At 35.2% G+C, this 243,319-nt stretch overlaps 9 protein-coding genes, 1 long non-coding RNA gene and 2 pseudogenes across 15 annotated transcripts; 6 read left to right on the plus strand and 6 right to left on the minus strand.

Moving 5' to 3' along the window:
• The first annotated feature begins 6,239 nt into the window (after window positions 1–6,239).
• LOC143450682 (sorting nexin-33-like) lies at window positions 6,240–39,673 on the plus strand. 2 transcript variants are annotated; one of them, XM_076951327.1, is made up of 20 exons: window positions 6,240–6,436; window positions 9,894–9,980; window positions 10,171–10,245; window positions 14,298–14,342; window positions 14,546–14,608; window positions 15,803–15,865; window positions 18,756–18,794; window positions 19,142–19,231; window positions 25,907–26,001; window positions 26,493–26,583; window positions 26,774–26,899; window positions 31,847–31,964; window positions 35,259–35,392; window positions 35,464–35,567; window positions 36,014–36,117; window positions 36,211–36,288; window positions 36,360–36,526; window positions 36,607–36,721; window positions 36,838–36,929; window positions 38,439–39,673. In XM_076951327.1, the coding sequence occupies exons 1-20, from the start codon at window positions 6,428–6,430 to the stop codon at window positions 38,490–38,492; spliced, it is 1,749 nt and encodes a 582-aa protein (XP_076807442.1). In that variant the 5' UTR covers window positions 6,240–6,427; the 3' UTR covers window positions 38,493–39,673. The 2 variants fall into 2 exon arrangements, 1 of the variants encoding a protein (XP_076807442.1); XR_013114762.1 differs by lacking the exon at window positions 38,439–39,673 and having other exon boundaries at window positions 36,617–36,721.
• LOC143450940 (5.8S ribosomal RNA) lies at window positions 7,810–7,953 on the plus strand (annotated as a pseudogene).
• A 786-nt stretch (window positions 39,674–40,459) lies between the features above and the next one.
• On the plus strand, window positions 40,460–60,459 carry LOC143450819 (glutamate receptor ionotropic, kainate 2-like). Of its 2 annotated transcripts, none has more exons than XM_076951537.1 (21): window positions 40,460–40,628; window positions 43,231–43,467; window positions 43,622–43,746; window positions 44,391–44,705; window positions 46,861–46,914; window positions 48,285–48,440; window positions 49,284–49,331; window positions 51,087–51,245; window positions 51,356–51,460; window positions 51,583–51,741; window positions 51,904–51,996; window positions 52,234–52,350; window positions 53,048–53,271; window positions 53,429–53,572; window positions 54,311–54,494; window positions 55,011–55,113; window positions 55,363–55,479; window positions 55,680–55,792; window positions 56,078–56,221; window positions 58,974–59,159; window positions 59,343–60,459. In XM_076951537.1, exons 1-21 carry the CDS (start codon window positions 40,556–40,558, stop codon window positions 59,820–59,822), a joined length of 3,336 nt encoding a protein of 1,111 aa, XP_076807652.1. In that variant the 5' UTR covers window positions 40,460–40,555; the 3' UTR covers window positions 59,823–60,459. The 2 variants fall into 2 exon arrangements, with proteins under 2 accessions (XP_076807652.1, XP_076807653.1); XM_076951538.1 differs by having other exon boundaries at window positions 59,348–59,525.
• Window positions 60,460–65,477: 5,018 nt separating this feature from the next.
• On the minus strand, window positions 65,478–88,820 carry LOC143449456 (cell division cycle 5-like protein). Its single transcript, XM_076949670.1, has 16 exons — window positions 88,678–88,820; window positions 88,271–88,366; window positions 86,276–86,445; window positions 83,437–83,661; window positions 79,419–79,637; window positions 76,931–77,060; window positions 72,794–72,955; window positions 72,561–72,721; window positions 69,242–69,374; window positions 68,984–69,148; window positions 68,252–68,430; window positions 67,738–67,790; window positions 66,672–66,859; window positions 66,290–66,442; window positions 65,944–66,093; window positions 65,478–65,867 (listed from the first exon to the last, which is right to left on the minus strand). The coding sequence occupies exons 1-16, from the start codon at window positions 88,720–88,722 to the stop codon at window positions 65,766–65,768; spliced, it is 2,331 nt and encodes a 776-aa protein (XP_076805785.1). The 5' UTR covers window positions 88,723–88,820; the 3' UTR covers window positions 65,478–65,765.
• Window positions 88,821–96,978: 8,158 nt separating this feature from the next.
• Window positions 96,979–132,832, minus strand: LOC143448480 (uncharacterized). Of its 2 annotated transcripts, XM_076948246.1 has the most exons (13): window positions 132,657–132,832; window positions 125,468–125,555; window positions 121,331–121,452; window positions 115,856–115,955; window positions 109,668–109,792; window positions 107,932–108,006; window positions 107,424–107,555; window positions 107,224–107,297; window positions 107,005–107,141; window positions 106,729–106,806; window positions 100,816–100,909; window positions 99,908–100,054; window positions 96,979–97,996 (listed from the first exon to the last, which is right to left on the minus strand). In XM_076948246.1, exons 1-13 carry the CDS (start codon window positions 132,809–132,811, stop codon window positions 97,410–97,412), a joined length of 1,914 nt encoding a protein of 637 aa, XP_076804361.1. In that variant the 5' UTR covers window positions 132,812–132,832; the 3' UTR covers window positions 96,979–97,409. The 2 variants fall into 2 exon arrangements, with proteins under 2 accessions (XP_076804361.1, XP_076804362.1); XM_076948247.1 differs by lacking the exon at window positions 107,932–108,006.
• Window positions 129,736–131,894, plus strand: LOC143448487 (zinc finger BED domain-containing protein 5-like; annotated as a pseudogene).
• Window positions 132,833–145,736: 12,904 nt separating the features above from the next.
• Window positions 145,737–178,170, minus strand: LOC143448440 (casein kinase I-like). 2 transcript variants are annotated; one of them, XM_076948199.1, is made up of 9 exons: window positions 177,969–178,170; window positions 173,610–173,720; window positions 169,714–169,862; window positions 169,079–169,307; window positions 165,382–165,552; window positions 160,012–160,160; window positions 155,843–155,951; window positions 151,889–152,010; window positions 145,737–146,246 (listed from the first exon to the last, which is right to left on the minus strand). In XM_076948199.1, exons 1-9 carry the CDS (start codon window positions 178,042–178,044, stop codon window positions 146,145–146,147), a joined length of 1,218 nt encoding a protein of 405 aa, XP_076804314.1. In that variant the 5' UTR covers window positions 178,045–178,170; the 3' UTR covers window positions 145,737–146,144. The 2 variants fall into 2 exon arrangements, with proteins under 2 accessions (XP_076804314.1, XP_076804315.1); XM_076948200.1 differs by lacking the exon at window positions 177,969–178,170 and adding an exon at window positions 176,833–176,856.
• Window positions 178,171–183,925: 5,755 nt separating this feature from the next.
• LOC143449718 (uncharacterized) lies at window positions 183,926–187,417 on the plus strand. The gene is made up of 3 exons (XR_013114608.1): window positions 183,926–184,066; window positions 186,036–186,174; window positions 186,410–187,417. It is a non-coding gene; the product is annotated as an uncharacterized LOC143449718 (long non-coding RNA).
• Window positions 187,418–193,601: 6,184 nt separating this feature from the next.
• Window positions 193,602–201,173, minus strand: LOC143448856 (large ribosomal subunit protein uL4B-like). Its single transcript, XM_076948773.1, has 8 exons — window positions 201,055–201,173; window positions 199,899–200,134; window positions 198,774–198,955; window positions 196,272–196,396; window positions 195,461–195,590; window positions 195,119–195,215; window positions 194,455–194,598; window positions 193,602–193,832 (listed from the first exon to the last, which is right to left on the minus strand). Exons 1-8 carry the CDS (start codon window positions 201,055–201,057, stop codon window positions 193,667–193,669), a joined length of 1,083 nt encoding a protein of 360 aa, XP_076804888.1. The 5' UTR covers window positions 201,058–201,173; the 3' UTR covers window positions 193,602–193,666.
• Window positions 201,174–202,385: 1,212 nt separating this feature from the next.
• Window positions 202,386–205,243, minus strand: LOC143449816 (uncharacterized). The gene is made up of 10 exons (XM_076950144.1): window positions 205,027–205,243; window positions 204,827–204,926; window positions 204,570–204,620; window positions 204,326–204,451; window positions 204,107–204,145; window positions 203,900–203,962; window positions 203,536–203,746; window positions 203,177–203,336; window positions 202,894–203,010; window positions 202,386–202,767 (listed from the first exon to the last, which is right to left on the minus strand). The coding sequence occupies exons 1-10, from the start codon at window positions 205,241–205,243 to the stop codon at window positions 202,682–202,684; spliced, it is 1,170 nt and encodes a 389-aa protein (XP_076806259.1). The 3' UTR covers window positions 202,386–202,681.
• Window positions 205,244–212,849: 7,606 nt separating this feature from the next.
• On the plus strand, window positions 212,850–222,302 carry LOC143449145 (uncharacterized protein CG5902-like). Of its 2 annotated transcripts, none has more exons than XM_076949233.1 (5): window positions 212,850–213,100; window positions 217,455–217,565; window positions 219,559–219,673; window positions 220,872–220,962; window positions 221,111–222,302. In XM_076949233.1, the coding sequence occupies exons 1-5, from the start codon at window positions 212,850–212,852 to the stop codon at window positions 221,395–221,397; spliced, it is 855 nt and encodes a 284-aa protein (XP_076805348.1). In that variant the 3' UTR covers window positions 221,398–222,302. The 2 variants fall into 2 exon arrangements, with proteins under 2 accessions (XP_076805348.1, XP_076805349.1); XM_076949234.1 differs by lacking the exon at window positions 212,850–213,100 and adding an exon at window positions 213,147–213,578.
• Window positions 222,303–231,464: 9,162 nt separating this feature from the next.
• LOC143449980 (large ribosomal subunit protein eL33-like) lies at window positions 231,465–238,373 on the minus strand. The gene is made up of 5 exons (XM_076950344.1): window positions 238,330–238,373; window positions 237,162–237,201; window positions 236,797–236,949; window positions 233,019–233,163; window positions 231,465–231,570 (listed from the first exon to the last, which is right to left on the minus strand). The coding sequence occupies exons 2-5, from the start codon at window positions 237,170–237,172 to the stop codon at window positions 231,547–231,549; spliced, it is 333 nt and encodes a 110-aa protein (XP_076806459.1). The 5' UTR covers window positions 237,173–237,201; window positions 238,330–238,373; the 3' UTR covers window positions 231,465–231,546.
• Between the last annotated feature and the right edge of the window lie 4,946 nt (window positions 238,374–243,319).

The raw sequence follows: 243,319 nt of genomic DNA on the forward strand, positions 1-243,319 counted from the left end.
TCATGGATGCCAAATACTACTCTATCACGCAGATGTCTATCTGGATCGGTGTAGTCACAACCATCAAGCAATTGTCTTAAATCCATCACCCAGTTGTCAAAAAGTTCACCTGGCTGTTGGTCACGTTGCCAAAACTTATATGTGTTGAAAATCGGATTCTTTCTTGGCTCACAGTACTCACGGAATTTCTTTAGTACAGTCTTGTAATCATCTTGGCTGTCCTCATCACCAGAAAACTTAAAACGCTGGAATATCTTTTGCGCCTGCGGACCAGCACAATTCAATAGTATTGCAACTTGTGTTTTTCCAGGCTTTTTGCTAAGTTCAGCCGCCTCAAAGAATATGGAAAAGCTGATTTCCCAGTCTCGCCACGACTCTGCTACATGTCGGGAAACAAACTGCATGGGATCTGGTGGCCTTGTGGCGGCCTGGGTGGCCTTTGTAATACCATTACGTCATTCTTGGAAAAGAGTTTTCCCGTATTTAATACCATTACGTCATTCTTGGAAAAGTGTTTTCCAGTTACTGATTTGAGTTAATGAACTAGCTTTTTGATAAGCACTGCAATTATCGTTGGATATTTGAAAACTTGCTCTGAATAACTTCGTGTGAAAACTCCTTTTAGTACGTTACCAGGTTGCTTCCAAGAAACTGTTTCCAACTTTAACCGAATGTAATTTGCATTGCAAACGCACTGTTTTTCTCGTTCACACGCTTTGAAATGTTCATGCCTTTTTTGTCGTATATTTCCGGCACATCGCACAATGTTTTATAAGCTCGAACTTCTGCGCGAGATGTGCGCAGACGTAAAGCTATAGACAGATGTACGACCGTACTACGGTAGTCATGGTGATTGCAATTTAGTAGACATCTTATTAGCAGTGGCTTACTATGCTTTTGGTTATGAGTAATATTGAGAAAGTGTACAGCACCTGCAATAAAAGCCTTTTCTGGTAAACTGTATTTGTTGTAATATAATAAGAACGTTCAGCTGTCAAGAGGTTAGAGAATTCTAACCGCACGCAACAATAGAGTTAGATACTAATTAATGCAGTAGGTTAATTAAGTCAATAACGTAAGTTAAGACCGATAAACTCTGCATCTGTCGGCATCAACCTCTACATTCTAACGACCCCAACCTCTGCAGCCTAAAGCTGAGTGCCATCTTTCCGAATTCCACTTCTTACACCATGTAATGTTCCTGCTTAGAATGACTCAGGCTTTGAGGCCTTTTAACAGCATATTTAATATGTAAGTGAAAAGAGAACACGCATATATACAAGATAATCTGGAATGAATACGCAACGGCATGTTCGGGCATTGACAAGCAAGCTGAGGCATTTTGGGTAGAGATTAACCACAATTGATTTACAGTTAGCAAACAACCTTCTTAATACATCTGTTACAACGAGTTTTCAGAAATGAGTAATGTACTTTACCGGCTAAGAATTAATCGGGAGCAGAACCAAAATGTTGTAGAGGTGTCCACACAGATTGATAGCTTCGTTCTTCTTGATGATTTTTCTTCCATCTTTCCTTTGAGCGATGCTTGCCGCTTGTCTGTGTTGTTTGCTGGCTTTGGCTAGTGTTGTCATCATCGTAATCCATAATGCCAGTAGCATGACAGTCATTGTTCGTTAGCGAGAATTCTTTCAACTGAATACTTCGAGAATTTTTGAAATGTCTACCGCAATTCGCTCGCTAACAGACCGTTGAATGCAGTTTGTCTCTCGATCCTAATCTGACTCCAATTGAACTTTGTAGATAGATAGCTTTCATAAATCGAAGTTATCAGAAGTGCAGTGTTCTTCTGCTCTTGCAGAAGAAAGTCGGGGTTACCATTTATGGGGAAGATGGTGGTGTGATTGCTTTTAGGTTGGCCTAAAGCCAAGACTGATAGTGTTAATGTTTGACTCCGAGATAATTGTCTTTGACTCCGTTGCGTTACTGTCTCTATAATGTTTCTTCAAATCAACACCAACTTCATAAAGTCTAATTGTTATATTGTCCGAATAGGTTGTATCGAATTAGAAACATTTACACCATCTTTCCACATTTAAACATCGATATAACTCGAATTCAGTAATGATTCCGATTCCGAATAATTCAGCAATACTTCAATTCAGCAGAACATAAGCAATAGCTAAGAGAAGTTTCGAAGAGAGTTTTCTAAGAGAGTTTTCGAAGAGAGCGATTAAACGAAACATTAGCTTTTATATTCGCCGTATTGACCAATGGGTGCGTGCCATATATTCTTTTTACATTGCTACGTACAAGCTATGTTACATCTAATATTATTCTATTATCACCGAAACACTTGGCCAAAGTACCATCGAAATTACACGGTAAAAATACAATGCTACTTGAAACATTTCAAACTCCTTTGTTTGAATAACTGCTTAACCACGAGTAATACATCTGTTTAAACATTCAATTGCCTGTACTGGAGAAACACATACAAACCGCTTTTAAAATGCCAATTTACATAATTGTTATAATTTGTTATCACGATCGCCACAGTACGTCGAGTAATTGTACAAATTTCAGGCTAATTTTAGTACTGGTTTTGCAAGCGTGCATGTGCATGAACTTGTCCTCTCGGTATGACAACATTTTTCTTTCTAATACTTCTGCCCATGCTTCTTTTTTTTGATACAAATTTTTTTGTTTGTAACACTAAACAAATTGTGCTGAGGTAGACAGTTGTTGCATTCAGGCATGCAACATATACGTGGCATTTTAATATTGCAGTCTCAATCTGCAAACATACCGTAAGGATGTTCATGATCCCCGCTTGATGTGGCTGTCTGACACTTTTATTAACGAGCTTGACAACTGGAAAGGAAGTACAAAAGGTAAAACTGAATTAGAAAAAGAAAAACAATTTCTGTCAAAACAGACATATGCAGGCCTAGTAATGGCATCGAAAGCTATGTCAGAACTTGTAAAGTACTTGCTCTCAGCTAGTCCTCCTGGTTCCTATGTTTGTACTCGTCGCATCAACCAAGACCCTTTGGAAGCTTTTTTTGGTCAAGTTCGCCGTACCGGAGGAAGCAATGAGGCTCCTGATGTAAATTCATATGGGCAGTACCAAAACATAATATCTTGCATGAAACAATACAAACAAGTAAAGGGGAGCTATGTTGAAATTGTTGATTAATTCATTTTGAAATGTTCTCACTGTGGTGATTAACACACATTTTTTTGATTGCTTACTTTTTCAGTAAGTAGTGTATTTGTTGCCCAAACTACAGTCATCGATAATAAAGAACATAGATTATTTGTAAACGCATCAGATATTACTTCAGTGATTTACGTAGACTGATGTTCTTAGAATTACGGCTTTGAACTAATTTTGACTTTAGTACCTTCGCCTTTTGAAACGATCGAATTTTGAAAAAAAGGTGACCAACACGTTGCAAAACATAAGCATCTAAGTCATAATTATTAGTGATGTCATGCAACCCTGACAAATCAAGAGAACTAATTGCATTAGATATGGTATCTTTTAAAGTTGCGTGATTTCGAAAGTTAATTTCTAAAAACTTTAGTACATCAAGCAATGTTTGATTAGGTTTAAGCAGTGTCCCATACTCATTGCACTGTAAGATAGAAATTAATGAATTATCAGAAGGAACAAAACAGTTTATGCTGTCTTCCAGCTGTGCTAAAATGGCAAGTTCCTCTTCATCTCCATTGCGTTTAAGTTTACGCAGAATATATCCTCCAACATACTCGAGAATACTAATTTCATCAGGAGTGAGGTTACTTGATGGCAATTCTTTTTTTTTTCTGCGTGTATTTTCCTAGAGTAAAAAATCCAACTTATTACAATTGATTTCAGAAAGTTGGAACATATTACCACACCATTCAATATCAGTATAATACAACATTGATATCTTATCACTAGGGCCCGCAAAAGTCAATAAAGTCAAAAATTTTAAGGACCTCGTCTGACCACGAATCAAAGAATAAAGTTGTTTTCAGCACCTAGGGGATTGTTTCTAAGAAGTTTATAGGTCAAAATAAAGTCAAAATTTACAATAAAGTCAAAATTTTCAATAAAGTCAAAATTTGTCAAAATATGGCTTTTTACAAAGCTTTTGTGTTTCTTGTGGATCCTCGTGGAAGCATTGTAAATCAGGAACTGCGACACAATTAAACCATATTAACCCATAAAAGCAGGAAAGTAGTCACAATGCCCACTTGGATCAGCAGTAACTTTTATCGCAAATTGTCCATAGTTTATTCATTGTTACGTATTTAAATAATTCTTATAAAACACTTCCTCTTCATAAACGTAGTATTTTCGAAGATCAACAGTTTGGATTTTAGGAATAGCCTACTGACATTCTGTAATAAAAAAATGCCTAAGCAAGCTAAATCGTCTTCAGCAAAAGTTAGACAGATTTGTCGAGATTTTTCTGATGAATTTAATGCAACTCCCGGGGGTGATTTAAGGTGCAATTTTTGCGAGGTTATAGTGAAGTGCGATAAAAAGTATTTTGTTGAAAGCCACAGGAAAAGTAAACGCCATCAAGCTGGATTGGAGCAACAACAAGCATTCCCTGTTTAATTTGCTGTTTATTAGAATTTATCATGCGGAGAAAATCGAGGCAAAGTGCCCTTTTCACAAGATAACACAAGCTACCTAAATCTATCGCCAAAAAACACGACGCACTTTTTATAATCCATAAAACACCTTGACTTTTCAACAAAATATTACGTTTGGGTCTGAAATCGACAAAATATTATGTTTGGGTAACTGGAGGAAGAACTGTGGCCTCTACAAATAAGCAATTTCGTTAGGTCAAAATAAAGTCAAAATTTGATAAAAATAAAGTCAAAAAAATTTTTTTTTAGGTCAAAATAAAAATGGCCCTATTTATAACACAAAGGTTTTCACCTTCGGGCAAAGCTTACGGAATGTTACATAGCGCTGTAGTAACCAGTGAAATCGATCACATGAAAGGGAAAGGTTGTAAACATTGCATCGATATATATATGGCACACCAGTTCAAGCGAGGAAATCATCTGACATCATTAAGGAAAACTCAAGTCTGGTAAACAACTGAATTATAGGATTCTAAATTAAATTTCAAACATCTTGGAAAACAACTCGTGAGTCGTGACGTAATCGTCACAGTGTCTGCACTGAAGCGTAACGAGGGCGAAATAAAAACGGTACTTCCCCTAGCAGTTTCCTATCATGTTCTTTATATCGTTGGTTCAACCCAGAACCATTCAACCTACGACGATTCAACCCGTTTACAAAAACCTCTACGCAGTTCGTTATCAGGCAAAGATTCCACTTTTACCAGTATACCAATACACATCTTGTTTTGAAATAAAAACAAGTTTATGTACCGTGCGGTAACTAGTAGGCCTGCTTAGCAAAAAATGAATAAAGCCTACACGTCGATTAAAAGTCAAACCTTAGAAACAACTGTTTCTTGATAGCCTATAGCAGCGTGGTCCAACTGCAGGCCCGCGGGCCAAAGTTGGCCCGCGAGCATCGATTTTTTGGCCCACGAACTGATAGTCAGCTTTGATAGTCGCTATTGTCGAGGAAGAACCTCGACCGCAGATGTCACATTTTGGCCGCAGATGATTTTGGTCCGCGATGAAAAGAAGTTGGACCACGCTGGCCTATAGGCTATAGGAATGAAGATTTTCCCCAAAAAAGTTTGAATCGGTAGATCAAACCTTTTGAGACTTGTATAGCCTAAGTCGCTTGTCTCCAGTTAATTTATTATTTTGAAAAGAAACGAATAGCCTAACCTTTCCTATAGCCGAGAGCGGGATTCTGTGTGCTATAATTGTGCTTATTTCGTTGTGGTTAGTTTGAAGTTTGTACCTTAAGAAAATACGGTACGATTGCAATGGTACCATAACCGTTAACCACGAAGTACAAGCCTATTCAGGATGGCCTAACTCTAGAGTCTAGGCTGTAGACTGTCCAATATTAAGCGTACAATTGGCTACAAAGTAACTTGGTGATAACCTAAGCCATAAGTACGTAAAAGGTCCGTGGGTTGAATCGTCCTAGGTTGAATGGTCCTGGGTTGAATCGTCCGGGGGTTGAAAGGTCCGGGGGTTGATTCGTCCGCGGGTTGATTCGTCCGTGGGTTGATTCGTCCGTGGGTTGATTCGTCCGCGGGTTGAATCGTCCTGGGTTGAATGGTCCTGGGTTGAATGATCCTGGGTTGAATCGTCCGGGGTTGAATCATCCGTGGGTTGAATCGTTCGACCACCGTGTGTGCCCGATTTGGGACGTTTGACCAAATTTTGATTATTGAAATAATATTGTTGCTTTGCTATTTAAACTATATTCTTATATGTTACAGACGTTTACCTTGAGAGCATTTTCTCTACTTCAGATACTTACCTTGTAGCAGCTGACATAGCCATTATTGACATCTATGATATGGACACAGTAAGTGTAATAAGTATAGGCCTAACGCAATTATTAATTATATAATTATTTTGAGTTTTTACCAGGATTTTGCCAGATTTGTTCATTCTTTTTAACACCATGGCTTTATTAATTACTAACATCTTAAGGAGACATATGGACTTGTTGTTAGGCCAGATTACTTAGTTTATTTCTTTATATATGTGAAATTATCGAAAATGCAATTACTCTAATATCAACGCACGTTGCTTGCTGAAATTTTGGGTGCAAACTTTTCAGTCTTCATGCCTGACGTTATTTCATATTGGATTATGATTTTTATGACAAATTTTAAACTCCGATTGTTATATAGACCTAAACTAGAAAGTTTATTTCTGGGCTAAAAATATGTACATCTTGCTCATTTTCACACCAATTTTTATCTACATTTTGCATGCACCCATGAATTGGAAATGTGCCAACTGCTTGGGTAATTCACTAAGACCAACCAATCTGACATTTAGCTAATCTAAACAAGTTTTTTTACTGTTGGCCTATGTTTTTTTACCTTTTTAGTAGTATGGCTAAAATAGAATCTTAACACCACAAAGGCAAGCAGTAATTTTTGACTGCTTTACAATTTTCTTTTTAATACGGCCTTTTCTGTTAAAATAGGATGTTGGTTATCCTGTGAGTTTTCCTAACTTTGCTAGTGATGACAGGAAACAAACAAATTAAAGGGACCCAAATTCCAGAACGGTCATTGAAGCAATATACCCAAAATGACCTGTGATTAAACATGACCGCTGCTTGCTTTTGTCGTTCCCTGTGCCCTGTTATCAAAACAATGCGAGCGAGATAGGGAATAAATAATAGCTTACCTTATTATGTCTCCCAGGAAATGTTGTGAAACTAATTAAAACAGATTAGTTAGTACATTTCTGCTATTAAAATACGTTTTATAGCTGCAAACAGATACACGGTCAAAATAGACCCCAGTGGTCTTTTTAGGTGGAGAAAATTTGCAGTCTTTTTAGTGTTAATGGTTTCTAAAATATGAAATAACAAATCGAGGGTGAATTTAGAAAAATTTTAAGAGTTCTTCCATTTGTCTCCAGTTTTTAAAATGGGGATTCCACAAGAATTGGGAATTTTGCCAAGTTTATTTTAATGCTAGTTTGTTTGTTTTCATATTACAGTACTTCCTCGATTATCCGTCCCTCGTTTAACCGGCATTCGATTATCCGGCCGAGTGATCAATGACTTTGGGAGGTCGTTTTACTTCGCATGATTGCACTTGCAACTATCATATGCGTGAGATTACTCTGGTTTTTATTTTTCAATTGACGTTGAACCGCCGCCGTAGCTACTACAGATTGAATGGTTTAGTGAGGTCCTCCGATTGGACCCGGAGCGGATCTTGGCGGTGGATCACTCGGCTCGCGAGTCGATGAAGGACGCAGCTAGCTGTGTGAATTGCAGGACACATTGAGCATCGACGTTCTGAACGCGAATTGCGGCCTCGGGTTAATCCCGGGACCACGCCCGCCTCAGGGTCGTCTGAAAAGCAATCCCGTCGCCCGGGCGAATGCGGAGTCGGACGGAGACCTGTGTCTCCGCCGTCCCGTCGAAGTCAGCAAGGGTCCGGCACGCGATCGGAGAGCGCGGCGGCGGCGGATCGACCTCGAAGAGGTGTCCTCGTTTCGCCAAGTCGCCGCGATCGATCGCGAACGTCGTCGATCCTCGGCACGTGTGACGTCTCTTACATTTCGGCCTGAGGTCGGACGAGACTACCCGCTGAATTTAAGCATATTACTAAGCGGAGGAAAAGAAACTAACGAGGATTCCCTCAGTAACGGCGAGTGAAGCGGGATGAGCCCATCGCCGAATCCGGTCGCTTTTGGAGCGCTCCGGGATTGTGGCGTATAGAATTCGTCTTGTGCGCGTCGCGGATCGCTCGCGTCCTTCTGATCGAGGCTTCGTCCCATAGCGGGTGTCAGGCCCATGGCGGCGATTTGCGTGCGTGCTCGGTAAAAATACAAATTCAATTATCCGTTTTTTTTGCTTATCCGGTCAGATTTTTGAAAATATTGACCCAACTTGACCGGATAATCGAGGAAGTACTGTACTATCAATAGCGTATGAGTTAGTGAGGTAAAACTATGCGCTTTTTTCAAAAGATTAAATCATTCCTGACCTAACTCATTCCACTCCTTCCTTTCCCTACTTGCACTTACTAATAATAACAGTTTTGAATAACAGCTAAGCTACTTTTCATATAATTAGAAATTTGCGCCGCATTTTTATTGCGGACGAAAAAATAAAATTAGTTGCAGTTGTCCACAAATAGACACGGTGAGTAGGGATGTTAACAATAAACGATTCACTCGTTTCGTTTCACTAAGATAGAGATACACCAATGTCACTTTTATTGATGCCGATGTATCGTCCCTTCTCAACATCGGATGATGTTTTTGACCTTTCACAAAAGCAACAGTTAATATGATGTGCTATTTTTCTTGCGTGTTTTATCATGTAATATGTGATTTTTAGATTTTTCCAAACCTTGACAGCTAACTTGCCACTATTACAGTTGTACACCCTTATACATACACGCAGAGCGTTTTGTTAAGATGTTTTTTGGAGACAGTTCGTTGCCAACTCTTTTGTATTTATAGAATTGACCTCACTGAAGCGAACGTTGGAACGCACCACTCGCTTCCTTTTAGCAATACAGACACTGATAGTGTTGTGGATAGGAAGGAATCTATATCTTTTTGGCATATGGTTATGGACGGAGTATAAAATTTCTCTTTGTCCAACGTTTGCCATTCTATATCCTTGTTTAGTGTGACCAATTTGTTAGGATTTTGCACTGGGCATGCACGTGAAGAGTCATCTCAAGACCACTCATGTGACCTGCGTCTTTTATGTACAAATCGCAGTATTCTTACCAAATTCAAATACACGTTTTTGTTTCTAACTCTCCAGAAGTTTTAAAAATGTTTTTCATTTGACCAAACACTAAGTCCCTCCATTACTAAATGACATAAAAGCATGTACTGAATTTATTTACGTGGAACATGCCACAACCAGGTTCAGACAGCCAATGCGAAACAAATTGCGGGCGCACACAGATTTGTCCCTATGAAATCTTTTATCTAACCACATGCTTAACATCATTTTTAAGCAAGAATAATTAATTCGTTTCAATTTTTAACAAAACAATTAACTTCCGTTAAAAATATTAAAATGTGAACAATCAAAAAAATGTTTCTCATCTGTCCTAAAGGATGACCAAAGCCAACCAGTTTTCAGGAAAAAATTTTTATTACTTATAAACAGAGTATAGGGTTAATTGCTGTTTTGTGAAACTGCATGTTTTTGTGAGAACAACCTCGGAATTTACGAAAAAAGGTCTAAATTGCAGCACTGATTGTATTCGCGCAAGTGTGTAATGTAAAACATGTTAATAAATTTATGTTTTATAATATTTTAGGCTTGTGCTCTTTATGACTTTCATGGGGATGTTAACAATGGAGAGTTAACTTTTATTGCAGGGGATGTCATTACCATAACTAATAAGGTATGCTACAATGTTTTGCAATTAACTGATGAAATGTTTGAAAAATTTTTAACATACTTCTAATTTAACTTTGTCTGATTCTATGCCAATAATGTCAAAAACAGTTACCTTACCTTAATATTTTGTAAGTTGTATGAGCAAGAGAGCACTGTTTTTGTTATTTAGTTGTACAGTATCTGTAATCTTTCAGGATGTTGGAGAAGGATGGTGGGAAGGTCAGAAGGCGGACGGTACTATTGGTCTTCTACCAGAAACCTATGTTGAGGTGACATAATCAAGCTATAAAATAATAAATTGGGAATAGGATTCTAAAAAAAATATTTTTATGGTTTAGATAGTTTCCATGTTGAAGGTAATTTTTTAGTTTTCTGTGGGATATGAGCTATGTAAGACCTATGGATTCTACAAATATGTTTCTAATATTGTTGTAGAATTGTCTGAGTCCCAAATTTTATGAACCCTTACAAGCTCTTAGCTTAGTATTTGTAACTTGCAAAGTGTCCTATGCTTCATTTTTTGCTAACATTCTTTGAGGTGAAGCACAACTACGAATAATTAATAAAAAATACCACTTATTGCGCTCATAACTGCATGATTTTTATGGAACCATAGATACCTGTTTGCACTCCTTTTAAAATTAGTTCATGAAAGATTACTGTGCTGTAAAATATCTATAAATTCACATCATGGTAAATGCGTATATCTATGCAAAATGGTGCTTATAATATAATAACGGCATTGTATCCCACCAAGCCCTTAGAAGTTATTAACTCAATGGTGATCTGAATAGTAAGTGTAATTTTGTCAAAGTAATTTGTAGATGCCAAAGTATCACGGATGACCAAAGTAGGATTTCACACGTTTTGGAATCAAATTCAGTGTTATTTGCATCCAACTTTTTAATTTTACTAGGGACACCCATGGTAAAAAAAACATTCATGAAACATCAATATGAAAATATCATGTTTATGTTATTTGTAGTTTTTTAGTGGAATCTGCACCCTAAATACGAAAGCAAACATATTCTGTTAGATGTATGGCAGCCAAAGCTTCAAAGCATGGCATTAGTATCAGATTCGATTAAGTTCATTTGACAATGTTGACATAGGCACCTAGCTTGGTAAACTTCAAGGCATATCATTACAGAACTAGCGGGTTTCTGCAATTATTTAACCTACTTTACAACTTAAAAATTTGATATAATGTGAATATACCAATTTGTTGTAAAAAGTGCAGAAATCGTCATATTGTATTAAATACTTAGTTAACATGTTTCTGACCTTACACTGGTCCTTCGAGTAGAGGATAACTAAATATATAATGTGCGTTATATAAATGACAAATTATAATTTACTAGAAAACATGTCACCCATGAGGTTCATGATAACCTTGTAGCTTGTACCACAGAGAGCGTAATACGATAAAACAGAAGTTGAGGTGCAAACACAACAATGATATAGTTGCATGTCAATCATTGAGATATATGGAAATGTGATATACAGTGAACAGTAACAAACAAAACAAATAAATAAATAAGTCAAGCAATGATTTTCAACAAAAACGAGGACTATTTTCATGAATTTGCTTATTCAGATTGAGTTCCTTTGCTTAATGAATTTTGCATTCGTAATGATTGCGGCAATTTTTTAGGACATTGAAATCGTTTATGTTAATTTCTTTGGTTTTGCAGTGATCACATTGAATCATGGGCGCCGAACTTGGGTGGACAGGGTGGATTTTTCTAACAAATAATAGCGATTTTATGTTCAAAACGTTATACAGTCAAATCCGGTTAATTGCATTCTGGATAATCACATAATTCGTTTTATCGCATAAAGGGCGCAAGTCCCAAACCGTAGGCGTAGTCTATCATTTGTAAAGACAATACTTCGGTTTATCGCATAACGGTTTATTGCATAATCCGGTTAATTGAATAAAAATGAAGGTAATTTATTCGATTATTCAAAAATTTTTAAAAGATAAAATTGAAAACAACTCGCACTGGGAGCGCACACGCAATGCGTAAGCTTTGTGACTTGTAGTGCGCTTTGTTACGAAACAATGAAACCAACAATGCTCAATTTAAGCATTAACACGTGGCTGTCAATACGCTCACATTAACATTCGCACTGTTTTAGTTTCATTTAAGCGTTGCGTTAAGATTATGCCGTAATATGTGAAGACGTTTTACGAAACAAACAAGTTGAAAAAGACGACAACAATAAAGAAAGCTTTGCTGACGCAATCGTTGTGACGACACCAAAAAATAAAGAAGTTCTGCATGTACTTCATACAATTCGCCAACGACTACAGTTTGAAGGGGCGGACATGGCCACATTTGTTCGCTTAAAAACACAAATGCAAGAAAGCATGTTTTCATCTTTTGCGTGCTTGAATGAATGAATGATCGCTATACACAATAAACGTTAGTGTTTTGCGTGTTTACGTCTTTACACGTGACCAGTGTCGCACGTCAAGTAAGAAAATAAGTGGAATTTGCACTATTGCATAAGCGCATAATTCGTTTAATCGTATAAAAAGGCTTGGCAAATTGACTATGCAATTAACCGGATTCGACTGATATGCTTTTGTTGGAAGTGTTTTCCCATCTCTGGTGTTACGTCTGTACAGACAAACATAATGACCAAAAATAACCTTGGGACGACGCATGCGAAGAGTTTAAAGAGAATAGGGAGAGCAAAACTAGAAGAGGTGCAGAAAATCACGGACGATAAATACAATTGAGCTATAAGTGTTAGGTTAGCATAACCAACAAGTCTAGAATTTTTATAAAAAGCAAAAACTTGTAGTATGGCTGTTGTCGCAAATAACGTTGATTAGAAGTATATTTTATGTTACAGTAGAATTCGCCTATAGTGACACCTGAAGGGACCGCGGAAAAAGTGTCACTATAAGCGAAGTGTCACTATAGAGTATAGAGCAGGGGTCGGGAACCTTTTTGGCGAAGGAGCCATGAAAGCCACATATTATTAATTTTTTTCCGTTAGAGCCATCTAATATTTTTCAACACTTAATGCAACTAACGTGTGCATTTTTAAGCAAAACCAACTATTTTAGACAACGGTAAATGTCTGAATTTACTCTTTAATAACATGCTAATTACTGTTAATGCGATTTCTGGTGCTGCATGGTACAGAAATTACAAAACTACAAATAACAGAAAAGTTTTATTCGTAACAATTGTGCTAAGAAATGCCAGCTTAGATTTATCTGCGAGCCAGATGCCGTCATCAAAAGAGCCATATCTGGCTCGCGAGCCATAGGTTTCCGACTTCTGCAGTATAGAGTATAGACGAAGTCAAGTTAAAATGGCCGCAGATGACTACAGTAGAACTCGCATATAACGGACCAGTCGGGACCAGCGAAATTCGTCCGTTATATACAAGGTATTTTGCATTGTTTTCCTCAAAGGGCTAGATGCTAGATCGAAAAACTATACAATGACAATCAACCTGGCTTATGCGGAGAGAACTGAGATCACAACTCACAAGAACAAAATCCTGGAAGTAGCCTAGCAGCCACAGTAGCCTATGCTTTTATTACATCACAATTATGAAGCCTGCTCATAAACCTTTTCTATCATCTTGCTTGAGCATGGATAAAGTATATATTATTGCATCACAAACTAACGAGTGTCCTTATACGGAAATTTTTGAGCCCAAGGGACAGAAATGTGGTGCCACTGTAAGCAAAGTGTTCTTATACACGAAGTCACTATAGGCGAAGTCATAGTAAACGGGACTTTGCAACAGGTGTCACTATATAGGCGAATTCTACTGTATTTTGTGTTTTTACAACAATCCTTGACACAGGGAATTCCCAAACATATGAACCCATTAACTTTTCCGCCCTACATTTTGTAAACTTCGGCGCCTATGCATTGAATGCTATGGTCTTTTATAGCTGAGTTTTTGTATGTCTTGTTAAAGCGTGTTTGTTGTAATATATGATGCCATAGTAAGATACAAATATCATTTCCCTCATTTTAATGTTAATTACTGTCAAAGTTTTGCATGCGACCTGGAACTTTGAAATAAATCAATCGTTGGGAACAAAAAAAAATAACAACAACTATGCTGTCGTCTAATTGGTCTAAACAGATTTTCAAAACCCTAGTCTAATGAAATAAGAAAAATGTAATTTTTTTTAGGCTTACACCTCCATAACATCACTGCTGCAGGCGAATAGATAGATTGGATGTGGACAATGTAACATAGTCATTGAACATTACAGATATATAAAACTTTTTAAATATTTCAGTGGTTTAATTGTACTTGAAGGTGCACTTGTTTGTAGGTGGAGCAACAAAACTTTTTGGTTACTTCGACTGCAAAAATAGAGGTAAGGTTTTCTTCAAGCCAGATGGCTAATAACAACAATAGTTTACTTGTAGCAAAATAATAAAGTGGTAAATTTTTACATTCTTGTTTTTTATTAGAAATTTGCAGAAATGCCATGATTAAAGGACCTAACAATTCAAATAGTTTTTCGAGTCATGTTTTGTAAGTTTAATTTAAATAGTGATTTTAAATTTGTGTTTTTAGCAATCTCCAGCTGAAATATATACAGAATCTGTTACTAATTCAGCATTTCTTTCTGATGCAAATGTAAGTGTTTTTTGTAATATGTATTCCAGGAAGGCATGAATACTTCGATGTTTTTAAATTTTTGTCAGTATGTTTTTAGTGCCTGTACCCCTCTAATAACTTTTGCTCAAATTTAATTTCATCTACCCTGTATGTGTAGCTTGCAAATTACATGATTTACTTTTGTTGTGTATTTCTTACATATAATGCATATAATTTGGATTGAATTAAATACATTTTTTTGATTATTAATCTTACTGATTGAAACTAAAAATTTTGACATTTATATATATGTATATTTTTTTGGCATTATCGTTTTCAGTTATCAACCTTTTATTGTGCAATAAAAAGTTACTGCACAGTAACTTTTAAAAATTAACTTGAAGGTCCTTAACGTTTAGTTTAGTTGATTTAAAACATCATTGTGGCCAGGCTTTACTGACTGACTGTTAAAAAAATTGTTACCAGAACACTGAAACATATATCAATAATTATGATATTTGCTCTCCTAATTATTATTCAATATTACACCATCATCTCAACAAACCTCACAACTAAGGAAGAAAATAAATATACAAACAACAACCATGCCAATGAAATTTAATAAATACTTAAGACCATTCAAATCACTAATAAATTTTAAAATAAGAGTTATATATATTGGACACTACAATTGGTTCGTTGGCGTATATGATATCAGATGGTTAGTGATGTGTTCAAAAACAGATTTCAAAATCATGAAAACAGTGTGTAGCAAAAAGCATAAATATTAATGTTGTGCTCCTAGTCAAGATAATTTTGAAAAGTTGCGTCGCTCTCACAAACACCACTGAAGCGTTTCACTCTTTTGCCAGCTTCAACATGAGACTTGATAATGCTGTTCTAGTTTTTTTTCTTTTTGCTAGCGCTAACATTGAACCTTTCAAGTTATTGCATGTTCCCGTTTACCACCAATCCAAGATTTTTTACATTTAGTTTTCTTTTTTTTTACTTGTTATGAAAGCTTTCGTTTACAGTAGAATAGTCATCTATCCACGAGACCATTATCAGATGGTCAGGTTAGCAGGGTGGTCGCATTAGTGAATAGAAAACTCTACATAGCTCTGGACTGGAAAGTATTTGGGACCGTGTTCAAATGGTCGTGATACTGGAGTGGCATTAACCGGAGTTCTACTGTATATATCAATTTTATATTAATATATATTATTAATTTAGGTGCATACAAACGAGAAGACTGATGACCTTACGGGATTTAGCCAGGAGTTTGTGATATTTCAGGTAATATCATACCTGTACTGACTATTACTTTGTTCATTTTCTTCACTTTTATAGTGAGTTGGTTTTGTTTGTACCAAGATAATAATGAAATTTCATAATTAAGCAAATAATAAGATCACAAGTTTCCTTGGTGTTTCATTATTTGACTGGATAATAATACGAAACTGTTTGGTTGTTTCTTTAAGCAAGTGATACTACTGTAAATGAAAAAATAAATAAATGCATGATTTATTTAATTTTTACTGTTTTATGCAATTCTTACCATAGTTTGAGAATTTTCGGTGCTTTTTTTGTAAATTCACAATCAAAATCCAAAGTTGACTGGTCTCGAAATAGATTTATTTAGCGGATAGATTTGTTTTATATAGGATGTATGCAAGGTCTGTCAAAAAAATCTGAAGTTGTCTTTCCCCATAGATATTGCTATACAAGGATTGTTTTGGCAAATTATGATATCACTGTCAATACGCACTCCAATAAAGGTTGTTGTTATCTTTTAACGAAACATTCAGTACAGTCTTAATGTGCAGGGTTGTCCAACCTTTTTTCACAGAAGGCCATGTGCTAAAAAGTTAACCACTGTCCGGGCCACTCATTGTGTGAAGATTGCTGGTTTTCCTACAACGCAATAATTACCGTAAAGTCCATGAAAAACTGGGACAACAATGAACAATCAGGCATTTGTGGTAAAAATCATTTTCTAATTGAAAATGTTAAATAATAGGCTGAGAAAAATATCGTCCAAAATAATAAAAAGTCCCACAACTATAGCAACTCGCTTGCCCCTACAACTCTAACAGGTTTCACAAACGCAAAGTTCGTGCCACCCAGTGCTATATAAAACAAAAGCCATCATTGAAGAATTAATTTAATGATTTTATTGCAAAATGGGCGGATAAAGGATGGCAATATTTTAATGTTCTTCATCAGCACTGATGCAATGCGAAATACGTCACATAAATACTTGTCAGTCATTCTGATCCTCAATATATTTTGATTAAGAATTATATAACAATAAAGATTTTGTTTTATGTAGGTGCATTCGAAATGTTCCTTTGGTTTCGCCATAGTTGATGTAACAAATAACAGCACTTAACAGTTAACTGCACTGTGCAGGCACCATAGGGTCTTGTTATATGTGGGACCATAAAAATTACAGAATTTTAAAGTTCTTATGATACATAATTTTTCAATTTCTATGCAATATCTACTCAATAACGTACCATAACGTAAGTCACTGTACAATTAACAAATGCCAGTAAATAATTACCGCTAATTGCTTCAAAAATAATTTTCACCTCAATAGTTTGAAGTTGAACAGTTTTATGCAAACCATATTAAAATAAAGTTCGTTAGACTTAAACTTCCAAAGTTTGTTTTGTATTTCTTTATCTTCGATACAAAGTTACGTGTTAGCTTGATGATGGCCGCAGGCCAATATAATAAACAGGTGCCAGGCCGTAGTTTGGACGCCCCTGTTATAGTGCATGCTTGTTATTTTTTTACTCGCAAGCAGTATGTTTTGCCAAAATGTAGTAATCATTAAACTGAAACAATTCAGAAGATTCAACAAGCTTTTGGAGAGGACGCCTTAAGCCAAACTCAAATTAAGGAATGGTATAATCACTTTAGAAATGGTTCAGTGTCAGTGGAGAGTGAGGCATGTTCTGACAGGCCATCCAAAGGTCGAAACGAGGAAGTGATTGCAAAAGTGCATCTGCTATAGTGCATTGTGAGATCGCATTGTCCAACGATTACTGTAACTAGTGACGAAATCTGGGTTTTTGGTTGCGATACAGAAACCTAGTTGTTGTCTGGGATCACCAAGATCTAAAGAAAAGTCAAGACAAGTTCACAGCAACGTGCAAGTGATGCTAACCTCCTTCGTCAATTGTCGCATCATCGTGCATCATAAATTGCAACAGAAAGCAAAACAATCAACAAAGAGTATTACTTGGAAGCTTTTTGTCACCTTTGTGATGCTGCACGAAGAAAACGGCCAGACATTAGACAAGGAAGAACTGACAGCTTCACCGTGACAATGCTCCTGCTAATTCTGCCCATGTGATCCAAGAATTTTTGTCGAAAGATAAATTCGGCATTTGTGCAGCAGCCTCCTTACTCATCCTGATTTGCCATTGCCACCATGTAACGTTTGGCTGTTTCCAAAGTTCAATACCACACAAAAATGGACACGGTTTCAGACATGAGAAGACATTATGGAAAAGTTGACAACAAAACTTAAAGCATTCCAGAGAAAGAGTTCAAAGGGTGTTTTCAAAAGTGAAAGAGGCGCTGAGAAAAGTATGTTCGTTGCAAAGAGTGTATTTTGAAGGCGATTAACAAAAACTAAAATTTGTTGTGTTGTGTTCTTTATGACTAAAGGTTTGATATTTTTTGGACAGACTTCCTCAAGTGAAATGTTTATTTCTGTGATAATTTATAGGATACATAATAACAGGAAGTATATGTATTTGTCAATATAATTAATGTGATTAATTATAAAAGTTCCATTTTTCATTGTCATTTTATCTGAATATGGGTTGTGTTTATGCAACAAGTACCATGACATGATGCACATGCAATCCCATGTTACATGTTAACTGATTCTAATACAGTACCTCTTGGCAAGAGGCTCTTGCATTAGATCATGTAATTGTCATATTTCTGTTCCAAAGTTAATTATTGTATTGTTGTGTATAATTTACCCTGGGGATAGTTGCCTGAAAATCTGTTGCACCACTCACCAGAGCAAAGTAAAATTCACATTTTAAAAGTCGTTTCGAGATTAAACTTTGTGATTAAAGTTTCAAATCTTTTCCATTTAAACCAATGCTATGTATTCGTTGATTAATCATTGTTTGAAAATTTATTTATGCTTTTATTTTAGAATGATGACAGCAATCTCAATCCACAACCTCAGTCAAATGTAAGTGCTTTTCTTTGCAGCCGTATTTTGTGTTATGTTATTTTAGGTGCTTCAATTTGTAAGTGGAATATCAGTAACGAACTTAAATCTGAAATAAATGTTTTATGCTATAAATGTTTGCCATCATTAGGGTGGGGTATGTAAAAAAACTATGAAAGCGTCATCTTAATTCGTTAAGCTAGGTTGAGTTTCTTTTTTTTCAACTCCAACACAAAAACATGCTTCTTATCTCAATTGGCATATTTGATATATTTAAATATAACTCTTCGTTGCAATTTTTTAACTAATTTATAATCATTTCATCATCTGTGTTGTAAAATTGTGTTGTTTCGTTTTCTTATTGACAGTCATGGCAAAACTCGAGGAGAAATACACAAGAAGAGGATTGGTCAGATGAATGGGATGGTAGCATTGCACAACCAACCGCTGTTGTAAAGGTTTGTAGTAGACATGCTTTTGTATCAGGTCGGTGATAGCCAACAAGTCGATTGCAGAAGGATTTCCAGTCGATTGCAAGCGAATTTGTACTTAAAAGTGTTGGGAGTTCAGCGTTTCATCAACCACTTTTCTAGAAAGTGTTTTTCCTAAAGATTAGAATAGACAAAAGTCTGATGTGATTAAGCAATTTTGACCAATTTCCTATCAATTAACGAGCTAAATAAATGACCCCTATGGAGTCATAGAGTTTCATTTCCTAATTATGATGAATTCTTTAAGGGGCTGTAGGCCCATCCGAAGCCCTATCTTAAACAATGCAAAGTAACATTTTTCAATTTGAATTTGCTTCTAAACAAGCCCGGTCACCTCGCTGAGTTTTTGTATCCGCTGAGATGTAAGATAAAAGGACTTAATGCAGTATTTTGAGCAAATTCTCGTATCTGGAATTCTCACACCAATTCTCTCACCACTTTTTTCCTTACATTTTTCCAAAAAATCAGCCAAAAAGCCATTTTGGACCAACACAAAGCGTCAACTTTAGCCTGAACCTACACTCAGCAAATGCCATAATAGAGGTCGGGAACCTATGGCTCGCGAGCCAGATGTGGCTCTTTTGATGACGGCATCTGGCTCGCAGATAAATCTAAGCTGGCATTTCTTAGAACAATTGTTACGAATAATCCGTGATCTGTAATTTTAAGTCGCATCAACAGTAAGGAACATGTTATTAAAGAGTAACTTCAAACAGTTACCTTTGTCAAAAATTGTTGGTTTTGTTTAAAATTTCACACGTTTGTTGTATTAAGTGTTGAAAAATATTATATGGCTCTCACGGAAATACAATTAAAAATATGTAGCTTTCATGGCTCCCTTAGCCAAAAAGGTTCCCGAACCCTGTGCCATAACAACAACAAACCATCATAAATTTGGTCACATGCGCACTGGACCGGAACCATTTATACTTTTTCTATAATGACGTCTTGCATGCGTCCTTCGTCACAATCACCGTGTTGCTGTTTCAAAACTGCTCAAAATGGTACTACGGGCCCTTAAGCGTTTCCTACATTCTATTTGAAGTTAATCGTACTTACACCGCTACACCATTACTGTATAGACACATACAAACTTGCATCTTTCACAGATCTTAAACGCTAATGTGTGAAGTTTAAAAAAAATGAAGTTGTTGCTATGAAAGCATTGCTTCATTCATTCAAAAACTAGCCTTTTGGACTGATAACATATTACAGTGCAAGAAAGTTAAGCTATATTTCAAGTAGCCGTTGACTGAGGTATTTTTAATGATATTAATATATTTGTAGGAACCAAAATTTTCTGTACAGCAGCCAGAAATGTCGACGTCAACGTGACGTGAAGTTACTATAGGTCTGATATATCTTGCGGGGGACAAAACTACGAGCAGTATCCCAAACCTTGTATTCATCTTAACCAAGGGTCGGCAACCTACGGCCCGCGGGCCAGACGCGGCCCGCCATGCGAAATCGTTTGGCCCGAGACATATTAATTAGTTATCACAAGAATACGGCCCGCCGTTTCTTATTGAATTTCATACTGCAGTGTTAGCACTGTTGGAAAAAATTGTGGTATTGTTACGCCATAAGTACGTCGTACTAGTCTATTGTTACGACATAAAACTGGTGCGAAGGCGGTAGACTAGTATCTCGTACTAAGTACGAGATTGTCTGTGGACTAGTCGTTATAGATACAAAGAGTGACGAATTGAAGGCAAAATGTCATACAAAGGGCGTATCGCTGCTTGACTTTTACAAAAAGTACCTTCTTGAAAGTGGTCTTTATCCCAGCTTGACCAACGATGCAAAAACATGGCATCGATGTTTGGTTGCACGTACACATGTGAACAAATATTTTCATCAATGAAATTCACGAAGAGCAAGCTAAGATCACGCATTTCCGACGCCCATTTAGAAAATGTTCTGGTTCTTGCTTCATCTGACTTGTCACCAGATGTTGAAAAACTTTCACAAAGCAAGCAGCATCAAGTGTCACATTAATGCTGTGTTGTTGAAGTGTAAATGCATATTTTGCTGTTTTTGTGATTGGTATGATTGAGATTGCAGCAATGTAGCGTAATATACTGAAGTGAGTGTGAATTATAGTATTAATGAAAATTCCGGCCCGCCGAAGAGTTGTATACTCGACATTTGGCCCGTGACTAGCAAAAGGTTGCCAACCCCTGTTCTAAACGATTTTATTCAGTTTTGCTGGAAAATTTTACTTTAATTTACTTGGCGTTTTCGGTTTTCTTTGGTGTCTTTTTCAGTTCAATTCGATTAGCACATATGCTGAACTGAAAAGGTTTTTTCGGACTAATATTTTAGTTAAGCTTGTATCGACTTATTGATGTTAAAGTTTTTTTCATTTATTGCATGTTTGCTGGGAAGGACACTCTACCTTCTCAAAGAGTTATTTTGAGTCAGAGCATTCAGCTATAATCAATTATAAAATTGTGTCATGCGCCACAAACCGATATAATTTCGGATGTATATCAATGTGGCATTTCATGTAAACAAAGATTTTAGATTTATTTAGGTTTTCTGTCATAAATTTAGACGTCGACTGATTGCAAACTGTCACCGATTTGTGGCACTAAATATGGGGAATGAAATTTACTCTTTCTCATGTATAAAATTTTATCAGTAGTCTTTAATTGCCTATGCAGTATTGCAACGTAGTCACTCCTAACCGCCGATTCATCAGTGTAAACTTAGTGCTCTTTGTAGCACTATATGACTATTCTTGCAAGCAATTAGTTAGCAGTTTTAATACTCCCTATTTCATATGACTAGTTTTATGTGACAGCTAGTTCAACTGGTTTTTGACTTAAATATTTATTGGTATAATATCACACTTGCCATCGTCGAACTGAAGAAAGTCTTAGCACGACTGGAATTCAGCAATGATTCTTCGCTTGAGCCCCGGTTATCAAGCTAGCCGTTATGCAAGTTCCAATTGATACAGACTTTTTTTATTTGCTTTTTTTATTTTTTTGATGTCGTATTGCCCAAGTCTGGAATTGTTCTTCATGATCACTGAACAGGAGCAAGCGTCAAAGGCACCACTGATAATTATTAATCGAACCCGGGCTGCATTGTTGTGAATCCACCTCTCCATTCGCTTGGCTTTGAGTTCAATTGTAAGTGAACCAACGATACCCACAATGATTACGGAAATTTTGTAGAAAATGAAAACCCAGGGATCTTGATAGTGCAGACAAACATTACATTATAATTTGCTTCCTTGTGGATTGTTACTGGTGTTTAGCTGCAAACGCAGGTGTCGGAACAATTTTAGCAGCAGTCCATCGCAAGTTGGTAAAAAGTTTAGAAAACTTTGATCCCACCTGCAAACAAGTTGCCCAACCCCTACTGTGATTATTGACAGAGGATTTTGTTTTCTTCATTACTAAAGATACTTCTGATTATCCAGTTTTATTGATATTAAAAGAGAATGTAATTAATGTGTAAGTGCAGTACATTTATATATATTGTTCTGTTGTAGTTACTTGTCATAGACAGCAGCTGCACTTTTTATCTTCTACCTGGTAATGCTTAGATATTTCAAAATTCGTCCACATTCTAAATTTACGTGACATGGCAGTGGCACTAATGTTAGTTCTAATCAATATTAGTTATTTAACAGAAATTATGTTAAAAAACATCTAACATTAAGACAGCTCTTGATCCTTTTTCAACTATAGTATTGCTACAACAACAAAAAGGTTAGCACGCAATTCGATGACATATATATAATTAACCATAGTCAAATGAAGGTTTTACACTCAAACTATCTGGACAAATTTCATTTGCCACCGCTTGCATCTCGTCATGTAACAATTGTAAACAAAAGCAATGCTTTTGGTGCAAAAAAGCAATATTTCTTTATAACTGTTTCTTGTTACCTTTTCGGCAAACTAAATTAACAACCCTTTATTGTTGTAGCCGAAATAAGCTTGCTATAAAAGCAACAATTCTGATAAATTTAATCTCTTGGACTAATTTTTATCGTTTTACAAGCCTACTACTTAGCTGTTTTTTTCTTAGCATTATTGCAAATGGGTAGATAGAAACAAAAAGTTTCTCCTGTTGTGACAAAATTGCCTTTAGCTTGTCAGTTGTTGGGTGCGTAGCCAGTATGGCATCGTAAATGTCATGTGTATCTGTAGCTGGAGCACGATTGCTCACGCGTCACTGCAAGAATGTTTCTAGGTAGCAGGTATTGTTTTTATAGTATCATTATTATCTATTACTTCTAACCATGTTACATTATGTGGCATACAGATGCCTGGTATTGTGTGCCAGGGCACGTAGGTAAAAGAAAAAAAGGAAAGTGAATGGGGCATGAGGGACACAGAAAAAGCTTCTGAAGGTGGTTAACCTTGCTTGCGGGTCCTTGCGCTTAACTTCTAATGGTTAACCGCAAGGAGCCTACACCCCAATGAGTATGGTATTCTAAGGGTGGGATGCACCACAACAGATCAACTTGATCAAGGATTAAGGATTAAACCAAGATCATATGATCCAGGTTTTAAGTGGATCCTTAATTGTCATGCACCAAGTCCGATCTGGTCAAGATCATGTGATCGACGCATGATCTTGATCAACGTTAAAAGCCTAATGATTTGGAACCGAGATTATATGCAGACTGCATGACATCCCATTGTTGAAGACAGCAATCACAGCATAAGTTAATACAGAGATAGATAGGCCAAGAACTTACTGACAGATTTATAAGCAATGGACATCATTAGTTTGTTGATTGGCATTAGGCATCATTAGCCTGGGTGTCTATTTTTTTATGAGATCCTAACCCAGATGTTGCCCTAGGGCCTAGGCTATCAGGGATATATCAGGCAAGCTTAGGCTTTGGTATTATAGATAGGCTACCATAAAGTTCGTAATATTTTAAAATTGTGACTAGGCTAGGCTGCCGATAGACTGTTTAAATTGTACACGTACAGGTAAATTTGAACGGAAGAAAGTTCTGAATGGTTCTACAGTTCTATACATTGTGTTGCTGAATTTATAATACTGTTATGTTTGTGTATAAACCTAGACTTAATTTTGAAAAGTTTTGTGCGGTTCAGGTGGTGTAATTTTCATCATGGGAAGGAGAGTAAATTTTACAGTTACGGAAAAAAACATTTTTATTGACTTAATGAATAAGCCTAATTACATTAGTGTAATTGAATGCAAAAAAAACTGATAGTAAATCTTTGGAATCCAAGTCCACTGCTTGGAAGGAACTCTGTGCAGAATTCAATTCAGCATCAAGTTATTGTTTCCGATCAGAAATAACCTTTGCGGTTGCGATAAAGTTCTCCATTGTCTCCACTTGGCCTTTTAATGGGAATATGACTGCAGTCAATTGCTCCTAGCACACCTGGAAACTGAGCAATATTTTTAAAATGAAACTTCACATTGTTCAAATCCTGATTGCTTGGAAATCTTATGAACTGCTCGTGTCTGGTGGCAATTGCCCGTGTTACTCTATGAATAACCCGGCAAGCACTGGATTGGTCAATGCCGATTAAGTCACCTTCTGTCCGCTGAAAATGTCCTGCGGCATAAAACCGTAAAGTAGTGACAAGTTGAAGAATTGGTGGTATGCAGTGATTACGATTTGTGCCATGCTCTAAATCAGAGGAAATCATCCCCAAAAGTTGAAGAACTGAATCCTTTCTAAAGCGAAAACGTTCGCGAAATTGCTCTTCTGTAAAATTTTCAAATGGGTTTAGTCTGTCTTTTATGTTTCTTCTCGGTGGTGTCTCAATAAAATGCTCAATAAATTCAATACAATCCATTATAATATTTACAACGTTTTATTGCTAAATCTGACAGAAAATGACACAATAAACAAGGTAACATAAGGTAAGGTAACTAATCTATGTTAACAAAGGTTAACCGATGCTTGGTCTCATAGTTTTATTTGTATTCCATAAAAAATCTAGCTAACGCTTAATCTCTCTGCTATGTAGGTTGCAATTAATAATATAATGAAATAAAGCAACGCAAGCCTCTGCTACCTGCCATATAAGTTCAACGGTTGATAGGCCTACCCTTCTGTAGTACTGCATTACTGCCATTGCATATAATATTGGCTCAAAGGCTAGTAGCACTTCCAATACACAACCTATAGCACTCTCCAATACTTCCATAAACTTGCTTTTCATCAATTATTCACATTGATCTAGACTTAAACCTCCTCGTCAGTAGGATTAAATTCAAGGATTAAATGCCTTATTTTAATCCTGGATTATCTCTGATCGTCGCTGGTGCATACCGTTAGTAAAGATCAACAGTAGTTAATCGCGGATCAAAAGTAATCTGTACTTGATCGGGTTTGGTGCATCCCACCCTAAGTACCCGATCTTAATGCAGTATAAGTTGTTTTTATATCATGATAGTGGTGTAAACTGTTGTCAAAAAGCGAGGTTGCATTGTCAGAAAACTTACTTTACTACCAGCATCTTATTAGTACTATTTTTGATGTCATTAAGTTGACCTTTTTGTTCCGTGTAGTGCAAGGTTACAATACTTGTGTTCAAGTCTTCAGTGTTAGTGTTCATGTTACGCAGTGTGTAGATGAGGTTGCATTATACTTTTGAGCTAATTGACAAAGTTTTATTAATATCCCAGACTCTTTCACCAACTCCTTCACAAGCTTCTCAGGAACCAGTGTCTCCAATAAAGCGAACTGATCGAAAAGCAACTGTGAAAATGGGTATGAACTTGTAAGTAAAGTTTAATATTGTTTTTGATGGAGATCTTAAAACAAGTCTCATCTACATATTAATTATATGTAACAATCTCATAATAGTGCATAATATTTGGGGTGATTGATAACTTTTAATAGGAATAAAATACCCAAAGCATTCATGTATATAATTACAGCAGACGTTTTGGTGGTGCAATATTCCCAATCTCATTTTTGTTACTGTGCTTAAAATGTGCTTAACATATAATGTTTAAAATGTTAAGCTAATTTATTTTGTATTCCTCCTGAATTTGTTTTCTTGTGAACAGTTTATTTGGGTAAGTATAACAAAAGGACCACTGTCATTAAGCGTAGCGTGAAGCGGCATAACATTTGAAATAGCTTATATACTTTCTTCGTTTCTAAAAATAGTTGTTATACTTTTGTGCTTTTTCTTGTCAAGCAGTAACCAATTATGTATGTAACAATGTATGCTATTACATACGTGTGTTTCTGTTTGTAATTCAGATTTTCGCCATTTACTAAAACTGCTGCGGAATCATTTGTTCTTGGAGAGAGTAAATCTGATTTGAGTGGAGCTTGTCATCATAAAATAGTGGTAATTTTCATGTACCGGTGGAGGAATCTTACAAAAACCATGTCTATGTTAGAAAAAAACATGTTGTTAACATATATGCCTTATAATTACCATAAAATAATGTGCTTTGGCCATACCTAATGCGTAGAATAGCAGAGTAGACTTTCTGCTTTTCTATTTTTAATGATGAAAAATATTTATAACGTTTTAGATCGCTGAAGATGGGCCTACCTGGGAGCTCACTGAGCAGCCATTTGCATGCACAATATCTGACCCTGTGAAAGAGAGCAAGTTTTCTGGTTTAAAGAGCTTCATTGCATATCGTGTCATGCAATCGGTGAATTGATGATTAACATATTATCACTGAATACAAATTTATAATATCCCATTACAATATTAACTTTAAGAAAAATCTGCTTAACAAATCTGCAAGTATGCATCCGTTTTTATCTGGGGTAAGAATGTTTACATGAGAACGTTAGTCAACAAATATTGCAACTAGAGTTTTACTTTGATACATGTTTACCAGACTTATTTTTAAACTACATTCACATTCTTTTGATATTGTCCACATGCTTGTTGGTGACTCAGTGTTTTGAAAGTTGTGCTACTTCATTCGAGGCATAATTTTCGTTCTCCTATTGAAGTGCTCAAGTATTGTTAGTTAAAAGATCTTTCAGAGAAACAAAGCAGTGTCAAGCACAGATTTTTTTGGTTACGAAAGTTGTCAAAGTCAGATGGACTCATGTCTGGACCGTAGGGAAGATGATGTCACATTTCCCAATTAAGTAGTTGTTTGGTTACAACATTTGAGATGTGAGGGCAAACAATGTCATTTTTTGCAGTGTTTGCAGAAAATCACAATTGGTAAAATCTTGTAACACTTTTTCCGCAATTGGTCAGGAAAAATCTCTGTCTCCTTTGTAATGTGATTTCAACTCTGGTACAAACTAGCTAATCCAAGCTTTATCAATAACAGCCATTTAATGCAAGACATTGTCAAATCTTCATTTGAGCAAGGTTGCCGTATCCAATCATATTCTGTTTGTTTGCAGCAGTTGAGCGAAAGGAAAATCATACCCCATTTTTCCTTTAAGTCAGTTTTGTGAATTTTGAATAATGGTGCCGTTGATAATCTTGTGGCCTGGAAGAGTTTCAGTACTGTCATAATGTAAAGGAAATTTGTTGACATGTTCTGCCAGGCTTTTGCAGATTGTTATATTTTTATGATTAAAAGCCACTTTTTAGTAAAAGCCAAATGATGTTAGAGTATTAGTCTTTTGAAAGTTGCTCACAAGTATTAACTTCTGCAATAGGTACTCTGCTTGTCGTAAATACAGTGTTGATTAACACACTATAAAAAAAAAGAAAGACATACGAAAAACTGGATTAGATAAACCTGACGCTTATATTATAAACAGAATTAGCATCAAAGTTACAAAATCCGATCATCTGGTGATCTAATTAATAAAAAGCTGCGCAAAATGATCAGAATAAAAGCTGAATAAAAGCTGCGCAAAATGATTAGAATAAAATCTGAATAAAAGCTGCGCAAAATGATCAGAACTAAGAAATAACACTGGTCTACACAAAATTTCAGGTTTGGGTTTTGACAACTCATTTTAGCTAATTTTGGGGCGCTGAATCCGAAAATGAACTCAGATTTTTTCTATCACATCACGTTTTTGAGATATGAAATATCCCTAATTTTTGAAAAAAATCAATTTTTGCCCCCCCTCTATTGTCAAAACAAGGAATTCTGATGCAATAAACACTGTTTTACCTGCAATAATCTAGCTTTAATTAGCAAACAAGCATTCTATATTATATTCACACAAATTTGCGTTGTCTTTATTAAAATTTCATGTTTTGGAATAAAAAATAGGCATACAAAAGAGCAACCATAATAACATCAAACGCTACATTATGCTGACGAACCTGTCGATAGGACAGTGACAAGGTATTATCTGAATTATAGCCTACAGTTCACACAATATGCACATAGACAACGGAGTGCAGAAATTCTGAAGACACACACAGAAATAGCAAAGTGCCAAAATAAAGATTGACTCAAAGGGACTTGGGCAGGGCGAGTTCAGAAACAGTCAACAAAAGAGCTTTCATAAAATATGAACTCTTCACTTATAAGCTTAAAAATGCTCTTTTGAGGGACTTTCTTTTATGAGCAGCATCTGGAATTTCTCTTTTCAAACTCCAGCAATAGTCGGCCATCATATGACAATCCCACCGACCTTGATAACGTTCCTCCATAATTTTAATATCCTGGTGGAAACGTTCACCCTGTTCTTCACTAACTTTTCCAAGGTTTTCTGGAAACTCATCCGCATGGTTCTTCAAGTAGTGAACTTTGATGCTCATCCTGCATCCCAAATCTTCAAAACTAAGCAGTAGCTCCCTTAAGAGATCTTTATAATTTTCTGCTTTTCTGTTTCCCAAAAAATGGAAGGATATAAGTATAGTTATAGTTCTGGAAGTGATATAAATACTGGCAGTGGCTTTTCATCACTGTGAAGAACTGGCCGCAATGCCGAATCCAGATTTGGATATTTCAAACGATGTTTACTCTTTTTGTTATACCCTTTCACACTAACAAGACAAAAATAACAATCGTCAACATGACTTCGTTGCTCTCGCCAAATCATGGGTATTCCAAATTTCATTTGTGAACCTTTTCCTTGCGACCAACTTCTCAGACATTCAACGCAGGTCTTGCACGCTTTATGAGGAGCCCAGCTTTTGTCCTGGTCCCCTAACTTGACTTTAAAGTAAGCAAGGTATGCCCTTTTTACAAACGTGGTAATATTGCATTGTTGAGACTTCAACATGAAGCATCCACAAATGTAACAAAATATATCCGGATCATTACAACATTTTCTTCTTTTGCTGGAAGCAGACATAGCTTGAGATCAAATATAACCTTTCTTTGTTAGTAGTTTTCTAAGAGCAAGTTTTTCCACAGAAACACCACTATACCAAAAACTCTAACCGACTTGAACTCAAACTTATATAGTATGAAAATACCTTTTCCTTCTACAAACCACTTTTCAGCTTGAACTCTGATGTTGGTCTGTACAGTGTACATGTGCTTTATGAAACTTCTAAATAAATCTTCCTTACTAAGCAAGAATTTATTACTAAGTCAAATCTACTCCCACCAGCTGTCTTCCTACGATATTCCAGCTGCACAGAGATAGCAGCTGACCCACAGATAACGCCTGAGAAGCCAAGACAGGGAGTTCAAGCCAGCATGGAAAAACTCTACGCCAGCAATTTCAACTATGTCCTATTATGATATCATAACAGGATTTTTTTATTTTAGAGGAAATCTGAACCAATTTATGAATTTAGTGCAAAAATATCTCTATGTTTGAAAGTTTATAGCTGTCAGAAAATAATTATATTTGACATTTTATTGTAAAAAGGGTAAAATTGGTCAATTTCATAAAATAATGACACCGATAGAAAGAAAACTTGATGTGATAGAGAAAATCTGAGTTCATTTTCAGATTCAGCGCCCCAAAATTAGCTACAATCAGTTGTCAAAACCCAAACCTGAAAAAAAAAGTTGAAATTTGTAGACCAGTGTAATAGATGCAGCTGTTAGTCGGAGAAATATTGTATTGTCTTGTCGCTACAACCAGATAAAATACTCGACAGGTTGCAATAAACGACTTGTATTTTAAGACGGTACTCATGCAATTATAAAAAGGGAATGACGAAGGTTCAAAAGCAGCGTAACTCGGAATGTGACCGTTTTTCTAACCATCTCTGCCTATATGTTCTCTCTGGCACCAATGTATGCAACAGTCATCATTACTTAGTAGCAATCAGTGCAAACCATGCGCTTGTATGAAATTAGTGCTTTGGGGGATACAAACAAATACCATACAAAATTAAAACGCATTTCAAGCAAACATTGTGAGTATTTTCTTGCAATAAGTCAGGAAAACGATAATTTGTGAAATCTATTTATGTTGAATGTAAGAGTATAAAAGATATATAACCTATACGTGTAAGTTAAGATGGTGAATACACATTAAAGCTCAAGCCAAAGGTACAAAAGTAAACAGTGACAGTATACTAAAATCTTCGTGACAATAACACAAGTCTTGTTATTTTGGTTGAAATGTAATGAAATTATATGCTGTGACTAAAGACATTCGTACAATAAGTAAAACTTTGACAATTCACAAATACGAAATTTAGAAACAAGATGTAACAAAATGCATTTTCACAGCACAAAATTTAGTATTCATAGCTTCTCTTATAAATTGCGTTTTTCCTGCCATGAATGTCAGAAATTCTTTCAAGGTAATAATGACCAATATCAGTTTTTCTCATGAAAACAAAGTTTTGGCGTGAGTAGTTACATAACTTGAACACTTAGCAACTACCCTATTTTCGCTTTTTCTCGTAATTTAATTTTATCTTTGTAACTACAAGTTATTTGTCATTATCTACATTGGCATTTTGCAGATTTCATAAACAGTTCTTAACTCAAAACTTCATCAACCTTACAATGGTTTGAGCCCTTGTCTTGCAAGACTGTTTTAGTTGTGAGCGGAAGAAGTAACCAATTGTTGTGTAACAGTGATATGACATCATACTCAATTCATGTTTTTACAGTCCAGAATAAATACCATGTGCACCTTCCTATTGCGGTATTATAGTGAAGTGAATCAGTGATACTAAACCAGAAGGCGTAGAAAAATGACATTTAGAATTTTTACACATGTTTTATCAATTAATACCAAATAATTTGTCCAAGTGTGTAATTTCCATAGTATACAGTACCATTTTAGGGAACCTTACTGGCCTGCTTCCTGCTGGATGCGTCTTTCATATTACTTTTTGGTTTTTCTGCTCTTCAATCATTGCTTATGCCATGGTAGTGCAACTTAATTTGACAACAGACCTATGACCTAAACAAATTTAATTTGCTTGAGTTGTTTACTTTGTTATTTGTATTTTTTCTATATGATTGCAAGAATTATGATTGGGCTTGTGCAAAGTCTAAGCACCAAGTTTTCAGTAAAATTTTAAACACAAACGAATAATATTCTTTAACAGTGTGTGACAATATTACACTATTTTATTACATATTAGTAATTGCATACTTTTTTCCAATGCGTTGATGATTGGTGTTTAATGAATATATATTAATTATTAGTAAAATTTATGGGAGTTTCCAAATAATCTCACAGTGGTTTATTATGAAACCATGGAAAACAGTTGAAAGGTTGCCTTGTTTATTTTTTTTCAGGGTACTGATAATGCAGTTTTGCGGCGCTTCAAGCATTTTGACTGGTTGTATGAACAGTTAGTGCGCAAGTTTGGAGTAGTAATTTCAGTTCCGCCTCTTCCAGATAAACAGATAACTGGTAAATTATGTTTAATATTGTTTAATTCTGCTAGAACGCTTTCATACTCTGATTGATATTAACATTTTTAGTTATGTCTTTCTGCTCAGATATCTTCCTAAAATTAAATTCTTTGTATAATTGCTGGTTGTGTTGTGAGGACAAACTGACCATCTGACATCTGATTTGACATGATCAACACATGTCCACCAACTTTTATTTTTGAGGCGAGGGAAAATTTATGATGTTGTAAAACATGCCTGTTTTAAATGTTTAATAATAATGTAATTTACAACTACCTTGTTAACAAATATAAAGTTGATCCTTTAGTATGGTAGCGATAATCTTGCTGAACGTACTGCAGTAGCCAGAAATTTGATTAACTGACTTAAAAATCATCAGAAGCAAAAACATATGCATTCTTAGACAACATTTTGTTGGGGTTGTGAACTGTGGTTAATGATTGCTTGATTAACATTATACAAGAAAATTTATCTTTGGATGAAGAAATTCCAGTTGTGCATGCTAACCACTGGAGAGAATGGATTTGTCTGTTCTCGCGGTTAAAGAAAATAATGATTCCCTGATGCCTAAGATCAACTCATGTCGAAGACATCAAACGAGAAATCCACCATTTTTATGACGCTTCACTTCAAGGTTATGGCTTTTTTTATCATACTTACGTGTGGTTGGTTCCTGTGAACAAATTTGTTGTTCATTCCTCTGTGAAAAATCCAAAGATGTGCCACTGAAAAGAGGGAGTATTTCAAGATTGGAGCTCGCTGCTTCAGTATTGGCTATGAAAACAGATAAATGGTTTAAAGAGCAGCTTTGGTATTCTGATTGTGACTCGGTGTTTTGGATGGATTTTAATGCTGTGCGAAAAAGTATCTACAATGAACAAAAACGCTTTCCTGTCTATGTCACAAACTACCTAGCCAAGATATACAGTCAATCTCTACTGTGTCAGTGACACCATCTCGAATCCAAATAAAATCCTGCAGACTTGGCATCCGGTGGTGTTTTTCTGAACAATTTCATAAGATTAAGCACTTGGTTGAAAGGACCTACATCCTTGTGGAAGTCTGAGGATCACTGGCCGAAGACTCCGGAAAATATAAATGGGATGTTTCAAGACTTTCAACCTTTAAAGAAAAGGAGTCTTGCTGTTCATACTTACATATACAAACCCATCATGAAGCTGTTTCTGAGATACTATAATCAAATACTGTACCAACTGAAAAGTGCCACAGCTTGTTTGGTAAGATTCATTGCTTAACTGTGCCAGAAGGAAGCTGTTTCAAATGGTAAGCTTACTGTTGAAGAGCTTATAAATGCTGAGTTCTGACGGGTGAAGTTTGTGCTACATCAATAATTCCCAGACGACAATACTTCAATAAGCTGAGTCCAGTATTAGTCAACTATGTTATTAGACTTGGTGGAAGGTTGGAAAAATATCCAGTATCATTCAAAGAAAAACATCCTGCTATTCTTCCTCATGACCATCATGTGACAGGTTTGGTCATAGGCGGGTATTACGATGTAACAGCCCATTCGGGTGTGTCTCGCACATGAGCTACCATATGTCAATGTTACTGGATATTGAGGTATAGAACTAATGGCTGATCTACTAGCTGTTTACTTGAAACCACATGAGCCACCATGCTCAAATGTCGGTGTTGATTCCTTTGGACCCTTCCTTACTAGTAGACTTGCCATGCGTTCTGGTTTTAAGGGCTTGTCCCAGTGTCCCGCCCACTCAATCAGTTTGTTCTGGAATTTGCTATTTAACCATTGAGTTTTTTCTGCATCCACAGCTCAAGCACTACTTTTTAACCATTTTAAAGATAGAATTATTTACAATAGTCTACGTTAAATGCAATATTTTTTATAATGACATTTTACAAAGGAGTTTAATTGAGCAAATTTTTTATTTTAACAATTAGCATTATCTGTTAGGGTATTTTTGCGGTTACAATCTTTTAATGGCAATTCTACTATGCTTGTTGAAACGTCACTATGACCTATATTCAATCAGTTCAGAAAGTTAACTTGTCTAACCCAGTCAGTCAACACTGCAACTGCAAGTCAGAAGCAGCATTTTAGTCTGCGCAAAATCCTGCATATTTTGAACTAAAATTTGAGTTAATATTTGTGTGACTAAATTAACATCACTCCCAAAAAAATTTAAGTTTACAAATGATCTACAGAGATCATTTCCACATTTGAAAGACAGAGGTAATGGTAAATTGCTTTGCAATCGATGTGGTTCTGTGTTTTCAATCAGCCATGGCGGACGTGCAGATGTTAATGACCATTTAGTTACCAGAAAGCATTACCTAAGTTGAAGCAGCTGCATCCTCATCTCGTGTAACATCCTTTAAAAATGTTGGCACCGATTCTATGTTTGCTATAGTTGCATAAGAGGCCACTTTTGGTTACCACAACGCTTCATCAAAAGGCTGGAACAAAATGTCAAAGCTCTCATCATTTTCAAAATTAATGTTGATTTGACGTGTGGTGAATTTTATGAGAAGATAAAATCGAACGTCATACTTTTGAAAAAGATGCTTGGCACAGAAAAATATTATTAATTGATTTTCTAAAATTTATTTACCTTTCATTTTTGTTACGTTACTTTAGTAAGCCTACATTAATTGGTGATTTACCAAAATTGGTAAATTGTTATTGGTAAATGCTTAATCTTAGTACATGTTTATACATAAGGTGGATCAGCTACAAGTTTGCCATATGTTTGCAAGTTTGCTTATCTTGTCGCATATTTAAAATATTTTCATTTTGCAACCTTTTCCTGGTAGTATCTTCTATTAATATTTGTATACAAGCAATAAAAATAAATTAAATTGACTTGTTTTACTTATTATCTCTTATTTGTCCTCGTTTTACTGCAATTGTTAGAACAAGGCCGAAACTTGTTGTCAGCGCTGCTTGTTGGGTGAGACATAAATCAAACGCATAGTGACAGGAAAGTCAAGCCAGGCTTGGCAATTTAATCACTTGTGAACTGACATGGGGATTATTATAGATGGGAAAAGGCATACTCTGCAGCATGTGAGTGTGGCGCGGTGCAACAAATTGTTGAGCATATCATATCCCACTGCGTCCCCCTCGGAATGCGCGATCTGCAAATTTTGGATGACAGCATAACCCAATAAACTTCAACTTTTTGAAACGTGATTTGAAATGTTTTTACACATTACCTGTGCTGTTAATAGTGTAAAGTTACTGATACTGGACAAATGAAGAGAAAAAGTATATAGCAAATAATTAACTTACCAAGGTCATATCTTTAAGGTCGGTATGAGGAAGATTTTATTGAAGAACGAAGAAAACAGCTTGAGTTGTGGATCAACAGAATTTCTCTACATCCTGTTATATCACCTTCTGAAGTTTTACAACATTTCATCAAATCTCAAGACAACGAAAAGGTTTGTAGTTTAGGTCGGAGTATGACAGTCTCTGTTAATAGATCACATTTAAAGTTAGTTTTTTGTTCAAGGCTTGGAAAGCTGGTAAGCGTAAAGCAGAGAAGGATGAAGCTGTGAGTGGCGCTTTTCTTAACATGATTGAAAATCCCACAGAGAAACTCGACCTTAATTTGGCGTAAGTTGACTTCATCTTTTTAAAGTTAGTTTTTTGTTTATAGTATATGAATTTGCACTCAGTCTTTGTCAGCGTTTGAGAAAAATGAATTTTGTGCGAAAATAAACTCAACATTATTGTAGTGATGCAGTAGAACTTGCCTAATTCATCATATTTTTGTCAATAATGACAGAATTGTTAACATTTTAATCTTTTCTTTTTCGTTTAATTCAGCTTTGTGTAATTCAGTTAGTTCAGCACTTGTTTTACCCCAACAAACATTTTGTTTGTCAAATTAGACATTTTATCATGAACAAATGCATAAATTTGAGCATAAATCTATGAGCATGAAACTATTTTGTAGTAGAAAATGAGAAAGAAACATGTTTCTGATTTGGGAAAACCCATGTTGGAAACATTAATAAAAAAGCAAGTCAGTTTTTATATGTAGTTCTTGTCTTCTGTAGGGAACAGCTGTTAGATACACAATTCAAATTTACCAGAAGTATGGATGATGCTTGCAAACAGCTCATTGCCCATGGAATAGACCAGACAAAAAAATGTACTGGACGTAAGTATTTGCTAAATTAAGATAGGTGCTCTACTTTCCTTCCTTCTTCATTAAACAACTGAAAATTAAACCAGCAGTTTCATGGTTTTGCAGAGTATAAAAGAGATTTTCATAAGCTGGGTCAAATATTTACGTCTTTGAGTGACTCATTCGAGTTGGATGAACGAGAAGGTTAGTGGAGTGTGCTTCAGGATCAAAATCTGTTTTGGTTGCCTGGTTTTGAACTATTTTTAACATTTCAGTCTCAAAACCGTTGACAGCAGCAATGAAATATACTGGCGATTGTTACATTGCCATTGGTACGTTGTTTAGTGAACAACCGAAGCAGGATTGGTATCCTTTTCTCGGTGGTTTGGGTGAATATAAGGCGGTTCTCTCTACTTTTCCTAATATTCTGGGCAACCAAAAAGTAAGTGTTTCAATTTTTTTACCGCAACTAACAAGTTTTTCGTTTATGTGATATTTTAATACTCCTGCTAATGTTTGTAGAGTGCTTTAGACAAGAACAAAGAAGTGAGAAGATTGCAACTAGAAAACAAAGTCTCTACTGAGGAAATGGAAGCCGCTACATCAAGAACAGAAAAAGTTTCTTATGCCGTTCAAGGTTGATATACAAGATAACGCTAATAAATTTAGTAACATGAGGTTATGCAATGAAATGCTTATCTTATTTTCCAAATTATGAAACATATGTCACTGACCCTATTTCTTTTGCATCAGCTGAAATCAACCATTTTCAGCAGTTTCGTGTTGGCGATTTTGCGTCATACACAAAGAAGTTTTTAGAGCAGCAGATTGTTTTTCATCAAGAGGTAGGCTGGTAATATTTTGCATTGTGTCTTAATCATAAAGAGTCTTGCAGGCCTTTGTTTAATTGCTATAACTTATTTTCTGTTTCATGAGATAATTAATCTTTATCAGAAAAGGGAAGATATATTTCTTTGTAAATCGGAGTCAAAATGGAAAATTTTTTGTTTTTTAAGATATAAGAGTCCTGTTTGTTAACCGTTTTCTACATGTTTTCTTGATTCTGGTGTTGTTTAGGAGGCGTATGGGTTTCAAAAAAGGGTCAGTTTCTTCGTTTATTTCTGTATGTAAAAAAGTTATTAACAATGCAATTGCTCGAAAATAGCTCCATGGAATCCCTGAAATTTTGCATTTCAACTAGGCTTTCCTGATACTCTTTCATACTGGAATATTGCACAAACCATATATCCTCTACTATATCAGTGGTTCCCAACCTTTTTTGGTGTCGGGGCCGAATTTCAAACTTCAGAGTACGTATGGAGCCGCATGAAAACACTCAAGAAATTATAACGAAAATTTTAAAGCATGTACCAAAGAATAGCAACACTAACAAGAAAAATAACACAAATCAATTTAATGTCCAACTTGGCATTGGCTTTGAGCTTTAACAACTTTGTCAAAGCGAGGCGCAATTGTGGTTTAGGATTCAGGAGGCCGTTTATGATTCACAATAAGTAGACAATGGGCCATTCACAACAGTATAAAGTAGGCTACAAGGTGTAACTGTATGATGTAAAATGAAAAATTTGTAAACAATTTTGACCTAACGCTATAAATTTAGACCAATTTTTGACTTTTTTCGACAAGTCAAAAAATAAATGCCCTAATTATTATAAATAGATTTTTTTTTGTGGGATTTTCAGGGCTCATTGAGAGCCGCAAGAAGGCTAGCTTGGAGCCGCGGTTGGGAACCACTGCTCTATATCCTGTTACATACACCCTAAGTCTAAAGTGCATTTTTTGGCATAAACACATATTTTCCACTGTCTCATGCCTCTCATCTCATGCTTTGTTATGCAAAGCAAACAGAACAGAAACATACTAGAAAAAGTTTTATAGCATGTTTTTTAAATCACTCCGTTACATTTTGCGCAATACTTAATAAAAGTTGCAGTAAAAAGTTGCATGAAAAATAGAAAAAAGTTGCAAAAAGTTGCAATATAAAATTCCTACAAACAGCTTAAAACATCATACTACATAAATTCTGAGTATTTAGGAAGCTGCCGGAAGCTGTAAAAAAAAGTTGCAAAAGTTGCAAAAACTTGCCCTAATAATAACCCATTTATTAATTATTTGGTAAGAAAAATAGAAAACGATCATATTGCATCCACATCTTTTGAGATTTAAAAATCAAATCTGAATGGGCAAGAATTCAAGAATTGCCCCATCACTAGTTTCTGCATATTATATGTCTGCAATGATTTATCTAAAATCGTCCTGGTGATAGATGTTTGAAATACTGAAGACACCATGCACAACACGCGTGCTCTTTTAATGATATTGTGTATTTTAAGGTTGTGAAAAAGCTTCAAGATGCTGTTGCAGGATTTGATGATCTTGCCGCATAAGCGAAACCAACAATACATTGCCAAAACTTTTCAACAAAGTGGTCTAATCTAAATAGGAAATGATTTTGTGACGCTTTTTGTAAATGATAATTTTGTTATGTTCTTGTGCAATTTTCTCATGTTTCGATCTGTATTTTTACCAAATTATTTTTTCGTGTTCGAATCTTCACGTTACTTTTACTTCACAATCCTTAAAAATTAACGTAAATATCTTACGTGTGATGTTTGTCGTTACCGTGTAGATTTTATTATACTGTCAGTCACTTATTGATGTTAGAGTGAAAATGTATGTAAAGACTGACTTTTCTTGAAAATAATTTTATGATTTTCATTGATTTATGTTTTGATTTTTATTATGATTGATGATCAGTGTCCTGGGCTATATAATCTTTTATTGCTTCTTCTATTAAGTTTTAATGTTCTCCCATGGCCAAAACGGTCGATTTTTGTGATTATTGTCTTATCAACTTGAAGTTTGCAACGTTTTGTCATGAAAGTTTTGTCACTTGTGTGAATGCATGGGTTGCGTATTACTATTTATACAGCCATACTTCAATATGCACTGTATCTTGAATGAAACAATTAAAGTTCATTTATCAAACATTTTCGGTTTAGAAAAGTTCAGTTTCAAGAATCTGAAATGTATGCTGCAAGAAACTTTAGGGTATGATTTTTGTTACGAACGCGCTTATCTTCACGTGCGAATAGGTGGTTAACACAAAAACCACGTTGTTGTGATTATTTATAAATAATATTAACTAAGGAATCGTAGTTGCATTTTGTTTCTGCTTTTGTGACGTTCGTATAGGTTTTTGTTTAACCGTAGCAGTGTTGTTTAGTGCAATTTTTGGTAAAAAACGTTTTTTGAAAATGCTGATGGACATTATGTAATAAATAAAGATATAAGCAGACCAAAATCTTTTCGTACCATAGGTTTTTCGTTCTTTTGTAAGGACTTTCTTTCTGATTATATTGCTACGGAATTGTTTGTTTGCTTGCTATTATATTGGGATTTGTCATAAAATTTGCAGTAGTTTTCAGAAAATATGCAATATTTTTGCTATGATAAACTGAAGTAATGTATATATTAATACATACATTTTTGTGAAGCCGGTATTGGAACTAATGATGTAATATTCGGTTTGATAAACTAATATGTCAATAAATAATTACTTCCTGAAGTATTTGGTTCAATATGACAAGTTCGTAATAGGCTAAAGACTTTTCGACTATTACAGGACCCCATTATGTCGAATTAGATTGGAGAATTGTCACAGAATATTATGCTGTACTTCTTTTTGTAGCTATCCGAGTTTAGATATAAATAAAAATAAATTTTAAGCTAATAAACCACCTACATGCAAAAACGCTGCAGTGAAAACTTATGGTGTACCGTGGTCTAAGTCAGTCATAACTTCATAGACTAACCTTTGTTATGAATTCATAAGGACATCGCAAATAGGGAAAGCCATGGCAATTGGATTCAAAGACTTTTAGTAGTGTTTTGGATGCTTCCAATGTTATTTTGTTGAACTAATTGTAGGTGTTCGCAAGTAAACTCAGTGCGGATACCTAAAGTGAAGTTCGTTAACCCATTCGGGTTAGCTTTATCAGGACAAATGAACTTGAATTTGTCCAATTGCCCTGGTGAAGCAAACCCGAATGAGTTAATTGGCAGAAATAAAGTTCTGTATCAGATCAGCTGAGCCTTTTTTTGGTTATTATGTCTAGTGGCAACCATAGTACTTCTAAGAAAAACTTATTCAAGATGGATGAAGCTAAATTAGCCTGCCTCTATCGACTTTTCCCCAACGATCATTATAGTAAACTTCAGCACTAAAAATCGATGTCATTATTAACTTAGGCATGCAAATTAAATGATCAAAGTACACAGCAAATTCCTTATAAGAGACGTTTTAAGTGCAAAAGTTGGTGCTTTTGTATGGTATGCTCGTATAGGTCTGCGTTTCTAGCCTGCAGTGAAATTTGCAACTCAATACAGCAACTCAGGATTTCGTTATATATTTTATGAAAATTTTGCACCTTCAAGATTACGAAAAGTTATGTTGCTGAAGTACATTATGTTCGGTGCTCTTATCATTTTCCAAGTGAACCCGATCATCGCTATCAGAGTTGGTTAGTATCTCATTAGTCTTATTACAAGATTATTTTCCAAATTTTTCCATATTTTAAAAGAACCATCATCGTTTAGACTAGAGAAAAGTTCCTTAATTGGCAGCTATAGTATTTTTCACTTTTTTTCTAAATGTGATGAAGCTTACTGCTGCTGCTACTTTTGAGTGGCTCTGATGATTGTAGGTATAAACTATAAAATAGAAATAAGACATTGTAAAATGACAACTCCTGTTATGTATTGTATTGTATTGTATTCTATTGTTTATTTTTCGCTATTGACCGTGCAAACAAGCAAAGCAAATGCAACGACTTCTGAGCTTAGTTTTAGCTTAGTTATCTATGTAGCCTATGCACTTCATTTTATCATTAACAATTTTTATAACTTTAGTTGAGATTTACATGCAAAAATTATTGTTATTATGTGTAAATAATTTCTTTTGCAAAACTGTGCTCTTAATGTGTAGGCCAACTGCATCTAACAGGCAGCTATTTAGACAATACTTGCGTCAATTGCAACAAAGATGTTATATAATAAATGATAGCCTATCAAACTATTATTTATTGTGCCAAATCAGTCTAAAAGTTATTGTAGCCAATGCCCCCTATATTTCCTACGAACGTATTTTCACACTTCTAGTATTGATCGGCTAACAAACTATATGCGTATGCGAAAGTTTCAAATCATTAATTGCGCCCACCTTTACAAACTAGAGGTTGATCGGCTTGATGTTTTGCAGAGTCTTGTAAAAGTTATCAGCGTATGTTTCAAGAGTATGTCTACTCCATGTAAAATCTTTCAAAATACTGTATACTGATTTTCTAAAAGGGTGTCCACAGCGGTTTCTCTGACATTCATTTACCAAAAGTTGAATTTCAATGCATAGCATGACCAGAAAAAATGAAACCTTGTTACCGTCTTTTTCTGGTTGTCCGAAAACTATCTACCATTCTTCTAGAACAGTGTAGCTTATGATGTTGTAAAATAAAAATTAACCAACAGTATCCTATATCTAAAAAGTATGCTTGATCGGCCCATTTAATGCTGATTGATTGTAAGTTACATAAAACTTAATAGTATATTTTATTCTCAAGTACCTGCTGAAAAGTTAATGAAGATTATAGCATAAACGAAATCTTACTGAAATAGGCTTAACCAGAGTATAATCTATTTTCGAATCTAAATTAAGCTCTAATTTAATCCAAACTAAAATTAACAGTTTATCAAATTTTCCCAAATTTAAAAGTTATAGCTTCCTAATTTCATGGTTATACCAAACGCCTTGGTGCTATCTATGTAAAGGCAGGATTGTAATAATTAACATAATTTTCCAGTTATCATTGAAAAAATATCTACACTTGTGGAATCGAAGCAAGGTTTTGTTCTTTTTTTGGAAAACGGTCATTGAAATTTCAAAGTTCTGTTGCCAAAAAAATGGTTACCCACGTGTGATGTTCAATGACCTAAACCGTAATTATCATTCTCTCATTCTTTAAGGCAACAAGATTATTTCTAAAAAAGTGTTTTTTTACTACAGAACATAAACCGACAAGGTCATATCTTGCATTTTAACAAGTCACTCAATTATGAGATTTACTCGTGACTTTTAACAACACAAAGCATTTTATTTCACAACTTTATAAAAGTAACAGATTTACCAGGTGTCTTTTCTAAATAAAAAGTTAAAATTTTAAATCAAGTTGGATTAAAATAAGCTACCGATAGAAGATCAATGTTTTAATTTATTAATTAATTTAGTTTCGTTTTAAACAAATAGAACACTAATGGAATGTTGAAGTCCCGGTAATCAAATTGTCCTTTTGACTAAACCGATGTTTTCGAGTTAATTTTACTAAATCCGTTGGCGTAAATCGAGTTTTGACGTAAAACTGATTTACATTGATTGCTATGAAGTCAGCTTTTTGACCACTTTAAAATGAATACGTCATGCTTATTTGTTTCTATATCTTTTTTAGGTAATACGATTTCAAAACGCTTTTGTCGAATAAATGGCGTGTTTTAGCCTATACAAAATTGATTTGAGCACTCAATAAAAAGTAGTCTATAATGTTGGCGCACTATAAAAAAGCCAAATTTTTAAAGATCGAATTGGTTTATCTGCCCTATAAGCAAACACAATACAATAATACTTGTATGTAAGTATATAATGTTGAAGTAAATTAGAAGTATTTTTGATTGATTTTTCCTTTAAAGATTGTTAATTAACTATTATGTTTGCTGATATTTTTCGTACTATTACATGCATAAAATTCATTTGGTTAGAATATTTAATTATTTACACATATTCTTTTTTGTTATTGCCAAAATTCCACTTTGCCAAAATTGCCAAAATTCCACCAAAACAACACTTTTGTCTTTAATGTTCATTTTGCATTTATTTTTAAGCATTCTGCAAGAACTTTTACTATTATGATTGAAACAAAAGTTTTTAAACTCACCTATAAATTATTGAATATGGTGTGGTGTTAATACTAAGAAGTGTAGTTTACTTCTGGTATTGATAATTTATTTGGAATTTGATAATTAAAAGCCATGAAGGCCATGTATTTGGCTTATATTTACAGTATATTTAATTTTATATAGGTGTCATTATCGGAAATTACTATACTGACAGTAATAGAAATTATCAGAAGGACTTTTCATTTTTGAAACCGGATCGCGAAGACAAAGTGCAAGGGTTAAGGCATAGATTAGCATTTGAGTTTTCAATAGACATGCTGAATAAACGGAAGTTTAGCTTTGCAATGAACCAAACATTTACATATAACATTGCCTCTTTTGCGACGGGGTTTGCTGATGCTTATCGCAGTATGAATCATGGTAAGAACAATTACCTCAAGCTACTTTGGAACAATTAGTTTATTTGAGGAATATATAAACTTAGAAACCAAAAATTACAAGACTGTCCTGGCTATTGATAGAACTAAAGCTAATTGAACCTCACTATTATTGGCTATTATATTGTCATTACTAGTTTGTCGGTTGTTATCAGTTGGCGTGGCAGCCATCATTAGTTCCTCAAGTGATAGTATCATCAGATCTACTTGCGCTGTAAAACATATGCCGCACATATTAACGAGTCAAGCAAAAGCCACAAAGGTGAGCTTATTCACTATTTGTAAATTAATCGGCATTTAAAAGAAGGTATTTGCACATCTAAAAAACTATCTTATAAAAATATATTAATTTATTTATTAACTTTAGTAGGCCAATATTGTGTTAAAATAAATGTTAAAATCCGAATTATTGTGTTAAAAACGCAGTACATGAAGGGTTCTTAACCAAGGTCCGAGGGTGTTACGGCAAACTTTGGACAATAAATTAACAAGAGTCTATTTATTCTATTAAATCATTTCATATTTGGTTTCGTTGTAGTGGCGTATATCAAGCTGTTGTTGAATAACGTCAACGGTTATTATGATAACAAACATACTCAACAATGTGTATTATTGCATGCCAAATGCGACATGTATGAATAATGGGATGAAATTTTGTTCTGCAAAAGTAACGCATGACAAAAAAAAATCTTAAAAAGCGTGCTATGACATATTGTAAGACTTGGTGTGGTATAGCAAGTTAGTAACGATTCAGTATTACGATCCGCAAAAGCTAAAAATTTAAAGAGTTAATTTTGAAGGGTCTGTCACCAGTCAAAGGTTAAGAACCACTGCTGCAGATACACCTTTGATTATTTCAATAGGACTTTGATTATTTAAAAATGCTTGTAACTATCTGTCCAACAGGCTGTTAGACCGCGACAAACATATACGTTACAAATCGCACCGTCGATGATAATGTGGAACAAAGTCATTTTTGATTTGGCAATTTATTTCAAATGGAGAGAAATTGCTTTGCTATATTGTGAAGACCCATCGGAAATTGAACTACTGGTTGACGCGCTTACTCGGCAACAGAATATGGAGGTCACCGTTCTGCGTGTAGCCCGGGTGGATGGCACGTCATACATTGACACTTTAAGCATCTTGCAAAAAAAAAGAATTAAAAGAGTCATATTTTATTGCAACCGTCCTAAAGTGATGCTCGATGTCTTAACAGAAGTAAGTTGTTCACAGGGATAAGTGTGACTGCATGACTTACTTGCAATTGCACTGTTAGGCCAAAAAAGAAATGTAGTTAGCGTAAATATCTCCGCCAAGGCAGCTGAATGGCACCATGAATTGCATAATTATGTCAGAATGTAGTATTGTTTGGTTCAAAAATTTAGTGTATTGCGTAACACAGGGGTGTCCACCCTTTTTGGCCAAAGGGCCACATGCGATTTACAAATGATTGCGCGGGCCACTTGAGTGTTTACTGCTAATTTCTAATTAAAACTCTAATTATCTTACTAAACCAAAATTCTAATCTTAGAAATAAATTGTGATTCAATAAAATTAACTTGAACAGTTGTGCATCCCTGTCCTAGAGACTATAGTAGGCTATATTTACTGTCTATTGCTCTATTATCTATATTATAAGTCATTTCGAAAAATACCGCGCAGGCCACTCAGAACCTTTCCGCGGGCCACGGGTTGGATACCCCTGGCGTAACATATGGCCAATAGCGGCTTATAATTGTAGCAATGCGGTCTGTTAAGCTTACATTTGTTTGTTTGTTTATGGTAAGTTTGATCAATGGAAGACAAGCAGAAAAGTTTTCCATTTTTGGCTTATCGCATTGGTTAGCATAAAAACAAACGTAGAAGTAGGCCACTAAATATTTTTCCTCACGAAAATGTTTTAAATCATGGCGGTTGTCGAAATCAGCCTTAAATTGAAGGGCAAGTCCAACAACAAGTTGATCGTATATGAAAGACCACTATTCACTGAATATTCGCGTAAAATAGTTTTGGAAAATACTTCTTGATTAGGTAATTATAAGCAAAAGAAAGTCTCAAGATTGGTCAAAATTGTGACGTAGATAAGGACTCTTGTGATGTCATAAGTAATCACTAGGGCAACCAAAAGTCAATATGGTCAATTTTTTTTTACCTGCTCGGAATGCTATGAAACAAGCACAAAACAAATTTCAGCTTTGTACGACGTGTGGTATAGAAGTTATTAGGTCAGATAAAGTCAAAATGTTACGTTAGGTCAAAATACGGTCAAATTGTTTCGTTAGGTCTTTTTTTTAGGTCAAAATCTATTAAACTTGTAATTTTGTAACCATTTTGTAATATTATTCTTCCGTTTTTCTCTTTTCTTGTACCGCAAACAATTCCAGTCCCGCAAATTTTACTTAGAACCAAAGCCACAAAGAGAGGGAAGGCTTTTCAGCGCGTTTGGTGACGTCACGATGTGACGGCATTGCATTTGAAACTGCAAGTTGTCAATCTTAATACGCAGAAACGAAAAAAAGTCAACACTAGAAAAGCATTTTGTCATTTTTAAATGCAGCTTTAGATTAGAAAGTTGCTGTAGACATTGTAGAGACTATCAGTATAGCGTTTTTCAAAATGAGGTCAAAATTTAAACGTTTTAGGTCAAAATAAGGTCAAAATTTAAACTTTTTAGGTCAAAATAAGGTCAATATTTAAACTTTTTAGGTCAAAATGAGGTCAAAATTTGCAAATTTTAAGGTCAAAATTTAAAATTTTTAGGTCAAAAAACTGGTTGCCCTAGTAATCACATACAACATTCCCACTGTATGTGGGAATTGTAATTTAATTTCTGATTTTTAATTTAATTAATAATTTCTTCACATGACGGCTAATTTAACATAGGCTAAACTCCTATGACCTACGCTTTTGACTTCAGTTGACTATCGTGCAAGGGAAGTAACAGCAGCAACATGTTGTCAAGCAATTTGACTAATCTATATATGACATAGCAAGAGCCTTCATCTACGTCACAATGAAAGCCAAAAACTGAAACTTTTGCCGAAAACTACATAAAACTTGAATTTTTTTAAAGTATTTTTCCAGAATGTTCAGTTCATAATTTTTTTTTATATAATATCAACTTGTTTTCCTCACTTTAAGTAAACACAAAACGTTCAACAAACATTACGTGATATTTTTGTTTCTCACCTGCCTGTGCTTTTATTCTGCTTTTTCTTGCCATAAAGCAATCATAAAATTTATAATTAAAAATCCTGTATACCAGCGAAATTTAAAAAATGGCGGTTAAGTGTAGGCGGTTGTCACTCAATTATAGAACTTTTGAAATCAAAAACAATTTAACCAAAAATGTTTTGGTTGTTTTTCCATTTAGGCTTTACCAACCGGTGCGCTGAATGACGAGAGTCATTACATTCTGTTTGGAATGGTAAGATAGAATTAATAATGTCAGCGATAAAGAATAATGATACAGTATAGTCTTAAGAACTGCTTATTTTGTTCTCCACTCGTTGTATAATTGTATCATGTTGATATATTTTGTCGTGTATCCAGAAGAATTTTTTCGGTGTTTAGTAATCTCTGAAAGTATTTGCAGAATTTTTTATAGATGACAAAAATGCTCTTTGGGTGTACGACTTTTAAAGCAGCCTACGTTTCCCCATCCCTTTGAGGTGAGCTTCAGCAGGGCAGAAAGTCATGCTAACAAATTTCTAATTTAGCAAAAAATTTGTTTCAAATAGATGTAGATTTAATTAATTAGATCCTAGCAAAAACAATTACTGGGAACAACAAAAGCGCGTAACTAAGAACAAAACCGTCGTTGTTATCGTAACAAAAGCGATAAAACAATGCCAATAAAAAGCCATATATAGCGGCACATAAAGAAATGGAACAAAATTAAGTACAGTTTTTTGAATGAAGGCGAAAGTCGTATACTTTTTTTATCATTTAGGCTTCTTCGTTTAAATCTGTAACACCCTAAAATGACTTTGAATGATCACTGAATATATTCTTCACGGTGATTGGAAAAAGACAAGAAAACACTAGGTCAGCAGCTTTGCACTTGTTAAATTAAAATTAACGGTAAAAACTGAGTTAATGGAATCAGTTTGAGTGTTAAAAATTACAAAAAAAAATTAAAACAGAAATATATTTGTCAACATTCGAGCATCATCAATGGAAACATAAGCTACACGCGGAAATCACGTGCTGGAGGCTGATAATGCCCAACTGTGGGTAAAATATATTTCTGTTTTATTGTACCACACGCAAGCTGATTGATTCTGTTTGTATACTTTTCATTTTCGATTGTCTTTTTCTATTGTTTAATTGCAGCAAACACAGTTTTAAATTTACAGTTAACGTGTCGGACAAGAGAAGAATTTACGGGGTAATAACAAAACTTTGCAAGTTCTTGGTATTATTTGTGTTCCGTTTGACTTTTTGTTGACTTTTATTTAGTAGCCACTTAGAATATAGCCATTTAATCGAAAGGATTCGTTTCTAATCTTCCTAACTTTCTTCCGATCTTTGTTTGCATAAAAGAGGAATGCAAGCGCGCTGTTTGCAGAATAGAATGAAATTATAACCACAGAAGGTTAGTGCTGTAGTAGGTGCGCATCCAAAACGAAAATTTGGAAGTAGTTACCGGAGTGGGTACACAAAATTTGGTCTCAATTTAAAACGTTATACACCAAAAGAGCATGTTTTGTTAAATTGTTGAAAAACACAGTATTTTAATCAAGATCTTGTTCATTATGGAGTTCATACTTAAATTGTATTTTTGTAATGCTCAAGAACTCGTGTTTTGTTTTGCGGGACAATCATTATATCTTCGGAAGATATCGAATTTTAGCGTTGTCTGTCACAGATGAACAATTTTCGAAAACACAAATCATTCGATCCTTATGGAATAAATTTATACAAACTAGCTTGAACAACCAGCACAAACGGGTAAGGTTATCAATAATAATCTAATCCTACAAAACAAAAACAATACTTTTTTGCTTCCAAACTTTAGTCTGTATAAAAAGTGATAAAAGTGAATATTGTTTTTATTAATGGAAACATTTTCTTTCATTTTTTCTTTTTCTTTTTTTTGATTTAGATTCTTGTTGTTGTACCATATACAGTATTTGAATATGTTTTTCTTCGTATTTTTCATTTTTTAACTGTCACTCAGGATTGACGCTCCACTGTCATTAACTTATTCAGAAAAATGCTAATCTCTCATGAGAAAATTTGCAAGCAACGTTTAGTGCAATAAGTAAGTTGGAAGATGAGCGATTCGGCCTACAGCAACTTTATTATAAAAAGATAAATATGTAACGGCAAACCATTTACAAAGATCGCGTAAAAACTGTTTTGTTAAGTTAATGCTAGAACATATTGTTCTTTATTGTGTAATTTAAAAAATGAAATAAATAAAGTTAAATACAATTCAAAATAATTAAAGTAAAGAACATCGAATATACTATATAGCTTAAAAGAATACCTACTGAAGTACGAAACTTGAGATAAAAACTAAAAAGATTATATCAATTGACTGCTAGAAACCATCGCAAAACATTGGATTTAAAAACAAAATTTAGTTTAAGCTAACTAAAACCCAATTAGGCTAAAATTATAAGTTAATAAGAACAGCACCACAAAACAAAAACAAATTGTATCATGATAAAAACATAATTAAACAAAAACTAACCAGTTTGTTAACAAGTTCTTATAACTTACTCTGTAAGTTTATTTTGCCTGGAAACTTTTACTTTTAATTAGCCCACAAATTTCTTTTTGTTTTAGGTTATTTTGAATGAAGATTTTCAAGATTTACTCTTCAGCAACTTTACGGTAAGTATATGCTACTTCTCAGATCCTTCAAGATAGCTGGGTAGGCCTAAATAATCAATTTCTTTTTACTTTAAGTTGTTGGGGGCAAATATAAAAATAATTTGGTGTTAAAGCAAAGAGTAGTAGTCAGTTAGTGTACTGGAAAAAGTACTAAAGCCCAATGGTTAAGCAGTTATTGCAATAGGTATAAATTAATGCCGAAAAGCGCATATTCGTCCGCTCCGAAAAGCGCTCAATCCGGTACTGTAAAACCAAATAATAAATTTAAAACTCCGTTGCTTTGGCTATTTATAACGACATTGTGGCTTAGACAAACTTACACTCGAAGGTAAAGTTCCCGGAACTTGTAACAAGGACGACCAAAACGAAGATGGACTGATTGTCTACTCTGTAAAAGCAAGAATGATTTTCCAGTTCATGTAATGTCATGTGTGAAGTTTCTATATGCGGAAAATAATCATTAACCGCTACTTATCACCTACCTACGGAGACGTATTCCATCCAAAATCCGCTAGTTACCGTAACACTGTTAACACGCCTAAATCAAACCCCAGTCATGAAGCATATTGATTTTTACATTTTCAAGGTACATTGGCCGTCATCTGCGTCATAATAGAAAGTACTGTAAAATGTTAGACTTAATTTATCTATTAACCAGAGCCTCCAGAGGTGCAGCAAAATTTCAAATTAATTCGGCCGAGTCGGGTGAAGTCCCTAATTTAATTCGGCCTCAACCTAAATATTTAAGATTCTTCTAAAACCCTGCTTGAAAACGCTTTTATTGCAAGAAAACCATAACAACAGCAGATATGATTATTGTTGTACGTATCAAGAAATTTAATCATGTCATTGACGTAGCCTATAGGTTATATACCATTCTGTTGCAAGTTACAACTTCAAATATGAGTATATGTTCAACTATTGTATTTCGTTAATTATAGTGTATAAACCGCTTTTTTTATTTTTATGATAAAAATACTTGTAATACTAGATTGTATGATTCCACCGAAATATTTTGATGTCTTTAGTCAAAAATTTGGTTTCGGACCTAATCCAAAATAACTCGATTCCATACATTCCCACTATGGGAATGTACCGAAACTGCTTTACCACTATGTCATTTAAATCCTTTCTTCAACATATTTACTGATAACTATATTCTTTGATTTAAGGCCAACTTGGTTTTGGACCTGCCCCTCATTTAAATTTTGTTTGCGATGTAGTCACTTTTTGATACATATATGACTGATGATTTTGGTACAATGGTTTCATAATGGTTGCATGTGTTATGAACCCCCGTGTATTTTGTTTTAAGTTGCTAGGTTATCTTACAGAGCATTTTCATGCTTTGGAACAGTTTCGATTGCTTGGCTGGATGTAATTAATGACTGATTTAGTCACTAGATGTAGATTATTACCATGTTATACCATAGCTTATAGCAAATGCACTATGTCTTCAACAACCACTTACGTATTTAACCAAAAAATATAACTTTGGTTAAAGTGACAAGAGACTGCAACTAGCGGAAAGGATGTGTTTTAAAGGTGGCAGCACAAATTAGAACGCTTTTAATTGCAAATTCTTATTAATTTAAACAAAGCTTATGCCATACGGTGAGGTCTTTTGGTAATGTATAATCTCAGGCTATATTGCTATAATATAGTAGTTTGTTTGCTGTTATTGTTGTGGTCAATTATGGCGGCGTGTTAGAATGGAATACGTCGAATAAATAATTGTCAGTGCCTTATATGTAGGAAGACACGGCATTAATGTATGATGCACTGCATGTATACGCCAAAGCTCTTTCTACCCTAATAACATCAACGAATCTCAGATTTAGCCATCGCAGTCTGCCTTGTACCTCAGATAAAACTTGGTTTTTTGGAAAAGACTTGATGCAATCACTCCTTTCGGTATTTTGGTCTTGTTTATAAGTTCCATAAATTTCAAGTTAATGCAAAAAGTCATGTTTATGTCGTTTCACACAGCATTCACCCTTGTGCATAATGATAACTATACATAGGTGGATTACACTGGAATGACTGGAAGAATCACTTTTGGACAGGATGGAGAAAGAACAAATATTACAATAAATATACTAAGCATTAGCTATCATGGATTGAAAAAGGTGAAGAAAACCTGACATATACTTTTACATATGTTGCAAAAAATTGCTTCCAGGCAACTGTCGTAGAAAAAAAACTATATAAGTGTCTGTTTTTACAATTTATAGAAAAAAAATGTTTTCAGATTGGTCAATGGAATTCCGAAAACTTTGACGTTTTCAGTTTTAACAACGTAAAAGGTGTTGAAAAAAGGCTTACGATGGAAACAAATTCTGACAACAAAAAATCTTCTTCCACTACTGTTTCGCTGACAAATGCTACTCTTGTGGTTTCAATAATAGTGGTGAGAGATGCTAAAATAATGGAACAATTGAAAAATACCCATTTATAGTTGAACATTTGAAGAATTGTAAATTAGTTTTTAAATCGCACACAAAACAAAACATTGGTATGGATTGTTTAAAATCAAGAATTCAATTAATTTTCAAATAAAATAAATTTTCAGGAGGAGCCATACGTATTCAAAAAAAAAGTCTATAACAAAGACGAAAACGTATTTGAGGAATCATATTATGGATACTGCATTGACTTGCTTAATGTAAGTATTCTATCCGTGATGATCAAGCAACATCTAATTTATAAATTATAGGTTTGAAACTAACCAAAGCATGTTTGCTTAATGCTTATAGTGTATAAAATTATCTCTGCCTGTTTTCACTTCTTAAATCCAAATAAATACAATAAAAAATAAGAGAAAATATGTCCAAGTAATTGATATAATTGCCCTCTCTAGTTGTTGCAATTACTCAGGCGTCAAAAATTTTCATTTTTTCAGTTGCTTTCTAAAGATTTACAATTTTCCTATACTTTACGTGAAGTTCCGGATCACAATTATGGTGACATCAAACCAGACGGTTCCTGGGACGGAATGATTGGCGAACTTACAAAAAAGGTACAAAAACTTCGTTTTTAATCATTTTCACATAATTGGTTACATCAGAATATGCAGTAGCCTTTGATGGTTGGTATGTGAAAGTTTGTATTTCGTAGCTTATATTAATTTCCCAACCAAAAAATACGAGAGCTCAAATCTACCTTATTAAATATCCTTGCATATTTCTTAATATTATTACACTATAGCCTATAATATTCGTAAACGTTTTATAAAAGAAACATACTAATTTCATCATACTAAATGTTCTATACATTAAAGCCTACTAACAGTAGGTATAATCAAAGTAGTAGTATAATATTTTACGAAACATGTCGAGAAAGATCATTGCAAAACGTGCTTCTCCAAAATGAGATAATTCATCCACACCAAAGATGAGCAAAACTTGGTTTCCGAAAAATGTTTGCGAAAAATATTTACTTTAAAAATAAGTGGTCACAAATCATGTCGTTTATAATATTCACGTAATCGTAGGCTATTTTTATTTTTAATGGAGCAAACAATAAAATTAAACGAAGTAACGTATTTCGTCGCAACTATATTAGCCTAGATAATATTTGACAAAATTTGTTTCTGGTCCGATACGTCAGAGTAAAGACAGGATCTTCCATCTTTATGCTACAAAGTTTTATGGCAAAAGTTCTTATAATAGTTTTTGGTCATGTGAATGTGACTTGCATAAACTTCCTGTACACAGCATGCAGACCTGGCTGTTGCTCCTTTAACGATCACATACGATCGCGAAAGAGTTGTACGCTTCACTAAACCATACATGAGCTTCGGAGTTAGTATCTTGTTTCAAAAGCCTACTACGGAACATCCCAACATTTTTGGATTTCTTGAACCTCTGTCTCCTTTGATTTGGGTTCTGGTTTTTATAGCTTACGTTGCTGTTGCTTTCATTATGTTTTGTATTGCCAGGTACATAACAAATATATTTGAATAACAACATATAATTACAGATGAAGTTTCAGGTTAATCATGCAGATCGTAAAATCCAGTTTTGTGAAATATACTTTAGCTTCCGTGATTTCCTTCGAGCGGTTTTCAATTTTTATCACCTTTTTCATTTGTATAGATTGAGCCCAGATATATCTGACAACATGAATGACAACTGTTCTAGTGGTACAAACAACTTTAGTATCCTAGACAGCCTTTGGTTTGGTATAGGAGCACTAATGCAACAAGGATCTGATCTTACCTTAAAATCAACATCAACAAGGTAAAAAACATTTCATGACTTTGAGCTGGTTGCATTAAAAGAAATTGTCCATGCCAAAATCAATGCAAGTTTGTATCCAGCAAATATTATCATCAAAGTTGCAGTGATTGACAGAATAAAAATTACAGGTTCATACAAGCAGGATGATGATTACTGTACATTTTTATTTCATTTACAACAAGCAAGCTGACAATATTTCTTTCTCAAAGAGCCTAACTTCCAATAAAATTCAATAACTTTTAATAAAAGGATGAATATATATAGAGTGTGCTCCGTAAGATAATACTTGTGTTAGAACGGTTGTACCATGTTGGTTTCCGTGTAAAATGATATAGGTAAGCTATTATCCTTTCACTTGTAATACGTCTGCCGTCTGTCTGGCACTTCCAAGAAGATATATGGTAAAAGCTACACCAGCGAAAAAAATACTCAAGACTGTAAATTTAGCAAGTGATAATTTTGCTGATTTGAGAAGTCAATCGATTCTTTCAAGATAAAAACAACATGACACAAGACATGATTTTTGAATGTAAATCCTTAGCATCTGCTCATAAAATTTCAACAATGAGCCTATTTTCTTGCTATTTTATTGGTTGTAGTAACTCGTTATTTTGTTGCTTCCCTGCATTCGGTTGCGTTACAATTTTTTAAAATGCTATATTCCACTGTAATATGCTTACTTTAACGACTCACAAAATTAATGTGTGGGTCACACTTGTAAATATACTTCATTTGCAGACTTTTAGCTGGAGTGTGGTGGTTTTTCACTCTTATATTGATATCTTCATATACTGCTAATTTAGCTGCATTTTTGACTGTTACGAGAATGGAAACTGCTATTTCGTCTGTCGACGACCTAGTTGCCCAGAGCACCGTAAAATACGGTACGTTAAAACATGGAGCAACAGCATCGTTTTTTAGAGTAAGTATATCAGTTTTTATTTCCATGTATACATTGCATTGATCAAACTGAAACAATTACAAATACAAAGTGAAGTAGAAAAGGGAACCACGGTAAAATTCAAGTACTTGCTAATGTACTTTGTTCACAATTCGGCTCAGCGTTTTTATTTTTGAACAGCTTTTCCTTGATAAGATTTTTTAAATTTTGTCTTCATTACAGGAATTTCTTTCTTTTTTGGGTATAGACTGTAGCCTATAGACTATAAGACCTATACTATATAGGTATTACTTAACTGCATGAGCATGAAATCTGGAAAAACAAGATTTTATCTCTTTAAAATCAATTAATTGAATAAAATAATTTGTACGAATTTCTATTAAACCAAAAAGCAGATATAAAAACGTCATTGCATATAAACCCAAAAAACTATAAAGCGCCCTCCAAGGAAAGGTTTGCACTTTCGCTTTATCTGGAATCGACTCAGAAAACCTTTATTGTACAGTATACATTGCTTGCAAAATTTCTTTTGTACAGAATTCAAAGATCAGAACCTATGCACAAATATGGAAAGTTTTAAATCAAACACAAGATTTATTTGCGTTAAGTAAAGAAGAGGGAATAAAACGTGTATTTGAAGGTGCGAACTTTTATGAGTTATTCATCTATGTTTGCTGGCTAACGACCTGAATTGAGCCTATGTTAAAGACTGTAAATATTAAGTGACGGAGTTAGTTATGAATAATAGGCTACATTTGTGGAAAGCAGTTTATTCTCATTCTTTTTTATAAGTAAAACTTACATTGCGTACATTAGTTTTATATTGATATTATGGTATGTTGTTGTACATAAAAACGGAGAATCAGTTCCTTCATTTAACCTTTAATAGGAAACTATGCATATTTGATGGAGTCAAGTACACTGGAATATATTGTAAACGATAACTGCAACCTCACGCAAGTAGGTGGGTTGTTGGACACGCGAGGATATGGCATTGCTACTATGGGTAATTACTGATTTATATGGATTGAAAAATTCTAATTCCTAAAGTTACTGTAAACCACCTTATGCTATTTTTTCTCCAGGTTGGTCTAAGTTAAAGACCAAATTTCTTTATTCGTTATAAAAAAGTCTTCCGGAAACATGAGATTTTTGCAATATAGGCTGCTTTAAAAACTGAACATGCTTGATGTATACTGTTTTCAGATTCATCCCTGCGTGATGAACTGAGCGTTTCCATACTGAAGCTACAAGAGAAAGGTTTACTAGATGAGTTGAAACATAAATGGTGGGAAGAAAACGCCACAAAATGCTTAAAGGTAAGAGGATGCGTATGTCTTCTAAAAGAAGATATAACTGAGTAGGTTTATAGTATATAAAAAGCTGTATGATCAACATCCAGAAGTCCTATACAGCAGAATGACGACTTCGTTGAAGTGCTTATACGTTCCTTTAATCCACGCTGTATGTGCGCACATCTATAAGAAACTTAAATAAATGTGCCATTCAAGTAACGGTTATAACTATAGTAGGTATACAACGCAAAATAGACTTAGATACCATACTTTGTCTCTTCGATACGCAATTAACAGAATTTATACCAGGAGGATAATTCATCTACACAATCACTAACCCTATCTAATTTGGGGGGAGCTTTTATGTTTCTTTGTTTTGGAGCTGCACTTTCAATCCTTACAGCCGCTATTGAGTTTTTGATGCACTCTTACTCAGGGACCAAGTTAAATCTGGTAAGCAATGTGAAAATTTTATAACACAGACAGATTATCTTACAGGGAAGGCTGGTGCCTAGCGCAAAAACAAGGCTATTTTATGAAAAATTTTATTCAAAAACACCACCACCTAAATAGACTGGCCAAAGATTTTCAAAAAATTTATATGTCTACTTGTTTGATATAAAATAAAAATTAAGATAATAAAAAATTGAAAAGAAATATCCAAGAATTTAGAATTTAGGAAATTTAGGAATTTTTATACTAAGATAGTTTAATGAGCTGCGCATACAATACTACACGTTAAAACTAAACATATTATTTGTTATACTTAATCTCATTACCTGTAACTTCAATGTTGAATTGAACGGGTTATGGCAGTCATAATGAAGGCAGTGAAGAGGAAGTATGTCATTCCACTCCATTCCATTCCAAACTCGACTGTATGACACTTTTCTTGTTCGCTGTGATATTGGTTTAGGACTAGGTGAATAAATTTAATAAATTGATTTAGGTAAAGGATAAAGCGTAAAATACCAGTTAAATTTTGCTCAACTAAATGAAGTATAGTCAGTAACTATAGCATTTAATTGCGCTTCAAAAATTATGTTGCCACAAATTGACAGTTATAAGCCAAGTTGTTCCCAGCTAGTATATGTTGACAAGCTACTGCTTATTGTTAATTTTTCAATTAACCAGCGTACTATAGCTGACCGAAAATCAGGATCGCAACAGAGCAATGTAGCTTAGAGAATTTGCACAGCATAATAACCGGGGAAGTAATGTTAAAAACACAGTGTTCCAGTGGCGCGAAACAAGTTACAGCATTTGCAAATACACAACTTTCGAAAACATACTACACGCATACCATACATAAACAAACAAACGAAGTCAATCATATAAATATGCATAATAAGATACAAACGTTGAACAACTCCATGCTCACGATAAAAATAAATAAAAAATACACAGTGATTCCACAATAACAAAAAGATTTGTTTCTAAGCCTGAATAAGTGGACTGAAAAAAGTGAAATGTGAAGGTCAAAATTGAATACTTTGCCACACATGGGGAATCGTAAAACCAAAAATATGTTATTCCAATTAAAAAATCTAGTGTACATGTGGTGATTTGTTATCGTCACCAAGGATAGCAGCTTTAAAAGGGTTATGCAATTTTAAAGAGAGAACCATTTTTTTAAACAATATTTTTTTAACTGCAACACTGACCGCGTGATACTCATATAAGCACTCATGCATTTAGGCCTACCTAGAGTTACGGAACAAAGTTTTATGTGAACAATACAGTGGAAAGCTATAGTCGCACACCCGAGATTGATTGGCATAAACATTACGTATACAGTGAAAAGTACAAATCTTAAAATTTAGAAATATTTGTGAAAATCTTGTTACTGAGCAATTGGTTTTAATAACCTTATGCACATGTTATAAGTATAATGTTTGTACCTTGCGTTTATGAATAAACATTTAAACGCTTTATTGTAACCGAGTAGAAACTGCTATGAAGCAGAACTTATTCCTAAAGCCCCAAAGCCGTAAACTAACGTTACCGAGTTTCAGTACAAAACACGCAAATAAGCAGTAGCGAATTAAAGCGGGACTGGAGGGACTGCAGCCCCAGGCCAACAGACATACGCATATGCTTTTATAAAAAATAACATGTTTGTTGTATACCATAAAAATCTGTAGGTGCGCGATTTGTTTGTCAAATCTTCACTTGATTGACATACCACTACCAGACAGGTTCTGTAGGGAAAAAAGCATATACAGATAAAACATGAAATTTACAGTATGTGGTAGAACAACGTAGCACCTCAAAGCAGTGGCGTAGGCAGGGAGAGGGGTCGTTCGCCACCTTAGGGATGCGTGTGTGACGTGACGATAATAACCACTATTTTATGCGTGCTGCTTTCTAGTTTTTTATTCTAGAATAAATTGTCTTACAATGTATGTTGCATGTAAAGTAGACTTTACGTTTGGTTTATACCAAATACCATTATGCTATTATACCGATTACCATATGTTAGAAAGCGCTGAGTTACATCATAATAAGCCTTTGTTCGTTTACAAACACATTGGACACAATATTACCTGTTGCTTATTAATTAATTATTATCTACCAATTCTACCTAAACATAATCTCTTATTTCATACAAAATTCAGCAAAACACTCTGTATTTAATTCCGTACATTAAACAAGGATCATTGTGACGTACTCCGATCGTCTTACATGGTGTCAGAATATTCACTGAATATATCACAATCACCACCAAATTTGTCTCATGTTTGTGGTGATACTGTGATCCTTTAACCACTGAATACAAGCTTATCCATTTTTTTATTACTTTATCCAGTGAATAGATTTCTTTGATACAAGACCAACATATTTTTTGCACAAATATCCCACATTAAATGAATAAACACTAGGCTACAATTTAATAAATGATTTTAGCCATCTTATGGCTACACCAGATGAAGCAAGACCAAGCTTGCGGAAGTTCGTGTTGGTTAATTTTAAAGTTAATCTTTAGCGCCGTGGGTTATTATTTTCTGTCTTTTTATTTTATATACCAAGGTTAACTTCTTCAGCCACCATCGACTTAGAAAATTGCTCAAATTAAGCTTTGGTTATACTGTGAAGCTTAACTTAAGCAATTTACGTCAAATACCACAGTAAATAATAATATTCTATTTGAATAAAGCTAGCTGTTTTATAAATATTAATGTTGTTTTTTCACTTCCAAACACAGGTAAAAAACGAGTTCGAAAGCGAACTGTCCGGTGCTCAATGCAGACGCAGGCAGATTCTTAAAAAGCATGTTCATTTACACAAGATGAAAGACAGACCTAACGCAGAATGTCCTGGAACCTGTTGTTTGTTTCTAGTGAAACGACATAAAGCTTCTTTGATGGTGCCTACTCAACAACAAACAGAGGTGCATGAATAGCCTACTTATTAAGAAATATATGGCATTATCATTTGATGCGTTTCTTTAACCCAAAACAGTGTTTTCGGTTGTGGTCGTATAGTCTTTCAATATTAAATTCATATTTCATAAGTATAAAACTGACTTTAGGCTACTTGTATTTTATAAATTATTTTTATTATAATACTACAGGATAGCAGTTACAAGGATGGTATCGTGATTCATCCAAAAAGATATTGCAGTGCTTTTAATGAGGTGATGGAAACAATTTTAACCGAAAACGACATTGCCCGCTCTCAATCAACACAAAACGATACAAGCAAACATAAACTTGCAAACTCGGATATATCCCTTCACCTTTCTGAAAGCCTAGGATTTTCTCGCTATAAGCAAAACGAAATGTCTTACCACAACTCTGATGTAACAAATGCTTCTTTTTCCCATCCTGGCTGTTCCGCAAGTTTGGCATTTTCTGATCAGTCCAATGATGATAGTGCACCAAGGTTTTTTAATAATTTTTGTCACATGAAGTCCGATTGTAAAAATAGTTATGAACAAATAGAAATGTGTTCTGCAGACGGCTGTAAAAGAGTTTTTAGGGTAAAACCAACAACTCCTGGCCATCAGTCGTCTACGCTTTTTGCAGATGCGTCTGGAGATGATTATCATTAGAACAAACAAAAATCACAGGACATGCGCTACTGAAGTCTTTGATGATTTCAAACAAAGTGATATGTAGTGAAGTAATTGCAATTTGAAGACTTCTCCATTTTTGTTATAGTGTCATTTTGTCCGCATAATTATTGGATTAGTCTATGCTCATACTCTTATAAGTAGGCTTTCTATGTCCTGTAATTCTGGCTTTGCTATTCTAAATCACATAGACTGTCGCTGGGTACCTTTTAGGCTTTTTAAGCTAAAAGGCACCAATTGACTTTTTATCCCATATTTTACAAATGTGTATCCCTCAACGCTGGTATTTGTTCAATCACAATTATTTGTTTTTTATTCTTTAAGGATTTTATTTGTTAAAATCACTGCTTGCTTGTCATGCATTTAATTAATCCTGTTAACATCACGTTTTCGTTGTTTTATCGTCTTTTTGCCCACTCTCATGTCGATAAAATAGAGTCTTCTGACACTTACCCTTTAACAGCAGCGAACTCAACTAAAACAGGAGGGTGCCGACCTATTCCTGAAAATAGTATTCAAAGTAAACAGAGCATATGACCAGTTTGTACAATTTATTACACACCACCTCATGAAGGATGCCGTCTGGTGTCTACACCAAGCAGAACAGCTAAGTGACTCCCCGGGCATTCAATGAATGAGTGTAGGGGTGATATCAGTTAGTCAACGAGCGTTCACCAAATAAAAAGGACCGGGCCCGACCATCTTCACTGTTGATCCTTCAGTGCGCTGAGCAAGAGCTCCTACAGCTAGCGAAGATTGGTGAAAATGAGAACTCAAGACGAAGTCTGGCGCTTTTACAAAACCTGGGTTGGCCTAGAAAGTGAGATGAAGACGCAAGGAAAGCTGCTCGAAAAAATAACAAACTAGTGATAGAGAAAACAGAGGCGGCTAGGCGTAGATCTAAAAAGACACAAGATGCTTGCTGCGTTCAAACGACCATCCAACGAACCTCTGATTTTCAGCGTGAGAGAGCGAACCCTACGGTTTTATGCTCGTTGCCTTTAAGTTTCAAGTGCTTATACTGAAAGTTCTCGCTTCACTACACTTGATGTTACTGAAAACTGGCAACCTCACGACCAAGTTACCGGTGACCTCCCACGTTCTTCACAAACTATAGCTTCGCATCCGGAAGCAATTCCATGCAGATTTAGGGTTTCTTTGCATGAAGTCAAATTTTCCGTTATAAAAGAAGTCGAATATTTTAACTCCCATCTCCTTAACGTATATAAGCTCGCATTTCTACCAGAGAGCAGGATAAGCCGAGTGAATCATTGAAATCAACATATGAGTTGTCTAAGCTAGCAATAGTGATTGAAACTCAATAAACATCTTATAATCGATAGTATTGCTTATTCTTATTATTGAGAGAGTGTACAGCATCTATAATAAAAAGTTTTACTTGTAAACTATTTCTGTTAGAATATCAAAACCTTTTGGACGACAAAAGCTTAGAGTATTCTAACTGCACGCAACAATAAAGTCAGATAACTTCACAGGTAGGCCTAAATTAAGAAAAGATCTCCTCATATGCAGAGGTGGGCAGTCGGTACATTGAAAGTACCGTCGGTAACGGTACCGATGCTTGGCAAAAATGTGCCGACAGTTCCGGTGTTCGGTACTATTTTAAAAAAGTAGTTCGGTACTTTGTTGGTACTCGGTACCGGTACTTTTTGTGTAAAATATGCTGCTGCAAATGCAATGTTTGCCGGTATTATGCCCCAGTCAAGGTTACTCCAGGTCAAAACATATGTGACGTTACTCGCTTGAAATTTTACTTGACATTTCTCGATTAAAAAGATCAACAGAGGCTAAAATTGGCATTAAGGGTTAATTAACACGTATTTTTGAAAACATACTTGTTAAAATTATGAAATATTTACATGAAAAGTACCGAGTACCGATTGAAAATTCTTAAAAAACGTAATTCGGTGCAGAGATTCAGTACTTTTTTTAAACAGTACCGACGGTATCGGTATTGGTCCTGAAAAAGTACCGCGGTACTGGCCACCTATACTCATATGCTAAAAGGGTCTTTTCTGGCTTATCAGTCCTAGATCTTCAATCCAAGAGGGACGACGAGATTAGCATCTGGAGAGGAGATCCTACAGATGTTCTGCTTCCCACTTGGCGTTACAGTCCCAATCTCTCGTCCTCCTACGCTTTTGATGATGGCCCGTTGTGTGCGGTGTAAAATGATGCTTCTTCTGAGGCGACATCTGTTATAGATTAAACTGCATCCGCCAATTTCCCGACTCTTACGTGTTTTGTTCGGTTCCATGTCAACTCAATCCCGGTCAGTTCAACCATGAAAAACTAAAAACTATGTACTAACACTACCGTGTACAGCTAACTTTCACCAACAACCACAAAATACAAACGATTGCTGGACAATTATAGCAAGAAAGGCGGCTCAACCCAGGACCATCCAACACGTTACTCAAATCTGAACTTTCCGACTGAGCTGCTAACCATATATAAAATCATAAATGTGCAAAAGTGAACTGATGTATAATGGGAAAATATTTACCAAATTTAAAGTTTTGCCTAAATTGAACCTCTAATTTTCCCAACATTTAAATTGCATTGCGTATTTATTTTGTTTTCAAACTGCTGTGGGGTGTCGAATTTGACTGTTTTATGTGAGCCTAAAGCCAAAGGCTTTAGTCTTTTTTTAGAACTCTGTGACTAGTTTATTTTTGACTCTGTTGTTTATGCTATTTATGATTGTTCCTTAGTCAGCACACCCTTTCTTAAAGTTCAAATTCTTAAATTCCAAAATATAGTCGTGAATCGTGATTACATCAGAAGCAATTTCCTATCCATTTTAAAATCCGAATAGAGCTAATGACTTGAATGATGAATAAAAGAGAACGATTAGAACCAAGACGTTTTATATCGCTTTTATTCAGCCAATCAGAGAGAGACACCGTTATTTACGTCATGATATGTCTCCAAAAGTATTTCATAGTAACGACTAATATGTAACATATTCTACGTCATCGAGATTATTTACCACAACTACCATCTAACTTCGTACACTCTGAATATATGACGCCACTTACAAACACTAGAATACTGGGTCGAGTATGTCGGTTTAGGAATGTTTCAATGACATGACCAACCCAAAAACAGTATAATTTTCTTTATGTGCCATACTTAGCTCGAGAACACACAAACGTTTACTAAGGTACCTGTGCCTAATAAGGCCCGGTCCCTAATAAGACCCATTGCTCATATTTCGCAAACCCGTGCAAATAAATGATAAATTTTATCCCTATATAAAAACTAATAGAAATTCATGAAGGTTTACCAGATTTCATCCTTGTCACGTGATCAACCGATTCGCTAGAGCACAACAAAAATTTGATATTTGCAGTTAAAGTGGTTTTGTTAATTTAGAAAAAAAGTAAGTGAGAATTTGGCCGGTTAAATGAACTGTTGTCAGCCGGCTGAAGTTTTCATGTAACAACCAACTTAGTATTGAAAAGGATAATGCACTTTTTTTTGCTAAAATTTTTCTGATAATAAAAATGTGACATTTTTTTCGTGGATGCCACATGCGCCTAATAAGGCCCATGCAAGATGCTTGGCTAATTGGCTAAAAAAAAAACAAAGAGTGTTTGATCCCCCCCAAAAAATAAAAAAGGTCTTTGCTACAAAATATGCCAGAAAAAGTACCAAAAATTGCTCAAATAATTTTGAACTGCCCAAAAATTGCCTATTTAATGACGGTTGGGGGGCGGGAGACCCCCCGCCTGCTGCACCTATGCTGATGGGTCACATTCCTTTAAGTTTTCAACCCACGTTTGTTGGTCGTTGTCTTACAAAAATTGGTGGTTGCTGTCTTGTTTTATTTGCTTAATACGATTTTTCAGCTATATTTTGAATCAAAATACTCACAAAATTGGTGGGCCTTATTAGGAGCCTATGCTCCTAATAAGGCCCATTTTTTGGAATTTTTAATTTCTTTATAAAAAATTTTTGGGGTTTGTCAGGTATTGTGGTTTTAATATGTTGTAGTCATATACCCTAACTAATAGAATACGATTTTTCAGTCTATTCTCATTTGTGGTTCTCGAGTTATTTTCAAAAAAGTGTTAGGTGGGCCTTATTTGGTACAGGTACCTTACAACGCCAATTTATCTAAATTATTTCACTTTCACTATTACAATCGCCATACTGCACTGGAAAATGTTATTTCTTTAAACTAAGACTAATTGCTGTAAAAATACCATTAAGCAAAACGTCAAATGCTAAAACATTTTTATAGAATCTTTCACTTACCCTCGTAGATACTATTTTACAGTATGCTAACACTAGCGTATTTAGGGAGGAGGCGTTGGGACGTAACCTCCCACGAACCTAACGTTTTTAAAACATACACCTTTTTACGTTTAAAGTCTTTTTCATTTCTTGCATTTCCTTGCTTGCGACTACTTATTAGCTACAACCTACACAAAAAACCTTAACAATAATAGGCGGGTTTACGGCGTTTCAAAATCGACATATATGGTCTTACAAGTTGTACACGGCGTCTAAAAATTGAAAATTGTCATTAAGCCGCTGTGTTGTTCACATAGAAATGAAAATACATTTCGTTCAAGGCGTTTTAAAGCGGTATTTGAAGCGCAAAAACAAAATATTTCCGCTTCACGCATTTTGGGTAAGGTAAGCCAACTCGGGAATTTTGAAACCAATTTTTGAAGCGTTTTGGCTCGACTCAACGCAACCCTAAATACGCCGGTACATGCTATCTCTAGTTTTACTAGCTAACGCAATATAACAGTGACGGTAATCGGTATTTTAAAACTTTCATGCTGACGCTGTTATTATAAGTTTCGCAACTGTTTATCGATTCAACAATAACACCAGATGACTAGTCTAATTAGACCTACAAAATGGTGTTGGAGTTCATAATGCTATACTTTGCACATATGCGCTTACATTAAAATTTTGTTAATGAAATGGTTTCCACCGATGCTGGACCCCAGGGCACTCCACCATGTAAATCCAGCCCTGGGTTCGTGTGTCACAAGTGTTTTGTTCTTAGGTGCTTCTTTGACCCTGTGGAGTTTTTTGCCGGTGTTCTATGGGCTTAGGATGACAAATCAATATTCTGCAGGTGAGGCAAACGCTAACCTACTTCTCCTAAATTGAGTGTAAATCATATAAGAAGGTCGGCTTTTTCCAAGCGAAATTCACCAAAGCAAGTCAGTAAGATGTTTGCTCCATCTTGGTGACTTGCTTTCAAGCCGTTTTTTCACTATTGCGGAGAGCTCTCGGGTGGTCATTACCCACACGAGATTTATATTTGGGTCTGCATACGTGCGCTTACGCCGGCATTAGTCTACTAAAAGTGGAAATTTGTTGGTAATTTCTAAATTTTCGGACAGTTGCAGCCAGTGTAATAATAAATCCCAAATTACTAATTGCAAGATTAGGATTGTTATAACGTGGCTTGGAGCTGGGGTACTGCTCCTGTATTTCGTTCAGCAGGGCTTCTTATTCAACATGCGTTCGCTTACAATGGAACTGCTAATGATGCAACTAAGGCACTAAGCCGTGCATTCGTGAAGTGGCAAAAAACGAGTCTAATCTATAACCTAACTTATGATAAATCAATACGTAACCAAACGCAAGTCCCGCTGCTTTATTGTGGTATAGTTGACAAACAGGCTACATTTAATTGGAATCGCGAGTTACATTAAAACGTAATATACGACTGAATACTTCTTATTCAGCCAAAATTCGTCAATGAACTATACGGTAGGCTCTATTAAAGTCATACAAGCAATACTCTCATGTACAATATTGTATAGCGCCGGATGTAACAAAGTTTTTCTTGTATCACACTGAGACCATTGAAAGAGTTTTTACTGTAGTCATACAACTGCCTACTTCATACACTATGGCAACTTTAATTTATTGTTTTGCAATTGCTTCGTGTTGCATGCTTAAGTCGGCAAATACTTGCTGCAGTTCTTTTTCTCGGCACACTTGCTGTTGATAATCACGTTCAGTAATCTGTGAAAACAATATTAACAAAAACTTATGATTTTGTTTAATAAATTTGTCTGTTGCACATGCAAACAGACGTTACCGCTAAACGTTTCGGAACAGCTCCTTCTTCAGAGCGCAACAGTTCTTGGAAAGTATACAATTCCAAATTCGAGGAATCAAGTTTTTCATATATGTCAGTAAGTTGTTTCAGCATATTTCCACTCCTGTTTTGATATCCGTTTGTTAAAACCTGCAGATGGACAAGCAAACGTTACAACCTTCATATTAAAATATAACATGTTATTAATTATGATAAGTCCTGCTCCGGAAGTTAAAATATTTCTGTATAATTATAAATCATAAAATATTATTTGCATGTCTGTGCCTTCGACACCCAAAAAATCGCTATTCGTATAATCAGTAAATTTCAAATTATCGTTATGGACTTTAAGCTTTTTCTCAGTTTTTGCAGCTTTGCGAGCTTCTTTGGTCATGTGATTTCTGTTTGTTTCCAGTTGTTTCTCCAAAGACTCAATTCGGTCTTTCTTGTTGGCACGATTAGCTCTAGTGAAACGATTTTCACTTGGAATGTATAAAACCTACACAAAACAAGACATTTTATCCTCAAGAATGTTTACCACCAAAACTTCACAATACTGACAAGTGCACTTAAACAAATTACTTAAATAAATATACAACATGAAGAATCAGCATATTACAAAATTAAAACCCAAGTTATCTAAGCTTAGATGTGATTAATATTACAAAACGAGTATTTTGCTAGACAAGTCGTTCGTGTTAATAACTGTCCGCAGTACTGGAAATTACCTGGCTATAGCAATCTCTCCAAACTTTTGTGTAAACATCTACAGAAATGCTCCCATGTTGCATTGCACTTTTTACCACTTCAGTTTCTTCTGCAAGAATTTTTTGAGCATTTTCTAATTCATCCCAGCTTAGTTCATCATAAGGATTTTTACTTAGATATTGTACATGAGACGCCATGCCAGCTGCCTCTACAATTTAAACCCAACGTTAAAAAACAACAGTATAATGAAATATAAAAAATGTAATTTCTATCATTAGTTCCTGTCACCAAACCATCTTTAAAACAAGTACCAAAACCTGGATTACCTAAAAGGTCATGTTAATAAGCATTTATTTCTGGTTTCTAAGATGTCGGAAAGTTGTTAATCTTGTCAGAAAAATGACTTATTTTTAAGTTATTATGATAATAATTTTAAAATGAGTTTGAGTTGATTTTTTAAACAAGATTTTGGTGCCTGTATTTTTCTAAACCAGGAAGTATTTTTTAATTATAAAATTCAATTTTAGTTTTTAATTAAGCAAGAGCCACATAAAAAAGGCGCAATAAAACAACATTTATTTATAAACAAATAGTACAACTAATGGGTCTTATTTGTAATCGTTTTTCAATTAATTATGCCATCATATTCCTTATGGTATGACATAGCCAAACAAATTGCATTTCAATCATAAATTACAGGTCGATTTTATGACATCCGGAGAAATAGTAAACCATTCACCATCATACATTGAACTTTTTTCCTTACAAAAAATTCAATGTACCTAGTAACTTAAAAAATGATTCAAATAATATCAATTAAAAGTTTAATTTTGTTGATTTCTTGAATAGCAATTTCATTTTTTACTAGAAATGTTTATCTTAACTGAAACAACTGTGTATATCATTTAGTTGTTGTTATGATTACTGTAATTTTATAAATCAATAACCAAATAATACTCAGAATAATGTGCAGAAAATTAACCAAAGGAACATCAACAGAAAATTAATTAATCTGTTATAATTTCAATTACACTCTTTCATCCAAAACAGAATTTTTGTAAAACAGGTTAAGAGTTCTAAACTTACTTTTGCCCTTTCCTGGTATTTGATTTTCAGCTGTGTGGTTCAATGCGTCGTGCCTACAGATATAACATATTTCAGCGAAAGATCTTTTTTTAACCAAAATCATTACCTAATGGTAACATCAATGCATTGTATATACAACATAACATTTTATAAATTTAATGCAATATGTTTGAAGTATTCATATTGCAACCATTCAAAAATCTGTTGGCCAGTGTTTAATATTTGTGTGGTTTTTCTAAACAAAAACGATAGAAATATCATCAGAAATTAATCCATTAGTCCCATAAAGTTATGCATGTTTCACAGTTAAAAAGCAGAGTAAAAGATTATTGTATATTAATGTACAAACTTCTCTTTTCTGTAAATTATTCAAGCGAAACAATTGCATAAAAGTTGCAATAGCTGATAAATGATAATAACGACAATAGATATTACAATGATTTAAGATGGGGTGAAGACACAAGTGTAAAATTAATGTAAATAATAGTTGCAATACTCAATCACTACATTATACCTCATCATGATAATCATTTCATGCTTTATTAACTCCTCTGCAAGTTGTAGATCATCAAGTTTAGATGAAGAAACTGGTCTTAGAACTGAATCATTTATGCATGTAGGTCGGGGTAGTCCTTTTTTTATTACAGTATGCCTATGTGCCAATTGTTCTTCCTCAAGAGCAGCTATCTTTCTCTGCATACAACTAAGTGTTACAATAAAATTTGCACAACCACTGATCAGCAAGCTGTCACGAGAATAATTTTTATCTAATTTTTCAACCACTTTAGGCCAGAAACTCAATAAACAGTTATCTTAAAACAAAGAAACAACTGACTGTGTGACAGAGTACACTCTCATATATACATAAAAGGCAAAGCAAAGATTGAATGTGAGTGTGACACTGATGAATCTGAATGGTAAAGCCCAAATGCAACAACAAAGTGTGTTGCAGAAAGAAAATATATATATAAGAAAAAAGTGGGCAGAATATGTGAAGTTTTTTCATAATTACTAAAGATTTTTTTATCAAAGAATTAAAGATCACACTATAATGGTCATTAAAAAATAAACTGGTTGTCATAATATCTGTGGTTATATCACGTGGCTCCTACTGAAGTTACGTGGCTACTACTACATTTAATAGTTCAAATACTACAAATATGAAACCAAAAAGCTAAAAAGGCATATTCACATGTTAAAAATGCAAGATTTTCCATTAATGAACAACATAACAAATACAAACAACCTGTTTCCGTAATTCTACATCAGATGCATCTTCAACAAATGAACTATTGTCACTCTCAACTTCATCACCTTTATTTTCCTCAGCATCATCAGGCAGAACTATTTCGAAGTCATTGGATGGAGAAGGTAAATTAGCCAGATTTGCTCTTAGATGAAGTTTTTCTTCCTAAAACAAGAACATACTAAAAACTTCTAAGACTGCCATTACACACAATTTAATTAAGGTATAACATTAAATTTGTTCTGTATTTAGGAGTACCTTAGAATTAAATGGAGTTGCATCACCAAGATTAATATTTAGTTTATCACGAATAGGAGTACACCCTGCAGTCATATTGGAGTGTGGCGTTGGCATTCCCGGTGTTAATCCAACACTGGATTCTGAAGGTGTTCTAGCAATTAATAGAACAACACAAACATTAAATGGATATTAATATAACATTCCTAAAAAAACTTATATTTTATATATCTCGGCACTATTCTTGGGGTAGTTGGTATGTAGTTTCAACATTTCTGACTTACTCTGAAGGTTTTAATAGTGTGTGTGAGAAGCTGTCATCAAGTTGAACAATTTGTGTCAAATAAAACTCATTTTGTTACTTTTGTGAAGTAATAATAAAGCCCTAATGCAAAGGTTACTTAAGGCTACAGTTACTGCACTTTGGTGGATTGTGTGCATTTGTATGATTTTTCCACAGACAAAAATACCACTTGACATTTGTAATTGGACGTTTATTGTTTCAATATCATTAAGGTATAGGCTACCCATCAAAGGGTGCATATAAATTCCTTTTCTAAAATGGGGTCGCAAAAGTAAAACGTTTGACGAGCCCTCTTATAGTAGATAGTCTTTCTCTATTGATAGTACGTAAAAAGTACTTTAAAACTGATACATCAAATTTGTTTGACTTTCCATTTAAACTACACGCCGATTTGCTTGATTATGACACATAATAAATTCCTTATGTCAAGATAATTAATATTTTGGCATGAAGGTAGCTAAGCTAACTCTTTGTTGATTTTATATGGGTCGGTAAAACATTAATGAAATTACCAGAAATCCGTCACACAAAATTATTTGAAAAGTTTGGGAGCCACTGACCTAATGGATATAAAATCGTGTGCAAAAATATGCAACTGACATGTTAACACAATACAAGAGAGAAGAGTTACAAATTACGATTTAGTATTTTATGTTCTTATTACAAATAATATGCTGTCATAATACAAAAGAAGACTTTTTTAGAATCACATAGTTGGCAGGAAAAAGCTGAAGGACTTCAGAGGAGGGTACTTCTTTAGCAGTACTAGATGATACTTAATGCCTATTTTCCTGTTCTTCTACAGTGATAAAAACTTCTAGTCCAGCACTTGTTAAGAGTTGCATGGCATTCATTTTTGTACCCAAGTAATAAATTAACTTTGGTAAAAACAAAATTTTCAACAACTGAAAGTTACCTAAAAAGTCCCAACAAAGTATAATCATTTATACTGTCTTTGTATAATTCAAAGAAATTTAAACGGTCTTCCCAGCTCTCTGTTACCCTAAACAATTTGAGTTGTCTGAGTTCAGGTTCCTCAAAATTATTCAGTTCTACTTCAACAAAATGGTTAATTTTTATGATCAATCTTGGAAGTTTATTATAGCGTGATGTTCTACAGCAGGGGTCGGCAACCTTTTGCTAGTCACGGGCCAAATGTCGAGTATACAACTCTTTGGCGGGCCGGAATTTTCATTAATACTATAATTCACACTCACTTCAGTATATTACGCTACATTGCTGCAATCTCAATCATACCGATCACAAAAAGAGCAAAATATATGTATTCACACTTGAACAACACAGCATTAGAAAAAGTTTAGGTTAAAGCTCGTGTGCATCTCTCTTTATATCTATAACGACTAGTCTAGTCTACTCTACAGATAATCTCGTACTTAGTACGAGATACTAGTCTACCGCCTTCGCACCAGTTTCATGGCGTAACAATAGACTATAGTACCGAGAATTAAAAGTTGTACACAAGACATTTAGATTGGTGATTTTTAACAAAACTAAATGGCGTTGTTGAACTAAAAAGCCAATAGACAGTTGAAATTGTCTATAACGGAATCATTAATTATTTAAATTTGTCTATAAAGTCACAATTTACTTGGCCCCAGCAGAATATATATCTTTACATACATGAAAGTTTGTCTGTGATGTTGATTCGCATATAACGGCATGGTTTTTTGTCCCTCTGCTGTGTTTTGTTTGTTTCTATTGGCACTCTAAAGCTAGGTCATCACCCCTCCAACAAACATTCATTACCGGTATCTATTAATTAAGTGACCAGTATAGCACTAGGCAAATTACATTTCATTGTAGACAACTGCAACAAAATTCTGTGTAATCTTCTGTGGAACTTTTTTCTTGAGTTTTGGGCAAATCGGACTGGAAAGCACACTTCTTCGCTGAATCAAACGATAGTTTTGGAATGGTTTACAGTAATTTGCCAATAGCATCAATTTATCTATATTGGCAATTTTCTGCAATTCTTAGAGGAGAATTTCACCATTTAGCAAAAAAGGTAAGCTTTTGAGAAAAACGTCGGTCCAAAGGGGATAACAGGATATATATAAGCTTAACTATGAACAAATAAAAGCAAAGCATAGAAAAAGAGTGGAATGCACACAGTGACTGAAACAAATGAAATTGTAATTTATGCTAAAACTGGATTTCATGTTTAGGCTACATCGCCATTGGCTTGAAACACAATATTGCTTCCACAAGATCTTGCTTAGTTAAGGATCTCTGGTCACTAAAAATATATCGAATCTACAACCGTTAGCTAGTAACTACTTGATACAGCAGAATCCACTAAATATGACCACCTGCTTTATATAATCATTTTGATGAATTTTGTCATATAAAATTCTCCATTTACTATGACCAGTCTTCAGATATTATGACCACTTTTTCCATCTTATTCAGATTTTTTAATCAATTTTTGTGTCAATTAATCTATGTGTCCATTAGTCTACGTTAAAACTTGACAGTGTCAATTGTGCCATGCGTATTCTCATTTCATCTACTTACGTTCACTTACATGTTGTTGTTTAATATTAATGAAAAAAGTGATGAATTTGCTGTTTTTTTTGTCATTTTGAGCCTGACTGTATCAATCCTGGTGTGGTTAAATGGTACTGTGACAGTTTCATTTATTGTGACTATTCGGATACTGTAACCAAAATGGTCTGGTTCCAAGGTGGTAATAACAAGTGGAGTCTAATGTACTCGGTAATATAACCAATAGCCTGTCTACAACCATTGATAACTTCATACAAATCAACACCCTCAAAGTTTATATAACATTGCACAAAACAAACTACTATCTCAAGTCCAACACACATGAAAATGTTTTTAGTTTTTCAAGATTACTCAGTTAGTGAACTCGAACTCGATAGATTTTTTCAAGTTTGTGATCAGGATATTTTTTTTTTCAAGTTCAAGTTCAACAAAATGATCTAGTTCTTTCAAGTTCAAAGCCTTGCTGCCCTCACTACAAATGGTTAGTATTACCAGTAAATGCAACATTACCTGAACGGAGTAGATATTATGGTGTTTGGTGTCTTGATATCAGCTCTTTGTGGTGTAATGCCAGAAAAGTCTGTATCAACGGGTGCATTTATTCCACCCTTTAATGGCGTATCTACGTTGGTTAAAGCCATGACATTAAGAGCTTCTTGCATAACAGTATCCTAGAAAAATGTGATATTAGTTGCTTGTTTTCAAATCTTGCAAAAGTAATTTCTGTAGTAAAATCATCTTACTGTGGAGGGCATTGGTGTTCGTGCAGTAAAGCTGTTAGTTGTATTAGGTGTGACATTGTAACCAGAAAGAAGGGAATCTGAGACGGTGTTCCCACTTTCTTGAGTAGCTAATTTTGCAGCTTGGCCAACTTTAACTACTTCTTCCAGCTCAGCATCAGAAATCTGTTGATATGGTCATTGAATCAAAAAAACATGTTATACAATAATCATTTACTCAAAAATCATATCAAAACAAACAGTTTTACCAATTCCTGATTAAATTAATACGTTTATACTACCATACTCTATAGCTATAGTATGATTAACAGTGTGTACAACTCTACACACACGCTTATTAAGGCCATCATAAAAATGCAATTGCATACACAAAAATCTTTTTTTGAAAAGAAGATGATGAAAACTTGTTCACAATAACAAAGATGTTGTAGCAAACGAATCCAACAAAATTTTCCGTATTTTCAGGAATCTGGCTTGTAACAGGATTTGATATAAATCTTACATCTCCAACAATACCCTCTGGAAATATGATAATGGTTGTCACTGACTGCTATGGCTTAGGCTTTCTTTTGTACAACCATTTTGTTCTTATCATGCTTCTGATAAGTAAGCTTATCAACAGTTTGGGTGGTACTGGGATCTTTTGGAGTAGAAGGTGGCATGTACTTAAGTAGTAGTAGCGATGTACTAAATTTAGCACTATTTCGAAAATTCTGCACCAATATTAATGGTTTTTGTTGTTCTCAAGTATTTCAACTTTCCTGACAGATTTCGAACGACATGACGACATATTTACTTTTTTAAGCCTTTGTAAAAATTTTGAGTTGTTTGGTTCGATGTAAAGATGGTGCGTTTAGGAGATTTTTTTGTAGTTTCACGTACACAAAAACAGTTTGTTTTTTATTATTCATCAATGAGGTGACAATTATAAGCATAAGGCCCTTGTTTGTCAGATATTTTAAGCGTTCCTCATTGTTCATTCAAAAGAGCAAGCTTTTCCATAGAAGGACTGGCACAAAATCATTAGACCAGTGGTTCTCAAACTCTTTACTTAAACTTTTTCTGTGGCGGCTTCCTTACAGCTTTTTTGTGAGTTACCTTCCATTATACTACAAAATTATTGGCAATTTCCCATGTACTTGTGAGAATGGTTCTACCACATATGCCGGTAAGCTCCTAAGGCATTTTCAGTATAAAAATCCCTATTCATTACAAACCAACATAATTTCATGGTCATAGTTTAGTTAGCGCAATTTCCAGACCAAGAAAACTGTACGTACAGCAAAACATTGCAATTTTGTCAAAAAGAGAAGCTTTAAATATTATAAAAAAATATGTTTGAAAAACTGTTCTATATCCATAGCTTGTAGCATGTTGTATAGTCTACCCACCTTAATCGGACTACACCTAAATGGACTACATGCCTACCCTAATCGGTTTTTTTCATAGGTCCCTATCCAAATCCATTTTTCCTTGCTTCATTAGGTGTACTACTAATGACTCTCAATACACCTAATGAAGCAAGTTGAAAGCTTGTGCAGAGAAGTTAAAAAGAAAAGTTAACCTAGAGTCCATCCAATATCTTGTTTTTTATTTTATACCATATATTGATTACACTGGTCTAAAAAATCAAAAAAAAAATTTGTTGCATGAACTTTGATGATTGATTTGGTTAAGTTTTGGTTGCTGAATCCAATTCTGAGCTCAGAATTGCTCTATCACGTCAGGTTTTTTCGCTGCGCATTTTCCCCAATTTCATAAATTGATCAAATTTAGACTTTCGTTAGTGACGGTACGGTGAGCGTATAACAGCAACAGATCAAATATTGTTATTGAAATCACCTATGATGAAGCCTCGGCTGGAAGTTTTGTTGTAGCACAGAATGACAGAGTTTTCAGTAAACTTTAATCTAGTGGTTCTTAATCTTTTTTCAATCACGGACCTCTTTTCGAATTTCGAAAATATATGTGGACGCATTCATTTTTTCTTTCGTATCTCATTACTTAGTTACCATCTTTATACATGGCGCTTGGTTTATACATCACGTTTGGTAGCTCATTACTGAGATACCGTCTTTATCTATATACATCTGCCCTAGAGACTTAAAAGGCCAATGCTTTTTGTGACAGCACCCTGTTCTTTAGTAAAACGTAAACATTGTCAACAATAAACATGACATTGTTCGTATAACGTAAAAGAAAATTGACAGCTCAAAACGAAGCCTGAAAAGCGTGTTACTTCACAATGGAAATAAATATGCATCGATTCCAGTAGGACATTCTGTGACACTCAAAGTAACGTAGGCTATTAAAACACTAAGCATGTGCTGGAAACACTGAAGTACAGTGATCATGGCTTGGGATTATCATGTGTAGACATAAAAATAATGAACCTTCTGTTAGGACAGCAAGGTGGTTACACAAAATACCCTTGTTTTCTCTGCTACTGGGATAGCAGAGCCATAGATGAGCATTGGATAAAAGATAAGTAGCCAGAAAGGAGCAGTTTAACACCTGGAGAGAAAAATATCATTCATAACCCGTTAGTAGACACCAAGAAGATCATCCTGCTGCTACTTCCCATCAAACTTGGGGCAATGAAATGGTATGCTAAGGCTCTTGATCACAATGGAGATTGCTTTAAGTACATCTGCTAAGCCTTCCCAAGTCTCAGTGAAGAAAAGAAAGAAAAAGGCCGGGGTTTTAGTGGCCCACAAATAAGGAAGCTGATCAGAGATCCAAACTTTGCAGCATCAATGAAATCAGTTGAAGCAAGGGCTTGGAATGCTTTTTCTTTAGTTGTTAGTAACTCTTTTGGCAACAGAAAGGCAGAGAACTATCGAGACCTCTTAAAAGAAATCTTATCCAGCATGCAAGAGATGAAATGCAATATGAGCATAAAGCTACATTTTCTGAAAACCTTGGGGATTTCAGTAAAGAATAAGGTGAGTGCTTTCACTAAGACATTAGAGTTATATGAAAGAGCGCTACCAAGGCCAATGGGACTGCCACATGATGGCAGATTACTGCTGGAACTTGAAGGGAGAAAATTACACCACTACCCATAAACGAAAGCCATTAAAACGAAAATTTTCGGGCTCTTAAAGATTGTGGCATTTCCGTATCATTACATTGATTGTTCAACGGTTGATTTCTAGTGATGTTTTTTAAATGATTTCGAGGCTTTGTGTTCGTGTTTTGCATGATTAAGCGTCCCTGCAGTTTTGATTAAAACAACCTCTTCATTTCAAGGCGGTTTCTGATTTGCGGTATTATTTATAATGAACATATATATTATCTCAAAAACGTGATGTGATAGAAAAAAAATAATGCCAGATTCGGATTCAGCGCCCCAAAATTAGGTAAAAAGACCCCAACACAGTCTGCTGCAAAAACCGTGTTGACCAGTGTTATATATCGGGTTAACACGGTTCAGTCACCTCAATACAAATAAAAGTAGGCATAGGCATAATGTGTTTGGAGAACAAGCCAAAAACAGATCACTAAATAAAACTTGTTTACTGCATTACATAACTACACAGTACACAACAACATTATTTATAATTATAGGGAGATCCCTGATATTTAATCTGTCCCACAACATTTCTTACCTTCTTTAAAAAATCGATGCCTATGGGCATGACCGTGACTAGTAACAAATTATACTAACCCACAAATCACTGTGGCACTGGGTGACCACTGTAGTGTGGTATAACAATAGCGTAACAACTTTCAACTTAAATGCAGTAATCGTAAATTAAAATTACAGTAACTCAAGTAACTGAAAATTAAAGTTATTTTTATTCATTTAAACACAACTAAAATAAAAAAAAACTCGTCTTGAATGCTAAAACAACAATTTGCAGAAATGAGTGCACAGTCAAGTCACATGTAGTTTAATCTTGCTAGCTAGGATGTAAAGCAGTATGACATTTGCCGAAAGTTGGAATAACTTAACCCTGCGTTAAACTATGTCCCATGAGCTGCTAAATCTGGTTAAAGATTACAATAACACTTATTACATGTAACTAGCTCAATGATTTACATATATATAAATATCTGATAGCCTATCATTTACAAAATATTACTTTATTATTACAATAACACAAAGCAAATGTTTCTTAATTACTATTCATTTACTTGTGGTGCAGGAAGAACCAGTTTAGAGCGTTTTCGAGCTGGCTCAAGATTTTGGTTACTTATAAGGGAAGGAATATCTTTCTCTTTTAGCTTCTGCTTATCCTTGTGTCTAGCTTTGTCTTCTTTCACCCTACATTCAACAAAATAACAAACACATTGTTTGTTATCTATACATATTTGCATACCAGTAGATCCTATTTTGTACAGTTGTGTTACTAAGTGTGTTAGTTAATTAATACTATTACTTTTACACATATGTTGTTTTATTTAATCTATTAATTTTAATTGATCTATAAAAAACTATGTATTTCAAACGTTTTTCATAACCATTGCATCACTTCTGTGCATATACGGGTGTATATCATCTGAGTGACAGTATTTGAGTGACATAATTATGACATAAATTATTCATTCGAGTGACAAAATTAACCCTAACCCATTATTGTATTGTATTGTATTTTGAACAGTACTTACCAATGTGTCACTCAAATGATCTGTCACTCAGTTGATCAACTACCGCATATACTTTTACATACTTTATTCAATGTGGTAGACAGACCACAAACCAATTTTCAAACCTGTCATCTGTGTAATTGCTAAGCCTTTATTGCCACATGTTTTTTAATTTGTCACAAGCAATATGCAAGTCTACCATTGCGCATATGCAATGTACAGTTGTAGCTGTGTCAGTAAGATACAGATTTGCCGTTTTGAATAAACACTTTGGCATCACCTAAAATTTCACCCAGGGAGCATGTTTTTTCAAAGAATTTCTTTTTGTTTAAAAGTGTTTTGTCAAAGCAATGCAAGAACCTCTAGCAGCAAAAGGAAGTTTGTGGTAATATTTAACAATTTTAAGTATACATATTGTTTGGTAGCTTATCCGTGCACAAAATATTGTTTTTATTACACTGGCACTTACAATCTCGTTATAGCATTGCAAACATTATATGACCCCAATTCGGTACACAGTCATTTACAGACCCTCCTGTAATTGTAATCCCTGTATACAATTCAAGGGTACATGTGAATGTTTTTTATCAAAACTAATCTAATACTGGATATTACACAAACAACCAACATAGTTCGTTGATTGATTTACATTTGAATAAATACCTAGTTAAAAACTCTAATTTACTTCTGATTTACCTAAAGAATAAAAGTTCCATTTAATCATGATCGGCCAATTCAGCAATAAAATTTTTCATTCATCAATTTTCTCTGAAATAAGGCATTTGCGTTTACACATGCCTCACAAAATATTTATCACTGTCAACTAAAAATCACAAAAACTTCATTAGCTGCAACCCAGTGTATGTGTGGCAGGTGGTTTTTTGCTTAGCCTCATTTTCTTTTTAATTTTTAAATATTACAGTGTAGGCCTTGCATTCTGTGTACGGCACTGCATGCAAGATGCCAAACAAAATTCAGGTTCTTCATCTCGTGAAATTCATTTAATTTGCAAACTTATTCTTAGAATAAGTTTATTTCTAACTGATAGAACAGGTAACTAAAGCCTACTTCGCGCCGGGTATACTCATTTGACCTATTTTTATAGGTAGAGTTATTTATGACAATTACATGGATGACCAAAATTGACCGTATAGAAATGTTTCAACATTAAACGCCTTTATATTTGAAAAAAAACATTTTGAATTTTCAGTGCTGAAGCCATTACACTTTCTTTTTATTAAATCTAAAAAATGTGCTACATCTCACAACTATGTTTATCACATCATTCGAACTTAATATTATACAGTAGAAATTGTTTATTGTGACGCCTGAAGGAACTTCTGAAAAAGTGTCACTATAAGCGAATGTCATCGTAGACCAAGTCAAGGAGGATGGCAGCAGATGACCCTAGATTGTGATTATTGTTGAATCGGCTAGGTTTACTACAGCACATCGCTAGGATTATGCAATATTTTCAAAATGTAGGTTAACAATAAATTGTCAATTCATAATTTTTTGACCAAATACTTAGTTTACACTTTACAGCAATTAATCAAGCTTAGTTCACAGAAACGTTAACAACTTAGCTTTAGAGTAAGAGTAGCAATCATCACACTGCACAACAAAACACAGTATATGTCCTATTATTTTGCTAAGCTGGTGTCAATGCATGGTATGACATTAAAACAATTTCTCAGTGTATAAGGAAAATATGTGCATATTCAAGTGAACAACAAAAAATCAACTACAGCTTAAGCTGACAAATTTATCCGTTATTGCGAAAAGTGCCAAATTTGTGACATTAACACCGAAACCCCCTAAAGTGTGAGAAATTATTTTCAGACCGGAAAATCAATAAGCAATATCTTTATAAGTTCATAATTCCAACATTAAAAGTGCATCACTAAAAACAGAAAAATTATACATTATCTGAGTTTTGATTCGATGTGTTTTAGTAAATCCAAGCAGATTGGTTTAAACTGATGAATTTTTTTTATCTATTACAACATGTTTTTAAGTAAACTTGTTGGGGCACCTTGCAAGCTCTTTATCCAGATGATCTTGACGCAAACGTCTAAAGTTTGGATCTTTAGGATCAAATTTTTCTTCACTTGTATCATAAAATCCCAGAGCAGGGCGCTTTTCAAATGGGATTTCTGCATTGTAATCAATCCTGCCCCTTCTTCGGCGTTTTTTACGAACAGCAATGCCGGCAGCTTTTAATTCTCTCCGTTTTTGAAGTGAAGCCAAACGTCTGCAAACACAAAACTGTAAGTTAGAATACGTTTTTGTAAGCTTTAGCGTTAATTGTTTTATACCGCACCTGTTAGTGTTAACTACGATATATAAACTCTGGTAAAACAGTAGCAGAATTAATTCATTAAAAACTCTGTTTCACTCAAAATAAATACAGTATGTAGCCTGTAAAGAATTACATTCTTTTTTCGTAATCTACCATGCTGAAGCTCACCCGTATGGGTTTGGGAAACGTTAGTTCATAAAAGAATTAATTCACCATCTGAGCACCTTTTGTTATTGAAATTATGCCTGATGGCAAACATAGTATATAAACCTCATAATTAAGATGTTAAGATCATACTAATCAGAAAATCAGTTCAGATCAGATCAGATCAGTTTGTGGGATTCCAACCCACGCTTGCAACAAGCAATGCATGTTTTGTTTTCAAGACCGCATTACTATTTAAACATATAATTGCGGAGTTGTACCTTACCACTACTGAATTACATCGATGATGCGAGCATGTGTTCATCGGTAAATTATTCGTTAATTGCAGGTTCTGTCGCTTTAAAATCACTGTCAGTCGATTGGTAGAAACTACTTTAAACAAATAATGTCAGCAGAAAAGAAGAATTCATAGAAACTAGAATACATAGTGAGAATTAAAATATTTGTTTACTGAAGGAAAGAATGATGACTCTGTTTGTGCTACTTTCTATCAGTCTGTATCAGAAAAAAAGCTGGTAAATTAGAACATCATTTTTCATCCAAGCGCAACACTTATGATGAAAAATATTCTCTCAGGTCAAAGGTGCAGAGAGAAAAGTTTCAAAAATGGCATAAAAGTTTGAATCAGCAGCAGCTGGTATTTAAAGCAGAAACGAAAAAAACGGAAGCAATTGTACCATGGGGATTGCGAAGAACATTAAACCCTTTACAAATGGTGAATTTATTAAAGACTGTTTGATCAAAACTACTGCTCAGTTGTTTCCAGGTAGGCCGGACATACGACGAGCTTTCATGAATATTCAGCTATCAGCAAGGACAGTTGCACGACGAGTAGATAAACTGTCGGACACAATTCAAGTGCAACTGGATGAAGACAGATCAAAAGCACAGTTTGTAAGCTTAGTTCTGGATAAATCCACTGACATAACAGGATGCGCACGGCTTTGCATTTTCATCCAGTATGTTTTTGAAAGTTTAATTATGAAAAAAGAATTACTTCAGTTAGTATTGCTTCCGAAGACAACTACTGGCCAGGACATCAGCCATGTGTTGTTCAAAAATTTACAGAAGCACAATGTACCAGTGGATAAAATATCGTCAGTTGCTACAGATGGAACACCATCAATGATAGGGAAAACAAAGGAGTAATTGCACTTCCAAGGAAAACAAAATTATTATGTGATTTTAATGCGTGTCATTGTTTCATACACCAACAATTGCTTTACACCAAACACACCGTAATTGAAGATGTTACGACAACTGTGATAAAGATTGCAAACTACATTCCCGCACGCACACCATTCGAAATGATCAACTTTCAGTTAAAAATTTTGAATCGAAAAATTTTTATGATTTGCCCTAAACATGACAAGAACAACAAGAAAATTGACCTTTAACAAATGTGCGTCTGTTAGATGTAACTTTCCTTAAAATTACAAAATAAGTGAAAAATGACGTTGAAGCCAGATTTCTGGCTGTTATTCTCAGATCAAGTGGCTTAATGTGGGTATTTATCCTTGCTTCCAAGGATGGGTAGTAAACAGATAAGTAGAGATAATAAAGATAATTTTAGAGTAACGTTATTGTAAAAATTGGGATTGTAGAGGTGTTTTCCTATAGTTGTGGTCACATGATTAATTCTTCTCAAAACAATCCATGACTACACTTATTATTTCCACAAAGTTTTGCAGATATTACCTACATGCAAAAAAAGTTATTTTTTTGAAGTACAGTATACCGGGTACCCTTATAAATTGTGTCCTTATCATGTAACCGGATGCAATTGTCATTAAAATGATAAATTGCATCCATCCAACAATCCAGAGCAACAGTACATTACCGTACAGTACCCGGATACAAGTTATTGCCAGGTTGTAGGCTACACCAATGATGCAGACTAACTATAAGCTACATGGAATGTAGTTGACCCCTGGGATGGACAACTTTTCTTGGTGAAATTGTTTGAGATTTAGCTTATTTATTATTTAGCTATTTAGCTTATTTGTAATGCAATGCTCATAATTGGTGAGAGCATTGCATTACAAATAAGCTAAATATAAATATTTACTTGTAAGCGTATACAGTCAGACCTCGTTAATCCGGACCACTTTGTTTCGTCATAAAATGTCCGTTTAGCGGGGTATCCGGATTATCGGAAAGCGAAAACTCAATCAATACTGCAAATGCAGCACTGTTTTCAAAAAGCAGTATGCACCTTACTCCATTTTAAAGTATGCGTAGGAGTTTAAAGAGTGAAACTGCAACATTATTATGCGTAGAAAATCAGCTATTGTTTTCGTCAAGTAACTAAGTAGTTACTTGTAATCCGATAAACTAGATCAGCGTGGTCCAACTACTTTTGACTTACGGGCCACTTTACAAAAACGTGACAACTTGCGGGCCATTTCCAATACTATTACCACTATTATTACTATTATGACGTAACACACTATTATGACGTAACAAACAAATGGATGATGCGATGTAATGATGCTGTTGCAATTATTGGATTATGCCAAATTTCTGACTGTTGTGCAATAGCCAGTATTAGGGTTCCAATTTAAAAGATACATAACATGAAAACTGTGGTATATTTAAAGGAAACAAAAACGTCCGGAACACTAGGTACATATCAGCCTTTAAGAAGCCCAGCTGTACTGACGAGACCAGATAGGTTGAAACAGTATAGGCCCTGCTGTCTACAACTTTGAATTAAATTTTTGACACTTTTTATCCAAATGCTATACTTGTTCTAATTGAAATAAATTAAATCAATACTGTGAAAGCTCGCGGGCTGCAAAAATTTTATCGGCGGGTCGCATGCGGCCCACGGGCCTGTAGTTGGACCACGCTGAACTAGATTATTAAGAGTGAAGTGAAAATGATTTATGATTGTCCTAGATATTGTACATCTAGGACAATCGTGAATCATTTTCGCTTCACTCTAAATAATAATCTGGTTTATCGGATTTTATCGCTATTTATTTAGCACATTTGTTCCACAACTTTTGTGTCTGAGTCGAACAGCGGGGTTTCCAGATTAAAGTGGTAAAATGCATGCATGGCATAGGAAGAAATCCGTTCCCGGCAGTTTTGTCGGATAACGGGGATTCCGGTTGTTTGGGGTTCGGATTAACGAGGTCTCACTGTATTGCAATAAGAATCATATAGTATTTTTGCAAAGATATAACAATGCTATTGTAGTAAAAACATTTAAGATAACCTAAACTGTAGCAGAAATATGCAATATACAAATATATGAAACTGACAAGATTATGGTGTGTTAATTACAGATTAAATTAAAATTTGAAAAGGCGAAAAACCAATAAGTTAGAATGTTTCCCTCATTGTTTCTGTTTAGGAATTCTATTACCATGGTAATTTTTTTTTGAAATAATTCATTCACAGCACACCTGCAAATTTTTTACTAGTGATCTGGGGTACAGTGTTTGAAATCTTTTGAAGTACACTGCGCATGTTACTATATACTTTTACAAAAATATGTAAACTTAACATTAGAAAAAGTGACAACAAAAGAGAAAAACATTGCAAACAGCAAAAAATAGATGTCTTATTTATCTATTACCTAGCTTCTTCAAGCTGTTTTTCACGTGCTTTGCGCTTAGCCTTTTTCCCTTGGGTGTTGGCAAGTCTTGCCCTAGCTTCACTGAGCATTTCATGTTCATCCTCATCCATGTCAACCGGATCAGGCCGTGCAGGTTTCGTTTCAGGTGCTGGGTCAATTTCACCAGGTTTAAGTTTCCTTGGATCATCAGCGTTGTCATCATCTTCATTATGAGCTGCTTTGTCTCTGAAAAGTGCAATTTCTTAAATTTCATTTCAATTTGCAAATTTCATCATACTATTTGTACCCTTAGCGCATGCAATTTTACTACAAACAAACATTCAACAAAAAACATATGTAATAAGCCAAAACGTCTTTTCGTGCAAAATCATGAAATTCTGTATTATAAAGGCATCAGGCCAGGTAAAATGCTAGAAATTGGTATTTTTTTAAATTTAGCTTATGAAAACTTGTAAGTTTGTTTAACAAATAATAATCAAATGAGATTGCAGGTACAATACATTGAATAGGCTAACAAGAACTAAGCACATCACAACAATGTAACAAGCTTAATAGCATTTGGACTACGAAGTAATAAACAACGACAGTTTCAGATTTATCAGTGTGACTAATTATTTTCTGAGTTAGTTAAGTGCTGAGAATAGTCATAAAGTACAGTTGTATGTTATATTATTTAGTTGTGCTAAGTTATAATATTAACACCGTCTATTTGCTGACCAGCGCCGCTAATTTGATGTTTTTCGTCTGCAATAAAAACGCAGCTCGCAATTACTAATTACACAAAAAGTAGTTGCTGTTATTTAAAACTGTTATTATTAACAACTTTCGGTAGGTACCTTTCACCCAAGCATGATTTATTGCAAGTTGATGCACAAGCAATTGTGTAATTAGAAAGTTTCCAAAAAGTGCGCCTAATTAGAACGTTTTACCATATCAGTTAGTACAAGTGTCCTAGATTTTGCTATGGCAGGTTCAAGCAGCGTACTTTGAAAACAAAATTTACATGCAACCACCAGGGGGCATCACACACATGTGCAAAAATCCAATTTTGTTAGTCAGTCATTCAGTTTTCTATCTAAAAATGAATTATTGAAATAAACAAATTAAACAAGTTAACAAGCTCAAAATCAAAACAGTAGCTTATTGTTTTATCGGCTGTTTCACACTTCACTGACAAAACTAAATGTTTGACGCCTTACAAGTTTCCTAAATCACGTGATTTCATATTTTATAGTTTTATCTGATTTTGCCAATTTTGAAGTTTATTTACTTAAAGCAGGGGTGGGCAAACTTTTTGTACTGAGGGCCACATTTGAAAAAATGTTGCCGCCGGGGGGCCGCACACTCTCATTACAAAGTGGGAAAATTTACCCGGTGTGTAAATAAACGCATATTCATATTAAACACAATTTTTGTATTTAACACTCAGTTACGTTTAAAGCTATGCAATCATCATCACAAAACTTAATGAGACTTGTGCAACTGTTCACAGTTTTTCACAATCTTCTGCAAATTGGGAGCAAGTTTGCTGGTAGATATCCTCATAACATCACGCAAGTTGGTGTCTGTCAGCAAAGACCTGTTCTTCGACTTGTTTATGTTTAAACAAGAAAATGCTTGTTCGCATATGTATGTGGATCCAAACAGTGTCAAAAACTTAGCAGCAAAGTTTTTTAACGCGAATTTCGATAAAATAGTATTTAACAGTCCATTCCTTATTGAAAACACGACTTTCGTCTTCAATCTTTCGCTTCTTAACAGCACTCATTATTTTAACAGAGTAAAAATATAAATCTTTTATTTTTTTACAAAAATCCTGTCGAAGTAGAAAACATTAAACTGTGCGTCTCAAATAACAATGAAAAGCTATTTGGAAAAGTAGAAGTACTGGTAGGCCTATGGTAGCCGCTACCGTATTTGTATTTTATGATCAAACAATGGGTGAGAAGTGTACGGCTAGTTGCTGAGAGCATGTTGCAATACATGCGCGACTGACGTGTGTGTGTTTACGCACTGAAAGTGAAGAGAAAAACACACTCGTAAAGGGAATAATATTTTGTCATGTAACCTGTTTAATTAAAACAATAAGTGATGAGTAGGAGTTTCTGCAAGTGCCGGCGGGCCGCATAAAATGGGCCCGCGGGCCGTAGTTTGCCCACCCCTGACTGAAAGTAATGATTACATAGCCTAACAAAAAAAAATGTTCTGGTGCCAGAGATGTTTCAATGGTTTTACAGAATTCATTTTTTTTTTTGAGATACTGATGTTTTAATATTTTTATCTAATACGTGTTAACCACATACAAAGGCATCTTATGGAGTTTAATAAATTTGTAATATTGTGATAAAGTTGGAATAAAACCACTCCAGGAACAGGATAAACCTCATTTTCATAAAAAACTATATACCTTATTTTATTTTATTACCGAGAAGAAGTTATTACAACAACAGACACTTTCCAGACTGATAAATCTTACAACATGATAATCCAAAGTAAGGCTGATAAACTCTCCATTTTAACTATTGTATGATACTTGTAATGTGAACCATACAGTTCTCAGTAGTAGTGTTACTGCAGGTGGAGTGCTTGACAAAGATTTAATATCTTGTACTTAACCACGTCAGTTTATGAATACTCATTTGCTACAGTGTAGCATCAGCAAGAATCAAGAGTAATTAGTGTTATTAAAACTTACAAATATGTCTAATATAATATACAAACAGTTTCCTTAAATCAATCATTGAAATCTACTTAAAGGATTGACAAAGCAGGACAAAACTCATTTATAACATTTTTCGAGCAAAAACGCACTTACAAAATAATCATAATAAATGCTTACAGTAAGTATTCATAATGTTCCAGGCATTGAGCAGCAGTACGACCAACGATGGGTGCAATGGTGCGCCATTGTGTTGGCATTAATTTTGCCAAATGAAGCAGCTTTTCCTCTTCCTCTCTTGACCATTCAGTTTTCTTAATGCTAGGATCTAGCCATTCATACCACCGTGCCTATTAGAAATAAAAGTTTTCATAAACAAGACTGGAAATTTACAATCATAGTCAACAACAATATAGTAACTAACACTCAACAAGAAATTCAAGACCACATACATTATTACTTATTACAGTTAATGAACTAAACAATTCATGAATGGCTTGCCAACACCAGGCTTTGCTTTTACATTTGACGTTACTGTGAGGAGGTACGAAAGTTGGTTGGCAGGGTGCCAACAGAGTAGCTGGCTGGCGCAATAAGTGAAAAAAAAGGACCATAGACTAAAAAATTTATTTACAGCTAAAATACTTGCTCAAATAGAATATAAATGCAGCTTCACAACTCTACCTAACAAATTACCATTATTTGCAAATAATCAAGCTGCAAGCTTTTTTTATTTGTCCAAGGCAGTGGTTACCAAAGTATGGTTCCCAAACACTGTTTGGGTCCCATAAATGAGTTGTGCCGAGGTGATGCAAAGCTATGTTTGTAATAAAATACATTGTTTAATAGTGAGTGGACCACACTGCTACTGCTTGTCTGTGTGTGTCTGTAGTGTATAGGTACATTCGACAGAGTAGGTTAGTGACATTGAAAACAAACTTAGCAACTTACTGCAAAAAATCATCCATACAAGCATTATTTTTTGTGTTAAAGTAAAACAACAAAACGAGACAAAACAGACGTTGCAAATATAGATTAAGTTTACAATTTCTATGCTCATGATTTCTTGCTTTTTTATATAATTATCATCACTGTTAAAGATTGAGTTTAGTTGTGAAAGATCTGGTGAAACATAAGGTCAAATGGTGACATCGTTTGTTGCAAGCAAAGCCAAGTAACTATAACTGCAGTCAGGCCATACATTGTAGTGAGAAAGATTATATTATTATTCGCATAAGAAAGTATCAAATAGTAAAAAATGAGCATTCAAATAGCGATTTGTACTATCCCCATTGAGATTTCACTCGGGTGATTTTTTCGTCTGTCTAACTTAATTAAGAAAGTGAGGGAGGGAACCCTAGTTAAAGAAAGGTAAAATTCATTTGTCAAAAATCTCTGTGTGAATCCATTCTTCTTTATCCAAATTTATTCTGATCATCATGTATGTTTCTTAAACAATGCCCAAATTAATCACTTTCGGTCAAAAAATGGACAAATAATAGCAAAAGATCCTGCAACAGTCTCTCATATCCTCGTCTGGAAAGTACGGTAGTTTACGATGAAAAATCATGAACACAAAGGTGCAAATTTTTGTAAGCACTGAAGCCACAATCTTTGCTTACTTATTATATAGTGGCGTTCAAATAACCAGTGTTAATAACCAACCAGATAAAAAAGTTCAGCGTGCATGTTGATGAATCCTGTGAGTGCAGCTGCCACACTTTTCTCTATAGCTCATACTAGATATTTGTGTAAAATAAGTGTAAAGTAACTGTTATTGGTTTGGAACTATTCAAAATTCTGGCTTTGATTAATTAATTTACAAAAAAATAATTATTCCAGAATGTTTTTGAATTGTAAATTATTCTACTTTGCACATCTCTACCCACTTTACATTATACAACAGCAACTACTTAACCGCAAAAGTTAAGATATCCTACTTTGTTCATGGGATTGGTTTCATGAAATCACACTACATGTGTGATCTAATTTTGCTAAGCTGCCACCAATGATTGCCCAATACTAAAAACCTTAAAATCCTTGCACTAGCATCACAAAAGATCTCCTCTGTACATTCGTACAAGTATATTAAATTTTGAACACAGCATTGACATTTACGAACAATTATGGGTATCTGGCCACAGTTTTATTATCATCATTGGATTACAGTGTTACCTTGCATTGTTTGGCTGACTTCCTATGTAACAAAGATGCAATTCTTGACCACTGGTTTAATCCATACTTCATGACAGCAGCTTTCAAAATTTCATCCTGCAAAGCAAATATCTGAAACTGATCAAGTATTTAAGCAGGAATAAAAAAATCAAAATATTTTTATTTACAGTTGTTACAGATGTTTTGATTCTTTGTTGAAACCTCATTTCACTATGTTTTAAAACATTTTGGCAGTTTAATCCTGTTCGAATTACAAGCTAGTACTGAAGTTCATTAAGAATTAAAACTCGATACTGAAAATATAGTAATGGAACAAATTGAACAAAGATTCTTTCCGCAACTCATAACTAATTAATATCTATACAAAAAATATAATTTTACTATCAGTTCTAAGTGTAAAATTCCACCTCAGTATTTCTCCAGACTCCACCTTTGATAGTAATCCTAGGCATTTTATCTTACAGTTTTGCAGAACATACAACAAATAATATGCTAAAAATTTAAAATATAAAACATTGCAAAAATTATCTTATAAAGCCCAAGCAATTGCATGTTAACGCCCATTGAATTCACAAAATTTTCTTGATAAACTCATAAACCAAAGTAAATTTGACCAGATGTCATGATGGTAACATCAGTTGCCCCAATTTATCGGCACCATATCGGAAACAAACGGAAACCATGACTCTTAAAAAGGCATGGTAAAACAAATGAAAAATTCACCATTGAATTCATGTAGCATGATACAGACAACCTAATGTCCTGTTATTCCAGTGCATAGGCCCACTACGTGTACAAATCATCTCAAAAATTATACGGGCTTATATGCGCAACCTATTACCCTAATTTCTAGAAAACCACAATGTGTCGATTGTAAAAACATCTAGGCGTAACAAAGTTTTTGTTATTAAATCCATGAATGTATACAAAAATATTACAAATTCTTAATGCCAATGTTAGATAGTTTGATAGTTTATTTTTTAATTTGACAGTAAATTCAAAAGTGTATACAATCAATGACAAATGTATTGGCTTAATCGCTGGGTAACTGCCCAGTCCATCCCCTACAAGCTTTTAAAACACAACAGATAATGTTTTTATTCACACATTCAAACAACTGTTTACTTTACGAACCAGTTCCGGTTTGTTGCAGCTTATTCAAAACAAGTTGCAGAGCAGTATGTAGGATAATTAATGGGAAATAATTTCCTAAACTTTAAAGTACTTACAAAAAATACCCAATGTTTTTACTATAATAACTGAATATTTAGCTTACAGTAGATAAAAATGTTTTCTCTGCATCTCATTTATAAAGATGTCAGATTTCTTCATGAAAAATTATAAAGCATTATGTGACCTAAAACAACTGCTTTTTGTCTCCTATTTAGACAAAAAGGTTATTTTTACCTATTTTTGGATCTAAACCTAAAATTTAAACCTAGGCTATAGTTTAAAATACAAATTTTTTTAAACTTAAAAAAAATTTGAAATGTAGTCTTAAATGTCAGTTGCGTAGCCCTATTTTGGCTAAAAGATTTTGACAGCTGCTCAAGAATCTATGGTTCTTCATACCCTGCCAAAAATACGCCAAGCCTAAAGATCTTGTTTTTACGCCTCAAAAACCACTTTATAACGCCAAAAACTGAAGTGTATTATAACACTTATACATACTATAGTTAGGGCTACCATATTTTCCTCACTCAAAAGGAGGACACGTTCCTAGTACAAAGTAGACTCCGTTTATTATGACCACCTTGGGAACGGAAACTTTTGGTCATAATATCCAAATAGTTACAATAAGCGAAACTACAGTACCGTTTAACAACACTGCAGAATCGATACAAGTAAAAACAAAATGATAAAAAACATTTATGGTCAAACGTCATAATAAAGGCACATTTTTTTGTAAACTTGCTTATGTGAAATGTGGTACCTATTGACACGTTTTAATAATAACAACTTTAAATAACAGCAACTACTTTTCCTGTAATTAGCAATTTGCGTTTTCACTGCGGACGAAAAATATCAAATTAGCCGCACTGTTCCGCAAATAGACGCTGTTAATATAGATGTTAACAAAAACGATTTAATCGAGTTGTTTCACTATGCACATGTTAAATAAACAGGACAAACAATGCACAACTAAATACGTTAACTTACAACTGTACTTGATGACTATTCTCGGCACCAAACTAACTTAGAAATTATTCTTAGTCTATCTGGTAAATCTGAAACTGTCCTTGTTCATTACTTCGTAGGCCTAATGCTAATAAGTTACAATATCACTTATGGTTTGAATCAATAATCACTACTTTTTTTTAATAATATGTATTATATTTGGTGAACGTAAACGGAAATATTGCAAATAGTATTGTCTACCAAACATGGGCGCCTACTTCAGTGGGGCGGCGATCCCCCAGGAATTTGACAAACAAGTGTTTATGATCATTTACAATTTAGAAAGCATCGAAAACAAGATTAATTTGGATTAAACTGACTTAAGCACTCAGGTTTAAAGAATTTAGCAATCACGCATATACCGGTAGTTTCCCTTATATAATACTAAAATTTAAAAAAAAAATTAATGAAGGGGTATTCTGTTAGCCTAATAATTCCATGTGATAAACAATTTAGCATTTTCGTCACGATTTCGTCTGGAGTATTCATTTACAATTATCCGTGGTCGTATGAAGTAGATTAGGAGACACTAAAAGCAGGCTGCAATTAAAAAAAGTGTTTCTGAATGATTTTCTAAAAACGACGACACCGAAAAAGGTTGAAAACGGCGAGTTCGAAAAAAGCTACAAATGGTGATATTAAAAAGGGCCGAAAACAACTACAGGTATATTTCAAAGAGCTGAAAAAGGACGACATTGGAAAAAGCTGAAAACTAATAAATTGGAAAGGGCTAAGCACGACTCTAGATTTTAAATGGCTGAAAACGGCGAGATCGGAAAAAGCTGAAAATAGTGAAATAAAATAGAGCTGAAAATACCGGGATTGAAGGCGACAATAACGAAAAGGGCTGAAACCAACCAAATTGAAAATGGCTGAAAATGACGAAATAGGTATTGTAAGACCTGAAAACAACCACAATGGAAAAAAAACTGAAAAGAAGTAAGTTATAATGTAAAGAAGTAAGCTTATGACTGAAAATATTTGAATCATGAATACCGTATTTTCTTGAATAGAAACCGCGGCTACTATTTTTTATTTTTTAACGTTTTGTGCGGCTTCTATTTTTATTACATGAAGTACTGGTAGTGTTGATTAGGTGACAATAAAATTCTGCACTCTCTTTTGACAAAAAGGTTTTATTCTATTACTATCCGATCACTACTGTAATGTGACAACTGTTGTTTTTCGCATGTGCAAGCTCTCAATGACAGCCTTTATATTGCACCGAAGCGATTTCAGCATTGTCTTCTGCTGCTTCTATTCGAGGGCCGCTTCTATTCAAGGGCAGTTTCTATTCAAGAAAATACGGTAGCTGAAAATAAAGAATTTAAAACCAATTAAAACACATGGAAAATAGCAAACACCTAAATATTAGCAAACTTTTCTTAGCACTTTAACCAATATTGAGAGCAGGAACATTACTGAAAGGTCTATTGTATTGTAAAGTGGTGTCTTCATATTTTTTGTACATTTGAGACGTATTAATTTGTCAAAACGCTCAACTTTAATTTTATATCGACAGCATAAAAGAGAGAAATGGAATTGAATGACAGATTTTATACCCTTCCATCCCATAAATTTGGGGATTTAACGTACGAGATTTGTATTTGTAAAAATTAAACTAGACTAGACTATATAGATTATAGACGAATGAACCTTTTTATCTATAAATCATCACACCCTGAATTTCACACGCGTTTTAATCCCCTTGATGATACAGTAATCGAATTATGAAAGGGATGTGCCAATTGGAAAAAGATTCGGATTTCTGAATTAGAATACGAATGCAGCAGGAGGCCTATAATAGATTTTGATATTCGTGCGCATCCGAATCAAATCTGCTAACTCTGCCCAAGTTTGTTAATTAAACTTGTGATGTACGGTGCATATTATACCACACAGATGGAAAATAATATATACTTCCTGGTTTGGGAAATCTACTTTGCGAAGCGTTGCGTTACGTGTCGCCTATGCATGACTTCCTGTGTATCGTTATAAATCGTGACGTGAGTTATTCTTTCATTCATAGCTATTCATTGCGTTACAGTCTACTAAGTTAACCCTAGAAAGTGGTCGACTTTATTATGTAGCTGTCCCAATGTTTTATCTAAATGTGTGCGTTTAAAGAAGCTTCAATATAATCAGAATATACAGTTGTCATTGTTGTGTAACCTTTGTAGTGAAGTGGGTAAACCTTACAGGTTAAGGTACCATACACCACTTTTCATTACAAACTATACCTATCAAGCAACTTGAAGTACTCTGTTGTTGTAGATACAAAAATTAACTAAATTTTATTGCAAGTATTTAATTGTCTTTACGATCGATCATACAAACAAAACTTTATGTTTGCTGTTGATTTCTTACTTTTTGCCAAATATGCAATTCGATTGTGAGAATAACAAAAATAGTCGATAATAATGCGTAATATTCGGACTCGCAGTTCGAAAAATGTGGTTATAACTTTGATGATAACGTACGCAAAAGATAAAAACATATATGATATACAAAGCGCTTTACCAAATTCAGTCTTTCATAAGCAATGTTGGAGAAGCGCCACGTGAAACACAATAGTCGTAACTCTTCAACTTATAAACGAGTTACGTTATGGCGACTGTAATAGTAAATTGTAATAATTTATATAATTGGCATTTTAATAAGCGATTGTGTGTTCTCCAGTTAGATGTAATGGAATATTTAGACAGGTGTATTATTCTTGGTTAATCATGTTATTCAAACAAATTGCATTACTAAACCGACATATTGACCTTAATATGAGTGTTTTCAAGTAGCGTCGCATTTCACAGTGTATTAAGTTGATTGTACTTGTGGTCAAAGCTTCGCTGACGAAAGAATAATGTTAAAAATTACATATGTTACACGTAGCATGATGCAAGCAACATGTCTGTCGCTGATTGGCTCAGATATAGGATATAAAAGTTTAGGCTTGGTTAAAATCGGCTAGCTAGTCTTTCCTCTTTTGCCCTTCTGGCTTGTTCATTATTCAATTGCAGTGATAGCTCTATTCGGATGTGAAATGGTGATGAAATTGTTTCTGATGTGACTACGACTATATTTTGGACAATATAACAATTTAGACCTTATGAATGTTGTGCTGATTAAGGAAACTGTAATGGAATGGTTGGTTTATGGTTGTTGAACTTGACCGGTTGACCACTTCACTACTATGTTTGCTTGTTGAAATGTTTATTGCGAGTGATGATATATGACTCTCGTAAGGTCGTTGTCTGCTTTTCTCAACCTTGGACGTAATTGTTCACTTTAACGAATTATTATCATATAAAGATGACAACAAAGTTGTCTAACTTGACACTGAACTTCTTCAAATTGAATTCAACAGTAGTTTCACAAGAATGAAAACTGTATAAACTGATTATATTGAAGCTTCTTTGAACGATTACATTTAGATAAAACATTGGCACAGCAGCAGCATAAAGACGACCATGTTACAGCTATTTTCTTAGTAAGCGAATGAATGAATAACTCATAATGTATGTACGATCGGCAGGAAGTAATCGATTACATAACGCAGTGTTATACTTCGCTGATTCGATAGTTGAAGACGAGAATTTTACATCTTATTTAATCTGTATATTACTTTAATTATAATATATATCATCACAAAACAATCAGAGATAGCATATGCAACGGAGTCAAAGATAAAATAGTCAATGAGTTCTAAAAGAAAAGACAAAAACCTTTGGCTATAGGCCAACGAAAACAATCCACATCGCCTACCCCACAACATTGTAACAGTTACGTCACAAGTCTTGGGTTGTTTTATTAATGCTAAAATTTGATTTTGGAATCTTGTGATAGAATTGCTGATCAAACTTAAATTCTCGTTAATGACGTAGCCTACAGATAAATTACACAATCTTGAGCTGGTGTGATTGCTATATATATACTGATGTAATGTTTGCAATCTCTCTTTCACTTGTTACTACGGCGGAATGTAACAGCAGTAAGCTTTGCCGAAAGGCGTAAGCCTTTGTGTCTGACAATAAATAAAAATGGGAATTTTATAATTTAGTACAGTAAAATGTATAGACAGAATTTAAGCAACTAACAGCAATAGTCACGCCGTTTGAGGAATCGTAGCAGACTCATACTATCGTAGCAGAAGCAAAATAAGTTATCAATCTTCAGTTGTTCCTCGCTCATGAAGTAACAACAACCGCCAGTGTAGGTCTTTATGGTGAATATGGTGTAATACATCACACAGCTAATACAGCAACAAACGTTTTATTTCTCATAACGCTCCGAAGGGCCGTTCGTATGTTGAATTGTTTGTAAGTTGGTACTGTACTGTTAACTGGTGTACAGTGCGATATATGTCTACCAAACATTCGTTCATCACATACTGTAGGTAACATGTTTTCTTATTTTAAAGACACAAACATAAAATGAAAACACAAAACGCAGTTGTATCTAATCGTTGCATTGTTTTTACAGGTATATATAAGTACAGTATGTTATGGAATTAGGCCTACAGCGGTCCATCTACTTTTTGAGTCGGGGTCAGAGTAGGAGGGAGTGTCTGAAGTAGGCATTGGAGATGAAACACTAAGTTTGAAGGCATTCAATCTACGTTTCATTGAGATTTTCCACAGATTTGACGTTTTCTTGCAGGTCGTCGCGCCGCATCCTTCTGATTCTGATACTGCACTAAGGTCATTCGACCAACAGTCGTGTATGGACGCTCTGTGTGAGCTCATACTAAATTATACAATTGGAAGTTACATCAGAATATTATAGTGCAGACATTGCCGTAAATGTACTTGGAAAGTCATTAAACTCATGCAGCATTTCAACGTATCGAACATTCCGCTCTCGCATTATTGTTCTCATTGTCTATGCCGTAGGGTCATGCCAGGACGGGAGCATCTTTCATGCACCAATAAGTATTATTAATGAACTTCATCTTGATGATTGGACGGTTAACACTCTACGCAGTGCCCGCGGTTAATATCGTAATGGGTAAGGCTAAATGCAAAATAGAACGTTTGTATCTACGAATGCTCGTAAAGCTGATATTCGTAAGTTGAGGAGTTGCGTAACTAAGATCTCTATGACTTCGTTGGAAGTCTTACGTAGAGTTTTAAAAATCCTATTTAGACCAATCAGAGGGAATCATGGTTGGTGTTGTTTTCTAGCCTTGGAATTACCCTAGCACTTGGCGTGCTTCAATATCCGAGGTCGCGTGCAGAATTAGGCTATAAATTGGCGAGGAAGTTGTTATGATTAGGTTTTTTAGGCTAAAAATTCTAATGTCGATTTTGCACCTCTGTTAAAAAAATTTGAATCAAGTTATTTTGATAGTATTTTATTGAATGGCAGTCCGAAGCATACTAAAACGACATGCAAAATTTCAGAAAGATGCAGGATTTTATGGCATTTTTTGCGTTTGACGCCTCCTTAACAAAAGATATAAAAACAATACATAAGTCCAGTATACATGAGTTAATGCGTTGGCATACGTAGTCGTGGGCTGAGACATGCAGTTGACTTCTCCATCTGGGCTTTGTCGTAGTCCCCATTGTGGCGCATAACGTGAACTGAGGATTTTTTAACTGAAAGTTCAAACTTTTCGAGAAGGCTGACTGTCCTTCCCAGAAAGAACACAGAATTCACGCCAACTAAAAGTGTAACTTCAACGTTCGGCAAATCGGAAACGAATAAACGACCTTCTTTGTAACACGTGCACATGTAACTGATTGATGAAAGCAAACACAATTAAGAACATGGAAGTCACACAAAAGTAAAAATTACAGGTACAAGCTCAATTTCAGCTTTTAAAAACAAATAAATGTAGGTGTGGAGTATTTGTGTGGCACTGACCGCCAAAATAGAAACATTGTGTTTATATACTATGTATGGTCTGTGTACACTGTGAATAGTCATTGTTACTGTGCAGCGTGGATTTCACGTTCGTGTGACGTCATTATTAGTGTGTCTGTCCGAGGGAGATACGACTGTGTGTCTGAGAGAGATACGATCCTTTTTAAATACCTCGGAGACTAAGGGTTATAGCAAGAGATTTGTAAAGCCGGTTTTAAACACAACTTGCCCTAGGGTAAATATTACGCAAGGTATAAGATTCGAAACCAAATCCGGGCATTGTAATGCAACTAAAGCAATCACTTTGACCATTATCTCACAGTTGATAAGTGCTCTCAAAGTAGGATTTGCGATAGACCAAAAAGAGTAAGACGTAAAAAGGCATGTCCGAAAAAAGTTGGGTTCCTGAAGGTGCCATGACCCAGTGTCCCTTAAGTACGCTAGCAACTGGGACCTAAATGTCTTTCTAGACTGGGCTCATATTGCACATAACTCGGCTCTGCCACCACCTCCTTGAGAGAAGCTGTAGTAACGTGATCAATTACCAACTCTGTTTCCATACTGGTTATAACCATTGGCCTTCTGATCTATCTGGTGTAGACTAAAAACGATTTCCCAACCTTTGGAAGTCAACCAAATCTTTCAAGTCAAACATCTGCTTCAGAAACAGGTTTCCAATAATATAGATGCATTTTATTCATTCATTCACAAGTATTAAAATTACATATTTAGCTGGGTGATTAAGCTCTGCTGAACAAGTTATTATTGAAATCCTAATTACGACATTAAAAAAATGCCTAGCTCTGTACATTTAATTTTACCACCACAAAAAAAAACAGTTCATTCAGTAACATGTGCAATTCCAGCTTCAACACCGTGATTTTACTTCCCACTATTCTCCTGCAATTGTGTTATTTACACAATAAAAGTTTATTCAAAAATGTGTGCAATGAAACTTTGAAACCATCAAGTGCAAGGAAAAATGCTGCAATATGCATGCTGTTTTACGTGAAATGATAAAGAGTCACATGTGTAAGTTTACTACTAGAATACAGATTACCGGCCATCACAGTGTAAAACGTTGTAGGTACATATACTATCATTCCATTATCTTTGGCTTTGCATCAACATTACAACCGAGCGTGACGCATTGCAAAATGCTTTCATTTTCGCAACAACGCGATGCCTGATCAGATATTTGGTTATTATTATCCGTATAGGAAAATAACATTGATGCATCAGCCGCCAAATAGGAATTCAAGTTACGAAGTGTTGATTCTGAAATGTTGTTTCCCGGAGGCTGTTGTATTTGGCCAGAAGTTCTCTGTATATTTTTGGATTGATATGGATTTTGACTGGAATTTTTATGAATCTCCATGGTAGACAGCCCCTGCGATTGGTTTATGGCGTCGGTCTGGCAATCAAGCTGAGTACTCACATAGGCCATGCCTGAAGCAGATAGATTTCCCTGTATCAAATTGGACTCTTCTTGTGTAGTCTGATACATAAAGTCTTTACTCTGGAGATCATAACCTGAATTTTGCGGCAGAGTCTGACTATCCAATAAAATGACACTAGATGACTTATCTGGTTCCCTTTGTTTTGGATGATGGCTACATGAACATTGACAAGCTTCCCGTGTTTCCTGTTTGATGATGACTATTGGAACACCCTGAAAGTTTTTTTCTGCACAAAAACAATGAAGGACTTTAGGAATACCATTTCACTGGTCAACAGCCAATTTTAAACAGATATGCGATTAGATGATTCTTAAAGGGTTTTTGACGCTGATTCCGAAAATGCCCTAGTTTTAGCACATCAGGTTTTCGAGATATTTGCATTTTAAATTTTTAGTTGTTATGCTATAATAGCCTATTATATGGAGAATATTTTGCCAACCTTTTGCAAAATAAGTGGTATATCAAGCAGTTAATTCCACATGTAGATAGTGCTTACAGCACTGTAGCAGAAAATTTGAAATAAACTGTTTGGTTTTCACAATATTTGTTAATGGCAGATTTTAATCAATATTGTACTAACGTATACTGTTCAATAGATTTCTTTGTGCCATATTTTGGTCGACTGCTATTCTGCCTTTGTTATGTCCACAAAGTGCAAGAACAATCCCTATCTGTTTTGTGATATTTGTGGCAATTTTACAATCAAAGGCAAGCAATGAAGTAACACTTTAGATATTAAAAATATGTACAAGTTGTACTATGGCTGCCCATTAGGCGACCAAGCAAAAAGTGGGCACCACATCAAATATGTACACCTTGTTCAACTGGTTTACACAATTGGCTACACAAACGAGCGTCATCGATGCCTTTTGCTATTCCCATGATATGGCGAGAACCAAAATACCACATACAGGACTGCTATTTTTGCCTTGTCAATGTAAAAGGAAAGATGAGAAAGACTTGCATGAGAAAGATGTGGTAATAAGTCATTACAGAAAGCGAAACTTGGACCTGGCCGCAGTCTTCACAGTAGACAGACCTCTTTGCTACTGCCACAACATTAAAGACTTGTTTCAAAAATTGGGTGAAGCACACATTGTTGATGAGTGGCAACTTTTCATTGACTCTTCGAAGAGAAGTTTGAAAGCTGTGTTGTTGCACAATGGAAATATAAAACCGTCTATTCCTATAGCACATTCTGTTCATCTGAAAGAATGTTATGAAAGCATCGAAGTCCTTCTGGAAGCTATTCAGTACAATGCTTACAAATGGAGTATTTGCGGAGACATCAAAGTCGTTGGCATCTTGATGGAATGCATGGAGGATTTACGAAACACTGCTGCTTCCTGTGTTTGTGGAACAGCCGTGCTACCAAAGAGCATTATATCAGAAGAGACTGGCCTGTAAGAGAATCGTACTTAATCATATCCTTAGAAAATTCTCTTGCCACCTCTTCATATCAAGCTGGGTTTGATGAAGAATTTTGTTAAAGCAATGGGAAAGTGCAATTCTAATGGGTTCGCATTTCTCTGCAAAAAGTTTCCTAGCATAAGCCAAGCAAAACTAAAAGAAGGAATCTTCGTGGGCCATCAAATTAGAGAAGTGCTAAAGGATCCACATTTTGAAAAATCATTGTCAAAGATGGAATTTTGTGATTGGCGCAGTGTAACAAGAAATACTTCTTGAAATGTATCACTTGTAAAAATACTTAATTTACACTAAATGCACTTTCTTTAGTTTAACAATTATGATGTATACAGGAAGCCAGATGTTTTTACTACTAACTTATAAAAATCCGATCAGTTCACGACGTTTAGTTTTCGAGTTATTAACGATTGAAAATGTGTGTGCAGTGTTGGCCACACCTAGTTAAAATAGTAATGTCGCGCACCTGGTTTGGATAGGGTTAAGTGCCATGTATCATAGCTGTGTATTGTTTTTTCTGAAAACACGGATTCGACGATATCTTGAAAATGTGATGAGCTAAAGAAAAACTAAAGGCAGATTCGGAATCAGAGCAAAAATACATCTCAAATAATATACTTGCGTTCTCGTTTAAAAAAAAAAGTGAAGTTTTGTTGACCTGTGTTTTCAGTAAATACGGATAAAACATGATAAAATAAAATGATTCACCAACCTGAAATAGCCTGCATTGCCACTTTCGTTAAAGATGAAATTTCACTATCTTTCAAACTTTGGTTGTCAGATGTTGGCTGCACTGTAGGCCCAGTAAAACCACTGTGTCCTGAACCAATACAAGCTTCTTCGACTTCGTTAACGTCACCTTAACATTTAGCAATTAGCAATTCTACTTACTGGTAATGTTATGCACTTGACTGAACAGTCTGCCACGTCAACCAACCCTCAACAGATTGAAAACTTTCTCAATCGCACAAGAACTTTCTTGGATATTACTAATGCAATTTAGTTTTTTGGCCTGTTTTCACTAGGACATTTTTCTGCAATGTAGTTACATTGCCAGCGTTATCAAAATCAAGAGTAAAATTTCTTGTGATTCATTGCAAAAGTAGGCATTGCATCAAACAATGTGAGCTTAGGAATGGTTTGAAAGCATAACACATGTTATTGGCTTAAGGCCAAAACAGGGCTTAATATCATCAAAAATATGGTCAGCTAGAGTCATTGTAGTTTTTTACATTTTTGCCCGAGCTCACATGGCTACGATGACATGAACGAAGTTGAGTTAGAGTTAAACAATCAAAGCATCTCTAAGCCACAATACCTCTAAACACAAAAAATGTGAAATATAGTTATAATTTGAAATAAGGACAAAAACCCTTTTAATATTAAATCACTTAAAAAAAACAGCTTTTGAAAAAAGTTGGACAGTTTTTAATATAAAAATTGTTTATACTTGAAAGTTAACACTTTCAGGTTTTTCATACTACATAGTTTCATCCAATTCCGAAAGAGTGGGTAAGTTGACGTGAAATGATACTGAAGAAGCAAATATGTAAATCCGTCAACATTTGCCTCATTAAATGCTAAGTTTAGTGTAAATATTTCTGGAAATTATGTACATACCCAAATGACTCAATGTCTGGGGGCGAGAAGGCTGTTCACAATTCAAAATTCGCAGTGAGTTTTCCTCGGACTGTAGCATTGGCCAATCTAAATCCTGCAAAGAAACTGCATATTAGAATCCAACAATAGCGAACAAATAAACTACTTATTTTCTCAGGTAACAAAACTTTCAACAAATTCAAACGGGATAGAAGTTATAGCACAGACTAACTTTGGACAAAAAGTCATTGTCTGTGTAAAAATAAACACATATTCATTTTCAAAACTTAGATTTAGACAAACAAACCCTTTCACAATATTGATAAGTGTGGTTCTGCATTAGTTGAGGTAATTGCTGTCTGCGGATAATCTATTGTTCGTATTCATACTGCTTTGTTTCAATAACTACATTCACTACAGGAAATACAATACAGTAATACCATACATCAGAAAAACAAAGTACAGATTGTCTTGAATCGGTGGTTTTTAACTTCGGGTACACAGAAACCTCAATATAGGAATATCATTCCTTAATGCTAATAAAGATTAAAATGCTTCATTTTTGTTTTCTTGCAGCTTATTGTAATATCACGTGAATGAATAATGAACTTGTTGTGGGTTTGCTTTGTCAGGTAAGCTCGTGATGAAGTGACCGTAGTAATTGATTTTTCCTAAAAATGCTTGTAGTTCCTGAAGATTCTGGGGCTTGGGTAATTGTAGAATTGCTTCGAATGACGTATTGGAAGGTTGTTTCCCGCCCTTGTCAATGATATGCCCGAGGTATTCGACAGAATCTTTAAAAAATTTGCATTTAGCCAAAATAATGTAGAAGCCATACACAGATCCTAATGGCTCCACTTGGCTTGGAGACAATATCTATCGGCTCAGGCCAATCACCGTAAGCTACAGGTTGTAAACGCCATTTTCAATTAACCTGTTCAGTTCCTTTCTTACCTCCTAATTCATTGCAAATGGAAAGGGTCTGGGCTTAAAAATATGCGGGGTTGGCACCTGGCTTTAAGTGAATTGATACCTTCACTTGTGAGCATTACCCACAGCTTCGAGCTGAAAACTTCCGGATACCTTCAGCGTAGTTGCTCAATCCAACCATCTTGTGAGTTTTCTATTTCGTTGGCTTTCTCTGACAAGGCTTGTTCAGAACGCGTTGGGTAGGAAGTGACATCAACTTCAAGACCATCTGAAGTACCTTCTACAGCTGACAAACTTTCTAGAGCAAACAAATGCTCCCGACGCAATCTTTGCTTACTTGTTGAATCTTTTCTTGCATGGTTACTTTCGACTGACATATCGCTTTCAGATGCCCTTTCTTCCCACATCTGCGACAGGAATACTCTTTGAAAGGACAATTCTTCTTTGAATGCTTTGAGAGACAATTTGGACAAGATTTCCATTCTTCTCGTTTCTTCCCACGAAAGTTGGTAAGCTTCTTTTGGCTTATTCCTGTTCTTGCATTGTTTTATTGTATGTTTTGGCTTTTTTGAGGAGGTCCTTGCAAGGAAGTGTTCGGGTCCATCAAACATTCATGTCGAACATCAGCGTGAGGAGTATGTTGGATGATGGTATCTCTAATTTGTTCATCAACGTAGCTGAGATGATTGCATTGATCACTTTTGCTGGCAAATCGGCAATCTCTGGCGATCCAACACGGAGTGTCGTTGTCCAATCTGCATATGACTCTCCTGGTTGCATACAACAGTTAAAAAATGCAAAACTTGCGACTTGAAAGTGGACAGTATCTTTGAAGTGCAAAGATAGTTTTCCAGCTAGTTCTGCAAAGGACTTTTCTGCAACGTGTTCGTTACCAAACAAATTTACAAGAAATGCGTAGGTCTCCGAACCAACCCATGCTAGCAAACAAGCTTTCTTTCTGTCTTCGGACATGACGTTGTAAATGTTCATGTGATGCTCGAATTTCTGCAAGTAGTTGTAACATTTTTCTTTTGTTTTGTTGAAGGCATCAAACACTGGAATAGCTGTGTCTTTTTCTACATCTGTTGCATACTGCTAAACGCAGATATGAAGCTCTCTTGCTGTTCTCTCATTGCCATTAACGTCACTTGCATATTGTCATCCATGGTTATTTTCTTTTTTAACGAATCCCGCTGCCATGCTGCCATGATCCCGTTTCTCTTCAAACAGGTAATCACTTTGTTGCAGGTTATGGTTTTCAGAACATCCATTTCAATAAAACTTGAAAAATAATCCACTGTTATCAGGTATCAGTGTTCTTTATATTCACAGATATCAATTCCTACTTTTTCCCATGGTAACTTCTCTCACATGGAGTTTTAAGATTTCCTTCTGATTTGCTGGTTTCAGATCATTGCATGCTTCGCATGATGCAGTCATTTCCTTGATTTTTTGTGGCATACCGATCCAAAATATTGTGTCACGTGCTCGTCTCATCATACTTTTAAAACCAACATGTGTACAGTGAAAGCGTCATCTCATGCCAGCTCCAAATGATTTTGAAATGAGTATTCCCTCTATCTTTAGAACGACGTTGTCTTTCAAGTTTAACGTGCCACGAATGCTGAAATAAGCTAGAGCTGAATGACTGTAGGTAATTGCTGCTTTGTATCTGGCCAACCATTCTGAATCACTTCCAACAGCATATGAATTTCTGTGTTTTTTTTTGACAACTTGTTCAATCCATTTATCAGATAAACTTGCAAATGCCTCAATGCTCATTAATCTTCCCTCTGTGTCCTGTGCCTCGATTAATGCTTGGCTGAGTGTATCAGCAATAGCAAGGTCATGACTTGGTGTGTATTGAAAAATGAATTAGTATCGGTAGATGCATGATTTATGATTGAAGATATTGTGGTGCCTGACATTTGGTTGTTTTCGACAACAATTTCTCTTTGAAAAGTGTATTGGACAAATCGCTTTAAACCATAAACAACTGCCAACGTTTCTTTCTCAATGTGTGCCCAGATCCACCTGGCTGGTGTCAGCACTCTGAATGCATTATCTATTCACTTGCCATCTTGCATGAGCACGGCTCCCAGTCCATCTATGCTAGAATCAACTTGCATGCACAGTGCTTTGCTTGAATCATAAGATTATAGGACAGGTGTCATAGTAACTTTTGTTTTGATCTTTTCAAACACGGCCTGTTCGGCTTCGGTCCATTTCCACGACATTCTTTCGCAGTAGCATAAGAAGTTGTTCTTGATCACTTGATAAATTCGGCATACATCTCACCAAATACTGGATCGTTCCCGAGAAACGTTCGACTCTCTGGGGATCAGTTGGTGCCGGCATTTCTTTTATGGCAATAATTTTCTTCTCGTCAGCAGTTATTCCATTGGATGTAATGAGATGACCCATAAATGATATCTCTGACTGCTTTATCTTGGCTTTACTGTCATTCGATTTGATGTGTTGCTCATAACAATGCTGTTGCAACTTTGACAGATTTTTTCGTGGTCAATTTTGGCTTACTGCACAGTAGAACCTATTCCAAACACAACAATCTCATCAGCCACTGCAATCATTCCTTTCAAGTTAATAAGTGCGATGTTGAGAAGCTTTTGGAAAATTTTGCTGCTTACCTTCAGATTGAAAGGTAATGTTTTTTTAGCAATATCTGCCTATTGGTGTAAGCATTGTCATCAGTTTGCTTGAGTATTCGTCTAGCTGTACATGCCAGTAAGCTTCTTTGACATCTACCTTGCTGAATACTTTTATCAGGTTGAGTTTTGGCAATATTTCAATTGTATCAATCAATTGTTGGTAATTTAAAATGTAGAGGTGGGTAGTACTGCGGTACTATAGTACCAAATGAATGTACTGCAGCACTTTTTCTGTGCCAATACTGGTACCATCGTTACTTTTTGCAAGAAAGATCAGTCGGTCCCGGTAGTCAGTAGTACTTTTAAAACGAATACTTCAAGGTTTTGAAAAGTATATTTTTTACAACTTTATTTTAATTAACACTTAGTGCCAATTTTAGTGCTGAGCAAAAGCACTGAACTACTTATTTTAAATAGCACGAATACCGTCGGTACATTTTTTTCCAAGTGGTAAGACTTTCCTGCAGGATAAGACTTTTGGTCTAACTTCTGGGTCCACGGTGAGTCGGACTGTGCCCAGATTACCCATATCATCTTCTTGGACTACGGATGTTAAACACTGATCATTCACCACAATAAGGCCCATTTTTGGAATAGGTTGCAATACTAATAAGCTATTGAAAAATTTTTGGACAACATTAAAAGCAACAACATTACGCTCATCACTGTTTTAGGGTTAAGAACCTTTAGCATTGTTTTTCCTAGCGTTTTCATTACCAACATGTTCCACATGATTAGTGGTTCTGCCTCAGATTAAAGTTGTTTCTTTTCAACCAACTTTTGGCACATTTTTTTCACATCCGCACCACTATCTAATTGAAATTTCACATCACAGTTGTTCACCTGCAGTTGAGCAGTTAAACGATTTTTCTGTGACGATCCTAAAGCTTGTAACCACGCTTCGTTTGAAATGCCTTCACTATCGATTGAGTTATCAGTGTTCACAACGTGGATTTTTGATCGACACTTGAAGCTGAAATGGTTGCGGCGGCATTTTGAACAAACTTTTCCTCAAGCAGGACAGTTATTTCTTCCCTTCTTGTGAAATTTGCAATCAGATATTATTTGACTTTCAGCTTTCTGACTTGTATCATTCGTCATCTTGTTGGCTGCCGAATGAACATTATTAATTTTCTGCGCAGGCAATGCTCCTTTATTGGGCCAGTTTTATGGATAGTTCATTTGCAGGACATATTTGTATAGTTTTTGCTAAATCAAGGTCTCACTCACGAAGTAATAGCTCTTGCAATTCTGCAGTGACCATAAATACAATTTTGTCTTTGATCATCTTCTGTTTTCGCTTTTGTTCATAATTGCATGTTGCTGATCTGTTTTACAACTCAGTCAGGAACGTAACAAACGCTTTTAGGTATTTCACATTCCAGAATTTGTACATTTGTAGAACAACATTTTGTTGTGGTGCGCAATAATTGCCAATTTTGGTTATCACCGTCTCAGGATCATCGCAATATTTGTTTTCAGTAAACTCAAAATGCCTAAATATTTCAATGACTGGGAAGTCCTGCGCAATGGGGTACAATTGCTGTTTTGAAATTGTTTTCTTTGGTTGACGCACCATTTCCTAAAAGATATATGTCTAATTTTTGTTTTTATCATTGAAATGTTGCTGCCAAACTTTCATCAATCACATCAAGTGCTGGTGGTAAACTAATATTTGCTTCCGCCATTTTCATCTAGAGTCTCAATAATCATTATGCAAACCTAACCTGTTGTCTCAAATTCTGTACTTACAGTACTGATTCTAAATATTCAATGTGCATACAGGGTTGCCACCATGTTGTTTTCTTGCACGCAGCTTGCTGAGTTATCATGAGAATTATAAATGAACTCAAACACACCAATGAGACACAAAAAGAGAAAAAATGCACAAATGATTTTCCACAGAAAATCATGTCACAAAGGTCTTAGCATAGCAACACATAATATGAGATGACAAGAGATAAGCTTGTTATTTTATACCAGCAGTGGCAATGAGACAACCAGCATAAAAGCATGCAACATTATTTCATATCTGATATATGTAAGACTGCAGTAGTCACTCATTAGCGTGTAAGTTGGTATGGTAAAAAAATACATGAATTCATTAGAATAGTACAAAGGAGATTTGCAGCTTTTACCTGTTTTTCACTATTCTATTTGATTTAGCAATTTTGCACCGTTCGAACTTTTACTATGATTAGAGATTAACAATAATAAACAGTCCAAATCATCTTAAATAAGCAGTGTCCATTATATGTTTTTACTGGCTTTTGTGGTAGTTATTACTACTTCTTAGTATGACATCAACAGCCTAATCTGTTAAGTTAAACAATACCTGCATTTCTGGTGAAACCTGTGGCTGATTAACTTGCAAAGAATCAGCAGCACCCAATAACATTTCTGCGGCTTTATCCTAAACATTTCAAAATTAAGCAGCACAATAAATTGTTACAAAATAAATACGGTCCTTGTTACAAAAGCAAAGCAAAATAAATTGAAGCAAAAATGTGGCATACTGTTATATACAATAAACAATGGAAAATAGTTGTATTATTGCATCAAAAAAATACTACTGTACTACTTATTATAAGTTTTTTAAATGATGTATCACCAGATCATAACTGTTTGGCGAATTGTTGATAATCTTTCCAGTGTCTTTGTGGTCTTTTGTTTTATGCTGTTTTAAACTATGCTGAGTGGCATAAGCTTTTACACAACCACCTTCTTCACAAACAAATGGCTTTTCACCTAAAGTTATATATTTCGTTTTAATTATATGTAGTTATAACATAAATAAATAGTTTGGTGCTTGTCTAGTAAACAAGTTCACCTGTGTGAGTACGAATGTGTGATTTTAGGTGATGGCTCACAGTGAATGCCTTGCTGCAATCTGGAACATTGCATCTATTTCAAGTACAATAAACAAACTCAGCAATGCACACATTGTGTCAAACAGATGATGTTAACATTTGATAGGAACTTTGCATTTCAAATTTACATCAGACTATTCTTTTCATAATATACCATTACTTGTATGGTCTTTCTCCTGTATGAGTTCGATAGTGTTTTCGCAAATCACTCAGAGTGGTAAAAAACTTTGAGCATCCATCAGAATTACAATTAAATGTTTCTCCGTTGTGCAGACGTTGATGAGCTTTCAACCTAGTTGGACAAAACAATAAGCAAGCATAAACAATGATCCGATTATAGCTAAATTAAATTATGAAAATAAATAAGCATATTGTACGCACTACTGTGGCATTTTGTCTTTATTCTGCTGATAACAAACTAAATCACTTTTTTAGCCAGACATGCACGACCCACAGACAGCAGCTTGTCACCATTCAGAAAGTTTGTTTCTGTTTAACTATACACATCTTTCTTTAATTGTTTGATATCTAGATTTGTTTACCACGCAAGACTAAGGTTGCGAATAAAAAACAAAGATTTAATGACAAATGCTTTGCAAGGTAGCTATCAAAATGAAACTAATAATGTTTGAAACTAATAAAGCGGCATTTTAACCCCAGGTACTCACAAAGCACACAAAACAGGGTAACTATAAGGTAAAATGCAGATTGCAGTTGAAAGGATGAAGTAGAGTGTATATTTTCTAAAAAAAACAAACCTTTAGCTTAGTTTGGGAGCTTACTTACTTGCCATGCTTGTAAATGCAAATGAATGTACAATTTGATACCAGAAATATGCAACAATGTCAAGAAAATCATCTACTACCTATACCATTCATTTTTCAAAAACTTTTTAACTTGTTTTAACGTTTTTCACAAACCCTTTATCCCAGCTGTGAATAAAAGCCCTAGCCATTTTCAACTTAAATTTATTGGCTTGCAGTCACAAGTTGACTTGAAAAAAGCAAACTAATGAATTCATTAAAAATGCATATTTGAGGAAAGTATCCAAATCATGCTAAACACACCTTTCACTATTATAGCTATTTTTTATAACTATTTCACTGTTTAGAAATACTGTTTAGAAGCATCTACTGTAGTGAACAGTTCTTTTCGAAGATAATAAGAGCATAGAAGCCAGCTTATTTGACCAACAACGGCTACAGTCAACTTTAATTTACCTGTAGTTTTGTTGAAGAAAATGTTTGAAACATCAGAAGTCCAATTATACATTTTAGTACTTTTTGGATTAAAAATATCGACAATTATGTTTTAAACGCTCTCGCAAGTGTTTTATCACAATTGGCAAAGATAGATAATGAGTAAGTTTACAAAAGTATAACTTGCATCAAACTGCTAATTTTTAAACTGAAGGGCCAGTCCAAAAACAAGCTGGCAAATCAAAGAGTAGATACCAGTAAATATACTGGTAAATGGATTATTAATAATATGTAGTGGTTAAGCAATTGTTGCCGAAGTTGCATTGCAAATTTGGTCTCCTATTACGATGGAGATGGCGACTATTATAATGTCATGGTGTTAAAACAGTATGCTTGATGACTGGGGTTTGTATTCGGTATGGTAGGCTAGCTAAAGCGTTTTGGATGGAATACGTCTCCATAGATAGGTGACTAGTAGCAGGTAATGTTTATTTTCAGCATAGCAATGTCACACACAACAGTAGATGAACTGGTAAAGCATTCTTGTTTTTACTGCAGTTAGCGTTACCAGGTTAGGCTACAGCCAGCAGCCAAGACTGCACGGTACTGTAGGTTATCATTTACAATTTTACATTAACCATAACACATACACCAACTGTTAGCTTATTTAGCACAAAATGCTCCCAAAATACACTTAAGTATGCTTTAATTATAGCTATTACTATTTACTTGTTGGCAACACAAAACATTTTATTCATCCAAATACCTGAGTCATCTCTATCATTTCTTTTAATGTGACATAAGAGCTGCCATCTACGTCGTAATTAAGCAATAAATTTGTGTTTTTCCACTTATTAGTAGCAATAATTGCTTTAACTACTACATACTAGTACAAATCCTTTCTCCATTATATTTACTGACAACCACTCTTTGATTTAAGGCCAACTAGTTTTTGGACTTGCCCCTCACTTTAATGAAGTAATGGTGGCTTGTATGAAGCTTGCCTCTTGATTATGTTTGCTCTCCACGACTCCACAACATGGTACAATGACGCAAAAAAATTTATTTTCAATTCTAATGTATGATAAACTTTGTTAACTGGAAATAATAATTGATACTAAAACACAGGTGTACATCGTAAGTTTCCAAATATGGGCTCCAATCGTATAAGATTGCACATGCCTGCTTTAGCTCAATTTTTTTACCTGTAAAGGGTGTTAAATGACTTTTCACAATGCTGATCTGTGCAATGATAGGGCCTCTCTTTTGTATGAACACGAACATGCACCTTCAAACTGTAACTGGTGAGAAATGCCTTTCCACAACCTTCCTATAAATACACATAATACAACTTGATTGGATTGTTCGAAACAACATATACACATGTTGCAAGTTACCAATAGGAAGTCAATCCATAAAACTACAGTGGAAACACATTAACCCGCATCACTCTACTTCTATTTTTGGATAACTCCGAGGAACTTTACTGGTCCACGCAAAACGTCTGCTAAAATGCATGTAAACATCCAATGCAAATTTGTAAACCAATTCAAAGTGTAGTCCCAAGCAATGCTTGTGATGTCAAACTTAATCAAAAAAGCACTCATTATTAGATAACAGAGTACAAATTAATCGTAATCCCATTGCTGGAAACATGAAAAATTTGTTTCCATAATTTTAAATAATAATCATGGCTTATCCAACATTTTGATTTATCTACCTCCCATAGTTCCATTAAACAGTATTGAATTGTACCTTATGCATGCTGATGGTGTAAAGTTAAATTTCAGTTAAGAAATTATCAGTATTCAGTAGTCATAACTCTAAAAATCCTGACATTAAACATATTGTATTACTTATTAATTAATTCATTATTGGTGCATGTTATTTCACATTTACAACGCAATTTACTAATTAGTGATTATCTTTACTCAAACATATAATGCGAAAAAGGTACATGATTGATTTCAGAGCGTTCTACAGAGGAATTGGCTTGAATTGCCACCTCAAACGGAAGAGAAAATGTGGCCACTTAGTCAAACAACAAACTAACATGCACAGGCTTACACAAAATTGAGAACTTTTTTTGTCAAAACAGAACACTTCGAAAAATAAACAAGGCAACCAGAAAACACTTTTTAGATTGCAGTACAATTATGTAGTGTTCACTTACACTTTCACTGCAACACAATAAGCTCATTTATGGCACAGCGATGCAGACTAGACAAACTAAATTCACTGATCCAGTCCGCGGGCCGTAGTTTAGTGACCCCTATAATTGCACCATAACCAAAGATAAAACTGCACCATACGCAACTGCGAAACGCTAACTGACGTTGACGCAACTGCTAAAGAATTTGCTTTGTTTTAAACAAAAAAATTCTTTAAATGGTGATCAAGAACCCAAAGATGTTTGGTATCTGCACAATTCCACACAAACTAAAAACGTATCTCTTCGAGTGCAGCAGCATTGCATTAGAGCATTCAATCTTTAATACAAAAGCAAGAAATTGCATTTATTGAAAAAGAACAAAGAAACTGTGCAAACCAATGCTGGTATGTTTCACTTTTTACATTTAGCTTATATTGTAGTTGGCTGATCCAGTAATTGTTTGCCTCTATGCTGTCTGCAGTTTGAGTACTGATCCAGGGTTGCGATAAACGCTTATTAAAGAACAAAGACACGAAAAAATCCAGCCTACTCGAAAAAGTTAAGGCACAAAATTCCATTCGGGTAATTTTTTGCATCAGCCAGTCTCTAGTTTTAATCTAATTGCAATCCATATGAATTTTCTTGGCATTTTACATGCAAACTGCCAATGACTGCGGTCTGGAAAAGACAAAAAGTTCCCTCTGGAGGCAAGAACAACTTTAACAAGTTTAAATGCATCCAGAACAATGATTTCAAACATACCAAGCCAATTTTGCTGTTTTATAGCTGGTGTCCTGAGCCAAACTGTGTTTTGACCTTGTGGCAATCAACCTGGTAAAAGTTAATGAACCTGTAAAGGAATGCCTCGGGTCCCTAGACAAGGACACATTTTGCAGGTACATGTACAGTACTGTCTAGATGAAGATTATACCATTTGAAAATATCAGGTAATTAATAATAAAAGCATTCAAAATCATGTGGGTTGTAAAGTGTCTTTTAGGCAGATTCCTTTACATACATCATTCATTGTTTACCTTTAGTCAGAAATTTGGAAAAGAAAGGAAAATGTTACGAAAACAGAGCTCGAAAACGTGTTACTATACTAGGTAATCAAAGATTTATGTCTTACTTTAGAGCTTCAAGTGCATTTGGATAAAAATGAAAAAAGAAAGGACAAAGAGAGATTCTACATACACACAATGTTAAACTATGGGATTTCTAGGCCTCAAATGTAAATATAGGTTACACTTTGACAATTTCACCTACAGCAACAATGTCATTGTTAGATGGGCAGATTACATCCAAAACTTTTTACAAATGTACAGTGTATCACAAAAGTTACAATCCTTCCAATGCAAGATAACATAATTCATAATTATGGCAAAATCAGATTGGGAAAAATGTATTTTACTTCAGTCTGTATAAATAAAGCACATCTACAGTCAGAGGTGGGCACGAGTGCATTCCCTTTTTTTAGGAGCGATCTCGAGAGCAACATTGTGTTTTCAATGTCAGAACCTAGAGTGCACTCCTTTTTAAGGGTAATTTGCCTGTTGCTCTTTTATTTGCACAAACAACGCTGTGAATGCACAACATGGTTACAAATGTTTGGATTTAAAAATGTTTTATGACTGCCGTAAGACCATAATTTTATGTAGTGAATAAAAAATGGCTGCTTTGAGACTAATTTCAAGCACAAATTTTGCTACGCAAAATTAATGGCGAAAAAAAACAACTTAATATATAACACAAACCATAGCTCGTCAGAACCACGCTTTGGTGGTTTGATATAATCGCTGTTGTGTAAGCGAACAACAGTGAGTCGAGTTGTTGTTATCATGCTGGTTTGCTTCATGTTGTCGTTATTCCTATAACTTAACCGATATATGCTTTGAAAGTGGTGTTACATGTAACTATGTAATTTTTCTTGCTACTGCGCATTGTTTTATGGTAACACTGTGATATCATTGTTGCTAATTGACAAAGCAGTTTTATATCACAAGTAATTGCTTAATACTGTATTGAGTTTCAGTCACAAAAACTTTTCAACGGTAGTCACTAAAAAATATTGTTTTTTTTCTTGTTTTATGTTTTATTCCCAAATTCAATTGCTCGTCGTATCTTTATTGACTTCGTGTGTGAGCTACATTTGCCTGAGACGTGAAAGTGATATTCCTCATGGGCTTTGTGCAATGTAATATCACTAACAGTTTAGCAGGGTCACTGTCAAACTTTCTATACTTGAATTACGGTCGTAGCAATACTTATCAAAGGACGGTCAGTACGTCACATTACAAACATTGTTTTTTGCTATTGCCCAATTTCTGAAAACGACAATGTGGGCAAAGGACCAAGTGCAGATGCCGTATGCATTTCAATTGCATTTACACAGTGAATGCATGCAGAAAAAATAATAGTTATCAATGTTTTGTGTGTATAAAACATGCCAAAAGGTAGGTTGTGTAATGACTTAATATATACCGAACTTTTATAACAGCAGTTCTGTTAAGTAAGTTTTGTAATTATTGACAATTGCGAGCAACACCACTTGAAAGAAAAAAATATTAAATTGTTGAACGTCGGCATTTGTAATTCTAGAAGGTTCTTAATATTACTCCACCCATCTATTAATCATTTGTGGCAGGTATGACCAAACAAAAACTCTTCAGCATGGGATTCCATGGGATTTTCTATAACATTTACAACAAATTATAAGAAATTACATTTGCAGTTACACATGTTTTTCAATGCAAATTTGATGTTTGCAACATACAAACGCAATTAGTGTCCAAAAATGTGTCGGAGTGAAAATATTTCTAACCACTAAAAAGAGCGTGAGCGACAAAACAAGCAGACTCTTTTGTGTATAGAAAAGCAATAGCATGAGCAACGCTTTTTTTGTCAGTGATGAGTGAACAGCTCTTTTTACAATATACTTATGTACTTAAATAAAATAATGGTGAAGACAATTATATAAATGGTACCACGAGCTTGTTAAAAGCAACACAACTGCAGGTAAATACCTTTTGCTTATTAGAGTAACTAGTTGCAAACATACTTTTTTCCCTTCGTCAGAGTAATGTTCAAATAAATATGTAAATAAATTGTAAACTGTAAGTAAGGACTTCATTCAAAAGTGGTTGCAAGCGCAAACAGATAATTGTTTAGAGAGGTAAAGCAATGAATACGAGATAACAATGTGCCAGAAAGAGGTTTAAAATAAACAAAACGAGACAATATACAAAAAGACGTCGTAGACAAGGGTTGCCCAACCTTTTCTGCCCCAAGAACAACTTTTCAAGTAGCCAACCTCCCACAGTCTACCAGTCTAGTAACATCACAAATCCACACACATTGTTTCATGTATTTCTTCATATTTCTTATTTGCTAACCTCAAACATTTTCAAATTCCCTCAACACAAACCTGAAATAGCACCTAACATAAAATACATTGTGATTTCACACTAAAATTTATCTAGTTTACTTAACTAAGACGCAAACCTTGAACAAATGAACCTCTCAAAACCCTAAAGAAAAGTTTAAATTTCTTTACAAAACAAAGACACATTTATCCCATTTAGAAGTGTAACACTAGTTAATTGCTTTTATTGGGTAAATAACTTTCATTAATAAAACTTCATTTTGGCAGAAGAAATTAAACTGAATCTCCTTCCCATTTCTCCCTTGCATAGAATTCCTTCCACAATTTAAATTTTCCCTTGGTGAGTGTAGACATCACATCACAAACCCACCCTCTCTTAAACGCATACAAAAATTACAGAAAACCTTCTCTCACAGAGTTGTAATCCTCATTTGTAAACGATTGTCAATCATCAGAATTTTTTGGAAATCAAATTTTATTTGAAATAAATGATCAAGATTCGCCATCGGTAGTCGGTTGATTAATTATTGGATTGTTTAGATACAAAAAACATAGTTAGTTGATTTTTAAATTTTTAAAGTTAACCACATTTTTGTTTGACACGGCAAATAATGCTGGAGGATCACTTCTTGTTATGAACAATCACATGAGACACATCATAATGATGTAAAGATAGAAAAACATGCATGGTCTAATTATGAATTAAAGTAGCAACACTACTGTTAAAAGAGCTGATGAAAGGAGTAGGCTAGTAACTTGTTAGAAGTGATACAGTTTACATATGTTTATTTACAATATCTATAAAATGCTGCCCATCACTGTTTCGTTTGGGTGTGATATAAATGCAACACTTGTCCCTTGTTTGTCATAATCAAAGCTATAGTTAATATTTTTGTGTGTTGTCAAAGCTAATGCATCGATTTTATATATTGCTTTAAAATTGGAGATCCCTCTTTATGATTATCACTCAAAACTTGGAAAGTGCATGAAAGTAATTGATTTTATCATCTCAGCTGCTTGGGTTATTCGAATCAACTGACTGAAAAATTAGTTTTTTAAACTCTCCACTGCTTTCAAATTCAACTTTCTTAACAACAAATTTAATCTCAGCATTATGTGCATCAATACTTCTTTTTAAGTCAAAAATTATTTTAATAATAAATCCCGAGTGCCCATGGCAATTGTGTCCAAAGTGGTGTATCAATTCAGACGTCTATATGACATGGACTGTTTTTACTGCGCCCCACTTTGGCACAAAAATAAATGGAACACTTGAGACCTGTTCATATGCAAAATTAGGAGTAACCGAATATATTTATGCCATACCGCACTGTGTGCAATAAAATTGACTCTAATGTAGATAACTTTAAAACATTACGAGAATGTAAAATTCTGTAAGCTTTCTTAATTGAACATTAAATAAGCATATTTCGATAATGGACTTCTACACATTTAAAAAATTAACCTGCTAATTTGTTATTCATAGCCTTCACCCTCACCTCGTATTGTCTGCTATATATTTTGTATAATGTTTCGTAATGTTTATTTCGCAACCCTGTCTGACGGGTTGTGTCATATCCATTGTGTTACATTGTAAAACAATGATCTGTTTGCACCGTAAACTTTTTCATTTGCAACCAATTCTGAACGAAGCCCTTACATACACTTTACAATTTAATTTATTTAAATATTGCTCTGACAAAGGACAAAATTATTTTCGAAATTAGTTAGCCTAATAAAATTATGTAGTTACCTGCAGGTGTATGTATGGCTTCTAGTAAGCTCGTGGTACTTAAGAACTATTTCAACACTACCTACTTCACACTAAATATAAATGGTTTTAAAAAACTGCCAGATACCTGATCACAAGTAAAGTAATATTCTCCTCTATGTGTTTTTTGGTGAGATTTTAAATTTCCTGCTGTAGTATATTTTCTCTTGCAACCAGCATAGAAACATCTAATAACAACAAACAACTATGATGCAATTTACCAATTATTTATTGATGATGCAACTTGCCATTTATATCAGTTCGGTAGCTGAGTGGCTAAAGCACTGGGCTCAAGATAGTGTCCAGCGTTCAATACCTAGTTACACTACTGCTATAATATTCTTGAGCAAGGCATTAACGACTCTTTTTTTTTCAGTGGATCTGGTAAAGAGTTCCAAATTAGGGAAATACCATATCAAAAAAAAGTGTGACAATTGGAACTTGCATAAAGGCTATGGTTCGGTAACCGGGCCTAAAGCAGCAAGGAACCGTTACCAGGTTTAAGTCATGGAGAGAGTTTGATATATTTTGATTTTCAGCGAAACAGTTACTGTTTTCAGAGCATGGCCAAAGCTGCATTCGGCAGACTGAAAATTACAAACTCTAATACCAGACTGACAATATCAAAACTAACGCGTTAAGCTCTGTAGTACGAACGACGTAATTCGGAAGAAGTCAAAACCGGGTCATGAATACTAAACTTAGCCTAAATGTAGTACAGCACTTGTTGATAAACACACAAAATAGAACACTAATGACATTATAATATCATCAAACCTGCACGAGAATTCTGTAGGAATAAGGGCTAATTATGGCAATTAGCACACTATCTCACCCCACGGGCATTTCAAAAAAATATGCTCGTGGTAGAACCCCATGTGATATTACTTTACGCATCGCAATGAAAATGGTATGCTAGGGTAAATAGATTACTAATATTTAGTGTGAAAGTGAAGGTACAAGATTATATAAATATTAAAGCTAGAAGTATCACATCACAGAATGATACATACGATAAACATGATACAATGATACTCGTACATCATCATGAACGCATTTAAGAGTAACAAAAGGAATCTAATGTTTTTCAGTGGAGTGAGGTGTTGCTCGTTCTCGAATAATTGTCGCTGATAGCGAATGTGGCCTAGTTAGGTTATGGTGAGGATTGCAAGCGAGCAACCTCTTTAAAAGAGTTGTAAGTGGCTTCACTGTCGGCAGACGCTTGTCTGCGAAGGCTTTTTTGTCCACCCACTCGTATGATGTGCTCTATAGAGGAAAGTACAGTGTCTCGTAAATGTGGTTAGTAGATTCTGCAAGTGAAGTTCGTCAACAGAAAAGTGGTCAATTCCTCCATGATCGTGTTTACCACAGTTGGTTGCAACGCTGCATATTGATTATGAGTTGCATCACACTACTAATAACAACACTAATAACATTATCAGATCTGCACAAGAATTCCGTAGGAATAAGGGCTAATTATGATAATTAGCATACCATACTGATAATTTAACAGCGAAGCATCTATTAAATAAACAATGATTCCATCGTTACTAATACAGGCATGTAAACCTATCTGTAAAGTTTATTTTTAACAGGCTCTTCTGGAGTAAATTTAACATACTTGAATGAAAAAATGTTTTGAAATCTGCCTAGCTGTTCTGTAGATATGACAAATCAAAATTTAAAATTTTTAATTCGTTTTAAATTTCAGTTAGAAACAGAATTAACACCAACTATATTGGTGTTAAAATCAAACCACCAAAAGAGAAATGACACAAAAAAGTATGAAGAACATATTAATGTAAAAATTCAACTCAGACACCAGTTTGAACATTAAATTTCACTTACTGCAGGTGTGAGTCACATTTATCTGTAAGTCTCAACCTCCGGCATTCATCTGTAAATGAATACTCCAAGCAATACTGGGGCAGGATTACAACTAAATCTCGCTAAGTTGTATGAACTCATTAGTGACACAGGATCTTGTTACGTGAGCTAAAGCGATTACAAATTTTTTCTGGTAAATTAAATTTCAATATTTTTTCTTGTTAAATAACGAGAAACTTAAAGCATTCTCTAAACATTATTTTGTTGTTAAAAAAAACAACTTTGTCTTCGTAATGGCTGCATTCTTGGCGATCTGACACAAAATTAGGACTAAAAGAGTAAGGGGTAGCAGCCAAGACCTTATGCAAAAATCAGATGTTCAACTCAATTATGAGTACAATATAAGGAAGGTGGCAATATAATAAAAGATAGTCGGAAGCAATAGCAACTATAGTTACTAACTTTTGTTGACACAATTTCCCATGCTTGCTGTTTCGAAGTTGTAGTGGTCTCAGTTGAAAATGAATCTAACATATGCAACCAATTATCTTCTACGTACTTATTAATGCATCTATTTTTACTTGCGTCCACAACAGTTACGATTACACAGGTGACAATTTTGTTCGCTCAACTTACATTCTCCTTAGATATGACGTGTGCTGCTTCTTTGAATCTTAGCTGTATGAGATAATAGCAACATTTTCTTTTAATCTCGTAAGCAACTTGCTCGCAAGTACAGTAGCTCGCAAATGTGCTTTTTTCTCGTTCATTAACCTAGCGAGCGAAAAGAAAGTTGTAGCCCCATTCCTGATTTTTAACATGCGCTTGATTGTTTTGAAACTGTTTGTAAAGACTTGGACTTGCAACTGTTTCCTGGATGAAAGTAAGCATTTAGAAAACCAAGATACTCTGCCTCCTAAGAAACCCTGGTCAGTGCTAACTGTAAGTGTGCAGAGGAACACTGAACCAGGTAGAGAAGTTGAAGTATTTGAAGTGCAAGTCCCGAGTGATGGAAGACAGAACAATGAACTTAAAACACTAAGGGGAAAAACAAATGCAGTGATGCGTAAGCTGCAACAATCGGTTGTCATGAAGCTTTCTAAGACAACAAAGCTCTCAATTTTTAAATCAGTTTTCCTTCCAATTCCCACATATGGTCATTAGGGTTCTTCATATATAGTTAATGTGTAAAAAATTCAAGTTAATTAGACTAATCCCATTTTGTGTCAACAAAAACCAAAATTATAAAAATCGGTTTTTGAAAATTTTAACATTCTGACCCTGCTAATTAGCCCCAAAGTTAATCGACAATGTTGAAAAAAATGTTTTGTACAATATTGCTTTTATAACTAAATACGACAGAAAAATGCTTTTAAAGATGTTTACTGATGTCACATTTACAAGAATATTAATCAAAAATGTTTTAGATTTCTCATAGCGCTATAAATATAAGTTTTGCAACATTTTCGTTTTGGGGGATTTTCAAATTTAGCTTAGGGGCTAATAAGCAAGGCCAGAAAATTAAAATTTTTAAAAATTTTTCTTTGCAAATTTAGTTTTTGTTGATATAGAATAGAATTAGTCCATTTAACCTGAAATTTTAAAACATGGCCACAATGTGAAGGAACCCTAATGGTCATCAATCTTCAACAATGACTGAAAGGGTACGTTCACATGTTCAGGCTTCATACATGGAACTTATGAAAGAGACATACATGGAACTTATGAAAGAGTTTATGGCGGAACGGTACTAGATCAAATGCGTACAATCAAAATCCGTAAATCTCTGAATGTTGAGCCCCTTCTTTTTCAAATTGAGAGGTCCTAACTACAAAGGTTTGGTCATGTCATCAGAGTGCCGCAGGGAAGACTTGCCAATCAAGTTATTTTTGCCACACCAACCGGTAAAAGACCATTGGGTCGACCAAGAACCAGCTGGTACAATTGCATCACTGACCTGGCCTGGTCACGACTAGGTATCTCTTTAGCTGAACTGACTCACGTTGCGAAAGATCCCAAACAGTTTAGGGAGCTCCTAGACCTACTGCCCTCCGGAGAGGTAGAAGTTGGTTCCAAAAAAAGAGAAATATTACTTCAATAAATGATAAGGTAGCTGCAACAAGCACTTGTGCCTGCAAATCAGTCATGTAAAAAAAGTTTTCGAATACAATATCTCAAACGTTACGATTTACAATTACAACTATAATACAATTTTGGAATGTTGTTGTTTGTTGAAATGATTCAAAACACATGGTGGCCTTATTCACTTGCAGGAAATTTTTAAAAAATGTTCATTGAAGGAGGTGCTTTTTAACATGGAATAATCGAAACGGTTGACAACTGCATCATCGGCACGTGTCGTTTTCCTCAAAACATTTTGCAGGAGCAAAGTCATACGAAAACGCTATCGTAAAAATAATGCTCAGAAGTAAGGTTCACACCAGGGTAGGAGTTTGCCTAGTACAATCTAACAACCTCTAAGTTAAAAAGCTAGCACACTAGCAGAAAAATCACACTAATAAGCCACTATCAAAACTAAGTTTTTCATTTTTCTGTATTTCAGGGTATGTTATGACATCATTCTGTCATGCGAGGTTGTGCTCTGTGGTGACATTCCTTTTGCTGTTTGTTTTCCTAGTCTGCCTTATGCGTAATCACCCCGCCTTAATTGGTTCTTGCGTTTTGTGTTGGTTTTCATCTGTACGACATTATTGAGTAGTAAGCGTAGTATTGGCTGTTCGGCCGATTAATGCTAAGAGTTTATCTCTATAAGTCTTATACAGAAGAAATTGGTTAATCATATACTGGTTAAACGTATCAATCGTTTTATGGCACCAACCCAAACCAAATCCTATCTAATGTTAAGTAAAACCATCGGTTAATTGAATCAAACTTAAAGGAATAAATCGGATTATGGTATCAGGATTTGCTTCCCACTTGCATACTGCGGTCATTTATTCGTATCATCGTCTGCAGCCAGATGTTCGGAAGCAAAGATAAGTCGCCCATCTCACGTTTACCGATAAGCAGAAGGAGAATGCCTTTTTCGTGTATTTGTCTCAACGTTTAAAGGAAGCGGAGATGAGGTAACGTGTGCGGTCGAAAGAAAAGCAATTCAAAACAACTACAGTACTGGTACCGATTACGCTTGAAAAAAGGCTGTGACATAACAAAGACCATTCAAGATAAAAGGAGAGTCCGATTAAAGCAGTTTGCCGAAAAATTGCTTTAATCAACAATGTGCTCTTGGCGACAGCCAACTGTCGCCCAAGAGCACATGAGGACACAATGAGGACAGTTGGCTGTGTTGCGTAACACAGTACAATAGGTCACTACAGTAATAAACTCTACATAATTTAACCAGAATTGTAGTCAGCTGACGTTGTTGCATTATCAACCATAATGCCTATTTATGATAAACATTTTTTAGCATATTGACTAAACGGATCAATCGGATAATCATATCAAAACGTTTGGCAAATAGGTGATACGATTAACCGATTTCGTCTGTATAGCTTATAGTCACGTCTTACGTAACTAATTATATTTTAGTTTAGGACTAGCACAATTCTGTTTAATAAAACCTTAGTTGCTCTTTGGGTCTATATCTAAGTTCCAGGGTTATGACATGCTCCGCATATGCAGCATAACCATTCATTTAGTTTCTGGGACTAAAGCTTGGTCAAAAATACTTCAAATGTCGGTCACAGTGGTATGCTTATTAGCAGTTCCATACTTGAATCGCTTTACTTCTTTTGTTGACTGTCTATCTGTTGACTCCAATGTTAATGTTGCTCCATCTATATTGTCTTCTAAGGGCATGCAAACATCATCTGAAGGTGTAAATGACATCACCATCTGAGAAAATTATAAAATTTTATTCAAATACCATGAGCTTGTTAAAAGAAAACAAACTGCAGGTAAATACATAATCTAAATAAAGCTTACTAGTTTTGAACATGCTTATGTCATTTGTCAAAGCAAATGACGGGGCCGAATTTCAAACTTCAGAGTACGTATGGAGCCGCATGAAAACACTCAAGTAATTATAACGAAAATTATAAACATGAAAGCATGTACCAACGAATAGCAATACTAACAAGAAAAATAACACAAATTTTGACCAATATTTGACTTTTTTTGACAAGTCAAAAAATAATCGCTTTATTTATTATAAAAAATATTTTTGTGGGATTTTCGGGAGTCAATGAGAGCCGCAAGAAGGCTAGCTTGGAGCCGCGGTTGGGAATCACTGCTCTACACCACCGTGGCATGAACAGGTAAAACCCTATCCAACCTGGATGACAACACTGAGCAAAATTATCACCTCATTCAAGGTAAAGTAAAATAGACGAAATAAAACCAGATACGACAGGTTGCATTTTGCCAGTTATCTCATTGCTGTTATTGAGTTGAAATGCCACTAATGGTTCGAATTAAGACTTACTACTTTTTGTTAATAAGTATTATGTTTGGTGAAGGTAAAATGTATATATCGCAAATAGTATTGTCTGCCAACAATAGAATGGCGTGCTGTTAATACCAAAGTCAATTATCTGCCCCTTTGAATTTCTTGGTGTGTGGCTTTTTTCTTATACATGAACCCTTATCGAATTGCGTTGCTTATCCTAATAAAACTGATGAGTGAGGCGTAACAAAAAGAAAAATGAATGAAAAAGAATGAATAAAAAATAAATAGAATTAAGATTGCTGCAAAACGTTGCAAAGCAAATAAACAACACACACACAATTCACATCAAAAGCTTCGTTGCCACCTCTGGTCTATTTATAGACTTGACATCATTGAATACACGTTTCACTGCAACAAATTTTGGAGCGCACCACTTGCTTCCTTTTCCCAGTTCTATCCTCGAGGGACCACTGATATGTTGTATACAGGAAAAAATAAATATCGCGCTGCGCTAATGAAGTTTTGCTTCTTCATCGAGATTTTGTTTTGCTGCATAAACAAGTTTACCTGGTGTCTACCTGGCAAATCATTCTTGAATTGGGTGACTACAGTACGGTCATGTCTATAATCTTGCACCATGGAACTGCGCACCATGTAACCATGTAACTGCGCACCGGATGGACTAAACCCGATATTCTTTTCCAATACGTTGCCCCAACTCATTTTCAACTTTCTGATTGACAGTAGGTTTTCGACCTCTGCTAATAATGAGCTGATCTTCTTTCATTCGCTTCACCCTTTTGCGTAAAATGCTTCCATTCATGTTATATAACATATAAATATTTATCTACAATACTTTGGCAATTCCCTTTACCTTGTAGAAATTCATCAACAGCCTTTTTCATGTTCTCATCGGTCCACTGTGTTAAGTTTTTTTTAGTGGAACCCTCCAGCATATTTTATGCTAGGCTAGATTAAGTGTCTCACCTTATCTCAATTAAGCCGTAATAACTTTACCGCAATAACTTTTCTCTTTTTGCGGTCACCACGATTATGATAATAATATCACATTCCAATTATAATCATATAATCATAAATTATATGATTACATATTAATCATAATCCAATCGCATTCCAATCAGGAGAGCTTTTATTATTCACCACGCTGAAAGTGAAAATGATAAGGCTGAGCGATTTTGAAGTTATAAGGCAGTAATTGCTTTAATGCCAGAAGTAGAATCAATAGCCTAACAAAAAATGGTTCAGATAAGAAGGTCAGACCGCATGCAGTGGGCTTATCGTTATCGTGTGGTTAGATGAAAGATAGGTCAACAACAGGACATAAAAGGTGATAATTTATTTTATGTTTGTATTTTTATAATGATCGGTGTGCATTTTTTGGGGGCAAATCTGTGTGCACCCGATTCAGGACGTTTGACCATAACTTGTCTGTGTTATTATTGTGACCAATATGTAGAGTCAAAGCCATGAGCAGCACAAAGTAGATATTTCAATCTTTAGGATTCAAATAAAATCTGTCAAACAATCATAAGATGAAACTGAAAGTACAACTATCAATCACAAGCAACGTAACAAACTTGTTGTCACTGAAACGATGGTAAATGCAAAGTTGGTTTTTATCAATATAGCTGTCATGGTCTATGGAAAACAACCGGAACAATTTTTGATGCTTCACTTCACGAAAAATACTTGCAACAAAATCGAACAACTCTGATAATAATTTAGTCTAGTCTGTAAAACGGTGTCATGTTGCGTCACTTCGCCATGTTTGAAAAAACACCTAAAGCATTCAATTGCTTCAACATTTTAGTAATTATCCTTACTTTGGAAAAGGAATAACTCCATGCAAATTTGTAGTATCAATAATTGCAAGATCTTAAAACTTTTAATCAGTGACACATTGTTGTTATTTAAAATGGTTTAGTTGGGAAATAAAGGTGGGCTGTCAGCTCGTGCACACTGTACAGGCGCCATTTGGCGAGTAGACCACCTGTGGTGCATTTTTCTGGTAGTTTGTAATCAAGTTAATTACATTACATTTTATCGTGTGATTGGCCCTACTAACGGATACCAGAGCCTTGTTAGCCTACTGGAAAGATGTTATTAAGATGGAAGATGATGTTAGTCCAGTGTTTCGACGCCTGCATCGTATGCCATGAGATATAAATAATAAATGTTCTGCAAGGGAACACAGTCACCCCATACCTATTTATCCTAGTTGCAGACCACATTCTCAAAGAATCACGGAAAGAATGCAGAGAGTTATAAATTTCTCGTTAAAATCTCTGATATTGCCTTTGCAGATGATATTTATAGTCTTTGTGGAGAGTGAGAAACTAGTGATGAGCTTAATTAATTCTGCTCAGGAACACCTAAAATCTCTAAAAAACATAGCTGAGACAGTCGGTGTCGGCCTTACATATAAACATAAAGAAAACTGAATATACGGATCTTCGTATGTCCTTGAATCCTCAGACAGCCCCAAGTTGTGCTTAAATGGTCACGAGCTTAAACAGGTAAATCATTCCAAATATCTCGAATCACAAATTAGTCAACTTATATCAGATATAACTGACAGAATGCAAAAGGGAACAGCAGCTTTGTCTGGTCTTTTGAACACATGGAAAAGTGATTTGCAAGTTCCTTTAAAACTCCAGCTATTTAAATGATTATGCATAACAGTCAACACGTATGCCTCCAAAGCCTGAAAGTCAACAGGGTTTGCAGTGCTTATCCATGCATTATTCTGCTCTGTTACCATGGGTTGGTTAATCAATAACATAGTAGCAAGAAGCATAACAACAAAATACGTGGATTGTGGTACCTGATCATATCGTGGTGTTGTGGTCAGGTTGAGTAATTTGTCTGTAAGTGATGAATGACTGTTAAAAATATTTAGTTTAAAACTTTAATTTGCCATACTGAAACAAAGCAAGTAGAAAAAATTGGGGAGCTACCCAAAGAAATGATTGTGTTTGCCCCTCAATTTTAAAAAGCTAGTTCTGGCACTGCTCTGAACCATGAAGTGCCTTGCGACGTGCAAGCACCCGTGTTTGATGTTGATATCAAAATGTAACAATCAGATTATGATAAAATAATGGTAAATCTAAATCCTTTGTTTGGGTTCACAACTAAGCTGTGTTGGATTGTTGTATATAACTGAACCAGACTGAAGTACTGTATCGAAAAAAATTTAAAAAATGTTTAATTTGCGCTCGAATACAGTAGAAACTAATAGCACGAGCGTCGAGCATATTCAGACAAAAGCCTTCTCTTTAAAAAGAAAATAAAATAACCAAGAACTTGAATCCAGTTTAGTTTGTTTTTGCTGATGTAAAATGCTTGTTTAAATTTACACAAGGTATCCCAGTGAACCTCATTTAACAATAACTTAGTTAATAACTTCATTAAAAAATATCATCACACAGATAAATCACTTACCTTGTCATCGTCTGGCATTATTGTATGACGAATTACTCCTTTCTTGTCATTAGCGATGACGTTATTTTCAGTGGTAATCAAATGATCACTAAAAACATGTAGAAGTATGAATTGATGAAGTACCATGCAGACATTTAAAATCTACTCGGATCCTGGAAAATTCAGCACCTTCACACATTGACTGCCATTTTGGCAGAGCTAGGAACGAGCTTTTTTTAGCAATCTCGAAAGTGATGCTCTTTTTTCGAATTAAAAATGGAATCACGAGCACATTCTTTTTCAAGGATTATCCGCTCATCTCTCTTTTTTCGCACAAACAATGCTGCAAATGTACAAAATGGATGCAGATGGTTGGATTAGGTTTTTGGTTTTAAGACTGTAATTTTATGAAATGAACAAAAAATGACTGCTTTGAGACTAGCTTTACGGGCAAAATTCACTTCACATAGTTAACGTCAATGGCAAAAACTAAACAATACAATAAGCAACACTAAACACGTTAGAATCAAGTGATCAATACATAAAAGCATTTTTCAATCATTCATCATTTGTGGAGTGGTAAAAAACAAAAATAATTTCAAGGATAAGCATCACGAAAACATGTGCAGCTAAGCTTAAACAGGCATTTGATGTGTGTTAAACTCAGGGCTTTGGAGCAGGCATAAATGTCAAATTGCTCCAGCTCCGGAGCTCATTGATAAGGCTGAATCGGCTCTTTCGAAATTTTTTTTTTAATTTTTCGAAACGAAACGAGTAGCTAAGGGTAGGGTATTTCTGATAGGCCTTGAAGTAGTCTGTACACATTTGCATTAGATAGAGATATTTTTCCCAAGTAATCGGAACTACAGTCGAATCCTGTTAATTGCATTCTGGATAATCGCATAATCCGTTTTATCGCATAAAGAACGCAAATCCCAAACCATAGTCTATCATTTGTAAAGATAATACTTCGGTTTATCGCATAACGTTTTATTGCATAATCTGCTTAAATGAATAACAATGAAGGTGATTTATTCGATTATTCAAAGGTTTTTAAAAGATAAAATTGAAAACAACGTGCACTGGGAGCGCACACGCAATGCGTAAGCTTTGTGACTTGTACTGCGCTTTGTTACGAAACCATCAAACACACAATGTCGAATTTAAGCATTAACACGTGGCAGTCAATACGCAGACATTAACACTCGCACTATTATAGTTTCATTTAAGCGTTGCGTTAAGATGATGCCGTAATATGTGAAGAAGTTTTACGAAACAAACAAGTTGAAAAAGACGACATCAACGAAGAAAGCTCTGCTGACGCAATCGCAGCGACTACACCATAAAATAAAGAAGCTCTGAATGCACTTGATACAATTCGCCGACGACTACAGTTTGAAGGGGCGGACATGGCCACATTTGTTCGTTTAGAAACACAAATGCAAGAAAGCATGCAAAATAAAATTAAACAACAATCGCGCAGTATTTTTTTTTGATTAAACAATAAATGTTAGAGTGTTTTGCGTGTTTGAATGAATGCATGATCGCAATACACAATAAATATTAGTGTTTTGCGTGTTGATGTCTTTACACGTGACCAGCTTCGCACGTCAAGTAAGACAATAAGTGGACTTCGCACTTTCGCATAAACGCATAATTCGTTTAAACGCATAAAAAGGCTTGGAAAATTGACTATGCAATTAACCGGATTCGACTGTACTTCGGCATTTTTTTCTGGCTACTTGTCGACCACTTTGCTTACTAAGTTTGTTGTAGCAAAAATTAGAAATTTAAATTTGCTTAAGTCCAAGCAAGATAACAGTCAATTTGAAAAACTAACAAAAACTAAATGACTTTATTAGTGAAAAGCCATTGCTTTCAAAATGGTGGAAAAACTGACATCACAAGCCAAGGTTTCTAAATATGGCGGCCACTCATTTCTGAAATACGATGTGGACCTCAAGGAATGTTTTGCAACTATGGCTTGGCAGTCAATGTATCAAAGTGTTACTCAATGTTTTAAGGTGTTTTTGGAGATTGGCTTTATAACAATTAACAGTTTTGAGGATTTAGCAAACTTTTGCAGAGGCCAATTTTTGAAAGACTTCGTTTTTCTTTCTCACATCATGCTTATAAGGCAGCTTTATCATCTACAACAGTGCATTAAGCATACTGAACATGATGCCATTTTCCATCTGATTGAAATAGATATTTTCATCTGAAGCACTAAATCTTAAAACTTCATTTTTGGAATTTTAGTTTAATTACAAAATCAAAGAACTAAAAATGTATTTCATGTGTAAATAGTAAAATAAAAAAGCATGATATAGGATGACACTCAAGGGTTAGCTTTTATTTTTATTTTTCCACACAAATAGTGTGTAGAGGAATGAGAAAAAGTTGGCCAGCCAACTTCAATATGGATTGTAATATTAACACGGATGTTCTAGAGGTGCTAAATCTTCCCAGCCAGGTCTCACTTCAATACGCAGATGGACATAGCAATTGCAAATAGTAGCCATTCAAGCCATACGATATATGTATGCTTACTGGGCTTATTGTTGGGGTTGTGTACAGTTGTTAGTTGTTGCTTGATCGATTGTTCGCTAATCAGACTACATTGATAGCGAGTTCATTAGCCCCTGATAGCCAGTTAAGCATCACATTACCAGAAACAAACGGTTAATGTCTTGAATAATCATTTATTATTGGTTCTCAACGAAACGGTTACTGTTTTCAGAGCACAGAATAAAGCTCCATTCGATAGACTGTAAAATCATAGACTGACTATATCAGAACTGACGCATTGAATGCTGTAGTACGAGTGACGTAATTTGAAAGTAATTCGGAAGAAGCAAGGCATAGGAAAGAAAAATTAATTCAGAAGTTGCGTGCGGTTGTTTTCAGGACAAGTTAATCGAGTCTGCAACACTTTAATTCTGTGGATTGTTGTATCAATATCCCTTTAGCGGCCATCGAGGTAGTGTTTTGATGGCGCTGGCTGGTGCCGTTAAACCTATTTACGCTTTGCGTAAAAACCTTTCATTTTAACGGTTGTAAGTGATTTCGCATTTCATTCTACAGTTTCGGGGCTTTTACTGCATTAAAAACATAATACCTTAATCGTCACTACAAATCTACTGTTTCAAATTCAAGAAAACAGATTTTCCTATATAATTTTTTGAAAACATGGTAACAAAAAGTGTGTATTGTCAAATGTCGTCGGCAATTTACGGCTTTATTTAAAAGGAACTTTTGCATCAACCACTTAAACAAGTGATTACTCACATAATTAATATGAAAGAGATCAATTAAATTCTTTACATTCAGTGCAACAATCCCATGCGTTAATACTTCACATCGTTTGGTAAAGAATCGCAAATAGACTTTAAATTATGCGTTTCGGCCAATGTTCCGATAGCAAATAGAGATACCTAAGCGACACGTTTTGGCCAATACAGTTCTTCCTCGATTATCCGGTCTAGTTAGGACAATGTTTTCAGAAACGTGACCAAAAAGCAAAACGAGATATGCAAAAAACAACGATAATTGAATTGTTACCTACAGTATAAAAACAGATACAATTTAAAATTTTAGCAAGAAATTGCCCGCTTGACTGTTGCAATACATCACTATTGCAATAGATCAGTTGCAACAGTAGATCTACCAAAAAATGAATCAATTTTAGATTGTTTGCAGGATTATTCGCATTTTTTACATTTGGGGAAAGTTACAATTCGACGGCTGACTCCACCGCAGGAAATCAGCCCCTGATAGTTTTAAAAGTAATGTTATAAGTTGTATTATTGCGTTGTATGACATTGTGATGATTGGATTTACAGTGAAGTAAACTTATCGCAAACGCTTCGTCCAACGGCTAATTAAAAAGCCATCTAATTTTGAAATGTTGTAGCAAAATAGAGTTATTGGATAATCGAGAAAGCACCATATACTGAAAGTCGCTAAAGTAGCTCTAATGTTTCTGTGTAGTGCGAGTTTAAATGAAGTTGTCGGTTTAGCGAAATACTGAAGAAAACTTTTTCCATCTACCAATGAAATTTGAAGATGATATCTTATTTCATAACAGAGTTATGAAAAGCCAAAAACACCTATTCTTCAAAGTCATCGGTGACTTCCAGTCAAAGTTGTCAGTTGATTAATATGAAAATGGGAGGTTATATTATTTTTGCTCAATAAAATTTTCTTCTGGTTTAAAATATGAAAAAAGCACCTAAGATGTGAATGATTCATGGAAACATAGCAAAAAATAGTATGCACTTTGAACCAACATGCCGAAAATTGTTAAAGTAACCTTTGCATTTAGAGCAGTGGTTCCCAAAGTATGGTGGCGAAGGTCGTCCAGGTGGTACATGAGCAACTTATCAAGTTCACACCAAACGATCGCAAATAATCTTTTATTGTCGTCGGCATTATTTTAATTTACATGAATTAGGTAGAGCGTGAAATTTCATGCTTTATTCCCTACTGAATACTAATTCCTTAGGGTATTGACGCATTGGATTGTAAAACAAGGTTTCTTTTTGACGAAATAGAACGTCATTTATTACTACGTAATAAATCCTTGAAGTCAGTTTTTGTAATACGTTAGTTGTGCTGTAGCACTGTAGCGAGGGCAGTAAAATTTTGACTAATTTTTGTTTAATATTCACGAGCCTTTACTAACATATCAAAACGAAAGTATAGCCCGGATTATATAAAGTACGGGTTCATAGCTATCGAACACAGAGAGAGTCTCAGCCGCAGTGTGTAGTATGCATGAAGACTCTTGCTTGCATGCAGCAATGAAACCCAGCCTGCTCAAACGCCATCTGGAGACAAATCATGCTAACAAGAAGGAGCGAGATGCCAGTTACTTTCAGCGACTTGGCGAGAACGTGAAGGGGCAACGTCTGGACAAAGCTGGCAATATTTACCAGAGGAAAAGAAGCATTGTCAAAGTGTCGTATGAAATCTCCCTCCTGGTGGCTGAAAACATGAAGGCGCATACAATTGCAGAGTCTCTCATAATGCCAGCGGCGAAGATTTTGGTTAGACAAGTGATCGGAGAGGAAGCGGCTGAAAAGCTAGATATTGTGCCCCTATCTAACAACACTGTGAAGAATCAAATAGAGGAGATGTCAGTCGATATTGCCGACCAAGTAATTGCAGGAGTTAAAGCCTCAAAGTTTGGGTTTTCAATTCAACTGGACGAGTCAACTGACGTAACCAAATGCTGTCAGTTACTTAAAGTGTATGTTCGCTTTACGCAAGATAATTCTGTCAAGACGGAGCTACTTATGAGCCAGGATCTTCCCAGTACAACAAGAGGAAAGGATATTTTAACAGTGTGAATGATTTTTTCAAACTGAATGAATTGGACTGGGGAAAGTTGGTTGGATGCACAACAGACGGAGCTCCGTCTATGCTGGGCCGAAAATCGGACTTTACACTCCATGTGAAAGCTGTGTCTCCCCACACCACCATTGTGCATTGCTTCATTCATAGATTTGCCCTTTGTACTAAAGTGCTCCCTCCAAATATGTTATCATGCTTGCAGCGAGTTATTGAGATCGTAAATTTTGTTAAATCGTCAGCCCTGAATACTCGGTTGTTCAAGCGGCTCTTTGACGATTTAAGCTCCGACCACACTTGTCTTCCCTACTATAGGGAAGTGCGCTGGCTCTCCCGAGGTAATGCAACAAGGCGTCTGTTCGAACTGCGTGAAGAACTGCTTCAATTTTGCAAGGAGAAGAATCACAATTTTCAAACAGACTTGGAGAATAAAGAATTTATTTCGAGGTTGGCCTACTTAGCAGACATTTTTGAAGTCCTAAACAACTTCAACCTGTGGTTGCAAGGGCCCAACCGAACTGTAACAGAATTCATCTCAAAGCTTGGAGCGTTTGTTCGAAAGCTGGACCTCTGGATTAAGAACGTTGAGAAAATTAGCTACGGAATGTTCAAAGTCATGGATGCCCTCGAGAACAAACCTAATGATGATATTTCCAAAGAAACTGTCTGTCATCTTTCACAACTCAAGACTGAATTGATGCATTACTTTCCAGATTTTGCATGCTGTGCTTACTCCTTGAACCCGTTCTTCGTTGATCCAGCCGATGTGCCTGTGGGAACCGGGGAACAAGAGGAGCTAATAGACATTCAAGCTGATGAGACAGCTAAAGCGAAACACAAGGAATGTTGTCCTATAAACTTCTGGCTGAGTATGGTATCATCATACCCTACGCTAGCCAGTCATGTTGTTCCCCAGTTATTAATTTTGCTGTCTACGTGGGAATGCGAGCAGGGCTTCTCTGCTATGGTGACTATCAAATCGAAGAAACGGAACCGTCTTGTTGCGCCTGGACATGACTTTCGATGCGCTGTCAGCAAAGTTATTCCTCGCATCGACCAGCTGGTTGAGAAAAAACAACTTCATCCATCTCATTAAAATTGTGTTGTGTTTTTGTTAATTTCATCTTGAGGGTTTTAAGTATCCCATTCAATGGTATTCATTAAACATCTTGCCTATCATTTTTATTTGTGAATTCTGGAGTTTTGTTGGACCACCTACAATGTAGGCAGTACGAGAACGTTGCATGATCCAAAAAATGGTACGCGAGTAGATAAAGTTTGGGAACCACTGATTTAGAGTCATATGCATTGCTAGCCTATTAATGTTAATGTTTGGTACATTTTGAATACTATCAAAAGTCATGGCAATTATGCCATTTGACCAACGTCATTTGCAAAAAAACTAAGATAAAACATTATGATTTATGTATGAAGATTAAAAATGTCTCGCTTGGTCGAATTATTATTAACACTATTTTAAAACAATCGCTTTGATATAAACAGTGCTTCGGCAGGAATTCGGTCAAATTTTTCTCCGCATAAAGCATCTCTGCTGCTATGACCTAAAAATGCTTTTCGGTGGAACATTTTGTCCACAAACGTATGCAATAATCTGATTGATTCCTTTAAGCGGTATGCGATTAACCGATGTTTTTACTTAATGTTAGATAGGATTTGGTTTGGGACTTCAGATTTCTATGCAATAAACTATATATACATTCAATTAACTGATTTCATCGGTATATATACTTTCTTGCTTGTTTTATGGCATGGGTAAAAAGTGAAAATGCCACAGAACTATAAAAGCACTTTTGAATACAATGAGGCTCAAATTAGGCCCATATCAGCATGTACTTACTTGCTTTCAACCAGTTTACTTTTTGGTTCTGTAGATTTTGAAGTAAAACCTTGATAAGAAAAGCCTGCATTTGTTAAACTTGACTCAGATCTTTCAATGGACACGCTTGTTTGATCATATCCTATGTTTTCAAAATTAGGCATGTCACTATCCATGACGTTTATTTCTAAATCGCCTAACCTAAACACAAAGATGTTAAAAACAATAATTTAGGTTTCACACCACAGGAACAATGCAAACAATAGACTAAAACCTTTCTCGGGCGTGGTGGCCACGACTACGGAGTTGGAGACAATTTTTGGTCAGTGTATTTAGAGTCTGTAAAATTGTCTTGACTTCCACCCCAACTCTAGCTAATCACGACCACTTAAAAGTGATCCGGAATATCTTCACATTGCAATGCATTGCATTTGTTTCACTAACAAAAACCTATTCAGTGTCCAAAACACAATTACAATACAGCTGGCAGAAAACAACTACCGTAATTGAACCACGCATAACTACTATTACCATGTTTATTCAGGCATGGGCAACAATCCTTGGCGGGGACATGTCCTATGTGATAAAGTCATTACTTTTTATATAGGGCCTAGTAAATACAATACTCACAATAAACAATATTTGGGTTTTTCTGTTTGCAACTGCAATTTTATGCACTTAATGGAAATGCATTATTAGCATACTCTACATCTACAATACAAAAATCTCACCCTATGACAGATAGTCAGTAAAAAAACCAACATTTTTTATAAAGTTAATTTCATCGTCTGGCCAACAAAGATACACAAATGACAAAGTTTTGCAATTCCTTTTACATTGTGTGGATTACTTTGGTCTTGGGATTAGATAAGGGGCTTCGTTAACAGTAACCTACAGCTACCCGTTTCAACACGTATCTGGCTCAAAATTGGTACAATTTTTTTTCAAGAGATTTGTTTTATAAAAACAGTATAATATATACCTAGAGCTGGAGCATATAACTATTAACTTCTACACTGCCATCAAACAGTTCTTTCAGGTATTCTTGGGGTGCATGCCCACACGCATTATCACCAAGGCCAGATTGAACTGGTGTGGGGCCTGTAGCACAAAAAAACTCCTTTAATACAGTCAAGTTAATTTGAGTACTTCAGTAAACATAGTGCTAAATGCCGCAGTTTGTAATTATACAAGATGGCAAGCATACTTTAGCAAAACACTACAAACATCATTAACAATCCCGATTAACTAGAGTTCTAATGGTTGGAACTTGGGAATACTAAAGGAATAAAGGTTTTTTCATTCGAAAACATGTCATTGTGAAAATTCGGCGTGTCACAGTATTTTTATCTAATACTATATGCATAGGTGTCGTTGCCAAAAAAATCCAGGCAGCGCGAATTTGGTAATATGCCAAAGTTGAGGCTAGGCATTTTAGAAGCGTATGTCATCCCAACATTGTTCAGGGCATTATATAAAATAAAATACATTAAAACGCCGCAGGAACTGTCGAAAGTTTTTTGCTCAGAAACCTTAGAGGTTGCTGTCAGGTTAAGGGATAACTTCAAACTACAAGGCTGCAAACTTAACTTACGAAGAGAAAAAAATTATAGAGAAATCAAGCTTTATGGCTATTAAACGTATGCTGACTCATGTTACATTTTAAAACACCCAGAACAAATTTGGATTAAAACCGGCAGTGATCATCATATTTTAACACAAATTATCTACTTAACAAATGATTGTTGCCATGCAAGCTTTACAAAATAAAATTGGCTATTTTGATCAAGCAAACAAAGGATCTGTGACTTTAAGAAATCTAAACCTGGAATCCCATCGATTATAAAACAAACAGGAAGAATGAAGCAAAACAACTTGTCAAACAAAAATGGTCCAATCATGTGCAACCTTGCAGTTGCAAATTGCGATCACACAAGCAACATAGAGAGGACAGTTTTAAATGACAGGTGTTTTGCATTTGTGCTGAAAACTGATGCCATAGCATACAGTTTGCGATCGAAAAAGACAATTAAACTTTTGCTCATGAATCCACCAACTGAAATAAATTTGCAGGTGGTGGGGATGGTAAGTCAGTGGTGAAACCAGCCGGGGGGATAAGGAAGACAATGTCTCAGCAGAAATTCGGCTTATGTTTACACTTTGTGTAACATATCACCGCATTTCATTCCTAAAACATGGTACTTCTATTTCCGCACTGCATGCTATAGTAGGCGTAGGCTGTAATATGGTGCTGTAGTTTTAAACTGCAATTCCCTTCTTACTGGTAACTATTCAGCCAATGTCACAGAACAATATAACGTAACAAAATAACATAACAGTATGAAATTGTAAAACAGTTGAAAAACACCTTTCAAAACGGAGATCAGTATGACACATGTGGCTCAAACCAAATTTGGCAAGTACACTAGTATTAAAATTTTGGCAAATCGCTTTTACAAAATGCGTTTGCAAAAAGGTGACCCCAGATTCCGCTAAAATGATGACATTATACTTTAACCATCATCGCTTTCTACAGTGGGTAAATTTACGTTTTTCGAACCAACCAACAAGATACTTCCACTTGAAACATGCAAGAACAAGGCGAGTGAACGCAGTGCTCGTTCACACAGAAAATAGTTATGTTTGTGTTCAATGTTAATTCATATGTTAAGCGTCAAGGTCGCTATATTATTATTAACGTTTACTATATTAATTTTGCATAACCGTAACTTGTTGTGTAAATACAGTTTTACACGATAATGTGCGCAATCAACAAGATGGGCACAAATGAGTACCCGCGAATAACAAGTCTATGTTAGCTTATTTAAATGATTTTTAGATACAAACATGATCGAATAATCGCATATCAATTTTGTCAGACATTTTTATGCGATAATCCGATTTATGCGTTTATGCAGTCTGTTTTAGAAATAAGGTTTACTGTCAACAGACAATTGTGTACAAAACTAAACTCTAACAAGCTCTTTTAGAGCACACAATCGTAGACATCATAACATGACAACAAAATCGAAGAAATTCGATTACAAATCAATCGTTATAAAGTCTTGTTTGACATGTTATTAAAAATCGTTAACTGACGACATAATTGAATTGTCTGTTTGGCTGACATTCAGCCACCATAATTTAACATTGTGGCATTAGCCTATTAATATTTAAGTTTGGTACATTTTGAATACTGGCGAAAGTCATTGCAACTACAGTATTTGATTAATGTCCTTCACAAAAAAATAGGATAAAACGTTGGTTTACCTATGACGATTTGAAATGTCTGGCTTGGTTTGTTTTTCAACCTTCTTTTTTTAAAACGATTGCTTTTATGCAAACAAGGCCTCGGCGGGAATGCAGTTAAATTTTTCTTTGCAAAAGATGTCTCTGTTACTTACGCTTACAGTAAGCAATAACCATGACATTGTAGTTTCACTAACCATTAGCGGTTAGTGAAAAAAAGACAGACACAATGCAATGCATACCAGTAAGAGCAACGAAAGTTCTGCTCCCTTGTAGGATGTGCAGAAATCTATCAAACTTGGTTGACCACACTGTGCAACATAAAGATTTGCAATGGTGCCAAATTATCACATTATTAAAAGCAAGGAAAAAACGAATGCGATATGACAAAAGATGATAACGGTGGTTATGACCAGGACAGCAAGTATTTTGTCTGTTATTCCACAGAAAGAAAACAAGCAAACTAAGTTACTACGTCATTAAACACAAAACTTATAATTGCTCTTTGTTGGAACATTTTGCTCACTTAAATATGTATCAAATCTTGGATCCGCTATTGGCCAAAGTGCAACAGAAATAGCGAATGATTTCTAGAATAGACATAGCAAATGTAGAACTTCAAATCTAAACATTTCATCTCGTGTGATTTGTAACAATGTCAACAAATTGCAATTTAAATCAATAAAAACATTCCTAAGTCCTGAAAGCCCAGTAGTCAGCAGCAGATTTTTTAACTTTGTTGTTTCAAAATCCTGAAAGTATTGGAGACTTATAAGCCTACTTCTGAAGTGATCAATGCAAAATCACAAAAAAGTGCCCAGCAGTGAGCTTATATGCCAGGGGTGGCCGAACTGCGGCTCTTTGAGCCTTTGATTGCGGCTCTTTAATGAATTAGCATTGTTGAATTAGACATGCATTTTCCCGGTCTAGACGAGTTGTTTGATCAGATTATGAAACAATGCGTCCTATCACACGTAGTAACAATGGACTCATTGTTAGTAATAATCAAATTACACTCCAAAAAGTACATTATTGTACAGAAGTGTGCTAACTTGTACACTGTAGTTAAGTAAACTGTCAAATTGAAGCTGTACGTCAGGGCTGACCTAGTTTTAAGTCTTGGTTACGGTTATACCAATAATTGCAAAAAGAGTTGGTGAAGCCCAGGTGGAGACTCATAGTATCACCACGCAGCACTAATGTTTATCAATAGCTACACTTCGTTGTAAGTGAATAAATTCGTGTTTTTTATTGTTTTGTGTTGTGGCTCTTTTAAAACTGGAATTTGTTATATGCGGCTCGAGCATGAAGCAGGTCTGGCCACCCCTGTTATATGCCATAGCTATTTCTATTTCTACCACTCAAAATTGTTACACACTACAGTACTTGGTTGCAGTTGAGGAAAACAAATGAACTTTTGCGCCAGTATCCTCCACCACCTGTAAACCAATCGTGGGCTGCAGACCAGATATGCAGGTTAATTAAATTACTCAGGCACACGTAGTATCATAATGAAGATTACAATATCAGAATGATGTAACCAGGACAACAAGTATAGAAATAGAGGTATTTATTGATTGAATGAAATAAAAAAAACACGATGATAACCACTAACCATATCGCAAAATGTGACAAAATGCATATGATATCCTTGCCCTAAAACAGTTGTGTAAAGTCGTTACTGCATTTGGCTTTTACAAGGAAAACCACAATATAAAGGTAAAAGATTGATCTTTTTTCTAATGTAATATTTTTATTGAACACAATGCACCCCTTGATATTGTGTGGAAAACTGGTACAAAATTAATTCCTACCTAATTCCAACGTGACACAACAAGTCGTAAAAAAGAACATTACAAAAATCTACCATTGTCATTAGTAATAGTAAACACTTGATGTTCAAGTATCTAAAACATATCGGTCGAGTCATCCGACGTACTGGCCACTAAACACCTTAATTGTGGGAATTAACGTCTCGTGCATGACACATGCCAAGGAGTTAGAATTACGGAAAAGTTAGGTAGTTAGGAAAAGAAAAACATTTTGAATTGGACATCCAACAGACCAACATTGAGCTGAACGGATACGCACAGGGCACCCAATATTTTTTTAAATGATTGGTCTTCACTGCAAAATAAGGGTGCTCATGTGACTGACTTTTGGATAATGCCTTTGTTCAAGGTGTGATCTGTGCCAGACTATGCTATGCGCACAGCATGAAGAGATTGCATTAATAGATTTACTTGCTGGAAATGACTGTCATTTGAGGCCAAACCATTGGGAAGAAGATCAGAGCTTTTATGAAATGTTAGACCTAAAAAAACTGTATGGTTGATTGTCTCTGTTGACAGATTAAACTTAGTATGCCAGAGTTGGGCATTCAACTTTTTGGAAGAGCACACCTATTTTTACAGAGCCAGGATACTCAGTGGCATGGCTATAGACCAGGTACCACATGACTTTAGAACGAAACGTCTGTCATCAGCGAAAACAAAGAAATACACTGCATGTGACGATAAAGAAAAACCAAAAACAAGAGCAAAGGAAGGAGGTAGTGGACAAAACGAGAAAAAAATCTTCTACCAAAACCACTATTGAAAAGGCGTACCAGTTTCACTTTGCATCGATATCACTGGTAACCTGGCAAAATATGATTTATCAAATCCTGTTTCATTACGTCCGTCTTTGGTCAATCAAATTCAATGTTGATCTACCAGTTAGTTGGTAGCAAGGCCTCACGCTGACTGTTGCCTAAATGTGTCACGCATTGGAATCTAGTCTACATTAAGCATAGTTAATGAAATTTTGAAATAGGATTTCGTGTGCAACATTTTAAAGCCCTTCTCTGTTAACATTCAAATTTTCAAGTTTCTACCTACAAATTATCCTTGTTTTGTATCAAAAGAAACACACCGTACTAAAAAAAAAGCTAAATTTCTTGCTCAGGCAAGAAATTGGCCCCTGTACAAAAACCTTTTAATTTTTCGCGAATGATGGGAGCTAGAGAGCTCTTTTTTCGCACACTTGCGCAACAGTTCCTCCTGGAGCTCTTTCATCTTTAAGTTTCTTTTTTAATCACTTTTTCTACGTTGGTCCAACTTTGGTGTCGTAGCCAATATGCGAGCATAATTTCACAGAACTGTAAAATCCTCAAATGGTTCGTTTCAGTGAACTGGTGTAGGTGTGTCGCATTGCTCTGTACATTTTTGGTGGAAATTTTTCAATAAGCGTTCTTCTAAGCTACTTGAAAATTTCTAGACGTTTCTGTAAAGGATGCCTGGCCACCTTACCAAAAGGAAAACAAAGTATACCGAAGACGATTTGAAGTCAGCTCTCAGAGCGCTTTCTGGTGAAACATCCTCTGGTGAAGGTGCAAACGGAAAAGTTACGTTTAAAGCTGTGCCTGGAAAATATGGTATTCCTATTACCACACTCCATGTTAAACTATTTTTATAGGTTTATCTAAGTTTGGTTATGTATAAATAAGAAAATTTTTTTATGGTAACCAACTAATTAACCTGTTTTTCTTTTTATCCAATCGCACATGCATGGATGATTTTTTTACTGCAAGTTTAAACAAATCCTTCCCAGAAATTGTGGAAGAATAAGTTGAGCAAATTTTCGTATTTATTGTTTACTATAGGAAAGCGTTCTTCATTGATACCCAAACGTGGGCCAAAAACCTGCTTAACCGCTGCTTAACCGAAAAGAAACTCATTCGAAGGAATGGTCAAAAGGTATGGTTTTGAGAGGGTTTGGTTTATCAAAAGAAGATTTAATCCAAGTGGTGAAGAAATACTAGATTTAAGTGGCCGCAACATTCCTACGTTTAAGGACAACGTTCCTGGTAAGTCATGGTGGTTTGGTTTTAGATCAAGACATCCCGATTCAAAGATCAAAAGAACAGAACCACTGGAAATGTCTAGACTCTAGATCAGTTGCTTGCACAGAAAACAAAATCCGTACTTGGTTTGATGCGTAGGCCTACGATAAAATTTTAGCTGAATATGACGTAACCCGTCCATCATTCCTTTGCAACTGTGACGAATCTAGTTTTCCACTTCATACAAAAAGCGAAAAAGACGAACCCAGGTGGGTAGAATGCGATAACTGCGATCGCTGGTATCATGTTAAATGCACCCACTTGGATCCCAATCTCACCCAACATGAAATCGAAAAGCTCACTTACCTCTGTCATAACTGTGAGTGAAGGCATATCTGAATGCTACTTTCAGATGACAATTTGAATTTTAGCTCTGGTTGCTATTCTTACTGTTGTTATTTTTAAGTTGTTTGTTTTCCATATTGTGATTCCTTTTAAGGCTTTAAGCGTGATTTTTAAACTCACTCGTTGCGAATAATTTTGCTGTTTTTGTTGAATTCTTGAAAAAATAAAACAAACACATTTTATATAAATGCAATGCCCCTGATTGCACGTCGATGTTGAACATTGATTGATGGTTGTGGATTTGGGTGTTTCTTTATCTCAAGTTTCCGATGTTCTTCAGCAGTAAATAAAATGATTCGCTACTTCTCATTTCTCCGATTTCTTGGTATTTGGCTCGTTTCCTTTTAAACTGGTCTTAATATTTTGGTGTATACCATATAGGCCTATGTGTCAATTATTTATCGTATCATGTTTGGGCACGCTCTAACAAGAATAGCACTTTACTTTTCTATCCCTATAGTCAATGGCAAAAATTAACGATACGATTACAAAGCGTCTTTGCTTAGAATCAGGGTGCAATACTAAAAAAAGAATAAAGGTTATGGTTTCTATTCGAAACATATATAACTTACTATACGTTACTATATAGTATATACTATACGTTTATTTCCGAAAAACGCCATTTTTATGGCAATTAATCGGCTGGGTTTTAAGCTTGAATGAATACTTGATATCTATTTAATTAAAATTAACCAATTGGAATACAGTAAAACTTGCTCGAATAAGTGTGAAATTCATGTTTCTTGCATTCGAAAACTGGCGCAATTATCGCACACTGGCGCAAAAATTGCTGGTGCAAGATTCGCTACCACCTGAAAGATATTTACTAAAAATGTACGGTTTTAAAGTATAAAATAGAGCATAAAATTACGCTTCTAATGATATAAAAAACCATGGCTGTGTGATCAGTAGAACTTGTTTTATTTACGTTTTACTTTGCGTTATATGAAGTTTTTCGCAAATTGGCTAGCCTACCCTAGGCCAAATTGTTGTGTCCATAAAAGCAAAGCAAGACAGATGAAATAAAACTGGATAAAGAAAGTCAAGTTTTACCACATGGTTACGATATCTGGATGGATATCATTTTAAGTATGATACTCAGAGTGTGCCAGTGTAAATTTGTTGATCTTCTTAGTTTTTCCTAAATTTGATTGACAGGTCTTAAATATCATTACTTGTTAAAGAGTTTATTTGTTTTTGTCAACCGAAACATACAGACAATTGACTCAGCGCTAAGCCTAATGTTAAACAACCCCCACATAAATTTAAATGCTTCATCGTTATCTTCATTTTTATGCACTTCTAAATTTAGCCTTATTTTTAAATCACTGTTGATGTTGTCTGAATCATGTGAACCAAATTTTATAGTAAAATAAAACAGGATATAGGTTGGCACCCTGAAGGTTAACTTTATTTATAAATATTTATTTATAATGGCCTTATACCAAGGTTGAACGTTCAACTTTTACGGTTAATACAACCATACTAAACCAGACTATTCATTACTTGCCCGTTTAGCAAAGAGCTTTTCTGTCTATTAGAATGTGGTGTTAGGATTCGATAAACTCACACACCGTAAATAGAAATGTCAAACGCAATTACGATTTTATTTATTTTTCGTCAAAAGCGCGGTGGAAAGAAAAAACACGCACTAATGAACGGGAAAAACGGACAATGCCCAGGCTTAAAACGTGCTCAAAAATAATTAAGGTGAGAAGTACTGATAACAGCTAGCACGGTAACTAAACCCATGTGACGTGTTCAAGCAACAGATGAAAGAAAATCGCTTCAATGCTGTATATCAGTGGATGGGAAAATAAAACCCACCGTAAAAGAAACCTCATCCCGGGCAACAGCCCGGTTTCTAGTGACCATAACACTAAAGAAGGGGGCTGTTGATAAGCCCGAGTTTGTACAACAACAATGCACACCAGTGATAATCTTTGGAAGATGTGATGACATTACTGCTCTTTGCAAAATGGCATTTTGTCTGGTACATCGGCAGTGATGTACAGAGAATAGTGCCCAACTGCCCATGCTGTCATCTCGCTTAATCATCTCATTTAAACATTTAATTCTTAAAACTTAAATACTTTGCCGGATTTCAAACAATAGATAGTTTGTGCAAATGCTTTTAGTACATTTAGAGTGTTACGAAGAAGCCATAGAAGAATTAATCTAATGAAATGCCAAATAGTCGGATAAAGGATGGCAAGATTTCAACGTTCTTCGTGGGAGCAGTGATGTGATGCGAAAGACGTCACATAAATACTTTTCAGTCATCCTGGTTCTCAGTATATTTCGATTGAGACATATATAACAATGATTACGTACGTGCATTCGAAAAATTCCTTTGGTTCTGTCATATTTGATGTAACACATACCATCACTTAATAGTTAATTAATGTGTACAGGCACTACAGTGTCTCGTGGCAGGTGGGACCATAAGAAATTACAGTATTGTGTAGTTCATGTCATACATAATTTTGACATAACTACGGAACATCTGCTCAATAACGTACCGTAACTTAGGTCACCTTACAATCAACGAATGCAAGTTAATAATTACCGCTAAATCCTGGGAAAAATAATTTGCACCTGAATATAGTTTGAAGTTGAACAGTTTTACATAAGCCATATTGAAATAAAGTTTGTTAGACTTAAACTTCAAACGTTTATTTGGTATTTCTTTTTTCTTTGGCACGAAGTTACGTGTGAGCTTGAAGATGGTCGCGGGCCAATAATAAACAGGTGCCGGGCCGCAGATAGCCCACGGGCCGTAGTTTGGACACTCTTAGTCTAAACCAGTGCTTCTCAAACCGGGCCACTTGGCTCACTAAAGGGAGAATTTTTAATTCCAGGGAGGAAATTTTCTCTAGGGAGGAATTGGGGAGGAAAAACTGTATATGAAAAAAACTTTAAATTTTTAATTTTATGTGTAACAGAAAAATCCTCTCGAAGAGGTTGTTTAGATGTCTACAATAGTGCGCGAGGACAAGCTCCTTAACTGCAGTGACTGACGTTATAAACGTGTCTGTTTCGTTCATAATGGCTATTGTTTTCTCTTTATTGTTAGTAAGGTACTTATAGAACTAGCTAGTAAGCTAGTGATGAAAAAAAGAGGAACACACGATATTTGCGGAGACCTTCGAGCAAAACTCACACGCTTTTCTCCTCGATTTTCTTTATTAACTTCTCAACATGAGGCTCACGGTTCTCACTAACAATGAGCAACGATTTGTTTGTAAATTTGTTTGGTTATTTTGTGAGAGCGTGCTTTTGCAATTTTGAATTTTATTCCTGAGATAAATCTTCAAAAGACATCATCCAGGGACAATATTCAGGTAGTGTAAAATTTTGGAAATTATTTTTTTTGATTTTTTGGGGGGGAGGAATTGACGGTGTTTTGGTTGGTAAGGGAGGAATCGGAAAAAAACTTTGAGAACCACTGGTCTAAACTCTAAGCAAAGACTTTATCATGGTGATTGCAACTCATGCAATAGACATCTTACAAGCAATAGTATTACTTATATTCATGGTTATTCGTAATATTGAGAAAGCGTACAGCACCTTTAACAAAAACCTTTTATTATGAGCTATTTCTGTTGTAATATCAAAACCTACCGGCTAACAAAAGATTAGAGTGTTCTAACCGCGCGCACCAAAAGAGTCAGATAATATTACAAGTAAAATTAAGTTAAGATACCCTTATAAGTCAAAGGGTTCTGCATTTTGGTGAAAAATCCCGTCGTGTTTCAATGTGGTTGGTACTGCTAACTCTCTTCTTGTAAACAAGCTGATTTAACAACAACAACAGCAACGGCTCCAACTTATAGTAAATCAGTTTCTGAAGGAGATGACGAAGACGACGATGATAACGACGCCGCAACATCTTCTGCCGCTGTCAGGACGTTTCGGACCGGTCGCAAAATCATTCCAAATGTGTGTTTCCTTGTGTTTACACCAACCGATCAGGTGAATCTTCACCTGGACTAATTAACTTTTATTATTATTTTTCCTTATTATTAACTGGACTTATTAACAATTTCTATTATGTCAACATTCGCATTCTTTTGGATTATATACCTTTGATGACAACATCCATTGCTAAAAGCATACAGCCTTCTCCATACACAACTGCACTGCTACATAGTTTGCTCCATATTTTCATCTCCAGAAGATTCCTGCAACAATTTGCGTTTCACAGATTACGTCCTGGAAAACTATTCACTTCTTTTTTGGGAGTTAACAAAAGTCGGCCAATAACTTCGACGCACATTCACGTTACAAACAAGAATGTTCATCTTGGAATGAAACCAAAGTTTCATCACATAGCCCACTCATTGTGTCAAACTCTGCTCCATATCAAAGAATTGACAGAATCAAAGATTTGAAAATATCTCTAAAACTAGAGTCAATTTGGAAAATAACATTATTTTTGGATTCAGCACTCCAAAATCGATAAAACATATCCGGCAAAAAACATTGTGTTGACCAGTGAATATCAACGCCGGCACAAATTAAAGTGACATGCCCAAATGAAGGCTGTTTTTGGTTTTCAATCAATACTAGGTAGCATTTTTTGTTCTTCACCAGTGAGCTGGTATCTGCAACTGAACATTTTTTTATTGATTTCAGATTACTTTTCAACGAAGCTTTATCCGCCAGCGAGTAAGTAGTGTGGCGGTCGGCCACACAAAGTAGCTAATCCCGAATTTTTAAAAAAGAAGTTTATTCATTTTTTGGAACATTTTACGCCATTTGCATTTATCCTGGCGACCCTGTAAAGTACACTTTGATTAGCATGTGCTGAAGTGAACACAGTACTGTACTCAGTTTACAAAGCACATTTAAAATAGAAGTTTTCTGGTTATCTGATTTTGAGTGCTTAATGGGAAGAGTTCCATTATGTGCATAAAAGTCTTCCAATATCAGGGTGGATTTTTCAGGCGCCACCCTCTGCAGGGCAGTATCAGGTTCAACAAATTCGTGATATATTGAATTTGGCACATACACCTGCATGTTTTGATCAATCGCATAATCTGCCAGCCAGAGACTTATGAGTATCTTTACTCTCATCTGGGCAGAAGCTGTTGAATTGGTTCAAGAGTAGAAGCGTTTTAGCCGCTGTACAGTTCCAAAAACACAGCGTTTTGCTAAAGAGACGCCTACAAAATCCAAGTGATACAGTTCTAGTTCCGGCTCATCCCAAACATATAGCGAACACATTGGTGGGTTTCTGTTTACGGGCGGCTTATAGGGGAACTTTTGCGTACTTGCCTGTAACTCAATCATGTTCCTTGTAAACCCACGTGACTAACGATGTGGTGTAACTGACATGCATGTGTGTATTGGTGATTGTTTGTTTTGGACTACTTTTAGTCTGCCCCTTTTACTTTCAATGTGACTTGGTATGGGTATCCCTTCGGAAACAAAGTTTTATCCAGTTTAGCTCGAAGGTTCATTGAGGCAAACAAACTCCTATTCCAAGACTAGGCAGTTGTCCATACAGGAGATCATAAAATTAATCCTTGCAATTAAAACGATGAAACGTAAAAATTGAATTCTCACGTTAGTGGGACAGGATAACTATTTTCCCTTGCTCTGTCTTTTTAAGAAGGACATAACAAATAATACTTTTAATGTAAATGTCAAAACTGCAAAACTATTTAGAGCAAACAAGTTTAAACAGTTCTCTCACTTGAATCACTCTTCTACAATATGGGACTACAAATCATCATTTCATCAAAATAATAAAAACATGTCACTCTACACACAATAAAAGATTAACTTGACAGCAAACACTACCCACATGAATAGAGTAATTTCAGTGACCTATTGCAATTTTTGATTACAACATTGTTTAAAAATCTTAAGTATACAAAAATGCCACTAAACATCATCAAGATTATAATATTCTTCCTGTACTGAAGGATGAAACAATGTTATCTTTCTTCTCTTTAATATAACTTATACTAATTCTTCATCTTCAGAAATAGTGGTGGGACTTGAAGTAAAACATATATAAAATTCTATTTTCTTATTGATCTTTGGGTGCCTCCTCCATGTTCAATATCATCTGTGTGGGGTAAAGTAGTCATATCTCGATTAGAGCTGGACTGAAGGTGAGGTATCTGTGAAACATAAACAGAAACCATAAATAAATACTTTATATGCAAAACAAGAAGCCACATTGTAGAGTCGAAGATATTAAGATAGTAAATACAGCTTCAAAATCTTCATTGCATAATTTCAAGTCAGCATCTTGGTATATCACTGAGCCCATTTTTTCATAGCCTATTACAATGGAGCCAGATTATTATACAATGTAGCTAGTAAAAAGGTAATTGCAAAATTTTCTCTGAAAAAATACTTAGTTTTTAGTTAAGCTGAGCCTCAATTTCTTAAAGAAAAAATCAATTAAGTGGATTGCCAAGGTTGTAGTCCTTGCTCTGCTTTATTAAATTTGCAATGCCATAAGCAAATACCATGGTCAACAAAAAGTTTCTGACAACATATAATTTACATGATCATCAGACAAGCAGCCAAAAAAAATAAAAGCTACAGCTGTTTAGAGTATATCAAATGGTGAAGCTGTACTTTTTTAACAGGTTATTTTGAAGTAATTTCGCTGATATTTATTGTTGTGGCTTATATATCATGTTAAAAAGCCATATACTATTCAATGCAGTTGTTTTGCTCTCTACTGTTTCTGTCATGTGAGTCACATAACTGCTATGCGATTTTAAAATTTTTGCTATCTTCTTTTTATGTCATAATACAACTCACGCTAGAGCCACCAGCTAGTTCCTTTTAACACTATTGTTAAAAAGTGCAATCGAAACTAGTGGCACAATTTTCACGTATTTTCAATCTGCTACGATCTGCTATTTTGTGAAGGATGGTACATTAACAATACCTATATAACAGGTCAAATGTGATTTTACAAGACGCTAGTGTGAGCATGTTTAACATGCAAACTGGAGTTTTTAATTTAAAACTTAAAATAGCACAACAACAACACAATATCATCACACTCCTGACAATGTAAAGGCCCTAATAATTAAATGAGATTTAACACAGAAACTTTTGAACCGAACATGTGCCATCTTACATGGTCCTGTAAAGAGGCTTTCAAACATGATCTCTATGATTTTGTTGGACTCTTACGTAGGGTTTTAAAAAACCTGTTTATACCAATCAGAAGGCAGCATGGTTGTTTTCTAGCCTAGGAATTACCCTAGAACTACCCTAAAATTCTGGTGTAGATTTTGTGCCTCGGTTAAAAATGTTTGAATCATGGTTTTTTGATGGCGTTTTATGGAATGTTAGTCCAAAGCATACAAAAGTGTCATACAAAATTTCAGAGAGTATCCCCATGGAGGATTTTTCGAGTAATCAGTTTTTTTAGTAAATTCACTGTACAATAAAACAAACAAGACGTTTATGGTGTTTGACGGCTCCTAAAACGTTTAAGTTAATACTTGTTACATTGAGAATTTTTTATCTTTGTTATATCACATCTATATGTAAGATGTTTGTGTAGAACTCCATCGTTGTGAGTTTACCAAAGAGTTAAGTGGCCAATAGCCCATCAGTAGATGCATGTGAAATGAACGATGTCAAATATACGCGTACTGTAATAACTGTTAACCTTTTATTTGTTTTTAGATGTATGTACTATTTTAAGTTGATTAAAACCCTAAAACGTGGGTCTCTATTTGTCTGCTTATTACAATTTAATTAACTTAAATGTGGACAAGGTGCTGAGACCTGAACGACTCGATACCGACCCTAATTCAAAGAATGCATCAAAAGAGTGGTGCCACTGGTTTCCAACTTTCTCAAATTTCCTCACAGAGCTGAAGCCTCCACATGATCAGAAGCTGAGCATCTTGGTCAATTACATATCGCCTGCAGTATTTCACTTAATCAACGAATGCGAAGATTACGACGAAGCAACGAAGTGTCTTAGGAAATCCTTTGTCAAGCCAACCAATGAAGTTTTTGCAAGGTACGTACTTGCAACTAGCAAGCAACAAATCAAAGAATTGTCACGAGAGTACTTACAAAGGCTTAAGAGCGTAAGCAATGATTGCAACTACAAGGCGGTGTGTGTGGCTGTTTACGGCAAAGAGGCAGCTCATGATGCGTTTATTACTGGCTTGCAGTCAAGTAACATTCAGTTGAAGTTACTGGAAACCGATGAAGTAGGCCTCAACAATATTTTTGAAAAGGCTTGCGCACTCGACGGAGCCTATCGAAGCTCCGAGCAGTATTAAGCTTCCCGCGGGTGCGGGGAATTGATTCAACATATCTCCAGTGAGTCACCAAACGTTGCTAGCAGCAAAAGCATTCAAAGCGATACCATTGCAGCAGTTAAAGAGAAGTGCTAATTTTGCAACTCCCGTAAACAAGCCAGAACGAGTTGTCGGGCTAGGAATTTAACTTGCTTCAAATGTGAAAAGGGACATTTTGCAAAAGCTCACCGGTTTTGTTATGGAGATCCGGTAGTCGCCAGTGCCGTTTCTTCAACTTGCCTTTCAACGGTAAGCCACAAATCGAAATTTGTTGTTCAAATTACAATAAAGGGACAGCCGGCGAGGGCCTTTATAGATAATGGTAGCACAAATAGCAACGTAAGTGTGGGTTTTTTCAAGTGTCACAATCTCAAAATGACACCCAGTAAACGAACAGTCGGCTTGGCAATAAGAAATGGCACATCGCAAAGCGAGGGGACCTGCATCTTTCACGTTACATTGTTGGGTAATCTGTACAAAGGTGTAAAGCTTTTGGTGATGGAAAATCTGTTTGTAGACAAATTATTAGGCGAAGACTTTTTAAGCATTCAAAAAAACTTTTAAAGTTCACTTGAGCGGATGCAAACCATCTTTTAAGCACAGCTGCACTCTCTCCTCTAAATACTTCACCGCTCTGTTTATTTGACCATTTGAGAGAAAACTGCCACCCAATTGCAGTTAAATCACGTTATTATACTTCAGCAGAACGACACTTCGTTGCAATCGAAGTCGCCCGACTACTACAAGAAGAAATCATCGAACCAAGCAACCTTCCTTGGCGAGCCCAAGTGGTGGTAACTAAGAACGAAAACCATAAGAAGCGACTATGTATATACGCTATTGGACGGTTATCTGCTGCCAAAAATACAAGATATAGTGCGTGACATGTCTCCATTCTCCATCTACAGTACGTTAGACCTAAACAGCGCATACCACCAGGTAGAACTGGCGCCTAACGATAATATTTTTACCGCATTTAAAGCCGGTGGTAATTGTACCAGTTTTGCTGAATAACGTTCGGCTTAACTAATGCAGTACGTACCATGTTTTCAAAGAATAATGGACGAGCTTATATCAAGCAACAACTACCACGGAACTTTTGTTTACCTCGACAATATTACCATCGGCGGTAATACACAGCTAAAACATGACATTAATATACGCAGGTTCCTAGAGGTAGCTAAAGAAGCCCACTTAACTTTTAATGATGACAAATGTGTTTTTTCTACTGATTCCATTAACTTGCTGGGCTACCGAAGTTGCAAGGGCATTCTTCAGCCAGATCCAAATCGTGTTGAGCCTGTAATGCAACTTTCTGTCTCAAACGACTTTAAGTCTTTGAGGAGAGCTTTGGACATGTCTCAAAATATTCTGATAAGGTGCAGCCCTTGGTCCAAGCCACTGGTTTTCCTTTAAGCAAAGTAGCAATTAACGCGTTTTCCCAACTCAACCTCAACCTGGCGCAAGCTGCGTTGCACAACATCGAGGAAAATGCTCCGTTTACTATCGAAACAGATGCTTCGGATGTGGCAGTTTCGTCAACTCTTAATCAGAAAAATAAACCAGTTGCATTTTATTCTAGAACACTTCATCCACACGAGCAGCGCCATCCAGCCATAGAGAAAGAAGCCACCGCCGTCAGAAAGCGGAGTCACTTCTTGCTGGGTCGGCATTACACTTTGATTATGAATCAAAATTCAGTCGCTTTCATGTGCGACATCAATCGGCATCGTAAAGTTAAAAACGAGAAAATACAACGATGACGCATGGAACTTAATCAATACAGTTACGACAATTTATCGTCAAGGTGTGGAAAATGCGGTTCCTGATGCGTTAAGTAAAGCTTGCTGTGCAGCGGCTGTAGATGGAAAACTTCTCGAAATGCACAATTCCTTGTGTCACCCGGGGGTGACAAGGATGGTTCATTTCATTAGAAGTAAAAACTTAACCGTATTTTGTTGAAGATGTTAGGAAATGACTGCTTCATGCCAGTAAAAGTACTCGAGTAAAGCGACGCTACTACAAACCAAGAAAAGTGCCACTCATGAACTTGTTTGAACGATGTGAGCGTAGACTTCAAAGAACTCCTACTTTCTTCCTCAAGAAACAGGTACTTGCTTACCGTTATTGACGAATACTCACGATTCCTTTCACTTTTCCCTGCAGTAACCGTTAACTAAAACGTTAGTGAACTGTTTAAGCCAGCTGTTTTCTATCTTCGGACTACCAAACTTCATTTTTTCCGACCATGGGACGACGTTCATGTCACGAGAACTAGGATCATTTCTTTACAACAAAGGTATTCCAAACCTTAAGGAAACGGTCAATGCGAACGCTATAATTCTATTGTTTGAAAAGCTATTGAACTCGCGAAATTTACTCATTACGCAATGGGAATCTGTTATTTTAGAAGCTTTACATTCAATTAGGTCTTTGTTATGTACATCTACCAATGCGACACCTCAAGAGAGGTTATTCCTGTATCAAAGACGCTCCATGGCATGACAATTGCTGGTGTCTTGGTTACTTGATCCTGGGCCGTGTCTGTTAAAACGACAAGGACCCGCAGTAGAGGAAGTGGATTTGATTGAAGTAAATCCGAATCATGCCTTTGTTCGCTTTTGCAATGGAAGAGAAGCCACGGTCCCCATCCGAGATTTAGCAGTGGCTGGAGAAGAAACTACGACTGGACAGACCTGGAATCAGATAAGAGCAATACTCCTACTATTATTCCCTTATCACAAGCTCTCGTCGACCACCAGTGAAGAATCAAATAGCGTCTCACACCAGAGGAATTTCAGCCTCGGCAGCATCCTGCTACGAATTCGACACCACAATACTGTGCAGATGGAAACTCCCAGCTATGCCGATCTTCACGCAAACGGCACCCACTGGAAAGACTGAATTATAAAACTTTTTGAAAATATTTAGCATAAATATTAGAGGAGGTGATTATTATATTGAGAATTTTATATCTTTGTTATATCACATCTATAAGTAAGATGTTTGTGTAGATGGTAAACTCACAACTCCATCGTTGTGAGTTTACCAAACTGTTATGTGGCCAATAGCTCATCAGTAGATGCATTTGAGCTCATCAGTAGATGCATGTGAAATGAATGATGTCAAATATATGCGTACTGTAATAACTGTTAACCTTTTAGTTGTTTTTAAATGTATGTTCTATTTCAAGTTAATTAAAACTATAAAACGTGGGTCTCTAGTTGTCTGCTTATTACATTACTGTAACATTACACAACTCTAATGATGCATAAAACAAGAAATTGGTTAGCAAAGGAGATACAATTTAACGTGAGCATAATTTCTCTAAAACATGCATTAATTTTTGTTTTAATAAACTGAAGTTTAACAACAAGTGAAGCTGATAACAAAGTTAAATGTTAAGCATTATTCTAACACAATGTTGACTAATTAAAAAAAATCATGCAAAATAAACTACCAAGGAAATACCATACCTGGGTCTCTCTGCCTCCCACAAACTCATGCGGTGCATTGGCAGCGGAACCTCTGTGCAACCTTGCACTAACTTTACGTTCACGTTCAATTCTAGACAAAGGACGTGCAGCAGATGATGGACCTAAAAAGTAGGAACGAAGAAGTTAACAAACATAATTAATATAACTGTTTTTTATCAAATAAATATACTCAGTTAAACATAAACAATCAATACATATCAAAGTATCACAATACTCATATGTTGAACGCATTTATTAAAAAAGGACAACACACTAAAAACTAATTGTTCTTATCAACTGGAATACTGGATAATAAGTAGCCAATCGTACAATTATCAAATTCACACCTCACACACACTCACTATGGTCCCATTGTTACACACAATGTAAAACCATACGTTACTGCTTGGTGACTATGCAAATAGTTTTAACTGGCGCAATGTTCACAAAAACCATGGAAAAATTGAGCGTATTCTGTGTTAAATACTATGTGAAAACGTTTTGTGACTAAAAATTTTGAATCAGTGTCTCAATTAGTCTATCACAAACTTATTATTAACTACTTATTAACTATTGACACAGTAATAATTACAACACAGCAAAAATACATGCTGTATCGCTGGCTTATAAGGTCATTTAGACATATTATTATTTAATTATAAAGCATAAGCATAATGTATACTGTAACTGGCGTATAACCACTCACATTTCTCTATTGGGGAGGGCAAAAAAACAAGCATTTGCCAGTGTAAACATCAATTTTATTCATTGAATCATTTCGCTGTAATTAATATTCTAGCATATATACAGACTAGACTTTAAGGTCATGAAAATTTTTGTAGAAGGTAAAGTGCATACAAATTATATTATATCTTTAAGATTCACCACAGTTGTTTTAGAATTTTAGCAGTTGCAGCAGAGAAAGAAGAGTATGGTGTGACAGTTTTGTAGTGCTGTAGTGAATAAAACAAAACTCTAAATGTTCTAGGTAGCAAGTGTTTAAGATTAGTGTTGATTAGCATTGGAAATTAGTCTCACATAATTCAACTAAAATTTTCTGCTTTCTGCCAAATACTGTTTTGGGCTTTATTACTCACTGTTCCACTTACTTTATCAGAAGAATACAATAGACCAGTGGTTCTTAAACTGGGGGGCGCGCCCCCCTTGGGGGGCGTGTAACTTTCATAAGGGGGGCGCGAGAGATGACAAACTGTCTATTATATGAGCTATGTCTAAACATGCTTTCTTGACTTTCGCTATAGGTTCAGTTTTACTAAAATTTTAAAGTGTGTCACGATGGCAATTGTATTTTTGAAATTTGGATTCTGAATACGTCAATTGTTACGTCATAATATTGGGTGTCTCTCCGCATTCAAGCGTATTGTTTTCCTTTACTCATTCACGCACTCCTAGCTCGACTAACTGTTCTCTTGTGTTCTCTTTTAGCGGTGACCTGTTTTTTCTCACAACGGGGGGGGGGGGGGGGGGGGGGGGGGTGGCGGTGTAACAAGAAAAACTTTTACAAATGTATCACTTGTAGAAATACTTAACTTACACTAAATGCATTTTCTTTAGTTTTACAATAATGATGTATACAGGAAACCAGATGTTTTTGCTACTAACCTGTAAATATCCGATCAGTTTACGACGTATAATTTTTGAGTCATTAACGATTGAAAATTTGTGTGCAGTGTCGACCACACATAATAAAAATAGTAATGTCGCGCACCCGGTTTAAACAGGGCAAAACCAACGTCAGCCAATATTAAAACCGTAAAATGAAGTAAAACTTAAATTTAGTATTGATTTAATAACCAGGTATTTTAGTAATTAAACTAATTCTATTGAAACAAAATGAGTGGAAAAAAGAGAAAGTATGACCAAAATTATCTGAAGTATGGCTTTATAGATACCACAGTGAACGGAAAAGTCGTTCCGCAATGCGTGATATGCTTAGAAAAGCTAAGCAACGACGTTTTGAGACCAAGTCGTTTGCAGCATCATCTTCATGAATATAAAGACAAAACCTAGGAACAAACTTGACTGTAAAGCCGACCTAAGATGTACTTTATCTTCTACAAAGCCTCGAATTAAACGTTTGGTTTCTCAAAAACAACTACATCCTTCACATTAATGAAAGTTAATTGAAAATAAATTGTTGTTTTGTTTAATGCTTTTTTATTTTGCAATGAGATGGGGCGCGAAATTTTTAGGTACCGTCAAGGGGGGCGTGTGCGAAAAAGTTTAAGAACCCCTGCAATAGACGCTTGTTTTTATTCTATGTACTGTACACTTTCTCAATAATAGAGTAACCAAGAACATAAGCAATGCTAGTGTTTTTAAGATTTCTATTGAGTTGCAATCACCATGTCTTTCTTCGACAACTCATCTGTTGGTCTTAGTGATTCACTAAGCTAACTCTGCAGAATTGTGTGCTTCATGAAGGCGATGGGAGTTAAAATGTTTGACATGAAAAATGCTGCCAGTTGTAGCAGGTGCAACAAGAAAAAACTATGTTTAGACAATAGGAGATGGATGTAGCTAAAGCTCACAAATAGTGACATGGATAAATAAACAGTGATAAGGTTAAGAAGCGAACATTTCCAACAAAGACTTCTTATCACAATAGATGCTGGAAAACAACCTTGGACCGTACTAAAGGACGTTTTCGACCAAACGGCGAGAAAATACACAGCCCATGCAGCAAGTAGACGAAGGCCTTTGGCTGTTTGGACAGCCCTACTGGACATAGCAGCACTAAATTCCTGGATTCTGAACAGAAAATGTTCCGGTAGCAACATCAGCCGACGAAGCTTCATACTCCAGCTTATGGAGGGGTTGAGGGATGCTTACGTGGTGAAGCGGAAGCAGGTGGTCCAGAGAAGTGAACCCAGCGCAGAGAAGACCATCTGGAAAACGAAGGAAATGTGGGGGACAAGGTTGCAAAAATAACACAGTTACAGTTTGCTGTCACTGGAGCAGGCCAACTTGCGGAGTGTGTGGTAACGGCGACTTGAAGCTTACAGTATGCAAAAACTGCACAACGTAAATTGATCAACATGGGTCCTGCTGTAAACTCTAAAGACTTATCCAATTGTGTGTAGGAAACATATGAGCTTTTTCTGCAATAGTTAGCGTTTTGTTAAGATACCTACCATCAGAACAATGTTTGTTTGTTTTTCAAATCATAAATATTGTTTTTTTTTCGTTTCTTACAAATTCGTGCAACGTCATAAAAGGTCGAATTGCTGTAGCTATGTTAGTTTTTGTTTCAACTGAACAAGAAAAATACATCCTAAATACATTACGGAAGGATTTATTTTTTATTTTTTCGCTAAAACTAATCAAAAAGTACATTTTTAGGATGGTGTCGTTTTCGACACTACCGGCTGTTAGTGGTAAACTTGTTTTCTGGCCGTTGTAGTGTTAATTATAGTACGTACAATGAGAACTATTCAGTGGGAAAGGATTACCTGCATTCCCGATGGAACCAAGCAACCGTAATGAATGTTAACCTATGCAAATCATTCTACAGAAAGACAAATGTAAGCTGACTGTTAGTACTAGTTTCATGACTTTAGTGCTTATTTTCTGAATGACCCACAACACTTGGCTCATTGCTTCTAAACTCAATTACCGTCTACCATCACCAATTTCTTTCCAATTTTATTACCCTACATATAATTTCAATTACATCTATGTCTACTACGGTCAATGATTTTTTCGCAACAAGCTAAACTAGAGTTTTCCCTTGAACAATCTGATTGTGATTATTTCAGAGACATGAATATGAGTGCCACTTATAGCATGTTATTTGAACAATGTAATATGAACAACTTTAGAATAGCATTACGTTTGACTTACAAGCCTATTGCATTTTTGGCTTGTATTTAAGACTTTAAAAGTGTACTTATATGTCTATACATACATTACAGTAACACAAATAGAACTGACTTGGACCAGTAAGCATTGGATGTTGTCGTGAATTGGGTTGGGTCAAACCATACGATGTGGATGAGCGAAGCTCTTTCTGGTCATAGTCAATCGCGTTACTTTTGCTTCCCTAAAATCAATATTACAAAAATATAAAATTTAGTAAATACATTAATAAATACATTAAGATAGTAAATTATGTCATTGTATATATGGTATAAATTAAAAACTGCCTGAATTATTAAAAACAGGTGTAATTGACCAAAGATTCAGCATGGACTTTTTCAATTGACATTTTCTTAAACACAAAAAAGTACCTTGTTGTAAAGAAGTACCATAAATATTTCGATTTCTTGCAATGCTCATTTAGAAAAATACCAACACTGAGCATAAAATTTTTTATAGAAGCTTGACAATACCAATTATCGTAATAAAAAATTACATAAATGTTTTTTATGTACCTAAATAAAATTACATTACTATTTCAATTCGATTCAGTTGTAATTATATAAATCATTGAATAGCAGACAAATTCGTGTGGTCTCCCTACCTAGAAACATATTTTTGCAAATATGCAAACAAAAGTTTGCCACCCTGAGCCATCACCCAGAATGATGAACAGCAGATAGCGAAAGAACCACCCTTCCTAGGGAGAAGTACTATCATCCAACATTACTGTCGTTGAGCATTGGAGGCGTTACTTAAAAAAGCTCACCATCATTTAAAAGTATCTAATTGTATAGCTTCCTGCCTTCCTGTTTGGGATACCATAAGATTCTTAAAAGTTTGACAACAGCTCTTGTAATTGCTATCCAAAAGTATAACGTAGAAAAAAGAGAACTAAAAGAGGTATTGCTAATAGCAATAGCTAATTAGCTATTAAATTATCTGTTTGGTGTGTTCCCTTCAAAATTCTCGAACAATTGTCCTACACATGCCTCGAAGTCATAATCGATCCCTTTCTCCCTCGTGAACAGGCTAGATAAGATGTGGGAAGGCAAGTGTAGACCAGGTCTTCCTCACGGACCATGATATTGAGAGTAGCTTCAAAGCTGAGGAAAAGACAGGCCCTGTATTTATAGGTATCTAAGCTGTCTACAACACAGTATATCATTGCAGCATTACCTGCAAGCTGCATCCAAACAGGCAGGCATGCAGTTGATGTGATTACGGAGCTTGCCTACAAATGGAGCTTTACCTTCACCACCTGCCATTACCAACGAAACAGGCTTCAATCATTACAAAATACGTTTACATCTTGCACGGCTTTCAATAGTGAGGTCAGGATGGGAAATTTACAGTGCTACTCTGGATAAAGTAACATCGGCCCTACTCTACTCAACTGCACGACTGCCTGATGTCGCAGTCCACACATTCCCAATATTAACACTGTCATAAATGGTGCCTCGAATACTGCGACCAGATGATTGCATTGCACATCACTAGGCAACCTTCCGATCCTTGCAGACATCCAACCTGCTGGCTTTTGCTGACAAGGAGCTACTGTTGCTCGTTTGGAAATGGAGCAATCTCATCTGCTCATTTTAAAGCTTTTTGACCTAACAAATAATAAGAATTCCTGCAACTAAAATCAAGATCAACGTCTCTAAAAAACAACTGAAAACACTTCTTCGTAGTTTACCTACTACAGACATTAACCTTCTTAACCTGAGGACCCACGTATTGCACCGTGTTATTTGTTGTCCAAAATTCAAAACCATTAACCCTGACTGGCCAATTGTTTCCAGCAACAGTACACTCACAAAGATGATATCCAGAAGCAGCAATAACATCGTAGACACTAGACACTACTGATTTTCTCAAAAAAAACTTGAATCAGTTCGAGATCTACCTGATGGCACCGTCCTTGCGAACATGGATGTGAAACCATTATAAACAAACATTTCTCACGAAGCCTGTCTACAGGCTGTTTGTTGTAGTCTTCCACCTAATGACACCTCTACCATTACCGAATCTTTAACTAAATTTATTTTGGAACACAACTACTTCATTTTTGAAAACAGAATTGAAAACAAAACAGAGGCACTCAATTCTTAACTTTCCAGCATCCAATTGACGTTGGAAGCTCAATGCCTACGTGGTTACTAAATCAAAGAACCGTACTGCTACATCGATTTGTCCAAAACAAAGGCGATCCAGTCTACGATCCTGTTGAATTAATGATGGTGAAGCCCACTTTCGCTCAAGTAAATTATACAAATAGAAGGGAGAGTATGGTATCAACTTCCGAACTTGCACTTCACCCACAAGTAACCCCAGCTAACAATGAAATTGAGCTAGCCGTGACATCAACCAGGAATAAGTTTGTCTACAGGCACTAGTGACAACGCACAAAGAGAGACTAATATTCAAAGCGATGGACACCAGCAAGCACTTTCCGGGGACGCTGGTTCACAAACCCCGAGTATCAGGCGTTCCACGAGAGAGAGAAGGCCTCCACAAAGATATGGCGACTGGGCAATGTAGTTTTCAATATTGAAATTACCTGCGCTCTAACAAATATCTTAAATAATTATTTAACAGGGGAGAATGTGGTGACATTCCTTCGTTTTCCTTTTCTGCCTCACGCATAATCACGCCGGCTTACTTTGGTTCTTGCGTTTTGTGTTGGTTTCCATGTGTAAGACGTTATTTAGTAGTAAGCGTGGTGTGGGCTGGTTGGCTGCTTAATGATAGAGTTTATCTATATCAGCGTTATTTATTTTACAGGCACGTCTTACGTAACTAATTATATTTTATATTTGGACTAGAACAATTCTGTTTAATACAGCCTTAGATGCTCTTTGGTTCTATACCTAAGTTCCAAGGTTATGACAATAACCAAGGTGGTGACGTCGTCACCATACCATCGGTCAGCAGACCTGCTTGGGTGGGGTTAACCACTTAAACCTTTATTGGACGGTTTGGGTCCCCCATGCACGGATGGGGCTTCACAGCTTTTGAAGCAAGTGTTTGTAGTGCAAATGAGCAGTCCTCAGACCACATACTACACTCCTGCCCCATCTTTTCTTCATTCTTTTATCAGTCATACACCCATTCATATATATAACAAACAAATTTTGGTTAATAAATTGCCAACCAGTTAAAATTAACCATACGGTCTAACAAACACAATGGTATAAACTATAACAAAACCCTAGCTACTTTGCACAATGGTAGTGAGGTGTCTCAATATGGTCACCTTCAATTGGTAAAACCACTGAAGCAACCAAATATATAATAAATCATGTCATCAAAGGTAAACTATGATCAGAGTAACCACCAGGTAAAGGTACAACAAGGAATATAACAAGGTGCAACAACTTCACAAAAGTCATAGTAGCTAACTAAGAATGACGAACAAAACAAAAAGCAAAAACTTCACCGATTCTTAGAACTACTTAAAACAAACTGATACAAGAGCCAAAACAGAGCAATTCTGCAATGATTTTATTTTGCAAACGTTAAAATAAGAGTTAAGCATAAACGTTTGCAAAATAAAATCATTATTGGTTTCTAGATTCTTGTATTTAAAAGTATTCTTAAGTTTGCTGTGCTTTTATCTTTGTCTTGTGTCCTCCCTTTCAATTCAATTAATTATGTTTGCTTTGAACTTTGTACATCTCAAGCAGATATACACAAAGTATCACACAAATCACTTCCAGTAGTAAATCTCACAGCTGAATTGAATTCGTAACCTTCACACCTTCAATGGTTCATATTGCAGAATATTTGTTTACCATTGGATGTTGCATTCATCTATTCATGTTTGCACAACAAAAACCCTTTCACTCATTTTTATTGACCAATTAGGTACATTTAAAGCTTCAAAGCAGCCATTATTGACATTTGTTTATTTAACAAAATCTGCTTACTCCAATTCACTTTATTTAGGTCTTAAGCAAATGATGTTCTTTAATATTTGGTCCACGTACAGAAGTAGACTTGTGGCTTTGGTAGATCTATTGGACCTCCTCAAATTAGGCAAGTAAGCATGGTTACCTTGCTCCTTAATTTTCAAAATCAAACATAATAACTACAATTATATAATTCAATTTAGCAGGAATACCAAAATTTTTTCTTTAAGTTTTCATAAATTAAAAACTTCTTTCTACTTAGCTATTTGAGCTGTAACTAATCATATGAAAACAATTTTATACAAAGATTCAAATAATGAGAGTTGTACTTACAAACTTAAGCATGTTCCAATCAAAAACATAATCATATGTAAATCCTTGTCTATGAAACAGGTTTCTAAATAGCTGCCTTAAATATGAATAATCTGGCTTGTCATCAAATCGAAGAGAACGACAATAATTCAAATATGTTGCAAATTCCGCTGCAAAATAAAGTTAAGAAAATAAGATAATAGAACTAACTAGTACCATTAATGAAAGTGTAATTAGGGTGAAACTTTAGAAAATGCTTCATTCAGCTTGTGTTCTTTGTATTTGAAACAATAAATCATACTTAAATACCATACATTGTCTGATCACTCTGATAGCCTGCTTGACATTATTGCTACTTCATTTGAAGGTTTTTTTTTATTGAATTCTACTCGACACTTGAAATGCGGAAAAATGACAAGTCATTGACAAGCAACAAAGAAAGCCAGGCAAAAAGGATAAAAAGATTGATCGGAGGCTTAATGATGAAAAACTACAAAAAGACTATGGTGCGTTGCAGCACAACTGGTCTACAGCTGCGTTTACCACAACTGCAACTTTTTATGATAGAAATGATAAGAATGGCCAAGCAGAATTTTAAATCCAAATGTCGAAGCATATTGAATGCTAGTTTATCAAATCCTAATAAAATTGAAAACTAAATGCTATACAACAACTATAAGGACAATGTCTTTAATGAGAGTCAACTTAAGCTTATGTTGAATGTTGACTATTATGTGTAATATAGTTAAATTAATTACATATTATGTTGTTACTAAAGGTCACAACACTTATTTTGTTGCATTCCAATACATGGTAATTTATCAAGAGGTTGAAACAGGCTTAACTATAACTATAAAACAGAAATCATTACAGTGTCCCATAAAACAACAGGTAGATCAGTAAGCATGAAGAATAACAACATGCTGTATTGATTGTTTTTGAGCACAAAAATTACTGCCTATAGTACCAATGCGCATTAATCAATCAATCAATGGAAAATGTTATTCTGCTTTTCATGTTCCACCAATCACAGCCACATGTGGCTCTCAATTAGAGACGGGCCGATAAGAATCCTAATCCGAATAGATTCGCCAAATATCGCCTGTGTGAAAGATTTGGGGAACCAAGAATACTAACAATTAGCGAACCCGAATGCAATAATACTTTTATTGGCATTGGTAAGAAATTAGATAAATCAGGAACAATCAGAGAAGTAACTACTAGAAACAAAAAGCATTTGCACACATAGTAACTAGACTACCAGAATGTCAGAGCAACATTCCAAGAAATCTCGCTCCCTCATTCAAGAAAATTTGGTTTTTTAAAGTGATTGGGAAGAAAAATATTTTAAATATCCTGTGTTGACAAATGCCGTAAAACCTTTTAATGTTGAGAAATGCAAGCAAATAAATATGGTCTAGTATGGCAGGAGTTCTAAATTTATTTTAAAGCAACCCAATTTTTCTTCATTATGGATGCTCATGACTTAGCCTTTGCTAAAAATCCTTATTCGGACAAATCAGCATGCACTGTGACTCTAAAATGGTTTCTATCCATACCCAACCGCCCTACTTAAGTGATCATCAGATTAAAACTGTCTTTAAGGCATCAGTCCATCTTCGTCTTGGTCATCTTTTGTTACCTGTTTCAGGAACTTTATCTTCAAGTATAATTTTTTCCAGGCCATGATGTGGTTTTAAATGGCCAAAGAAACTGCATTATAATTTTACTACCTGGTTTAGCAGTACCGGACTGTTATTGTAAATCTTTAGTACATTACGAACTGAAGTGCTAGATTTTCAATATGTTTATTTTACCCCTAGAATGTGTCGATAGCAAGTGCTCTCAAAAGCTTTCGGTCTCCCGATATTGAGTTCTTCAAATTCCAAATTTCACAACCGTAACTGACTATTCACTATTGAGAAGATGCAGGAGTGAAGTGGGTGTAGCTTTGTTACTTTAATTGTAGATTTACATACAGGTTTCAACTTCTTTACGGCAAATCTTGCTATACTGAATTATTCATTATTCTCTGAATTTCTTGTGAGCTATTACAGTCTGAGCAAATTTTGGATATCAGGTATGCAAAGGATTTCAAGTTTTTAATGATGTCCTCATTCCTCTGAACAAAGAAGACTCTCATTTTACTTTTTCACATTTATGGAAAGACTATACTTCAAACCAATTTCATTGTTTGCTAGTAACATTTCAGACAAACCAGCCGGACTTCTAGACATAAGAATGACGTTTACTATACAACTTAGTTCGCAAACCTCTTTTCCTTCTACCTGAAGACCTTCAAACTTTTTATGGTATTTTTTCGGCTTCTCCTCTACTTCCCCCTTTATTGCCTCAGTGTAAATGTTGAAAAGTACAAGTGACAAGGGACATCCCTGGCACACAATTTGGTAATCTTGAACCAGACAGTTGTGTCACACTAAAGCCTAACTGCACTATGTTGGTTCTTGTACAGTTGGAGTAAAAGTGCTGTAAGTTGTTGGGGAAACCCATATTCTTCATAATGTTAGACAGTATTTGGTGGTCAATGCTGTCGAAAGGTTTTGTACATTCTACAAAACGCATGTATATACTTCGATTGAATTTTCTGCAATTTTCCATTATTTTTCAGAGGTTAAAGATTTGGTCTCAAGTTCCTCTACCTTTCCTAAAACCAGCTTGTGAGACATTAACCTCAGTTTCAAGTTGTGTTGAAAATCTCAACGTGATGATCTTTATAAGAATATTGCTTGCATGACATGTAAGTGAGATTGTTTGGTAGTTATTGCAAATGAATATATCATCTTTTTTTGAAGTGTTGCAAAATTTCTTCTTGTCCAGCCTGATGACTAGTGGCCATCTTTTGCTATACCAAATCACCAATTTTATGGACTGTAATTAAGTGCAATTCTCACACACACAAAAAATGTAAATTACTTCTCAGCACTAAGTAACACGTTTATCTAATTGTCATAATTAGCCCTTATTCCTACGAAATTCTTGTGCATATCTAATGATATTATAATGTTACTAGCGTTCTATTTCGTGGGTTTACCAACCAACGCTGTGCTATATTTTGGCTGTGTTTAGTATATGTGACTCATTTCCATACTTCAGAATTAAGTCTACCATTACCACACCACATAACTTGAAAAGTTGATATTTATTGACCTACATGACCAGCTTCTTATTAGGTTGAGAAATTTTGTTTACTACTCGATCGTACTTGACAGCACAACAGACATTATTAATACAGACAAATTAACTGTGTTTATTAGGTTTGACGGAAGTGATGTCACACTTCCAGAATTGTGAGGAATTTCTCACTTTGTCTGCCATTCACGTGTCAACAAAACGGATATATATGTTTCTTGAATTCTATGCTACTCTTCTAGAAGCATAATTGGACCCATCAAAGATGCTTTTAGTGGCAAAGAATGTGTCTTTCCATGCTTAAAAAGAATCAAGGACATCAAAAATTAATTAGCAAATAGTGTGAAGAAGATAATCTTGTCCATGTCACAACTGCACTTGTTGCCAAGTCAATGAAGATGTCCAAACTGACGAAAATCATACTATCACAGTAAATTGGATTTGTGCAAACGCTCTCAACCATCGGAAGTTCCAACAATTTCTTCTAGAAAATTGATGCCGATTATTAGGTTGGCAGCCTTAGAAAGTTCTCGCTTCATAACAACTGAACATTGGACGCTCACACAAGACTGTACAGGTTTACCAATTCGGGTGTCTAATTCTCTATTCGGCCTTCCAGCACTTGTGCATTGCACTCCTAGATTCTCTACCTGTTTCAGTGTTTCTCCGCAAAATTGCAGTGAGCATTGACCAGGATTTCTTGAGAGGCAGAGTATCTCAGTTCTATTTATGCTTATTTTCATCCTTGATTCATTGCAAACAGTTGCAAAACGATTCAACTAAAACAATCCTACGTCTTGAATAGCCTAGAATTCAGAAGCGGATTTTTTATACTAAAGTCTCCAAACTCCAAACGTACTGTAGACCTACAAGCTTACTAAACTTACTTACTACTCAGCCATAAATGCAAGCCTAAAAAAGCAGCAGTGCAAAATTGCTATCTAATATAGTACTTGGAACAAATGAACACAAGTTTAGCAAATTGCCCAAGACATTTAGAGATGATCGGAGTAATTAAAATGCCGTAAATGTCCTGAACACTCAACGTATTTCTTTCTAATTTTTTTTACGCAAAATTACGACGCAAAGTAAATATTTCCTTGATGTCACAATTATAACAAGTCTTCTGAGCGAAAGGTTGGGAGTTGCGACTATTTCGTAAAATGAATAAAAACAAAAAAATGCCTGCTATAGTTTTGGCCCTTGAATTTATTCTACGAACATGTCTTTTGTTTTCATGCACGAAGTTGAAGTTCAGCCTCGAGGTTTTATGACAAATGTATTGTTTTTAAACAATGCTTATATGGAAATGCGGTTAATCTTTTCCTATATAATAGGTTTGGTTGTCTGTGCAACGATTGCCTATTTCCATACCGGTATGTCACATTTTTTTCGTTTTTCCTTCTTTGCGCCTAGGCAAAACATGAGCTTGATGTAACGTGGAATAGTAAATAACTTATGAGTTACAAAAAGGAAATGAGAATAACCGAGTACCGATGAAAAAACTTGTGGCCTAGCCAAAACGTTTCACGACATTACGCAAGATTAATCACACCGTAGCCATGCGTCCAATGCAGGATCACTAATCAACATATGGTCGCTATGTCACAGCAACCAAACTCCATTGATAGCACATTCATTAACCCCTGATAGACAGTTAAGCATCACAGTACCAGAAACAAAGTGCTAATGTCTTAAATAATTATTTATTATTGGTTCTCAACGGAACGGTTACTGTTTTCAGAGCACAGAATAAAGCTCCATTCAGTAGACTGTAAAATCACAGACTGACAATGTCAGAACCAACGCGTTAAACGCTTTAGTACGAATGACGTAATTTGGAAGTAATCAAAACGGGGTCGCACATACTAAACACGACCAAAATATAGTACAGCGTTTGTTGATAAACACAAGAAATAGAACACAAATAACATTATTACATCATCAGATCTGCACGAGAATTACGTAGAAATAAGGGCTAACTATGACAATTAGCACAGTGACAGTTAAAAAACAAGACAAAAATAAAATATCCTGGATTATTTAGCTCAAGTATTTGAAACTCTAGGTTCAGCACTGGAATTTTAAAAACATTTAAAAATTAGGATTCTAATTCAGCTGTCCCTGAAAATGATCATAAAAGACACTGCACAACATCTACTTAACCTAATAATTTAAATGTAAAATTGATATAACCTTTTCAATAACAACATTTCAAAGCAATTAATAAAATTCACTTACATGGATGTCCCTTACATAAGAGTTCAATTGGAGTAGACATTTTCTTCTCACTAATTCTTTCATACTTTTGTCTTTTTGTAGCAGCTTTAAGCCCCTGCCAAGGAAGGGTTCCAAGATTGAAGTACATTAAGATATATCCTAAAGATTCCAGATCATCCCGCCGACTTTGTTCTGTAAACGCAATTTCAAGGTATAGCAATAATGCTGAATTCAAAAGAAGCAAGTTGTACTAGCAGTTCATGACTAACAACTATAATGATGTATCTATACCAGAATCTCTGCAATTTACTTAATAGTTAATAGTTAGTTAATTGGTCAATGCAATGCTTTTTGGGGGTGAGGTCTAGAGTTGTGGTTGCTTTCTTGTTTGCAAACCGTTAAAAATAAAAGAATTGTTTTACAGAACATAAGCATAAACATGTATCTTTTGCTTACAATACATCTACAAATAAACAACTAATATTAAGGTCAAAGTCAGGGCCGGCTTTAGGCCAATGCAGGCTCTGAGAAGGCATAGAGCTCCGCTCTGCTTACCTAAAGAACAAAGAGAAAACTATAAAACAGAATTTATCACGAAACAACTGATAACTTCAGAATGCAACATTGCACATGAATCATTTAACAAGTTAATGTTGATGCTGCACTGGGTCATGATCAATGTACCCTCTAATTTTTCACGAGTCTGAGCAAACACACTAACTCCCTGAGCAGTCCCTTGGACCGCTGTGAGCAACATCAGACATGCGCACTGTGGTCATTATTATGCGTTTATATTATTTTCAATTCAGGTTGGATATTTTTCTTGTGCGCAGCACAGATTTTATTTGCGCTGAGACCGTGTAAGTAGTGCGCATTTGCGCAGTTTAGAGGGAACAGTGGTCATGATGATTACATGATGATACCACGTGGGAGATGATAGTGTTGAGTTTAATTGCCACAATTTACTTTACAGCCTATTTAATAAAACTTTCAATTCTCTTTCAATTTTGATGTCCCATTATAACAAATGGTTAAGTAGAAATTTAAGTCACGTTACAATTAGGGAAAATTTTTGTTTTGACCTATAAAAAATTTCTTTGACTATTTTTTTGTTTAATTTTGCTTATTTTAACCTATCGAAATTAAATTGTTGGTGGAGGTTAATTTGTGTTCATGAGCTGTTTAATTTGAGGAACAAATGACCTGTATTACCAAACAATGGGCAATTTGTGGTAAAAGTTATTGTAATCTAAGTGGATATTACGATAGTTTTCCTGTCTTTTATGTTGGTATGATTCAGTTGTGATGTATTATTTGGTCCACAAAACTTCTACCGTTACCAGCAAACTTCGATACATTAAAAAAATAGAAAACCATCCGAATCAGACTTTTCGTCCAATGTAAGCGGTTATCCGCATTTAATAGGTCTACGGTATACTGTACTCGTATTGAAAACACACCATCAAATGTCTAAGCCAGGGGTGGGCAAACTTGTTCAATGAAAGAGTCACTTGCAGAAAACTATAAACACCAGCGAGCCGCAAAATCAGTAATGATTGTCAATTTGGTTATTATATTATTAGTAGTCATTTTGGGATATTACTTTTCAGCTAGAAGACCCATAAAAAACATGTCGGCGAGACGCACTTTGACCACCTTTGCCATAGAGCAGCGGTGTCCAACCCATGGCCCACGTGCTATTTTTCGAAATGACTTACATTATCAACTGAATCGCCTATGTAATTTATGGCGAACTTACATTCCGAGAAATTGGCATTTATTGTTTGCTTTCTTTGTCTATTGCTCTATTGCTAGCAATAGATAGTAGAGATAATAGATAATAGAGCAATAGATAGATAATATACTATAGTCTCTATAGTGCATGGGGTGCACAACTGTTCAAGTTAATTTTATTGCATCACAATTTATTTCTAAGATTAGAATTTTGGTGTGAGGGTTTTAATTAGAAATTAGCAGAAAACACTCAAGTGGCCCGTGCAATCATTTGTAAATCGCATGTGGCCCTTTGGCCAAAAAGGTTGGACACCCCTGCCATAGAGTATAGAATCTATACCTGAAAACAATGTCGGATTCTATGTCTACTGTTACGTCATAAACGAAATGCTGCCCTAAATAAAGAAAAAAATAGACAGAAACGTTCATAAACGGCACTCTTGGTAGCTTTTACAATTTTTTTGGAATTTTACGATTCGACTAGAAGAGCCACAAAAAACATGCCAGCGAGCCGCAGTTTGCCCACCCCTGGTCTAAGCACACCAAATCACAAATACACAATGAACGTATTTCTTGATAACGGGCTTTGAGGAGCCTAATTTTCGAAAGTTGAAAAACTGTTTTTTCAGCTCCGATTTAATCGACTTTTAAAAAATTTAAAACCGGCAAAAACTGTTATTACAACACTACCGTTGCTACAATAGTATTTCTCAGTCAAGTTTGTTTTCATTTTTTTACTGTGTTTGAGGATGGCTGGCCAAAGGGTTTAGATGACAAAACACACTTGACACAGCCAGCTGCTGGTATCTTCATCAATTTTCTTCAGATAAAGTTTCTCGTATAGAGAGAAAATGGGACAGGTATGTAGTATGTGATCTGCTGAGTGCTCCTCTGCACCATACTGACATTCCTTAAAGGCTGAGAGAACCAAACCGTGCATAAATGTGCATGAGCGATCCAAAATATCCATCACCAATTTGAAGATGATCCAGCTTCATGCTAGCAAAGTGGTTCTCAACCTTTTATAGTTCAAATAATCGTGGCCCCCTTATAGTGACCCTCAAAACCTGTGTCCCCCTGCTCATCAATAAAAAATGTTGATAAAGATTGTTGATTGCTAAACACTTTTAACTTCAGTACTGCTTGTGCATTAGTCTTCACTCTGCTAATTTTGCACAGTAAGGCCAAAAACATGAGAAACTTGTTTCAATTTGTAGGAACCAGCAATAAAAATTGCAAAACGTCTTAGTCTTTGGGCTTCATTGTGACGTAGATGAAGGCTCAAGATTGTTATGTCATAGGTTAGTCAAGTTGCTCGACAACATGCTGCTGCTGTTGCTTTCCTTGCAAACTTGTCAAAAAAAGCCTAGCCTATGTCCAATTAGGCGTCAGGTGACGAAATTAGCAATGTGAAGCACTGTAATTGAATGAATTACGATTGTTTTAAACATAAAAATTGGGTAGCCCAAAAATTTGCATCTGCAAAGTTACAGTATCATTTGGGCTTCATATGCTATCACTTATCAAGGTATTGGCAGTTAGAACAGTCTATACAGCTGTAATAGATGCGTATAAGATATACACTAGGTATGGCTAAATTTATAAATTTGCCAATGTTGTCTGTGATTACGTATGACATCACAAGAGTCTTGATCTAAATCACAATTAATGCTAATTTTGCGATTTTATATTGCTAATAATTACTTAACAAAAAATTATTTTTCAGAACTAGTTCACCATAATATTCGGTAAGTAGTGTTCTTTCATATATAAGATCAATTTGTTTTTAGACTTGCCCTCACTTTAAAAAAAATGTTGCGTCTCTCTAACAAATCACGTTAAAGTTGTTAAGATATGAAGTTCTTGCAAAAAATGAAAGAATCTTCATTTAGATTAGGCAAAGTTTCGTGACACTGCTACTTAACTAACAGTGATATACCTATACAGGAAATTTAGTTTAAAGGTTTCATACCATATTACTTACCTATACCCAGATGAGTATTTATGGAAGCATAACGAGCAGTGCCAGTCAAATTTTTGTTTTCTCGGTATGGAATGTGCTGGTGAGTTCTCGCATCACGGTATTTTTTTGCCAAGCCAAAGTCAATAATATAAACTAAATTTCCTTTTTTTCCCAAGCCCATGAGAAAATTGTCTGGTTTTATGTCCCTGTGAATGAAGTTCTTGCTGTGGATATATTCAATTCGACTAATCTGCAATGCAAAGGTACTATCATAATAATACAAAAATATTCACATTCTGTAAAAATGTTTATTCTAATTTTCATTACAAGAAATTAAACCCAACAGATCCTCAACCAACACAGCTAGAAACTTTAACTGTAATAAGCCTAGATGGTTTGACTTACAAAACCTAAAGTAAAATAACATGGCAAACAATCCTTGAACTACAGCTGTCAAAATTAAGAAAATGTGCATAACTATGTCTCACTTTCAGATAGTTGATTGTCAACAAATATTGTTAATTATATAGACAATACAGTCACTATCAGACTGCAAATGACATATTTAAAGCATCTGAAAATGCTTTTCCTTTCACCCACTAAATTATCACTTATAGTGCACATATTATGCATAATCTACACTTAGTTGAACTTACTAGCTGATCAGCAAGAAGCAAAACTGTTTTGAGGCTGAATTTCCTGGAGCAGAAGTTAAACAAATCTTCTAAGCTAGGACCCAGCAATTCCATTACTAATACATTGTAATCTCCTTCAGCACCACACCATTTCACTGAAGGAATGCCCACTACAACATTAACAAAATTTATTTTCCTGTAAGTTATATTCATTACATTCTTTTACTGTGCTGTTGTTAGTTATAAGCAGGGTTGCCATACCGTCCTTATTTATAAGATTTGTCCTTATTTTAAAGGTCCGTGTCTTAGAAAATATGTTTGTCCTTATTTCTAAGAAATGTCCTTATTTTCACTTTCGTCCTTATTTATAGGGCGGATGTGGGCACTTTTGTCCTTATTTTGGGCATTTTGTCACTTTACGATACCATTTTGTACCAAAGAGATATCAAAATTATGAACGTGCAGATAGTGTCTTGTTTTTTTTTTTTTTTTTTTTTTTAGGAACATTGGTTGCTTTCTCTTGTTGTACACTGTTTAAGGTGGTATTCCTCGTTGATTTTCTAGTCGTCCTTATTTTTGAGTTGAGACTGATGGCAACCCTGGTTATAAGGTTGGTATTAAATAGGCTGCTTAATCAAAGCATTTTATCGGCAATTTGAATTTAAAATTTTTTATTTTATGCTAACTTAACACCAACTTTATAACGTGTTATTTCGAACATTGACATTTCATCTTATAAACTTCATATTGCATTACACCGGTGTTACCTATACCACAAGCAACAAGTTTGTAGGCACACCGGAGTGTGTATTTCATCTTACTGTATTTCACAAAAACGTGAAACAACAACATTGGGTGCTTATCAGCCCAGTAGCTCGACCCTCAGGGTTTATTTATTCCAAAATTCGAGCAGTTAATCATAGTATGGTAGCGAAGCTATCCTGATTGTTATACCAAAATCTATAGATATTAATGCGCTTTCATCACAGCATGACAAATGTTAAGTTTGTAGAAAAATATTGGAAAATAAACAGTTGTTTTGTCTTTATAGACCACAAACTTTAACACAGTGGTTCTTAACCTGGGCGCTACCGCCCCCTAGGGGGCGCTTTTGATTTTTAGAGGGGCGGAAATACTCAGGGGGCACTATAGGGGGCGTTATATTCAGAAGGTGTAACGATATTTACCTCACTGCAAATTTGCTTTAGTAGTTCTGCTAGATCAAGATCAATGTATACTGTTGCTTTGTATAGGCCAGTGGTGGTCAAACTGCGGCTCACCGGCATGTTTTTTGTGGCTCTTCTAGTCAAATCGTAAAATTCCAAAAAAATTGCAAAGGCTACCAAGAGTACCGTTTATGAACGTTTCTCTCTTTTTCTTTTTTTTATTTAGGCCAGCATTTCGTTTATGACGTAACACTAGACATAGAATCCGAAGAGTTAGTTAACAGCAAGTCAACGCAATTTCATTGCTAAGACAGTAAGCTTTAGCTCAGTTCAGTCTACAGAGAAGGGATTCAGTTCGGTCTCTTCAGAGAAGGGATTCAGTTCGGTCTTGCAACGCTTAACTAAGCAGAGAAATAGATTGCAAATAAGTAAAAAGGGTGATCTGAGGCTCTTTTTATCAAATATTGAACCAGATATACTTAAGTTGACAAGTTCTCACCAGGCCCAAGGTAGCCATTAAATACATTTTTCCTGCTTTATTAATGTGTATTTTTCTATATCAACCATTCTCTTATTATTTCTGTTATTATTATTACTGTTATTATTACTCTTATCAATATATTAAATAATATCGCTTCTCCCAGATACAAGGCAACCGGATTGGTGATTAAGCCGGTCTTTTCACTAAACACTCATCATTTTTAACACAGCCCTTTCATTATGGTGGGCAGCAGACTATGGAAACCTCTGAAAAGGGGCGCTGGGGGAAAAAAGGTTAAGAACCACTGCTTTAACTGATGCTAAACAGTTGTTCTTCAAAGCCTTTATTGACAAAGCTCTTTATTTTTGCAAAAGGGGTAATTATGGTTTCAACTTGAGTGTAAATCAAGAATTTGAGGATCTCGAAAGGAACATACAAAAGAGAAATAGGGTGCAGCGATCTTTGGTTGCAAAATCATATGTCTGTCGGTCAAAATAAAACTTCACATGACCTTAATTTCATAATGGCCACATGTCTTTTTCTACCCGAACAAATTACAGAAAAACATCACCCGCAGAATACAAACTCGACTAAAATGTGTATTCAGATAAGCGAAATAAAACATTCTCTGATATTCTGTGTTGTGCTGTACAGCACAAGAACTTATAAAGAACCCCAATAACAATCAACTGTGAAGAATATGCCGAGATGAACTTGGAGAGTGCCATGTGGCATGACTGTGCGGTGCTAAACGCCAAAAGGGTAATAACTCATTAGATGCCCAAGTGGGTTCTGACGATTTGGCATCATGACTACAAGGGTTCTTCTCAAGATTTTTGGAACTTTTTGGTGTTGCAAGCAGTATGACTGGAAGCTAGACAACCAAAACTATATGGCAGAACCAGCATGGAATAAAAGTTTCAGGCATATGTTATCCAGGCGTGCCTGGCTCTGTTTGATTGATGAGCATCGACAAACTAATCTTATGAGAAATCACCAGAAATCTTTTCGGCAGGTGTTTCTAACCTCCACAGTTCGCACATTGCCTTTGTCATTTGTGGTCCCTTGTCCACCCCATTTGACAAGTTGGTTGGTAATGATTGGAAGAAAGGTTGGATGGGCAAGAGAATTAAACTGACCGGCCAATAAGTTTGTTTAAGATTTTCCATGTCTTGTGGCTGAAGTGTGAGAAATCAGCAATACTTCACATATTCTGTCCACCACACTAGCTCATTACACTGAGCCACTCCATTAGTGAGTGGGCAGCTTAATTTGGAGCTTTGCCTGGTAAGGAACAGACAAAAGAGCGACAGGAGGTCGCACACTCGTTACTTTACCATGGCGAGTAGTTGGAACAGATAAATCCAATTGAAAATAATAAAGGTATTAAAATCTAAAAACAATGCCATAACAAAAAAGAAGCAACGAGAAAGTGAAAAATGAAACAAAGGAAGGCAGTAACACCCCTGCTTACCTTGAAAACAGTTTAGAGAAAAGATATAACAAACAAACAACAACTAAGACAATAAAAAACTAAAAGTAAATAATAAGGAAGTAAGACATAAGATTACACTTCACATTGCAGCATTTGCAGTCTGTTTATGTTTAGGTTTGCCACGTTGTAAAAACTAATGGACTTCACCAGGGATGTCCAACCTTTTTATTATAGTGGGCCGCATTGTCACTTGAAATAATTCAATGGGCTGCAGAACTTATTAAATTTCAAGAAAAATGGCCTAATTAGGCTAAGCCTAACTTATTTATGGCGATAACTGCTTAACCACTACATATTAGTACAAATCTTATTTCCGTTATATTTACTGACAACTAGTCTTTTATTTAAGGTTAACTGGTTTCTGGTCTTGCCCCTCACTTTAAAACCATCTTCAATTTAATATTTTAAATTTAGCCACAAACAATTCAAAAAGCTATGGAACCACATACAGTCAAAGTCAAAATTAAGTACAAAAATATTGTTTAGGAAATCTTACAGCCTATCACTATAACCATGGTTAATATGTAGCTAAATGAATAAGTTTGCACGAACGATTTAACATGAGAAAGCAATATTGATAACACTGTAATTGTAGGAATGATGATAATATGTGTTAAACGGGACAAAGTTTAAAATTCAGGCAAATCAGGTGAGTCTATGTTGAAAAATGCATAGTTCTACCATTCTTATCATTATCATTCCATCCAGTAATCTTGGTGACAAATAAATATACAAAGTTGACGATAACAAATAATAGTATCATAAAATAACATGCCTCCTCCTTGCATCACTTTGTAAAACTTGCTCTCAATATGCAGCTGGGGGTGCTTCGTTTTGACACATTCGAGTTTGATGGCTACTTCTTCTCCAGATGAAATACTCGTACCTGAAACAAAGTTAGATTCAATGTGTCAACAATCATTGGTCAAATTATTATATCCAACAGATTGAAACCACTCCATAGGATTATGGAATAAAACTTTTCAAGTTATTCACTGAAAACGAATTACTGTTAGTGATATTTGTGCAGATATAAACAAAGTTTCAAACAGTAAGAGTTCAAGAAAACATTTTCCTGCAACAAATGCAATATATAGCATGTGCGCATTGACACAAGATTGGCGATCAACTGGGCATGTCATGTCATGACACGCCACAATATTACGCCCCGCCACGACGTCACATTACCTAACCCATGCTAATGGCAAATTGGGACAAGACTGATGTACTTGTAATTAATATCTGCTATAGCGAGTACTCTTAATATTTCATTTAAATGACAGAAAAACATAATTATAAGAGTTTTACACATGTTTTTGATTTGATACAGACGAAATCAATTATTTACATATACACATTTGGACAAATAATTTTATGTGACTATCCAATACGAATTTCAGCAATTTGCTCTGGAAAAATGATTATCGTCAACAGGCGACGTGTACTCTACAAATCCAATACTTCAGTACTGTGTTTAGTCCATAAATATATACACTCACATCTAAATTTCTTTTTAAAACAGTCACTTTACAATATACAATGCTTCTCTGGAAATATGGTTAAAGTGAGGCCCAAGTCCAAAAACAAGTTGATCTTGTAGGAAAGAACATTATTAACTGAACATTCTGATAAAATAGTTTTGAAAAATAATTTGTGGTTAGGTAGTTATGGGAAAAAGAAAATCGCAAAATGTCTTAGTGCTTGGGCTTCATTGTGATGTAGATGAAGGCTCAAGATTGTTATGTTATAGATTAGTCAAGTTGCTTGGCAACATGCTGCTGCTGTTGCTTTCCTTGCAAGGTAGTCAACTGAAGTCAGACACGTAGCTTAGGCCATAGGAGTTTAGCCTATGTCCAATTAGGTGTCATGTGAAGAAATTAGCAACGTGGAGCATTAAAACTGAATACATTACGATTGTTTTAAACATAAAAAATCCGGTAGCCTAATAATTTGCATCGGTGAAGTGAAGGTATTTTTTGGACCGCAGGGGCAACCTGTCAAACAAGTACCAAACTGGTTGCCGTGGTTGGGCTATCGATTGGGTCGGCCGTCACTTATCAAGGTATTGGCAGTTACAACCATCTATACAGCTGTAATAGATACTATACAAGATATACAGTAGGTATTGCTAAATTTATGAATTTGCAAATGTTGTCTATGATTACCTATGACGTCATAAGAGTCTTGATCTATATCGCAATTAAGGTCAATTTTGCGATTTTCTTTTGCTTATAATTAACTAAGAATTATTTTTCAAAACTATTTTTCCAGAATATACAGTGATTAGTGTTCTTTCATAAAGTCCAACTTGTTTTTGGACTTGCTCCTCACTTCAAGTTTGTTTTTTTTTGAACAAAGCCTCTTAGGTACTCCTGTTGGCCTTTTCATAAAAAAAAAACCACGAACACAATGCAATGCATAAAGACAATAGAAAACTTACACCTGTACATTTGACATGTCATGTAACTTCAAACAGCAGTACTAACACTAATGCTATAGATCTGCCATCTAAATTTGTCATTTCTTCGTTTTCATTACACATTAGGAAAGAAAATAAGTGTTTATGTCACATATATCCTCATTCTGAACCCCAGGCAATGTCCACTCACCAAGGACAATTAAATCTGATGCATACAAGTTGATACAACCCCAATTCTAGATGATCAACTGCAAACGAGCCGCCCTCATTATCTCAAAACAACAAGTACTGCCATCAAACAATATTGCAGTTGATGCCGAGCGCATGACTTTAAGCATACTGGGTTTAAAATGTTTTCTTGTTCTTTCTCTTTTTTCTCAACTGATCACTCAATTGGAATTGAATTAATCTAATTAAACTTGTATTTTCACAATCCTGCAACTTTTAATTTTGTGTGTGTATGTTGAACATATGAAAGCACGTGCTTAACCTTTCCATCGTTCGCATCTTCATTATGATATCATACCTTACTACTGACATGTTGTGCTAATCATATAGTCCAGTGCATTAAAAGGACTCGCCGTTGTGCTCTTACTTCAGTCACAGAAAGAGGATTCAGATCCTTGGGATGAGTTTTCTTTTCACTCTCCAGATGCCCTAAATCTTTATGCTATCAACTTAGTGTTTGTTATTATTACCATCAATACCATGTCATTAAACGTATTTTTACATGTTCTGTTTCAACATCCAAATTCCGATTTATAACTATATTATGCATTTCAGTGTTGGTCCGCTTTGTTTTGTCAATATTATTACCTTTTTCTTTTTGTTTTATTGTAAAATTTACGAACGAAAAATCATTATTGGTTACTTTGTAACGCTATAATGTTTAGCATTTTGTTTTTGTTCCCTCTTAGACAATGACAAAAATATAACATACGACAACTTTACAAGTCTTTAGATAAGCTTCTGTCATTACCTACATTATTACTAATTAGTATGTTATTGCACCATAATAAGTGAATAGAATTGTATGAAACTTGAGTTCTTAGAGCAGCCAACAACTAGTGTACTGTATTTAACGAAACACGTTACCCGTGGCGATCAACAATCCTTGTTGATTTGTATGTGGTTTATAGTTCGGATAATTTAGCAAGGAAAGCAAGCAATGGAGTGATCTAGGCAAAGCACTAATTAAAAAATGTGCAAATATTTTTAGCTCAAAAAACAATGCAATGTTGATGAGGACAAGGCAGCAAGCCAATCAACAGTATAATGAACTTGGCAGATTTCCCGTTTCGGGGAAATCCATATTTTCAAAACATAAAACAAACTGAACAATGAAAACTCACTTCAAAAATTTTCTAGCTCCACCCCTGAGTATGATATACGCAAGGCAGAGGCGGATACAGCTGGGATCTTGAAATGTTGCAACACCACCCTTGCCAGTGAAAAATAATTTTTGCGCGCACTGCTTAAAAGTTTGTTTTGCTGGTTAAAAACAACTATTACTTTGTTCCAACGCCAGCATGCAACACAATGCATTTTCTAAAACGCTTTTATGACAAAACATTTTCACCTCCCCTCTTCTCTTGCCTTTCTTTCTGCTAATTGCACAACTTTCTTCTGTTACGTTTCTTTGAAATGCTCGGTTTAAGGGCAGCCATCTGGTTTAAGGGCAGCCCAGCAGCAGTCGAAACCGAATTAGTACCATCAACAATGTCTGGTGGGAATGCGAATAAAATAAAACAAGCACAAAGCAGGATAACAAAGTGCTACTTGAACAGTTTATCTGGAGAAACTAAAAAAAGCATTTAGTTCATTAATGTCATTGGAACAAGGAGCAAACCGTTTATTGGTAGGTCTGCTGAACCTTAAGCTGGAGCAAAACAAAATTACACATCCAATGCAAATCCAAACCGGAGTAGATCCCCTAAAATAAAATTTTATAAAAATTTGCATGAAATTGCGCAAAATGTAGGCAATATAGGATAAAGTGCTTCTGTGGATAAGAAAGAGCAATAGCTTGGCTTTTGGCAACAATATCTAGCCAATTTGAAACAATGTATGATTTAATTTGTTAAATAATGACAAAATGGAAAGTGTACTGTTAATTTAACTATTTAGTGCCCAGCAATGTAATACTTTATAAAAGTTACTGTTGGTAAGTAGGTAACAGGTAAGAATGTCGACCAGAGTTGGAAACTTATTATTGAACTTGGTTATAATTGTACAATAAACATCCTAAAACACTACAAACAATAGGTGTAAGAAAGGGTATTGAAAGAATCTTGATTGTAATGCAACTGTGGTGATGCTAAAATATTAATTTAACCTGCAGGTAATGGAAATGTAAGCCACACTGGAGCATAAGGTGCAGTAGGTTTCTGCAATATCACAGACACAGTGAAGAAAGAGTTTGTTGAAAAAGTTTTGGCCAACAAAAAGAAAGTGACAGAAAAAAATTTGGTTTGATAAAAAAAATTTTTCAAGCTGCAAAATAACAACACAAAAACTTTATAAGCAGCGATTTACAATCGAATAAATTTCATAAACAGTCTAAACTTTCAAAAGTTTTGCATCCACTAATTCCTAAAAGTAAATTATGAAACATGGTGTAGTAGGCTATTACTTACTTATTGTCACTTGAAAGTATGATGTAAAACAAACACACACACACTTACATATATATATATGTACAATTAAGTAATATACCTAAATAAATATCACCAAACGATCCACTTCCAATCTTTCGTCCAAGCCTGTACTTATTTCCTACTCTCAATTCCATTTTTTAGCATTTAATATAACACATTGTACTTCAGATAAATAATAATTCTTTTAATTTAATATTACCAAAAAGATGTTAAACAATTTGTTCTGTTTCAACAAATATAATAAAATGGCATTTGGAACCTGATTTGGTAAAAAAAATATATTTTAAGAAATGTTATCGTGACTCAAATCAATGAATTTTAACCTGTCATTATCTGATTACGCTCATGCAAATCCATTAGCAAATGGTGCCTCTACACTGACACCAAACGTGAGTTCGCTTGCACGCACTGAATTTTGATAAAACATGACATCATACAGCAACATTTCACTTGAACATTTGCTTTGAAGCAAAGAAATATGAAACGGACAAGACTATGCAATTGTTATTTATTAAACTAGCACATATAACACACAATTTAAGGCAGGAAAATGTTTAAATTTAATACCAGCAGGAACACTTGCAATGGTACATTCACAAGGTTACTGATGATATTGGTATAAATACATGTTAGTACACTTGTTTAGCAGCAGTTTCAGTATATACAAAAATTCTCCTCGTCCCTTTGTTCAATTTTTGTGTCATTTTTCCTCACACTGTGTTTTCTTTACCTTTATTAACGGCAAACGAAATTTTTAATTCAACAAGACCTTTCTGCCGTACCTTGGCCATCAACACAATGTAAAATGTTGGGTTTATGCCAAGATTTTGTTATCCGGTCAGATATCTAGAAAACTTTCCCTTGCAAAACTTCACTTATAGCGTTGTGTATGTCCACTACACTCCACCTTTGCTTGGCTTTTCGAACGAAAGTTTTCAGCATGATGACAGTTTGACTTTCTTTACTGCAATGATAGAGTTCGGATTATTCTGGACTAACATACCTCATTCATAATGACCAGGTGCAACTTATCTATAGGATCGAATACTATCAGCGGAAATATATGTTTGATAAATTATGGTCAAACGTCCTAAATCTGGCGCACACAGATTTGACCCAAAAATGCGCACAGGTCATTATAAGAAAGAAACAAAAAATAAATTATCGTCTTTTATGTCCTTTTGTTGACCTATCTTTCTTTAAAAAAGCTTGTAATGCATAGTGAACAAGTTTAAACAAAAGTTTAAATATGAAAGAACGATTTTATAACTGCTAATCGTAACTTATTAGCTTCCATAACTGCCAATCCTGCGCAACAACACTCGCCAGATTATTCTATATATATGACATATGTACGATTACCCTCTTGACCTCTAGTCAAATTGACATTGAAGGCGCGGGCTGCTGCTAGGTGGAAATTTTGAGAACTTTTTCATATGACCGAAGGTTAAGGCTACCCTTGGGGAAATGACATCATAACCCCCATATTCGTGAAAGCGTATCAAGAACGATACAAAAGTTCAGCCAGCTGTCCCCAAACTTGTTATTGAGCAAAAATCAGTGAGCTGGAAAAATGTGGCGATCTCAGAAGGCGAGAGCACACACAGTTAGCCTATCATTATAAAGTACCTAGGTCCTAGAACAGGGGTTCCCAACCTTTTTATGTTCTCGTACCACTTAGCCACCACGGATTGTCAACACGTACCACTATTTTCAAAACAACTAATTTGATCCAATATTCGCACAGCAGCATTGTATTAATAACAATGACAGCAGGCAGCAAAATCGACATAAGTAGCTTACTGAGTGCAGAGAATTTAGTACGGAAAGAAATAAAAGTGTTGTTCGCATATTTTAGCAACTCAAAATTAAATTGTTATACTACTATACTGTATATCGCATGCAACGGAGAGCTGCTCGCGTACCACCTGAAAAGCTCCCGCGTACCACTAGTGGTACGCGTACCACCGGTTGGGAACCCCTGTCCTAGAAGAATGGTAGGGCGATAAATTGGCATGCATAAAACTTGAAATTTTTTTGTTTTTTATTATAGTGCCTTCTTTTCCCCCAAACTCAACTGTGCCTACTATACCCAACTTGACTATATAACCGAGTTACTTAAACTTAACCTAAATCTAGCTTTTAATTAAAATCTAACTTCAATTAAACCTTACATCGCCTTTTGCATACCAGTTCTAACCTAACCATCTATCTTTAACAAAGGGCTGCATGACCAACTTTAGGTGAAATAGTCACACTGTTTTTGATTTGCATATTGTGAAATTTTATATAGAATACAACAGGTTTTTGACAGCATTTTGCAAAACTCTTCAACATGATTTTGACACGTAAATTGTTCATCTAGGTCTAGGATCATACCTAAATATTTAATTTTCAAAACCTTGGATTTTGGAATTTTGAGGTGTTTTTAACATAAAAAACTTTTACTGTAATTTAAAGAAAGTTTGTCTGCTTTCAACGAACTATTTATGTTATGAAGCATAGTTGGCATTTGCTTTTCTAAGCCTGTAATATTTAAGTATGATTTAAATAATACTGTGTCATCAGCAAATAGTCTTGTTGCCAGGATAGTGCTGTTGGGTAATTCATTTGGGTTACCAGTCATATCGGTACAAAGTGAATTCTGTACGCTTTTTCAAAAGTGGTTCCGGTAAGAGATTTTTTCTCTTTTATTCCTTTCCTTTGCTCTTGTTTTTTCTTTCTCCTCAAGCGCCGTGCATTTCTTTATTTTCGCTGACGGCAGACGTTTCGTTCTAATGTTATACAGTCCCTTTGGACATAAATACTGTAAAACAATGGACTTATACCAAGATTAGCTTATGTTATTTAGACCGGACGTATGGTACCTTGACAACTAGACATAAGAATAAACGGTAAAAAAATGAAAGACATCGTATCATCGGCACATTATCGTATCGTTGTTTCTTTCAGTGCTTAGTTTTTGAACCATAACATGTTGCAAATTTTCGTCTTGATGAGATAAAATACCTGTGTCATATGTCCATTGTTTTACACTTTACAGCATTTATATCCAAAGGTACGAAACCAAATCCAAAGGTAGAACGAAACATGGTATTAGAACGCAGTAAGCAAAAACAAAGAAATACAGGGCGCTTGAGGAAAAAAAACGAAAACGAAAACAAGGGAGGGAGGGGGAGAAAAAACCTTGTACCAAAGCCACTTTAAAAAAAGTAACCAATCATCAATACACTGATACACAACAAAATTAACAATGACCCTTGTGGCACTCCTATTGACATGTGCTTCTGTGTAGATATAATATATGTGATGAGTATATTACACTCACCACATTTGACATAATGTTGTTTACGTGCCAAATATGATTTTATCAATTCATTGGCCTAATCACTGATACTATAACAACTTAATACCGTAACCAGCTGTGTATAGGGTACAGTATCAAATGCGTTTTTGAGGTTAAAAAACATAAGAAACACTCGGTCTGTATTTCATGGCAGCTAAAACACCTGAGATAAATTTCAAGCAAACTTTCTACACACTAAAGTTAACTTGGCGCATTGACATACAAATTCGTTCTAATTATATATAATTCTACACTGCTAATTTTCTTTTGCGGTACTTATGAAAGCAACACTCTACCACTTTACAAAGGGACCACCAACGCAGCTTATTTGCATACGTATATTCGACCATCAGCATTTTCTATTGGGGTTCAAGTTTGTCACGAATCTTTGAATGTTGTCAAATGGCAGGTGCATGAGTCTAACAACGCTTTATTGAAGCAAAACGCATCTACATCATGTATTGAAAGCTTGCATTTTAGCATAGTGAAACTTACGTCATAAAATTAGAGTCTATGTTTCACAACAAGGCAATATTAAAACTATAATAACAAAACTAATTATTTTCTGCCACAACTAGGCTAGGCTGTAACAAGGACGGGTACTAAACCTGAGTGTCTTCTGCCTTGACAAAGTCAAGTGAGTAGGCTAGACTATTTTCAAAAAAAAAACATCATAAATTTCAATTTAAACTTCCGGCGGGGAACGATGTCTTAAATCGCGGTCAAACGTTGTAAAAAGATCAAAAATTAACCCCAAAATCGTAGAGGCGTTAATTACGATCGCGTCTGCCTATGTAGTGCCGAATACTGACACCTATCTGTGACTTAATAAATTCATTGTTTCATAAAGGATTTGACTCAGCAGAAAACATGTTCCTATTCAGTGGCTGAATATTATGATACCGTAACTTTTGCGAATGCATGTATACTGGCAAACAACATAACGTATGGCCTACAGGTCACAGGTGTTTGCCTACTTCTGTCTGTAAGTTCTGTAAGCTACTTGTGTACAGAACTTATTGCGTATTAAATGAATGAATTTATTACGTCACAAAGGGGACTCAATATTTGGCATGTGGTAATTAATTGGCACGACACCTGCACTAATTAGAGGTAATATGGCGGAAGACCACATTCAACTCATCAAATGTGAATTCAAGTTTAACGTAATAAAGTTTAACTTTCACTTCCGGCGGGGAACAACGTCCAAAATCATGGTCAAACGTTGTAAAAAGATCAAAAATTAACCCCAAAATCCAATAATTAATTGTTAATTACGATCGTGTCTGCCGGCACTAATTAGTGAATTCTACAACGGCAAACCACTTTTATCTTATCTTAGTTAGTGCTCGTATCTAGGTAATTTTATATGTTTGTACTTTTCAAAAATATTTTTTATTCTCGTGGTGTTATATGCTCTGACGAAGCTCACCCGCATGGGTTTGCAGTACGTTAGCTAACCAGCCAAGCACCTTTTGTTATTGAAATTATGCCTGGTGGCAAACATAATATTTTTAACAAAATTCGCGAGCTGCATGGCTCACAAGTACTTAAGTAGTAGGCCTATAGTCTTGTCATCCAAAGAATCCCCATAAAGTTACCTGCAGGTTCTCATCAGATTCAGGTCCTTTTTGAGAGATCGCGATACCATGCGGTAAACATCTTGGGTTTGTAGTGAATTAGCAATAGTCTAAGACTCTAAGTAGTTTGTCATAAGACTGTAGAAAGAAAAGATTAACCATTCCAACAAAGAAAGGAAACTAAACATCTCAAGTATAGTTTGCATCTAATTGCAATAAGGTTGTAGAAAAAAAGGTATAAAAAGGTATATGATATATATTGCAACGACCTTTTGAAAGGATTATGGCGGTTCAAGTTGCAGCGAGAAATTATAGGCTACTAACCTTTGCAAATAACAATAGAAAGCTGGACTTTATAAACAAAACATTTCGCGTTTTAATCCAAGTCATCCGAGTGCGTTGGAGCCAGTGTACTCCAATACATTCAACTCGCGTCAGTTGTGGTTTGTTTAATCTAGCTAGAGGAATGAAGCGAAGACAATTAGACTAGATTTTAAAGGAAACTATAGCGGTTGCCAGAACGCTTTGAATAGATTATGTCGGTTCAAGCCAGTACAGAAACACAGCATAAAAAAGCAATATTTTACTAATGTCAAACCAGTGCTGAAAGAGATAAATAGAATTTTGTAGTAGAATTAATAGAATTCTTTATATCAAGATATTCCGAGCCTTTCTACAGCAGGTTATGGCAGACCATTTTTAAATTATTGAATATGAATTTTGTTTAATTTTAATTTCGTTTAAAAATCACACTCAAACGTCGCAAAAAGATCGAAAATTAACTCTAAAATCGTATAGTCGTTAACTACGATCGTGTCTGCCGATCGCACTAATTAGTGATTTCTACGGCGGCAAACCACTTTTATCTTATCTTAGTTATTGCTCGTATCTAGGTAATTTTATAAGTTTGCACTTTTCAAAAATATTTTTTATTCTCTTGTTGTAATATGCCTTAACGAAGCTCACCCGCATGGGTATGCAAAACATTAGTTGATAAAAGTTTTTTGGTTTTGAAATTATGTCTGGTGGCAAACATAGCATTTTTAACGAAATTTGTGAGCTGCATGGCTCACAAGTAGGCTACTTAGACACCTCCGTAAGTACTGTGCTCATCTTTGGGTGAATTTGTTGTTCGACACAGAAATCATCTTTTCTTCAACCACGAATGTTTAAGAAGAAGAGTACTCCCCAAAAATTTGAAAATTAGATGTCCTGTAAACTCTCCAGAAGGTAAGCGTTTGGCTCTTCGATTCAGGTTTAACTGCATAGAGCTGAGGATTCGTTCATCGCACAACTGTATTGCAAGATATATGGAATTACAGCATGACTTCAGAGTCAAGTTGAAATTGAAAGTAGTAGCAGTATGGCGCTTCTGGCACAATTTAGAACCACGTGATTTTTAACAGGTCAAATGAGTTCATTAGGTTTGGGGTTCTGGCACAGTTTAGAACCACGTGACTTTTAGGATAGTTTGGCCACGTGACCTAGGTCAAATGAGTTCAAAGCACAGTTTAAGATTTTGGGTCACGTGACTAAATTTTAAACTGTAAAAATGACTTAAAAATGAAATATTTTATAATATCATATTCAACTTATTAAAATAGAAACTATCAATGAACTCGAAATTAAAAATGATTTATCAAGGTTACCATCAAGGGGAGCATGAGTTTATGGGAGATATAAAGTAACCAATGCTAAAAATTTTATACAATATAATTCATTTTTACAAGATTTGGTAATTGTTTGTAAAGATGAGAACCATCGTTTTCATGTATTTGATTTATATAAAATTTTTGAAGATAAAATTAAACAGAATGATGAAATTGTTTTAAGTTCTAATATTCAAAAGGCATTTGCTTTGCATTATGGAAGGAATGATGATGAAAATTCTGACGACGACTGTGGATAAGATCAGGTTTTTTTTTAAGGTTTGGTTTGGGTGACCGCTAAGTAGTTTTAAGAGACCGCAAGTGTTTCATTTAAATACCAAAAAATAGTAGTAGTAAGTTGCAAGTCCAAATTTTGGGAAACCGCTGGAGAAATTTGATGGACCGTTTCGGTCCCCCAAAACACCTTAAAAAAAACACTGGATAGGATAGTGATGATTACAACGAATGATTAGAGTTTCATATTATTTAATAAGTAATATTAATTGTTTCATTTTAGATAGTGCAACGCGTAATTCAAAATATTATGATACCACTCATATTTAGAAAATTATGATATAATTTCTTAAAGTAATTTTTATACTTTATGAATAATAATTTTTATTTTATCGTATTCTACTGATTTATCTTTTATCGCAATCCCATTTTCATCAAATATTTTTAATTTTGGTATTCCATGTGGTTTTTGTATTCTTTCAATATCTTCTTTTGATAAAATATCATGCAATAGCCTAGAGCCCTAGACCATTCATTTTTATAAGTTGGATAGATAACTGAATCAACATTTGAGAATCTGTTCAACCTAAACAGTGTCCAATTTTATGAACAGCTACAGCAAATAAATTATTCCCAGGTGGTGTCTCTTTATCAGTCTAATTTTTTGTCCTCATCACAATGTAAATCACCACCAATACCAGAACCTGGAAAAAAACCATGTGCTAAAACACCACCTCAACCATTAAATGGAAATCCATGATCCATGTTTTTTTTGAAAAAAACTAATTTTAATATCTACCTAAGGCCCTATGTACTATCTACTTAATACAAATTACTGTTGGTGGTATTATTTTTCACAAAGTTCAGTTAATAGTGAGATAATTAAGAATAATGAAAGAATTGAAACAACAACAGAGACAAAGTATAAATTCAACTTCATGACTATGTCTCGTAGAACAGAATGTAGATTCAATTCAGTAGATGTAGTATATCCTTTTCTAAATGATAAATATTCAATTGAGTTTAGTAGTTGAGAGATAGAAGAAAATACCCTTCTTGATGTTATGTATTTGTTTTTTGAATCATTTAAATTTTGTTAAAATAAGAGATAGACGTAGGGTTTAATCACATCAGTAAAAATTTAACAACTGAACAAATTTCTGAATTTAAAAAATTATACTGTAGCGGCCGATGGGCGCTTCTTGGTTTGTCGCTGCTTGGCGCCCTCAAAATACTCCTCGCACATGGTAATTTTCTCACTGCGCGTCTAACTAAGAAGGTCGTGGTTTTTTTTTCTTTTCAATATATGAACGAAGCTAACATACAACTGGATCAGCAGCCTTCTGAGACAGGAGTCAGCAACCGAACAACATAACAACGTTAACCTTCGCCATATATTCTGGTGACCTGCGACTACAAGTTTGGAAGATATGTCTTATCTACAACCGATGCAAGGTAACTTTTCTACTTTACATCATAGTCAGGGCCATGCCCAGGTTGCTTTTTCACCGCACGTCCCGTCCTGCAGCGATGTTCTTTGCGATTTAGCTTTTGGCGTGTCTGAGCCACCTCAGGCCTAGAGTGTTGATAATAATTAATACTTTAATTGACCTCGGAGTTGATTCTCTGCTCGATTTGCCGCGAAAATTAACTCGCCGTTTGACACCATGTCGCTCTGTCCAATTTTCAGCAACCAACCCGTTTCTTCCAGACGTTCAATCGACACCACTTGGCCATTCTCTAGAAACCTGCACGGTATTTGGACATCCTGTAATAATTTTGTGTATGTGTTTGTTTATTCTCTATGTGTCATAGCGTATTGCTTTTCCATTTTGCTGTATGTTTTTGTCAAGCCTATAAAGGGTAACTTGAGTTTTATGTCTAGTCTATAGCCCTACACTCTATCATTCATGTTACTATCACTGCAATTTAATTCAAATTATTTTGACCTAGTCTCTTATTGCGCATTTGTCTCGCTGTCACTTTTTCGTACCTGTCAAGGGTTTATTATGACTTTTGGTAAATATCTCTCACAATCTGGTGTTACGTCTAATAGCGTTATTGTGCCGATTGTGCTTATATTGATGGCCTTAATTGCCATGCTCTCTGACGATTAACACCTGCCATGGAGAAATATTGCTTTGTGTTCTTTTGTTATACTGTACACATAGTGGCTGTTTTTGGGAAGGTTACGACCTATCCGCGGCTGACGCTACTACACTAAGCTTAATTCTTAAATGAAACCGCTCTTTTTTGCACAATACTTTAAGACAGTGGCGCTGAGATGTTACCCAAATTTACTGTTGTACAATTTATGACGAGACCATAATACAATTTCTACAAAACTTTTACTTCTGATGATTTGCGATAGGCTACATGTTGAAATTTTCTTATTTTCGCAGTGCATCGCATATATGCGTGCTACGTTCAACTTTTGCTACTCATCATCTTTGTTGTGTGTAATGCACAGTTGTAGCTGGTGTAGGCTATATGAAAATTGTGCTTTCTTCAACGTTTGTTGAAAATGCATGTTTTTGTTAGATCGCATTATATTTTCCTAGTCGCTTCCGGCCCCTCTTTTACTCTTGCCGGGGACGGAAAGATGTTATGTAGCGGCCGTTGCGTGCTTTTTGGTTTGTCGCTAGTTGGCGCCCTCAGAATACTCCCCCGCACGTGGTAATTTTCTCACTGTGCGTCTGTCTTCTCATTCCTTTTCTTCACTGCATCCGCACAAGACAGGAGTTCGATAAAATCGTTGAACTAAGAAGGTCGTGTTTTTTCTTCTTTTCAATATATGAGCGAAGCTAACATACCACTGGAGCAGCAGCCTTCTGAGACAAGAGTCAGCAACCGATCAACGTTAACCTTCGCCATAATACAACTCATATCATAAATAGTTCTGGTGTTACAAGAAAATGTTTAAAAAATTTTATTAAATAATTGGAATTATCTTTAACACCAATTTTTCTTACCACTACTGGAGTAATTTTTGGTTCAATAATATTAAATCCAATTATTTTGGGTAGTATTAGTGGTACTGGTGTTCTTATACAAAAAACAATAAATTAAAAATGTTATTAATAGAACTGAAACTTGCAGACATGCTTTTCAATTGTGTCAGAAAATATTAAATAAACTGAAGTACAAGTCGCTGATGTTTGTCCACCGATTTTTGATTGTGATGAGAAAAAACATTTGAAGAAATATCATCCTAAATAATCTTTAACTTTCCTCCCAAATAGAATTATATTTTGAACTAGTTTCACGCCTTTGGGTTGTGAAAGTTGTTTATCAATTCCAATATTTTCAAATAATCCTCAACATGACTCCAAACCATCTATCTATCAACACGTTAGAAAACAATTAATTGTTTTGGGTCTAATGACGTTTTTTCAATTGTCATAAATCCAATAATAAGCAATTTCAAGTCTATAAACTTCACCAAAACTTTTACATGACAACATTCCATCAACAGAGACAATTTTTTTTATTTTCACAACATTTTTTAAATCTTTCACCCTTAGGGCGTTTTGTATCCCGAAGGCGCCATGCGTCATATTCATAATCATTACAAATCCAATTCTTGATGTTTGAATTTTCACACATCTCTTTTATATTATAAAATACTTTACCCTAAAGTTGTTTTATGACCGTAAGCTGAAGTAATTATCCATTTTCAAGAAGATATATATTTTTCTTTTGCATTTAGTGTATTTACATAATCTTGATGTTTAATATCTTTCTTGATAACACATTTTTAATACCTTTTGCTTTTTATCTTTTCTATGAATATTTGTTAAATAGCTATACATTTTCAACCTAAGTCCTACGAATTCTAGATTTGGAATACCACCAATTTTATCTTTAATTTTTCCAATTACTTTCTTATTTGTTGACTCATAAAATTCTGAGTTTCAATTGTAATTACTAAAATCAAACTTTTCTTTAATCAACCCAGAAATCTTTGATTACATCTTCTGTTTCGACATCATATGTTAATGAATCTGTATATGTGAATAAGAGTTTTGCTTTGTTACCATATTTCTCTTTGATGTAGTTATAATGAGCTTCATACATCAATGTTTTTGAAAGGTTTTTCGAATAATCATTCCTACATAAGATGGTCGATTGAAAATTTATTTTTCTTTCAACTTATGAACAGGTTTTCATTAAATATCATACTTTATATATATATACTTTATGTATATCATACTTTACTACACGTGCCTGTTACAGTTTTATTTATTGGATAGCTATTTTATAGTGGCGTGAAAGGGACATTTTATTAAAATGGTAACCATAAGGGTTAAATGTCAATTTTTTTTCATGCGATTTCTTTCTAAACCAGTATAAAGGCTTTATCGACCATTTCAACAGTTTTACTAAGGGCTTAATTTTAAACAATTGAAATACGTTTTCTTGTGAAACCGTTTTAATTAACGTTAACAAAAGTTTTTTTGCTATAGAAAGCTGTTTAAACGGGATTAGAAAAAGGGATTAGAACCGTTTTGAAAACAGGCAATTCACATGTGCATAAAGAAAAGGAACACAGGAGTATAAGCAAAAACGAAGAACGAAACGGGGTATGTAACAATATACCTAATGAAAGAAAGGTTCGTTTCCAACACAAAACGGTTGAAAAAAATTAGAGATTTTTTGAAAATTTCACATGGATGAATTGATCTAAAAAAAATTTGATCTAATATTTTTTGAAAATTTCATATGGTTGAATTGATCTAAAAAATTGACATTTCTTAAGAAAAAATAAATTTAATCTAAAGTTTTTTGAAAAATTTCATAAGAAAAATGAGTTTAGTTAGTTAGTTAGTTTAGTTATATATAAAATATGAGTGATGAAATATTTTAAATAAAAAAGTATGTGTCAAACAAAGTAGACGCAGTAGAATACCTAGATGTATTATTGCTAGAAAATCACTATGTATGGATAAAAGACTTCAATAGATTAATGTTTAATCAAAACAAATATAAACATAAAAAACATTTCTGTTGATACTGTCTCCAATGTTTTACTAATGAAGAATACCTAGAAAAGCACAAAATAAATCGTTTAATCATTAATGGAAAACAAGAAATAAATGAAGAAAATGAAGAAAAAAACAACCAAAAACTTATTAGTTGTGGTATGCTTACAAACTAGCTTGTTGTTATGACGATAAATTTAGTAAGTCTGATTCGAGATTAAGTACATGGGCATTCTCCCAATCTATTATGTGTTCTTTTTCCAAGGCCTACTCAATACTCAAAGTACTCTTTTCGTGTCGAAAGTTTTTTATGTCTAATTTATGCTCTTTTTTTCTTCTAGCAAAAGATCGTTTTGTTTCACCTATATAAGCACCATTACAACTTTTACAGGGAATTTCGTAAATGGCAACTTGTTTATTTCCCTCTGGTATATATTCTTTGGGAAAGGAAAGGATGTCATCAATCTTCAAAGCCTGTTTGAAAACAGTCTTGATTTTGTGATCACCTAGATTTCGGTTTAGCTTTTAGGCGAGAAGGAGTATATACAGAAAAAACCTTGGAATGATTTGGAATTATCTGAATTTTGTTGGCTTGTGTTTATTATGCAATCTGAGTAACCGTATAAGGAATCTTTTACAACCTTTATTTTTTTCTTTCTATCTTTATCTGTGGACGAAAGTGATTTTTCTCGGTGTTAGAGAATTTTCAAAACCGAGCGTTTGTGTTGTGATGGGCGCATCGAATGAATGTTGAGATACCTGTTGCTATAAGTAGGTTTCTTGTAGACCTTTGAAGTGAGCAGATCTAAATTATTTCGGGAAATATGTGAATCTAAAAAGTCAATTGAACAATTGTCTTCCTTTTCCAACGTGAATTTTAAAGAAGATTTCATAGAGTTAATTTGTAGATAAAAACATTTGAGATCTTCTTCTTTTAAAATCATAAAGGATTCATCAACGTAGCGTTTCTATATTTTAGGCTGGCAAAAACTTTCAAAATAGCTCTGTTCTCTACGTTTTCTAGTACTAAGTTTGCAATAATCATTGACACAGGCGATCTCATGGCATTACCAAAAATTTGTTTGAAATGTTGTCCTTTGAAAGTTATGAAGTCATGACGAAGCTCACCCGCATGGGTTTGCGAAACATTGTTTCATAAAAAAATGAATTCACCAGCTGACCACCTTTTGCTCTACCCAGACAAGTTCTAAATCTGTGCGAGACTGTCTAATTAGGTTTAAACTTGTCCAGACAAATCTAAACATGTCCGAAACCGTCTAAACATGCTCGTACGTTGTTTTTTACACTCACACGCCGAAAAACTGTTTTAACATTTTTAACAACAACATTTATACCAATAGCATTTTACCGTTAATATACATGCGCGTTTAATTCGAAAATCAGACAAAATCAAGCATACACCTCTAATTATACCGATTACTTTTTCCCAACAACCCCTAGACAGAGCAAGCTACACCGGAGCATACAGCGAGCATCATACAGGGAGCATGGTTCATTTACACCGATACTATTTTACCGATAACAAACATGCGTATTTATTTCGAAATGCAAACAAAACAATTACAACGCTTTTACACTTTTAATTCGAAAACCAACCATGCACTTCAAATTATATCGACAACATCAACCCCTAGAACTGGAGGGAGCATACCGAACATTGTACAGGGAGCATTCTAAATGCTAACATGTTTTCATTAAAACCGCTACTCTTGCTACTATAAGGTAAATAATACTGCATATATTTTCAAATTTTATTACTACAAACATAGAAAGAATTATTCCATAAATTCTCACTTTCCGTAAATTAGTGTCGCGTTCCTCAGCTTCTTCATTCCGTAATTTAGTGTTGTCCAAGATTTTGTTAGCCATTATCCGAAAACGGACATCCAGGAGAGATTTTGTAGCAAAATGTTGGGTAATCCATTAACTCATGTAAATTTGCTGCTCTTTTAACCATTTTAACGCTTGAATACTTGTTTTCCAGATAAAAGTTGCGGTCTGGCATGGTATAAGTTGCTAATACAATCCTTTTCATCACATTTCTTCACTATCAATAGCAGTTTTTACCGCATTTAACAATGAGCCTAGACATTTAGCGATTATATGGCAGTCAACCGCCAGCTAATGACAAAATAATGTCGGCTAAATTCCCATCCCTAGTATAAATGTGGGAATACGTTTCATTTCTACGCGTTTCAAACCCGTTTTTGAAACGTAAAACCATGACTTTTGCGCTTCGTGCATTTTGGGAGGAATGGAAGTAAACGAGTATTAAAGACGCAGCTTTTAAAATCTTTGGGCCCTCCTCAACGCAATCGTAGATACGCCACTGAACATTGCTAATGCAATTTACTGCTTGTTCCTTTCTTTTGCATGTACAAAAATGTCTTTATATGTCGAGGCGAGCTATGGTTGAAGGACAACAATGACCTGTGAAGGCAGCGACATATGTACACGCTACAAATTGCTGGAAGTTCACTTGGGACCAGAATTTCAACGGCGAACATCAATACATCTTTGCAAGTCCTTTTGTTTAATTTCCATGTCCCACGAATCGTTGCAGACTCATTGTTTTCCTGCCATTATCCTTGTCTTCTGCACCCTGATAGCTCATATTTCTTATTTTATTCCCTACTATACCTTTAACATAATATTGTAGAGTACTGAAATCGATAATCAACTACTGTAATTCATTCCATCATTGATAAAGAACAAATGTTGGTCGAAACATATTAGCACTTTTTTATAAAATGTTTATACCTGCTTTTGTGGCTTATACTGCAACCACTTTGTATGCGAAGTCTAGCTCAACCCTGCCAAAGTTTTATTAACTTAATGATCGCTATATTCAGACCGATATTGTTATAAATTGTAACGTCTAGGTTGTTTTGTTGGCTTGCCACGATGCCAAACATTATCTTTGATGCCACGATACTCGTTTATATTTTTACGTTGCACTTGTGGTACGTTATAGAACAGTAGCGGTAGTAGCAACATACGTTCGGCAATTCAAGAAACCCACGAATCGTCGAGTCCAAACACGTATGCATTTATGCAAAAAATCATTGTTATATGGTGATTGTGAATTGTAATAAGCTATAAGTTATAATTGGCATTTTAATAAGCGATTGTGTGTTTTCCAGTTAGATGAAATGTAATATTTAGACAGCTGCATGATTCTTTGTTAATCATGTTATTCAAATATTGAATTCTTAAATCGACATGTTTTACCCAGTTATAAGTGTTTTCAAGTAGTGTCGCATTTTAGAGTGTATGAAGTTGGATGGTGCTTGTGGTCAAAAGTGTAGGAGATGTAAAATATGTTACATATTCTTACGTAGCATGATGAAAATGACATACTTTTCGCTGATTGGCTCAGATATAGCGATATAAAAATTTAGGCTTGGTTCAAACCTCGGGCTTCTCTCTTTTTCCCTTCTCCCTTAATCAATTCCCATCATTCAATTCAAGTGATTGCTCGATTCAGATTAGAAAATGGATATGAAATTGTTTCTGGTGTGACTACGACAATAATTTGGAAAATATAACAATTTAGAGTTTATGAATGTTGTGCTGACTTAAGGAAACAATCAGAGATAGCATGTGCAACGGAGTCTCAAAGTTAAAATAGTCATGGAGTTCTAAAAGAAAGACTGAAGCATTTGGCTTTAAGTCAACCTAAAACAATTAGCGTCGCCATCCCCACAGTTATTTGTCTGCGTCCTTTATAGTTTTGTTAAGAAAGAGAAACCACTTTCAACCCTAGTTCATAAAATTTTTTGGTATATACTGATTTCCTGCCCAAAACTAAGTTGTGGTACAAACATTAGTCCCATAATCAATCATTTACAGAAATCACTACAACATCACAAAGTGCCACCAGCTTTTTGAGATTCTTTATTACGCAACTTAAACGCCATTTGCTCGAGCAATTAATGCAAGCACTACGCTTGAGCTAATTTTGAACGATGTTGCATTTTCTCTTTCAGACGTCTTTCCTGCTGCAGCATAGTAGCTCTTTTCACAGCAGCAGCAGCTGGGTTAAGTTTCAGCATCACTCTGATATTACGCAGTGGATTCTTTTTCATTTTGCTCCCAGACTTGGCGTGCCTGCATAGACAATAACACGATAGTGTTAACAAAGGTGGAAAACGTCTACTGAACTTAAGTAGTAGCTAAGATTAGCGAGCTTACAGGCATCAGCATAACATCTGTAAAACACACACAACTTTTGTAGTACAGAAAACAAGTTGTCGAGTATTCATTAATAAAAGTTAGCTCATTGGTACGAATTTATTGATATGAAATTAAAGACTAAATTATGTAAGACTCACTACTATTGTGCCAGCATTTAATTAGAATCTTAGCGAAAACTGTATAAAATAGCGATGCTTCTCGTTGTTTGCAATTTAATTCAATTTGCCTTGAAAAAGCAGGGGAAAGGATGCTATAAAAAGCAATGCTCAGCCCAGTTACTTTTTAGTAGCGCCCCTGCTAAATAGCGAAGTTCTGCACAGTTTAGCAAATGAATCTACTTCAAAAATAAAGTTGGGCATAATTAATCAGACCCATGTGTGGCAAGCCAAATAAAATGCATACGCTAACTGCTAGCACAACTCTTTTTATCGCAATAGCAGTCTTTTGTGATTTGTTTGCTGTAGCCACACAAATATTATCTTAAACGCACAAAAAACGTGTATTTCAAAATACATGTTTAGTTTGTTGCACTCACCTTGGGGCTCGCAAAGCTGCTTTTACCTCATCAGACTGAAGGATTTTACCAAGATCTGTGCAAGTCATTTTTGGCATGGGCAAGTTATAACCAGTTTTATGAACCGACATTTTTTTCCATGTCCCCTGCAAGTCATCCAGGCGCCTAAGAAGAAAATTTTTATTAATTTAAAAGTAATGAACTAATGATACTTACAGGAGAATTGATTTCCTTTTCCAGATTTGGTTTCCAGATTATGCCAAAAGTTTAGCTACAGATTTGTTTTAGCAATTGGCAAATGGGTAAGGCATAAATTTTAAACATTGCTGACAACTTAGACATCAGTGAGTAGCTTTAAATCGGTAATTTGGATACGTTGTGGGATGAAAATCAACTGTTTTAATTTTATCCGATTCACTACTGAGCTGAACTTTCCGTGCCCAGGGACTTACAACCACATCTTGTAACTGCGGCATGAAAAATAAGACCACTGACCACGTCATATTTCACTGCTCCATCTACTGTACCGACACAGTGCTGGAGAAAAACGATCAAGTGACTACTCGATTCTTGTAAACCAAACAATCACATACTAAAACGGTGGTGGAAGAATAGTACACTGCTTCATTCATTCAACGAAATATTTTCATATAATTATAAAACAACCAAAATTTGCAAATCGTACTTTAATGCACTTTCAGTCCAGATAAGAAACCGGCCAACATGTCCACCAGGAGCAATTTTAAGCAGGTTTATGCGATCCACACTGATTAATGTCACACCTGCAGAAACAAATTATGTTATAAAGTTATATGTTGAAAAGAAAAAAGGAGTATTATCAACAATAAAATCGTTTTAATATTATAGGTAATTTCAATGACAAACAATTTCAGTAGGCAAAAACAGTAAGCATGCATAAAAAGTATGTATAAAGAATACTAATATTTATATAACATTACAATTTAATGTGCTGGGATCAATTTGGAGTAGCAAGTAAAATATGTATTGTGTAATAACATTAACATACCAGGAATATTTCTAAATGCCTTGGAAATGCCTTCATCTTTATCATAAATAATGCATGGTCCACGTTTAGAAGTGTGACGACGATTTCTCATCTTCCCTTTTCCTGCACGAATGCGTTTAGATTTGATCACCTATACATAGGTAAGTGTGAGGTATTTGATTTTATCAACGATACAAACAAAAACAACCATTTCAATGAAGGTACAATGAAGCGCGATGGGGAATAAAAATCAAGCAAATTGTTACTAACACGCGTCGATAAACAGAAAAAAGTGAAGAAGCTGAAAACATGCTCAAAAATAAGGTAATAATTGCTGGAATTAGGTTGGTCACCAAGCCCATAAACCCATTTCGGCTTGGATGCTATTCTATGTACAGAATAGAAATCTTTATGTTTTAACTGAAAGAGTTTTTAATCTAAGTGAAGTACCTCAAAAAATGCCATAAAAATTAGATTTCATATTGTTTGCCCAAGTCACCAGTTCGCGTAAATTGCCACTTTTTTCTGTGGCCCTTCAAGTGGTGACTTAGACAAAGTCTACAGTACAAATGTTTTTGTCATACTTCTTTAATAGCAGTTTTGCATGCGATTAGCAACATAAAATGACAATTAGCGGCTAATACCATCCGACTACGGGATAAATTCTCAGTACTAAATGTAATTCCTTGTTTTAATTCACAGATTTTCTCATACCAATCTTTTAATAAATATGTTTTTGCAAATAAACTTACCAATTATCACCACAAAAGAGCCCATATTTCGATAAAGTTATCCCTTCAGCCAGTCTGTAATGAAATCATTGACATCTTACCTTTTGAACATCCTCCCAAGCATTTAATTTCTTTAACAAAATAACAGCCTCTTTTGTTTTTTTGAAGCTTTGTATTTTGTCTTCAACAACTAATGGAACTTCTGGGATTTTTTCAATCTTGTGCCCTAAATCAAAACATTTTCACAGACACAGAAAGTAGTACGTGAAAGTGCAGTTAGGACAAAGTGTATGATGTACATTTCAGTCAGCCCATTGAAGAAACAAAGTTGAAGATGATGCAAAACACCTTGCTATAGCACAAACATTTTTAAACTTTATGCTACAGTTTTAATGTAATTTGTTGCAATATTTGTGTTTTCATTACACTTTTATTTTAGTAGGCAGTTTGTGCCAAGTTCTGGATTGTTCAGCATATTTAAGATTGTTTAAATTGAATTAAAACCTATTGCATGTTGTCAGCATTGCTGCAACTAATACGAAGCATTCAAATTCGAAATTCTAGATTTGCCATCTTTATTTTAAGAAACCATTTGCACTATTTAGCCATCCCTACCTATCAGTCTATTGCAGCAACCTTGCACTAACGCCAACTAAACTCTACAATTAGCCTTTTCGGAAAGTTCAAAAACACGACATACAACATCCTAGTATAAATAGCCACTTTGTTAGTTTTTTTTTCGCCCCGATACACCTATTCTAAAACACAAATTTTAGAAATTCGACAATCATCTTAACCCCGGTGAGGTTAAGCTAGAGTTTACATTTCGAGTGATTGCAATGACGGCCACAAAAGCAGGTACACATGTTATTGAAAAAAACGCTAACATGTTTTGAATAACACTTGTTCTTTATCAAAGCTGGAATGAATTACAGTAGTTTATTATGAAGTAACATACCGAAGCCATTTCACGCTTCAATACGCATTAGAAGGGAATAAAATTGAGACATGTAATAACTTTCGCCATGTAGGTGCTGTTTGGCAGATGCAGAATACGCCTATAAGTGAGCACGGTGATGCGGTCGGCATCGATGGTAGTAACCACACAACATCAGCGTGATGTCGATTAAATTTTTGTTGTAGTCCTGCGGTATTGTTTTTTTTGAAAAATTGTGCCCTGCGTTGGGATTGCAGCGAGTGAAAAGCAGAAACATGATTTTTCCTATATTTCATATAAGAGAAACCACCCACAATCCAAATTTCAAGAAATTCCGATGTTATTTACACCAGTAATCACAGATAAAGCCAAAACGAGAAGTCGACAAATAACACTGCGTAAAACAATATGTATGGAAATTTTCGATATGTAATAAGAAATATGAGCTTTCAGTGTGCAGGAGACTCAGATATACGCAGGAAAACAGTGAGTCTGTCATGATTCGGGACATGGTAGGTAAAGAAGTGTCAAGCACCATACGGTTTATCGCTTTTCTATGTCCCAGGAATCGTTACAGACTCATTGTTTTCCTGTCATTATTTTTGTTTTCTGCACACTGATAGCTCATATTTCTTTTTTTATTTTCATTACCTTCTTCCTCTAATGTAACAGGGTCGCCTCCCCATAGCATTTATCCCAAAAAGTCTATGATTATCTACAAGTTACAATTTAGCAGTCTTGGAAAAAAAGAAATTGGATTAGCTGACTCAGGCACTCGGCTTTAAATTTTTTAGCAATAACGTATATAAATGGTAAATCGACTGATGTGATACCAAAAAGTAAAAAAATTAATGGAGGGTTATTCTGTTAACCTTACAACTCCATTTGATATTTATCATAGTATTTGGTGTATTCGGTTTCAGATGAAGCTGGAGGTTAATGTTATCAGATACAGTTTCAAAAGTACTGTGTTACCAAAGCCAACGAAGAATGCCTGTTGGAACGACATAACTGATCGTATAAAACATCATAAGTATAATCAGTTTTGTTGTGGTTTGTTTTCGACAAGGTTTTAGGCATTGCTGCAGTTGGGATTGTTTTGTTTTTCTAGATTCTTGGCTAGCACAAAACACCACCGATGCGGGAAGAGGAACCGGAGTGCTTACCACTGAAGCAACATAGCACGTTTCTTCGATGAGTTGTACGTATGATATCGTGCAATGAAATGCGATTCCACCGCAAAAGACGACGCAATGCCACTAACTGATTTCTGGGCAAAATATTGGTACAAATGTAAGAGTGTGGGTAGTGTTGCTATACACCCACTTACCTACGAGAAAGTGTCTTTTCTACACTCTTTAATATGAAAACAAAACCAAGGAACAAACTTGACTGTGAAGCCGTCCTAAGATGTGCATTATCTTCTACAAAGCCTCGAATTAAACGTTTGGTTTCTCAAAAACAACTACATCCTTCACAATAATGAAAATTAATTGAAAAAAAATGTTGTTTTGTTTAATGCTTTTTTATTTTGCAATGAGATGGGTCGCGGAGTTTTAGGTACCATCAAGGGGGGGCGTGTCCCAAAAAGTTTAAGAACCCATGCTTTAAACCTAGTCACTAACTTAATACTACTAACGTCTTCAGTATAACAGAAAACAACTACCTTTTGACATAACCAAAGCAGGTAAGGCAGATGCCGCTAAAGCTGAGCAAACTGCAAATCGACGTTGGTTTACATTGCATCTTCTATGCCACCTTCGCCATGTTTTAGTTGGTGCATACATGCGTCCTCCTCTACACATATTTCCAAAAGCCGCCTGTCCTGAACGGTGTGTTCCACCTCCCCTGCAAAACCCAAGTAAAAAAGTTTACTCAATGGTATATATTTTATTACATATGAAATACTTCATGCACCAAAGCTTACGCATAAGGTTAAATCAACACCAGCTGACTTTAATCTCAGACTTGAATTATCTTCTGCAAAAGCATGAAGTTGAACGAATAGAAAATAAGCTTGTTGAAGTAATGCTAGCCGGAAGCTCATTTACTTCAAAATTTAGTTTTTGTCATAAAATCGACAATTTTTGAAAATAACACCATAGGTTCTGAAAATCTTACCAAATATACACTGTTTCTGGGGTTGTTGGGAATAGTATGATTTCTGCCATACATGATAAAAAATTGCCGCAATTGAAATGCTCCTTGTTGTAGTAAAACAACATGCTCTATACATGTCGAATCTTTATTCTTTGTAGTTGGTTAATGAAAATAAATAGATGACTGCTTATTATACCACTGAGTGAGATTTTCAGTTTTCAAAATGGCGAAATTGCGTTCTTCATTTTTGTACTTAGAAACTACAAAACGTGTTTTTCTTTGTGTAAGTGTGGGTCAAATGCACAAACCAATAAAAACACAACTCAACAAGTGCGTGTTAAGTTTAGCTTGTGATCCGCAGTCAAGCTTGGCTGACGGTAGCGACTCAGTGGAGTAGTGCTCAGAGGTCAATTTCAAACCTCATGTGAGATACGTTTTTGTAATCTCTAACTTTGGTGGATTCCATATTTAATATATATAACTTGGCAATGTTGCAAGTGAGGACTGCTAATAGTATCTACATAACAATATTTCCAGATAATACATTTTCAGCTATAGACATTATTTCAAGAATAATGTTTTGCAAAAGCTCAAAACGCCATTTTAATTTATCCAACATGGCAAGAAACGAAACTAAAATATGTTTGACTGTGACCACTTCATTTTTTAAGCTATATGACATATCACTTACCTGACTCTGGGTATTCTTGCGACAGCCCGACCAGTGCCCCATGATTCGGCACTTGTCTGCTCTCCAGCAAAGCGATTGACTGCATAGGGTTGCCTATGATTCTTGCTTATGTTGGTGTGAACAAAATTCACAACATCAGGTCGAATTGGAGCTTTAAATACTGTTGGCAAGACAACAGCTTTCCCCGAAGGTACTCCTTTATCCGAATAAATTGAAACCAAAGGTCTTGCGCAGGCCTAGAAATGTTTAAACATTTTATCACTTCATTTGCCTTTTAATTAAATACCTTTAGTCGCTAGGGATGTGCCAAATCTAATTTATATTGAACATAAATTTTAACTAATTCCAATTTTTGTCTACAACTCTTTTGTACAGCTTTAAAACAGGAGAAATGCTTAACATGTTGAGTCTGATTGACATTAAAAACAGCAAAATGTCTTTAACTTTCACACATGACGGGTATGCTCACAAGTACAGAAAGAGTTTTAATTGTTGCAAAACTTCCACAATGGTCTATTTTATGTAGATTTCAATTATTGCGATAAATACTGTGTTTTGAAAGCTTTTGCATTGAAAGGAATGTAGTAAATGACGTATAAATTCAGATATTTGTCCTTTATGCATTGAAGCAAGGTACTACACAATCATTTGTACATCATAATTAATTATCTGCGCATGTAATGGATATTGTTTCATCTTGATTGCGTGAACAATTTCTCACCCCTAAACAGCAAACTTTCTAATTTGGATGATCGGGTGCAGGAAAACTAGGTAGCAAAATGGTGTACTAATTTTGCAATGTATAACGAACACTAACCTAAACTCAAAGCCTGTGAACCCTTTTTGGCAGTAAAAAGACGTTCAGGTGCGCCAGGCATATTGTAACAAAATCGAGTTTCCTGTATGGAAAGTTTGTATGATACGCCAGATATCTTCGGTGTGGCGAAGAAGCAAAAACTGTCTTAATACAACTCAATATCTAACATAGACTGTAACTTTTTGGCAAAAATTTTCCTATGCAAAGTGCAAGCTTTCCATACAGGTCGAGGGTGTAACTATACCATAATAATATGAACTAAAATTATTAAATTGACACAGGTTTAGTCTTCCGAATGTATAACGTAATAACAACAATATTGGAAAAGTTGTTCCTCACCATTATGTGTGTAAAAACACACGCACAACCACACCACGTTATTGCCCAAGAAAAAGGCCGTTTTTTAGTGGTAGGTATGGTACGTGGGTTTCGCCATAGACAACTAGCGGCAAGTAACTTTTTCTTTTCTATGTGGAGTGGGGAAATTGTAATTTTATTGCAGGGTGCAGTGACTAAAAACTACGATAGAATTTGATTGCAAGACTCAGAGTTATATTTTAATGACAGTTACGGCATATGTGCATTTTTTGTGGAGTTTAAAAATTTTATGTCAAAATTCTAAAGTGAAACTGATCAAATAAATTTTTACTTGCACTTGATTTTTAAGCTGCACATTTTAACTTTACAACACTTTTTAAAATGTTCAAATACTACAGTAAATATCCACATAGTTTTGAATCTACTTCGTAAGTTAATTATAACAATTTAAAAGTTGTCCTTGGCCCTGGGGTGTCAGACTGTCAGACCGGAATTCTTGCACACGATTCTTACGTTTTTATCTTCGAAAAAAAAAAGTTTTGCATGCAAAACAAAAACGTTTATCAATCAGGTAATCTTGTTGCAGTTGAGTTGACCGGGGTTGAGTTGAATTCTGGCAAACGTTATTGAAATATTAAGCCTAGGGGGCAAACATGCTTAAAGTAACTGTTTCAATTTGTAGGCCTATTAAAAATTTGGAATGAATTGTGCATATGTAGTTAGTCATTGTCTTCAAGATGGATGACAACATTTTATTTCACGACCTCGTAGCCTACTCTGCTGAAAGTATTCTAGAATAAGGCTTGTCAAACTTTGGGTTGTGACCCAGTTCGGGATCGCAAGGAAATTTAATTTTCATAAATTGAATTGTTTTTTGTTTATTTTTTATTCGTGTTACTGTTTTCATTACAAGATTCTTTTATTACTGTAGGCTACAGTTACTGTACTTCGGTGGATTGTATGCACTTGTATGACTTTCCCAGAGACAAAACACCACTTGACATTTGTAATTGGATGTTTATTGTTTTAACATCATTAACGTATAGGCTACGCCTCAAGGAGTCGCATGAAAATTTCTTTTCTACAATGGGGTCGCAGAAAAAAAACGTTTGAGAAGCCCTGGTCTATAAAATACAAAAGCAATAATTTTACATTGCAGAAATGTTCACGTCAAGGCTTAATAAAAGCGGATGTGACAATGAACATCGGTGTGTTTGTTTTAAATGGTGACAATCAAACATTCGTATGCTACCCCTACGGTACCACACATCTAGCGTACAAAGGAAAATACTTTGCTTTACTCTGCATATAGCATATATTTTTATAGAAGTTCGGCATTGTACTATCCCAGATAGCACGTCGCTCGAGGGCCGACGTCGGGCCGTTAGCTTGCTTTTGGCGGCCCACAAACGATAATCGCTGAAGGGCCAACTTCTTTTTGTCCAGCGGGCCTAGGTCGGGTAGGGAGCAACAAAATCTTTGTCGGACCTCGGTCGGCGCGCTAGCTACGATCTCCTACGAGCCGACTTTGGGCCTACCAACAATCACTAACACACAGGGTTTTTATGCAGTTCAGCAAAAAGTTTATTTTTTCAAATTTGAAAGTTCCCTTACCAGCAAACACAATATTTTATTATAATCACTATCATCATCCGCTATCATCACTTGTAGAAGATGAGTCGAAATTCATGAAATACAATTGTCTGCGCGTGGCTTCATCTTTCCGCTCTTTATCTAAAACATTTTTGTAATGAAATATATTGCATAATGTTTGTTTACTATCTACAAAATTAAAAATGCAAAGTAAAACGTTCTGCAATACATGATATGAACATCACACACGCATGCCACACAGCTTACCCAATTTGTTCTTCATTCTTTTTAGCCGTCCCCCTTCCCTATCACTAGCATTTTTTAACCATTTCTTGATCTCGCAGATACTCTCTGCTTCCTTAATACCCGATTTCTTGGCAGCATCTAAAGTATAATGACATAAAAACAAAATACTGGAGTAAACATCATCGACAGATAATAGTAAATAACACTCACAATACATCTTAAAACAATTAAGAAGCGGTAAGCAACCTAAAAAATCAAAACATGACTTAGCGAAACCATCAACACTCAATTTCGACTTATTCACCTATAACAGCTTTTGCGAGTTGTGATGAATGCATTCCTGTCTTATGACCCTTTCCCATCCAATTACAATTGGTTGCCAGTTCACAGGTCAACAATTTGCTCAACATCATGCTGATAACATCTTTTGCTGTTATGCCACCTATTGTTTCTAGATGGGAAATCTAAAAAAAAACCTTATAAGAATCATTTGTTTGGCGGCATTATGTTACTGGTTACATGTCATGCTTTTACATGGAAGCATTATCAAAGTTGAAAAAATGTCAACGTAGTCCCCCATAGCAATTAGATAAAAGAGATGAAAATACTCAATATTCGTATTATTATCAGTAACTTGCATATTAACCTACATGTTGCACTTACAAAAACACGCGCTTGTGATTTCTCTGCTAGCAGTGATTCCACCCTATCAAAATCCTCAAATGAATCTATCGGCAAGTTGAAGTGTTCCACCGAAGAAGTGGACGGTATCTGCCCTTCCACAAATTGGCGATGAAGAGACTGGAGGATTACACTGTTTTGTTTTGCTTGTCCCCAAATTCTTTCAAGTAAGAGAATAGTAGATGGTCTCTCACTGTTCAAATATTTGCGCAACATCACCAAGAGCTTGTGACACATGATAATTGGTAGCCCACCAAAGAGTTTTACAAAACCACTTTTACTTTACTCCTTTTTACATGCAATTATTCCGGGAAAATTTATTTAGTTCTGTACAACTTAAACTTACCGTTCTGTGAGCAATTGATGTGACGCACTTGCCTGTACATCAGTTTCTTGAGAAGTCACAGAACTGCAAAAAACATGAAGTGTGTATTGTTAGTATTAAATGCGACATTTAGTGAAATACGCATATTATAATGGTCTGATACGGGCACGACAAATAAAGATTGCAGTTAGTACAGTACTGGAAATATTGCATGTCAAATTTGTTTACCTTGCAACTAAAATGGGTGTTGTAAAAGAAGTATTTGCACTGCCAAAACAAAGAAATTGGTAGCATAGCTTATCACTTCTAAATTTTGAAGATAAAATACTTTCATTTTTTTACCTTGAACATTAATGTAAAGATTGGTAACTTTTATATGTAGCCCATAACTATTTTAAAAAATTACATATTATTTATAATAACAGCAATATCAAGAATAATGTATACCTTCTTTCCTGGGTGTTAGGCATTTCTGGAACAACAGGTGGTGGTGTTGAATGTTGTAAAAACAATTTTTTCCTTTTGGGTTTGGATTGGTCTGATTCCCAGTGGTTACTGCAGTAAATATGTTCACTAATGTGCAAATCACTACTTTAGACAGTCATAACATGTATAATAATTAATCAGGTAATTTATCAAGCATTTGCACTTTGTTTATTTCATCATCCAAGGTCAATTCTGTTTACTTTACCTGGCATCATTGCCAGAATTTGATTCTTCAAGTCGAGATGGAGGTCGAATTCTGATAAAAAATATGTATATGTTTTTGTTTCAACAAAATATTTGAAAAATGTGCGAGTTTGAAAACTGTAGACTTCATTACAAATAAATTATGTAATGTATTTAGTCACATATTTTTAGCTGTCAAATGCTACTCACAGAAAACCTATCTTCATTGCTTAAATTGCTAAGTGTCCAACCGCATAATTGGTTTTTTATCTGACTTACTTCCTTTTACTTTCAACGTCGGTAGTGTCTAAATCTTCTGAGCAGATATGAGTTGCATTTACTGCTTTTTCACACTTTTTTCTAGCACTCTTATAATTATCTGGGAATAATTAAAAAACATGTTTAATTTAACACAGGCGATTGATCCATTGAAACAAAGCAAGTAGGCTTTGCTTTACAACAAATTTAAATATAACTACCCGTTACCTTCAAGATTTTAGCAGCAAATTGATTCCAATCTCCACATGGTGGAATTCCTTTTTCTACTGCCCTGCAAACAGCTGTTCCCTTGATTGCACCTTTAGGGGGCCAGAAGCAAGTTATTCCATCCTTTGTAGCCTTTATCCATGACTTATGAACGACGCCGACACTGTCTTCTTCATAGAAGTGCACAATTGCAAACTTTTTATCACTCATTGTTAATAAATATTCCTAATTTCCTATGTTATAAAGAATCAACTTTGGTGAAAAACATGAAACATGACAAACTTGATTTGACAAGCACTTTTTTAATTCACCCACAAAAATTAAGAATGGTTAATATACATCATTTAAGTTTTACGCAGAAATCAATCTTTCAGCTGACACCATAAGCTATATTTTTGGTCGTACATGCAAAATAGTTTTAAATACTTAAACTATTATATCATCACGTGTCAAATACAAACCTAAATAGCTAATGAATATATATATAAGTTAATGAAAACATGCAAATAACATTACAAAAGCGGTATAGAAACAAATTGACTTTTGTTGGGTAGCAATACACATTTTGAACAAACTTCTTTTAGATTTATCACACACAGACGATTATTTAGATCTCGTACAGACCAGATGTTCAGTCTGCTTGAATGAACTGGATAGGAAAAAAAGTTATCCTTTACATAAAATGTTTGGCAAACAAGCTGGGTTGAGTTATTATAGAACAAAATATTTTGAATTAGATAAATGCTTTCCTGTACTTGTACACAGTTATCTGGACTTTTAGTACGTAAAACATAATCAGATACGTACAGTTCATGGTATTGCATACAATCATTAACATCTATGTCTGCAGGCAGAGGTCCTGTACAGTGTCTTTTTTTGTAATGTGTGCCCTTAGTTTTGTTTGCTTTAGTGAAAGGCCTATGCATTTTCTCTGATAACCGCCGAATGGCCTGAGGTAGTGGTGCATGGGGCTTCCTTAAAAGCCTTTTCAGTGACTGCAAATAATTTTCAAATGGAAAGCTGCAAAATGAATGAAGTGGTCCAAACTGCTCAGCATGCTTAGCTAGATGTGTAAGTGCGTGAACATTATATATTATTTGATCTGATCCATATAAATTACTCATGTGTTCAATAAATACAAGAAGAAGTTCACCAGCATAATTACAAAAATTAAAGCAAAGAGTGGGACTGCATAAAATGGTTATGCTTACATGTAACAGCATGAAATTGTCATATAACGAGCTAGGCAGCTTGTCACGAAAAACAACTGGGCCTGAATACAAAAGAATTGTACGAAACTCAGTTGCTTTCCAACGATCTAACTCTGAAAGCGATCTACCTTTTCGAAGAAATTCTCTGGGTAAAAACTGTTTTAGCATTTTTAAACTGTCAGAAATGGACGAGAGAATATTGCCGTCAAGTCTTGTTTTCAATGGACCACTTGTCCATAAACACAACAATTTTCTCATAACTCCAAGGCATACAAGATGCATATAATCAAGTGGAAATTGTGACACCATTCCTATGTTTAATAGCGTCAAACATGACGTGTTGGTGATCTTCATAAGCCATTTCTTTAAACTTTACGTCAGTTCTTGGAGCAGCGTCACAACTTGGAAATGTCATTCGATGATTATACCAAACACCTCTCTGTTCACAGTAGTCACAACCATAATATCCCGTGTGTCCCTTTGTCTTCTTTACAAAAGCCCGTGCTGGAGTGTCACAAATCACATTTGACAATTTTATTTCATACACTTTTCCATCATCATAGATCACACCAACATCATCAATTTCATGCATTTCTTTAACAAATTTTTCAAGAAAAGCATTAGCATCTTTGGGTTTAGAAGTCCCTACCCAAAGACCAATAACAAAAGGTTCAGCATTTTTCTCTTGAGTTGTAAGACCTAATATAGGCCAAAATGATTCAGTACTGCTTTTAAATAATGGTAAACCATCGATGTTGATCTGAAGCACAATCTGATCGCACAGACACAGGTTCTGGTGTCTCCGTAGCCTAGATTTGATCCCTTCGGCTATGCCGAAGTGGTGATAATGTCCACCAGCAATTTCATTAATGTCATACGTGCGACAAGTGTGAAGAAGTGTACGACTGTCTTTTGGCAAGTAAGGAAAATGAGGTCTTAAAAGAGTCAGTAAAGAGTTTGTATGAGACAAAGGTGTCTGACTTTCAATTACCCAGTGTTTCAGAGTAGTAACAAAATCATTTTCATCATCACTAGGCCCATCACTTTCAGAATTACTGTCATCATAGTTACTCCAACCCTCATTTTGACTTTGAATTAAATGACCATTCCGAGATTCTACATTACTGTTTATCATATAAGTACGTTGGTCTGAATTATCATTAACATCAAAGTCAATGTTCTGCGAAACAGAACGATTACCGGTACATGTAGATATTGCAGATATACTTTCTGTAGTATATACTATTTGATTGTAATACAGCAACCGGATCCGATCTTTCTTCATCGCTTTGCTGGAAAAATATGTTATGCCGTTCAGCTCGTGCTGCAGCATGCCGACGCAGTGTTCTATCAGAAACTATACTGGTATGCATGTTTTGTGCTGAAGCCATGGTTAACCTAAAAACATGACACTTTTATTAGTCAAACTAGAAACTATTATACATTACAAGTGCAAAATTACACACCTTAATTCTAATTTACACAAGTGCCAGAGAGACTCAAAATACACATGAGGGGGCTTTTTTATCCCCCGTCTAAAATACATGTTTCGCTCATGATAAAGTTACAAAACTTGGCAGTCTTGGACACCTAGCCTAGGTTTATTATTGGACCTCTTCAGATATTGACTTTGCTTGCATGACTTTGTACGTATTTCTTTCTTATAGGGCACATTTTATTTCGAGATTTTGCCTCATTCGAAATTTAGTGGATGTCTTTTATATGCCAAATGGTTTGAAATATAGGCTATACTTTTGTTGAATATTGATTTATGATCCTGAAACGGAAAACAACCTGCCTTAAGCAAATGACGCAGCAGTAGGCCTAGTCGAAAAACACAGGTAGGCTACGTGACTAAGGCCATTAGCCTATACCAAACTCTTTACGTAGCCTAGCGTGCAGACAGAGATGCACATCAACCGATCAACGAGTCTCGTGCATGTGTATGTTTCATGATAAGATCTAATCGAACTGCAATTGGTGCATATAACATTTGGATTTGTATCAAATCTCTAACCACTTATCAGCAGCAATACTATATAATAAACCGAACTATAGTTTAAAATCCACCAAAAAACAATTTTTGCCTGCCTTCATATCTTTTAAATCTTACATCCTCAATCCAAACTTTTGTATCGTATTGTATCGTAGGCCTATGTAAAAACTATTAACTATAACCAACTATCCTATCGCATTGTTCAAACTAGACGGCGTACTGGCTGGCGTCGAATAGATAGCCTCAAAGCAGAAAAAAAACATTAAAATGATATCGATTTGATAACTTAGAAATAAATGTTTATTTAAGTGTTAAACAAAAACTCAGAATAAACAAAGAAGTATAATACGTGTTATATTCAAAATATCTGAATAAAAAAGCCAGGGGTGTTATTACTATAGCAATTACTATAATTATTATAATTGTTACCAACATTTAGTGATAAAACCTTTCCGACTGTTACGAACCTCATTAAATAATAACATTTATATTTTAAACATATTAAATAAAACTAACTTATGTATGTTTAATCATTATTTTGTTCTAAACGGTTTTACGGCATCATCTAACATCACTAATGGACCTCCGTCGGCCCCACAAAGATCTTTTGGACAGCGTAAAAACACCGTGTCTAGCTTGCTACCCATTAGCGGCAGAGGAGCTACAATCGCTATAGCGAGAATAGCTCGTTGTAGCTGTCGGGCCGACAACTACGTGCTATCTGGGATGCCTTTGCTTTACATAAAACAAGCCTGTAATACCAATTCTTTAAAGGCGGCTATGCTGCCACCACGCGGTGATTATGTCTTCTTTGGACATTATTATTAAAATCGTGTAAAGCCTTTGGCTTTAGGGCTTAGGCCGACATAAAACAATCAACCTCGCCAACCCCATACAAGCCCCAACGTTAACCACTAATCCACCGGAATGCCTTCGTATCGCCGTATAAAACGAGAGTGAAAATTTGATGCTAACCGTATTGTGATTCTGCAACTTTGGTGAATAGACGCCGGTGAAATAGTCATTTCGTACAATTTGTTCTACCTATACGTGTTATTTCAGGCCTGCGTTAAAATTAAGTTGCACCAACCTAGACGTAGATGACAGATCTCTAGCAACATAACACTTAAAATGAGGGCCAAGTCTAAAAATAAGTTGATATTTTTGAAAAGAACATTATGAACTGAAAATTCTGGTAAAATATTTTTGAAAAATAGTTAGTGGTTTGGCTGTTATCGGTAAAATAAAATCACAAAAAGTCCCAGTTTTTGGCTGAGATTGTGACATAGATGAAGGCTCTTGTTATGTCATATATTGGTCAAGTTGCTTGACAACATGCTGTTGCTGTTGCTTTCCTTGCGCAGTAGTCAACTGAAATAAGATATGTAGCCTACGTCATAGGAGTTCAGCCCATGTCCATTTCGGTGTCATGTGAAGAAATTAACAATGTGAAGCATTGTAACTGTATAAATTACGATTGTTTTAAACACAAAAAATCCGGTAGCCCAATCATTTGCGTCTCTGAAGTTATCGTATCCTTCGTAAAGCATAGGCTACCCGTCAAACCTGTATCGTACTGGTTGCTGCGGTTCACAGCTTGAGCTAGGCTAGACCTACAGGCTATCACTTGTCAAACTATTGGCAGTGGAGCAATCTATGCAGCTGTACAAATATGTGGCGTAAACCGCCACCTGTGTTTCATCTATTTGTACATTTCAATGTTTATATTTCCGATGTCTATGACTTTGATCGTGCGTAAGATATCTATGGTGCATCATTCATTCACTACAGTCAAACCAAAGAACATAGAAATCCGTAATATGCGAATCGAATTTGCAAATAAATCCCGTGAAATGCATAGGATTCAAAGCAATGTAAAATAAGAATTAAACATCATATTTTCAAATCTTTTTTATTGCGTAAAGGAAATTTATATGTAAATCACCTGAACGAAATCTTTACAATTCAAAGGCCAGATCGCTGCTAATTTGAAAAAGAATCAAAGTGCTGGGTCGACATTTTCCGTTGTTAAGTAGCCTACAGGCAGGGTTGCCATACTTGAATCCTTATTTATTGCAAAATCCTTATTTTGAAGGTCCGTGGCTTAGAAAATATTTTTGTATTTTTTTCTAAGAAATGTCCTTGTTTTCACTTGCGTCCTTATTTTCGTCTTATTTTTAGGGCAGAAGTTCGTATTTTGCGCATTTTGACACCTTTAGTACCGTTATAGGCTACCATTTTGTACTAAAAAGATACGAAAATTGAGAACATTCAAATAGTAGGCCTATTTCGTTTTTTCACTTTTGAAACATTGATTACCTACTCTTGTTGTGCACTGTTTAAGGTAGTGTTTTTCTTTAGTTTCCTGTTCGTCCTTATTTTTGAGTCCAGATCGATGGCAACCCTACCTGTAGGCGATCGAACAATCTTGCCACCCATCAGACAGTAACTCGGAAAAGGTCTAGCCTATTCTATTGAATAATTAGTCTAGTATTCTTTCATTTAAGATCAACATGTTTTTTGACTGGACCCTTTACTTTAAAAAGACAATAAAAAATTTTGAATTGTTTTTTTTTTAATAACACAACTAACTTAATTATCAAAAGCAGAAGTCTAGGGGCTTAGCTATTACGGAAATAAAACGGGTTTCTTTCAAAGTCAAAATTATACAGACATATTTAATGCTTCTTTACTTACAATGATGTACACATTAATCAATTCTGAAAATGTTTCCTAAGTGACATCTATTTCTAAACTTGACATCAGACCCGCAGTAAACCTAACACTATTTAAATATGATACTTTCAAAGACAAATAATCACTTATGCATCCTAAATCTCTGATTTACCATTTAAATACGATGGAATCCCAAGCAGAAACATAAATCAATACACCTAAATCAAGTTTCACACGTTCACAGAGGCCAGTACAATCTTTGTTGCATGGGCAGTGAATGAAAGCTTGATACGTTTGAGCAGCCTCACTAAGGCTTGTCCAGATGGGCTCCCAAACTGCTACTTCCCTAATTCATCTTCGCTTAAAAGGGCATGGCACCTGAGCAGGTTTTTTTTAAGGTTTGGTTTGGGTGACCGCTAAGTAGTTTTAAGAGACCGCAAGTGTTTCATTTATATACCAAAAAATAGTAATAGTAAGTTGCAAGTCCAAATTTTGGGAAACTGCTGGAGAAATTTGATGGACCGTTTCGGTCCCCCAAAACACCTTAAAAAAACACTGCACCTGAGGATTCTGTTGCAAGGCAACGTACTTGACAATGTACTTTTTGTTGCCTACTGGTGCACACCAGTCTTCTAAAATTATTCTGTTCGGTTCCCAAAAACTTACATTTCCTACTGGCCTGTGAGAAAGAGCTAAGATTGTTAAGTTCTGCCTGCTTTGAAAGGCATAGAACATCCCTTGTAGACGCAATTTTCAGAGGTTGTTATACAAATCACATCTTGTGAATGAATTTGAATAGTTTGATTTATTGTCATCACAGAGAAAATTTGTCCATATTCATTTTGCTGGTGTTACTGCACTTGTAAAAGGTGGTGCAATGAAATGTTTTGCTTTGCGGACTGCTGGTATATGCTGACGTTGAAGCACCTACTGACATGTTTGTCAGTTTTATGCACTACGTACATTCCCTGAGAAGAAAAGGATTGGGGATCTAGTGCAGAAGTGCACAACCACTTGACATCACAATTTGAGTAGCAAGGGTCTTGTATACAAATGCAGTTGTGCACTTCTACACTAGATCCATGGGTGGTTGTTGCATGAGAGGTAGTGCAGTTTTGTGAAAAAAAAACTTTCTTTTGTGGTGCTTGAATTGTGGTCAATATAGTCAACTGTGATTGGACCAGAACGTTTACACCTACAGCTTCTTCTACTTCAAAACGTTGGCAGATGCCATTGGTTATATCTGATTGCAGTTGAATACCACGATTGTATAATATACACATACCGCGATGAAATAAATTGTCCAACAATGTTTTACTACGCGTCATGGCATGAACTTTCAATCCCAGATAAAGTTGCAGTCTTGGTTTTGACGGATATTTTCTGATGACTTTGAATGACGAGAATATTTTACACTTTTGAAGATGCACTGTAACGAACATACATTGATCAGGTCCCAGCAACACATACGTGGGACTGTGTTTACTATTTGCTCTAGGTCGGTACACTTGCAATTTATTTCTGTGTGCATAAAATTTGTTTGTTGTGACTTGTTGCAACACATTAACACTGGGTTAAATTAGCACTGTTTTATATGGTGATCATTAATTTTCAAATAATGGATTGCTAAATATACCAGTACCATTTGTGTGACAGAATTCTGATAAGAAATTTTGTAATCATTAAGAAAAAATAAGTTTTAATTTTTGAACAAAGCTAAGCAATTTACCAAAACAGAAAACATATTAATGCGACGAAAACTATTTTTATGATTTACTATTTATTGCCTCTACTCTTTTCAAAGAATTTTATTAAACTTTGAGAAGGGGGCCCTAATAACGAGGTTCTTTAAAGTGACAGAGTTTGTAGTTGTGGTTAAAATTCATTTTTATTTCTGAAGAAAGTTATGATTTTGTTGACCTTCCATTTTCAGATGGCGTCTAGCTGTTTTGGTGGTAATGGTAAAAAGACAAAAATGAACACAACTGCCCAGTCTAATGATAAAGGAATGTCTTTGCTAAATCCTAAAGCTTGCCCAAAAAGCAGCTGTGGTCAAGTGCCAAACGATAGGAAAAAATTTTCTGTTTTGAATGCTGAGATGTGTTACTTCTGCTTTGATGTTTTGTATTGTTACTTGCATAACTTGGATGCTCCAGGATTGCCCACGTTTACTAATAATGCATAGTAAGTCAATGTCCTTGTTCACTTTGGGGCAATCTTTTTTGTTCTTGGTAGGATTCATAGTAAGACTCAATTATCATGTTAAACCTTTTTCCCACCATTCAGAAGGTGAACGTGGATTGCTTACGTCATGCTATGCTTGAGTGATATTGAGCTTACAGGCCAGTAGTCACAGATGAACCTTGATTTGCCTTCTGAATGATGGGTAAAAAGGTCTACCTAATAGGGATATGCTGCTACAAATTTGAATGTATTCAATGAATATTAGCACATTAATGGTATTTGCACGAATAATGTTTACTATTCGTCTATGAATGGGATGTATGAATAATTACATAGGCGCCTAAGGTGGCATTTTCCACCTTGGGATTTTAGTTTTTCTTGATAATAATTATCCAATGGTTTTTAATCGTGACCTGTTGTCTTTGCGTCGAGACCATCAACAAGAGTTTGTGACGTGGTATATGAGTGGTTGTGACAGGTCAGTAGCGGATCTAGCCTAGGTGTTTAAGTGTTTAAACAACCCCTTTGCGAATTTAAATCCCTCCTACTGTATGCACAAGCCAAAATACTGGCATAATTTTACTGGAAGCTTAGAAACACCTGACCAAAAATCTTTCCAATAAATTTTACGTCTCATCAGCCGATATTCTGTTCGTGCGGTAGACAACGCAGATGACGTCATCCGTAAAACAACAAAATTGAAGAAACTTAAACACAAATTAATCGTTCAAGTCTGTTTGACATGTTATGGAAAATCATTGACCGTGAATGTTACTAGATACTTTTTTGGCACACAATATTTTTCTACTTTACAAGACGATTAAGACATAAAGCTACGGTTTACCATTGACGCTTTGAAGTGTCTAGCTTACAAGTTTGATTTTGTATCTTGTTTTAGAATAACCGTATTGATACAAACAATTCCTTGGCAGGAATACGGTTAAAAGTTTCACATATAAAGTGTCTCAGCGGCCCATTTTGGCTTTTAGACGTTGCATCATCATTTTTCTTCAGAAAACTCTAAATACCTAAACATCCAGGAAAACGATGAACACAGTACAAAGTGCTACTGGAAAGCTTTACACCCCACATGTGACATGGGTTGGTAAAAACCTATTAGACCTGGACGACAATACTGAGCTAAAATATCGTTGCTCATCAGCCAAGTGGTTCGAGCTCTGGCCTCGCAATAAAGGTGGCTCAGGTTCCATGTTTGATACCCAGTGGCTAGGGTTATTTATATTTAGGTCATATTTAAAAAGTTCAAGTTAATAGAATGTATCACAACATTCTATATCAACCAAAACCAAATTTGCAAAAACAAGTTTTTGAAAAGTTTAACTCTCTGACCCTATTCATGAGCTCCTAAGTTTTCCTTTCAAGATTGCTAAATTTGGGAATTCCCCCAAACCAAAAATGTTGAAAAACAGATTCATAGTACTGTGAAAAATACTTCTTGTTTAATATTCTTGTAAATATGACATCAGTAAGCATCTTTAAAAACACTTTTTTGTCATATTTAGTTACAGAAGCAGGGTTGTAATTCAAAAAGATTTGCACATTTTATAGCCAGTATACCAGATATATATTGAATTTTGTTCATCGTAAATGTACTGAATGTCTAATTTTTTATTTTCATAATACTGACAAATTCTATATGCAGCACGAGATAACGCAAGAACACAGGGTGATAAGAAATGGTTACCAAACTTTTGCCACAAACTTATCCTGACAAAACAGAATAGTGTATTTTGTAAGAATGTGCCACGTGGACAAATATTCAGGCTTATGCGAATCCGAACGTCATAAAACTTAACACGAGTGAATCTCGAATATATTTGTATCAGCACCAGATGATAAAATTTTATCAAAAGTTTCCAAATCTTGCTTGTAATGCGGCATAATGATCAAAAGCCGATTGAAAAGCAAAATCCTTAAATAAATGTCTTTCAATAAAAATGTTGATTCTAGCTTAGCTTGGAAATTTGCGAGTATTATTGTATTTCAATTTGCCATTGTTACTATTTCTATTGGTCCGAATTTTTCACAAAGTTGATATTCAGCAAATCTATTTGGGTTTGGGTTCGTAATGGCTCATTTCTAGTATTTTAGAATGAGAGTGATGACCTCAGTTCTGTTTTCGAAAACTTTACAACTTTCGTCTCCATTCCTCTACTACAGTAGTAGAAAATGCTCTTTTTGTCGAGAATTTTTAGTTAATATATTTGGGTGGGTTAGCATGTCATTAGCTTCAATCACAAATTTTACCAAGCAAACAAAAGATTACTTAGACTAGACAGACTGATATAAAAGAACTCATTCTGCTACTACTTTGCCCAGCGATTCATGCATCAGACTTGGGCAATGAAAAATAAATTACGAAGTACAAATCTGGCCAAATAATTTCTGCTCATGTTTGTAGTATCTCCTTATTCTACAACTGAACTCATTGATCTTTTGCAAAAAAAGGAGCTGTCTAACTACCTTTTGTTCCTCGTCATCAGTAGAATAGTAACTGAGATTTGAAACTAACTAACATTTTTCTCTTTGGCTCTAGTTGTGTTTATTAAGTTAACTAAAATCCTCGACAAAAGAACAATCTTTTACAAGCAGGAGAGGAACTGAGACGGAAGTTGCAAACAGAAGTGAAGTCAGAAGTTGAAAACAGAAGTGAAGTCACCGTTCCCTGAAAGTGCATTATTAATTTATTATACTATATTACAGGGGTTCTTAACCTGGGTCTGAGAAGATGCATTAACACTAGAACGGCCGGAGTTGCGATAAGCCATCAACGGCCAAGAGCGGCCATTTTGACCGCTTCTCCGAAAATTCGTTTTTGCTAGGAATTACGTTGCGTGTTTGTAGCTTAATTATTGAACAAATATTCAAGTCACTTAATTCGATAAATCTATCCACCAAAAAGAGTTTTATTTCAAAGAATGGGCAAAAATCTGGACACGAAATTGAAAAATTTTTCACATTTGCATTGTCGCACATGTAATACATTCATAAAGCTCCGTAGCGTTACACTTACCACATACTGTTTTGTTACATTTCAAACAACGTTTCTTGGTTTTATTTTGCGTGCAGTTTGCAGCTATTTCACACTGTTTACGCTTCTTGACTTTGCTGTTTTCACGAGTGTTCGGCGGTGTGTAAGGTCTTGCAATCGTAGCGTTTCTGCGTGATATTTCAACGATGTAGTCTTCACGTAGTTCTGTAGCAACCTTAAAGATGAAATCCCATCTTGAATCTTTGTCACCTGTTCGTTTTTTATACAGCACAAAAGCATTGATGCCTGCCAAATCCAAAGTTTTATCAAATACAGCAACGGGCCACCGACGTGTGTCTGCTTTGATTGAATACTGCCTGGCCATTTGATCAGCCATGTCAACACCACATTTGATCTTGTTATAAAATTCCACTATCTCCGGTTCCTTGTTGTCAGATGCGCTAAGTTCAACAGACTGATGCAGAAAATGAAGAATACAAATGCTTTTCTTGGGCTTACATTGATACACAGTCAGAGTTGCCACATCGCCTGTCTTCATGAGCGTATTAGAAGAGCGTTGCTGTAAGCATTTTGCAGATGCAGACAGCTCACGTCTAACCTTGTTCATAGTTCCAACAAGACTGGTTTTCTTCTTTTTTAGCTTTTTTGCAAGTAAAAACGACATGAAAAAGTTGTCGGTTGTAACATTTCTGCCTTTACCCATAAATGGTTGCATGAGATTCATGACAACATTATCACTAAGCCTTTGGGTGGGTGGACCTGACTCGTCTTTGCCCAGATATGAAATGGCATTTAGCGTATACTTTGATTCCCGATCAATCGCCAGCCAGAACTTTATGCCAAACTTGTCTGGTTTGTTTGGCATATACCGGGTGAATCTTTCCTTGTCAGCTTCTTTATTATCTTGGCTTAGACAGTGCATGACTTTTGATTATTTAATTTGAAAACTATGGAACATGATTTGAGTCAGGCGGAGAAATTAAGAGAATAACAACGTTGAAACTTCATAGTGCTCTTAAAAAGGCATTTTAGAGTTTTTACTAGCAATATTAGAAATGTGGGGAGAAGTGTGTTAGCGTGTTGACTGTCAATAATGATAACTTGTGATTGGAATTTGTGTCAAAAAATGCTATAAACAAGCAGTTGGTCACTACAAAGGAATTTTGAACAAAATCGTCTCTGTAACCTGAAAAAACCCTGTGAAACTTGGTGCTCATGTTTAAAAAATTCACTGGTACAATTGTATTATACTACAAATAGTATACATATTACCTTAGTTGGCTATTTCTTATTTGTAAACTATAAATTCATTTAATCTAAAATTGTAAATGTTGTTTATAGTCCTCTATTTGTTACATGGAAGACAGGAAAAGATCTTCGTTTAAGAGGATGCATTGGAACATTTGTGGCAACGCCATTGCACAGTGGTTTACGTGAATACGCTATCATAAGGTAACAATGAAACTTGACTTTGCAGGTTGTTATATTAATGTACTAAAAAGGGAATTTGTATTTGAAATTGGTTTATTTTCCGACAGAAATTGACTACTGGTAATATCATTAATTTCTTAGTCCAGTGGTTCCCGAACAAATTGTGACAATACTTTCCTTACAGTGGAATATATGAATATGAACACTTGCTTTTCATGACCATTTTGTTGTGGTCCTTAATTTACCATATGAAATTGTCTATAATTTACTATAAACAGTTTTCGGATATTATGACCTCATTTTCGGTCTGTTTCAAATTTTTCTCTGAATATTTTGTGTCAATTAGGCAACGTGACAGCGACAATTGTGCCGCTTGTATTCTCAATTGACTTAGTGGCATTGACTTTATTGCTATTGTAATAAATGATGAATTCGATGATTTGTCATTTTGTCCCAAGCTGTATTCACCCTGTTGTGGTTAAACAGTACCGTAGCAGCCATAGGTGTTGATTTTTCAAAGCAAAAATGAAAAAATACCTAGGCAAATTGAAATTTGGAGATTTCAACATTGTGAGGGCGTAAGATTGGCTCAACATTATCGTTGTGTTAGTTTTTATTTAGTTGTACATTTATATAAACTGTAAACAAAAAACGAATTTCTTAGCATAGTTAAAGTAAGTGCTCTTCACTAAAGATGCTATCATAAACGATGTGCCGATGTATCTGAGAACATGGCAATCGCCAAGTTACTGTGCAAAAAGCTTAAAAGTAAATATTCTTTCATTTTCATTGAGTTTATTCGGCCTAGACATTGTTGTAATTATGTATGGGAAACAACAAGCGTTTGACTTTACGAAATAATTCATATCTTTGGAGCAATTTTTAAGAATAGCTTGTTTGCACTGTTTTTCCTGCTAAACTGATTGCCCATTGTGAACAACAGATTGAGTGACGTTGGTAAAATACTACACCTCCTAAGCTTTTCAATTGATACATAGAACGAGTACCAAGAGCCAAAACAGTAGAAAACATTTTATTACTCAGAAATTTAATCGTCTTTTAGTTTAGTTTTGTTAATCAGAAGTCGACACTGCGACCATACAAAACTTTTTATTGATGTTTTTTAAAAGTTGTTAACAAATTTTCAAATATCACCAAACCCATTAAAACCTATTTTGGTAATGTTTTTAACATCTCTCATTGTTGTGACGCTTCATTTCTCGAAGGGTGAACGAATTGATGGATTTATGCATTGTTATTCATCTCAAATTTGAATTGGTTAAACTAGACATTTCGAGGTTTATTTACAGAAGTGGAAGTTGCTAAGCACGTGAAAGTTGAATCCATTCTTCAGACTCACTTAAATACTTTTGCAGTTTAATTCTGGTAACTGGCTGGACACATCACCAGTGACCACATTAAATGGGAGAAATGCATTATTATATCATAATTGAGGGGTTTTCGGAAATCCGCCCCTCGTTTCACACTTTGGGCTTTCTTTTCTCACTTCAGCTTGTCTGTCCCGTGTAACACTTTTTGCTCTAATATATCTAATATCTAAAATAACAGCTGTGTTCATAAATAAGTAAAAACTTATTGCATATGATTTGTCATGTATAAAGGCATTTCTACAAAATAACAACAGTATGAACAGACCAGGTAAACAGGTTTTTATTCAAATCAAATCATTGCCCGCGCAGAGCTTTATTATGTATGTTATTATATTAACAGAAGAGATAACGGATAATAACAGCCATTAAGTGTGTGAGATAATCTTGTAAAGTATGGTAGCTTTGGAAAAATTGATAGTGTAATATGATTTCAAAAAATAATATGGTTAGCAAGTTTAACATGTATCGGAATTTTTGGGACATTTTTGTAAATGTTGGAAAAAATGAAAGTTATTAACATTACATGACTCTGGTAACGAGTTTCACAGGAGAAATTGTTATCATATCACTCATTAGCTTCTAATTGAAAATTGTTTTATTGACAAATGTAATTATTTTTTCAGTGCTACTAAAGATAGTCGATTTTCACCAATAAAACTTGAAGAAATGTCACGATTATACTGCTCTGTGTCCTTGTTGCTGAATTTTGAAGATTGTGTGAATTGTCTAGATTGGCAGGTTTGTTGGACCATCAAATCTTGTGTAATTGCTTTGTTTCCCGCATATTCTCTCTAGTTAGGGATGCACCGAATTTTTTTCATTTGATTGGGCTGGAAACCAATTTTCGTAAATATTTTGAAAATAACGCAATGCTATAGCATTCCATACAGACGAAATTGGTTAATCATATATCCATTGTGTCAGACATTTTTTTATGTGATTATTTGACTGAACAGACGGCTGTTTACTCGGCAACACTATACTCTAACACAGCCACAACTTCAGTAGGCCTATTATATAAACCTGAATGTTTCATATATACTGGCATGTAGACCTTTCAAAATAGATCTATTAGGTCGATAAACAGGAGAGGGCTTATCACAGACCTAAAGTTTGATCAAAGCCATTTCTATGTCTCATTGGTCGTCTTCAGACATTAAATCAATGTAAAATTGTCTGATTTTGTAAAATGTTGCAGATAGAGACATCTCGAACAAACTACAGTGTGTTGTTTCGTACTGGAATATGACTTTAAATTAACCCAAGAGTGCGAGACGTAACACATAGGGGCCTAGGGAGCCTGCATTGTTTACAAATAGGATTAATGTTGTGTATAACATATGTTGCATCACGGATGAATATCGCTGTTCTCGACTTATCCGTATAGGTCCGTTAAGGTCTACTGTATAGTGGTAATGAAAGACTTACACCCCTGTGACCAGTACATTTCTATCTGGCTTAGACCTAAATGATAACTCTGTGCAGCACAAAGATTTTCAATTGAGCTTCAACTTCAGGCAAGGCATTTGCAATGCTTGCTACTGTTCAATGATACTGATAAACAACTCTAAATTGAGACTGAACCACATAAAAATAAAACAAATAAAATGTATTCATGAGTAATTGCAATAATTTACTTAGAATTTTTATTTAACCATGGAAGTGAGTTATTGAGCTTTTACTGTTTTTATGTTTGTATGATCCTTTACCATATTTAAAGTATGCATTAGGCATGTCTCTAAAGTCTAAAGGTATGTAAATCTTCTTGTGTTTGGTAAATGTGTGACAGAGTAAAATATGGAAAATAATTGAGTTTTCATGATATCACCTTATTATATCAAAATAACTCAGTTTTGTGGTGCAAAAAGCTAGTGAGATTGAGATTGAGATTTCGTTATAATAGCTATTATGATGTTACGTGGTAAAATATTGGTAGGTTGGAATTCATGGAATTCGCATTGAATTTAAAAATGAAAAGGGTCATCACAGGACTGCAACCTATCTTCCTGAAGTGAGCATGGAACAAGGTCAGTTTTTGTAACATTTTTATTTATACTTTTTATGTTTTCATATTCTATCACTGTTGTGCTCTTGCGCTGCTCGCTGGTGTAACTACCAGTAACAAGTATTCTTTGATAAAAAAAATATATTTAATTAGAAAAACTCTATGTGCAGGTTGGGATCAGCTGCAAACCGTAGAAAATCTTTTGCGAAAAGGTGGTTACAAAGCTCATATTACTCCTGCTTTTATGGAAACAGTTGTTTGCCAACGGTACTATACTGAAAAGCTTGCCGTATCGTATCAAGACTTTGCAACTGTTAAAGGATGTGAAACTAAACCACACAATGGTTTCAGCAATGCCCACGGTCCTAAGCCATATGCCTTGCCGACACATGTGCAAAATCAAACAAGAAAAACAGATAGAACTTTTCCTGGAAAGTGCGGTAAACATGACAGTTGATCTAAGCTCAGTGTGTGTTTCTTGCTTAGCTGATGTTTGCTGTTCAAAGAATCACACATAACTTCAGAACACCCCAATACATTTCACTATTTGTTTATTTTTTGACTCAGTTGGACATAACTATGGAATTTATTCAACTTCATATATCCCAATATGTTTTTTTGGCACGTTGTTTTAGTTTGTGTCGTCGTTAAAGTGTCTACTGTAGAATGTGCTTAAGAAGTCTACCTTGGAACAAACTGATTGAAAACATTTTGAAAGAGCAACTGAGTGAAGCTGTTAAATTGCTCAAGATGCAGTAGTTTCATCAGATTCTTTTTTACTGAACGCAAATATTTTTTCAAGTTGTTCTGGATTTAACTGGCAAAGTTTCTGAGAACAAAATTACCACGAAAGAAAAATGCTTTGGTGTTAATGCGATTTTGAAGGTGCAAGGGATCGTGAAATACTCCACATCTGAGACAGGAGGCACTGTTCTGCTCTATAAAGTGCATGAATATTTACAAAAACGGATGACATCAGACGGTGTAAGTTATTGGAGATGCCGACAATACTTTAAAAATAAATGTCCATCCACTTTGGTTACCCCCTACGATGACATTATAAAAGGACCTGGAAACCACTGCCACGTCGGAGATTGTATTCAGCTCTCTGGTATTGCTAGTAAGTCCACCTGTCAAAGAGGTTTCAACTTCCACCTGAGGAGAAAACTGCAAAAGACATTGACACATACAAAAAATTTAATAATTTCACAAGGATCAGTTTCAAATTTACTTAAGCATGGCATACAAGTTTTTGCGGTGAAATATAGCTAAAATAAATGTTTTTTTGTAATAACATTGACCCTCAAATTTACCGGGTCAAAGATCAGTGGAATGCATAAAATATACATGTTATTTGTAAGATATATATTTGATACCTCCAAAGAAATGACAACCATATGAAATACTTACATGACGGTTGATCATCCTACATTACTTAATTATGATCTAAGTACTTCGTAATCTTTGGTAGAACCGTCCGGGTTTGAATCATCCGTGAGCTGAAAGGTCTGTGGGTTAAATCGTTCTGGGTTCAATGGTCCTGGGTTGAATCGTCCGACCACCGTGATATGCAATAAGTACAGTATAGTTAAATTTTTGAATTTGCGAATGTTGTCTGTGATTACGTATGACATCACGAGAGCCGTCACCTACGTCACAATGAAGGTCAATTTTGCGATTTTTTTTTTGCTTGCATTGCATCCCGCTGCGTTGCTCTCCAGCCAACCGATACGTCAATTTTTTTAATAGTTGTTCAATAAGTTCCATCCATGGTTAACAGATCGTTGATTTTGCGCGATTCACTGTGAATCCAGCTACGTATTAATAACAAGCAATTGACAAAATGGGGAAACAAAGCCACACGTTGAACGCCAAAAAAGCAAATTATGTAGTAATTATGTAATTACTAGTACGGCTATGCAGTTCAAAACAAATGTGAATATTCATGTAGCACAAAATATGTAATACACTTTCAATTTTGGTTTTGCAGAAGGTGCATAACTCGGTTGTGACGAATGTGAAAAGCGCTTGATTTGTGACTAGAGTTTTATACAAATACTAATTTTGGTACTCGAGTACAAGTATTTGAGAAATGTTGACGGAAGATTAACTGGAAGTACATTTGCTATTTCCAACTGTAAGTTAAAGTTGGAATTTCTAATCATGTGAGGATAGTTACTTTACCGATCAACGTCAAGATCAAAGCGGAAGTATAGTAGACATTTTGTTTACACTACTCTGAAAATTCATAGTAAACACTTCTTGGTAGTTTGTGTTGTCTATGCGAATAGTAATTTCAAAGTAAGTACTGTAATAGAATCAGTAGGTAATTAGCTAATGTTTTTTTGTCGCATTTCTACAAGTCCTAACGTATTACGCTTGTGGTTTACCGAAATTTACTCTACAGCTATCGTGTCCGGCAATTTTTTCTAAGATGATGTTTACGATTGAAAGATCGGCCGGGAACTTTTTAGAAAAATTAGCGTGTTACCTGCTAACAACGATACTTCAGAATAGGTTTGGCCTATTCTTATTCCGTTAAAATCGCTAATTTGTATAACACAATTTCTAGTATTTTGAGGCACAGTACGAATAATAATGAAGAAAAAGTTGTTGTAGCACGCCACGGCAAATCAAAGTTTTCAGATATATATGTTTGTTTGTAATCATACATCTTGCATTTGAGTAAAGTTTTTTCAACCATTCAATTAGTTGTACATTTTTATTTCGACTCTCATTATTCTGCGAAAAGGAAAGATGTTGTGTAGTGGCCGTTGAAGAAAAACTTTATCATTGATAATTGGCGCTCTTGTATTTCCAGTTGAAAAAGAAAACATGTACTGCCTTAGTAGGTACCTCCTGTACGTTGGTCTTGTTACCTTTCTATTCTTTCCAATTTCAGACTTAATGAAGTCTGAAACTTCGGCATATAAAATCCGTTAACTAACAAATATACTCACTGCTGATGTAACTCTTTGAGTTAACAAAGTGCTACTTGTTCAGAGTAACAGAAAAACTTTAAAAATATGGCTGGATAATGTCAACGAAATGAACCGTATTAACAAATTTGCTGAACAAAAACCCGAAACGACATAAACATGCAAACCAGAACCGGTAAAACAAATTTTGTAAAACCTGAACCAAGTTCAACCGTTTTCAACGACGGATCGACTCCCTGGTATAAAATACTATATTAAAATGCATTTATGATTTAGTAACATTGGTAAAAAGACGACGACTTTGCGGTTTTGTCCGTTTGAATACACATATTGATTTTGACAGCCTTTGGTTATATGGTTTAATTCTGTTTAGGCATATAGTACAACTTTTTTATTTTCTCGTTTAAACTAAGGATTTAAGTAGTATGCAATATGGAGGTACCGGGACAATTTCAAAATAAAGTCATTTTTTGTTGTAATTTTAAAATGATGTTGTAATTTTAGATTGGACAGTATGACGGTTCTGGGACAATTTTTGTTTATGAGGAAAATTTGTAACGTCGTTATGAAAGTTCTTTAACTTAAGAAAACTATTTTAAGAATAATTATATAGCACTTATACAATATGGGGCTATGGAGACAATTAACATTTTCAGAATAAATTGCGTTTTTTCGTCATTTTACAAAATTACGGTACTGGGCAGTTTCAAAAGTAATATTGCAATTTTAAATATTCTTGAAGTGTTTAATTGATTTAAGGATAAAAGTTTACAATAGCAATAAAAATTATTAATTGTTTAATATTGCTGAATCGTAATGGGGTTATCATAGTTAAAATAAACATATTTAGGATTGTCGGTTTTTGTAATCACACCTTTTTCTCGAGTATTTCAAACAATTTTTGTTTTGAAAAATGAGAATATCTTTCGATCTTATAATGCTTTAAAAGAATAATTGGTAGCCTAATAGTTTTGTAAGTAAAAAAACAGGAAGTAAAAATATCGTTTAAAAGAAATTTAAATCTTTGTATTTTAATAGGAATATTTTTAACTTTTTCTTTAGAAAAAAATTTAAAAATCAATTTAGAAATGTGTTAAGTTTTTTAAGAAAAACAGTCTTAATTATAGCTATCATCATTCATTGATTCATAACCTGAATCATAATCGCTGTCATCATTCAGATTATGTTCATTTATAAATTCCAGATCCTCATTATCATTAGGCTCTCTCATTTGAACACAGTTATAAATATAATTATTATTTTGTAAAAAATTAAGTAAATGTTCTTGTTGTCGTCTATTAAGTTCATATTTATAATAATGTATTGTCTCCGTTATCATCAAGTTCTACTGTACACTAAATTTTCCTGGAAAAATCTTTGAAATTGTTCAAATTGACTAATTATTATTCATTCACTTGTTACATTTTTATGAAAAAGTTGATATATCACATCTTTTTTGGTTCTCATGTTCAGTAAATGGATGTATTGGTTTTATGTTAGTAATCATATCATCAAAAGATCTTTCAAAAGTACTATTAAAAAAATGTTGTTGACATAAATCATATATGAAATATTCAACTCCTTCTGGTATGTCCAGTAATTAAATATTATACTCATTCATTCATATATAGTATCATATTCACGATCATAACTTGAATTATATGTTTCTGTTATGTCTGGATATTTTTCCTTAATTTTATTTAAAACAATATTTTCCCCTTATAGAATATAATCATTGTAACTTATCCAACTTTTAGAAAATTGATAGTTTGCCATTTTGTTTTTATATATATTAATGCATTTCTTTAAATAGTTTTCATACTTTAACAAATGCTGGTCGGTTTCTTTTGAGTATACAAAACATCAATGCATCGTAAATTATTTTAATAATCTCAGCATCAACTTCAAGGATTTGAATTCGAACAACAGACCCGAATTCTAGACTTTCAAATAGGTTACACGTGTCAAACTCCCAGCCCGCTTTACAATAAAACTTGGCCCGCAATGTTATCTTATACATTGAACTATTTCCGGCCCGCAAGATCATTGTACAGTATAACTTACTTTTTTCAAGCAAGAAATAAGATTATAACAAATACGGTACGATACCACCATACGATAGAATAAATAGATTTATTCTAACGCTTGTAATCTGGGCTGCTTTTTTCTTTATTTTTTAATGCTTTTGCAAGGAGATGAATGAAACATAATGATGTAAGAGAAAAATAGCCAAAAATAGCCCAGTCAAAAATCGTCAAAAACATTAAAAATTTGGTGATGTTTCGCTGCCTGTTCCAATCCATGTACTCGTGTCACGAAACGTTCAATCAAGTTTTATCCTTACGGCCCGCGGCGTTAAATAAGTTTTGAGTTTTGACCCCTGGTCCGATTGAGTTTGACACCCCTGAAATAGGTTATTGGCCACGGCTTATTGCCATTTTTTATGCGAGTACAACTTGGAAGATTTGCCTAAGGCCAGCCAAATAAGTAAAGAAACCAACTTACAGATAAAAAATTATCTTAGGTTAACTGGACTACCTCAAAATTTTTACATAAAACGTAACTTTCTTTAAGCCACGTGCCTTATCTGCAACCATAAGCGTCACACACTCAAAACTGAAATCGCGTTTCATTTGTCACGTAAAAAAGAAAAAAGGGCGAATTAAGTCTTCCGGTGTTTAGAACTCCCTGTTTTCAGTATATGAGTTGTTCACTGGAAACCGTGACAAAGAATCTTTCAGTTTTGATGATATGAAATATACATCACAGGAGTTTCAAAGTGTAAAACAAAAAATTATGACGAGAAAAAGTGTATCCATATGACTACATGGACACCTTCAAAAATTTCGATGATGCTAACCTCCCACTTAAGAAGGACGTTTTCAGCATTTTAAAGAGTGAACATATGAGGCATATGATGAAGACTATGAACACGCCAAAAATGTGTGGACCACGTTTAAGTTGACGTCTATGGGTAAATATCACGACTTGTATCGAAAATCGGATGTATTGTTGTTTACAGATAGGCTATATTTCCGAAAATTCGAAAGTAGAATACTAGACGGGGCTATGAGGACAATTTCAAAATTAAATATTATGTTTTTGTAGTTTTTCATTGAGCAGTGGAACAATCTTTACTTTTGATGAATTTTTTTAGAATATCCTTCGATATGATAATGTTTTAAAAGAGTAATTAATATTCTGTAATTTGCAAGGAATATTTTTCTTTAGCAACGAATTTTAAAATCCATTTGGAAATGTGTTAGTATCATTTGTCAAAGTATTTTAAGAAAAACAGTCTTACTTATTATCATCATCATTCATCGATTCATGACCTGAATCATTGCCTTCCTCAAAAATAAATTCACCTTCCCATAGGCTACATCACCATCATCAAAATTAATTCTATTCAAATACTCACGTAAAAATATATCATCATTATTATGTATCTCAATAATTTTTCTTCATCGTTTTCTTCGATATATATTAAGAAATACTTTTAATAATCCGTTTAAATTAAGCTGATGTTACTATAGTAAAAAATTTGGATTGAATCTACATGATTAAATGTACATATTCCTGGAAAATTTATTTCAAATCTTTTGAAATCTCTTTCCATATTTAACATGTTTGATGGGTATAAAAGTTTTAGAATTACGCAAGACCTTTTAATATTCTTTAAATTCAAGAAACTGTTTCTTTTTTGAGTCGAGGTAAAAGCGTCTTGTTGAATCGTTATCGCCGCGGGGCTGTGATAACGTCGGTCATCCCTCGGTTGTAATCACTTTGCAAGTTGTTTTAACTTTTGTCAATTGCATCTTCTTGTAAAGCTCTAGCTGAAAAAGGAGAGAATGTTTTAATTCAAATGATGGCCCCCAACGTGGGCGCAACGCCTCAAATCAAAAGTCGGCTCTGCTCCAATCTAGAAGTACCGATCAAACTTAAAACAAGCCCTCAACTGCTAACGTGAATCAGATTTTGAAAAAGGCTCAGGTCTCAATCGCCGCCGTAGAAGGTATCGGTCACTGGTAGAGTACTTATTAGTTATTACCATGTCTTCATGAGCTTCAACCAACGAGACTGTGGAAGATGTCTGTAGCTTGGTGGCACTTTTTGATAGCGCGTCAGCTGTATGCATGAACTTCCCAGGTTTATATACTATAGTTTTATGTCATAAATTTGTAATCTAATCATGATTCGTTGCACTCTAAGGGCAGTTGTTGAGTTGCTTTTTGAACAAGTGCATTAATGGCTTATGGTTACTTTCAAATTCAGTGGACTGTCTATAAATATACTGATGAAAGCGCTTACTGGCATATACAGTTGCTCAGAGTTCTTTTTCATTTTGTGCGTATCTTGTTTCTGCAGGTACCATTGCTCTTGCAGCATACGCGACTGGATGCCAATCTGAATAATGCCACTGCAGGAGTACTGCTCCGATGCCCTGCTTTGGACGCATCTGCGGATATTTTGATTGGTACCTTCTGATCATAGAATTTAAAGACAGGTACTTCTGAGACTAATCGTTCATTCCATTCCTCTCATTCATTCAGCTCATTCCAAGCTGTTTCATTTGTGAAGTCCCAGTTCCAATCACTTTTGGAGTGGGTCAATGCGCGCAAAGATACAGTTTTGATTGAAAGAGAGGGTAAGAATCTTCCAAAGAAATTTATCATACCCAAGAATCCTTTTTGTTAGAAGGCCTTTGCATGTTGTTGACTGCATCAACCTTTAGTGGATCAAGTTTCAGGCCTTCCTTACTTAACACATCACCCATGAATGTCAATTGCTGAACCCCTAGTATGCATTTGTCTTTGTTTAGTCTAAGATTGGCATCATGAGTTGCTTCACTACGTTTCGAAGTCGCTTGTGATGTTCTTCTTTGGTAGCACCCCATACAATAATGTCGTCCATTGAAGTGTCGACAACAGGCAAATGTGCATATAATAGGTGGACGGCTTTGTGAAACAACTCAGGAGCTGAAGAAATGCCAAATGGCAGTCTTAAAAAGCGATATCACCCAAAACGGCGTTATAAACGTACATAGCTTCGAACTACTTTCATCTAGCTTCATTTGCCAAAATTCTGGCAAAGCATCTAACTTTGAGAAATATTTCGCATTGGCAAACCGGGAAGTCAATTCCTCTTTTGTTGGCAGGTTGAAATATTTTTTCAAGATTGCCCTGTTAAAATTGCGCGGATCAAGACACTGGCGTAAGTTGCCATTCTTTTTATTTGCCACTACTAGCGAGTTAACCCAAGGAGTAGGTTCATTTACTTTTAGAATTACATTAAGCTCTTCGAGACGTATTAACTCGTTTCTCAGTTTTTCTCTCATGGCAAATGGAACTTTTCTTGTGGACGTGGACTCTTATGACATGCTCACCTGGAAGACAACCAAGACCATTAAAAAGTCCCAAGGATTTGTCTACGGTGGAAACCCGTTTCATCAGGCCAAGCAGCTAAGAAGATTTCAGTCCTATAATAATTGATTGTTGAGTCTTTGCAGTTAACAATAACAAACTCTGTACGTTTTTTGATTTGGAGCCAACATTTATTTGTTTCGTACATGTACCCAGGACAGGAATTTTGTGGTTTCCATTGCCCGTAAGTGCAATACAGGTTTTCTTAATTTTAGGAGTATGACGTAATGCTTTGTTGTCGAAAACGGTTTATAAGTTCACCTCTGCACCCATATCTGTTTTTAGACAAAGGTGGGTCTCGTTAGCTATTACATTAATATACCAACGATTTTCACTCACTGAGTCGATATGCAGTGGATTGTCTTCTGGTACATCGTCGACTCGGACCTCGCGAACAATTCTTGTTCTCCGGTTAGTTACAATTTGACTGGTTAGAGACGATTTGCCGAACCTTGCAAATTTCGCCTTCCGCAGTGGTAACACGACTTTCCGAAAACCGGACATCATCCAAGTTGATGATCTCTGCCACACTTTGCACAGTTGGAGTTGCGTCGGCGCTGACCATTTGCGACCTTTGATTCATCCATGTCAATGGACATCGACGTTGTTGAGTTCTCGCCGATAGCAGAAGCCTGTGACTTACAGAGTTCCTTTTCTTGGCAGATTGACATGGCCTTGTCGAGGGTCAATGTATGTTCTCATAACAGAGTTTCTTGAAGTTGGTGGTCGAGAATACCGTATATTACTATGTCACGAATGAGTGATTCAACGAGGTCTTCAAATTCACATATCTTAGCAATGACTTTCAACTGAGTTACATACCCGTTGATGCTTTGGTCTACTTTCTGAATGCAAGTGTGAAATTTGTAGCGTTCAAATGTTACGTTCTTCTTTGGACAGCATTAAGCTTCGAATTTCGCTACAACGTTGTCAAACTTAAGCTCTTGTCCAGTTTTAAACTTTAAAGAGTTGTGTTCTTGGAGAGCTTCTTCCCCCATGACACAAAGCAGGAGAGAGGACTTGGCTTTTTCCGCTTTTGAGTCATGTCCTTTAGCCGTCACGTTAAGCTTGAAGCTTTGGATGAATCGAATCCAGTTCTCATGGATGTTTCCACTCCATCTCATCTGGCGATGGCGTAGGTACACTTTTCTCCATGAAGAAGACGGTTTATTCTGACATTCTGACATGTAATAGATTGATGCGATTCAACATCCGCTCATAAAAAGCGTGCACGGACGGCAGCTTGTACAATCGCATGACCTCGTAAGGCAATCCGAATGACACAAACTTATAGGGAATAGTAATTAACGGAAATTAAAGTTAAGCATACAGTTTCCCCATTAGGTGGTGTGCCAGTTACGTAAGAAGGAAATCACATCAACTAACATGAATGAACAAAAAGTTTCATTCGAACATTATTACAATATTCATTCATTTTATTTTTCGTCTTCAATGTGGGGGAGGAAAAAATTGTGCCGACGCAGGTGGTCGTAAACATGTTGGCAGTTATTGACAATAATTTCCACAAATTGAACGGGCAAATGTGACAAGGCCTCAAAGACAAAAACGTGCATTACAGATAATGCAGGAAAGTTATTAGCGTCAGCACGTCAACCAAACCCAAATTACACACACGTAATTTAAACAAATTTATATAAAACAAAAGTTACGTTGTTAGTTTGGCAGGACATAAGCATTGTGTCACCATCAATATGCTTGACTAGTTCAAATAAGCGTTTTAGTTTTATCTTTGTCTGCAATTAGTGCTTACGCTCTGCACAGCAACATAATTATTTATGGTATCTAATTATGTTGCTCCAGAATTGTTATTGCTTATCGTTTTTTCCTAAGGCGGGAAAGTATGGCAAGCACTGATTCACCGACTATATAATGCAATCTTAACTGCGCTTTGTTAACACCAAGTGGTTTATTACGACATTTTGTGCACTGCTGACTCATTTATGAAAAATGCGAATCTCTGAACGATTCTTTTACTTTCGCTGCCGATCCCCAAAAATGCCCCAATCCATCTTATAGTCCAATCACGACAGCTCCAAAAGCTAACCTGTGTCTTCAACTAAAATTAAGTGCGCCTGGCCTGGTGGAGGCTACCAGCACTTCTTAACTATCAGGACCAAACCAAATTTGCCACATCGGTAGTGTTTAATATTTTTGACAGTTTATTAATAATGCAAGCACTCAAAACGTGTTGTTTTGGTATTCAAGCCAGCGTGTGTCCAACTTCTACACTCTTGATGGGTACATCATCTACAAAAACACCATAACATCAAAATAACATTAGTAATACTAGCATATTTCGATGTTTCCAAGATACCAAAATTAATATTAGAAAAACTTGACTCTGCGTGGTCTCAATCCAAAACGTTTTGAGGCTTTGAAGGTTTAGGGTTGACTCAGTTAAAATTTCTTTAGTCTCAGAAGAGAAGAAACCTCACTTACTGTTTAACACTAACAAAAAGTCTAGGGTTACCTGGTATTTGAAATTCATCCAACGTCTCTACCCAAGCCTAATGGTTCGCTTACATAGGTTACAAGTCAACAGATTTTTACACAGCATTTACAAAGTTTGTTTGGAAACGCATGTCTAAACACGACCAACGTTTTTTTAAAACATTGCGCTCACATTAATCTTGCTTTGAGCTAATTTTTCCAAATTCTGCACTGTCATACCATAAGGGGACACTGAAAATGTTGGTAAAGACAATGACGGTAACCACTATTTCCATTTTTGTTATTACATTGAGTTTGAGAAGTAGTATTATAAAGTAGTTAAGATGTTTCTTAGGCTATGGAAATTGGTTTACTCCGGGTAGGATGTAGAATCATCTTGAAAAAAGATGTTGTTCGTTACGACATAAATAAAAACACTGGTTACCGCCATTTTCTAGCACACCAACCAGGAAACATTAACTCCAAAATGTTCAATTTTGAGATATTTATAAAAATTTTCCGCGCAGTAACCACCTCATATATGCGCAGTGCAATGTGTTTTTCGCGCACTTGTAATATTTATTAATCCTTACACAGTTCATGGGCCAGTTTAAAGCCTGTTTCAGGATGTGAACTTGTTGTTGCATACATTTGCAAAGATATTTTTTTTGGGGGGGAAGACATGCGTCAAAGACACTGCTTGCTCTATTCGAACGTCTCGAATTAAACATTCGCGTTTACTATCGCAGCGTGTCGCAGTAAGGTTCCGTGTACAAAAAGAGCATGTTTAACAGTTAAGGCAAAACAACAGGCGCAGAACATGTCTAATGCAAACAACGGAACGACTGCTTTTATCTTTACTGTTTATTATCTTGAAATTTTGCCAAGTCTGATTTGCATACAACAATATACACGCAAGTTAATTGGATAATTAATCAACTACACTGAAACTTGGGGGTCCAAAACAAAAACATTAAAAATATTTAATTATTATTTAAATATTAAGTTTTGACAAAATAAAAGCGTAATGATGAAAGTGGCCAGAAATACGAGCATCACTTTTAGCCTTTCTTATTTTGAAAATAAGGCATCCATCACGGCATGTTTTCAAGTATTTAGAGGTAAGCACTAACCCATATAAGTACAAAAAGAATTAATCTATTTGCATACAGAAGTTCCAGGTAAAACCCAAATAGTGTTGTACTCCAGAGCTTCTGTTAGTTAGCATCGTCCTACTAGAATATAGAATAATGTACTTCACTTACCACCCGGATTCTGTGGCCTATGGCTTTCGCTGGTAAATTAGTTTTGAAGACAGCACGCACAACTCCGCTGTTTCCATGCGCTCTGCTGACTTTCCCCCATATCACTCGTGTTTTGTTCGGCTCACCTCTCGGAGTTCTTGTTCGCCTGCAATTTTAATGAAGATATGAAAGTAAAGTATAAAGACTGGGTATATAGGTAAATATAGGCAGACATTAAAGATATCAAACATGGTAATATTTTCTTTAAGTGGCTTCGGGCAAGCATCATTTCTGGCGACTATTAATTATAATTTAGAGACATAGCAAGTGTTCAACCCAAATAGAGGAAACAGTGCACATCGAATTGTCTTGCAATGCAATGCACCACATTTGTTTATTGCATTATTGTTTGGTCAACTACAGTAAATTTATGCAAAATATTTTTGAAGCCGCATCGACCATCGATGGAAAGAAATCGACAATGTTTCTTTCCCAGTACTCTTGCCACAGCATAGGTACGCATAATGCATCGTACTCACACGAACTCAGAAGATGCACTTAAAAGCTATACAATTTAGTAAACTTGTTCTTTATTGAAAACGTGCATGTGCACATTCAAAAGGTTAATAAGGGTGATCTGGATGTTAATTAAAACCCATCATTTGAATACACCTTTGTATGCAGTTAAAATCAATCATCAAGTATTTTCAACATTCTATGAAAATAAACGGTGTACCGACACTTAATCACGCGACACTTAATCACCGACACATAATCACTTGGACATTTAATCACGCGACACACAATCACTTGGACATTTAATCACGCGACACATAATCACTTGGACGCGACAGCACTTGGACAGCGCCTTTGTCTATAGCCTGCCGCTGTCTTACCGTTGTAAATCGTGATTATTTTAATTTAGCGGACATTACTATGACTATGATGCATGCGCATGCATATGACTATGATGCAATTGAAACAATGATCCCCACTGCTGCACCGGAATGTGTTTTGCTCGATTTTGAGACTGCTGCAGTAAGTGCTTTCCGCACAGCATTTCCTACTACAAATGTTAGGAGTTGTTATTTTCACCTTACGCAAAGCGTTCTGCGCAAAGTTAATGAAATTGGCATGAAATGTGACTACGAGTCTGATGACGAATTAAGAACAGCTGTTCGGTGTTTACCAGCCTTAGTCATGGTCCCTTCCTCTGACGTAGTCGAGTCATTTCTGATCTTAGCTGATAGCATGCCCGATCACGAGAAGAGGCCTGAGCTGCTTTCGTATTTCGAACACACATATATCAGAGGCAGACGACGTCCGGGACGTGGTGAAAATTACGGCTCAGCCATCTTTCCAATCGAAAGTTAGAATCATTACGAAGCCGGGGCAGGTTGCATTGCAAGAACCACGAATGCAGTCGAAGGTTGACATTTTGGTCTCCAAGCGCTTTTTCAATGCCACCACCCGACATTGTGGACTTTCATACAGGAATTGAAAAAGACATTCAAATGCAACGTGCAACGTTTCTGCAAGGAATTGCTGGTACTCAACCTTCTATTCCAATGCGGTACAAGGCACTGAAACTGCGCGTGCAAAACACAGTTGACCGTTATCTGTCAAGCGAGATTTTAGTTTATCTTTGTGCAGTTGCTCACATTTCCCATGCATGACATTGTTACCTAGTGTGTAAGGTAGCCTTATCTGCGCAAACAATGTTTAATCATTTTAACAATTTCTTTTCGGGTTTATATTTGTTTTTCGTGTGGAGACATGCAATTTTCAATACTGTAAATGTGTGATTAAATGTCGCATGATTAAATGTCCAAGTGATTATGTGTCGCGTGATTAAATGTCCAAGTGATTATGTGTCGCGTGATTAAATGTCCAAGTGATTATGTGTCGGTGATTAAGCGTCGCGTGATTAAGTGTCACCAAACCAAAATAAACAGCTTTAAATAATATGTCAATTTTACCAGAGGTGATCAGTTGGTACTTTGAAACTATCATCGATAAACATACCACTATTTGGCAAATATATATTTACGGTAATGGTATTCGGTACTGTTTGAAAAATATAATTTGGTGCTTTGTTAGTACTTTGTACCAGTCCTTTCTGTATAACAGATCTTGCTGCAAATGCACTTTTTCCCTATTACATTATTCGCAAATGTGGAAGTTTATAATCATGACCTAAAATTAGTCTTTTTCACAGGACAACAATGCGGATCACTTTGGCGAGGCCAAGGTTAAGAAAGCTGAGCTTGTGGCTGGCGTTTTTTCAAGGTCTGACTTTGGTGACCACGAAGAAGTTTTAAAGAGACCGCAGTTATGTTATTATCTAATATAATTATCTAAGTACGTGAAATTAATCATAAATGCTTAAACGAATTACATATCATTAACATATCTTTTTGGTATCGAAATACAGCACAAACTAAATATCTTTTTTGATGTAAGTTAAACCTAAAAAACTATACACTACGCTGTTGAAATCAACGTTTAGCATGCCTGTTCTCCTAGCTGTAGTAACTGCCGAAACCTACCATTGAAATGTGTGACCTGCAGATGTCAAAATAGTTACTATCCAAAATACGTTGTGTGAACATTTAATGTGTGTTATTGTGCTAAAGGGTTACTCATGTAATTGCGGTGTAGCCTATGTTGCAAAGATCTGGCATAGAAATTGATAAATTTCACACAAAATACACTTAGGTAAATTGTATCTATGCTGCCTTTCAGCAGTGAAAAATTTGCCACCGGACATATGTTAAACCAGGACAGCTCACCGATAATGAATTTTTAGTCAGCGGCTTGTACAAGATTACTAAAAACTAAAATATTTTCCTTTAAAGTCAGCGTTATTCTAGGCGATGCATTCCTTTCACACATAGAAATTTGGTTTGAAACACGTTTTCCCTAAAAATGCCGAAATGTCTAGCCAAACGTCATAATGAATGCCAAATTGAAAGGATTTGACAGAAAAATGCAAATATGTCAACCCTGTGCTTTATAGCATTACCTATTATCATATGTCATAGTTTTTCCCTTATGTGTATGAACAATAATTGAGCTTGATGTACATGACTATTCAGTTGTCACGAAAAAATGCATGTAATGATAACACCAAATCATCTACACATTAATTAGAAGAAGGAGTGTGCTTATACGCCAGCAATTACTGGATCATGTTGGTGCTATGATTAGAAATCGTCTAGAAATTGGAATCAATGGTGCCTACTTTGAGGTGGTAGCGACTCCCCTAGAAATCTGGCCAACAGGTTTCTAACTTTCTATGATCATTAATACATAGTCTAAGAAAACAAGATTAATTTGGATTAGCCGAACTCAAGCACTCAGTTATAAAGCATTCAGAAATCACATATATAATGGTACATACCCTTATGTGATACCAAAATAAAAAATAATTTAATTGAAGGCTTTTCTGTCAGCCTTATGATTCCATGTGATATATATCAGTTGCAGCATATTTCATTTTGACTGGAATATTTATTTAAAAATGAATGGTGGAGATTAAAATTTACAAAAAATGCGACTTTAAGGTTTCAAAAATTTAATTTAATCGATGTGACGAACTGCAACAAGCCAAACGTCTAACTCTTTGAAGACCAGTGATGCCATTTAAAACCATTAAACTTTCTTGGCATTACCAAGGTCTGCATAAACGTCATAAATTTTTCTTTCTGTTGTAAGTTTATGTTGTCATACACTCCTACAAATAATTGTAAAACTTTACTAGCAATTTCTACAAAACTGATTGAATGACCACACAAACCGTTTCGCCTTGTAAACGTACGCACAACGCTTCCCCAAATAAAAGTCAGCATCCTTCCGCTTAGTCACTCCTTCTATGCGAATCAACGCTGTGTGTTCATGTTGATTGCGCAGTCCTCTTGTGTAACCAGTAAAAACAGCCTTCGACCACAGTCTAGCAAAAGTTACATGCACTGAGATTTTACGTATGTGTAACAATGTAACGGTTAGAAACATGTTAATTTAGTAAAAGCAGTAAAATCTAAAATTTGGCAAATGTCACATTTTTCAAAAACAAGCATCGTCTAAAATTTTCACCTCTAGAATATGGAAAAAATGTTACAATTTAGCCAGGCACGCAGAAAATAAAAAAATACAAACACATACCTGTCGCCCATTTCCAAGTTTATTTGTCTTTACAAACAACCTGAAACAATCAATCAATAGAATATCATCAATTTCGTTTCAAAATCAGAAACCAGAAAGTGAACGCCTTTCTTATCATCAAATATTTTACTAATGAATTTGTAATAAAAAAAACATAATTTAGAGTTTGCGGGAGAAGTTGTTCATGAATGAACTAATCATTCCAAACAGAGCACCAACATGGTATGGAATTCCATTAAAATGTAGAAGATCTACAGAGTTAAATACGGCAGATAGTCATAGATAATGGTTAGTGAACAAGCTCAGTAACCGGAGCCTGACCAGTGAGAAATCACCTTCAACAGCCAATTAAAACTCATCACACCTGACCAATTTCCAAATTGGAAGTTTGCTAAGTACGAGGGGCATAAAAAATCTACAGCATGTCTTGCATCTATAAACCCACATTTTTTTAGTCATTGCACAGATTCCTCTTAAATATATTCCAAAATGTGGGCTATTTATACACATATACTGTATATACTATAGTTTCATAATGAATCTGGCAAAGCTTTTGACACAAAGTCTGACAATAGGAAAAATTTTACCTGCCCCAACTCTTTTGAAAAATAAAGAAAGTTGGGCAGGTAAAATTTTGCTCTGTTTGTATAATAGTGATCTATTGGCTTGTTGTGAGAGGAATTTCTACAATAAAAACTGCCAATTTTTCAATCTTGCCTGCACAAACGCCGGCCACAAAAAAACGACATGGCTGATTTAACTTGGGAATAATCTATGAGGCTAGGCCTAGATGTGGCTGAAACTAGACTTTTAATACTGTATTATGTTAATACTATACTACTGTTTTTAATACTGTATTATAAAACTAAGACCTTAATATTTTTGGGGTAGGCCGAGATCTCACTGTGCTAAAATGCAGGATGCAGTAAAAAAGGTGCACACAGAAACTGGGTAAAGCTTGGGCTTGCGTAGGCCTAGTATTGTATTGTTTATTTTTCGCCATTAACTGTGCGTAACGAAAGTTAGGATGCTTACCGTTGTAGTTATAGGCACAATAAAACACATGCTCATGAAAAATTAACAACTATCAGTTTAAGTGGTTGAAATACTTTCCACTGTGGAAAAAATATTCCGCCTTGACTATCCACTATTCCCCAAATTTACCTACCTTCGGCCACTCTTGGTCAAAAAAGACCATGTATTTCTGACACGCTTTGCCCTTCCTTAAGTTTTCACACTGATTGGTAAAAATTGAGCTTTTTGATGAAGTTGGTTTGGAAAATTTTCATAGCGTTTGTTTTTTGTTATTTATTCTGGGGGACAAAATATATGCAACCATTATCACACAGATTAACGAAATATACTATAAGCAGTAAACTTACAAAAAACCCAAGTTTAAAACGTGCGGAGTGGTATTGGTGTCAAGTTACTTGTTATTGATCAATTGTATGAAGTATTATACTAACTTATCATTAGTATTCTATGCTGGTATAGTATGATAATAGCATACTAAAAGATACTGTATAGTAGGCCGACGAACAATGACCACCGGTGAGTATGTAGTATGTGTCACTCCACAAGCAAAGGTAAAAATTAGTCCATTGTGTGGTTTTGCATTAGGCTGGATCTACGCAAAATTTTCTCACACGCAAAGTTTGATTTTATATTGTTTAACCGAGTGGATCAGCTGGCTAAGCTAACTTATTTTGTCCTGTCGGGGTGGTAATGTAACTGCTAAAGGTATAATAAGCATGTATACTGGGTAGTGGGTACATATGTTAAACAACATTTGTTTAAATTTCGATTTGATAAACTACTTTCTTTTTCGTACCTATGTGTGCTTTTCTAAAATATAGGATATACCAGGGGTCGGCAACCTTTCGTATGCAGTGTGCCAGTTTATGAATAATGTCAAAATATCAACAACTCGCGTGCCAAACTTTTTTGTAAGGCATTTTTTAAATTTTCTTAAAGCGATATAGCGTGCGCGTCAAATCATCTCGCGTGCCAGGGTTTGCCGACCCCTGAGATATACACTTAAGTATTGTGAAAAGGATATGCCAGGCACGGTATGACAAAGTTTTTGTCCTTGGACCGAGTCATTGTTCGATTTAAACTTGGCGATTGTTTCTCTTCGCTTGAACCCCGGTTATCGATCTAGCCTTTGAGCAAGTTTTGATGAACACACACGTTTTTTTTTATTGGTATCCTTAAATCGTATTGCCCAATAAACGATCCTTCTGTTCGTACTGGTGGAAGACGCTGTTTCCATTGTCTTCCAAGTTGTGACGTTATAGCTAATTATATTTCTGCTATTTACCGCGCTATTACATAACCTCATACTTGCCATAAGTTCATTCTTAGTTCACGGCTCAATGGTTAACCTATCCAAGAATAGTTGATTGACAATCTGTTCCATAAACATGCTATCTACCTTGCACTTTTGAACTTATTGTATCAAGATAACCCCATATTTGTCATCCTATTTTGTAAACATGTTAATGACATTGCATTATGAACTCGCCGAATTCGAAATAAGCCCTATGTGATTGACAACTTAAACGGTAAACATGCACGATTGACCTCGTAATAACCGGATTGTCATTCTAAAAATAGACAATGTTGATTGACATTTACAGGTATTTCCCTTTATTGAAAATTCTCTTGTTAGAATTATCACCTGACCCGTGAACCTTCGAGTCTAAAAGTCCAAATCATTTCCTGTTATTGATAAACGCATTGTGCCTCAAATTGGAATTCTGTTTTTTTAATGTTTTCCTTCAGTGTATATAGCCTATGTACCGTTGCATGCTATGATTTCATTAGTATTTAGTTCTTCAGTATCCAGTTTAGAGTTTGATGAATGAGAAGAGATAGATCGTAATACGTCTGTGAACTTTTTCTTTAGGTGATCGTGAAATGTAGAGTGATGCGTTTTGATTGCTAATGGGTTCTTAAAATTCTTTTCATGAACAGTAATATTATTGTAATTTTTAGTGTTTGTTTAAAATGAATAATGAACAGTGAAAGTGGAATTAATCAGATTCTCAGTGTTTAAAATTATATTAACTATTCAACTGGAGTTTAGTAATTTCTAGACAGAATTCGCAACCTTCTAATTGTTTTTAAGAGTCAGATTGCAATATATCAAATATTTATGGTACACTATAAACAAGTAAAACCCACTGGTATTTGTAATCAGACTGAAAGCAACCAGCTATGATATCATTTATAAAAATACAAAACTAAAAAAATGAAAGCTGCTTGTACTGTATTTGAAAGCGAAAAGTCATCGTTCAGTATAAAAAGTAACATTGATTTACTTCTCTTCGCTTAATCTGTCAAATGCACTACTGGGAGACATTAAAATTTGTGGCAAGGTCCGAAGGCTGCAACAAAGTAGGCCTACAATCTCCAAAGTTGCCCAAGTCCGTCACTCAAGCCAGGGAAGGCAAACAACCTACAATAAGAAAAGTAAATTTATCTATCCTGCAGGCTGTAGCTACTGCAAATTTTATCTTCGTTTCTAGCTATCTGGTGTTTAGGTGCGATAATGTGATAATTCTGTCATCACAAAGTCTTTTTATAACTATCACTTGCATGATTGTGCATTTTTTGACTTCTATAGTTGCAACAAATTCATAAACTTCAATCAATAAATAGAAAACACCTTTGCAAGACATAATGCAATGATATTAAAAAATACTAGCCAGGCCGCTACACTTTAATGTCATTAAACGTAATGCTGATAAATCTGGACGGTAATCTTTCCATAACATCAGTCTCGCCATCACTTGACTTGTCCAACTTCACCTCTCATTATTCGCCACTTTTGAAGCCCTTGGTCTCTGTCAGCATTTTTACTGATTAGTGATTACACATACTGCTCTTTTGCCTGTTGTATGTTTGCATCTTTTAAGGAGCCGTATTTGCTGAAATTTTGCGATATGTATGATTTTGTTGTGGTGTTACGTAATGGTTAAAAACGTGTGTTAGACCAATCAGATGACAGCATGGCTGGCGTCGTTTTTCAGTGTATGGATTACCCTGGCAAATGACTCGTTAAAAACTGGCAAGTCCTATGTTTTTAATTTATCCTAAATCGTTGGTGAAATTTGACTATTTTGGCCCGAAATCGCAATCTTGACGTTAACATTCTGTTGCAGGAGTTAGAGAAAAGTGATTGTATTAGGATTTAATGAAAGAATAGCCTAAGCCAGGGGTGGGCAAACTTGTTCAACGAAAGAGTCACTTACGGAAAACTACAAACACCAGCGAGCCTCAAAATCAGTAGTGTCAATGCAAATACAGTAAACAATGCATCGATAATGAACAATATTCGATATTACTATTCAGCTAGAGCAGCCACTAAAAACATGTCGGCGAGCCACAGTTTGCCCATCTTTGTTAAAGACTATACTTGCTAGCATTACATGTCATCGTTTTCGTTTTGCAGTGTATTTAAGTAAACTAAACTGAGCTAAAGCTTACTGTATTAGCAATGAAATTGCGTTGACTTGCTGTTAACTAACTCTTCGGATTCTATCCATTGTTACGTCATAAACGAAATGCTGGCAGAAATAAAAGAAAAAGAGAGAAACGTTCATAAACGCTATTCTTGGCAGCCTTTACAATTTTTTTGGAATATTACGATTCGACTAGAATAGCCACAAAAAACATGCCGGCGAGCCGCAGTTTGACCTCCACTGGCCTAAGCCACATTAAACTGACATTCAAAAATTAGCGACATGAGGGATTTTTCGATTAATTGCAATTTTAGTAATTTCACATTATATTAAAATAAACAAATAAATTAGGCCTCTTTACAAGCATATACGTCGCCTTAAAGTGCCGTTGTGTTTCAGTCTATTGAGATTGATTAGTGCATATTTATTAGTAGAAGGTGTGATAATATTGTGTACGACATAGAATTCTCGTCTAGCGAATCAGCGAAGCATAACACCGCGTGACGTAGTCGATTGCTTCGTACTTACTGTGTGTGCATTTTGATTTATTCAGTCCCTTTTGGCTATTACGTTCAACGCCGCAACATGTCTTTATGCTGTTGCTGTAACAATGTTTTATCTTGATGTACTCGTTCAGTGAAGCTTCAATATAACCAGAATATATAGTTGTCATGGTGTAGAATTAATTCTAAGATTAAGAAAAGCGAAACAACGACCTGAGACTCATTCACTTCGAGGACAATAAACTATTCAACAGACAAACTTTGTAATTGAAGTGGTCGCCGTTACAGGCTAAGGAACGATAAACAATCATTTCATTACAAAGGCATCATTTAAGAGTGACATAAGCTTGAACGCTGCCAATTTCTTGACTTAAGCAACAGTTTATGGAATTTCTTAATTTTTGCTGCAGCTTGTGTGAGGATTTTCCCTCCAGGCTAAACTGGCCACCAGGTATTGGACTTCAAGCTTCACAAATGGACAAGACAATACTACTGTTGTCTAATATATTGGCCAATTCATCCCAGGACGATTCAATCCACGAACCTTTCAACCCAGGGACGTTTCAACCTACGGACCTTTCGACCCACGAACGATTCAACCCATCGATTGTTCAGTGGATGGACATTTGTTTTTAAAGTATTCTTGATATCTCCAATAACTTTCACCGTCTGATGTTACCCGTTTTTGTAAATATCCATGCCTTTTATAAAGCTGAACAGTGCCTTCTCTCTTGGATGTGGAGTATTCCATGATCCCTTGCACCTTCAAAATCGCATTTACGCCAAAGAGTTTTTCTTTCGTGGAAGGCAAGTCAAGGGATTTTAAAGGCTTGAAGCAGGGGTATGTGAAGACAGGGGCGTAGCAAGGACCCTCATAAAGAAAATTTCCCTTAAAAGCAATCTTTTGTTTACGATTATTTAGTGGACTTCCTGAATTTTTTTGTTATGCTCGTATCAATTTAGTTTTAAATGTTTATTTTTGTAGTAATTGTTGTTTTGAATATAGATGTTTCGTAATAAAGCAATTGCGGATCATATTGACCAGATATTGCTACGCTTAATTGTTTCGTAAAAATATGGTGGTGGTGGTCCGTGGGTTGAATCGTCCTAGGTTGAAAGGCCCATGGGTTAATCATCCTAGATTGAATGGTCCTGAGTTGAAAGCTCCGTGGGTTGAATCGTCCTGGGT

This window comes from Clavelina lepadiformis, chromosome 3, assembly GCF_947623445.1.
Source record: "Clavelina lepadiformis chromosome 3, kaClaLepa1.1, whole genome shotgun sequence".
Classification (NCBI taxonomy): Eukaryota; Metazoa; Chordata; class Ascidiacea; order Aplousobranchia; family Clavelinidae; genus Clavelina; species Clavelina lepadiformis.

Coding starts and splice junctions, on each gene's coding strand:
- LOC143449145 (XM_076949233.1), top strand. CDS start 212,850: ATGGCGTCTAGCTGTTTTGGTGGTAATGGTAAAAAGACAAAAATGAAC. Junction 213,101..217,454: donor ACGTTTACTAATAATGCATA/GTAAGTCAATGT, acceptor TGTTGTTTATAG/TCCTCTATTTGTTACATGGA. Junction 217,566..219,558: donor CGTGAATACGCTATCATAAG/GTAACAATGAAA, acceptor TTATTTTTTCAG/TGCTACTAAAGATAGTCGAT.
- LOC143449816 (XM_076950144.1), bottom strand. CDS start 205,243: ATGAGTGATAAAAAGTTTGCAATTGTGCACTTCTATGAAGAAGACAGT. Junction 204,927..205,026: donor TAAAATCTTGAAGGTAACGG/GTAGTTATATTT, acceptor AATTATTCCCAG/ATAATTATAAGAGTGCTAGA. Junction 203,011..203,176: donor ACTCGCAAAAGCTGTTATAG/GTGAATAAGTCG, acceptor ATTATACTTTAG/ATGCTGCCAAGAAATCGGGT.
- LOC143450682 (XM_076951327.1), top strand. Junction 18,795..19,141: donor ATCCACAACCTCAGTCAAAT/GTAAGTGCTTTT, acceptor TCTTATTGACAG/TCATGGCAAAACTCGAGGAG. Junction 19,232..25,906: donor AACCAACCGCTGTTGTAAAG/GTTTGTAGTAGA, acceptor TTAATATCCCAG/ACTCTTTCACCAACTCCTTC.
- LOC143448856 (XM_076948773.1), bottom strand. Junction 195,591..196,271: donor CTTGGGAGGATGTTCAAAAG/GTAAGATGTCAA, acceptor ACCTATGTATAG/GTGATCAAATCTAAACGCAT. Junction 193,833..194,454: donor GCAGCTTTGCGAGCCCCAAG/GTGAGTGCAACA, acceptor TTGTCTATGCAG/GCACGCCAAGTCTGGGAGCA.
- LOC143450819 (XM_076951537.1), top strand. CDS start 40,556: ATGTTGCTGAAGTACATTATGTTCGGTGCTCTTATCATTTTCCAAGTG. Junction 43,468..43,621: donor TTATCGCAGTATGAATCATG/GTAAGAACAATT, acceptor TGTCATTACTAG/TTTGTCGGTTGTTATCAGTT. Junction 53,272..53,428: donor ATTATGTTTTGTATTGCCAG/GTACATAACAAA, acceptor TCATTTGTATAG/ATTGAGCCCAGATATATCTG.
- LOC143449980 (XM_076950344.1), bottom strand. Junction 233,164..236,796: donor TACGTTTACAAGGCGAAACG/GTTTGTGTGGTC, acceptor TTAAAATTGCAG/GCGAACAAGAACTCCGAGAG. Junction 231,571..233,018: donor TAGGCCACAGAATCCGGGTG/GTAAGTGAAGTA, acceptor GTGTTTTTGTAG/ATGATGTACCCATCAAGAGT.
- LOC143449456 (XM_076949670.1), bottom strand. CDS start 88,722: ATGCCTAGGATTACTATCAAAGGTGGAGTCTGGAGAAATACTGAG. Junction 77,061..79,418: donor CTGGATAAAGAGCTTGCAAG/GTGCCCCAACAA, acceptor TGTTGAATGTAG/GGTGAAAGAAGACAAAGCTA. Junction 66,094..66,289: donor AAACTGAGAAAAAGCTTAAA/GTCCATAACGAT, acceptor GTCCATCTGCAG/GTTTTAACAAACGGATATCA.
- LOC143448440 (XM_076948199.1), bottom strand. CDS start 178,044: ATGGAATTGAGAGTAGGAAATAAGTACAGGCTTGGACGAAAGATTGGA. Junction 169,308..169,713: donor TGCTTCTTGCTGATCAGCTA/GTAAGTTCAACT, acceptor TTTGCATTGCAG/ATTAGTCGAATTGAATATAT. Junction 152,011..155,842: donor TCCAATGCTTACTGGTCCAA/GTCAGTTCTATT, acceptor CCTACTTTTTAG/GTCCATCATCTGCTGCACGT.
- LOC143448480 (XM_076948246.1), bottom strand. CDS start 132,811: ATGGATAGTGACATGCCTAATTTTGAAAACATAGGATATGATCAAACA. Junction 115,956..121,330: donor AAAGAAGTAAAGCGATTCAA/GTATGGAACTGC, acceptor TGTTGTTATTAG/ATGTTTCTATGCTGGTTGCA. Junction 109,793..115,855: donor ATTACTTTACTTGTGATCAG/GTATCTGGCAGT, acceptor GTGTATTTATAG/GAAGGTTGTGGAAAGGCATT.